This window comes from Monodelphis domestica, chromosome 1, assembly GCF_027887165.1.
Source record: "Monodelphis domestica isolate mMonDom1 chromosome 1, mMonDom1.pri, whole genome shotgun sequence".
Classification (NCBI taxonomy): Eukaryota; Metazoa; Chordata; class Mammalia; order Didelphimorphia; family Didelphidae; genus Monodelphis; species Monodelphis domestica.
The window spans coordinates 315,603,819-315,892,176 of record NC_077227.1 but is presented as its reverse complement, the minus strand read 5'-3'; the positions used below and the strand labels follow the sequence as shown (position 1 = coordinate 315,892,176).

Sequence of the window (288,358 nt, the reverse complement as noted above, 5' to 3'; positions counted from 1 at the left end):
AAGTCCAAGAGATCTCCATTGTTAAGCCGAAATTGTACATTCCAAACTAAGCATGTCTAAGCTCCTCAATCATTAGTGCCCTTCACAAAAGGTTGTAATTCTACTACTCAGTCCTCCCACCTAAGCCCCTGCACCCTACCTCTCTCACTAGCCCAATGAGGCTCCAGCTATGATGATCTAACTCCTGAAGGATAGCTCTGACTGCTGTTATATCAGAGAGAGAGAGAGAGAGAGAGAGAGAGAGAGAGAGAGAGAGAGAGAGACTGAGAACTAGACCACTAGCAGCTAGGGTCCTGCAAGTCCTCCTACTGAGCTGACTGATCATGAGAGAGAGAGAGAGAGAGAGAGAGAGAGAGAGAGAGAGAGAGAGAGAGAGAGAGAGAGAGAGAGTCTTGAGTGATAAAGTAAATATGGTCTTTTTTTTTTTAAACCCTTTTCCTTCCATCTTAGAAGCAATACTATATATTGGTTCTAAGGCAGAAGAAGGGTAAGGAGTAGGCAGTGGGGGTTAAGTGACTTGCCCACAGTCACACAGCTAGAAAGTGTCAGGGGTCAGATTTGAACCCAGGGCCTCCCATCTCCAGGACTGGCTCTCAATTTACTAAGCTACCTGACTAAACTGAGTAGAATCATCCTTTAACGATACTGAGCCCTGGACAATGGCTATGGTTCTGACCAAGTGATCTGGGGCCTGGAGAGGACAGAACTAGACATTCAATGTCTCTACCCTTTGGGGTCAGGACCAGTGGAGGAATTCTTCCCATAATTCCCAATGCATGTAGTTGTTTATAACACAAATTATATACTAAACAACCAGATTGGAGTGAGTATAAGAACAGTAGAGTGGGTCCATTACCAAGATGGACATGGAGCAGAGGATGATGCCATGGTGTGCAGGCCATGGACCATATAATTCCCCCTAAGTATAAATCAGCTAATCCTGCCCAGATAGGATCTTTGTGTTAATGGGAGCACCCATACCACCCATTTGGAATTCAACCTGTCCCCAAATGACAAAAATGATACTCCTTCATCTCAAGACAAAAGTTTATCTCTATTAATTGATAGCTATATTATGATTCACTTAACTGCCAGGTCAGATATCCAACCTACCAGAAGCCATGACTATGGAAGGTCAATATCACCCTAGGAAGTTAAAGAGCTCTCTGGCTTAGTGTTTTCTGGGATCCAATCTCTGGGAATACTTAATCTGATAATGGACAGGTTTAGAACATAGTTCTGACTTACCCTCTCAAGAATTTCCTTGGCCTTAAGGTTGCCTTGCCCCTTCTGTTGGCTCTATCCTAGAGAAGTAGCTCAGGCCCCTTGAATTGTAAAAGTTATTCCCTTGGAATTGTTTGGACAACTCTTTCCCAAGATTGGCTTAGAGTACCAAAGGGTATTGTTGGAATATGTCTTGCTTTATAAAAATATGGAAAAGATGAAATTGTCACTATATAACTATAGCAGGGGAATTTTTACTTGAAAAAAAAAGGAATGCCCTCATTGACTTAGGGGTAATTCTCAGTCCCTACATGAGAATTAGGGGAAATGAGGACAGTCCCTCCATATAGGCATCCAGTGGGGCAAAAATTTCTTAGCATTCACCTGATAAGGCTCAGGGAGGGGATGTTTTGGTAGTTGATCCAACGAAGTGTAAACCTTAAAATTTCTTAGACTTATAAATGTTGGAAATTTCACCATTGGGAAATTTCATACTTGAAAAATTTCCTACTGATAGTCTATTGGAATGTGAACCCCATTGGCATGGGAGGGTCCTTCTCCTCCCTACTTAAGACTACTTTAGGACAGAAACCTTTTGCTAAACAATGGAAAGGGCTTTGACCTATGCTTAAGCATAGAACAGGAAGTTCTTTGAGTCATGATTGATTTTAGAATTGATACAATAGAGATACTTGGAATGACAGAACCAGGTCTTGGAACTTCCAATCTCCACCCTACTCACGGTAACAGGATTTAGGAAGGGCTGCAACAAAGGATCAAGATTTAATTATTTGAGAATATGACCTTCAACAGACATGTGCAAAGCCACAGACCTCTGGGCGGTCCTGGGTTAAGCTAGAGCCACCATTGACACAGGGAAGACATGGACAGTGATTGGTAGATGTGAGAACTGAGGGGAGGGAACTTGGATGGTTTCCTTAAAGATAGCGGGATCTGAGGACTGAGGAGATGGGAGAGGTTTTGCTCTGAGAGGTTGTGCTCTGAGAGGTTGTGCTCTGAAGGAAGCTGGAGGTGGAGGCCCCTGAGACTGTTTCTCCATTTTGGTCACGTGAGTGATAGGGACTGATCTCTTTTCTTTGCCTCAGCTATCTAAGGGCTTGGGCCTTTTGGCCCAGCCTAAACAGAGGGGGTATTTAAGCCCTATTCCCTTCTCTCCCTCTCTCTCTCTCTCTCTCTCTCTCTCTCTCTCTCTCTCTCTCTCTCTCTCTCTCTCTCTCTCTAATACCTTTCTTCCTCCTGTTTGTAATTAAACTCCATAAAAGGTTGACTGCTGACTTGAGTTTTCATTAAGGAATTACATAGCTGAATTCCTTGGCGACCTTAAATTAATATATATCAGTCTTTTAAAGTGATTTCCTTGTCACAGAAGTCCAAGTGGATGAAAATATTTGGAAAACTCTAAGTTGACTTGGATTGCAGGGCAGATTACATTTCAAAGGTTCATGACATTTTAACCCATTTTTCTACAGATAATCTTGATGTATGATGAGTAATCTATAACTGGGCTGGAGGTGTCATCACCTGATGACATGTTGCTCATCAACTCATCACATTGAATTGGCACTCCACTGTGAAATACAAAGCATCATCCCTGAGAACTGAGACCCCGACATTCCCAAAAGGGAAGAAAAAGCCTAGGACCTCTAACTTTTGTTATATTCCATATTTTTGTCTTTCTTCTTTCCTTTTGGTGATTCCATGGGGAAGGTATTTTTTCTTTTTTTCTTTTTCCATTAGTACTTTGCCCCCCACAAAAAGAGGTGTTGTAAATATTTTTGTATATATAGGTCCTTTTTTATTTTTACCACTTTGGGATATAGAACTGGTAATGGTATTGCTGGGTCAAAAGGTATATACTATTTTATAGTCCTTTGGGCAAAGAGCCAAATTGCTCTGTAGAATGATTGAACCAGTTCAGAGTTCCAACAGTTCAAATGTCTCAATTTTCCCACATCCCCTCCAATTTCTGTCATTTTCACTTTCTGCCATAAAAGCTAATCTACTTAGTGTGAGGTGATACCTCAAATTGTTTGGATTTTCATTTCTATAATCAATAGTGTTCTAGAGCAATTTTTCACAAACTATAGATAGCATTAATTACTTTGAGAACTGTTCATATCCTGTAGCCATTTATTGAGGAATGACTTGAATTTTTATACATTTGACTCATTTCTTTGTGTAGTTGAGAAATAAGGTCTTTATTAGGGAGATTTGTTATAAAAATTTTTTTACCATTATTATTACTGTGTATTAGCTTCCCATCTTATTTCCCTCCCCCCCACCCATTTATCCTACTTTTTTTTCCTCAAAAGTGTTTTGCTTCTAACCACCACCTACCCCAATTTGCCTTCTCTAATTGTTCAGGAAATTTTTCCTTATACAGAGCCCCAGCAGGTGTTTGATTCTTCTTGCCCTCATCCAATGCCAAATCCAAATGTAAAGCAAAATAGGTGTCCTGGTTTCTTTAGCTAAGAGGACCAATGACATCATGGGTGATGTCTTGACTTGGACACGAATTGAATTTAAGTGAAGCAGAGTTACACAAAGTCATCAGCTTCACACTACCTCTTTCAGAGTCATCCAAGTCCAGTAGCAAAACAAAAGTCTAGAAAACTGCTGATGTCCTGGGATGCAATGGATGACCTTGGAATCTTCCATGTCTGACCATAGCTCTTGCTTCAGCAACCTTCATGGCCATTGGAACAAACAGTTGTCATCTGCCCATTCCACCAGAGAAAGCTTCCACATGCTTGGAGTAGACAGACACTCCCCTGGCTCACTGGTTATTCTCAACCTGGTTTAGTCCATCTGCCAAGATGGTTTTGCTGGAATGTGACTGCTACCTACAATATAGTTTCTTGGAGCTACAGATGAGAGATGAAAGTTGGGCACCAAAAAGATGAACAGAAAAGGATTCAGCAGCCCTCACACCAGAGGTGCAATCCTCCCTGAACACCTCATACACCCCAGATGTAGAAAGACCCCCCCACAAACCCCCCAAAAAAATCCATTTTCCTAATTGATTCCTTGATGCTGTCAATCCTACCACCAGAGTTTCATCAATTGGCTGAAACTAAATAAGCTTTTGTCAACAATTTAAACTCATCCTGGCACCACCACCGGGAAGCCTTATCTGTTCAGTGCATCATTTCCTGAAACGAAGTTGTAACTAGGCAAAGGAGGAGTTTCAGAACTCTGAACCTAAAAGCACTGGGAGAAAGAGTGGGGGAAGGAAGCAGAGAGGAGGCAACAAAGTTAAATCCCTTCTCCCCCACCAACCCGACTCCATCCCTTCCTTGGCATCATAGGACTTAGAGCTGAAAGGAATCTTGGAGACTATCTATTCTAACACCTTAAAAATCAAAATCCTGATAGGGAAATAACTTGCTAAAAGGTTATATAATTAGTGTTCCCAAAAGATGAGTCCCCCAAACCAGCCCCTTCTACAAACTCAACCCTAAGCTCCTAGAAAGCAGGGACTGTTGTCTTGTGGTCCTTGTCTTTGTATCCCCAGCACCTCATACATGCAGTGTCTTAGTCTTACTCACTGTAGTCACTTATTAAGGTTTCCTGGATTGAATTAATATCCCAGCCCAGGGTGTGGTCCCATCCTTAATTTACCTTGTGTAATGTCCTAAATCAATTTCTTAAACTCTGCCTTTAGCAGGCTTCCTCCCCTTGTTCCTAGGAATGTCCAGCCCCATCTAGAAGAAAGAGCTTCTGTCCTAAACACTCCTGTTCCCATCATTCCATCCCCTCCCCAAAGAAAGACTCTTATTCTGCCCCCACCCCTCAAACAAAGGCCTTCTGTTAGCCAGACAGGCCAACCCCCAAGTCTTCTTATCATGAACAAAAAAGAAATCTAATAACAAGCTGAAAAGCCTGGTCTGACTTCACTGATTTGTTTGTTTGTTTTATTTTTATACTTTTGAGTTTTATTCTTGTTTTGTCTTAACATTTCAAAGATTGCTACCACTTCATTAGAGTTTCTTATAACATAGTAAAGACATTAAGCAAAATTAATAACAGTGATCTCATCTGAAAGTTCTGGTAACAATTCACATTTGTATCCTTTATGGTTTTTCAATAAACAGAAATCGTTTTTCTCTCCCTCCCACTCCTCATCCTATTGGGGGGAAAAAGAAAAGAAAATTTCTCTTATAACAAATATGCATAGTCAAGCAAACAAATTCCCCCCAATGGCTGTTTACAAATATATGTAGAAATATGGATATTTATAAGTACATAAATATATATAATATGTATAGAATGTATATAAAATATATGTGGCCATATATGCATGTATGTAGGTATCTGTGTCTGTAGTGATTGTGTGGGGTGGGGTGTGAGTGTTTGATCTCATTCTGCTAATTTCATCATCTCTCTGTAATGAATAGCCTTTCATCTATCTTCTGAAATCATGAATGGTCATTGTATTGATCTTAATTCTTACAGCTTGCAAAGTTGCTTGCTTTTACTGTGTTGTAATTATATAACTTACTCTTCTGGTTCTACTCACTTCATTTTGCATTAATTCATATGCTTTTCATTCCTTTGGGAATCATCAATTTCCTCATTTCTTATAATACAATAATACTCCATCACCTTCATATACCACAACTCATTAAATCATTTCTCAAATGCTGGGCATCCTTTTCATTTTCAGTTGGGGTTTTTTTACCACCATAAAAAGAACTGCTATAAATATATCTGTACATAAAAGACCTTTTCCTCTTTCTTTGATCTTCTTTGGGAATAAACTTTGTAACAGTTCACATTTTTTAAAACCCTTATCTTCTCTATTGATTCTAAGGCAGAAGAACAGTAATGACTAGGTAATGAGGGCTAAAGTGATTTGTCCAAAGCTAGGAAGTATCTGAGTTTAGATTTGAACCCAGATCCTCCTGACCCCAGGCCTAGAACTCTAACCACCTTGCTACCTACCTACTCCTATAGTTCATTCTTTTTTTTTTTTAATTTCAGCTTTGAGAGTATGGAGAAAAGGGAGAAATCTTAGGTGTACAGTGATAAGGGAGAAGTGTCTGCCACAGAAGGGACAGAATGAATCCAATGAAGAGAGGGCGAGAATTTGCAAATAGTAGCTCAAGAAGTCTTCTGGGAGGAGGGAAAGAGTGACTACCAATCTGAAAAAAACTACACTCTGATCCACTTTCTTATTTGTTTGCCCATATACCAAGGTAATGGAATCACCAAGAGGAAGATGATATCCTTCTCTGGAGCCTCATTTTGGTATGGAAGATTCCCAAAAGCCACGAAAGTAAGCTTTGGTGGGTTCCTACCCAGCTGAAAAGTTCTGAGTGTGGGGCAAGGAAAAAACCATTTGCCATCCGAGAACCACCCTACTTATTTTAATTTTGCAAGCTTTTGTTAAGTACCTGTTATGTGCCAGGCACTCTGCCAAATTCAGGGATTGCAAAGACAAAATGGGAAATAATTCCTACCCTCACGAGTTTAGTTGGAGGAGTCAAGTGTAGGAAATTTGATAGACCACCAGAGAATTAATTTTTTTCAGATAGCAGCTCATGAAACCACCTATGAAGGAGTGGAGAATGTGGAAAGTGTATCAGTATAAGAACTATCCACCTTCAGTAATCAGGATTTTTAAATTCAAGTTTGGGTTGCCAGGCCATAAGTGTACTAAAAAATCACGGAATCTTTGAGCTGGAAAGGACCTTGTCAAAAGATTATAAAATTATAGAATTTAGAGCTTCAGAGGACCTTACAATCTTCTAATTCAATTTATATACAGTCACCCCTCTACAATCTCCTCAACAATTCTTCTCCATTCTACTCTCTACTTCTGGAAGCTGTTGTTGTTCAGTCATTTCAGTTTTGTTCTATTCTTTGTGACCCCATTTGTGGTTTTCTTGGCAAAGATGCTGGAGCGGTTTGCCATTTATTTCTCCAGCTCATTTTACAGAAGAGGAAACTAAGGTAAACAAGGTTGAGTGACTTGCCCAAGATCACCCAGCTAGTAAGTGTCTGAGGCTAGACTTCCTGACTTGAGGTCCAGCACTCTATCCACTGCACCAACTAGCTGTCTATTTCTAGAAGTAGTAATTATTATCCTTTGGGAAAGTAATAATTGTTGAAAAGGCGGGGAGGGTTCATTCTTTGAGCTAAAATCTATCTCCCTGCCACTTCTACCTAATGGTTTACACCTCTCCCGCCTCCAAGGCAGATATTCAATCTGTGCCACCTTAGAGCCCCAGTGTGTTGCACAGATGGCAATAGCAGCATTTCCTTACAGGTCCAGGGGGCAGGACTGGAGTAAGGGGCTGCAATATTCCCTATTAAACTTGAGTTTCTTATTGTAACAACTGCCTTCTCCAGAAGCAGTATTTCTTCATTTTAGAATTATTAACCAACCACTAAAGAAAATCTAAATGAGTCCATAATCCAAATAGACACCAAGGAGCAGGAGCAAGGCAAAAAGGTGCAGCAAGAGACAGAACTTCCTCTAGCACTGGCCAATACATATCTCTTGTGACATCATCACTCAATCCCTCCCCTGGACATCCCAAGGATTTCTGATTGGTAAATAAAATAGTCCCTGAGGAGGTAGAATCAGAGACCCCAACCCCTCCCTCAAAACTTCATCACAGGAAGAGGTATGTCTTAAGGGCACCAAGAGGTCCTTTTCCCCCCATACTGTTGACTAAGATGGCTGATTTCATTACCCCATCTCTCAAGTGAGTTGACTGGTTGCTCACCCCTGCCTAAATTCTGTCATCCTCAACAAAAAGTTTCCTATCCTGGGGTGGAAACTGGAGTTTCAGTCTAGACTCAGATGGTTTTTAAGAAGGAAAACTGGGAGCCAAAGAAGAAAATTATTTCACAAAAAAAAAATCTGAATTCAATATTAATTTTCCCCACTATGGACATTTTCCAAGTTGTCTTCTCATCTCTCTACTAGACTCTGAGATTCCCTGAGAATGGGGCCTGGGCGGACTCCTTTTGCATTTCCCTCACAGGTTAGCACAAGACATAGGTCCTACAATCAATCAATAAAACAGCAAGCATGGATTAAGCACTTACTATGCACCAGACACTGCTAAAGGTGGGACACCCCCAGAGGATCCTGAAATGCAGATTGAATGAATTAATAGGAAGCTGCTACAAAAGGAAAAGAAAAATGATGGGGAGAGGAAAATGCCAGAAACACAATCAGCTACATTTTCTGATGTGACAAGGAAATCACTTTAAAAGACTGATATATATTAATTTAAGGTCACCAAGGAATTCAGCTATGTAATTCCTAAATGAAAACTCAAGTCAGCAGTCAACCTTTTATAGAGTTTAATTACAAAACAGGAGGAATAAAGGAATTAGAGATAGAGAGAGAGAGGGAGAAAGAAAGAGGAGAGAAGGAAATAGGGCTTAAATACCCCTTCTGTTTAGGCTGGGGCAAAAGGCCCAAGCCCTTAGATAGCTGAGGCAAAGAAAGGAGATCAGTCCCTATTACTCATATGACCAAAATGGAGAAACAGTCTCAGAGCCTCCACCTCCAGCTTCCTTCAGAGCCAACTCCCAAAGCACCACCTCTCAGACCAAAAACTCTCCAACCAACCCCCTTCAGTCCTCAGACCCCTCTATCTTTAAGGAAACCATCCAAGTTCCCTCCCCTCAGTTCTCACATCTACCAATCACTGTCCATGTCTTCCCTGTGTCAATGGTGGCTCTAGCTTAACCCAGGACCGCCCAGAGGTCTGTGGCTTTGCACATGTCTGTTGAAGGTCATATTCTCAATAATTAAATCTTGATCCTTTGTTGCAGCCCTTCCTAAATCCTGTTAGGACTGAGTGGGGTGGAAATTGTATTTTCCAAGACCTGGTACTGTCATTCCAAGTATCTCTATTGTATCAATTCTAAAATCAATCATGACTCAAAGTACTTCCTGTTCTATGCTTAAGCATAGGTCAAAGCCCTTTCCATTGTACAGCAAAAGGTTTCTGTCCTAAAGTAATCTTAAGAAGGGAGGAGGAGGAACCTCCCATGCCAATGGGGTTCACATTCCAATAGAGTTCCCACTATCAATAGGAAATTTTTCAAGTATGAAATTTCCCAATGGTGAAATTTCCAACATTTATAAGTCTAGGAAATTTTGAGGTTTACACTGAGAATGTATGGGGAAATGCTGGACTGAATGTAAAAGTGTCTCTGAATCCTTAAAAAAATACCCTGGTGGGGGTAGCTTGACAGTTGAATAGATAGAGAGCCAGACCTAAAGATAGGGGATTGTGGGTTGAAATCTAGCCTCAGATACTTCCAAGTTGTGTGACTCTGAACAAATCACTTAACTCCCAATGCCTAATCTTTAGTGCCCTTCTGCCTTGGAACCAAAACTTAGTATCAATTCTAAGACAGAAAGTAAAGAATTACAAAAAAAAGAAAAGAAAAGAAAAAGGAAATGACGTAATATTTGAAAAAGGGGGAAGGGGAAGGAAGAGCCCTATACTCCAAAATCATCCATTGAAGATCTCACCCCAGGCCATCTGCCCTGGCCAGGACTTGCTGAAATATTCATAAAGGGTTACAAAGTCCATATGATTCTTACAGCCTTGACCTTGTTTAATGGATAGAGCTCCAGTCATGAATAGTGTGGTCTAGTCTTGACTCTACTGCTGCAATCTTGGGTAAATCACCACATCTCTCTAGACTTCATTATTCTCATCTTTTAAATGAGCATAATAATCCCTGAGAAGTAACATGTCATAGTGGATAAAGCTGGTGTCCGGGTGAGCATTCAAGTCCCTCCTCTGACATATACTGGCCATTTGATTATGAACAAGTCACCTAATCTCTTGGCATCAGGAACCACTCTGAGATTCTAGGGCTGCGATGGTGAACCTATGGCATGTGTGTGAAAGATGGCACACAGAGATGTGGACATGTGGACATGTGCACCATCCTGGACAGAGACTAGAAAGGCAGAGGGACTTGGGGTAACTGATCCCTTCTCCCTCTCCACCACACTTCTGCATTTACTCCATCCCTTCCCTGTCTGGTTCAGGACACCTATGACCCTCCTCTCTTGGGAGGGGAGGTCAAGGCTGAAGGAAAGACTCAGCACCTAGACCTTCTAGGAGATACAGGCTGAGCCCCCACCATGGACTGTGTGCAGCCACCCTGGGTAACAAGAAGGAACATGCAACTCCTCTCCCCAGTGGAATGGTGGCAGGATTTGCTAGTCCAAGAATCTCTCCCACCTGGCTTTTCCTGAATAGAGATGCTTAAGGTGGTCAACAACATCCTGAAAAGTAGACCCTCTTCCATACAGGATCCATTGTCTGGGAGGGGAGCACAGCACATAGTCTCTAAAAGGTTCTAAAAGGTTCGCCATCACTGCTCTAGGGTATAGAGCAAATCACAGGTCCTGTCCAAGTATCCCTGTCCTCTACCTCCCTCAGAGTTGTTGAGATTCAAATGAGATATTTGTGGGAAAGATCTTTGGAATCTATAAGCAAAAGCCCTCACACAGAAGGCGTTGACTTTGTTCCTTTTTTGGACAGGAAAGACCTGTGACTTCATGGGTACAAGAAACTGCCTGTGAAAAAACAACCTCTCCTCATGGCAAATGGGAGTCTGCTCTGAAACTTTTAGACTTAAAATGTTGCCTAATGCACTGAGAGATTAAGGGAGTTATCCAGAGTCAAACATCCATGATGTCAGAGATGAGAATAAATCCAAGTCTTTAGCACTCCAAGGTCAACTATTTATCTAATATATCTCATTTGACTTTTGTTAGAATTACAACCTCAAGAATCAATGCCTTTATTTCTAGATTACAGTCATTGGGCAGCTAGATGGCACAGTGGATAAAGAGCAAAGTCCAGAGACGGCAGGTCCTGGTTTCAAATCTGGTCTCAGACACTTTCCTAGCTGTATGACCCTGGCCAAGTCATTTAATCCTGATTGCCTACCCCTTGGCTCTCTTCTCTCTTGAAAATAACCCTAGGACAGAAAGTAAAGATTTTAAAAAGGAAAAAGAAAAATCAATGGCTTCCTTAGTATCAGTGTTCCATGAAGATTCTTCCATGGGGGAGTCTAACATAAAACCAATCCTTGGCACCTTATGGGTCTTCACAAGTTAGCAAACTAGACAACTTGCTAGATTAAAGATGATATGCACAAAGTCTGTAGTGAGACCTGTGCTGGCTGTCCTCAATGACTAAAAGGTTCTCTTCCCTCACCTTCAGTTCTTAAAATCTCTGGTTTCCTTCTAGACACAATTTAAAAGTCACCTTTGGCAGGAGGGTTTTCCTATACCACCTTCCTTCTCCTCCTCTCCAAAGTCTTCCCTCTCATACCTTCCATCTTCCTTTTATATATCTTTTATATCCCTTTTTTTACATGTCTCTCCCCCTCCCATAAGAATGCAAGCTCTGAGGACAGGAACTCTTTTTGTATTTCTTTATATTCCTAGCTATTTGCATAGTATCTTACACATAGTAAACACTTAAGAAATTGTTGTTTATTTATTGATTTGGTAGTGTTAAGTAGCAGTTAAGGTAGCTAGGCAATGAAGCAGATAGAGTATCAGGCCCAGAGTCAGTAATACTCCTCTTCCTAAATTCAAATCCAGACTCAGACTTTTATTAGCTTTGTTACCCGGGGCAAGTCACTTAACCTGTTTGCCTCAGTTTCCTCATCTGAAAAATTAGCTGGAGAAAGAATCTTAGCCAAGGAAAGCCTGAATGGAGTCACAAAGAGTCAGACACAGCTAAATGAACAAGTAACATAAAAAAGCAGTTTAATCATAGGAATTTATTAAATTGAGGTAGGGGGCAGAGAAAGAGAAAGGAGAAAATAATCCAACTGTACTAAAAGATAGAATCTGAGGGGAAACCTTAAAACATTATAAAGCACTACATAAAATCAGGATATGTAAAAGAGTATAAAATGGGCAAGGGACATGAATAGGCAATTTTCAGATAAAGAAATCAAAACTATTAATAAGCACATGAAAAAATGTTCTAAATCTCTTCTAATCAGAGAAATGCAAATCAAAACCTAACAGATTGGCTAACATGGCAGCAAAGGAAAGTAATGAATGCTGGAGAGGATGTGGCAAAGTAGGGACATTAATTCATTGCTGGTGGAGTTGTGAATTGATCCAACCACTCTGGAGGGCAATTTGGAACTATGCCCAAAGGGCGATAAAAGACTGTCTGCCCTTTGATCCAGTCATAGCACTGCTGGGATTGTACCCCAAAGAGATAATAAGGAAAAAGACTTGTACAAAAATATTCATAGCTGCACTGTTTGTGGTGGCAATAAATTGGAAAATGAGGAGATGCCCTTCAATTGGGGAATGGCTAAACAAATTGTGGTACATGTAGGTGATGGAATACTATTATGATAAAAGGAATAATAAACTGTGAACTGGAATTCTAGCAAAAGGCAAAGAAATCCCTAGACCCGGAATTTAGCCATGGCAACATTAGAAGTAGGATTTCAGGCTGTATGTAGTAGTCAGCCCCAGCAGGGAAGCCCTGAGAAACCAGGATGCCTAGGACTCAAGCCCAAGCAGGGCTTTGGACTTGGATCTTGATGGGACTATATATGAAAGATCTGAACTGAGTCCTGTTGGAATCATCCTTCCCTTTCCTAGAGTCTGAGATGGTATGGGGGTGGGGGTGGGGGAGTTATGCCCTCAGGTGCTGGGGGAGAGAGCTGTATTTATCCTTGCTATACCTTTGAAATGAAAAAATTCCTTTCTAAAAACTAATCTAAGTGGTTAAATGAAACTGAAATGCATGTTCCCCTAAAATTGGAAGAACACCAACAATGGGGTTGGAGCCAATGACAGACATCCCAGAACCCCCTAAGAGGTACCAGAGAATCTTGGGGGAGGGAGTGAAAGATAATATACCCGGCCTTTCATGTAGTAGGAGGCAAAGAAGGCATTGTTACAATGGTATCTAATTCTCAAAAATTCTAGTGGCATGCAACTTTTTAGAAAACTGGTTTCTGCAAAAAAAGGGAACAGGAGGCCCTGTAAAAAGCTACCTTTCAGAAGGGAAATTTAGGCCAGGCTAGAAATATCTCTTGTTTTGGACAAGGGGACAGCAGGACATGGGGGAGAGAATTGTTTATAAAGTTTATAAGCTGGACTTCCTCCTCTTCCTCCCTTCCCCTTTCTTCAATTTCTATAGAACCGCTTTCTTTTTGCTTCTCTCCACATTCCTTCACCTACCAATCCTCCTCTCTTCTCCTCTCCTTGCTCCTTTTTGTCCTTTCTCTTCCCTACTTCCTCCTTACTTCCTTTCTACCCCTTTCCAAGCTCTTCTCCCATTCCTCCCCCTTCCTCAAAACCTTCTCTATCTTCATTACTCCTCCCCTTCTTTCTCCTCCTTTATTACCTCCACCCACTACTTTGAGCCCATGGACAGATGGTGGTAGAAAGTTTAGTTCTCTAATTTTCCAGGGGGTGAATCAGCATCTTGCCTCCCAGTCCAGTACTTGGAGCTTGGAGCTCAAGTATAGATACTAGTGCCCCAAGAGGAGGTCCCTGAACTCTGAGGACTTGCCTCAATTCAATTCAGTTCAGTTGTTTTCAATGAGTATTGAGCACCTCCTATGTGTGTTGGGGGAGAGGGAATTGTGCCAGGGTCACAATGTAGAAAAAGGATATAGTCCCTGATTTCAAAGTTCTTACAGGGGAGAGAACAAGGTAGAATTGGATGAGGCCAAGGTATAGATTCAAAGAAGAACAGCTCTAGAGGAATTAGAAGAGAGGGGGAAAGCTACTTGCAGCTGGAGGGATCAAACAAAGCAAATCAACTCCACAAGCTTTTGTGACATCCATTCTCTGTGCTGGTATACAAAGAGAAAATGAAGTAGTGCACTTTGCAAAATGAATCCAGACACCCAGAAGTTCAAAGTAATGGAACCAATATTTATTTATTAATCTACCGATTAATAACCACAAACCTTCATAGTGAAAGTTGCACCAGACTGAAGTTACAATGCAGTTTTTATGGGGTGCAAGATACACAGCAAACAATGTTCATTAAGGAGACATAACCTCGATGGAGCGAGCAAACCTTATTGTCTAGAAGCTGTATTCATCCGTAGTGTGGGGTACAGGACATTCCATTGCATATCTTATCCTAGACTGGCTGCTTATTAGTAAGGGAGCTACTTTCTCATGAATCCTACCTGTATTTGTTTCGGTTCTGAGCTGGCTGACCTTCACAGGAAAGCTCATTTCTGATTTCTGCTTTCCCCAAGGAAAAATGGGTTTTCTGGTCAAAGATATAGTTTACCTCACTTCAAAAATCCTCTGCTTGGAAAAAGCTTATATCCTACTAGAAAAGGAGAGAAAGAAACTGAAAAGAGATGAGAAAGGAGTGTATCTCAGATCTTCAGAGAGGCTTTGTTTCAATGAGATGACCACTTCCCTGAAGATCTCCAGTGAGAAACCATGAACAGAGGAATTCTCTCATCTGATATCAGGCATAGAGAACATAAGAACACCATTTTAGAGACAGGCTCTTAAAAGATGATCTAGCTCATTTTAAGAGAATTCTCACCTCTTTCCATAACCCACAGTTCCAGTTTGACTTTGTATGTAAATTTGTCCTTTTGGGGGGCTTTTTGTTTTTTTAAATAAACCAAAATCAAAACCACACACACACACCCCTCATTTTAGGAGAAGAGAACATTGGGGGCAGCTGGGTAGCTCAGTGGATTGAGAGCCAGGACTAGAGATGGGAGGTCCTGGGTTCAAATGTGGCCTCAGATACTTCCTAGCTGTGGGACCCTGAGCAAGTCACTTAACCCCCATGGCCTAGCCCTTACTGCTCTTTTGCCTTGGAACTAATACACAATATTGATTCCAAGATGGAAGGTAAGAGTTTAAAAAAAAGAGAGATGAAAACATTGAAGTTTAGAAAAGTGAGTGATTTGTCTAAGGTCACACAAACCCTGAGTGAACTATTCTCTCTTTACAGTTCTTCTTCATCTCCCATCCCCAGGACTTTGCACTGGCTGGCCCCTAGACCTAGACAAATGCTCTGTCTCCTAACCTCCACCTTCTTAATTTTCCTGATTTCCTTCAAGACTCAACTCAAATCCCATTTTTCTGCCTTTTTTCAGCCCCATAAATTCCATCTCATTTAAGATAACATTCTCTCTATCTAGTGTATGTTTTGTATGTACTTAGTGACCTGGGGTATTCAGGGTATTCAGGGAAGACTGGTACTGGTATGGAAGAGCTTTGAAGTAAAACCCTGGATTGGGACGGTTACCCTTGTCAGGAAATAATAGCTTAAAAATAAAAAGAGATTTATTAAATTGAATGTAAGTGGAATTGCTAGGTTAAATGGCTGGTAGGTAAGAGTAGGTGGAATACCACCTCCCAGAGGAGATGTAGTTTGGGATACTTAAACCCTCTTGACAACAAGGTCTATGTGACCTAAAAGGAGGAGATGGGATGGTGCTACTAAAAATGGGGTGATGTTTTGGGTCTGGAGAGCATAAGGGGTATCTGGTGATGTTTTATGTCCTGAAGGCACAAGAGATGACCAGCGGAAATCAAGGGATGATTAGATGTCTTAGATACAACCCCAGGCTTATCAGAGTAGAACTGGGAGGTGCATTTCTATATTCATAAGAAAGCTGGGAGCTCCACAAGGGAATGTTTCTTTCAGAAACCTTTCCTTATCACTGATTTTCTGTTGCTCAGGGTCACCTTTCCTCCATACTACAGGAATGCAAGAGAAAAAGGAATTACTTTTTGATCTGGGATACCCCTGAGTTCCAAGCCAGTAGGAGGATTTATCGTTCCTCCTTGGTGTCCCTCTGCCACTCAGTTCTCATCTATAACTTTTTACCATAATGTTTTCAGTGGTGTTGTCAGATGCCTTCAATGAGGAAGAAAATATCATCAAGATCAGTGACCACACCAACAGTAAATTATTTCACATGAAAAGGCTATAAGCCAAGACTAAAGTAGAGAGATAGTCGGTGCATGACTTTCTGTTCCCAAATAACTGTACACTCAATGCAGCCTCTGAGACTGAGATTCAGTGGAGCATAGATCAGTTCTCTGCCATTTGTGCTCATTTTGGCCTAACAATTGACACGAAGAAACAGAGGTTCTCTATCAGCCAGCACCACTCCATCCATATGTCGAATTATCAGTTACAGCAAATTGAGACATTTTAAATGCTATTGATAAGTTCAGCTACCTTAGCAGCATACTTTCCAGGGATGTGCACGTAGATGATGATATTGCTACATGCATTGCCAGAGCTATCTCAGGGTTTCAGAGGGTTCAGAGGAAAATGTGAGAAAGAAGAGAATACCTACCAAACTGAAGGTCTATAGAGCCACTGAACTAACTTCATTGTTGTGTGCCTATGAAACACTGACAGTCTACCACTGCCATGCCAGGAAGTTGAACTGCTTTCATTTGAATTGTCTTAAGAAGATTCTGAAGATTGCCTGGCAAGATAAAATTCAAGACACTTTTGACATGGGCACTGTACCCCCAGAAACCCAGGCTAACTATTATCAGGGAAACTCCCTTGCCTTTGCATCCTCCTGACTCTTAACCTAAAAACACCCAATGACCCCCCCCCCCAAGGTCCTGAGATGTTTATCCTCTTTGATAGTCCTCTAGACTTAGGATGGACAAAGAGATGAATCTTTATGCCTCCAGGCAGACCCCAGTCAGATGACCACCCCACCCCACCAAATGCCTGAGGGACTAACACTCTATAGGTCACATCCATACCATGACATAGCATCTGTTGTAAAAAGTATAAAATCCCCAGAACTGAGCCTTTCCTTTCATGCTGTCCTCCCAGGAACTGCTCCCCTTCTTGCTGTCCTACCTTGCTATCCACCTGGCCATTCTCAACATCACTTTCTAAATTAATACATTTCTCTTTTTGTTTTTAAGCTAAGTTTTGGAGTCTTGCATTCTTGCAAAAGGTATCCTTCCCGAACCCCAAAGATATCCTTCCAGCCCATAACAACTTTCACAGGATGACTTGCCAAGAATTCAAATTCTACAGCAGAAAGTGCAACTCCAATGAGCTGGCCATGTTGTTTGAATGTTGGATGCATGTTTTCCTAAAAGCCTATTTTACAGAGAATTCAGGGCTTACATGGAGGACACTCTCAAGGTCTTGCTGAAGAACGTTAGTATTAATTGTGTAAAATTTAAAATTAAATGTCAATAATAAAATATTATATTTTAGAAGATTTGTTAATGATCATTAGAAATCAAGGAATAAAGAGGATACAAAATAAAGACCATGTGCCCATGACTGATCAGCTATTTCAAAATCCCACTCATCACCATTGAGCCAAGACGCCAAAGAGGGCAGGACCCTCCACATCCCCATCTAATATCCCCTGTCTAAAGGAAGTATGTAATGACAGGAAGTTGGTGGACTCCTGGGAAATGTAGTTCTTTTTTAGGGTAACAGATTTTCAATTATACAATTGTGAAACTTGGGAGACACTGGCACAGGACTGTCTAGCATGGCATCCAAGAAGGTGCAATCTTCTATGAGCAAAGCAAAATTGCAGTAGCTCAAAAGAAATGTGAGATGCCCAGATTTAGAGACATCTCCATCCCAAATGGCTACATGATATTTGTGCACTCTGTGGTAGAGCCCTCTGAGCTCATATTGGTCTGATCAGCCACAGTACAGTTGGACACATAACACATTGACTCTGACATAGTGAAATCATTTTGATCCAACCATCTTAAGAGATATAAAATGTGCTGTTCTCTCCATTAGAATATGTGGTCCTTGAAGACAGGAACACTGCCTCTTTGCCTTTATTTAACCCCAGTACTCAGCATAGTGCCTGGCAAAGAGTAAGTGCTTTGTTTGTTGATTGAATTGACTGAAGTCAACCAAGAGGGACTCCAATTGGTTGGGAGCATTCGGAAAAGCAACACTTGTTCTTGTTTTAATTAGGGCAACTAGGAGGAACTCAAAGTGTAATCAGACACTGAGAGGCAAACTAACTGCCTTAGGAACATGGGGACCTCTGTGGAGTACTTTCATGGCATCTCAGAACCTAGGCAGCCAGCCAGAACCTGACAATCCTGGAGCTAAAATGAGAGGTTTGGCGGATTTCAGCTTGTCCTAGACTTCAGCACTTCTCCAGGCTACACAGAGGAAAATCCAGAGAACTCTTTGAGGTAGATGGCCAGGAACCCTAAGCATTCCCGCCTGGAGCCATGAGTTTTGTAGCAACTTCTTCCTGTCCCTCAGTGTTGGGGGGAGAAAAGTGGTAGACATTAGGAAAGACTTAGGTTATAATTACCTTAGAATCTGTAACGTTTGCACCCACTTTTCTCTGAAAATAGAAAATGATTCTTCTTTGTAGTTACATAGCTTTTATGTAGGAACTACATGCATTTGCTCTTGTTGACCCTTGCATGGTCTAGTAATTGGGAGTGTTGCATTCACTGTCACTAGCAGAACTAAGTATCAAAACAGACTGAGCAGAATCTAGGAGAAGTAGCAAAGAACTTCAGAAATAACATTTCTAGGGTTTTAGTACACCAGGAAATTGGAGAATGAGGTCAGTTTAGCAGGCAATGGGATAAGATCAATTCCAAAAATTCAAGCCTAGAGCTGGGCAAGGGAAAGGGTAAGAGATGGAGATTTGAATGGAGAATCTTCTGCAAAGGAAATAGTTGAAGCCCTGGGAGTGGCTCCTTCATAAAGAAGAGAAGCATAGACCCTGGAGGGGGGGGGGACTTTCACTTTTTAAGACTTTTTTTTTCAGTTACTTGTAGAAACAGTTTTTAACAGCTGATTTCTGACATTCTAGGATTCAGATTTTCTTCCTCTCTTCCTTCTGTTCTCCTGGGTTCAGAGGGTGGCAGGGCAGAAATAGATATGTGGACACAGAGGGGCTGGGACAGATGTCATTGACATTCTTGACTCCAATCTGGTGGAGTTTACAAAAAGAGCCGAGTATGAGTCTCCTTCTACTATTTGGCCATTGGGAGGGGCAGCTCTGTGCCCTCCGTCCTCTTTCCAGGCCAGCAAGAAGTCCTGCAACACAGTTCCACCAGAGGACAGAGACTGGATTACATGATCAAGAAGAATGTCTGAGGGGTGCTACAAAATATACATGTCCTCTGCTATTCCCATCTACCCCATCCCTACCTTAACCCTGAGTCCCCACCATCAAGACTGCCATTAGCCCAGATCTATCCAGATTGGGAACCTAAAGCATTAGTGCCAACACTGAAGGGACATGGTGGGGAGAGGGGTGAGGATCATTAGCCTGGCCTGCTCAGCTCCTGCTCATCAAAGAAACTACAAAAAATCATTTCTCTCCAACTCTCTCCTTAGGAATAGCTGTGCATTTGGAGGCAGAAGATCTGAGTTCAAATCCCAGTTTCCCTACTTAGCATCCAAGTGGCCTTGGATAAGGGACTTCCAGCCCCTTCCTTTCTCATCAGGTTTCTCCTCTGTAAAACGAAGGAGACACACATAAAAAAATACATTTAATTTTTTAAAAATGAGCAGGTTAGACTAGATTTTTCATTGTGATTCCTTTTAGCCCTAAATCTGTCTCTGCCTCTCTCACCCTCCTCCTTCCCAGCCTCCCTTACAGTGGTAGGTAGAGGGACAGGATCATGGAAGCCTTCAGGACCAAAGAATTTCTAAGTCCTATCCCTCTGCTTGTATGAGGAGGGGGGCAGGAAGGAGGGGGAGGAAAGTTCCAACTGGTCTCCTGTACAAAGTCCATGCCATTCTTATTCATGTCAGTGGCATCAAGACACCATTCAGGGCAGCGTTCCTTCCCCAAAGTCTTGGCAGCATTTTTTTTACCTCCTAGGGAAAGAAGTCTGGGCCACGTTTGCCCTTTATTCTCTCTCCTCACCCCTCTCACCAATGAAAAACCAGACCCAAGAGATCTCAGAAAGTCCCAGGAGGCTGCTCCCCGCAGGCAAACCATGTGATTCTAGCCAGAACAGTCCTGGCTTGAAAGACCCTTAGTGACCCTCCTTCCCCGCCCCCATCACTTCAGTTCTGATGAGTCGACAGGAAGCACATGCTCCCAGGGTGAACTGTTCATATGACTACAAGTGAGGGAAAAGAACAATGGATTCTTCTAAATGATCCTCCTGGATGATCTAAGCTTGAATCTCAGCTCTGACACTTCATTGTGTGGCCCTAGGAAAGTCACTTACCAGCTTATGAGCCCCCCACCCCACTATTCTCCTTCCTAGGGCTATAGTGAGGCAAATCACTTTATAAATCATTAAGCCTGGTTGTCCCCTATACCTGGAATGGTCCCCTCCTTATCTCTGGCTTCCCTGACTTCCTTCAAGTCTCAACTAAAATTCCATCATTTGCAAGAAATCTCTCCCAATCTTCTTTAATGCTAGTGACTTCATTTAAAAAACCAACAAAAACCCCCTTCACTTTCCATCTTAGAATCAATACTGCTCAAGGCAGAAGAGCAGTAAGAGTTAGGCAATGGGGGTTAAATGACTTGCCCAGGGTCACACAACTGGGAAGTGACTTCATTTTGACAGTATCTCTAATTTACCCTTCTATATTTTGTTTGTCCATTTATTTTCCTGTTGTCTCCCCCATTAGATTGTGAGCTCCTTGAGAGCAAGGACTGTATTTTGCCCTTCTTTGCGTCCTCAAAGCTTGGCACAATACCTGGCACATAGTAGAAGCTTAGTGAATGCTTCTGGATTTGAATCGACTTTCCCCAAACCTAAAGTTCTTCAGCCTGGATTAACTTTCTCCCAAGAGCTGATTTCTTTCATTTGATACTGTACTTGCTGAGTCTCTGAGGAGGCAGGGCCAGTACCAGGACCTGCCCTCAGGGAGCTCACAGCCTGAAGGAGACAAAGGAGGAACAGAGTCAAGCCCTGGCCTCAGGATACTCCTAGCTTTGATGAGAGTCAAGAATCATATACAGGAGTGTAAGCACCTTTTATTTAAGACAATAATACTTTTTAAAAATAATAGCTGTTGAGACAAGTCAAATCAGTGATAAGAAGTTGACATGAATATTAGATATCATAAGATCAGAGACTGGGAGCTGGAAGGAAACTTGAGGTCATCTAGTTCAACAAGCTCACTTTATAGATTTATAGATTATAAGACTGCATGGGTCATTCTGACTGGACTAGCATTTCTGGTAAGAAGGCTTGCAGAGTCCTTTTCGGGGCTTTTTGTCTACCTTTGGTGTCCACCTTTCATCCAACTCTCACCTATGGCTCCAAGAAATACAACTGACTTTATGCAGCTCTGCCTCACTTAAATCCAACTCACCAGCAAGTCAAAACATAACCCTATGGTATCATTGGTCCTCTTGGAAAAACTAAGAATGAACAACAATGAAAGATAAAGAAGCTGAGATTAGGTGAATTTAAGTTACTTGCCCAAGATCACCCAGGCTGAAAGTGATGGATACAAGATTTGAACCCATGTTCTCTGAGGGATTAACTACCCTATTTTACTGATAGTGAATTTGAGTCCCAAACTCGTAAGTAACAGAAATGAGATTTAAACTCTTCTTAAGACTTCAGTCTCATGGTTCTAAATCCAGACTGCTTTCCATGTGGAAACATTTTAATATAAGATAGGTCACAGACTCTCAGTGGGCATCTCAAGGGGCATGTACCATCTCTGAAACATCTTGCCCTTAGAGATATTACTTCATGAGTCAGGCTTTCCATGAGAGAATGAAGGCCATATTTTTAGAGTTTCCTGTACTAGGAAGGATAATGGTCATTTTCATTTCCCTTCTCTATTTTTAAATATTGTAAATTATATGGGTTTTGTGCTAGTAAGCAAACATTCTAGTAGTTGCCTCTTTTGCTTGCAATGTGAAGGCAGTGGAAATGGGACAAAGAAGATGCTCTGGTTTTTTGGGTGCATCTGCATTCTCTGGCAGTCACATTCCCATCTCTCTCCTGATATCCTTTCCTGAAGGATAACATTTGAACTCACATCCTCCTGGCTCTGCTCCCTCTCCCCTCCCTACTTCACATTGGACTATAGGACTAGAGTGCCAAATGTACAATTACTCTGATTTATTGTCATCGCTTTGAAGTGTATTCATGAACTGGTACTCTGTGGGAGGCAGAAACTGAGAGGTGCTCAGAAAATCAACCAGAATGAGAAGTAAATTATGTTATGTATAGAAGAAAAAAAGTCAAACTCTTGGCAATTAATTGCCAAGTTTTGTCAATTCTACCTCCCCAACATCTATCTCCTATGTGGACAGTTTCTCTATTCATACCACAAATTTCTGGTCAAGACCCTCATCACCTTTTACCTGGATGACTATAGTAACCTCTTTACTGGTTGCCATGCATCCTGTCTCCTCCACAGTCCACCATCCCCATAACTCCAAGGTGGATATTGAAAGCACAGGTCTGACATCCCAATTACTCTCTTCAAGAAGCTTCAAAGGTTCCCTATTGCCTTTAGGTTAAAATACAAACTCTGCTATTTGGCATATAAAAACAATATGGGTCCAGTTTAGCTTTCCAGTCCCTTTACACAATAACCCTCACATTATCCCTTGCTCCAGCCAAACTGGCCTGATTTTTGTTATTATATATGACATTCCATCTCCAGCCACTGTACTTTTGTACCTTGATCCCCCCATTTGTTAATGTCCCTTACCCTCATCAATTTGCATGTGGGTATGTGGGTGGGTGTATATATTCAGTTTATATTCTAAATGTATTTATCTGTGAGCATGTCTTCTAGCAGAATGGAAATTGTGGTCAATACTGTCTTACTTTTTGTTTTTGCATTATTAGTGTGTAACACAGTTTCTGGCTTGTGCTTAATAATAATATGTCTCCTATTGTTGATTCAATGACTCTGCTGGCCAAAGGGAACCAGTTAAGAAAATATGTATAGCTCACTGCAAATATTCACTGTGGCTGGGGCAGAGTATAATTTTTTTTTAACTCTTGCATTCCATCTTAGAATCAATACTAAGTATTGGTTCCAAAGCAGAAGAGTGGTAAGGGCTAGGCAATGGGGGTCAAGTGACTTGTGTAAGATCACACAGCTAGGAAATGTCTGAGATTAGATTTGAACCCAGGACCTTCTGTCTCTAGGTCTGGCTCTCTGTCCACTAAATTACCTAGCTTTAATCAACTAAGAACTCCTGGTCCTGAGCATTCAGTAACATTGTCCAGCTTAAGTCCCCTCTCCTTCATGAAACATTCTCTGATCATCCTAGCCCTCACCAAGTTCTCCTTCTCTTTTCTAACTTCCTATAGGCTTCCTGATATGGATTACATTCAGTCCTGTGTAGGGTCCTTAACTTTTTCATGATAATGAACATGTCTACAACTCCTCCAGACTATGAACTCCTTGAAGGCAAGACCCAAATTTGCTTCTTCTCTGTCTCCCTGACCGTGGAGCTGGAACAAAGTTCTGTGTACACAGGAACTCTTAACAAACCTGCTTTTGATTGACTAATAGACTGATTTCTATCATATCATACAAAGTGCCCAGACCAGGTCTTTTCTTTGTTGTCAATGCCAAATGCCAACTGGGCTGTTGCCTCTACAAGGATTTGACTATTGTCAGTTACCAGAGTCAGACTGACATGTGAAGCTAACCCTTCTCAGTCCTGAGTCAGGTCTTCCCCAGGAGCAGGAAGAAGGGTGAAAAAGAGGATATAAAGTTTCCATTGTTTGGTAAGGAAATCTATTTGGTGAGAATAAGTCAAAGGTGCCCAAAGTCTATCTATCACCCATTGCTTATTCGCCCAGGCTCTGGATGGACCAAATGGCTTCTCCTTATTACAGGATCTCAAGCATTATATCAACTTGAATCAAATTAATCTTGCATCAGGAGGCATTTCTAATTTCCCACTGGAGTGGATATTTCTTCCCCAGCATCATGTAGAATATAAAAATTCCAGAAATGAATGGGACCACTTAGAGAGCAGCTAAGTAGCACAGTGGATAGAGTATAGGGCTGTGATGGCAAACCTATGGCACATGTACCAAGAAGGGCACACAGAGCCCTCTCTGTGGGCATGCCTGCAGTCACCCATGATAGTTTGTTATTAAAAAGCCAGATGGCCTTGGGACAAAGCTGTTCCCATACCTCTCTCCATGCATCTGAAAATATTCATCACTTCATCCATCTGCCCAGCAACCCAATGGAAGTACTTCCTCCCTCCCCTGTCTAGGATAAGGAGGTATGGGGGTTACTAGGGGGCACAGCACTCAGTTTGAAGGTATATGGTGGAACACTTGGTCTATGGGAGGGTGGACACAACACTCAGTCTGGGGGACGGGGAAGCTCAGGATTCCATCTCTAAAAGGTTCTCCATCACTGGTATAGGGCCCGAAATCAGGAAGGCCTGAGTTCACATCTGGCCTCAGACTACCTATGTCAGGCCACTACCTATGTAGCCCAGGACAAGTCACTTAACCCCAATTGCCTTAGTTTCCAAATCTGTCAAATGAGCCAGAGAAGGAAATGGCAATCCATTCTAATATCTTTGTCAAGAGAACCACAAATTGGGTCACAAAGAGTCAGACATGACTGAAAGCAACTCAACAATAATAACAACCCTCAAAATGCACATGTACCACATGCCATCTAGTACAGGAATTCCCTTTACAACATCTCCAGGAAGAGTTTAATCATCCTCCAAAAAAAGACCTCCAAGAACAGAGAATTTACTATCTCTGACACCCACCAACATGGGGGTAAGTTGTTTCAGGTTTCAGCATTTACATCTGTAAAATGGGAATAAAAATACATGCATTGCTTACCTCACAGGATTGTTAAGAGAAAGATACCTTGTAAGCTATAAACTTTCCTAGTGATGTGTTATTATTATTAATGGGTGGCAAGAGAGATGGGTTATAAAGGATGCAGTCTCTGAGGACCTAAGTTGTGTGATGATTAAAATAGTGGGAGTCATAAACTGTTACAGATAAAAGAGTGGTTGGCTTAAATTATGACCACAGAAAATATGGTTTCAAGACAGTGTCTTGTTTTAAAATCAAATATAAGGTAGTCACCAGGGAAAAATTCCCAAATATTAAATATACCTAAGTCAGCTGGGTTTTATAGAGATTTTAATTAATACAAATGAGGAATTAAAGAAAGAGAGAGAGAGAAAAAGGAAATAATGAGAAAAAAGATAGGCCAGCCCAGGCCCAAGCCCTAAGAGAGAGATCAGTCAGTCTTTTATCCACTCACCACAAGATTTGTCCAAGCAAAGATTCTAGTGTTCAGAGAGACACCAGTTCAGCTTCGGCCAGCTGCCATCTCCAGAGAGAGTTCCTCTGAGACTCTTTGACACTCTCCCGAGAGTCAGCTTTTTGTCTCCTTTTAAAAGGAATTTTCTCCTATGTCACCTCCCCTAAGTTCTCACATCAACCAATCACAGTAGACGTTTTCCAAAGGACAGCCCATTCTTAATTCACACCTAAGTAGACTTAAACTTTTGATTCAGTTCACACCTGAAAAAACCTCTGAGTAAGTCTCTCACCTCTTTGCTCCTTGTAAATTCACAAGTTGCCTGACCTTTATAGGTACTTAGCACCCTTTTGTATTAGATCTAAAAATAGGCACAGCTTAAGAACTTTTGTCTTACTATAAGTATGGGTTTAAGTATTTTTCATTGTTCAGCAAGGAGTTTCTTCCCCTAAAGCAGGCTTAAGTAGGGGTACAGTAGAGGTCTCACATTCCTGATCTAAGTTCCTTCATTGTTCAAATGGGGAATGGTCTTAACCAAACCTTATGAAGTAGGGTCTGAGAATTTTTAAGATTCACAGATGCACACAATGAAAGGATCATAGATGTGTGGCATAATAGAATAAGCATTTGGATTTGCAGTCAGAAGTCCTGGATTCACTTAGCTTTGCTGGCCTTCAGTTTCTTCATCCATAAAATAAGGGAATAGCATTGTCTGATCTCTCAGGTCCCTTCCAGTTGTAAAGGGATAATCCCTTTCCATAATGCCAAATGCCAGTTTGTTGTTCAGTTATTTCAGTCATGTCCAATTCAGATGATACATTATCATTTATTATTATTTATATTTACATTGTATTCATTATTTGGGCAGAATAAGATGAGGACATTTGCTCCAATGGCCATGAAGAAGCAGGTACTGTGGAGCACTTAGAGCTTAGTCAGACATGGAAGACACCAAGGTCATCACTGTAACTCCTGCCATAACCAGACACTGTGACTTTTGTCTTGCCACTGGATTTGGATGACTTTGGAAAAGAGAGTGAGGCTGATGACTTTGTGCAACTCTGCTTCACTTAAATACAAAGTCACAAACAAGTCAAGACACCACCACCTCTTGATGTCTTTGGTCCTCCTCAAAATGGAAGTTGAACAACAAAAAGTCAGAGCAGAGGAATGAAACAAATAATTAACAGTAATGGCCTTGGTTGCTTTTTTTTTTAGAAGTGTGTTATAGGAAAGAGCACTGGAATAGGGACTAGAAAAGTCAGATTCGAATTCCAGTAGCTCTGCTACTTACTATCTGTGTGGCCTTGGAAAAATCATTTAACCTCTTTCACCCTTAGTTGCCTCATCTGAACAGTAAGAAGATTGAACAGCTGAGACATGATGATCCTTGGATCAAGGGGTTAGTAAGACAAAAGAAGGATAACTTCAGAGATCCTGTTCCTTGAAGAGGAAGAATTTAGTTTGAGTTTGATTTCTGGTTTTTGTTTTTTGAATTGTATTTCTCAGTAAGATTGTCCTCCAAGCCCACCACCACCACCACTCCCATTTGATCCTTCCTCTCCTTAGATCTGACAATTGGAAGAAGACATTCAGCTCCCCAGGACCACATGGAAGCAGAAATCATCTGTTTGCCAGTACAATAGCTTACTGGGCACTGCTCCAAGCTGTTCCCTTTCAGTCTGCTCATCTTCCCCTAATTTCCCCTCCCCCAGCCCACAGAGTCCTGTAGAACATGGATAGCAGATCACGTGGGGCCAACGGTAAGTTGCTTTAGGAACAGGAAACCTCATCCTTTTCCTCTTCTGGAGAACACACCAACAGATCTGCAGGGCCAGCTGAAGCCAGGCCAGATCAAGTCACACTGGTATGGATAAAGCCAGGGGAGGGAGCTGGAGCAAGTTTCTTGAGTAGAAACATTTCTCTATGCCTTTATAATCAAAAGTAAGCAAGCTTCCTGAGGGGAAGAACCAGCTCCTCATTTAGCACTTTCCTTGGATCCTAGACTTAGAATTGGAAAAGGATGGTGTAGTGGAAAGGATACTCTCGGGTCTGAGGATCTGGTTTCTTATACTTCCATGTGTCACTGAGTCACTCTGGGCTTCAGCATCAGCAGCTGAAAAATAAAGGAGTTGGCCTAGATGGCTCCTGGGGTCCTCTCTATCTAAAACTGTGATTCTGGGGTACAGGGATCTTGGGATTTATTATTTATAACCGGGGAGACAAAGGTGTGGAAAGAAGTGATTTGCCTGAGTTTGGCATCTCTCTAAAACACTTATTATGTAATACGGTTATCTGTGTTTGTACTTTTGGACTGGGAGCTCCATGAAGGCAATCAAAACTTTGTATGTCCCCCAGTTCCTAATCCATACTACAGTGTGAATGATTGCCAAATGAGTGAATGAATTCAGCCAAACGAATATTTTCAAACATTTACTACATATAAGAGCCCTGTGCTCAGCACTGGAGATATAAGAATGGGGAAAAAAAAGAGAGACCCAAAACCTTGGCTTCAAGGAGAGTATTGTCTAATGATGCACCATGATATATATAAATAAGAAAAGTGCCATGGATAATTTGAAAAGAGAGGAACTCTTTTAATTGGAGAGACCAGGGATAACTTGAACTGGTAGAGATGAGGGAGTACATTACAAGCCCGAGCCCAGCCTGTATGAGTACAGGACAGAAGGCAGAAGAGGGCAGGAAGAGTTTGGTAAACAGCAAGTTGTTCGGGTTGGTTTCTCCTAAAGGCCACTCTACCAGTTTATTTTCCAAAAATTCACCCATTCCCAGCATGCATTGAGTTATTTCCTAGGTACAATGGATATATACTTTGAGGTGTCCTTTTTTAAAAAAAAAATTATTTTTAACATTTCTTTAAAAAATTGTTGAGTTCTGAACTCTCTCCCTCCCACCTCTCCCTCACGCATTGTGAAGGCAAGAAATGTGATATCAATTATACAGGTGAAATCATGCAAAACATTTCCATATTAGCCATGCCAAAAAAAGTAAGAAAAATAAAGAGAGTCAAAGAATTATGCTTCAATCTGCATTCAGACTCCATCAATCCTTTTTCTGGAGGTGGATAGCATTTTTCATCCTAAGTCCTTTGGAATTGTCTCTCTGATCATTGTATTAATCAGAACAGCTCAGTAGTTCTTGGTTGATCATCATTCAATACTACTATTAATGTGCACAAAGCGTCAGTTCACATAAGTCTCCCCAGGTTTTTCTGAGAGCATTCTGCTTGTCATTTCTTAAAAGAGCACATTTCATATACCTCAACATGTTCAGCCATTCCCCAGTTGATGGGCATGGTCATACACACTCTTTCACTGAGCGCGAAACAGAAACCTTGTGAGGGGTGGAGGTCAGGAATTATTATATTCATTTTTTTAGATAAGAAAGTTGTGGGCTGGAAGTGACAAGATAATTTAGTGAATCAGTGATGCCGAATAGGACAAGAACCTTGGTCTCCCAACCTTTTATGGACCTGTACTGAGTCCATATTTGAACCCATGACCTCTTGTCCCCAGCCTAATTCTCTATTCACTGAGCCACTTAGCTGCCCCCAGGAAGCCTTTTCTTGTAACAAAGAATAAAAAAGAAAGAGGGAGAGAGGGAAGAATAAAACCCAACATGTGGACAAAGTATAGTAGCTAAATGTTTCAAACCCACTTTGCAAAGACCAGGCAGTTCTTTCTTTCCTTTGGGACCAAAGAAGAAATCCACCAGATTATTTTAAATGTAAAATTGTTTTTCCTGTTTCCAGAAGGAACTCTGAGTCACAGGAATAGCAACTGCCCGCCTGGTACAACCAGTTTCTATCTGTGGGTGAAGCCTTAAGACACTCATCAAGGCTAAGGATTACTGGTCATCTGATCATGACAAGGCAAAAGAACTATGGGATCAGTAGGATATAGCCGGTGGTTTACTCTCTGGGCTTCCATATACAGTTTCCCCCCTAGCTTTCCTATTTCACTTGCATGCCCAGGCTGAAAAGAAGACCTGGAATTTGTGGGAAAGGGAAGAGGTGGCTCAATGGATAGAGAGCCAGGCCTGGAGACAGAAGGACCTGGATTCAAATCTGATCTCAGACTCTTCTAGTTATGTGACCCTGAACAAGGCACTAAATCCAATTGCCTAGCCCTTACCACTTTTCTACTTTGCACTAGATACTTAGTATTGATTTTAAGATAGAAGGTAAGGATTTTTTTTTAATAAAGAAAGCAAGATGATTTCAGAAAAAGCTGGAAAGATCTATAGGAAGTGATGCAAAGTGAAATAAGCAGAAACTGAAGAATGTTATACACAGTAATAGAAATATTGTATGATAATCAGCTGTGAAAACTTGGCTACTCCCAGCAATACAATGATTTGGGACAAACCTGAAAGATTTATGATGGAGAATGCTATCCATCTCTAGAGAAAGAACTGTTGGAGTAAGATGGATGCAGATCAAAGCATAATATCTTTCACATCGGTGTGTTTGTGGTTTATGTGGGGGTTTTGGTTATGTATGAGTGTGTTCTTACAACAATGGCCAATATGGAAGTGAGGTTTGCGTGAGAATAAAAATAAAACAAATTGTTTAAAAAAGAATGGAACTTATAATCAGGAGTCCTAAGCTGGGGGTCCTCACTTTTCACTATTATATGATCCTAGTGAAGTCTCAACATCTCTGAACCTGGGTTTTCTCATCCCTTAAATGGAGATGATGAAAAGTCCTGCAACTAGTTTTCCCATATGACGCAGTAAGAGTGGTTGATAAAGCAAACCTATAGAAACAGGACTTGGTTTTCCTTCCTTGAGGGCATATTCCAGACTGGAGCAGGAGGGTAGAGCCCTCCCTGGGAATTCAACAATTCAGCAAAATTGATAAGGCCATGGAGAAATTAAAATCTGCTCAGAGGAAGGCAATTAGGATAGCGAAGGGACTCAAAACTACATAAGTATTAGCAGTTCAAATTCATTTGTACGTTACATTAAGGTTCTGTGTTAACTCCCTTCCTCCCTCCCCTGTCTGAACTAGAAAAGGCATCATTTGACATATGTGGGTATGTATGTTTACATACACACAACTATGCATATCTATAAAATCAGTTCTTTCTTTGGAGATGGACATTCACACTTCAAACAATATTTCTGTTGCTGAATATAATGTTCTTTTTGTTCTGCTCACTTCATTCTTCATAATTTCATGTAGGTCTTTTCATGTTTGTTTTTCTTTTAAACTCTTACCCTCTGTCTTGGAATCAATAGTAAGGATTGGTTCCAAGGTGGTAAAAACTAAGCAATTAAGTAATTTGCCCAATAAAGTAGAACTGCTAGATGGTTCACTGTATAGAGAGCTGGGAGGTTTAAATCTGACCCCAAACACTTCAATGGGCAAGTCACTCAACCCTAGTTGCCTAGCCCTTACCTCTCTTCTGCCTTGAAACTGATACTTAATATTGATTCTAAGTCAGAAGGTAAAGCTTTAAAAAACAGACACAACTTGCTCATCACTTCTTAAAGGGCAGTAATATTCCATTGCAATTATATTGTTATTAATTAGCTGAAGCTCTGATCTCATCTGTCCCAGATCAAATCCTGATGGTTTCTCAATAGTAATACTCTTTGACTGATACATTATGGCACAATTGAATGTAATAGATTTTTCTACTACCAGCAATGCAATGACCCAGGACAATCCAGAGGAACTTTGGAGCAAGAACACTATCCGAATGGAGAGAAAGAATTGTGGGGACAGAAACAAAGAAGAAAAACATATGATCAATCATGTAGTTCAATATGGATATGATTAGGGGTTTGATGTTAAAAGATCACTCTACTGAAAATATGAATGGAAATAGATTTTGAACAATGATGTATGTATAACCCAGTGTAACTGCTTGTCAGCTCCAGGAGAAGGAAGGGGTGAGAGTGGGGGAATCATGAATTATGTAACCATGGAAAAATATTCTAAATTTTAAAAAAAGAAAAAATTAGTAATACTCTTTTTAAAATGTTTATTTATTTTAGTTACACATAGAAACAATTTTTGAAAATTGTTTTCTGACATTTTAGAATTCAAATTTTCTCCCTCTCTCCCTCCATCCCTCCCTTTTCCACCTCCCTGAGGTAGTGAATTGTCTGATATAGGTTATACCAGTGCTTTGATGCAATATATATTTCTATATTGTTTATGCTGTGACAGAAGACACTTCTCATGCATACAATAAAGGACTCAAGAAGAAAATAAAGTGGAAGATGGCATGCTTTTATCTGCAATCAGACTCCAACAGTTCCTTCTTTGGCTGTGAATAGCATTTTTCAGAACGTGTCTCTTGTGAGTATCTTGGAAACTGCTTTGCTGATAATAATTTAGTTCTCCACAGTTGATTAATATTTCTGTTATTTTATGTATTGTTCTGGTTCTGCTCACTTTACTTTGTTTCAGTTCATGCAAATCTCTAGGGTTTTTTTTTCTCTGAATTTGTCCTGTTTGTCATTTCTTAATGGCACAATAGTATTCCATTACAACCACATACCACGACTTGTTCATTCACTCCCCAAGTGATGGACAACCCCTCAGTTTTCAATTCTTTGCTACTACAGAAAGAGCTGCTAAAAATATTTTGGTAAAGGTAGATCCTTTTCCCTTCTTTCTAATCTCTTTGAGATATAGAGTCAATAGTGGTATTGCTGGGTCAAAAGGTATGCATAGTTTTATGATCCATGAGTGGCATTCCAGATTACTCTCCAGAATGGCTGTATCAGTTCACAGTTCTACCAACAATGCATTAATGTCCCAATTTTACCACATCCCCTCTAACATCTGTTTTCCTTTTTGATCATATTAACCAATTTGATAGGTATGACATGGTATCTCAGATTTGATTTAATTTGTATTTTTTTAATAGTAATACTCTTTGACACCCTACCCAAGGCTTCCCTCCATAATCTGCTGGTTCTTCTCCTGAAAGTTCAGTTTCTCTAAGAAAGGTGAGCATTGAGCTTATCAGGCCTGAAGTATGAAAACAAGTTTATGAAAATGAGTTTAGAGACTAGATAAGGAACTATTAATCTTGAGGGAAATGTGGGCAGTGGATAGAATATTGAATTTATAATTAGAGGATCTGGGTTCAAGTTCTATCTCTGCCACTTACTACCCATATGGTAACCTTAGATAAATCACTTGACTTTTCTTGGACTCTCTCTCCTTATTTGTAAGATGAGAGGATTAGATTAGATGACTTCTAAGGTCCATTCCAAACCTATGATCTTATCATCCTTTAATGAAATACCACTTATCCTTGAGGAGGATCCAGCAAAGAATAATTTTTAATAATAGTGAGTAGAATTGAGAACCTCATTGAAAAAAAAAAACAGAATATTTCTCCTCTGACCTGGAAAGTCCAGGGCCGGGCTTTGATTTGATTCCTACACAGCTATGTGGTCCTGGGCCAATCACTTTTCCTCTCTGAGCATCATTTTCCTCATCTACAAAATGAGAGAGTTGGATCAAATGGCCTCTTGAGATTCCCTTCAGCTCTAAATGGAAGATCTGATGAACTAACTCTTGACTTTTTTACTGGCTTCCCTCTGGTACTCTATAGAGTATTGTCACAGAACATTATGACTCCCAGCGCTCAGGAACTTCCTCACTAATTCCTGTGTCTATCTTCTGCCATAGTTTCCTGTTTTCCATGAGCACCCCATCCTAGGATTCCATTGTTTCCTTTTCTTTTTGGCTATTTTGTGGAAGTATCATTGTTGTAAAAATTAAATGTAGTCTCTAGTAATAGAAATATTATGTTTTGTGAGGTTTATTAAGGATTATTAGAAAATCAAGGAATAAAAAAAAATACACCACGTGCCCATGGCTGATTAGCCAATTCAGAATGCCCATGCTCAGCTTACTTACTACACCATTGCAATGGCTGAGTAGAGAGCATGTGAGGCAGAGAGCCAGTTAAATACTCATTGTGATCTCGTCCAGGTGGAGATTCAGGTGACATTATAGGGAATTCTGGGAAGTACCAAGGACTTCTGGGGATTGAAGTCTAGGGTTCAAATCTACATTTTAAATTGTCCCCCTCTTTTATATAAGTGTTTCTATAGGCTCTGTGATCCTAGAAAAGTCCCTTAACTCTGCTTGACTCAGTTTCCTCATCTATAAAATGAGCTGGAGAAGAAAATGGCAAACAATTCACCTCTAAAACTGAAACAGACAGGCTAAATAAGACAGTCATTCTCTCAACAAGCATCTACTAGGTATCTACTGAGTTAGACATGAGAGACATAAAAAAATTAGTCCTTGCCTTTAAGGACCTGACTTCCCATTGGAAAATGACATTTACACAATTAAGTAGATGAGTATATTCAAAATTATTTGAAGAAAGAGAAAACACTAACAACCAAAATACCAAGAAAGATTGCCCAACAAGTATAGCATCTGAGTTGAACCTCAAAGAATTCCAAGATTTTATGAGGCAGAAGTGAGGAGTTAAAGGAGGGTGATCTGGAGTGAGGAGCACTAATGCACATTGACTGGAACCTAAAATGTATGAAGAGATGTAAATGTGAAAATAAGTCTAGAAACACAGATAGGACGTAACGAGAAGGGGCTTCATTTAACGGAAGATTATTACGAAGCCAGGTGAGAGATAATGACTGCATGAATGATGGTGATGGCCATGAGTGGAACCAGGTAATGAATGTTGAGCTGTAATGGATCTAGAATTGACAAAATTTAGTAAATGGTTTACATATGGAATATAAGGGAAAAGAAGGCTTCAAGAATAATTCCAAAAGTTAAAAATATTTGTTGAAGTCTGAGATTTTGCTTCATGCTTTTAAAATGAGCAAAGATGACAAACTGTGAGGTATTGTATAAGAAGAAAAATACCAGTGCATTGTTGGTGGGATTGTGAATCAATAAAAACCATTTTGGAAAGCAATTTGTAATTATGCAAATAAAGTGACTAAACTATATATACTGTTTGAACTGAAGGCTTCATAGGTAGTACACCTACCTAGCCTCAGGAAGCCATTGATAAGAACATGCCTCCTTTTATGACAAAATGTTAATAGCAGCACTTTTTTATGAAAGCAAAAAGTTAGAAACAACAAAGTAGATTCCCGTCAACTGGGGAAAGAGTTAAACAACTCATGATACATGAACATAATCAAATATTACTATGCTATTAAAAATGATGAATACAAGAAATATAGACAAACATAAAAAGATCTACATACTGATACAGAGTGAAGTAAGCAATGGTGAGAAAAAAAGTATGACTGCAACAATGTAAACAGAAAAATCCGCCACAAAAAAAAAATCAAAAGTGAACCTTGTGAAATTACAAAGAACAAACATGACTGGAAGGAAATGGTGAAAAGATATCCTTACCCTACCCTTCTGCAGAGGTGGGAGGTCTACAAGCATGACATATTATACATATTTTCAGACTTTTGTCTTAATGTGTCAATCAGTTACATTGTTGTTTGTTTTCTTATTCCTTTTCTTGTCTTTAAAAAATAGTATTTTTTTATGGGATTACTCTCTTGGGAAGAGGAAACATGCTAAAGGAAAAGTTGGTGATGTTTTTGGAATCAAATGATATTAATGTCATTTAACTCATTAAAAAATCTATTTGTATAGAGAATCAATCTCTTCACTCAGGTTGGCTAGGCCACTGTGTGCAGTGAAAAGAGTACCAGATTTGGAGTCAAAAGACATAGGGCAGGATCCTAGCTCTAAAGATTCTTCAGTGTGTGACCTTAGGTAAGTTACTTCTGTGAATTTCAAAACTACTCCACCCTATTCAAACCATTCTTTTTTTTTTTAATAAAACCCTTACCTTCTGTCCTGGAGCCAATACACAGTATTGACTCCAAGGCAGAAGAGTGGTAAGGGTTAGGTAATGGGGTTAAGTGACTTGCCCAGGATCACACAGCTAGGAAGTATCTGAGGTCAGATTTGAACCCAGGACCTCCCATCTCTATCTGGCTCTCAACCCTGAGCAACCCAGCTGCCCCCTAGACCATTCTTTAGAAGATTGGATTTAGCTATTTCTTGATCAATAACAATAGAGATACTTGGAATAACAGAATCAGGTCTTGGAAACTACTACATTCTCCACCCTACTCAGTGTAACAAGATTAGGAAGGGCTGCAGCAAACTCAAGATTTAATTGTTTGAGAATATGGCCTTCAACAGACATCTGCAAAAAAAGGATAGACCTCTGGGCAGTCCTAGGTCAAGCTCGAGCCACCATTGGCACATGTGAGATGCAGGAAGTGAAGTAGAGAACAGCCTCTGGAGTTCTTAGGACTTCCTATGAGGAGGGCTAGAGTTCAGTTCAAGACTGATGCTTGAGGTTGGAGGAGCCCCACAGACTGCTTTCCTTCAGATTGGTCACATAAGTGATAAGGACTGATCCCTTTCCCTGCCTTGGCTCTCCAAAGCCTTAACACATGCTTTGGCTCAGCCTGAGCCAGAGTGGTTCTAAGTTAAACTTCTTTCCTTCTCTCCCTCTTTCCTTCTCTCCCTTTTCTCCCTTCCCCCCCTCTCTCCCTCCCTCCAATATTTTCTTCCTCCTGTTGTAATTAAAACACTATAAAATTTTGGCAGCTGACTTGGGTATTTTATTATTTGGGATTTCCCTTGGCGACCATTTAAATTTAGATTTTTCTCAGCCTCAACCATAATATTCAACCTTTACACTTCACCTTTATGAGCCTCAGTGTACCCATCTGTAAAGGAGAACTGTGGGACTGTTTCAGGGAATCTAATGAGATAATTACAAAGAAAAGCAGTCTAAAAACCATATGGGACAGTACGGATTTTAAGCATCATTTTATTGTTTAATTGTTTTTCAGTTGTGTTAGAATCAATGAACCCACTTAGCTTTTTCTTGGCAGAGACACTGGAGTAGATAATTGTCATTTCCTTCTCCAACTGTAATAATTAAAATAGTGGAAGACATAAATTGTTGCAGATAAGAGAGTGGATTGGCTTAAAATGTGAATGCAGACATGATGGTCTACTTAAAGAATCCTAGAGATTCAACCAAAAAGCTAATTGAAATAATCAACAACTTTAGCAAAGTTGCAGGATACAAAATAAACACACATAAGTCATCAGCTTTTCTATATATCTCCAACACAGCTCAGCAGCAAAAACTAGAAAGAGAAATCCCATTCAAAATCACCTTAGACAAAATAAAATACCTAGGAATCTACCTCCCGAGACAAACACAGGAACTATATGAACAAAACTACAAAACACTCGCCACACAACTAAAACTAGACTTGAGCAATTGGAAAAACATTAACTGCTCATGGGTAGGATGAGCCAATATAATAAAAATGACCATCCTACCCAAACTTATTTATCTATTTAGTGCCCTATCCATGGAATTCCCAAAAAATTTCTTTACTGATTTGGAAAAAAACATAACAAATTTCATTTGGAATAACAAAGGATCAAGGATATCCAGGGAAATAATGAAAAAAAAAAACACAAATGAGGGGGGCCTTGCAGTCCCAGACCTCAAACTATATTACAAAGCAGCAGTCATCAAAACAATTTGGTACTGGCTAAAAGACAGAAAGGAGGATCAGTGGAATAGACTGGGGGCAAGTGACCTCAGCCAGACAGTATACGATAAACCCAAAGATCCCAGGTTTTGGAACAAAAATCCACTATTTGATAAAAACTGCTGGGAAAATTGGAAGACAGTGTGGGAGAGATTAGGAATTGATCAACACCTGACACCCTACACCAAGATAAATTCAAAATGGGTGAAAGACTTAAACATAAAGAAGGAAACCATAAGTAAATTGGGTAAACACAGAATAGTATACATGTCAGACCTTTGGGAAGAGAAAGACTTTAAAACCAAGCAAGACATAGAAAGAATCACAAAATGTAAAATAAATAATTTCGACTACATCAAATTAAAAGGCTTTTGTACAAACAAAACCAATGTAACTAAAATCAGAAGGAAAACAACAAATTGGGAAAAAATCTTCATAAAAATCTCTGACAAAGGTTTAATTACTCAAATTTATAAAGAGCTAAATCAATTGTACAAAAAATCAAGCCATTCCCCAATTGATAAATGGGCAAGGGACATGGATAGTCAGTTTTCAGATAAAGAAATCAAAACTATTAATAAGCACATGAAGAAGTGTTCTAAATCTCTTATAATCAGAGAGATGCAAATCAAAACAACTCTGAGGTATCACCTCACACCTAGCAGATTGGCTAACATGACAGCAAAGGAAAGTAATGAATGCTGGAGGGGATGTGGCAAAGTAGAGACATTAATTCATTGCTGGTGGAGTTGTGAACTGATCCAGCCATTCTGGAGGGCAATTTGGAACTATGCACAAAGGGCGATAAAAGAATTTCTACCCTTTGATCCAGCCATAGCACTGCTGGGTCTGTACCCCAAAGAGATAATGGACAAAAAGACTTGTACAAAAATATTCATAGCTGCGCTCTTTGTGGTGGCCAAAAACTGGAAAGCGAGGGGATGCCCATCAATTGGGGAATGGCTGAACAAATTGTGGTATATGTTGGTGATGGAATATTATTGTGCAAAAAGGAATAATAAAGTGGAGAAATTCCATGGAGACTGGAACGACCTCCAGGAAGTGATGCAGAGAGAGAGGAGCAGAACCAGGAGAACATTGTACACAGAGACAAACACACTGTGGTATAATCGAACGTAATGGACTTCTCCATTAGTGGCAGTGTAATGTCCCTGAACAATCTGCAGGGATCTAGGAGAAAAAACACTATTCATAAGCAGAGGACAAACTGAGAGAGTAGAAACACCGAGGAAAAGCAACTGCCTGACTACAGTGGCTGAGGGGACATGACAGAGGAGAGACTCTAAACGAACACTCTAATGCAAATATTAACAACATGGCAATGGGTTCAAATCAAGAACACATGTGATACCCAGTGGAATCACGCGTCGGCTACGGGGGGTGGGAGGGAGGAAAAGAAAATGATCTTTGTCTTTAATGAATAATGCTTGGAAATGATCAAATAAAATACTATTTTTAAAAAATGTGACCGCAGAAAATAGGGTTTCAAGACAGTGTCTTGTTTTAAATCAAATATAAGGTGGTCGCCAGGGAAAAATTCTCAATTATTAAATATACCTAAGTCAGCTGGGTTTTATAGAGATTTTAATTAATACAAATAAGGAATTAAAGAAAGAGAGAGAGAGAGAGAAAGGACATAATGAGAAAAAAAGATAGGCCAGCCCAGGTCGGCACAGGCCAACCCAGGCCCAAGCCCTAAGAGAGAGATCAGTCAGTCTTTTATCCACTCACCACAAGATTTGTCCAAGCAAGGATTCTAGTGTTCAGAGAGACACCAGTTCAGCTTCGGCCAGCTGCCATCTCCAGAGAGAGTTCCTCTGAGACTCTTTGACACTCTCCCGAGAGTCAGCTTTTTGTCTCCTTTTAAAAGGAATTTTCTCCTATGTCACCTCCCCTAAGTTCTCACATCTACCAATCACAGTAGACGTTTTCCAAAGGACAGCCCATTCTTAATTCACACCTAAGTAGACTTAAACTTTTGATTCAGTTCACACCTGAAAAAACCTCTGAGTAAGTCTCTCACCTCTTTGCTCCTTGTAAATTCACAAGTTGCCTGACCTTTATAGGTACTTAGCACCCTTTTGTATTAGATCTAAAAATAGGCACAGCTTAAGAACTTTTGCCTTACTATAAGTATGGGTTTAAGTGTTTTTCATTGTTCAGCATGGAGTTTCTTCCCCTAAAGCATGCTTAAGTAGGGGTGGAGTAGAGGTCTCACATTCCTGATCTAAGTTCCTTCATTGTTTAAAGTGGGAAATGGTCTTAAACAAATCTTATGAAGTAGGGTCTGAGAATTTTTAAGGTTCACACAACTCAATTTTATAGATGAGGAAATTGAGGCAAACTTAAGTGTCTTACCCAGGGTCTCTCAGCTAGTAGGTATCTACAGTCAGATTTGAACTCTGGAAGATAAGTTTTTCCTGACCCTCAGGTCTGGCCCTCTATCCTCCACACCACCTAGCTACCCAGATTATTTTATTATCATTCCTCTATTTTCATTCTCCCTCCAATGCTTCATTGTTTCACTGGAGGGAACCAAAGTGATACCAAAAGAGCACAAGCTTTGAGTGGAGACCCAGTAACTGTTTCACTCATACCAGGGCCGACACTCCCAGACTATCTGGTAAGAAATGGAGAGATTATAATCTGCTCCTCTGCAGTTGCCTGCACTAATTAATGCATGGATCCCTGAACCATTGAAGTACCATCATCATTATCATGAATAATATTAGATGCCCTGTAGTTTTCCTTCCATATCCTCTGGTTTTGTGGGAATGGAATCCTGATCCTTCTTCATGGTGGAGATAGAATGATGCAATGGTGTCCCTCCGGCCCAGAGAGCTCTCATTTTTCCTCCTCAGTTGCTCGTCAGGCTCTGGATTGTTGCTTCAAAGCATTCCATCAGGAAGGTGAGGTTTAGGGTAGCTATTTGTTAACTCAACTTGTTGGCTCTTGTTGTGGTCAGTCCCAGGGATGCTGGGAGCCATGGCTGAAGCTGAGGTTTCCTGACCTCCATATCCATCAAAAGTGCTCAGTCTCGGGGTGGAGTCAAGATGGAGGCTTAGCAAGCAGCAAAAGTTCAGACCTCGTGGAAGACCCTTCCTTACCGATACAGACTGAATGCTCCTAGGGCACCGAAACCCAACCTGAACAACAGGAAAAACAATCCAATCCATTGGGGGCAGAGAATAGATTTGCACCCTATAGGGGAGTAGAAGGGTAACAAACGGTCTGGTGGGGAGGGAAGCAGTACAAGAGAGGGAGGGAGAGGGGGGTTAATTTTAGAAAGACTATAAGGAAAATAAGGGGGGGGGATAAATAGGGAGGGGGGTAAAAAGGGAAGTAAAATAAGGGTGGGAATGAGGGGGTCTGTTCAAAAGCAAACATTGGTGTAGAAGGAAATAGGGAAAGAAGAAAAGGCAGGAAAAGGAGCAGAAATTAAAATGCTGGGAAACACACAGCTAGTAATCATAACTCTGAATGTGAATGGAATGAACTCACCCATAAAACGCAAGCAAATAACAGAGTAGATTAGAGTCCAAAACCCTACCATATGCTGTCTACAAGAAACACATATGAGAAAGGTAGACACACATAGGGTGAAAGTAAGAGGGTGGAGTCAAATCTATTGGGCATCAAATGACAAAAAGAAGGCAGGAGTCGCAATCATGATATCCGACAAAGCCAAAGTAAAAATAAATCTAGTTAAAAGAGATAGGGAAGGTAATTACATCCTGATAAAAAGCAGTATAGACAATGAGGAAATATCTGTACTCAATATATATGCACCAAATGGCAGAGCATCCAAATTTTTAAAGGAGAAACTAGAGGAGCTCAAGGATAAAATAGATAGAAAAACTATACTAGTGGGAGATCTGAACCTTCCCCTATCCGAACTGGATAAATCAAACCAAAAAATAAATAAGAAAGAGGTAAGAGAAGTGAATGAAATCTTAGAAAAATTAGAGTTAGTAGACATGTGGAGAAAAATAAATAGGGACAAAAAGGAATATACCTTCTTTTCTGCAGCACATGGTACATTCACAAAAATTGACCATGTATTAGGGCATAAAAACATTGCAAACAAGTGCAAAAGAGCAGAAATAATAAATGCAACTTTCTCAGATAACAATGCAATGAAAATAATAATTAGTAAGGGAACATGGAGAGGTAAATTGAAAATTAATTGGAAATTAAATAATATGATTCTCCAAAACCAGTTAGTTAAAGAAAAGTGCTCAGTCTCCCACCATTTGTGACTGTCCCAGGTAGGGCTTAGGAAGAATGGCAGGCCTGGCCTTCCTCTCCTGGACAGGAAACAAGGTTTTCTTGGCCAAACCGGCTGGAAACTTCCTTCCAAGTCCTGGACACCCCACCTCCTCCAAAATAAAATAAAGGTGCAATTCTAATCTTCTCTGCTCTCTGGACTTCAGTTTCCATGTCCATGAAATAAGATTTTTGTACTAAAACTAATCTACCAATAAACATTTATTAAGTGTTAAAAATTAAGTTATGCAGATCCAAAAAGAAGATCCCTGAGCCTCAGGAACTCACAATCTAATGGGAGAGACAATAACCAAACACATACAAGTAAGCTATATATAGGAAAAATGGGAAACAATTATAACATCATTATAAATTGTTGTACTAGCTAACTCTCTGGGGAGAGGAAGAAAAGGGAAGGATGTGGTTTAACATAAAGGAGATGTAAATACAAAATATCTTAATTTTAAAAATCCTAAAGAGAAATATGTCCTTATAAGCATAGATAGGATCTTTTTAGATAGACATGGTCTCGTGTTGTTTTTGCTGCTGCTGTTGACACTGATGTTGTTATAAGAGGATTCTTGGGAGTTAGGGAGCTGTCATTATTGAGAAGCACCTATGGTGTAAAAAACAAAAATCATTCATGTAATACTGAAAAATGAGCTGAGGGAGGGAAAGGGAGACAGGGAGGGAGGGAGAGCGGGGGGGGGGGGGGAAGAAGAGGGAGAAGGGAAACAAAGAAAGAAAGGGGGGGGGGAAGATGGGTGGCTCAGTGGATAGAGAGCCAGAGACTTGGGAGGACCTGAGTTCAAATGTGGCCTAAGACACTCCTTAGCTGTGCAACCCTGGGCAGGTCATTTAACTCAAATTGCCTAGTCTTTACCCTTGGAACCAATATTTGTATGAATTCTATATCAGAAGGCAAGAAGAGTGGGAGGGAAGGAGAGAGAAGGGAGAGAGAGACTATGTACAGTACCCTGAGCCAGAAGCTAGGGACAGAATTTAGCACAGGTAAATACCTTAGGCATCATTTGTTTTAATTCTAATGTTTAGCAGAAAAGGAAACTAAAGCCTAGAATGAGGAATTTACTGAGAGATCCAGGATTCAAATCCAGGCCATTTGAGTACAGATTGTTACTTTTTCCACTTACCCAATGCTGTCTCTCTGTTACTCACTGTATCTATGTGCCTCTGTCTGTCTGTCTGTCTGTCTGTCTCTCTCTCTCTCTATGTCTCTGTCTCTCTCTCTATGTCTCTGTCTCTCTCTGTCTCTCTCTCTCTGTATGTGCCTCTATGTCTCTCTGTCTTTTTGTCTGTCTGTTTGTCTGTCTGTCTGTCTCTCCCCCCCAAGCGTAGGAATGATAATGAGTAAAGGCAGAAAAAGCAGGAAATGATGAATTCCAAGGTATAGTAAGAGAAGACTTAAAAGACAATTTGGGATCAGATGGAGAGCCTTGAATACCAGGCTAAGAAATGTCTGCTTCATCCTACAGGAGAATGGTTTTTGTTTCTGAAGGTTTTTGAGCAGGGCAATGTTTGTGGTTCCAGTTATTGTGAGAAGCATTTCAAAACAAGAAAGGTACCCATCAGGAGAGTTCATACCTCAGTCACCACTTCCTGCCCCACCCCACTCCAATGCCTAGGTTGATGAAAAATGGCTCCCTTACTAAGTAGCATTGAAACATCCTTTCCAATGAAAGCAAGCAGATGGGCTCCCCTGGAGAATTCTGACTTTACCTGTGAGACCGTGAGCTCCTTAGCCTATCTAGGTTTCATCAGTATTCAAACAAACCCTTCCACTAGGCCCCCCAGAAAGCACAAAAAGCACCTACTTTAGTCCCAAATTTAACTGATACTCTTTTTTTTTCTTTTAAACATTATTTTATTTGGTCATTCTCAAACATTATTCATTAGAAACAAAGATCATTTTCTTTTCCTCCCTCCCCCACCCCTCCCATTGGCGATGTGTGATTCCTCTGGGTATTACATGTGTCCTCAATCCAAACTCATTTCAATGTTAATTGGTTTTGCATTAGGGTGTTCATTTAGAGTCTTTCCTCATTCATATCCCCTCCACCCATGTAGTCATGATTTTGCCTTTCCTCGGTGTTGTTACTCCCACAGTTTGTCCTCTATTTGTGGGGAGTGTTTTTTTCTCCTTGATCCCTGCAAGTTGTTCAGGGACATTGCAGTGACACTAATAGAAGAGTCCATTATGTTCGATTGTACCACAGTGTATCAGTCTCTGTGTACAATGTTTTCCTGGTTCTGCTCCTTTCGCTCTGCATCACTTCTTGGAGGTTGTTCCAGTCTCCATGGAATTCCTCCACTTTCTTATTCCTTTTAGCACAATAGTATTCCATCACCAACATATACCACAATTTGTTCAGCCATTCCCCAATTGAAGGGCATCACCTCATTTTCCAATTTTTTGCCACCACAAAACACAGCTATGAATATTCTTGTAAAAGTTTTTTTCCTTATTATCTCTTTGGGGTACAAAACCAGCAGTGCTATGGCTGGATCAAAGGGGAGACAATCTTTTATCGCCCTTTGGGCATAGTTCCAGATTGCCCTCCAGAATGGTTGGATCAATTCACAACTCCACCAGCAATGAATTAATGAGGTTTTTTTTTTATTTGCATTTCTCTGATTATAAGAGATTTAGAACACTTTTTCATGTACTTATTAATAGTTTTGATTTCTTTAGCTGAAAACTGCCTATTCATGTCCCTTGCCCATTTATCAGTTGGAGAATGACTTGATATTTTGTACAATTGATTTAACTCTTTATAAATTTGAGTAATTAGACCTTTGTCAGAGGTTTTTGTTATAAAAAGATTGTTTCCCAATTTGTTGGGTCCCTTCTAATTTTGGTTACATTGGTTTTGTTTGTACAAAACCTTTTTAATTTGATGTAATCAAAATTATTTATTTTACATTTTGTAACTCTTTCTAAGTCTTGCTTGGTTTTAAAATCTTTCCCTTCCCAAAGGTCTGACATGTATACTATTCTGTGTTCTCATAACTTACTTATAGTTTCCTTCTTTATGTTCAAGTCATTCACCCATTCTGAGTTTATCTTTGTGTAGGGTGTGAGATGTTGATCCAAACCCAATCTCTCCCACACTGTCTTCCAGTTTTCCCAGCAATTTTTGTCAAATAGTGGATTTTTGTCCCAAAAGCTGGGGTCTTGGGTTTGTCATAGACTGTCTTGCTGAGGTCACTTACCCCAGGTCTATTCCACTGATCCTCCTTCTGTCTCTTAGCCAGTACCAAATTGTTTTGATGACCACTGCTTTATAATAGAGTTTGAGATTTGGGACTGCAAGGCCCCCTTCCTTTGTATTTTTTTCATTATTTCCCTGGATATCCTTGATCCTTTGTTCTTCCAAATGAACTTTGTTATGGTTTTTTCTAATTCAATAAAAAAGTTTTTTGGAAGTTCAATGGGTATGGCACTAAATAGATAGATAAGTTTGGTTAGGATGGTCATTTTTATTATATTAGCTCGTCCTACCCATGAGCAGTTAATGTTTTTCCAATTACTCAAGTCTAGTTTTAGTTGTGTGGAGAGTGTTTTGTAGTTGTGTTCATATAGTTCCTGTGTTTGTCTCAGGAGATAGATTCCTAAGTATTTTATTTTGTCTAAGGCAATTTTGAATGGGATTTCTCTTTCTAATTCTTGCTGCTGAGATGTGTTGGAAATATATAGAAGTGCCGATGACTTATGTGTGTTTATTTTGTATCCTGCAACTTTGCTAAAGTTGTTGATTATTTCCACTAGCTTTTTTGTTGATTCTCTAGGATTCTTTAAGTAGACTATTATATCATCCACAAAAAGTGATAGCTTGGTCTCCTCATTGCCTATTTTAATGCCTTCAACTTCTTTTTCTTCTCTAATTGCTACTGCTAGTGTTTCTAGTACAATGTTAGAGGTGACAATGAGCATCCTTGTTTCACTCCTGATCTTATTGGGAATGCATCTGGTTTATCCCCATTGCAGATGATGTTTGCTGATGGTTTTAGATATATACTGTTTATTATTTTTAGGATAGTCCCTTCTATTCTTATGCTTTCTAGTGTTTTTAATAGGAATGGGTGTTATATCTTATCAAAGGCGTTTTCTGCATCTATTAAGATAATCATGTGATTTTTGTTGGTTTGCTTGTTGATATGGTCAATTATGTGGATGGTTTTCCTAATATTGAACCAGCCCTGCATTCCTGGTATGAATCCTACTTGATCATAGTGAATGACCCTCCTGATCACTTGCTGGAGTCTTTTTGCTAGTATCCTGTTTAAGATTTTTGCATCTATGTTCATTAGGGAGATTGGTCTGTAGTTTTCTTTCTCCATTTTTGACCTGCCTGGCTTTGGAATCAGTACCATATTTGTTTCATAAAAGGAATTTCGTAGAACTCCCTCTTTTCTTATTATGTCAAATAGTTTGTATAGTATTGGGATTAGTTGTTCTTTGAATGTTTGATAGAATTCACTTGTGAATCCATCAGGCCCTGGGGATTTTTTTCTTAGGTAGTACTTTCATGGCTTGTTCAGTTTCTTTTTCTGATATGGGATTATTTAAGAATTCTATTTCTTCTTCTGTTAATCTAGGCAATTTATATTTTTTATAAATACTCATCCATATCACCTAGATTGGCATATTTATTGCCATATAATTGGGCAAAATAGTTTTTAATGATTGCCTTAATTTCTTTTTCACTGGAGGCGAGGTCTCCCTTTTCATCTATGATACTGTTAATTTGCTTTTCTTCTCTCCTTTTTTAAATTAGATTGACCAGTACTTTGTCTATTTTGCTTGTTTTTTCAAAGTACCAGCTTCTAGTCTTATTTATTAGTTCAATAGTTCTATCACTTTCAATTTTATTAATTTCTCCCTTAATTTTTAGGATTTCTAATTTGGTTTTCTTCTGGGGGGGGTTAATTTGTTTGCTTTCAAATTTTTTGATTTGCATGTCCAATTCATTGATCTCTGCCCTCCCTAATTTGTTAATATATGCACTCAGGGATATGAATTTTCCTCTGAGTACTACTTTGACTGCATCCCATAAGGTTTGAAGGATGTCTCATCATTGTCATTTTCTTCAATTAAATTATTAATTGTTTCTATGATTTGTTCTCTAACTAACCAATTTTGGAGCATCATATTATTTAATTTCCAATTGATTTTTGATTTTGCTCTCCATGTACCCTTACTGATCATTATTTTTATTGCCTTATGATCTGAAAAGTTTGCATTAATTATTTCTGCTTTTCTGCATCTATATACCATGTTTTTATGACCTAGTGTATGGTCAATCTTTGTGAATGTGCCATGTGCTGCTGAAAAGAAGGTGTATTCCTTTTTGTCCCGATTTATTTTTCTCCATATATCTATTAACTCTAATTTTTCTAAGATTTCATTTGCCTCTTTTACCTCTTTCTTATTTATTTTTTTATTTGATTTATCTAAATTTGATTGTGGTTGGTTCAGATCTCCCACTAGTATAGTTTTATTATCTATTTCCTCCTTCAATTCTCCTAGTTTCTCCATTAGAAATTTGGGTGCTATACCATTTGGTGCATATATATTGAGTACAGATATTTCCTCATTGTCTATACTCCCTTTTATCAGGATGTATTTACCTTCCCTATCCCTTTTAATCAGGTCTATTTTTACTTTGGCTTTGTCAGATATCATGATTGCAACTCCTGCCTTCTTTCTATCAGTTGAGACCCAATAGGTCTTACTCCAGCCTTTAATTCTGACCTTATGAGTATCTAGCCATCTCATGTGTGTTTCTTGAAGACAACATATGGTAGGGTTTTGGATTCTAATACATTCTGCTATTCATCTACATTTTATGGGTGAGTTCATCCTATTCACATTCAAAGTTATGACTGTCTGTTGTGAATTCCCCAGCATTTTGATATCCTCCCCTAATTCTGACCTTTCTTCTTTTTCTATAACCTTTTAAACCAGTGGTTTACTTTAAATCAGTCCCCCAGTCCCCTCCCTTGTTATGCTTCCTTTTCTGGCCCCTCCTTTTTTGTTCCCTTCTTGGTTTTTTTTGGGGGGGGGGTCTGCTACTTTCCCTCCCCCCTCTCCTTCCCTCCCTTTTTGTACTCCATCCTCCTTAACCCCCCTTTGTTATCCCTTCTCCCTTACCCTGTTGGATAAGATAGACTTTAAGATCCCAATGGATCTAGATGCTCTTCCCTCTCAGAGTTGATTTCACTGAGAGTAAGGTTTTAGTATTACCAATTGGCTCTCTTTTCCTCTCCTTCTTATAAGAGAATTCTTCCCTCCCCCTTCCCATGTGTATCTTTGTATGACAAAGATTATTCTATTTAATTTATTTCTATTACTTCAAGTATATCTTGGTACCATCATTGATCCTCCCCCTTTTTCTTTCTTTGTGGTTTTTTTCCCCTCCAACTCATGTTAATGCCCCAATCTTTCACTATGAGTGATTCTTCTGATTACTCTATTATAAATGCATACAATTTTTGAGAGTTACACATAACATTTCCCCCATGTGTTAATATATATAATTTGATCTAATTGTAGCCCTTATAGAAGAGAGTTTGAGTAAAAGAAAAAAAAACATTTTTCTCCTTTTCCCTTTCTTTCATATTTACCTTTTCATATTTAACTTTTTCTCTTGCTCTTTGTGTTTGGATGTCACACTTTCCAATAAGTTCTGGTCTTTTCTTTACAAATATTTGGAAATTTTCTATTTTGTTGAATACCCATACTTTCCCCTGGAAGTATATAGTCAGTTTTGATGGGTAGCTGATTCTTGGTTGAAGTACCAGTTCTCTTGCCTTTCTGAATATTGTGTTCCAGGCTTTGCGGTCTTTTAGCATGGCTGCTGCTAGATCTTGTGTAATCCTTATTGGAGCTCCTTTGTATCTAAAGTTTCTCTTTTTGGCTTCTTGTAAGATTTTCTCCTTAGCTTGGAAGTTCTTGAATTTGGCAATTACATTGCTGGGGGTTGTCTTTTGGGGATTTAGTATAGAAGGTGTTCTATGAACCATTTCAATTTCTATTTTCCCCCCTTGTTTGAGAACATCAGGGCAATTCTCTTGGATTATTTCTTGTAGTATGGCATTGAGATTTTTGTTTACCTCTGGTTTTTCAGGTAGACCAATGATTCTCAAATTGTCTCTCCTTCTTCTGTTTTCCTTGTCTGTCACCTTGTCAGTGAGATATTTTATGTTTTCTTCTAATTCATTAATTTTTTTACTTTGTTTTATTAATTCTTGCTGTTTTGTAAGATCATTGTCTTCCAGTTGCTTAATTCTGGTCTTTAAGGACTGGTTTTGCTTTTCAGTTTTGTGTGCCCTGCTGTTTGAGGCTTCCAGCTGTTTCTCCATTTGGGATTTCTTGTCTATCAGACTGTTGACCTCTCTCTGAATTTTTTCCCATTTTTCTTGCCAGAAGGTTTCCATCTTTTGGATAAGCTCCATTTTGAGTTCTTCCAGAGCTTGTGGACAATTTCCATTTTGGGGGGAAGGTTTTGATTTTGTTTGAATTTCATCCTCTTTTTCCTCTGTAGCCTGGGTTTTCCCTCTGTAAAAGTTTTCAATAGTCACTTTTTTCCCTTTCTTCTTGGAGGGTTGATCTTGGGAACCATGAGGCATCCCTTTGGTGGTTTTCCCTTTCCTTTTTAGTCAGAGGTCTGAGTGAGATGGGCAGGTTTTCTGTGGATTTAAGTGGCCATGCTTTTGCCTCAGGCTGGTCCTTCCTCAACCTCCACAGTTTGTTAGCGGGCCCACGTGGTCTGTGGTCTCTGCTCTCCCATGAGCAGGAGTCTCCTGTGAAACCGCTCTGAGGGGTAGTTCCCTGGTAGACCTTGTCAGTTCCCAAAGACCCTGGCGTGGCCCTCCCCCACTACAGCGAGGAGCTGAGCTTTTGCCTCAGGCAGTCTCTAGAGTGTCCACAGCATTCGCTCCAGTGCACTGGGGACTCCTGTGAAACCACCCTGAGGGGTAATTCCTTGGCAGTCCTAGTAAGATCCAAAGGAGCCTGGTGTGCCCCCCTCCCCAGTCACTACAGAGACATTCCTCACTCACTTGCTGTCTCCAGTGAGCATGCTGATCTCTACTCTGGTTCCATAGGTTAGGTGGGGAAGATAGTTCAGATCACATTTGGGTGCGAGCTTTTTCTCCTTCTTATAGTGTGGAAATGCTCAAACCCCATGTACCTTCATTGCTGTGGCCTACTGTAGAGTCCCTCCATTCTTCCAAAGATGATTTTAATGTTCTTTTGAGGTAGTCTATTTTGTTGGGTGCTGGGGAGAGGAAGCAATTCGCGTCTAGATTACAGCCATGTTTACCCAGAAGTCATGCAACTGATACTCTTTAAGCATTAACTTTAGTCATGTCAACTCATCCAACACTCATTAAGCATCAGCTGCATGCCAGGCAATGTGCTTAATACTAGGAGAAAAGATACACATCTTAGATAACACAGGGTGTGTGCCCCATGGGGCTCAAAAAGTAGCACAGTGGACAGAGCTCCAGGCTTAGAGTTGGGAGATTTGAGCTCAAATTCCCGGACCTGCCATAACCACTCAGAGCCTCAATTTCTTAATCTAGGAATTGGAGATGAGGGTGCCTGCACTTTGTTCTTGTTTTTATGAGGGAAGGTGCTTTGAAAACCTTAATACTTTATATACACTGTGTAAACATGAGCTAATATTAGCAAGAAGAGAGCTACAAACACAAAATTTAGGATTATTGAATCAATGAGGCACAAACAAATGACTATGTGAGATCATGGAAGGTTAACTGGAGGATCTGGTGTCTGACCTTGAATAATGAGGAGGATAAATTAGGCAGCTAGGTGGCACAGTAGATGAAGTACTGAACCTGGAGTAGAGAAAATTTAATTTCCTGAATTCATATTTGTACTTAGACATTTACTAGCTGGGTGACCAGGGGCAAGTCACTTCACCCTATTTACCTCAGTTACCTTATCTGAAAAAATGTGCTGGAAAAGAAAATAGCAAACCATTCCAGTATCTTTGCCAAGAAAACCTCAAATGGAGTCAGGAAGACTCCTATACAACTAAAAAAACCCAACAACAACAACAACCAAACAAGAATAAAATAATGATGTTTAAAATTCATACAGGCCCTTATAGTTTTCAGTCAGCTTCTGTGTGTATTAAGTCATTCGATTCCTTATAACAGAAATGGAGAAGAAAATGGCAAACCAGTATCTTTACCAAGAAAATCCCAAAAGAGGTCATGAAGAGTCAGACACAACTGAAAAAAATAGCTAAAAGGTAGGTAATAGGTGAATAGAATGAAAGGGTAAAGGGCATTCCAAGAATAAGGAGGAATGGGAACAATTATTGTAATTGTTCTCATTCTTGAGGCATTTTAACATTTACAAACATTTTCATTAAAACCTGTGATGTAGAAAATGTATTATTATCCCCATTATGCAAATGAAGAAAGTTTCAGAAAGTCTAAAGGGACTTGCCCAGAACCCCACAACTTTTAAAGGCCTTGGCAATGTAGCCTCCAGTTTTCTTTTTATCCTCTTTACCACACTCTTCAGTACCCTACAATCCAGTGGTACCTCCTGGCTCTTCCACAAACAGGCCATTCCATCTCTCAACTCTGGGCATTTTCAGTGACTGATCCTCACACCTTCAATGCTCTCACTCTTTATCTCTTTCATGTCTCAACAGAAGTTCCATCTACTTCAAAAAAACTCTTCCCTGTGTGGCCCTGGTCAAGTCACTTAACCCCCATTGCCTAGCCCTTACCACTCTTCTGCCTTGGAGCCAATACACAGTATTGACTCCAAGATGGAAGGTAAGGGTTTAAAAAAATAAAAACCTCTTCCTTGGACTTCTTTAATCCTTCCTGTGAGACTACCCCAAATAACCCTCTATTGTTTGTACCTCCTTGTTTGCATTTTGTGAGCCCCATTAGACTGTGAGTTCTTTGGTGACTGAGTGTGTTTGCCTTTCTTTGGACCCCTAGAACTTAGCACACTGCCTGACACATAGTAAGCAGTTAGAAACTTGTTGATCTGACTTCATGCAACTAGTAAAATTAAAAAAGGAAGATTTATAAGCATCCGTTATAAAGACTTAAGATGAGCTTAGAGGAAACAAGGCAAAGAGAAGAAAAAGGATTCTCAGGTTACTAAAGCTCCAGTTCTTCTGAGTTGCCCCAAGTCCTTTCTAGATTCTCCCTTTTTTTTAAAACCCTTACCTTCTGCCTTGGAATCAATCCTGTATATTGGTTCCAAGACATAAGACTGGTAAAGGTTAGGCAATGGAAGTTAAATGACTTGCCAAGGGTCACACAGGTAGGAAGGTCTAAGGTCAAATTTGTACCCAGAACCTCCATCTCTAGGCCTGGCTCTCAATCCACAGAACCACTTAGCTGACCCTTAGACTCCCTTTTTAGAAAATGTCTCCTAGGTCTCACTGTCTATGAAGAAAGTTCTGACCTCAGGGTCAGGCAAACAAGGTTTCTTAATCTTGTCTCTGAATCATTTCAGGGCAAGTCATGGAAACTTCTCCTTGGGCCCGGACTACTCTCTAAGACCCAAGATTACTGAATCAGTGGCAGTGTTCCACATGGGGAAATCCCCATACTAATAAAATCACTTTATGACTTTTCAACTTATTTTTAGTTTGACTTTTTTTTTTTAAAGTAACTAAGCCAGGGACAGCTAGGTAGCACAATAGATAGAGAACCAGTCCCAGAGTCAGGAGGACTTGGGTTGGACTCAGACACTATCAAGTTCTGTGACCCAGAGCATATCACTCACCCTCTTTTGCCTGCCCCTTGCCTTTCTGTATTCGAGTTATTATTAAGACAGAAAGTAAGCATTATTAAAATGTAATGGAACCTTTGGATAAGAACATATAAGAGGGGTGATAAAAAAAAAAAGAATGGGAAGAGCTTTAGAAGTGTTAACTGGGAAAAAATACAGAACTATTAAATAGTCAGGAAAAATCACTCTTTAATTAAGGGAATGGATTCAGTGCTTTCCTCAAGGCCTCCACACAGATTTGTGCACCACACACACACACACACACACACACACACACACACACACACACACACACACACACACACACACGAGTCCCAAGACCCTGGTTGTTCTGGTCACTGACCCCTGGAAGAGCCAACAGCGTTAGATTGACAACTCCAAAGAGCTATTAAAGTGAGAAACGTAAATACCTTTCTATGGGAATATGGGGACTGAGGATGAGAGGACAGTTGATTGGCTTTACAATGGTAACAAAGGAAAATGAGGAGTCTCAGACAGGAATAACAGTGAGGGGCTGACATTCAGAGAAAGAACTGTGGGAGAAGAAACACAGGATAAAAACAACTGCTTGATCACATGGTTCAAAGGGGATATGATTGGGGATACAGACTCTAAAAGATCACCCTTGTGCAAATATCAATTATATGGAAATAGGTCTTGATATATATTTACACAAGTAAAACCCAGTGGAATTGTGTATCTGCTGGGGGTGGGGCGGGTGGGGAAGGAGGGGAAAGAAAGAACATGAATCACATAACCATGGAAAAGTAGTCTAAATTAATTAATTAAATAAATGAACTTTTTAAAAAGTGAGGGACTGATGCTTTACAATGGACACAAAAGAGAAAGATCCAGCCAAGGGCTGCACTACCTAGGTAAAGGGCTTTGGCTGAAGGGGAGAGACCATTGGGACAAAAGAGATACTTAACACCTGATGGGATTAGCCCTCCCCACCTAAACTACTTTAAGGTTAATCTGAGACTCTGAGGTTGGATTGTCCCTTAGGGATAAACTCTCATGTGACAAGGTCAAACTAGGGCCATGCACTATGCCATTTTCATTGACATAGCCATTTTCAATGACACACAGCCGCATGCAGGCTCAGCCTGCCTCGGGGCCCCAAGAGCCACTGGGGGGTGGGGGGAAGGAAGGGGGGCGATGCTCCACTAGCTGGCAGGGGCGGGGGCTGTGAGTGGTGGGCTGCATGCGCCAGATGGCTGGGGTACATGGGGCTCCCTCGGGGCTGGAGGAAGAGCATAGGAGCAAGCTTGGAAGGAGTGAACTTGGGCAGGCAGGCTGGCAAGCCAGCCAGTTGTGGAGGGGTAGGACTGGGCTGGTGGAAGCCTGGGTGGGGCTCCAGCCCACATGCAATTGAGGAGTGCCTGGAACCAATTACCAGACACTTTTAGCACCCTGAAAAATATAGCAATGGCTTACTCACAATTTTTCCCTCTAAGTACTTTTGTGAGACCTTATTCTCAGCATTAAATAATATCAAAGCCAGAAATTCTGGGTAAACATGACTAAAGTTTAGACACAGGAATCTACCTCTCCTCATCATCTATCTATATAGACTACCACAAAAGGTAAAAAAAAAATCAAATTCATATGAATGAAGAGATTCCAGATAATTTGGGCATTTCCACACTATAAGGGGGTGAAATAGCTTCTACCCAAACCAAAAGATAATCTATCCTCCCCCACCCGACCTATGGAACCAGTGCACTAGATTCAGAGCCAGCATATGCTAGAATCAGTAAACAAGTGAGGAGCACCTCTAGGTCCTTGGCAGCTGACTAAGACCACCAAAGACCTACCACTGAGAGCAACTAGAACTTGAGGCCCCAACAGGTAGAAGAGCACAGACCCTGTGCAAGAAGATAGCACAGAGAAGAGCTGCAAACAATAGAAGCTCCAGAGACTTGAGAGGTGGCCTCAGGCAAAAACCTTGCTCCTTAGCACCATACACAGAGAGCCTGCCCTCTTCACTCAGACTTCTGAATGAAAAGGGATGGAAAAACCAACATAGTGATGACAAACAATACCCAGGAAAAACAACCTCCCAACACCAAGAAGAACAAAAAGAAGACTCTGACCCTGGGTAATTTTTATGGAGGAAAAATCCAGACATCAGAAGAAATAGAAGAAAGGGACAAAAAAAATACATCCAAACCTTCCCCCCAAAAATAAAAATTGGCCACAAGCTCTTGAAGAATTTAAATCAGAGCTTATGAAAAAGATGGAAGAATATTGGCAAGAAAAGTAGGAAATAGTTAAAAAACAAAATAACAGTTTGAAAGACAAGAACTCCCAATTGAATAAAGAACCCCAAGAAATCAAATGAATTGATAAATAAATTAGAGACCAAAATTAAACAGCTGGAAGCCAGTAGGACAGATCAAATTGAAAAGGAAAATAAAAAGATTTTAATAGAAAACCAGTCTTTAAAGACCAGAATAGAGCAATTAGAAGCCAATGATCTTGGGGACTTCTGGGTAAACATGGAGGTGGTCTAGACATAGGACTCTTCCTCTCCTCACCATCTACTGATACAGACTACCTCAAAAAGCCAAAACAAACAAACAAACAAACAAAAACAAATTCAAATGAATGAAACTCTACAGTAGGGTGCAGCACTGAAGGTACATGGGATTTGGGCATTTTCACACCATAAGGGGGTGAAAAAGCTTCCACCAAAAAACAAGCTGATCCACCCTCCCCCACCCCACCTACAGAGCCAGAGTCAGAGCCAGCACATGCTAGAATCAGTGAGTGAGCAAGGGGTACCTCTGGAGCAAGTGAGGAGCACTTCTGGGTCCTTGAAAGCTGAATGAAACCACCAAGGACCTACCTCTGAAAGCTGCTAGACCTGAGGCCCAAGCAGGCTGAGAAGCTCAGACTGTGGGCACCCACACGGAGATAGTGCAGAGAAGGGCAGCAAACAGCAGAAGCTACAGAGACTCCAGAGCTGGCCTCAGCCAAAATAAGGGCTCCTTTGCTCCATACACCCAGAGACTTCCCATCTCACTCAGATTTCTGACTGAAAATGGAAGGAAAAACCACCACACTGATGGCAAATTGCCAACTTCCCAAAACCAAGAAAAACAAGAAGAAGGGGTTGACCTGGATAATTTTTACAGAGGAAAAACTCAGACTGCAGAGGAAACAGAAGAGGAAATACAAACAAATGCACCAAAATGTTCCAAAAAATGGAAATTGTCCACAAGCTCTTGAAGAATTTAAATTGGAGCTTATCAAAAAGATGGAAGCCTTCTGGCAAGAAAAGTGGGAAATAGTTCAAAAAGAAAATAACAGTTTAAAGGTCCAGAACTCCCAATTGGAGAAACAGCTGGAAGTAACAAAAAGCAGGATAGACCAAACCGAAAAGGAAATTCAAAAGATTATAACATAAAACCAGGCCTTAAGGACCAGAATTGGGAAATTGGAAACCAATGATCTTGCAAAACAACAAGAATTAATAAAGCAAAGTCAAAAGACTGACAAAATAGAAGAAAACATAAAATATCTCACTGACAAGATGACAGATCAGAAAAACAGATCACAATGAGATAATTTGAGAATCATTGGTCTACCTGAAAAGCCAGAAATAAACAGAAATCTTGACATCATACTATAAGAAATCATCCAAGAAAACTGCCCTAATGTTCTTGAACAAGGGGGCAAGATAGATATTGAAAGAGTTCATAGAACACCCTCTACACAAAATCCTCAAAAGACAACTCCCAGAAATGTAATTGCCAAATTCCAGAGCTTTCAAGCTAAGGAGATAATTCTACAAGAAGCCAAAAAGAGACAATTCAGATACCAAGGAGCACCAATCAGGATCACACAAGACCTGGCAGCTTTCACACTAAAGGACTGCAAGGCCTGGAATATGATATTCAGAAAGGCAAGAGAATTGGGTCTTCAGCCAAGAATCACCTATCCATCAAAACTGACTATATACTTCCAGGGGAAAGTATGGGCATTAAACAAAATAGAAGATTTCCAAGTATTTGCAAAGAAATGACCAGAACTAAGTGGAAAGTTTGATATCCAAACAAAAAGACCAAGAGAAACATGAAAAGGTAAATAAGAAAGAGAGGGAAGGAAGGGGGGAATGTTTTTTTTATTCAAACTCTCTTCTTTGAGGTCTACAATTAGATAAAGTTATTTATATTAGTATATGGGGAATATATTATTTGTAACTCTCAAAATTATATTCACTATTATAGTAATTAGAGGAATCATTCACAGGAAGAGATTGGGATGTAAGGTGATATGCAAAAAAAAAAAGGATAAAGGGAAGGGGGAATAAAAGATGGCACCAAGAAACACTTGAAGAAATAAAATAAATAGGACAATCTTGATCACACAAAGATACACATGGGAAGGGGAGGGGAAGAATACTCTTACAAGAAGGAGAGGAAGAGAGTGCTGATAGGTAATATTTAAACCTTACTCTCAGTGAAATCAATTCTAAGAGGGAAAAGCATCTAGATCCCTTGGGGTATTGAATTGTATCTTACCCTACAGGGAAAGTGAGTAGGGAAAACTTAGGGGGATAGGGGGTCAGGGAGTACCAAAAGGGAGGAAAAGAAAGGGGGGAGGGAACTTAATAGACCCTAAAAAATAAGAAGGGAACAAAAAGGAAGGGGGCATAAAGGGGGCTTATTAAGGATGGGGATTAGTGAGACTGATTAAAAGCAAACCACTGGTTTAAAAGGATATAGCAAAAGAAGAAAGGACAGAACTAGAAGCATATATCAGAATCCTGGGGAATACACAAGTGTCAATCATAACTTTGAATGTAAATGGGATAAACTCAGCCATAAAATGAAAACAAATAGGAGAGTGGATTAGAAATCAAAACCCTACCATATGTTGTCTGCAAGAAACACACTTGAGGCGGGTAGACACTCACAAGGTTAGAATTAAAGATTGGAGCAAAACCTATTGGGCCTCAACTGACAGAAAGAAGGCAGAAGTTGCAATCATGATATTTGACAAAGCCAAAGTAAAAATAGATCTGATTAAAAGGGATAGGGAAGGTAAATACATCCTGATAAAAGGCAGTATAGACAATGAGTAAATATCAGTATTCAACATGTATGCACCAAATGGTAGAGCATCCAAGTTTCTAAAGGATAAACTAGAGGAGTTGAAGGAGGAAATAGTTAGTAAAACTATACTTTTGGGAGACCTGAACTTACCACTAGCAAATTTAGATAAATCAAATCAAAAAATAAGAAAGAGGTAAGAGATGTTAATGAAATCTTAGAAAAATTAGACTTAATAGATATGTGGAGAAAAATCAATAGGGAAAAAAGGAATGCACCTTCCTTTCAGCAGCACATGGTACATTCACAAAGATTGACCATTTACAAGGGCATAAAAACATGGCAAACAGATGCAGAAAAGCAGAAATAATAAATGTAAACTTTTCAGATCATAACACAATAAAAATAATAATCAGTAAGGGTACATGGAGAGGCAAATCAAAAATTAATTGGAAATTAAATATGATTCTCCAAAATCAGTTAGAGAACAAATCATAGAAACAACTAATAATTTAATTGAAGAAAATGACAATGATAACATATCCTTTCAAAATCTATGGAATACATCCAAAGCAGTACTCAGGGGGAAATTTATATCCTTGAGTTCATATATTAACAAATTAAGAAGGTCAGAGGTCAAAGAATTAGACATGCAAATCAAAAAACTTGAAAGGGAACAAATCAAAAATCCCCAGATGAAAACTAAATTAGAGATCCTAAAAATTAAGGGAGAAATTAATAAAATCAAAAGGGAAAGAACTACTGAAGTAATAAATAAGACTAGAAGCTGGTACTTTGAAAAAACAAACAAAATAGACAAAGTACTGGTCAATCTAATAAAAAAAAAAGAAAGAAGAAAACCACATTAACAGTATCATAGATAAAAGGGAGACCTCGCCTCCAGTGAAAAAGAAATTAAGGCAATCATTAAAAACTATTTTGCCCAATTATATGGCAATAAATATGCCAATCTAGGTGATATGGATGAATATTTACAAAAAAATATAAATTGCCTAGATTAACAGAAGAAGAAATAGAATTCTTAAATAATCCCATATCAGAAAAAGAAACTGAACAAGCCATGAAAGTACTACCTAAGAAAAAAATCCCCAGGGCCTGATGGATTCACAAGTGAATTCTATCAAACATTCAAAGAACAACTAATCCCAATACTATACAAACTATTTGACATAATAAGAAAAGAGGGAGTTCTACCAAATTCCTTTTATGACACAAATTTAGTACTGATTCCAAAGCCAGGCAGGTCAAAAATGGAGAAAGAAAACTATAGACCAATCTCTCTAATGAACACAGATGGAAAAATCTTAAATACAATACTAGCAAAAAAACTCCAGCAAGTCATTACAAGGGTTATTCATTATGATCAAGTGGGATTTACACCAGGAATGCAAGGATGTTTCAATAATATTGGGGAAACCATCCACATAATTGACCATATCAACAAGCAAACCAGCAAAAATCACATGATTATCTGAATAGACGCAGAAAAAGCCTTTGACAAAATACAACATTCATTCCTATTGAAAACACTAAAAAGTATAGGAATAGCAGGTCCTCTCCTAAAAACAATAAACTGTATTTATCTAAAACCATCAATAAACATCATCTGCAATGGGGATAAACTATAAGCCTTACCAATAAGATCAGGAGTGAAACAAGGATGCCTGTCATCACCTCTATTATTTAACATTGTACTAGTAACACTAGCAGTAGCAATTAGAGAAGAAAAGGAAATTGAAGGTATTAAAATTGGCAATGAGGAGACCAAGCTATCACTTTTTGCGGATGATATTATGGTCTACTTAAAGAATCCTAGAGAATCAACAAAAAAGCTAGTGGAAATAATCAACAACTTTAGCAAAGTTGCAGGATACAAAATAAACACACATAAGTCATCGGCACTTCTATATATTTCCAACACATCTCAGCAGCAAGAATTAGAAAGAGAAATCCCATTCAAAATTGCCTTAGACAAAATAAAATACTTAGGAATCTATCTCCTGAGACAAACACAGGAACTATATGAACACAACTACAAAACACTCTCCACACAATTAAAACTAGACTTGAGTGATTGAAAAAACATTAATTGCTCATGGGTAGGATGAGCTAATATAATAAAAATGACCATCCTAACCAAACTTATTTACTGATTTAGTGCCATACCCATTGAACTACCAAAAAACTTTTTTACTGATTAGAAAAAACCATAACAAAGTTCATTTGGAAGAACAAAATATCAAGGATATCCAGGGAAATCATGAAAAAAATGCAAAGGAAGGTGGCCTTGCAGTACCAGAACTCTAACTATACTATAAAGCAGTGGTCATCACAACAATTTGGTACTGGCTAAGAGACAGAAAGGAGGATCAATGCAATAGACTTGGGCTAAGTGACCTCAGGAAGACAGTCTATGAAAAGCCCAAAGATCTCAGCTTTTAGGAACAAAACCCACTATTTGATAAAGACTGCTGGGAAAATTGGAAGACATTATGGGCGAGATTAGGTTTGGATCAACACCTCACACCCTACATGAAGATAAACTCAGAATGGGTGAATGACTTGAACATAAATTAGGAAAGTATAAGTAAATTAGGTGAACACAGAACAGTACACATGTCAGATATTCGGGAAAGGAAAGATTTTAAAACCAAGCAAGAGTTAGAAAAAAATCACAAAATGTAAAATAAATAATTTTGATTACATCAAATTAAGAGTTTTTGTACAAACAAAACCAATGCAACCAAAATTAGAAAGGAAGTAACAGATTGGGAAACAATCTTCATAATAAAAATCTCAGACAAAGATCTAATTACTAAAATTTATAAAGAGCTAAATCAATTCTACAAAATATCAAGTCATTCTCCAATTGATAAATGGGCAATGGACACTAATAGGTAATTTTCAATTAAAGAAATAAAAATTATTAATAAGCACATGAAAAAAGTGTTCTAAATCTCTTATAATCAGAGAGATGCAAATAAAAACAACTCTGAGGTACCATCTCATATCTAGCAGATTGGCTAACATGACAGCAAAGGAAAGTAATGAATGCTGGAGGGGATGTAGCAAAGTAGGGACATTAACACATTGCTGGTGGAGTTGTGAATTGATCCAACCATTCTGGAGGCCAATTTGGAACTATGCCCAAAGGGCATTAAAAATCTGTCTGCCCTTTGACCCAGCCATAGCACTGTTGGGTTTGTACCCCAAAGAGATAATAAGGAAAAAGACTTGTACAAGAATATTCATAGCCGTGCTCTTTATGGTGGCAAAAATTTGAAAATGAGTGAATACCCTCTAATTGGGGAATGAACAAATTGTGGTATCTGTTGGTGATGGAATACTATTGTGCTCAAAAAAACAATGAACTGGAGGAATTCCATGTGAACTGGCATGACCTCTAAGAATTGATGCAGAGTGAAAGGAGCAGAACCAGGAGAACATTATACACAGAGACTGATACACTGTGGCACAATTGAATGTAATGGACTTCTCTACAAGTAGCAATACAATGATCCAGGACAGTTCTGAAGGACTTATGTGAAAGAATGCTATCCACATTCAGAGGAAGATCTGAAAAACAACTGCTTGATCACATGGGTCATTGGGGATATGATTGGGGTTATAGACCCTAAAAGATCACCCTAGTGCAAATATCAATAATATGGAAATAGGCCTTAACCAATGACACATGTAAAACACAGTGGAATTGTGAGTTGGCCATGGGAGGGGATTGGGGGAGGGAAGGGAAAGAACATGATTTTTGTAATCCTGGAAAAATACTCCAAATCAATCAATTAAATAAAATTTTAAAAAATTAAAAAATATCAAAACCAACAAAACAAACAGATTCACAGATGAAATTAGTAGAGCTTGCTTAGGCTTGAAGTGTACAAAATACCAACTTTCAATTGAAGATTTAGCCAATGAAATTCAGCAACAAAAAAGTCACTAACAGGCAGGTTAGTTAAAGAATTCCCCCTTCCCCTCACTTATCTTAGTTCAAGGTATCCCACACAAGTTAAATAATATCAAAATCAACAAAAGAAACCAACTGACAGATGAACAAAGAAGTAACTAAGCAGGTAAGTTAAATAATTAGTTTTTGGTTTATTAAATACAGTTATATATTACAATTATACATTTTTATTATTTAAACTATAAATATAACAAAATTGTGTTGTTTTTTTTCTTGAAGTGACACACCAGCCGAATTATGCTTGTTTTTTTGTTTTGTTTTGTTTTGGTGAATTTTGACACACCAAGCTCAAAAGGTTGCCCATCACTATTACTAGTGGCTTTTCACTTTTAGGCTAACTAAACTGGGGGTCATTGAATCTTACTAGGCTACAAGCTTGGGGACTTCTAGATTCCATGTTGACAGAAGAAAACCCTGGACAAAGGAGTATCTAGATCTCTCCTATCTAACCTCCTTAACAGAGGGTAAAGGAAGCAAGGCTCATTCAGGAAAGACCCCAAACTGGGTTGTGAGTGTTTTGGTCAAGGGGAAAAGGCTTTAGGGAGATGCATTCATCTCTTGGTAAACAGGAATCTAGCGGGATACAAATAAGGAACAGAAAGAGGATCCCTGTCCTCAAGGAGTTTACAATCCAATGATAAAAAAAAAAGTGTTTTCTCACCATGTGGCCTGCACCTTACAGAAGGGAATGAGACAGAAAGGTAAGAACACTGGTCTCACAGGCAAAGAACCTGGGACACTTGGTTGGTGGCAAAGCACTTCTCCTCTCCAGAGCTTCTATTTCCTCATTTGTGAAATGTAGACTATAATCCTTGTCTGATTCACAGGAGGTAGATTGGAGACCACAACAGTGGTACAATGAATGGGGGTAGCCAGCTTGGGGGTTTGGGACATAAACTGGCTAGGTGACTGTTCCACACCTTTGACTTCCTGTAGGACTATAATGTTACAAATGGAGTTCCCAATCTACATTGGTGGAGGAAGTTTCCACAATGACAATTAACTAAGATTTCCCAAACAAAACCCAACTTCACAGGGTTTTGAGGAAAATGCTGCCTAAATACTAAGTGGCAGAGAAATATAGGGTTTTGATGTTGATGACAAGACATTCCAAGCAATCTCTGCCTGCTTTGATATATCATCCTGACTGAGGAAAATGGCTTTTCCAATGTTGCCTCTGGGGAAAGGTATAAAAGTCCTAGTGGCCCAGTGGCTGCCCCCTCCCCTCCCCAGCTATATGGAACTAGGAATTTTTACTTTTGGGAAGTAGGTGGGGGGGGGGGATGTGCATTTGCTTTGTAGCAGTCCACAACTGTGTATGCACTAGGGAAATAACTGATCTGTAAAGATTGTCTTAGGAGAGAGCAAACTCAGTCCTGCAAGAAAGGCATTGGCCTTTGATCTCAGCCTTCCAGAGGTTTAGGCGAAAAATCAGGTTTCTTTGTTCTCACCAGGCTGAAAAAGGATACGCCTTTATCTTGTCAAGACTTATACCTGTACCAATGGCAATCCACTATGTCTCCCATTAGTATGTATTATGTATATTTGCATATGAATATCAATAAAAGAGGAGCTACACAGGCCAGCCCACTCTCACTCTCTCTCTCACTCTCACTTACTTACTTTCCCTCCTTTTGAGCTCTCTCTCTCTCTCCTGCAGCTGGGCCTCTGGTCATGCTCAGTCTTTCTTATGCAGTTTCCTTTGTTTCTGCGACTCACCTTTGCTTCTCTAACCCCTATCATTAAGCGGTAACAGTCTGTGTTAAAAGCACGGGTTTAAGGACTGTGGCTTGCTTGCCTCTATTGATCTCTAAACTCATTTCTGATGCCCATGATGTTGTGTTAAAGTCACTTCACTGTCTCCTGTCCTTGGGAAGTGAATGGCTGAGTTAAGTCTATGGAGCTCAATTTCTATATGATTCGATGTCAGATTCTTTCTTCCATCCCCCGCAACTTCAGATCCTTTCCCCCAAGCGGTAAACTCCTATCATTCCTTTCTTGTGGGGGAGCTGCAGGCAGTTTTCCCCTACATGCATGGATTGCTAGAACAATTCTTGTCTTCCTTTACTAGGTATATTCTCCTCCTTTCTCCATTTTACTCCCAGGTCCCATGCCTCCTTATCCTATCCAATCTTGGTCTGTCGAATCACAGTCCTGGATTGCTCCCACTATCCACTGCCATTGCTCCTATTTATGTGCTGTTGATTGAAGCTAGCTGGAGAAAACCAATAAACCAGGACAACTTGATAGAACTACATATTTATGTTTAAATTCTCTCAATGGGGGCCTCCTTAGGACCAAGTAATCCTCTTATATTTCCCTCACTGATTCACTATCCCACTCACCACAGTACCTTTTCCCATACCCTTTTATCCCTCTTCAATTCTCCCATGGTCCCTCCTTCCCTCTCTTGGCTAAGAACATTGCCTCGTATTCCAGTGAAAAAAACTGAGGCCATTCATTGTGAGCTCTCTCTTCTCCTTTCCTCATCTCAAATCATTCGAATTTCTTCCCCAATTATCTCCTCCTTTACATCATGTCACATAAAGAAATGATCCTTCTCTTTGCCAAGGCAGATGGTTGTGAAAGTGATCCTATCCCATCCCATCTTTTCCAATTGATGTCCCACTTTATTATCTCCTCTCTTCACTAAACCTCAGTCTCTCCCTGATGCCAACAAAATTGCTTCCCTGCTGCCTATAAACACACCCATGTCAAGTCAAGTTGAGTCAAGTCATATTTATGAAATGCTTAGCATTGCCTGAAGGAGTGGATGGAGAAGGCAGGAGTTTAGTCATGGTGGTAAAGTCTAGATAATGAAAAATGGCTGTTCTTCATTTTTCTCCTGTCCTGAAAACATCTACTTGGTCTATCCATCTGCACTAGTTAGCATATTTTACCTCAGACAGGGGAGGGAGGAAGCACTCCTATAGGGTTGCTGAGCAGAAGGGGCTGTGATGAGAAACACTCATGGAGAGGGGGAGGAGAATGGCCCTAGTGCTCCACTCCACTCCAGCTATGCTCCCCTCAAACCTAGCTCCTCTCCAACCTCACCACAGGAATCACCTTCACCACAGATTGTGCTGCACCTTCAAGCAGCATGTGAAGGCCCACCCATCCTCACCCACCCCCCAGCACCTTACCCCAGACAGGGGAGGGCTGATAGGCAGAGGGGCAAGTGAAGTGAGAAATGTCCTCAGGTGTATAGAGAGGGGGAGGGGAACAGTTGCTTCAGTCTGTCTGGCTTTCTTGTAAGGAACACAGAGAGGACTCTGAGTGCCCTTTTTGGTACACATGCCATATGTTCACCATCACTGGCCTAAATGCTTCAAACGACATCTGCACTCTGTACCTCTAAGTATTCTACAACCCAGTAACACTGACCACCTCACATTATTCCTGACTGCATTTTAAAAGGTTGTTCAAATGCTGAGAATTCCCACTCTGCCTCCCAGCTTCCCTGCTTTCCATCAACACAGTTAAAATTCTACATTCCACAAAAAGTCTTTCCTGGTTTCTCTTAATGCTAATTCCTTCCCTCTGAGGTTACCTCCAATTTATCCTGAATATACCTTGTTTATACATAGCAATCTGCAAGGAAGCAACCTTTTTTATGTGGGTTACTTGAGGAGAGGGATTATTTTTGCATTTAAAAAATATCCTTAGCACTTAGCATAGTAACTGACACATAGTTAGTGCTTAATAAATTCTTCTTGAAAAGATCCAAGACAATTCTGAAGAACTTACAATGAAAAATGCCATCTCCTTCCAGAGAAAGAACTGATGAAGCCTGAATGCAGATTGAAGCATGCTATTTTTAACTTTATTTTTTCATATTGGCTTTTTTTTTGGGTTTGTGTTTTCTTCCACAAAATGCCTAATATGGAAATATGTTTGGCATGGCTGCACATGTATAACCTATGTTAAATTGTCTGTCTTCTCAATAAGGGGATTAGGGTGAGAGAGAATATGGAACTCAAATTTTGGGGGGGTTATTTATTTATTAACTCAAAATTTTTAAATGAATGTTTTAAAATTTCTTTTTACATACAATTAGAAAAATTAATATATTTTAAATTTTATTTAAATTTTTTTATTTTGTTTATTAAAAATTTGCTTGTTGACTGACTGACTACTGATTATCAAAGAACAGTAATGACCATATTCTATACAAGCCACCTACCTCTTTTGGAGGGTCTTCAAATTCTTATCTCCTTGTTTGCATGAGGAGCTCCCTAAGGGGACCACTGAATCTTGCTACTGAAATTGGAACTGCTTTAAGTTGGAAAACCAATCTCCTTGAAAACTAAATGTCCACAGACCTCCTCAGCCTATGGTCTTGTCTATCTTTCTCCATCTAACACAGCTCTCAAAGGGCTATTCATGAAAGCATTGTTTTCTATAAATCTTAAAGGACTGTATAAATATCAGAACTATTATTATCATTTTCATTTTATTGTACTAAATTTTTTATGGGGTTTAGATAAAAATTATCCCAGGTCAAGTCACCTTCTTGCTATAATTCTTTTTTTTTTTAATCCTTTCCTTTTGTCTTAGAATTAATACTATGTATTGGTTGCAAGGCAGGAGAGTAATAAGAATTAGGCAATGGGGAGTGTGACTTGACCAGGATCCCACAGCTAGGAAGTTTCTGAGGTCAAATTTGAACTCAGGTCTCCCAATTCCAGTCCTTGTTCGCTATCTACTATGCTACTTACCTGCCCCTGTCACCACATAATATTGATCTCTTCTGCTGGGTCTATATTTTGTAAGCTTTTCATTACATGCAGCCTAGAGATCACTAGCATGAAAGATGGTGACACCTTTTTAAAAATGTTCTTAAGGCAGCAGCTAACTGGCTTAGTATATAGAGAGCCAGATATAGAGATGGGAGATCCTGGGTTCAAATTTGACCTCAGACACTTCTTAGCTCTGTGACCCTTGGGAAGTCACTTAATACCAATTGCCTAGCCCTTACCTCTCTTCTGCCTTGGAACTGATACTTAGCATTAATTCTAAGATAGGTGAGGGTTGGCAATTTTTCTTTTTAATGTGCTTAAGTTCTTATAGCTCAATGGTGCATAGAACTATACATAACCATTCAGTCTGTGATGAGTTCAGTTCCAGGAGAGTTTATTGTTTGAGCTCTCCATTTTGCAGTCTATATTTGTAGTACGGGAATTTGTCATCTTTATAAGGCACGAAAGATAGTAATCTTTTAAAGATGAATAGTTCTAGTCACCAGGCCATATCTTGCTAAGTATTCAGTAGATGTTACATTTATAATATGTTGTGCTATTTCATTGCTTAATATACATTGATTACTAAGTCCAATCACCTTAAGGATAATCCTTCTGTAATTTCTGGTACTGATGTCTTGGACCTCAATTGCCTTCAGAAACATCTCTAATTCCATAAATAAATTATAGATGTCAGAGGCATTTGTCCAGTGTTTCTTTGTCAGAGAGCTGTTGACTGCATTCGTGTAGGTTTTACCCATGAAGAACCCTATGAGTCCACCTCAGATCTTGTGTATTTCACAGATTCCATCCAAATGTAAATCATTTTGACTTGTATACAAATACTATGGTGGGAACCTATTATAAGCCTTTATCATTGCTAGGTAAAGCAATTTATTGTTCAGTCATTTCATCCATGTTTAACTATCATGACCCCATTTGGGGTTTTCTTGGCAAAACTACTGGAGTGGGGGGCAGCTGGGTAGCTCAGTGGATTGAGAGCCAGGCCTAGAGACGGGAGGTCCTGGGTTCAAATCTGGCCTCAGCCACTTCCTAGCTGTGTGACCCTGGGCAAAGTCACTTGACCCCCATTGCCTAGCCCTTACCACTCTTCTGCCTTGGAGCCAATACACAGTATTGACTCCAAGATGGAAGGTAAGGGTTTTAATTAAAAAAAAAAACTACTGGAGTGGTTTGCCATTTCCCTTTCTAGCGTATTTTACCAATGAGGAAACTGAGGCTAACAGGGTTAAGTGACCTGCTTGGGGTCACCCAGCTAATAAGTGTCTCAGGTCAGATTTGAACTCAGAAAGAGGCATCTTCCTGATTCTAGTCCTGAACTGTATCTACTGTACCACCTAACTGCCTCCCATTCCAAAAGTATTTCTGTAGAGATTTTATTAACCCATTTATCAAGTTCTCTAACAATGTCTCTTCCTCCTTTGTGGTAATACAATAAACATTTATTAAGCACTTACTATATGGCAAGCACTAAACTAAACACTGGGCATATAAATAAGACAGGCAGAACCTGCCTTTAAGGAGCTTACAATCTAATGCTTTTTTTTTTTGGTACTCCTCTTTAGCTGCCTTAAATGTGATAAGTCCAGAATTTCATTTATTTTGTACAGGTTTTTCATTAAGATCTTTTCCAAAATCTTTGTTCCAAAGGTATACATTAAGAGTGAGATAATACTTCCTAGCTGTGTGACCCTGGGCGAATCGCTTACCCCTGTTGCCTAGCCCTTAGCACTCTTCTGACTTGGAGCCAATAGATTCTAAAACAAAATGATTCTATTGATTCTAATTTTTTATTCTAAATATTTATTCTAAAACAAAAGGTAAGGTTAAAAAAGTTTGTTTCTAGATATTTATTCTAAATATTGATTTTAAAAGAAAGGGTAAGGTTTTTAAAAAAGTGTAATAGAACATAGGGGCAGAGAGGTGGCTCAGTGGATAGAGTGCCAGGCCTGGAGACTGAAATTCCTGGTTTGAATCTGGGCTCAAACAATTCCTAGCTGTGTAGCCCTGGACAAGTCACTTAACTTCCATTGTCCAGCTCTTACAGTTCTTCTGCCTTGGAACTGATACTCAGTATTGATTCTAACTCAGAAGGGAAGGGTTATTTTTTTTTTAAGAAGAAGAATGATATTGCTTAGCTGTTAACTGCTTTGAACATGTCCTTCCCACTCAGCTTTGATTTCAGGATGTCAGCAAGTCTCAACAAATGCCACAACCTTATCCTTGATATCACTATGCTCAGTATATTCGTCTTTCCTGGAGATCAAGTTTTTTCTAGATATTACCTTCATACATTAGTTGAATTTGACCTTGAAATGGAGGCTAACATCTTTAATTTCTACCTTTCCTTGTAGACACATTAAAAATTGTACACTTCTTGAATCCAAATGCCATTCTAATGTATCAGAGAGAAGTTGTTTTCTTTGTTCTTCACTACTAGCCATACAAGCTTAAGGTCATCTACATATATGGAATGATTAGTCAAATGTATTGGTACAACTCTCTGTTTAATTTGGAAGCCTTTGGTCCTATTTAGAAAAGATAATAATGGACTTACAGCCATGCAGAACCATAATGCACTTAAACTGTCTCTCCAGAAAATGCAATTTTTAAATGACTTTTTCTTGACATTATGTTAGGTAGTACAGTGCATAGAGCCCTAGACTTAGTTTAAGGAAGGCCTGAGTTCAAATTTGACCTCAGATGATAGCTATGTAACTCTGGGCAAGACACTTAATTGCTGTCTGCCTCACTTTCTTCACCTATAAAAAGGGGGTAATAACAGCACTTACCAAACAGGACTATTGTGAAGATCACTTGAGGTATTTGTAAAGTATCTAGCCCAGTGCCTAACAGTGTAGGTGCTTGATAAATGTTTATTAAAAATAACAAAATTTAAATTGGTGATGCATTTTGCTTTCCATGTGGACACCAAGTCTCTAAAATAAACACCAAGCACTCTAAAAACAATACTTGGTTTTATTTCCTAAATTTGCAATGCATGAATTAACCCATTATTGTGGAACTCAGTCAAAGGTTTTTCAATAATCAAGGAAGGCAGCAGAGCCATGTTAACATTTTCAGGCAGTTCATTCAATAATAAATGAATCAAGAAGTTATTCTTTACACCTCTGGGACTTTTTGGCACACTCTTTATTCCTCCACTAATATATTATTTTCTTCTAAGAAGCTTTAGATTTTTTTCTTAATGATTCAAAGCTGTGAATTTTTTTAAATGGCCTATATTTGGAGGAGTCAATTGATGTTCTCATATTTTTTTGAAGAGTTACAATTTATTTTACATATATACATACATATTTTATATGTATATATAACATAATATAATATGAAAGTAACAATTTAATACACATGATTTTTACAAATATGTAACAAACTATAATACATTTATCCAAGAGAAACAAATTTTGTCAATAGCTCTATAGAAAAATCTCATTCTTTTTTCTTCTTTCCCTCCTTTGTTCCCTCCCAAAGAAGTCAGTTGCACATATATTACTATATAATATATATTTCTCTGTTCATCATGTGAAACAAGGTGCATATTGCTTACAGCAGTGAAAAATTTATAGAGAAAAAAATGTGAAGAATGATTCAACCTGTATTGCTCTCTAACCTACCTGGCTCGCCAAACTGTTAAAATAATGAATTTGGGGATGGTTTTAGGGAAAGGGTAACATATGATAACAACAAAAGATATAAACAGGGTATATTAAATTTAAAATGGTAAAGGGTATTAAGAGGGGTTAGGAGTTTCTACTAATAATGATAACCTACCCAAGTAATAAATATAAAATAAACTTAACTAAACTACAAATTACTAAGGGGTTATCAATGTCTACAGGGCCAGATTCTCACAAACTCCAGATGGTAGGGTCAGCCAGCAGGATCAAGTTGTGATGTCCTCACAAGGTCCAAAAGGGAGAAAGTCTCTCACCATTCACAATGTCCACCACAGTGAAGGGGAACACTCACTAAACCTTTTGATAATACAAAAGTCCTTGGCAGCTCCTCAATTGGTTCTTCAGAGAAACCACGAAGCACACCTTCAAATCTGACTAGCTTCAGAGAGAGAGAGATTTCAAACTGCCTTAGAATCCTCACCCAGCCAAGGTCTGTGGAATTTTGATTTTGTAGCACCCCAGGCTGCCAGATTGCATTGCTATGCCCTGCTAGAAATCCTTTCTTACAATTTGGACTCTGCCTTTTCCTTCTCTGACAGTGGATAGCCTTTTTCATTATGAGTTCCTTGGAGTTGTTCTGGATTCTTGCCTTGTTGATAATATTTAAGTCACTCACAGTTCATCATCATACATTGTTGTTGTTACTTTGTATAACATTCTCCTGGTTTTGCTCATTTAATTCTGAATCACTTCCTGTAAGTCCAGGTTTATTCTTTTTCATGTGATAATGGTGTTTATCCTTTCTTATGGCATAATAGTGTTCTATCACAATCATATACAACAACTTGTTCAGCCATTCACCAATTGATGAATGTCTCCTCAATTTCCCAATCTGATAGATGTGAGATGAAATCTTAGTTATTTCTATTCAAATTTCTCTAATCAATAACAATTTAGAGCATTTTCTTACCTAGTTACATATAGCATTGATAAATTATCTGTTCCTATCTTTTGACTTTCTCAAATGGAGAATGGCTCATATTTAATATTTAACACAATTCTCTATATATTTTAGATATGAGACATCTATCTAAGAAACTTCATAAAGATTTCCCCCAACTTATTACTTTCCTCATAACATTAGTTTTATTTGTACAAAATTTTTCAACTTAATGTATTCAAAATTATCCATTTTCATTCTGCAATGCTTTTGATCTTTTGTTTACTTGTAAATTCTTCTCCTTTCCACAAATCTGATAGATCATGTTTCCTATTCTTCAAATTTGCTTATATTTCCCTTTCTATCTAAGTCACATGCCCATTTTGATCTTATTTTTTGATAATAAGCATGTTTCCTCCCACTTCCCCTACTTATTCACTTCACAGTCATTAGCAGATTGGGTCCCCAGAATTACTGGAGTTCTAGGGATAACTCTGAGCTGTTGCATTTCTCCAACACCAGGGTATGCTCTCCCACAAAAACCTAAAATAGGAGAGAAAAGACACCCACACATTTATTCAAGGGAATTCACAACTCTGGAACTGCAGGGCCCCAATGGCACAATGTCTCTTCTGGGGTTTCTCTTTCTAAGGAGGGCTCTCAGTCAACTGAGACCAAATGGACCAAATGACTGTTAGACTGAGTAAATCACTCTCTGGTTATGGGGGTTGCTCACCACTCCAGATTTCGGGGCTTATTCTTTGATAGGCTGTGCTACAAAACTTTTTAAAAGCTTTTCCTGCCACTCATTCTTCAAAGCCTCACCTCTGATGTAATCTGTTACTTCTAACCAGGTAGCAAGAGTTCACTATTTAACAAATTCAGGGATTCTCGGTAAAGATACTGAAGTGGTTTGCCATTTCCTTTGACAACTCGTTTTTTAGATGAGGAAACTGAGGCAAACAGGGTTAAGTGACTTAAATCTTATGTAGATGAGTGGTTAGGGACAGAGGGGGTGATTATATAATTCATCCTGGTGATAAGTTGTCTTGCTGGCTTCTTCAAATTCTTTCTAGTGTAGGGAATATCTATTTTGCAGCTGAAAGATTTTCTGTCTAGGTATCTAATTCTGACTAATTCAAGAGAATTCTGACCTTGAGCTTTTGCAGAAGTCTCCCTGGGGCACTCCCTCTTACTGGTCTGAGTTGGGAGCTGGCTTACACCAGAGAGGAAGCTGGGGAATGTTCATTTGTTCAATGGTGATTCATTAATCAGTCAAAAAGCACCACTGGGCCAGACACAATACTAAGCACCCAGGAATAAGAAGACAAAAGCAAAACTGTCTTTGCCCTCAAGAAACATATTTTAATGGGAGAGACTGTGCGAATATATAAAAACAAGATAAATGCAAAGCCAATATAAGATAACCCGATAAAGATAAGATACCAATGTCTTTAAGGATCAGTGAAAGCCTTGTGCTGGAGGGAGCCCTGAAGAGAGAATCTTGCAGAAAGCAGAATTCCAAGAAGCAAAGGTAAAGCATTCCTGGCTTGGGAGACAGACATTGCACAGGAAGGAAGAAAATAAGCAGTTAATATAAAGTGCCTACGATGGGCCAAGCACTGTGCTAAGCACCTTACAAATATTATATCATTTAATTATCAGAACAAACCTGGGAGGTACGTGCTGTTATTATCCCCATTTTACATTTTTCACAATTGAGGAAACTGGGACATCTGCAGTAAAGTGTCTTGCCCTGGGTCACACAACTCCTAAGTGCCTGAGGCTAGATGTGAAGTTAGGCCTTCTTGATTCCCGACCCCAAACTCTCTCCACTAGCTGCCTCTAAGGGCAGAGGGAAGGCTTGGATACTGGAGATAGAGTGTCAAGTGTGAGAAGTAGTAGTAGGTACATCAGTATGGCTGGACACTGTAGCAAATGATGTGGAAGAAGCCTGGGAAGGTCGAAGTGGCCAGGTTGTGAACAGTTTTAAATGGCAAATGAACCTGGAGGTAGTTAGTCATTGGAATTTACTGAATAGAGAAGTGAGATCTGCCTTTTGGGGAAAAAACAAAACAAGACATCTCTTTGGTGACCGTGAAGGGGATGGATTGCAGAGACTTGAGTTCCCAGGCACACTTAGCAGTCTGTGGCCATAGTTCAGGCTATAGGGGAGAAGAACCTGAAAAAGATGGGTATCAACATGACTGAATGTGAGTTACACTACTGTGGTTGCAAGAGAAACGTCAGGAATTGGTAACTGAGTGTGGAGTTATCAGTCAAAAGGCAGTAAATATTTGTGTGAAATGTAAGCTTCTGGATTATATTTATGTCGGGTGTATTCTCCTCCCATCAGAATATAAACTCCTTTTTTTGTTCAAGATGTTTGTTGTAAGGGATAGGGAGCAGGTCTCACAGTGAGTCCTGGGTTTGATTCCTGCCTCTGATGCATACTGGCTGTGTGACTGAGAAGTCACATAAACCTAACTCAGGCAACTCAAACGGTTTTAGAATCAGTGTTGATTTGTATTACTAGTGGGAATTTTCCTTACACAACAAAATACCAGAAACAAAAATTCGTTGTTTATAGTAGGTATGTAATATTTGGAAGCAGAATCGAACCCAGGTGTCCTGAAGCAGAGTTCTTTCTACCCACCCAAGCTATCTCTCTCTTTCACAAACATCCGTTATCTCGTCTGATATCAGAACAGCCCGGGAAGAGAAGACTATCCTCATTTAACAGATGGGGAAACTGGGCCTCGGTTGTCACACAGGGAGTGAACTGGAGACAAGAGACTAAGACTAGAAGAGTCAGAATTTGAACCCAGGTTTCCTACTTCCCCTCCACTTCGCGGCGGCAGCCTCAGCAGCACTACCCACCCCCTCCACCCCACCCCCACTTTCCTTCCTAGGGTTCCCCAGAAGCCCCGGGGCGTTGGCCCGACCGGGCTGGGCTCCTTCCACGTGGGCTGCTCGGGGCGGGGCTGGTGGGGCTGGTCCGGCTGGGCTGGGTCGGGCTGGGCCGGGCAGGGCGCCGCCTCCACACCTTCCCGGCGCTTCCACTTTCCTGCTCTAGAGCTCCGCCCGGAGCGGAGTGCCAGGGATCTAGGCTCCGGGAGTCGGCGTTCTGTCTGGCAGAAGCATTGACAGTGAAAGACAGACTGGCAAGACGCTGCTTTGGCCCAGAAAGACAGGCTGATAGACGTACGGAGGACATTTCAACCATTGCCACTGCTCGGCTCCTGTAAGTCTGAGAGAAACTTGGACGAGGGGAAATAAACTGTGGTGGGAGGGATACCCGCGCAGATTGGGTGCAGAACATGCGAAGTAATATGGCAAAGGGGAGACGGCGGCCCTTCTGGGGTCCCTGCTAGTCTGCTTTAGAGGTCCACTGGCCCGATCCCGCCATCGTTGCCTCCCAAATCCGGTTTCGGGGCAAAAAGGACTGGGGGCGGGGAGGACCCAGGTGCCCGGGCGCCTCCCCTTTCTTTCCTGTACTCCCTCCCTCCCTTCCCGGACAACACCCTCAGCCCCCACCCCCGGCGCAAGGGGGCTGTTGTGGCCTAATTCTCTGTAATCTTTGTCTCCACTCAGCAGTCCTATAGCCCCTTTCTCAGAGGCAGGCAGTACTTCGGGGGGAAATGGAGGGGTTGTTCTAGGTTAATTTCTCCCTAAATACCCTTTGCACGAGCCTTTCGATTTGCCCCGTCTCTATTCTTTCTCAGAAAGAATCTGGGAGTGAAAAAATGAGGGAGGAGAATCTCAACTTCAAGGCTCCAGATTCCGCTGCTTGCAGGAATTGGGTGGGTCTGGGTTTACCGTTGGGGACTCAGGCTCCAGCTTGCGTGTCTGGTTTGTGTTGGATGGATTCTAGTGTTAATATCCGTACTGAGCTCAGCAGACCCTGAGGGCAGGGAATCGCAGAACTGCTCTTTCCTCTGTGGCGAGAAAGTAGGAAAGGGGTTGGCAGCTGGATGAGGGGCGACCGACCGGAGCGGGTGGGGCGGCGAGCTGTGTGAAAAGGAGAGAGGTCGGTTGGATGGAAGGATTAGGGAGGAGGCGGGTGGGAGGGAGGGAGGGAGGCAGGCAGCTGGAGGGAGAACAAGGCTATTCCCGTTCTTTCTATCCAGAGTCCTCATTTGGAATATCATAAGATAAGGGGAAAAAATAGTTTTGAGGGGGCACAAAAATGGTAAGAAGAGAGTCCAACTATGGTTACGGTGGACCAGAGAGGGGAGCTGTTCTAACCCCAGTCAATCAACCAGCTTTGATTGAGGACTAGTCACTTTGGGGGTTTGTAGGAAATGGGGTAGAGAAAGTTTTTTGCGAGAAAGGTGCCACTGTGACAGGACAATTGAAGGAGGGGCGGGTTAAAGGCCCCCTCCGCTGTATTGGTGGTCTGGAACTAAGCACTATTGAACAGTTATAGCTCTATTTACAACCCTCCCCGCCCCCCCTCCCTAGTTGGAGAGCTAGCCAGCCCCACAGCAACCTGGCCCTTTGGAAGTGCAAGCTGGTTCTTCCAACAGCAGGAACTTGTATACAGAGTTCCAGGCTGTGAGTAGTAGAGAGTCAGCTTGTTGAAAAACTGGTGTTATGGAAGAGGGGCCTCTGTTCTGAGGACTGGAATTCTCGGGCCTCGGTTCCACCCACCCACCAGAGACGCCCCAGTTCACTTGGCAGAAGGGCAAAGAAAGGCCCCATGGGACACCAGATTTGATGTCTTTCTGTTCTTTTTTGGAGTGAGTGTGGAGAGCAAAATCTGGGAAAGGCAATTACGAGGCCAGATTGCCAGCTTGTACTGAGAGTCTCCCTGAATTTCATGGCAAACCCACAAACAACAGGCTCTCTGGATTTAAAAAGGGGAGAAGAGTCTGTCCATGTCCTAATGCTCTGCAATCAGTTTTCTTGTAGTCTCACTGAATCGTGACTTGGAAAAGTTAACTATTACTGAAACCCTTTCCTGAGTTGCCTAACCAAAGTTATTAGGCAGGGGACTGCCGGGGAGATAGGAAGGAAGAGACAGGGCTCCCAACCTCAGGCCTAACTTCCAGAAACAAGAAAGGGGAATTCATGGCCCCTTGATTTCTCTGTTCCTGGTACAGTGAAAAAACAAACACTCACCAGAGTAGGGGAAAGAAACCAAGCCCTGAAAACAATACTCCAACCCATTTGTTTGGTCTCAGCAAATCACATCCTGAAGGTTCATATTGTTACTCAAAAGCAGATGTGCCTGCCTGATGTCAGAGGAAAACACCTGATAGAGACTTGGGCATTTGCTATGATTAGTCCACAGGAAAATATTGGGGATACCTGGATAAGTTGTATCCAGGCAATGAGGTGCCTATTATAGATGAGAGGAATACAAATAGCTGAATTTTGCTTTGAAGTTTGCAAAGCGCTTTTCAGACCTCTTATGTCACTTAAGCCCCAGAAAAACCCAGTGAGAAAAGTGCTGCTAACATTTATACCATGCTTACTATGTGCAATTAAGCCCCTTTCAATTATCGCCTCATTTGATCCTCACAACAAACTTGGGAAGTAGGTGCTATTATTATCCCCATTTTATAGTTGAGGAACCAGGGGCAAAGGTTAACTGACTTGCCCACGGTCATATAGCTAGTGAGTCTGAGGCCAGAGTCACATAATCAGTAAGTCTGAGACCAGATTTGAGCTCAGATCTTCCTGCTTCCAGACCAGGTACTCTCTCGTGTGTATAATAAACACCACATAAATGTATACTACCACCATTATCATCATCATTCACTGTGCCATCCAATAGTTAGGGAAACTGACATTCATTCACCAAGTGACTTTTCGAAAGGTCACATCACTAGTTAGTCTCATATAGGGGAATTTGAACTCAAGCCTTCCTGGTGCCAAGTCCAGTAATTTTTTTTTAAACCTTTACCTTTTGCTTAGAGTCAATAATACATATCTGCTCTGAGGCAGAAGAGAAGCAAGTACTAGGTTGGGGTTAAGGGACTTGCCCAGAGTCACATGGCTAGGAAGTATCTGAGGTCAGATTTTATCCTGGCCTGGTTCTCTGGCCTCTGAACTACCTAACTGCCCATCAAATTCAGTACTTTCTTAGTTTTGCCATGATGCCTTTGGCTCTGTTTGATAGGACCATATTCTGTTCATTATTGTCTTGATTTCCCAAAATCCTCAGGAAGCTCCCAGTTGGGCACTGTTCCAAAAGAAGAGTTCCTGCCTCCAGAGTTCACAGACTAGAAATAATGATGATAATGATGATGTAATAACTGCTTTATTTTTTTAAGGTTTAAAAGGCATTTTCTATGTAACCTCCCTATAAGGATGTTTATTCTAAAACAAAGATTATTCTCCATTTTAGAGGTATGGAGATTGAAGCTCAGAATTACAGAAAATGACACAGATATGCTTGACAAAGGAAGACTGAAGATAGAACTAGAATTGTTGGATGTACACGAATAAAAGCTCACCTCTCTGTGACCTTTAAGGTTTTCATTCTTTGTAACCTTGGGGGTAGGTAGTTCTGGTATCGTTATCCTCATGTTACAGGTGAAAACTGGAGCCTCAGAAAGGTAGGGAGATGTCCACAGCCACATAGTAAATATTTTCAGGTGAGATTTAAAGCCAGACCCTCCTGACTCCAAGTTCAGTATTCTTTTCCCAAGCATTCCTCAGGGGAGGGTCCCATTTACAAGTAAAGGGTTATCTTTTTTGAGGGGGAAGATAAGGAAGTAGATGGAGAAATCCTCCAGGTGAATCAGGAAGTATTCCAGGAAGAGGCAGGTTGAGGATGATATACCACAAAGAGGTCTTAACAAGTAACCTGGAGTTAACAAGTGACATGAAGAGTTTCCCAGGTTTTGTGTAGGATGCTGATGTAGATGTCAGACTTAATTGCCTGTGCTCACACATAAGACCTTTTAAGCTAATACCTTAAATAGCTTCTTTTCTCTTTTGATCAAAGTGTAATTATTTTTTGTGGGTTGGAAGAGCTCCATAATTCTTCAAGGCTAAGGCAATGTCACAGCAGCAGCAGCAAACTTAACTGACTTTCTGTTGGACTCTTTCATAACTTCAGACTGTTCAATATGACTGGTAGACTATGGGCATCTGCCAAGGGATACCCTTTCCTGTTACTACAACCTAGAAAAGGAAACTGCCCTTACCACTCAAAACACTTTCCGTCTTTTCACAACCAGCTCTGATTTGGGAAAGATTGGGGACAGCATGGATGATTATGTGATAGTAATAATAAGAATACATATAGCACTTAACAGTTTGCAAAATGTTTTATTAGGTACATTATCTCATTTGGGCCTCCCAACAGTCCTTTGTGATAGGTTTTGTTATCAGTCAAACATTTATGAAACATCTGCTATGAGTCAGGTATTTTGCCAAGCACTAGGGATGCAAAGAGAAGCAAAAGATGATCCCTGCTCTCAAGGAGCTTACTATCTAGCAGGTGAGACAGCATGTACAGAATAAATAACCAAGGAGATAATTAACCAAGAAAGGGCACTGAAATTAAAAATGGTTGGAAAAGACTTCCTCTAGAAAGTAGGATGTTAATTGAGACTTCAAGAAAGCCAGAGAGTCAGTTGTTGGAGCAGAAGAGGGAGAGTATTCTTGGAATGGGAGACAGACATCTAGAGAAGATTACTGGAGCTGAGTGATGGAGCTATGTTTATGGGAGAGTCAGAAGGCCAACATCACTGGATTTAAAAGTATGTTTTGTTGAGTAAGATATAAGAAAACTGGAAAGGTAGGAAGAAGCTATTTTGTGAGGGCTTTAAATACCAAACTGAGCATTTTGTATTTGCTCCTGGAGATGAGAGGAAGGCACTGGGATTTATTGGGTAGGAGGCGTGACAATCAGCCCTGCACTTTGGAAAATCACCTTAGTGGCTGAACAGAGGATGGATTGGAGTGGGGAGAGCCTGAGACAGGCTATTATAATAGTCCTGACATACGTTGATAAGGACCTGTACCAAAGTGGTGTCAGAGGAGAGAAGGAGGCACAGTTGAGAGATGTTACAAAGGTGAAATCTAGCAACAGATTGGATATGGGGAGTGAGAAATAGAGGAGTCCAGGATGACTCCTCAGAAGATGGTATTGCCCTAGGCAGTAATAGAGCAGGTAGGAGGGGTTGGGCAGAGAATTAGGGGGAAAGAGAATGAGTTCCATTCTGAACATATTGAGTTTCAGATATCTATTGGGAATCTACAAGATGTATAAAAGGAAGTTGGAGAAGTGAGTTTGGAGGTCAGCAGAGACAGCCATGAAGAAAAGGTGGATTTAAGGATCATCAACATAGAAATGATAATTAAATCCATGGGAGATGAGATCATCAAGTAAAGAAGAGCAGAGGGCCTAAGGGACTCCTAAAGGTAGAGAATGTGATGTAGAAGAGGATTCAGTAAAGGAGACAGAGGAGTGGTCAGATAGGTAGGAGGAAAACCAAGAGTGAGTAGTGTCCTGAAAACCCATTTTATAGATGAAAAATATGAGGGCATCCTGGTGCAATGGAAATAAATAGAAACATGTAAGTTTAGAGGTGCAAGACCTTAAGAAATCATCCAGGTCAGTGGTTCTCAAAATTTTTTGGTCTCAGAATCTTTTTTTATTTATTTATGTGGGCTATAGCTATCAAAATTTATTATGTGAGAAATTAAAACTGATAAAATTCAAAATATTTCTTATTTTATTTAAAACAATAAGCCACTATATTTAACATAAATAACCTTTTAAAATAACTATTTTCCAAAACAAAATTTAGTGAGAAGGGTAGCATTGTTTTACATATCTTTGCAAACTTCTTTCATCTCTGACTTAATAGAAAACAGCTAGATTCTCAAATTTGCCTTTGCATTTAACATTTTGCAATAGGTTGTTTCACAGTTATGTAGTTGGGAAAGGGAAGAATATTCTTTTTTCTTTGAAACTCTTACCTTCTGTCTTAGAATCCATACAAGTTTGAAGATAAGGTTCTAAAGCAGAAGAACAGTAAAGAACTAGGCAATTGGGAGGTGCCCAGGGACGCACAGATAGAAAGTGTCTAAAGTCAAATTTGAAACCAGGACCTCTCATCTCTAGGTCTGACTATCCACTGAGCCACCTAGCTGCCTCTAGGGAAGAATCTTTTAATGGGTAAATAAAATCTTTGTATTCTTATGAAAAAAGTTTTAACTTCAAAGACCCCCTTAAAGTGTCTCAGAACAAACTATGCTATGAGAACTGATGATATAACCCAATCCCCTATTTCTTAGATGAGGAAACTGAGACCAGGAGGGCAAATTATTTGCCCAAGGTCACACAATCTTCACATAATAGAGGATTTTCTGTTATACCATTTTGCTACCTAAATGTGATGTATTTGTATCATTATTCATTCCTTTAGGTGAAGACATTAAATGAGACAATTTTTTAAAAGTACAAATTATCTGGGGAAAATAACTATTAAAATAGCCTTTGACATTGGTCATTGGAGAGACCTACTTACTGTGTGGAGGGACAGCTGTGCAGTATAGTGGATAGAGTATTAGACTTAGAGTCAGGAAGACCCAAGTTTGAATCATGCTTGAAGCAGTTACCAATTATTGGACCCTGGACAAATCACTTAACTTCCTTTTACCTTAGTTTCCTTATTTGTAAGTTCTACTTGGTGACTGTAAGATCCCTTTAGAAAACCTGGTTTTCCAATTCCTGTTCTACCACTTACTGCCGTTGTACCCCTGAGTAAATTGCTTCCTGTCCCTGAACCTCACATTCCTCATCTGAAAAATGAGGAGGCTGGAGTGGAGCTGATCCTTTCTATCTTTAAATCGTGTGAATCCCTAGGAAACTAACATCCTCCCTCTAAGGCCTTAAGTGGTTCTAGAATTTTGCCTACCCCAGAGTTTTGTCATTCTTGAAGGGAAGACAAGAGAAGGAAAAAGACCAGCCCCCAGGGCTCCTTCCATTCTCATTAGAGTCTGAAAACCCAACCAAAACTGGCCTCTGACCTGGAGTGACCAGTCATGAGGTACTGAACCAATGCTACTTATTTGTTTTGTTCTGTCTGTCATGTTTCATCAACCAAACCACAAGCTTCCTAAGAGCAAAGACCAAGTCTTATTTATTTACCTACCCTAGGAGCCCCACTACTCATTAAACACCCAACAGCATGATTGGTACACAGTCAGTATGGGCCACTAAGGTGAATAATGAAACCAGAGGCGTAGAAATCTTGTCTCTAGAGTAGGAAAGGTGATTGTTCTGCCATGGGAACATATGTGCCATATGGGGTTTAGACCTGGGCTGGATGAAGGAGGAACAGGGACAATCTGGAGACCCCTGGAGTAGGAGGAGGGCACCCAGGGCACCCAGAGGTGAGGACTGAAAACCATGCAATAGGCAAAGATGAGTGGAAGGATTGGAGATGTTTAGACTACCAAGTCTCAAGTGAATAGAATCATTCCTCATGTGGGAGGATTCTATTTGTTCTGCTTGGCCCCAGAGGGCAAACCAAGCAGCAGCTGGGGGATTACCAAGAAGGCAGATTTCTGTTTCCTCCGACTCTGGACTTTCTAACAGGCATGTTCAGTAAAGAAATGGGCTAGGTCAACTAGGTGGCTCAGAGTCAGGGATGAATATAGGAAGTCCTGGGTTCAGATTTGTCCTCAGATACTTGCTAGCTATGTATCCTGGGCAAGTCATTTAACCCCAGTTGCTCAGCTCTTACTCTCTTCTGCCTTGGAACCAATATTTAGTATCCATTCTAAGACAGAAGGTAGGGATTTTAAAAAAAGAAGAAATGGGGTGAAGGGACTGGTTGGTATTGAAAGTCTTTTCCCCTCTGTGATTCTACAAGCAACTTCTTTTCATTTGTTTATTTTTTAGAAAACAAAAATCTCTTTCCTCTCTCACTTTTCCTTCCCTCCCACTCCCTGGCTCCCAAACAGCTTCTAAAATGTGTGGTTTCGATTCAAGATTACTGTGGGCTACACTAGTAATGTCAGGTTTTCTGGAGAAACTGGAATTTGAGTTAGCTTTGAGCTAACCCTCCCCCCAAAACTTCAGATTTCATTTTAGTTATGCATTTCTTCATCAGAGTCATCAGTGAGACCAGGACTGCCCAGGTAGAATTTTAGCACCTTTCTGCCCTGCTAACTGCCTTCTTCACTTCCAGCCATCTGTTTACTGGAGGAAAGTGGATAAACCACAGATTGAGTCCCCTAGTGCATAAATAATTGGGAACTGATTAGAATCAGGTTTAAACCCAGGATTCTTAGCATCTTGGAACAGCTAGGGGAAAAAAGTCCAAATAACTGGGTTCTAATTAATCTCTTCTACTAAATCACTTCTCCCCTGCATTTCCTACTGGGAAGAATGGGGGCATTTGCCCAGAGTAGTGGCTCTAGACTCTCTAGGCTGAGGATTCCTTTTTAAAAAAAGAGTGTCATGAACCACAACAGTGTAATGGTTAAGTTACTAGTATCTATTGATTAGAGGAGAAGGCAGTGAGGAAATCAGATGCAGCTAGATGCTTAGTGAATAGGGTACTTATGATAGGCCAGCAGTCAGGAAGCTCTGAGTTCAAATCTGGCCTTAGACACTAGCTGTGTGACCCTGGGCAAATCATTTCCCCAGTTTCTTCAACTGCAAATGAAGATAATAATAGCACCTACTTTCCAGGGTTATTATACAGATCAAATGACATAATTTTAAAGCAACTATATTTGTCAGTATGCACAGTGCACAGTGGCACAGTGGATAGAGGGGTGGACCCAGCATCAGGAAGTCTCATCTTCCTGAATTCAAATCTGACCTCAGACACTTCCTAGCTGTGCGACCCTGGGTAAATCATTTAACCTTGTTTGCTCCAGTTCCTCATGTATAAAATTAACTGGAGAAGAAAATGGCATCTTTGGTAAGAAAATGCCAAATGAAGTCAATGAAGAGTTAGACAAGACTATTGAACAACAAGTGACTTGATAGTGTAAGGATAATTTTAGCTTTGTGACTTAAAATCTAATTAATTGGTCACCAGGGGTAATTCCCAAATAATAAAATACTCAGGTCAGCTGGGAATTATGGTGATTTAATTAATATAGAGAGAAGGAATTAAGGAAAGGAGAGAGAGAGACACCTTCATTGTATTAAGGACATTCCTTGGGCACCCCCCCTGAGGAGTATTAGCACCTTGAGTATTTTTTGGATGAGCATCATTTTTTATATATTGTTTTTGGGTATTGTGTTGGGTATTATTATTTTCTTCATTTGGAGCACTGTCATTATTTTCCCAATTTCTATTTCTTAATTTTGATTTCTAAAATTTTTATTTCTATAGTCATTATAGTTATTTCTATAATTATCACTTCTGTAGTTGTTATTAAACCACGTACTCCTTATGATAATCTTGAAAAACGTTCTACACTCTATCATTTTGTGGCCCTTCTTCTCATAGAAGTGGAAGGTTACTGATTTATCTGTGGATTCTTGCAAAGGGGCTATGGTCTCTCCCTTATTTTTCAATTATCTCTTTAACATTTCAATTTCTTTCTTTAAGTCTTCCACTAACATATTGTGTTCCTCAGGTCTTTTTACACGACCCTTATAAACATAGGTTGCTACTCTCCTCAATTCTTTGAGGTCCATAGAGTCCCAATTAGGACAGCTAGTTTTAAAGTAGTCTTTTACCACTGAGCAACAATTATCAATGAATTGCCTATGTATTTGCCTAATGTCCCTTTCTTTGGATAAATCAAGGTCCTTATATGTATTTTCTACGTCAATAAGTCTGTCCATAAACTGGGAGGGGGTCTCATCAATTTCTTGTCAGGTTCTTTCAAATTTTGACCATTTTTCAGGTCTATCAGAGCACGCTCTCATGGCTGTCAATAATGCTTCTCTGGCCTAGTTTAGTTTTGTATAATCTGGTTCAACATTGGGGTTCCGATGTGGATCTTCAGTTGGCCAATAATGTCCTCTTCTACCTTGTTACTGATTAGCCAGAGAAATTACATTGTTTTTCTCTCTCTTTGTAAGAAATTTTTCTAATAAATTTTCAACATCCATCCAAGTGGGGTCAAAAGTTCTGAATATGTTCCCCAACTTTTTTTATAATTAATATTAGTTCTTCCTCAAATGATGGAAGATCTTCCTTGAATTTATTTAAATTTTCAGGGTTAAAAGGTGTATGGTGTCTTATAGATACCAAGTTCCCATTTTTATTAAAAGTGGGTACTTCCCTTAAAGGAAATAAGCTATCTGAATTATTTGGTACTCCTGTTTCAAGCCATTTGAGAAGACCTGAGTTCAAATTCAGTATCGGATAGGGCAAGTCACTTAATCCTCTCTTTACTTCAGTTTCTTCAGGACATGGTCTTCAGTTTGCCTCAGTTTTCTCATCTTTAAATGGGTAAAATAGCCCCCATAGTTGTTGAGAAGAACAAATGAGATAATAGTTATAAAGTGCTTAGCATATATAAGCATTATATAAATGTTAGCTCTTATTATTATCATGTAAAAATTCTAGCTATTATTATTGATTGAGAAAGCATGACAAAAAGTTACCATGAATTTGATGATGCTTTTTAAATGAGCTTTTATCGATCCGTATACACTTGAAAAACATCATACATATACATCCAAAACACACACTAAATATACGTTTGCTTATTTATTATACTGAGTCGTTTAATGAGACTGGTGATGTCTTATAGCTTTTGGAGACTAGGAGTCTGGCTCAAGCTTCAACTTGAGGCAAATAAAGGTGAAATGACAGCATCTGGTGATTTATGAAATTGTGAACCCTCTGCAATATTTATTGTCTGTGTAGACTTGGGCAAGAAGGAAGAAAGGGAGGGAGAGCTAAAAAGGAAGAAAGGAAGAAAAGGAAGAAAAAAGGAAGAGGAGGAGAAGGGGAAAGAAAAGAAAGAAGGGAGGGAGGAAGGAATGATGGATTTATTAAATGCTTACAATTTGCTAAGTATCGTGCTGGATACTTTACAAATATGATCTCATTTGTGCCTGGCACATAGTAGGCATTTAATAAAGTTTATTGATTGATCCTTATAACAACCCTGGGAGGCAGGTGGAATTAGGATTACCAGAAAGGAGAGAATTGGGGGGGGGGGCAGCAGAATTCTCCTTAGTGCACACTAGTGATGCTGTATTGAGATTCATTATTTTGATATCCACTTTAATGGTTTATTCTAAAACTGGACACTCTGGTTAAACTTGTTAGGAGAGCTTCTGTCCCAACTTATGCTGAATAACATAATGACATGATGCTATTTATTCAATTCTGTTTCAGCTGGGGAAGTCACTCTCATCCTCAGTTTCCTCACCTGTAAAACAAGAAGTCAGTTAGCAACTCCCTTCAAAGAGTTGTTCAAGTGTAGGTCAAAGGAAATAATGTACTTAAAAGAGCTTCACCTACTTTGAAGTTTGCAAAGTAACTTGTATGTTGTTATTTTACTGGATGGTATCATACATTGCCTTCAGTTTGATACTTTACCTAAAAACTGCCCAGTTTACTAAGACATAAAGTGATTTTTCTCACTCATGTTCCTCCACCCTCCTCAAATGAAGAGAAATGCATTATTTTAGTTACCTGAACTTACTTAATATCGTTTCAGTGTTAAAATTAGGCATGTGAATTATGAGCATCATTAGTCCATAATAACCTAATTTGGGACAGGCAGCTAGGTTGTAATATAATGCATAGAGCACTGGTCTTGGAATTAGAAAGATTTATTGAAATGAATTCAAATACAGCTTCCTCAAACACTTAACTAATTATGTGATCCTGGGCAGGTCACTTAATCCCATCTGCCTCAGTTTCCTCATCTGTAAAATGAGATGGAGAAGGAAATGACAAACCACTCCAGTAATTCTCCCAAGAAAACCATAAATGAGGTCATGAAGAATCAAGCATGACTGAAAACACCTAAACCCAGTTTGTTATTTTAAAAATTGTTTTAGTTCATGAAATTAAAATCCAAGTAAACAGCTATGCTGGCAAATTGTGATTTGACCTGGGACAAATATCTTTCCCCATCTCTCCAGTTGTCTCATTTGTGAAAAGAGATTATAAAAGACCTCAAAGTTTCCTTTCACTTTCTAAGTCTATGTTCCATTGACTGCCGGTTCTTTAAAGGTTCTTCCCTAGCCTCTGTCCTTTCTTTCTTCATGTGTTCACTCTTATCCTGACTAGATTTTGCTACTGTTGACTAGGACAGGAAACAGATGATTTGTGACTACTTCCTTTCTGAATCCAAGGCCAGTCCCCTACCCCCGTAACCTTTTATACCTCATTCCCCACAGCTGGGCAGCCTCTAGGACTATAATCATCTTGTTCTGTTTCTGACATCTGAATCATTTGCAAAAATGCCAGTTAATTGACAAAAGATAGTTGAGTGCCTGCTGTTTCCTGCTAGACACAGGCTTTTTACAGGGTTCCACTTTTGCTACTTTCAGCCCACAAACACGGGGCACCAATTCAGTTGCCAGATCTTGTCATTGTGTTTTTACTTTCAAAACATCTCTTGCATATTCAGAACTCTACTCACCCACGACCCCCTTAGTTCACGTTCTCATCACATCTGGTATAGTGCAACAGCCTCCTATTTGGCCTCCTTCCCTGAAGGCTCTCTCTGTTCTAGTCCATCTTACACACAGCTAAGTAATTCTTTCCTACAGATTTGACTGTGGTACTTCCTTACTCAAATAGCCTTTAGGATAAAATATAAACTCCTTTGTTTGACTTATAAAGCCCTCATCCTATCTTTCCACTCTCTTTGTACCTCACTGTCCCTCCTACTCTCTCTGATCCAGCCAAACTCATCTACACATGACACTATCTGTCATCTTTCGTCATTCCATGCCTGGAATGTACTTCTTCCTTACACAGTTTCTCTTTTCTTTTAAAGTTCAGCTCAAGAACCGTCTTCTGCTTGATGCATTTCCTGATGAAGCTTCTCTCCACCACCATCCCCACAACTGTTAATGCCCTCTCTCCCAAACATCTTGTATGTAAAGACTTTGCATATATTTTTAAATTTTTAATTTTTAACAATTTTTCTCTCAATCACATGTAAAAATAATTTTAACATTCCTTTTTTAAATTTTGAGTTCTGTAATCCAACAATTATTGAGGGCAATTTGGAACTATGCCCAAAGGACTGTAAAACAATGCATACATACTCTTTGATCCAGTAATACCACTATTAGGTCTGTATCCCAAACAGATTTTTTAAAAAGTAGGCAAGGACCTGCTTATACAAAAACATTTATAGCTGCTCTTTCGCAGCAGGAAAGAATTGGAAATGGAAGGGATGTCCATCAATTGGAGAATGGCGGAACAAATTGTGATAAATGATGGTGATGAAATACTATTGTGCTGTAAGGAATGATGAACAGGATGATTTTAGAAGGAGCTAGAAAGACATACATGGACTGATGCAGAGTGAAATAAGCAGAGCTAGGAAAACAGTACACAATAACAGCAATATTATGGAATGGTCAACTATGATAGTCTTAGCTCCTCTCAACAAAACAATGATCCAGGACAATTCTGAGGGACTTATGACAAAGAATGCTATCTACCTCCAGAGTAAGAACTATAGAATTGAAATTCAGATTAAATTATGCAATTTTTCACTTGTTTATTTGGGTTTTTGTTTCAAGGTTTTGGTTTTATATGATTATTCTCTTACAAAAATGAACAATAAGAAAATCTGTTTTGCATGATAATACATGTATAACCCAGGACAAATTACTTGCTAGCTCCAGGAGGAGAGAGAGAAGGAAGAAAGATAATTTGGATCATATAATTTTGGAAAACTTAAATGGAAATTTGTTTATTACGTGTAATTGGTTTAAAAAATCTTTATTATATATTAGAAAGTTTTTTAGTTCTGAATTCTCTCCCTCCCTTCCTCCTCTACCCCCTCCTTGAGGAATCAAGCAATTTTAGTCATGTTGTAAAAGAAAACAAACTGAAAAAGAAAGATTTTTAAAAGTATGCTTTGATCTGCATTCAGACTCTGTCAGTTCTTTCTCTGGAGATGGTTAGCATTTTTCATTAAGAGTCCTTTGGAGTTGTCTTGGATCTTTGTATTGCTGAGAATAGCCAAGTCATTCACAATTTATAATTGCACAGTATTGCTGTTATTGTATACAGTGATCTCCTGGTTCTTTTCATTTCACTTTGTATCAGTTCATATAAGTCTTTCCAGGTTTTTATTTGTATTTATTAACTTTGTATTTATGCTGTATTTATTGTTCTATGTACTTATCATCATACCCCTCATGGGTAGAGATTGTTCCATTCTTTCTATTTGTATCCCTAGTACATAGCACAGTGCCTGGCACATAGTAGGGGGTTTTATTGCAGGGCTTACCACTGAGGATACAAGATTAAAAAATGAAATGGTTTCAGCCTTCACAGAGTTTAAAGTCTGTTAGCACGTTATGATGTATTCTGATGAGTAGCATACAAGATAGAATGTGATTAAGGGCAAAAGACAACCATGCAAAGTGTTGGGAGAAACAGCTGGAATGCAGTGCAAAGATGACTGCTGAAAACAAAGACCTATACACATACAAGTTGCCATTATGTCTGTCCAGAGGAACATGGAAATAGTGATTTGAAGAATAAATAGGAATTGTGTAAGTTTGTATGACACTTTATTTTTTCAAAAGTTTGATCTTCATCTTGTTTTTGCTAATTTATTATTATTATTATTATTTTAAACCCTGACCTTCCATCTTAGAATCAATACTGCGTGTTGATTGCAAGACAGAAGAATGGTAAGGGCTAGGCAGTGGGGGTTAAGTGACTTGCCCAGAGTCACATGGCTAGGAAGTATCTGAGGTCAGATTTGAACTTAGGATCTCCTGTCTCTAGGCACTAATTTATTTTTAAAGTAATCATTGCATTTTGAGTTTTATTTTGTATTTTTTTAGAAAAGTAATTTCTACTTAACCCTTTGAACCCTGCCTTCCCACAAAAACATTTAAGGAAAGCTAACTTTACCTGACAGTGTTTTATGGAATTAAATATCTTAATCTCACCTCTGGACAGGGAAGGTGAATTTCCTTACCAGCTCTTAAAAACCTAGATGGTTCATTTAAATTTTTATAATGTATATTATCAGAGTTATTGTGCATATTTATATTTTGAGCTGAAAAGAACTTTTAAAAAAATCTTAATTGGAACTTTATGTTTTACAGATGAGAAAATCAAAGACCAGAGAGATTAGGTACTTGTCCAAAGTCTGCTTTCCAATCTAGCATTGTTTCCGCTGCCCATTGCTGTCTCCCAATTGTTAATTCTGCCTATTTTTTTTATTTTGAAGCACTTTTGCATGACTGGATTTCTATTAATTTCTCATTAGTCATCACTTCTTATGGTAAAATAAAAATGTTTCATTACATCTCTATACCATGATTTGTTTATCCATTATCCAATTGATGTCAACCCATTGTGTAGTCCAGTTTGCTGTCACAAAAAGTGTTAATGTGAATATTACATAAGTATATGTGTGTGGGTACATATATTTTATATATGTTAAATAAATATACCTTATTTTTTGTAGTTGTATATGTAGGAGTGTTCAGGTCAAAGTATTTGACTTTTCTCACACAACTACAATTTAATTTCTGTAATGAAAGAGCCAATTCACAGTACCACCAACAATGTAGGAATGGGCCTGGGGCTTCCCAGAGCCCTTCCCACTTTGACTGTTTATCACCATTGACAATTTGCCATCATGTGAAACCTTAGATTTGTTTAAATTTGCATGCTTCTCTTTTTATTAGTGATTTGGAAAAAGCTTCCCTATGACTGCTGGCCAATTTGCTTTTTTTTTTCTTCTGAAAACTTCTGGTTCGTACCTTTTGACTACTTCTCTATTAGGAAATGGTTCCTAGTCTTATATATTCATATCAAATCACTGTATGATTTTGATATCAGATTTTAATCAGAGATAATAATGCAGATTTTCCCCAGTTAACAGTTTACCATCTTATTATATCTACTTTTATTTTGTTTTCAAAAGTGTTTTAATTATATGCAATTGGAATTGTCCTTTTTTTTTCTTAAATGATTACATCAGATAAGATTCAAATTTCACTGATTGCCCTCCCATCTGGAATGTCATTTCAGGTTGAGAAGAATACCCTTTCTTATTCTCTCAGCTGTAGGTAGGAGCAGGGAATCAAGCCACATTCTTCCTCCACTTTGCTTCCTATGTTTTTCTATAATCAAACTGGACTGGCAAGAAAAATCTGGTATTCCTGGTTGCAGGGATGGCAAGAATGCAGAAACCAGTGACAGTGAATGTCTGTGACAGGAGCGTAGGAGGATAAGGAGTGTGCTTGGCAGATCTGGATTAGCACAAGTTCCCAATATCTCTTTGGAAGGATGATTACTGGGTACTTAAATGCTTTAAAAAAAAAGGGAAGTTAACACATTAGAAAGATGGAAGGGAAGGAAAGGTAGAAGATGTTAAGCAGGAGTCCTTATTAGTTGCTACTGTTTGAAGAAACTGTAATAGGTCAAACTAGGAATTACTTGTCCAAGAGACTGGCAAATAAGGGCCAAAAATAGGAGCCAGAACTCTTGATTTCTCTCTCCAGATCTTACCTCCCTGCTGTCACCTCTAATTATAACACATAAAAACTTTTTACACAGTATCTCAATTGATCATCAGCTTAAAATGGGAGGTCAGTGCAAGAATTATTCTCCCCATTTTGCAAAGGAAGAAATGGAGGCAAAGAGAGGGAAAAGGACTTGCCTAAGATCACATATCAAGTAGTGAGTGTCACAACTTTATTTCAAACCCAATGAGCCTTCCTCTCATGCCATGCTCTTTAGTTTGGGATTTTGATGAAGGAAGAAATGGAACAAGTATTTATTAAGTCCCTACTCTGTGCCAGGCACAGTGTTAAGAGCTTTTCAAATGTTACCTCATGTGATTCTTAGAACAACCTTGAGAGGTAGATGCAATTATTATCTGTTCTACAGTTGAGGAAACTGAGGCAGGCAGAGGTTAAGTGACTTGCCCAGAGGCCTGCAGCTATTAAGTGTCAGATTCAGAACTTGTACTCAAAATACCTGTCATCAAATTGCCAAAGCAGTGTGAGGATTTTCACTTTAAATTTGTGGGACTGGAAAAGAAGAGAAACCTTCCTTCTTACGGCCCAGTTTCAAGACCACACTCCCAGCAATGGCCTCAAACTCTGGGGGTAAAGTGGACTGAACTTTGAAGTTAAATAATGGGTCAGGGACTTGGGCCATATGTTGCTTAGACAGTTTCTCTCCTTTCAACCTTGAAGAGGGTAATGATTATAAATCTGATGGACCGATCTAACCAATGGTTAGACTTGAAATTCAAGGTCACACAGATTGAGGCCAATGCTTCCACCCATGGAAATAATTTGAGAGCTTGCCAGCAGCTAGTAGAATGACAGTAACAATTTCATATCACCCTTCCCAACTAGGACCAATCAGCAACCTCATTCTAGCAACTCCTTAACTTAATTTAGTACTTAAAGAATCTATGATTTTGTTGGTCTGGGTCCTTCTTCCAGCAACACAACCAATCCCCTCTATGGTTTTAAGAATTTCCATGGCTGAAAAATTCAATCTTCTCATTATTCTCGCTGAATTGAATGTGTCTTGTTTGGTCCTAGAGCACAATTCTGGAGGTAGAAGGGACTTAGAGGATACTTAATTCAATTCCTTCGTTTTATAGATGAGGAACCCTTTGAAGCCTAGAGAGGTGATGACTTCCCTAGAGTCACAGCAAATAAGTGCCAGAGGAGAGGGATTTGAACCCAGGTCCTCCTGACTCCCAAGTCTAGCATCCTATTTATACTGGACCCAGGGTTCTTAACCAGAGGTCCATTAACTTGGATTGGGGAGTGGGGTTATACTTGTATTTTCACCAACTAAAATTTAGCATTTTCCTCAATTATAAATTTTGTCTAAAGACATTGTTCTGAAAAGGAATCAGTAGGCTTAGTGGCATCTGGTGGCGAAGTGGATAGTGCACTGGGCTGAGAGTCAGGAAGACCTAAGTTCAAATCCAGCCTCACATATTAACTATGTGACTCTATACAAGTCACTTAACTTCTGTCTGCCTCAGTTTCTTCAACTATAAAATAAAGATAATATTAGCATTATTTCCCAGTATTATTGTGAGGATCAAATGACATAATTGTAAAGCACTTAGCACAGTGCCTGGTAAGAACAATATATGTTAGTTATTGTTATTATTCACCAGACTGCCATGAAGATCTCTGACCCAAAAAAGATGAAAAACTCTTGCAGTCTACCATGCTGGTTCTCATGCTATAGCTCATCCCTGGGTCTGTTCTTATAGTCTCTAGCTTGGTCAGAGCTTTGAGAACTTGCTTGCTGCTAGCATTACAAGATGACTTCTGCAGAAGCCTTTCCCAGCTATAAGGTAAAGGATAAAAGCTCATATTTTTATAGTCTTTAATTATCAACCAAGTACAAAATAGCCTTTTGGAAGAGAGAGCACAAGGCTTCCCCTCATTTTATGGATAAAGAAGCTGAAAGTCAGACTCAGGAGACAATAGTCCTACAGTAACCTCCCCCAACCAAGCCACATTTTGGAGGAGTATGTTCTGTTTCAGCTGCCTAGGTTCTAAGGAGATCATTGGCAAGCTGAAGCATATCCAGAAAAGGGTGAACAAGATGGTAAAGAATCTGGACACCATGCCAGCCAAGTACCCATTGAAAAGATTGGAGAAGGTTGGACTCAAGAATGAAGAAGCTGGGATAGCCACCTTCATGCAGAAGAGATGTCAGGAATTAGCTTTTTTTTTTTTTTGCTTGGCTCTAGAAGTAGATCTTGGTTTAACACAAAGAACAACTTTCTTTATCATTTCTATTCAGAAAGAGAAGGAGCTTCATTCCTAAAGGTCAGAGAGCATCCCTGGTCTCCTAAGCTGGCTTCTTCCTGTTCCTGGGGGATCTGGGAGAAATCATTCCATTGCATGCCAGTCTCCTTGGGCTGACCCCTTCCTGGCAGCAGGGGATCAGAGATCTGTTATTCCACTGAAGTCTTCTAGACTGGCCTGTTCTTACTTCTGGAGGACAAAGACACCATTCCTTCCTGCACATTCTTCCTTTCTCCTAGTCACATCTGCCTACAGGGATAGGAAAGAAATTCCATTCCATCAGCTCTCTGTTGGTTCCCTACCTCAATTGCCTAACATCCCAAGAGAATGTCACTCTGAACCTAAACTCCTAAGAGTGTTAATAACCCACCTAAACTCATTCATTATTTTTTTAAACCCTTACTTTCTGTATTAGTAACAGCTCTTAAGACAGAAGGGCAAGGGCTAGAAGAATTAAGTAACTTGCCCAAGGTCACACAACTGAGGTCAAATTTGAACCCAGGTCCTCTCAATACCAGATCTGGTGATCTATCCACTGTGCCACCTAGCTGCCCCAAATTCATTCATCATTGACAAAACTCCAACTCCATCATATTCTCTATTCCAATGATTCTGAACCCCAAACTGTCATTCAAATCTGATTCCCTTTTCTCCATCCCCCACTGCCAACTTCCTTATGTCCATTCCCTACTACAAATCATCTCATCTCACCCCTCCCTTTTGTGAGCAAACTCTTCCAAAAAACTGCCACTTATTTTCTCTCTTCTTAATTCTCTCCACTCATCATTCACCCCAAACCACAAAAAGATCTTTCCAAAGTTATCAATGTTCTCTTCTAGCCAAAGCCAATGAATGGCCTTTTCTCAATCTTCTCTGTAGCTTTTGACACTGTCAATCACCTACCCTCTTCTCCTTGATATTTGTCTCTTTCCTTGTTCACCTCCTACTTGATTACTTCTCAATTTCTTTTGCTAAATCTCTATCCTAATTATGCCTGCTTAATTGTGGGCTTTGGTCCCACTTCTAATCTCCCTTTGACCTGTTGGTTTGGTGATTTCATTAGCTCCCATGGATTCAGTTGTTATCTATCTACTGATGATTCTTGAATCTATTACAACCCTTATCTGTCTGCTGATCTCCAGTCTTTCCTATCTCCAGCTACCTGTTAAACATCTTGAATTGGATGATCCACCAACATCTGAAATTCATCATTTCTAAATATGAGCTTATTATCTTTCTCCCCAAGAACTTCCCTCTTCTAATTTCTCCATTACTGTTAGGGACACCACAATTATCCAAGTCACCCAGACTTGAACCTAGGTGTCATCTTTAACTCCTCTTTCTCACATCCAAACTGTTATCAGGTCCTACCAATTTTGCCTTTGCAGCATCTTTTTTAATCCTTGTGCTTTTTATTATTATTATTTTGAAATTTAATTAATTAATTAATTAATTTAGAATATTTTCCCATGGTTAAATGATTCATGTTTTTTCCCCTCATCTTCTCCCTCCCCCCTCCTATAGCCAATAAGCAATTCCACTGGGTTTTACTTATATCATTGTTCAAAACCTATTTCCATATTATCAATATTTGCAATAGAGTGGTTCTTCCCGCCTACCTACCCTGATCAATAACCCCTAGTGGCCCCTCATTACCCTCAGGATCAAGTATAAAATCTGCTCTTTGGCATTTAGATCCCTTTATAACCTATCGTAATCCTCATTTTTCCAGTCTTCCTTCACAGAGATGATCCTGCTCAGGTTTTGATTGGACTAAATTTCCTCTGATGTTATTTCCAGCTTTGAGATTCTATGAGGTCGTCTGACTTTAGGTCCAGATCTCCTTTAACTACTCCTGGCTCCTCCCCTACTGTGGGGACTAATGGTGGAGGGCCATTGGGCTCATTAATCAAGGTTCTTCCATCCATCTGCTCTAAAGGAATGGATTTAGTACTGGATGGATGCTGAAGAGAGGTTGAAAATTGTCATACTTATTCTTGAAATTCCAACACTTTATCACTTACTGAAAGATCTTACTGATAGAAAGGATCTGAGAAGCAACAGATAATTAGGGATGCTAATAGACATGTAAACATTTACTTAATAAATTGGCTTATGATATTTCCCTCACAGAGCCAATACAGCTGCATTGATTAGGTACTTATCTGTTATTCTGTGCCTTAGGTCCCTTAAGATTGGAGTGGGGAGGGAAGCAGCATGAGTAAATTCTGGGAACCATTCGAGCAGTGGAGGGACTGACTTAGCTTGGCAGAAGGAAGCATTATGAGGGGCAATGTGTGGGAGCACTTATGGAAAGCAATCAAAGATAATGTTGAACAAGTAACCTAGGACTTTGAATGCCACCCTGAATGGTGGAATGGAGGAATACCAATCAAACTAAAACAAGTGGCCAAGTGAAACCCAGGTAGATGAATGCAAAGTATGTCCAAGAAGTAACCCATTTCTTTGTAAAATGCCTTCATATAGTGGGCCCCTAATAAATGCCTAGTTCGTTCTTTCTTTCCAAGTAAAGCCTCATGACAATTAAAAAATTCCAAGAAGCTGGGTTCTGGGCAAGAAAAGCCAATTTTTTTGATAATGCTAGAAATTCAGTGATCTCTCTCAGTGATTAAAGAAAAATTCATTTAACATTTTGAGTCATTAAATACAATTTGGGAAGTTCATTTTTCAACCCTCTCCATATCTCTAATGAATGGATACCTAATGAGGAAGTGAGCTGATATTTCCAGTCCCTCCCTCATCCCCTTATGATGATGGGGAAAATGACATGCCTGATCATAGGATTCCAATATTCCTGCTGATTTAGATCAAGAAATCAAGTTAGGCCTGGTTAAGATTGACTTACCTCCCTCCATTCCATGGGGGATTCAAGAATGTTGCCATGCTGCTTCTCAGACATACTTGATCTAAATTAGTTTTTATGTACTAAAAAGATGGAGTTTATAGTATCATTTTTTAAATATCCTACTTTTAGAAGTTGCTCTGGGGTAGGGAATTTGAGGGCATTCCTAGGATTGTCAGAACAAAGGAATGATGAAGAAGGCTTAAAAAAAATCCAGTGTTACAGAGTCCTAAAAGAAATCAGATAATATAACTTTGCTACTAAAAGCAATGCAATGATTCAGGACTGCTTTGAGGGATTTAGGAGAAAGAGTGTTATCTACATCTAGAGAAAGAACTGTAGGAGTAGAAATGCCGGAGAAAGCATGAGATTTATCCCTTGTTTATTTGGGTATATGATTGGGAGTTTGGGTTTTTAAAGATTACTACAAAAATGAATAATTTGTAATTAATATTAAGTGATAATTGTAACAGTTAAAATTTAGGGGAAACTGAGGCATGTAGAAATTAGTTTCTCTCTACAAGGAGTATTATATTTTTAGAGGTTTATTAAAAGTTAAGGATTAAAAGAAAATACAGGATAAGGAAAATGTGCCTAGGCCAGGGAGGCCTAGACAAGACCTCACCTACATTATTGAAAGAGCCATGTCTGCCCCAAAACAGAAGTCCAAAAGAGAGAGAGAGAACCTTTGCCATCAGATTAAATCCCTTTTGGATCTCAGCCCACCTGAGAATTTCCATGAGATTATAAAACATTTTGGGGAAGTGGAGCAAAGGCTTGTGGGGATTGTAGTCCTGTATTTGCGTCTATTTTTTATATAATGTATGTTTAACCCAGTGGAAGGGAAGAGGAGAGGGAGAGAACATGTATCATGTAACCATGGAAAAAAATTTTAAATAAAAAAAAAATCTAATAACAGGGGCAGCTAGCCTAGAGACAGGAGGTCCTGGGTTCAAATCTAGTCCCATACATTCCTTAGCTATGTGATCCTGGGCAAGTCACCTAACCCCAATGGCTTAGCCCTTACCTCTCTTCTACCTTGGAACTGATACTTAGAATGGATTCTAAGGCAGAAGGTAAGGGTTTAAAAGAGAGACAGAGGTCAAATAAAAAAGTATTAAAAATAATCTTTTCATCCCAGATGTAAATGTGAAGTATATGCAAGAAGAGACTTATTTGAGTTGCAACTAGTAAGTAGCAACATTAAACAAAGGCATAGCATCAGGTAAAGTCTCCTAACACTCAGATTCGGAGTTTCTTTGATGCTAGGAGAAAAGCAATGGGTATGGGTACTCTGGGAGCTGCCAGCTCTTTGGGATGCTTGGATGATTTGGGGGTGGGAATTGATAGATATCAGGTGGGTGGATTCACAGCAACCCAGGCCCTGAAAAGCAAGGACAGAAGGAAATGAGGCTGTGGGAAAAACAACTCAGGGAACATTGAACAAACAAGTCAAGTCATGGGTCTGAGATGCTTACCTGGATGTATGCTCATGCATGCACGTCCCCAGGGTCTCAAACTGTCCATACTGAGAGAGAATGCCTAGACAAGCAGACAAACCCATTTCTCCCAAGCATGTGCCACCCCCCCCCTCCAAGAATTCTGGGGAAAGAGACAGATGTCAGCTTTTCTGACATCGGCAAACAGTGGTGCTAAAATGTACTTGGAGCCGAACACGGAACACATGGAGGGCGAAGGAGGTGGGGGAAGTAAAAGGGGCACCAGAGAACAGGGGGAAGAGAAGGCTGCTTTAGCACAGCTTTATAGAAACAGTTGCATGGAAGTTTCCATATAAAATGTTGGACCATATAGACCAGCTCTTTGCTAAGGAAAAAGCTGTGGCCCAGAACTAGAGGATGAATGGTTTTGGCCCAAGGCTATACCCAAGTTTCCTGCTTCCATCCCAGCTTCTGTCCTCCAGGGGAGACCAGTTAATTCAATTCAACCACAGATATTTAAGAAGCACCTTCTGTATGTAGTCTCACTGACAGACATTCGAAATACAAAGATACAAAAATACTGTCCTAGCCCTCAAGGAGTTTGCAATCTCATAAAGGAAAAGGCATGTTCATTGGGAACTGTAATGCAAGGCAAGGTGATGAGTATTGAAAGCCAAAGAAAGTTCTTTGAAAATTTTCTGGAGAGAAAGAGAGAGCATTTCCATGGAAGGTTCCTGTACATGTGAGAGCAATGAGAGATAAAGAGGGCAGGTAAAATAAGCTGGAATGCCAGCTTGAGACATTGGTTTTGTTCGTAATCGGCCCTTTACATTGATGTGGGCAAAAAAAAAGTGTGGGAGTGAGGACAGACTGTACTTGCCCAAGGGTAGTGAATATTTTTGAGGTGAGAAATGCTATTTGTACCTTCTTGGTTTTCTTGATCTTTTGGGAAGGAGGGAGGTAATGATATGTTGGAATATGGGCAGAGCATCTCCACCCTCTCAACATGCCCAGTAACAGTAAGACTGCTTCCTGACTGTGAATGCCCCTTCTACAATTTCAATTCAACAAATAAATTCAGTGCAACAGCCATTAATTGTATACTGGTATATGGCTTTGTGTTAAGAGCTAGGAATCTAAAGATACAAATAAGTGCCCCTGCCCTTAAAGAGCTTATATTCTAAAGGATGTGGTATTAATGCAGAGTATGTTATGCAGAGTAAGGAGTGAAAGGGGCAGAGAAGAGAAGTGGACTTACATCCCCAAAGAGAGATAGTAGCCCAACTAGGCTTTGTTTTCCTAATGATGGATACTCACAGTTCTCACAAAATGACAGGTTTTTAGAGCTAGAAGACACTTTAGAAACCATCTAACCCTTGCCTCTGATTTTGCAGATGAAAAAATTGGGGCATCTAGAGGGGGAAATGACTTGACCTAGGTCATATAATAAGTTAATAGCAGAGACAGGGGGGTGTATGGGGTGTTCAGGGAGGGGTAGTATCTCTGGTATGGAGGGCTTGTCGTGCCCTTCTAGGGCAGCTCTTCAGCCTCTGACCCCCACCTGACACCCAGCTCTCACTTGTGGCTCCTAGTAGCTGCTAGCATGTGGCAGCGGCCACACCCCGGGCAACGGCTTCCACAGGCCGGCTAAACCTTGTGAGAGTAGCCATCAGGTCATAGACCCCATGGTGAACCAGGGCTTTGCTCACCCAGCATGTGAAGACTACTTCAGCCGAACAGACGGAAGAAGCCAATAAGAAGGTTCAACAGCTGAGAGGGTGATGCAGCAAAGCACTGTGGAGTGCTTAGGGCGTGTTGGAGCACAAAAGACAGCACGACCATCCAATGCAGCTGAGGAAGTCTCCAGGTGTAATGACTTTTCGTGCCACTGGACCCAGGCTTCCAAAGCCGAGAGAGTGGGACTGTCTCTGTGCATCGACTTTACCACTTAAATCTCCTTCACACACAAGTGTCTTTGTATACACTCATCTATCATAGATGAAAACGCACAAAGACAATCGTCATCCTCGGTTACCGAGAGACTACTACTGCTACTCTTCTAGAGGCATCAAAGTCCAGTGGCAAGACAAAAGTCGGGATGATTGGTGATGGCCTGGGATGCAGTAGATTACCTTGGCATCTTGGATGTCTGGCCAAATTCTAAGTACTCCACAACACCTACTTCAGCTGCCTTCATGGCTGATGGAACAATCTGTTCTCATCTGCCCATACTGCCAGGAAGTCTTCATGTTCTCAGGATAGACAGACATCTATCTAACTCACCAATGGGTTTGAGGTCTATCTGTTGCCCTCACTCTGGTTTAGCCCATCTGCAGTTTAACTGGTGTGTTCTATATTTTAGGCAACTTGACTTATGCTCTTCTTGAATTCAGCCTTCTATCTCCCACCCTGGTTATCTCCTATGTGTGAAATATATCCCCTCCTCTCCTCAGTGTCTTAGAATAAGTAGTCCTTCAAGGCTCAATCCAAGTACTGCCCCTGATCAACAGAAGGGAAATTTTCTTGAATCCTCCTGATTATTAGTCCTCTCCTGCCTCACACTATCTTGTGCTCACTTGTCTATTTTCATGTACTCCTCAGGAAAATGTTAGCTCCTTGCTGCAGGGACTGTTTAATTTTGTCTTTATATCCCCATAACAATGTCTTGTAATATGATAGGTTTTTAACATTTGTGGAACTAATTGGATTCAGCTTCTCTAGGCCTCATTTACCTCTTCTGTAAAATAAAGGACTTGGACTAAATGACCTTTAAGGTCCATTTCCCTCTTAGCTATACTTCTGGCATTCTAGACTTCTACACCAACCAATCTCCCCTCTGCTCACTTCTAGATTTCATTTATGTAGTACCTTCTCCCATTAAATTGTAAGCTCCTTAAGAGCAGAGACTATTTATTTTCGTTTTGTGGGTCCTTGCCCTCTATATCCTGTCTCTCCCACTCCTAAGTCAGAGCTTGCACCTGTTGTAAGGGGGAAAGACGGTTAATTTTAAAAGGGTTGGATTGAATTATTTAACAGTGTAGTCTCCAGGAATTTAATTTATTACAAAGAGATTTATTTATGATTTATTTACAAAATGTAGAAAGAGTGAAATAAGAAAATTAGAGAGAGGATAAAGTAAGTCTCTCCTGAAGTTAGTTTTTTCAGATCATCCAGCAGTTGAGTCAGCTTTTCACTCACCACATGTCAGTTCAAAGGAAGAGATTTTAGAACATACTCACCAGAATCAGGGTCTCAGGTCCATCCTCCACTCCAAAGAATGAAGAATTGTCTCCAGTCTCCACTTCCAAAGAATGAAGAACTGTCCCTCACAGGAAGTAACAGCTCCTCTTAAAGACACTTCTTTTGTGTCACTTCCTGTGTCTTCCCCTAATTTTACTTCTACCAATCACAGCTAAAACTTTGCTTTAAGACTTGCCAGGGGCAGTTAGTTTAATTCTGATTCATCACCCACTATTGCATACTTGGGTCACAGACCTCCCACTTAATGATTAAGTGGGATATTTATACCTTTGGTGATTAAATCTAAAAATGGGCAGATCTCCATACTCAACTTTTAAGTAGTGTATTTACACCTTTGGTGATTAAATCTAAAAATAGGCGGGGGTTAAAATTGTAATCTTCACAATCAGGGGAGAGTTAATTTTAATCTTCACAATCCCCTGATTGTGAAGACTAGTCTCCTCATTGATCATTTAACATAATTATATTGTACCCCTAAAAATGTGTAACTACAGATGTATATAATATTTCACCTTCTAAGAGGAAACTACAATAGTTAGAGATAAGAGGGAAATAGAAGAGAGAGAAAGCAAAACCAATGTTTTGCTAGGCACATTAACAAAAAGCCAATTAGGGGACAGTCCCCTTTGGCATAAAGGTGTACATTTACAATAAATGCCCAACCCCCTTTAGTTCAATCAATTGCACCCAAAAGTTCATTCTGGATTTTCTTGATGCAGTGTAAGTTTCTTTAGGCATCTTTCTCCAAACAGTTCATTCTCTGGATACAAGGAGTAGTACGCAAACTTCCTTTCCTGAAATTTTTTTTCAAACAAAATTTTTAAATCTTGAATTTTTTTTTTAAACCCTTACCTTCTGTCTTGGAGTCAATACTGTGTATTGGCTCCAAGGCAGAAGAGTGGTAAGGGTAGGCAAGGGGGTCAAGTGACTTGCCCAGGTTCACACAGCTGGGAAGTGTCTGAGGCCAGATTTTAACCTAGAACCTCCTGTCTCTAGGACTGGCTCTCAATCCACTGAGCTACCCAGCTGCCCCCTTAAATCTTGAATTTTTAAGAAAATACAATACAATCCTCCCTGAAGAGGGTGTTCACCAACACCCAGATCAACTGAAAGTGGTTTGAGTTATGGGGTGTATGAGTCAGTTATAAAAAGAAAAATCAAAAACATAAAAAGAAAAATAAATAGAGGAAAATATTAAACTTTGGGAGAAATAAAAAATTCAAAATCAGAAAAAAAATCAAAAACTATGCATATAAACATTTTGAATAAAACAGGATTAAATTCATAACAGGCCCTTGTATTAGGGTCCAATTAAAGTAAATTTCTGACTCACAAAACTGTAGGGTGAAAAATGCAGTAATATTTTATTTACCCATTATAAGCTAGGGCTACAGGAAGTTGCCATACTATAAGAGAGAAAAAAGGACTAGATTTTTTTGTGTAAAAGGGAAGTGTCATTCCATGATCTGATCTTTTGTCATTTCTCAGGGATAGGGGAGCCAGAACAGCCAATTGTTAGGTACTTTGATAGAAAGTATTTTACAAGGAGTGTAATTCAAGGAGTCCTGTGTCTTAACATATGTCAAATGCCTCAACCTCGAGTCTCACACTAGGTTCAAGTTCTTTCATATTGGTGTAGAAGTTCATCAATCTCACTTGGATTGGTTTCTTTTTTGACCTATGTGCTCTTTCTTTGTCACTATTCAGGTTAAATATGTGCATCTATGGCACTGTAGAGATAAAGTCTGTGCTTCTTTTTTTTATCGCATTTCCTAGAATCAGACACAATCATTAATCATAGTCCCATAATATTTATCAATAAATGGCAGGTTTCCATAGTCTAAATCTTTTTGGTATGCATTTATATGCTAGGTAAATGAACATCTTAGCTTATTCTATTGCAAAAATCAAAAGTAGTTAAAAGAAAATCTAATCAATACTGGTGACATGTACTTCAAATGCAAAAAAAAATGAGAGAAAAAAATCAAATACTCTATGGCACAAATAAAGTGCAACAAAATAGTACAGATCCACCAATAGGGAAGTTTTATCATAATCAATGATCAAATATAATCAGTACAAGTAATTATTCATTATCAACAGAGGGTGCTCATTTTACGTGGCTACAATGAATCCATGAGTCTCTCTCCCCAATTTTAATAACTGTCAGTGTAGTTAATAGGACTTGGAATGGTCCATCATAAGCAGGTTCAGTCAACCCAGTTCATTTGAAATTCTTTATGTACACACTATCACCTAGGTTTAAATCATGAAGTGAGAAGTCTATGGGGCCTGCTTGAACAGCAGCTCCAGAGTCATGGAGTTCTCGCAATTTTGTTTGTAATTGTCTGATATATATAGCAATGGTTGTATCCTCTCCTAACAATGAGGTATAGGCAGGGGTAAATGGTTGTGCCTAAATGGGTGGATGTCCAAATAGCATCTCAAATGGAGAGATGTGTAAATCACCTCTGGGTCTGCTTCTGAGATAAGATAGGGCCACAGGTAGAATTTCAGGCCATTTTAAATGAGTCTCCATGCACAATTTGCCAATCATAGTTTTAAGTTCTTTATTCATTCATTCAACTTGGCCGGGGCTCTGGGGATGATATGGTGTATGAAACTTAGGAGTTATTCCCAGACATGAATAAATTTGTGATAAGACTGAATCAGCCTTATCTGATTTAATAGAATGATTTCTTTTAAAAGGACTTTGGCAACAAAAGCAGATGTGGCCCAAGCAGTAGGGAATGCTTCAGTCCACCTGGTCAGCAGATCAACTATGACCAGACAAAATTTATACTGTCCAGCTTTTGGCATAGAGATAAAATCAATTTGTGAATGGTGTATAAGCAAGAGGACATCCACCAGCCCTGGGAGTTGAGTAATTAATAAAATCACCAACACAGATACTGAGCCTTGGGGTGTGAGGAACATATGGATGGCAAGATAGATGATTTTTGGTGGCAAAGAAGGAAATGAGGGAATTTTATTTCTTGTGTCTCCTGTTCCTGTCGTGGGAGATGGAAGGAGGAAGAGTAGAAGGACTTAAGGCCGAACAAAAGCTGAATCTAGGACTTAGAAGAGGAAGAGATCTCTGTGGAAACCAAGGTCAGGGAGCTCTCCAGCCAGTCTGGACCAGACTTGATGAGCAACCTTATTCAGGTCTCTGTACCTCGACGAACTTCACCTATCTTCCCTGGGAAATTAGGGCAAACTCCAACTCTGTCCTCTTCCTGCCCCCTGCTCTTATGAGAATGTGATAAGAGAACAGATGGGGAAGCTTTGTGCAGATGTGAAGGCTTATCATTATTAGGGGCCTACAAGCAAAGAAATGCTGACTCCCCCTCCTTTTCCATAAATGGGTACCCTCACTTAAGTCCTTGGAGCTCATGCAGATGGACTCTTCTCTGCTATACCCATGAGGCAAAGTCAGCCCAATCTGACCTAGGAAACAAGCACAGATTTATCCCTGGATAAACCAGCATGGAAATCTCTTAACAGCTTTCCTAATTTTGCCCTTGACTTCTTTTACTTGGGACCTGAGCAGTTTGGGTATAAGTTCCAAAGGGATTAATCCCTCTCTCCCTATCCAGTTTGCTTAGCATTCCATCAGGCTATGGGACAGACAAGTGTTTGCAAATCCAGTCTATGCCCCTGGGGAAACAGGATCCCTGGGAATTGTTTCAGAGAACTGCTAGCTACTAGTACTACTAGTCACCATTAGACAAGCTCCCATTTCTATCCTGCGTCTAGATTTATAAAGCACTTTTCTTGTGAGGTAAGTTATGAAGAGAATGTTATTCCTCTTCTTAGAGAGAAGTCATTTATTTAAGGTCATGCAAACAAATAGAAAGTCTTAGCTGTTATAATAATTAATCATATAGGGAGCTTTTGGGGGGGGCAGTTAAACTATAGATATACTTTGGGTTTTTTAAAGGAGCTTTTAAGGTTTGCAAATCATTTTGCAAGTATTCTTATTTCATGATCACAGCAACCTTGAGACATAGCTATTGTATCTCCATTTACAGATGAGGAAACTGAGGCAACTCAGAGTTACATAGCTAATAAGAGTCTGAGGCTAGATTTGAATTCATGTCTGGCATTTTATCCAGTTTACCACTGGAAAGCTATTTTCACAAGCTGCAATGACCATCTGTGGTGCTATAGGATCAGTCATGGAGAATACTCTACACCTCTTAACAAGAGAGGTCAGATTCTGCAGAATAAGACATATATTTTTTGGATGTAATCAATGAGGGAATTTTTTTTTACCAGATTATATTATAGGGATTTTAGTTTTGGTTTGGTTTGGGTTTTGGTAAGGAGAGGGGCAGGAGGAAGAAAAATCGAATTCTATTAATTAATAGATAAGTAAATGGCAGCATTGAGATTTGAACTTACATCTCCAGTGTTCAGTTCACTGTCATACTGATTAAAACCCAAATCTCCTGCCTCCCCAGGTGAGTGTTTTTTTCACTTACATCCAGAAAATTCTCCATACATTTATTATTGAACCCTCCCCACTCAATATTTCCCCTGTGTTCTGGGCACACTTGGCTATCTAGGGTTGGGGCTGCCTCTAGTGGGTGGGGCTAGAAGGGGCAGGTCCTCAGGACATGTTTCAGAGATTACTTTCAGGGTGGAGTGGCACCATGGGCACAGGATGTAGAAGAGACTACAGGGTTTAGCCCAAACTCAAAGAACCTTGTAGCAGTGGCATAAACAGTTAAGGAGAGGCCAGGCTCCGAGCCAGGGCAGCTGTTTCTCTGAAAGCATTGTCACAGTGCCAAGAATGCTTCCATACTGATGGACCATGAATCAGACGTTTGTTCACACAGCCCATGGTGAGGCTTACTGGCCAGGGTGCTTAAGGCTCTCTGGTCAATGCCGAAAGGGCTGGAGCTGGGCAGAGTTTGTCATAGGGATAAGAGCTGGAAATAAATCCTTTGCCACTGCCTTGAAAATCCTCCCACCCCTTCTCCTGGCCCCACTTAGAATCAGTTGTAACACAGAGAATGTGAGAAGCAGAAGGGTGTCTACTCTTACCTTTATGTTTTCATAGATGGATGAACTGGTGCACAGAGGAGATTAGGATTCTAGTCTGGACTAGAACCCAGTCCCATATCCTAACTCTAAAAGGGCAAATTCCTCTTGGGAAGCTAATGACTGCTGAGGGAACTTTCAGAAGGAAGAGCCTGTTTTGTTCAGATTCATCCCAGAACTCTCCACAGACCTCATTTGCTCATCAAGCAGTAACTTCCTGTGTGATTTCCTGATGCTTAGGGATACTCAGTGATAATGAAAGCCGATAAGAACTTTGTAACAAAGGATCCCAAGGGAGGAGAAAACATCTGCAGGGTTGGCCTTGCTTCTTATTGTCTAATGTGGTCTTTATTCTCTTCTAAGGGGGGGGGGGGTGGGGATAGCTTCTATCCTCTCTCTTCTCATCTCCCCAGACCTTTAAGGATATCTAGTCCAGACTGTATTTGAAAAGTTCCCTCTATCCAGTTGGATTTGGAGTCAAGAGATTTGGGCTCAAATCCCAGCCCTCCTTTTTGCTCATCTGTGTGACTTTAGGCAAGTTGACCAATTTCTCTGGACCCTTTCCAGACAATTGTAATATTGTTGTTGAATTGTTTCATTTATGTCCAACTCTTCATGACCCCATTTGGAGTTTCTTGGCAGAGATACTGGAGTGGTTTGACATTTACAGATGAGGGAACTGAGGCAAACAGGTTGCCCAAGGACACACAACCAGTATGTGTCTGAGGCCAAACTTGAACTTAAGAAGCTGTCTTCCTGTTTACAGACCTGGTACTCGATCCACTGTACCACCTAACTGCCCTTTGTAAAATTAATAAAGTTAGGGAGATGGATTAGATAGTGTCTGGGGGTCCCTTCTAGGTCTAAATTTGCAATATGATCCTATGTCCCTACTAAGTGTTAATCCAGGCTCCTCTTGAAATCTCCAGTGGTGGAGAGCTACCTGTGACCAGTAGAAATTTCTCTGTAGTAAACTGAAATTTGCTTTCTTGTAATTTGTCTCCATCGAACCTTGTTTTTGGTTCTGGGGCTAAAAAGGACAGGTCGTATCCTTCCAAAAACAACCCTTTAAATACATAGGTACTTATTATGGACCCTTTTTAAGTCTTCTCCAGACTTACTCTCTCCAGGGCCCTCCTCCCTCACTTCCTCCAGGTGCTGGACCACTTAGTGGAGTTCCTGTCACTCTGGGGCTGCTCCTGCTGCTCCTGCTACTGCTGCTGCTGTTGTCATCACCACCGCCTTCAAGGATGGGAAGGCTGTCTTGGAAATCTCCAGTGTGCTTTTCCTCCTTTCTTGTTGCTAGGCAGCCAAAAATTGGGGGCTCATAGAAGAGCTAAAAATACCTCCCATCCTACCTTGGAAGTCCCGGAAACTCCTGATCTGCCTGACTTGATAGGAGTGAACTGAGGAGATTCTGCTTCTCTCACCCCCTGTCAGCAGGTTGTCTTTTTTTAAAAATTCTTGCCTTCTGTCAGTAGATTCTAAGATAGAAGAGCAGCAAGGGCTAGGCAAACAAGGTTTGCCCAGAGTCTGCCACACAACTAGAAAGAGTATGAGGACAGATTTGAACCTCAGACCTGTCATTCTACCCACTGCACAGTTGCCTTAAGGCAAAACTATAGCTCTCCCCTAGCTATATACTATGTAAAGGGATCAATCGCTGCAGAGGGAAGAAAAGGGAATAAGCAGTTATTAAGTGCCTACTAGGTGCCAGGCACTGGCCTAAGTTTTTTCAAATATCATCTAATTTGACCCTCACAAGAATCCTAGGAGGAGGATGCTACTATTATCCTGATATTACAGTATGAACTGATATAGGTAGAGATTAAATGATTTACCCAGGGTCACGCAACTAGTAAGTGTTTGAGGCTAGGTTTGAATTTATCCACTTCACCACCTACCTTCCTCTCTGGGAGGGAAAGTAGACTGGAGTAGTATTTCTCAGAGTATAGTCCAGGGACTCCTGGGGGTCCCCAAGTCCCTTTCAAGGGGCCATAAAGTAAAAACTATTTTCAAAATGATACTAAGATGTTTTAATTGTGAATACAGTAACTATTAAGATGACATCCTCAGAGGTCAAAGCTTCTTTACCATATTTTAAGATTCCATCTTAAATAGAAGTCTGGGGGTCCTTTTCTACTCTTCATGTTCAAGTCTTTCCTTGAAAATGTAACACATTCAGCTCTCCTTTCTTTTAATAAACTTGCCTGGTCATTATCATTGCTTTTTCCAGTTGTATTTTGCCTAGCTATTTTGATGCAATATATTTTCTTGTTTTCTTGTGTCTCTGTTTTGTTAAAGCAACAAAAAAGGGACTTTTGCTGATGTCACAGTTCTGCCTACAGCAAAGCACTGAGCATTGAAGGCAGGCTAGACAGGCTGTGCCTGAAATAATCAGAGGGATCAGAATAGCCTGGGAACAGGATACCAGATTCTAAATAGAAGTCATGGGAAAAACCCTCCAACCTGAATTGCTCTAAGCAACTTTTTAAAAAAATACACACAAAAACAAAAACAGATCTGGGCTTCTCCCTCCTTCCTTCCCAAGCCTGCACTCACTGACTGGGGCCAATCAGATGCCAGCCAGGAGCATTAGGCAAGATATGAAGACTCTGGGCACCTGTGTTGAAGCTATAAGTACCATTACCCAGTCTCAATGGGCTGAGCCCTATATTCTCCCTCCCACTTTATTTGCCCAGCTGCCTCTGAGAGGAGATGGAAGAAAATTCTGGACTCTGCCTTTGAACAGCTCAGAATATGGCCAGATAAGCAAGAAACCCATCCCAGAACACTAGAATTCTGTAGGAGTTCAGAAAAGGCAACTAAAATCAAGTCAGAGGATGTCAGAAAAGTCTCTTTAGGAGACGGCCTAATCCAGCCTCTCATTTCACTGATTGGAGCCCAAGAAGAGGAAGGGTCTTGACTAAGGTCACAGAGCAAATTTTTGCCAGAATCAGAATCTTGTAGACTTTTTTCCTCCAATTACTCCCACAGATGCCTGGGATGGAGAGAGACTTCCTGTGAGTCAGGAGTATTCGTGACCAAAGAAATCTGGGGCAGATGGAGATGGCAGCCTGGTACCCATGTTCAGAAACTTTGGAGGATGATAGAGGAGGCAGGGGAGAATATAGGAATCAAAAGTTTCTCCAAAAAGAACATTCATTGGGGGGGAAGGGATGGAAGAGATAGATAAGAAAGGACTTGGGGACTTGTCATAGAAGGCTTTTGTGGGAGAAGGAATGAACTCTATAAATTGTCATGAGTGACAATCCTTAACTCCCAGCTCAGAGAGATTGTTATTGTTTGTTGTCCTTCATGCTTTAAGAGTTCCAAAATGACATTACTATGTCAGGGTCAGTGTACAGTGTATCCAACTGTGGTTGATCAGATCATACGCACTCAGAAGGCTGTACCACCTGGCAGGCACAAATAGCTGTATGAACATTTGGGATGGTATCCTGGCAGAAAGACTGTGTTGAACCCTCAGGAGCCAGCTGTTTGAGATGAGAGAACACTGCTCCCCAGGAACCCTGGGGATGGAGAAGAAAACAGCCTCTTTGCTTAAATTGCCCCCCAGCCTGGTGAACTTTGTGTCCTTGATGACTCTAAGATCTCCCTTAGATAAGCAGTCCACCCATGCAATTCATAACTTCTCCACCCCTCCTTCTTGTGAGTCTCACCCAAAGGGGTGATCTCAATAGAACCGTTGTAACTGTCCAGCTGTTGTCTCCTTGTGGCCATGTAATTGACCCACCTTTCTTTGCCTGGTCACACAGGTAGGAAGAATAAATAAATATTGACAAGCCTGTTACTATATTTTATTTCCAGTGGTTAGATACCTAAATTCTGAGGATTGAGGAAAGGGATTTTGTTAGAGTGACTAAAGTGGGTGGGAGTCAGTCTAAGAAACCCTCATGGAGGAGGTGAAGTCTTCATAGAACCATGGATTTCAGAAGGATAGAAACTATAATGATCTTGTCTAATCCCCTCATGTTAAATATGATTTCCAAGGCCTGAAGAGGGGAGGAAACTTTCTTTCTCCCTCCCTCTACACCCTGCTAGAAGTTTGGGAAGGAAGAAAAGTCAGTGAGATAATTGGTTGTTTTTTTTTTAATTCTTCCTCCCCACCTTTGGACTTTGACCCACTGGACTCTGTACATAGGGAGGGTCTGCTTGGTACTGTTTCAGATTTTGGCTCTGTGCTTGGGCCCTCCACACCCATGGAGCTGGGGGCTCCTCCCTACAAGCCACATTTTCCCCTTCCCCCTCAAGACTCTGTCACTGGATAAGTAGCCCAGAACCTTAGGGTTTGGGAGGTAAGAGAAGAAAGGCAGCCTCTAGTTGGATTGGATGTCTTGTTTTGGGTGGGGGCAGCATCCAGATCAATAACATATTGTATGATACAGAAATCTTCCCTTATATGCCCCTGGCCTGGCCTCTCCTTGCCTCCAGCAACAGAGCCCTAGGACAGGGTGGGTTTTGATAGGAACACCTGGGCCCCAGCCTGAGCCAAGTTCCCACCCTACAGTCTGACCAGGACATTCCATTTTAGTGAGTCAAACCCATGAGTCCTAAGAGCCAAGTGCTTCTGAAGGGCCACTGGGCTGAAGTCTATATAGGCCTGGAGAGAGAGGACCTCTGTAATAAAGAATGGACAGTGACCCCTGCAAAAGCACCAATCAACCTCCCGTCGGGTCCATAGATTTAGACCTAAAAAGGACCTCAGGGGCAGTTTAGTCCCACTCCAGATAAGGAAGCTGAGTCCCAGAATTGGGAAATGATTCGCCTAAAGTCAAACGAGTAGGAAATTACAAAACCAGCATTTTAACCCAGTTCTCCTGACTTATTTCCACTAGGTCATCCTGCCTTTTTTCCTATATTCCATCTGTGGGCCTCTACTCTTGTTTCTGAGTATCCATTTCTATAATCCAAAATGTAGAGAAACACTCCATTTGGGGAAAAAGGATGGGGGAAATGTTATTTGGGAGATAGCTGGATGGCTCAGTGGATTGAGAGACAGGCCTAGAGATAGGAGGTCCTGGGTTCAAATCTGGCCTTAGACACCTGCTGCCTGACCCTAGGCATGTATTAGCCCACATTGCCTAACCTTGATTGCCTTAGAACCAATACATAGTATTGTTCTAAAATGGAAGGGAAGGGAGGAAAGACAGAAGGGAAAGGAGGGAGGGAGGAAGAAAGAGTTGAAGATATGAATCATTTTAATTCCCTGAGAATGCTAAGGTACCTAAGCATTTACAGGCACTTGCAGGAGCTTCCTGTTGTTTATAGGACAAAAGAGAAGCTTAGCATTCAAGCCTTCTACATTCAGACCCCAAACTATCTTTCAGTAGTTTCAGATTATTCCCAGCCTCATCCTGCCCTCTTCCATCTCTTTGTGTTTGCACAGGCTGACCCATTTCCCAGTCCTGGAACATACTCTGTCCTTGTCTCTTCCTGTTGGAGTGTATGGGATGTTCAAGGAGGGCTAGCACCTCTGGTGTGAGGGTTTGCCTAGTCCTTTTCTGGGCTGCTTATCTGCTTTTGGGGTCCATCTGACATTCAACTCTCACCCATGACTCTAAGAAAGTTTAGCATGTGCAGCAGCCATACTCTGGTAGATCATCTCAGCAGATGGGCTAAACCAGCGTGAGGGTAACCTGTTGATGAGTTGTTGGGGCCAGGGGAGGGGGGGTCTCCTGAATCCTAGCCCAATTCTAGGGGTTCTTGAGAGACTGCTAAGTGGTACAGACAATAGGATATTGGGCCTGGAGTCAGAAAGACCTGAATTCAAAGCTTCGGATACTGCCTAGCTGTGTGACCCTGACATCTAATACTGGTACCCTAAGCATATGAAAACTTCTGGTGGAATGGGTGGATGAGAAAAAATTGTTCCAATGCCATGAAAGCAGCTGAAAGCAGGCTCTATGAAATACATAGAACTTAATCAGACATCAAATATGCTAAGGTCATCCTTTGCATCCCTGGCCATCACCAGTCATTCTGACTTTTGTCTTGCCACTGGACTTGATTGACACTAGAAGACGGAGTGAGGCTGATGACTCCATGCTACTCTGCCTCACTTAAATCTAATTCAAGTATGAGTCAAGACATCATCCCATAATGTCACTGGTTCTCTTCAGAAACTAAGGACAAAACAACATCCCCCGTTGAAACCGTTTTCTTCTAGATCTCCCTCCATGAGCAAACTCCTTCATGGAGCCCTCCCTGCTCTACCCCCCCATTCATTCTTCCCCCCTGTTTTCCAAGAGCACTTTGTCCAGATCTCTCCTTTGCCTCAGTCACATTTTATACCTAATTTTAAACTATCTGAACATATGTTGAATACTCTCGATTACACTGTCAGCTCCTTGAGGGTAACCATGATGTCATTTTCAATATTTGGGCCCCCCAGCATGGAGCCCTGCCCATAATAAGCACATAATGTTTATTGCCTGGGACATCCAAAGGAAGAGGACAATAAAAAAATCATAAACTAGTCTTTTCTCCATTGTATCTGTGCTTGCGGATATGGAACTAGAATGCTAGAGATGGACAGCCAGAGTAATGAGCAGGATGAGGATGGTGGGAGTACAAGTATAGGTTGTCAGAACTAAAACTACTGTCAGTCATCTAGCATTTTTTTAAAGCACCTACTCTGTGCTAAAAATTGTTCTACATTCTGTGGATACAAATAAAAGGAAGTATACCTGCCCTCAAAGACTGGACTCTTCTGCCTAGGAAGACAGATGTGTTCCCATGCCCTTGCCTGAGTTAGACCCTTTTCCCACTTTTGTGCCCTCACAGATACATGAGAATTTCCTGTCATGCACTGGGCACTTGGTTCTCCTTTCAAGTGTTTGATTCTTAATGTTATAAAGGTACCACTGTTGACAGTCTCTAAGAGCAGCTGAGGAAGACCTTACCTTTAAGGGGACATCAGAGAGGATAGTCAGACCTTCCCATGGGTCAACTCTTGGAACTACTAGTTAACTAGAGAATCATGGAGTCAAATACTTTGAGAGCTAGATGACATTTTAGAGAGAGTTTCATCCAGTGTCTTCATTTTATGGTAGAAGATATTAAGGAAAAGGAAAGGGACTTTAAAAGCAATTTAATGGAAAGTAGAATCCCTGTGCTCATTTCAGGCATAGGGGACAGCCTATGCCAAGGTTCAGAAGTGGGAGGTGCTATCACATTTTATTGATTAATTTTAACATCAAATGTCACATTCATGTCTCCTGAGTCCTGTGATTGTTAGACCATTTTTCAGTCATGTCTAGCTCTTCCTGACCCTATTCGGGGTTTTCTTGGCAGAGATACTACAATGGTTTGGCATTTCCTTCTCCAGCTCATTTTACAGATGAAGAAACTGAGGCAACAGGATTTAGTAACTTGCCCATGGTCTAGAAAACTGTTAAGTCTCTGAAGTCAAATTTGAACTCAGAAAGATGAATATTCCTGACTCCAGGCCCAGCATTCTATCTACTTAGCCACCTAGCTGTCCATCTCCTGAATCCTAGACCATTTCTAATTGAGAGGCTGCTAACTGGTAGAGTGAATAGAGTACTAAACCTGGAGTCAGAAAGACCTGAATTCAAGGTTTCAGATACTTGGGCTTTTGTTTGCCTCAGTTAACTCTACTGTAAAATGGGGATAATCATGGCACCTCCCTCCAGGGTTGTTGTAAGCCTCAAATAACATACTATCTTTAAGTGCTAAGCATTGTACCTGGCATACAGTCAGTATTTAGTAAATCTTTCTTCCTTTCCTTTCCTTTCCTTTCCTTTCCTTTCCTTTCCTTTCCTTTCCTTTCCCTCCCTCCCTCCCTCTCTCTCTCTCTTTCTTCCTTCCTTCCTCTTTCTTTCTTTCCTTCTTTCCTTCCTTCCTTCCTTTCCATATATGAACATCAGTTTCCACATCTTTAAAATTAAAAATGAGAAATAGAATCTGTTATTCACAGCTATCAAGTAACTTTTCCCCAGTGACACTGTAAAGTTAGCGGTAGAAACTGGGATCAGAATTTATGTCTCTTGTCTCCTAGGATGGGGCTACTTCCTTAGACTGATTCTTTTTTCCAGCATTCCCTTTTGACTTGTGACTGAGGGGTATATACTATTCTACTATATCTGGTTTCTGGGGAAAGCTGGGTGGCTAAGTAGATAGAGACAAGCCAGGAGATTGGAGGTCTTGGTTTCAAATCTGTTCTCAGATACTTCCTAGCTGTGTGACCCTGGGCAAGTCACTTAACCCCCATTGCCTAGCCCTTACCACTCTTCTACCTTGAAACCAATACACAGTATTAATTCTAAGACAGAGGATAAGGACTTAAATACATATTAATACTATATCTTAATATTTTTATAATTTTTATATGTATATATACATATATATTTATTTTCTCTCTTTTTCCATCCCTTACCCAGGCTGGCAAGATGTCAGGAAAGGAGGGTGTGCAGAAGAAATGGGCAGCCCTGAAGGAAAAGCTGGGACCCCAGGATGGAGATCCCACAGAGGCCAACCTGGAGAATGCCGAGCCCGAGCTATGCATTCGCCTCTTGCAAATGCCCTCTGTGGTTAATTACTCTGGACTGCGCAAGCGGCTAGAGAGCAGCGACGATGGCTGGCTGGTGCAGTTCCTAGAGCAAAGTGGACTTGACCTGCTGCTAGAGGCTCTGGCCCGGCTGTCAGGCCGGGGTGTGGCAAGAATCGCCGATGCCTTGTTGCAGCTCACCTGCATCAGCTGTGTGCGAGCTGTGATGAATTCCCAGCAGGGAATTGAGTACATCCTGAGCAACCAGGGCTATGTGTGCAAGCTTTCTGAGGGTAAGGGCTGGCTGCCACCACCAAGAGACTGGCCAGGGAGAGAAGGGTCACGGGCATGGGAGGAACTGGGCAGTTAGTGCCAAAGGCAGCTAATCGTGGGAGGGAAGACTGTGTTGGGGGTGGGGGGAGAGGAACAACTGTTTTATCATTGACACCCCCAGTGTCCCAGGACCTGGGTTCAAATTCTCTCTCAGCCACTAACTGGATTTGTGCCCATGGGCCAAATGTTTGATCTATCCTAGGGCTCAGTTTTCTTCACTATAACATGGAAATTATTCCACATGCCTCACAAGGGTTACTGCAAAGAAAGTCCTTTAAAAAACTTAAAATACAGGACAACTAGGTCATTCAATAAATAGAGCACCAGGACTGGAGATAGGAGGTCTTGGGGTCCAATCTGGCCTCAGAAACTTTCTAGCAGTGTGACCTGGGCAAATCATTTAACTCCAGTGGCCTAGCCCTTATGGCTCTTCTGCCTTGGAACCTATATTTAGTATTGATCCTAAGACTTAAAAAAAAAAGAAAGAAAAGAAAATTTAGAGTTCTATATGAAAGGGAGCTACTTTTTCCCCCCACTTTTCTCTTCAGTATAATGAGGGATGGAATTTAATCTCTGATATGCCTGCCAGCCCTAATGGTTGTAATCTGCAGCCCAGGCTGTGCCACTATTTTATCTGGGCTTAGACTCCGGGTGTGGTATTTGTTAATGTCCAATGTCACCAAAATTCTGGGCAACTCAAAACATAAGGTAAACCTAAATGCTGCCCAAGTGGGTACAGACTCTCTTCGGATATGTTGTGTGGAGTAATGCCAGTGAGAGCTGAAGAAGCTTGTACCTTATTCAGGTACAAGTGAGACTAGATGCTCCATTCCAATGCTGAGAATATGGGAATCTGGGAGAGTTAGAAGAACTAGAACCTGCCTTCACAGAGCTGAAGTCTGGTCAGGGAAAATAGGAGATATGCCTAATAATCATTGGAGCACAGAGCTTGAAGGGAACACAGAGAGTTTACCCTAATTTTACAAAGGAAGAAACTGAGGCTGAAAGAGTGATTTGCCCGGTGTTACACAGCTAGGAAGTGGCTGAGGCCAAATTTAACCAGGTCCTCCTGATTCCAGACTTGGTGTTCCAGAACTGGGCTTTTGGACAGATAGACCTTCAAATCCACCATAGTTTGTCAATATCCACATCATTTTACATGGTGCCTCCCTCATTGGGTTTTCTGCATGTAGTTCAGAAGTCTCTTGGGGATTGGTCAAAATAGTAATGGATGGTGCTTTAAGGATTACAAAGTATGTTGCAATTTTACAGTTTCTCCTTACAAAAATATAAATATTCAGGAAGCAGGTCCTGGGTTCAATAATAACGATAAATAATAATGAAATGTATGTAGCCCTTTAAGTTTTACAAAACACTTTACAAATATTACTTTGTCTTATCCTCACAACAATCCTGGGAGAGAGGTTCTGTTATCATTCCCAGTTTGCAGATGAGGAAACTGAAGCAAACAAAAATAAAGTGACCTGCACAGAGATATCCAATAATTAAATGTTAGAGGACAGATTTGAAGTAAGGTCTGGTGCTGATAATAATAATGACTAACTTTTATGTAGCACTTACAATATGCCAGGCACTGTGCTAAATGCTTTACAATTGTTATTTACTCTTCACAACAACCCTGGGAAGTAGGTGCTATTATTATCCCCATTTTACCTTTTAGGAAACTGAGAGGTTAAATGACTTGCATACAGTCACACAGCCATTAAGTATCTGAAACTTGATTTAAATTCAGGTCTTCCTGACTCCAAACCTAGTACTCTGTGCACCATACCACCTATCTGCCTCTCAGGAATGGAAGTGGGATATATAGTATGGCATGTTAGGGAGAAAGAACAGTAGAATATAAAATTTCAGATTTTAGAAATCATTCAGTCAAACTCCATCATTTTTCAGACAGGAAATCCAAGACCCAGGGAGGCCTTTCAGCCAATGGGATTGTGTCCATTTCACAACCAGATTAGAGATGTTGGGATCTTGGTATAATCTGGATCCCTCACACAGACTGAGGAGGGAGGCAGGGCACTTCTCTGGATGGCTTCCCTCAATGCCCTGAATGCCCTCCACTGAGTAGCTGGAAGACATCTAACAAGTGAGACACAGGAAGCACCCCAAGTGCCCGTGGGTGTAGCCTGGCTTAGTTAGCATCTATTCAGGACTTGTTCTTTCTACCCAAGTGCTTCAGAAAGCAGGTCAGGCGGGGGAAAAACCCAAACCCACATGCATTTGAAATGCCTGGAATTGATGGGGTTGGGGAAGACAACGCTCAATATCCAGCCTTCGTCTATCAAAATAACAGTTGGTGCTGAGTTAGAGGGAAAAAAAAACAGACACATTTACATGTGCCAGCAGGAAGAGAAAAATTCTCACAGAAAAATCCTTAGAGTGGGCTGGGTATTGACAGCCAGGGAACCTAGAGCTAATGGACCAAGGGTGAGGGTGCTGTGAGGACCCCCCCCCCCCCGCAACCCCATTACTTTTGGAGCCAGTGCCAAACCCAGGTTTTACCACGATAGCCAGTTAGATGATGGGAATTTAAAGACCCTGACCCATAAGGCTACTTAAGCCAGGAAAGGGCACTGGTTCCTCAAGAAGAAACATAAAATAGACATATCTGAAGATCCATTCCAAGCCTAAGGCAGTAAGAACAGGAACTGGACCAACATACCCAGGCCCTGCCCTTTGGGAGCTCAGAGTTCTAAAAGAGATGGACATAGCAGACCCTCCTCTGTTCCCCCCAACCTTGTCCTCAAAGAACCTGGGTCCAGGGAGAGAAAACACAGAAGACAATTGGAGAGCAAAATGTGTAGCCTGGTGAACCTGGGCACGTTACTACCCTTTTCTTAGCCTGTGGTCACTCATCTATTAAATGAGTGATCTCTAAGGTCCTTCCAAGAAAGGCATTCTGAGATTCTTGAGTGGCTTAAACTGAAAGTATTATGGAAATTCAAGTAAGGCTGAGCTCACTGTTAACTTTATGATTAAAATTATCTTGAGAGACTAATGGGGGGGGGGATGATAATACAAGTTTATTATGATTATGTCAGGTTTATTGCTTAGGCCAGCATCATAACTGATAAAGTGATACAGGTCTCCATGACTCTAGTAACCAGGGATAACCCAAGCTGGGCTGGGAAGTGTAAAAATACTTAATAAAAAAAAGATTTTTAGGAGCTCTTTATTCATCCCTTCCTTGACCACCCCAAGACAGCTTTAATTGGTGATAGCTAATTAAGAAGTGGTCCATCAACCTATCCACCCCTGCCCATCCCCACAAGTGGACAGGTCTCATACACAGGAAAAGAACCATTGTCCCCATCATTTATTAATCAAATTCTGTTTAAAAGGAAGACATTCCTTGGGATTCCTAAGGACAAAGAAAATGCAGCAGACTGGATGGTATCTCTGACCCAGATCCCAGACACAGAAATGCACAGTAATTCTCCCTAATACGTAGGAATTAATACAGCATATGAAAAATAAGTTCTCACACAAGGAAGACAAATATCATTCATGTTCTCATCTTCTTTCTCTCTGCAGCTCTGGACACATCTAATGTGATGGTCAAAAAGCAAGTGTTTGAGCTATTAGCTGCTCTCTCCATCTACTCCCCTGAAGGCCACAAGCAAACCCTGGATGCCCTGGATCACTATAAGGTGAAACTGTGATAAAGTGCTTGCCCCTAGTATCCCAGAGGGAGCCTGGAAATCACAGCGGTAGACACACAGGAACTGAGAAGCCAGGAATTCTGGGCTAACTAGAGTTAGTCAGTTACTCTAGTCAGTTACTCACAAACATACACCACTCCTGGCAGCCTTACGTACACAGTCCAGGACAAGAATGGGGGAAAGAGCCAGAGAAAGAGGAGGCTATAGCCCTTCCCTTGGACAATACCCAATCCAAAGAGGAGAGACAGGACTCTGTATTCAGGCAGTGCCCTAGTATGAGAGGGCTTTGTTCTCAGTGAGCTGTGAGGCTAAGAGGAGAAATAGGATGAATGCTTAATACCTTCCACAGAGATTTCCTAATTAGACACTAAGGAATAGTGCTAATAGGGCCATCTAGCATGGGAGAGAATGGGACCCAGCTGAAGCCTCTGATCTCTCCCTCCTGTCCCTTACACCTAGGTGGTCAAGAGCCAGCAGTACCGCTTCAGTGTAATCATGAACGAGCTCTCCAGCACAGACAATGTTCCCTACATCATCACGCTGCTGAGTGTCATCAATGCCATCATCCTGGGCACAGAGGAACTCAGGGCCCGAACTCAGCTCCGGAATGAATTCATTGGTAGCCAACACTGTCCCTTCTCCCTTCCTGAGGAAAAAGCCATAATCAGGAAGGAAGCCTTGGCCTGACCTCAATGAGAGATCAAGCATTTACCCACTGAACAACTTGTTCCTTTCTGTAGCTCCAAAAGTCCACAAGGCCCTTGGACCACAACAACCCTGGGAGAGAAAGAAGGAGGGAGGGAAAATATTTTAAAGATGAGGATATGGAGGCCCAGAGAAAGGAAAAGACTTTTCCAAGATCACATAGCTAATATATACTGAGCATGGATTTGTAGTGAAATCTTTTGATCCTAATCGCTTTTTAGTAACTGATATTTAAATTCTTTCCCTTGGACTGTTGCTTCTTTTTCTTATTTTTGTAACTGGTGTTCCTCTCCTTGCTGCCCTGGAGACCCTTAGCTAGCATTTCATCTGTCCCAGAACACCCCCCCTTTCCTTGCCTAACCCTTCTCAGGCAGATAATCCTTGCATTCCTAAAACAGACTTTTTGAGTGTTACACATTCTTTTTTTTTTTAACCCCTACCTTCCATCTTAGAGTCAATACTATGTCTTGGTTCCAAGGTTAGGCAGTAGGAGTTAAGATCACATATCTAGGAAATATTTAAGGCCAAATTTGAACCCAGAACCTCCTGTCTCTACACCTGGCAAATCCAAGCTAGCCTAGCCTACATGGCACAGACCTTGCTTTCTGTTTTGTGTATGTGTATATGCATATGTGTGTATATATATTTATATCAAGTATAAATATATATACACATATATTCCTATAGAAATAATATATTATATGCATAAATGTTATATATGCATAGTGTTATAATTTAATTATAGTTCTATAAAGAGATCATATAATTATATAATTTTTTTCAAATTAAGTGTAAAACCAATTTCAAACTTTTTTTAAAATTTTGAGTTCCAAATTTCTCTCCCTCTCCCCCTTTCTGAGAGGGTAAGCAGGTAACTATAGATTAATTATTTGGTGTAGTGAAAATATTGGGCTCCTCCCTTACCCCAACCCCAAGAATTAGGGATCTGGAGACCAGGCTCAGACTTGTCTTTGATCTTAGGTTGCTGCCATTCCTTCCCCTCTTTGGGCTGCATTTTCCTCATCTGTCAAACCCAAGATAACAGTCCTTTCCTCCACTTCCTCCCCATAACCCCCTCACTGCAATTAAAGAAAAATTGGTCAGTGTGGTTTTCCAAGGCGAGACAATAGACTGGTTGTTACCCTGTGACAGTCACTGACTTGTCTGAGGTAGTAAGTGCAATAATTGCTTTTGGTTCAATTTTCCCAGGTCTCCAGTTGCTGGATATTTTAACCAAACTAAGGTAAGTTCCAGCTTTCCCCATCCCTCATCCCATTTCATTTTCAGATTTAAATGTGTGGCTCCAAAACCCCTCCAGGCTTCCTTCCTATCTCACCACTTCCCATCACCTTTCCAAAACAGCTGTTGACACAAAACCCCTCTCAGAATGGGTACCCTGTGGAGAGCTATTCCTTGTCTCTTCAGCAGGGGCCATCTTGACACTCAGCCTTATACTCCACATTGCATCTGGAGTCAGGAGTGTCCCAATCATAGATTTAAAATTGACATAAAAGAAAAAGGACTTTAGAGATCATGTCCAACCCCCCATTTCATAGATGAGGAAACTGAGACCTAGAGAAAGGTCTGAACTCATATCCATGCTAATAACCAATAGAATCTAGATGTGAACCCATGTCCTTAATCTATAAAATCCAGTGCTCTTTCTCCTGCACTATATTGCCTCTATCCTCATTCATGAACAGCCTAATTTAGAGCTATGTAACTTTACTCAGGGTTATGCTGGCAAATGTTTAACAACCAGTTCTCCAAACACTTTTAATTTAATCGGCATTAACATTTTCTCCATCACTTTAAGTTTAGACAATCGACAAAGCAAGGACAATAGTAATAACTAACATTTATATAGCAGTTTATATATGCCAGGCACCATGCTAAGCACTTTTTTCTCTTTTGGTCCTCAGAACAACGATAACCCACATTTTCTAAAACTCTTTTCTAAGACAGAGTAGTTGAATTCAGGGTTGAATGGCACACAGATAGGAAGGCAGATATGAGCCCACGTCACCCTGACTCCAGACTTGGCACTCTATCCAGTATCCTACCCAGCTGCCCTTATTACCCCCATTTTACAGTTAAGGAACTGAGGCAAACAGCAATAAAAATAACTTGCCCAAAGTCACATGGCTAGTAGGGATTTCAGGCCAGATTTAACTCAAGTTTGGGGCTCGGCGCTTTATTCCATAGCTACCTAACTGTCAGTCAAGACATCAAATTCTGATTTGTAGCATTTGCCAATTTCTAAGGTATATATATGCTCCCACTAAAAATATAAGCTCTAAGAGCTAGTAGGAACTATCTCCAGTGCATCCTTGTTTGTACTGTAACTCAAGCCCACCTTTATTCATTAAACTCATTGAGATGGGGAGTAGAACAGTAAATGCTAGCTCATTAGGATCTTCGATCTCATCAGCATGAATACTCCTCCAGCCTTGTAGGCTCACAACCCATTTGTGCCAAACCATTGTCTGCAAACGTCCTTAGTAGTGAATCAGTCTCAGTATCATGGCTGTAAAAACTCTCCATCTGAATTGAGCTTTGTTTGAACTAGTTGTACGTACGGTCTTAGATCACCTTATTATAAGGTTCCTCTCCCTTGTCTTCACTGGCATGGGTCTGAATCTCTTGGGAGTGGCTTCAGAGGTTTCTGTGCTACCTCATGAATCCACTCTAGAGTGTGTCCATCAAGTGTTCTAGTAAATATGTAACAAGCCAGCTCTGGGAGGACATACTTATGACACACTTAAAGTTTAATCTACTTTTGTAACAATTTAACCATCACTTTCTTATATCTAGACAAGCAACAAAATGATACATCAAGAACTGATTTGTAATGGTTATCAATTTCCAAGGTGTAAATGCTCAAACTGAAGTTTTACCAATTGCTCTTTCCAGCCATTTGAAATTGGCATGCCCCTGCCTAAAAGTTGTCATGTGTGAAAGGGGAGAAAGTTAGTTCTCCCCCTGATAGAGAGAAAAGAGGTTCTGGTGACCTTTAAATCTTATACAATTAAAACAGCATTGCTTACTCGGTGGCATCAAGCCATGTTTTCTTAGGCAGTTGGTGGCACAGTGGCTAGAGCCCTGGAAGCCATGAAGTCAACAAGCATTTTTTAAATGTCTATTATGTCCCTGGAATTGTGCTAAACTCTGGGGATGCAAAGAAAAGGAGAGAAACCACTCTGCTCTCAGTCTAAGGAGCTCACAGTCTAAAGGGGAAGACTACATGCAAACAATTATGTACAAACAAGATAAATTTATTTCCAATAAATTGGGGATAATCAACAAAGGGTAGGAACTAACAAAGAAGACCTGAGTTTGAATTCTGCCTCAGATAGCTACTAGCAGTTTAGCTCTAGGCAAGTTATCTCTTGAACTTTAGTTTCCTCATTCGTAAATTGAAAGTTGGCATTCAAATCTATAATCCTGTGATTCAGCTGCTCCTTGAAAATTTAGACTTTAATCCAAAGCACTCTACTTTTGAATGGCTCTTGGTAATAGGACATTTTTCCTCCTCTATCAAACTGAAACCTGCCTCCTGACACAACTTTTACCTTGATTCCTTTTTTTTTTTAAGACATTTACTATTGGTGCAATACAAGTCAAGATCTTACAAGACTAAGATGAGCGATGTTTAAAAAGATGACCATGTTTAGACATTGAGGATCCAGAAGTAGAAATAACATTTTAGGCTGCTAATACTATAGAAAGTTCTGCAAAAGATAGGATAGAGTTTTATTTAGCCTACTGGGGATGAGGACTGGGGTTACATAATCAGCCCCTGAAAATTGGTGTACTCATTTGGAAGGCAGAAAAAATTCTGTTTGTCCTAGTCATGGTTTCATTCTCTACAACATATTTTAGTTAGGAGGAACCTGGAAGATTATTGCTTTTTCAGGCTGATTCCATCAGTCTACTAGTTCTCTTTCCTTAATATCTAGCTGTTTGCCCTATATCTATAACTGAAAAACAGATGTTAGTGATGTATTCTTTCCCCATTATAGCCTGTTGGGCCTCTCTTCCTAACAACTTTTAGATCTGACATTTTTTAAAGGGTGGTGGCGAGAGGAAGAGAGAATATACAACTTCACCCCCCACCCCCGGAGGGAAAGGCTGCTGATACTTTCAAGTTAGTAAGAAATTAAGATAAAATTATGCCCATTCCAAAGATGTTTTACCCCTGGTGTTTCTTAGTTGTGCTCTTTGGAGTTGATCAAAATAAGCTGAATGTCTCTTGTACCAGACAGTCCTTCAAATGCTTAAACAGAACTCTCTTATCCCTTCTACGGCTTCTTTTCCTCAGTACCTTCAGCAGGATCTCATACATTATGATCACCAATTTCTTCCCCATCCTGGTCACCCACCTTCATTCAAATCTACCCATTTTATCTTGACTGAAAGCCATAGTCCAGCAAAGTCTGATGAGGGTAGGGTCCAGCAAAATGATCATCTCTCTCATCTTAGACACCATCCCTCTTCACACACTCTGATAAATGTCATGTTAAACTGTTAAGCTTACACTCCATTAGAAAAATATAGTCACCTAGCCAGGCCTTCTCCATCCTATTGTTAGCACTGATTTTTTTAATCCAGTTATAGAAATGTATTTACATTTTTTCCCTTATTAAGTATAATCTCATTAGATTTGGCTCATCATTATAGCTTTGGGGTTTGATGGTATCACTCAGCATATTAGAATCCCTCCTGCTTCCTATCATCTGAAAATGCCATAGATCCAAGATATTGATAACAGCATCAAATAGCACAGGGACAATGGATTCTGTTGACTGCCTGAATGACCTCTTTTCAATTTGATGTCAGATCAATTTGATGCCAACTAAGAGTTTTGCCAAGATCTGGATATTTTATACCTAGAATTATACCCTGGTCTAACAGTCTAGTAACCAAGTTAGAATAGGCAATGAGATTATTTTGATATGACTTGTGCTTGATAAATCCAGGTAGGTTTTAAGTTATTAATGTTTGAAAGATCATGTTTGAAAAAGACCAGGCGTCCAAACCAAAACAACCCAGACATCAGTCAGTCAGTTATCTACTTGAGCATCTACTATGTGCCCTGCTCCATATGAGGGTCAAGAGACAAAGAGAAAAGACTGGGAGACACTAGTTTAACTCAGAGTTAAACCTCTGCTTAGAAATAGGACAGGATAGAGTTCAACTCAACAGACATTTATTTAGCACCTCCTTTGTGCAGCTCTGGAGATTTAAAAGATAGGAACTTACAATCTCAGGGCAGGGAAAGAAAGTATACAAATGGCCACAGGAATGTCCTACACTCCTAAGAGCAAGACATCAAAACTGTAGATAGAGCACCAGTCTTGAGACAAGAAGCCCCAGGTTCAAATTCAGGCTCAGACATTTATTAGCTGTGTCACTCACCCTGTTGGCCTCAGTTTCCTCATCAGTCAAATGAACTGGAAAAGGAAATAACAAACCACTTCAGTATCTTTGCCAAGAAAACCCCAAATGGGGTCACAAAGAGTTGGAAATGACTGAAAAATGACTGACCAATAAAAAAGCAACAAATCAAACCTGGACTTTTGTGGGCTTTGGAATTCAGTCCCTATGTGGCCTTGTCTGCTTCTGCCTCTCCCTGGGAGAAGCCTCTTCTGCTGAACTCCTGTATATGAGAACTGATTGTTCTCTCTGACTGCTAAATGCCTAGGCAACAGTAATTTGGCACAGTATGTCCTTCAATGCTCCCAACCTGGGCCAGTCCAGGAGAGGCCTGGACTTTTTCCTGCCATTGTAAGATACATATGTAGAATTACTGAGACCAGGGACTTCTCGGTTGCTGGTGAGGAAACGATTGTCCAGAGTAGTGGTGGCTCTGACATTCTGTCTTTGGGTACATGGGTTAGAGGTGGGCAGCAGAGCTCTGTCCCTCTCCTGTCCCCCCCCCCTCCATCATTCTTCTCAGTTCTTCCCACTCTTCATTCTACTCCAGAGACATTGAAGACTTGGACCTTCTGATCCAGTGTGAGACTTTTGAGGAAGCCAAGTCTGAGGATGATGAAGAGCTGCTCAGAATCTTTGATGGGATTGACATGAGCAGCCACCAGGAGGTCTTCTCCACTCTGTTTAATAAGGTCAGGGAAAGCCCAAGGGAAGAAGGGAAGGAGGCAGCCTTTGCTCCAAACAATGAGAGCCAGCCAAAGATAAAGGAGAATTGGTGTAGGGAAAGAGGCACTCCCCATGGAGTCAGAAGGCTGGTGTTCAAATTTCACCTCTGATGTTTGTGTGACTTTGGGCAAATAGGTCTTCTTTAGTTCCAATAACCTCATTATAAAACTAGAAAGGGGAAGGTGGGAGGAGAGGGCAGGATGAGATCATCTGTTAGGTCATCTTGATGACCTGTTAGGGAATAACCTTTGAATGAGATAGTGGGGAAATGTGGAAAAAGTTGAACTGGTATGGGAGCAGCTGGGTTGCACAGTGGATAGAGATCCAGGCTTGGAGTTAGGAAGTCCCAGGTTCAAATCTGGTCTCAAAAACTTCCTAGCTGTGTGATCCTTGTCAACTCATTTAACCCCCATTGCCACCAAGGGCTACCTTGCCACTCTTCTGTCTTAGAATTGATACAAAGACAAAAGGCAATGGTTTTAAGGGGTGGGGCATTGAGTTGGTACAAATCTAGAGTCCAGAATAAGGTAGATAATAGCGCCAATGCATTCTGCTCTGGTCTGACTATAGCTGGGCAATGGGCAAAATGTGTAAATGGCAACCAGTTCTGGTCACTATATTTTAGGAAAGTTTGGAAAAACTGGAATGTGTCCTGGATCCTTAAGAAAAAATGGAGCCAGATGGCTCAGTAGATAGAGAGCCAGATTTGGATGTGGTAGGGCATGGGTTCAAATCTGACCTCAGACACTTCCTAGCTGTGGACCTTGGGCAAGTCACTTTTAATTGGCACTTAACCCTAATTGACTAACCCCAATTAGTCAGCCCAATTGACTAGTGACTTACCACTCTTCTGACTTGAAAACTGATACTTAATAGTGATTTTTTAAAAACCCTTTAACTTCCATTGGTTCCAAGGCAGAAGAGTGGTAAGAGCTAGGCAATGGGGGTTAAGTGATTTTCCCAGGGTCACACAGCTGGGAAGTGTCTGAGGCCAGATTTGAACCCAGGACCTCCTATCTCTGGGCCTGGAACTCAATCCACTAAGCTACCCAGCTGCCCCCCTTAATAGTGATTCTAAGACAGAAGGTAAGGGTTTTCTTTTTAAGACACAATTGGATCATTTAGGGATGCTAGTGCCTGGAAAAGAAGGCTTTGGGGAAATGACAGATTCATTGAAGGAATCTTAGAACACAGGATGGAGGTTAGGTCTGAGAGGGAGCTTAAAGATTAGTTAGCCCAAGAGCCTCATTTCAAGCATGAAAAAACTGAGCCCAGAGAGGGGAAGTGCCTTGGATACAGTCACACAGCTTGTTAATAGCTAGTCTGGAAATTAAATTCAACTTTGTTCCTGTCCTAATACTGCAAGCATTCCACAAAATGTCATTGTTAATCACATTTAGTCAATAAGACTATGTGCCAGAGTCTGTGCTAAGTTCTGGAGAAGCAAAGAATGGCCTTCAGTTCTGAAGGGCTGACATGTAGAAGAAAGGGCACATTAGTTTTACTTGTCTCTAAAGGGTAGATCCAGGAGTGATGGGGGGCGGGGGGATGGTGGAATTAGAAAGGAGACAAATTTAAGTTCAATATGATGGGAAAACATTTCTAACACTTAAAGATGCCTCAAAATAGCATAGACTTCAGTGAGATAATGAATTCTCTGTCACTGCTCAGGTTAAATGCTTCTATCAGGAATTATAGAAGCAATTCTTGCTTTTAGGGGAGAGATTGGATAAGAGTCCTCTGAGGTCCCTTTCAGCTCTTCGATTCCAGGATTCCATGGCCTTGGCTGGGGCTTGAGTTCTGGAGACAGTGAGGCAAAGGTAGAAACAAATCTGAGCCTCTGAACCAGCCCTCCCTCATAGTGTCAGGGAGAAAGAACCGTGAGGAAGGGGGCTAAGGGTGATTCTGACCACAGGTCTTCCTCTTGGTTTCCAGGTGAGCTGCTCCCCCATTTCAGTCCAACTACTGTCTGTCCTGCAAGGTCTCCTACACTTGGAACCTGCCCAGCACTCAAGCTTGCTGCTATGGGAAGCCCTGGAAATCCTGGTGAACAGAGCGGTGCTCTTAGCCAGTGACGGTAAGGATTGATCCCAGGTTACCATGGTCATTCTCCAAGTTCTGTCCTAGACAACACTGTCCAACGTGGCCTCCCCACTTCCTTCCTTCCCTAGGGCCCACAAACAGACAGATCTGCTCTGAATTTTGCCCAGCCCTCTTCCCACCCAAGTTCTTACTGCTTCAGATCTTATTTCAGAAGAGATCTAATAATTTCAGGAATACTAAGAGCTAAATGATGGGCACTACAAAGTTTACCCCAGGAAATTGCCCTGAATGGAGCAATTTGAGAGGGTAGTTCTGACTCCCTGAGAAAAATGACTTCTAAGGGCCTTTCTAGTTCCTGAACTTCTGTGATTCTGTAAAGGAGGTGCTAAAGGCAGAATTTCAATCACCTTGCTAGGCAGATGGGAGAGAAATCTTTGGTTGACCCTCTCTTCACAAATGAAAAAGCAGCTTAGACAAAGGTTGAAGAGACCTGGATTCTAAAGTATCATTCTTGCAATGACTTTCCATGATTCAGGGCAAACCTCTGCCCTTCTCTACTCTTCACTTACCAATTGAATCAGATAATAAAATGATAATAATAATAACTCACATCTACAGTTTTAGGGTAGCTACGTGGCACAGTAGATAGAGTGCCAGGCCTGGAATGAGGAAGACTAATCTTGCTCAGTTCGAATCTGTCCGTAGGCACTTATTGGCTATGCAATCCTAGACAACTTGACCTCAGCTTCCTCATCTGTAAAATGAGTTAGAAAGGAAATAAACCACTCCAGTATCTGCCAAAAACAAAAAGCAAACAAAAAAAAAAACCAAATGAGGTCACAACATAATTGAAAAACAACTGAAAATAGTTTAAGGGTTAAAAAGTAGTTTCCTCACCAAAATTCTGTGAGCTATATAATACATGGTACAAATATTATCTCCATTTTATGACTGAAGAAACTGATGAAGATTGTAGGCATGACTTACCCAAATTTTTCAAGTCAGTAAGTGATAGAACCAGGACTGAAACAAAATTTTTTCCCAATTCCATATCCTCTTTATTATACCCTTCCAGCTTTGAGGTTCTTTGACTGATCCAGCTTTCTATAAAACAAGAGCTTTATCATAGTTTTTCTTCTTAGCACTCCAGCAGCCTCAAAGTATCCCCTTGAAGTTTTGGCCTTTATCTAGGAAATATTGGAGCAGGTAGTATAATGTTCCTGAGAAGAAAAGAAACGCTCAAAGGCCTGAGGGATTGGATTGAAATAAACTGGTCTCTAAGCTTCCTTCTAATTCTTATCTCATTCTGGATCTAAGAAAGGAGAGAAAGAGAGATTTCAGCCCTAATTCTTTCCTAGTGCCATCCTTATGCTACCCTTCAGGTTCCCCAGTCTTACTCGGAGAGTACCTAGTCCAACTCAGACCTGAACAGGAATCCTGAGATTGATCTTCTAGCCATCATGCTTTTTCTTCAGTCCTGGTCCTGCGTAAGAACTAGGATGCATATTCAGTGTGATAGAAAGATCATCAAAGTGGTCCCTGGGCCAAAGATTTCTCTCCCATCTGCCTAACAAGGTGATTAAAATTCTGCCATTTCACCTCCTTTACAGAATCACAGAAGCTCAGGAACTGGAAAGGCCCTTAGAGGTCATTTTTCCTAGGAGTTCAGAACTGCCCTCTCTATCTGCTCCTTTCAGGGCAGTTTCCTAGGGTAAACATTGCATCGCCCATCCTCCTTTGGGAGAGAGGAACAACTGTGCTACTAACTTTTTACTTATATTGATCTGGTGTCTTTCTGCAACTTCCAATCACTTCTGCTTTCTTGGGTCAAAGTAAAACATGCCCAGAATTTCTTCTCCATTGTCCTGAAAGGCAGTGATTGTGGCATGACCTGTCCTTCTCCCTCAGATTCTCCAGGCTAAACATCCTCAGTTTCTACAACCAACCTTTACAGCACATTCTCTTCTCCTGGCACCTCATCCTCTTGGTTGCCCTCCTGTGGGCACAGGAGGATGTAGCACTGGAACAGAACCCAGTCCTTCACATATGCCCTGACCAAAGCTGGAGGGCAGCAGAATAGTCAGTCTTCTCTGTATGCTGCCTCACTGAATATAGCTTAAATTCCCATCTACTGTTTTAACTATGGTATGCTGTTGACTCATTGAGCTTACAGTCCACCAAAACTTCCTGCTCCTTTTCACAGGTACTGTTTTCTGTGCCTCCTCGATGTGGTAGTTGTGCAGTTGGCTTTTGGACTGAATCAACATTTTTCTATCGATATATCTTACCTGTTTAAAAGAGGAAACATGGTCCCTGCCGTCTAGGAATTCAGGTTATTGGGAGAGTAATGATAATGAGACTGACCCTCGGAATGTAGCCTGGTTAGGGAATATTTACAGAACTCCCTTGCCCTTGCTAGCCTGCCTCATTGCCATCCACGACCTTCTCCAGATATTAACTGGATCTGGAACAAATGGGCTAGGAGAGGGCATGTTCACGTGTGTACAATGTTAGAGATAAAAAGAAGCTTTAAAGTTCCAGCCTTTAATTATTTTTTAAAGATGAGAAATCCAAGGTCTTGAGAGAACAGTTTGCTCAAGGTCATAACCAGCAAGTGACAGAGTCCTTGCTCCATCTTTCTCCCTGGGTCACTCAGTACTTATAAGATCTCAGTCATAGTTTTTTAGAGTCATAAAGAATCTCATCCCATTTGCATCCCTTATTTCAAAGAAAGGGAAACTGAGGCTCAGAGAGAGAAGACTTGTTCATAGTCACCTCGATAGTAAATAGGAGATCCAGGATTCCAAGCCAGAACTACTGGCTCTCAGATTCAGAATTTCAGTTTATGAGGGTCATAAATGAGTCCTATATTATGCCAGTTAGTCTTTCATTTAGCCCTGTGGGGAAGAATAGAAGCAGAAAACCAGATGAAGGGCATCCCTTCCAGGATTCTCAAATAGTCTCAACAATTGTCCAAGATGCCTCTTCCATTTACATATTTCTGTAAAATCTTCCTGACTCACTTTATGATCTTAACTTGGGGGAGGGGAGGGGAATCAATTCCCTAAAGTCCCTGCTAGGTGAAGCAGGATAACCCTTTGTTCTGTTTTCTAGAATTTAGTCGATGGTTCTGTCTTAAAATAATAAGCTTCAGAGCTGGAAAAAAGCCGAACCTTTAGATGAGGCCCTTTGGAAAATATGAACCCAATCAAAAGCTATAGAAGCAGAAGTCAGAACCATTGGATGATAAGATCGTAAAATGTTATGGGTTCTAAGAGATCATCTGGTCATCTCACTTTACAGAGGAAAATGATTCTCAGGGAAGGAAGGGGACTTGCCCAAGGTCACAGGCCATCCCTTCAGCGACAAGTGTCTATCCTAGAACATTCCATTCCAGGGACTCAGGCCCCTGAAATAAAGAGCCTTAAGGAGCTCCGAGCTGGGGAAGAGTTATAGGCCAGAAGGCAAGTTAAAACCTCTGCCATGAAGCCCCCTGCTGACAAAGGGCTGGGCAGCCCTGATGATGTATAGACAAGACACACACCCTATGGATCATAGGATTTTAGAGCTAGAAGATCCCTTAGAGATCATCTTGTCTTAGTCCTTCATTTTAAAGTTCTCTTTACTTCAGTTAACAAGCATTTTTCTCTTGCCCCCTACCCTCCATTGGAAAAAGAAAAGAAAAGCTGTGCATAGGCAAGCACAACAAATTTCTATATCTGAAAATACTACATCTCAAAAAAGATCACCCATCCCTCAGGAGATAGGCAGCCTGGCTCACTGTCAATCCTCTGCAACTGTACTGATTGTTGCATTGATCAGTATCCTTGAGTCTTTGGGAGTTTTCTCTTGATGGTGTCTTGTTCCTAGTTGAATTATAAATTCATAAGTTCTCCTACTTCTGCTTACTTCACTTTGTATTAGTTCATACAAGTCACCTCCAGTTTCTCAGAAAACCATCCCTTTTGTCATATCAAGTGAAATAATATTTGAAAAGTATTTAGCTTTAGGTTCAAATTTAGGTTCAAATCTGGCTTCAGATGCCTTCCTAACTATGTGATCCTGAACAAGTCACTTATTCCTTATTACCTAACACTTGCCCTTCTTTCATAGAATTTATACTAAGACAGAAGGTAAGGGTTTTAAAAGAAAACTATTTAGCGCAGTGCCTGGTACATAGCAGACACATAATAAATGCTTGGTGCTCTTCCTCCCTTACCCCTCTTCTTATGGTACAATAATCTTCCCTTGCCTTCATATTCCATGATTTATTAAAACCTTCCCTATTTGGTGGATAGCCCCTTAGTTCCCAATTCTCCACCATCACAAAGAGCTACAATATATTTTTTTACAAACCCTTACCTTCCATCTTAGGATCAATACTGTGTATTAGTTCCAAGGCAGAAAGTAGTAAGGGCTAGGCAATGGGGGTCAAGTGACTTGCCCAGGGTCACACAGCTAGGAAGTGTCTGAGGGAAAATTTAAGCCCAGGTCCTCCTGACTCCTCCAGGCCATCTGCTACCTAGCCACCTCTAAATAGAATAAACCTAATCCCATCTCTAAATGACAGCAACCCTTCCAGACTTGTAGACAATAATTGGAAGCAAGGAAGGGAAGGGATTTAAATCATGCTTTAGTAGAAGGAATACTGAATTTGGAGTCAGAGGATCTGGGTTCAAATTTCTCAGCTGTGCTATTTCCTAACTATATGAGTTTGGACAAGTCGTTTCACCTCTGTACTTCCAAGTTTCTTCATCTGTAAAATGAGGGAATATGGACTAAAGGCTCTCTTCTGACTCTAAATTTATAATTCGATATGTTCACACAAGTCTTTTCTTCTCTAGGCTAATTAGATTTTAGAACTTTATCCTGCTTCAATTTCCTTTTTGCAAAAGGGCACCATTTGCTCCCCTCTAGCCCAGCTCTAGTAGGGATTTGTCAATCCCTTTTAGGGTTTGTTGTTCTTTTCCTCCTCTCCTTCTCCCCTCTCTCTCCCATCATACTTATATCTCCCTAACTTCATTCCCTCTTTGTCCATTCTCTGCAGTCCAGGAAAGCAGCATTGAAGAAATAGTCGAAAGACTCCTGTCCATGAAGATGCGGCCTCAGCAGAGTCCCAAGATCTGTAACCTGGTCAAGACAGCCCACAAGTGTATTCAAACCAACCTGGATAGAGCGGGCTCATCACCGAAGGGGAGTCAGAAGGAAAAGGGCGCTAGACCATTGTCTGATAATGGCACTTTAGAGACTGTTACAGCCTTCCAAATGCAGACAGCCTCTGCTACCCCTGAGCTACATACATCCACTCCAGACCCAGCTGTAGTCCCCCATGTTGGAAAAACCAGTATTCCCCCACCACCTCCACCTCCCCCTCTGCCCAGCTTTTTATGGGCCCCTCCTCCAGCCACTCCTATGTCCAGTAAAACCAGTGTCCCTTCTCCTCCTCCTCCTCCACCACCTCCCCCTCTGCCTGGAATGACAAGAACTCCCTCTACTACACCTCCCTGTCCCCCTCTGCCTGGTGTGGGTGGCATCCCTCCCCCTCCCCCTCTGCCTGGCCTGGGTGGCATCCCTCCTCCTCCCCCTCTGCCTGGCTTGGGTGGCATCCCTCCTCCTCCCCCTCTGCCTGGCCTGGGTAGCATCCCTCCCCCTCCCCCTCTGCCTGGCCTGGGTGGCATCCCTCCTCCTCCCCCTCTGCCTGGCTTGGGTGGCATCCCTCCTCCTCCCCCTCTGACTGGCATGGCATGTGTCCCACCTCCACCACCCCCTCTCTATGGTGAAATTCCTCCCCCTCCAATGAATGGCACTGAAGAAATAATAGTTGCCCATGTGGACCATGGTCTGGGCCTTGTAAGAGTTCCAAACCATAGGAAAGTCAACCCTCCTACTCTGAGGATGAAAAAGCTGAATTGGCAGAAACTCCCTTCTAACGTGGTAAGAGGTATGTCTAGTATTAAGGCAGCTTCTTCCTGGGCAGCTGGGGAAGAGTTTATGGAGGGGCAAGTCACAAGGGAAACAGGATATTGCAAAATTGCCCTGTGGCCTACTAGAAAGAATAGTGGATTTGGAATCAGAGAGCCTGGCAAGTCCTCTCTCTGCTGACCCTTCCCCCCCCACACCCCCCATTTATCTGGAAAATAAGGGAAGTGATGACTAAGCTCTCTTCTAACTCAAGTCCTCTGCTTCTGTGACTCAGCCAGAGAGGCAGGCAGGCAGGGAGGAAGGACACCACCCAAACCCTACAAATTGTCCCCTATTTTCCCTCTAGATGAATTAATCTGGTCCAGCTGGTCCTTCATAGCTGCAGTTGTTGGGGATGGAATGAAAAGTCTCCTTCCTCTTTTCCCCACTAATCCCACATTTCATTGTTGTCCCCCTATCAGTTGCTCAGAGGCAGATCACACCATCACTCCAGCTACATCTCTTCAAGGCTTAGTCTGCTTCCCCAGAGTCAGACTGAGTCCCTGGTTTATATTGCCCTTCCCAAGAGCCTGTTTAGTTCACAACCCTTGCTTCAACAATTGAAGATCCATCATTTCATCAGTATGGGTCCTCTTTTCAGCAACATTCATCTCAAACCTGCCATCCTCTAGCAGGGAGATTCTTAATCTTTCATCACATAGATTGCTTTGATAGTCTAATAAAACCCACGGATTTTCCAGAACATTTTTATTTTTTATTTTAAATTTATTTAATTAACAGAATAATGTTTTTAAATGTATAAAATAAATATGTAAAATTACAAAGGAACCAATTATCAAACTAATTAGCAAAATACTTAAAAAACAAAAAAGGTTCCTGGACCCCAAGTTTAAGAACTCCTGGTTTAGGTACATCTAGGTGGCTCAGTAGATCGAGAACCTGGCCTGGAGACAGGAGGTGCTGGGTTGGAGTTTGGCCTCAGACATTTCCTAGCAGTATAACCCTGAGCAAATCACTTAACCCCCATTGCCAAGCCCTTCTCTTCTTCTTTTTTTTTTTTAAACCCTTACCTTCCGTCTTGGAGTCAATTGGCTCCAAGGCAGAAGAGTGGTAAGGGCTAGGCAATGGGGGTCAAGTGACTTGCCCAGGGTCACACAGCTGGGAAGTGTCTGAGGTCAGATTTGAACCTAGGACCTCCCGTCTCTAGGACTGGCTCTCAATCCACTGAGCTACCCAGCTGCCCCCCAAGCCCTTCTCTTCTTAAGACAAAAGATAGAAGTTTAAAGAAAAAAAACCTTTGGTTTAATGGATGACTTCATAAATTTACTGTGTTTAAGAAATTCCTCCTTTCAAGCCAACCCTTCTGGGGATAGACTTTTTGGCCCTAAGGCCCTCCTTGGGCAACAGGCATACAGTGTGTCACCAAATCACAAGATTCATAGGAGTCTGGAGTGTGGTAAAGGGGTACAATGAATCGGACATTGGATTTGGGTTCTAGAAGGGCTCCGATCCTAGCCTGTATACTTACTGGCTTTGTGACTATGAATGAGCCTGTATCTCATGAACAAGAGTATCTAATGAATAAGAGAACAATTACATGGAAAAAGATGAATGTAGACTCTGCAAAGCTGGAAAGCAGGAAGACCAGATTAAAGCTGTAATTAAAAGCTTCTCTTTGGCCCGTGAATTACTAGCAAAGAATTTTTCCAGCTTCCTCTGAGGAAGCTTATTATATGAATGATCCACAAATTATTGCTCCGATCATCGTGACTATTCACTGACACTTACATAGCACTTTAAGGTTTACAAAGATGCCAGCATTTGCAGAGATGGGAACCATCTCATTGAGCCTAACAACTCTGGGAGATAAGCACTCCATGATTTATTGTTCTTAGAGATCAGGAAATCTCAAAAGAGGGGGAATGATTTACCCACAATCACAAGGCTAGTAATTACACAGGGAGAGATTTTCCAGACCTTCTGACTTCAAATCCTCTTTTCAATCCACATTTTAAATGTCCACAAGAGATTTCAGAAGTATACTAACCAAAAACCCAGACAAGATAACGAAACTCAGGGCTCTTTGTACTGACTATAGAAAGATTAACATTCCCTCACCAAAAAGGAGGAACAAGTCTGGTAGATGGTCCCTTTTTTTTTTTTAAGTTCTTATCTTCCATCTTAGAATCAATACTGTTCATTGATTCCAAGGCAGAAGAGTAGTAAAGGCCAGGCAGTGGGCCAGGATCACACATCTAGGAAGTGTCTGAGATCAGATTTGAACCAAGGACCTCTCATTTCTAGGCCTCACTCTCAATCCACTGAGCTAACTAATTGCCCCTAACTTGTATATTTTTAATCTAATGCAAAAGAAAACCTGTAAAGCAGAGTTGTCAAAAGTGTAGCCCAGAACACTCCCAGAGAATGACTTGATTCAGATTAAAATGTAATAGGATAGAGAGCCAAGTAAAGAGATGGGAGGTCCTAGGTTCAAATCTAGCCTCAGACACTTCCTAGCTATGTGACCCTGAGCAAGTCACTTAACCCCCATTGCCTAGCCCTTACCACTCTTCTGCCTTGGAACCAATACACAGCATTGATTCTAAGAAGGAAGGTAAGGGTTTGTTTTTTTTAATGTAATTGGGGAATATTTTAACAAAATAAGTAAAACTACAATAAAATATAGATAATATTACATTTTTATTTTATTTATTTATCATAGATTGTCTTGCTAAGGTCACTTATCCCAAGTCTATTCTACTGATCCTTCCTTCTGCCTCTTAGCCAGTACCATATTGTTTTGATGACCACTGCTTTGTAATATATTTTGAGATCTGGGATTGCAAGGCCCCTGTCCTTTGTATTTTTTCCCCTGGATATTCTTGATCTTTTCTTCTTTCAAATGAACTTTGTTATTGTTTTTTTCCAATTCAGTAAAAAAGTTTTTTGGAAGTTTGATGAGTATGGTACTAAATAGATAGATAAGTTTGGGTAGAATGGTCATTTTTATTATGTTAGCTTGCCCTACCCATGAGCAATTAATGTTTTTCCAATTACTCAAGTCTAGTTTTAGTTGTGTGGAGAGTGTTTTGTAGTTGTGTTCATATAGTTCCTGTGTTTGTCTCGGGAGATAGATTCCTAGGTATTTTATTTTGTCTAAGGCGATTTTGAATGGGATTTCTCTTTCTAATTCTTGCTGCTGAGCTGTGTTGGAAATATATAGAAATGCAGATGACTTATGTGTGTTTATTTTGTATCCTGCAACTTTGCTAAAGTTGTTGATTATTTCCACTAGCTTTTTTGTTGATTCTCTAGGATTCTTTAAGTAGACCATCATGTCATCCGCAAAAAGTGATAGCTTGGTCTCCTCATTGCCTATTTTAATGCCTTCAATTTCTTTTTCTTCTCTAATTGCTACTGCTAGTGTTTCTAGTACAATGTTAAAGGTGATAATGGGCATCCTTGTTTCACTCCTGCTCTTATTGGGAATGCATCTGGTTTATCCCCACTGCAGATGATGCTGGCTGATGGTTTTAAATACATACTGTTTATTATTTTTAGGAAAGACCCTTCTATTCCTATGCTTTCTAGTATTTTCAATAGGAATGGGTGTATTTTATCAAAGACTTTTTCTGCATCTATTGAAATAATCATGTGATTTTTGTTGGTTTGCTTGTTCATATGTGTAGGATACACTTTTGAGTTAAGTCTGCATTATCAACATTTTCTCTGTTATTTTCTTAAGTATAGACAGCCAACAAAACATTAAATCAAGTTTGACACCTTGTCTATCTCTTATCTTGTAGACAGTCACTCCATGTGGGCATCAGTGAGCAGCCTGAGCAATGAGACCATGGAGCCTGATTACAGCAGCATTGAGCAGCGCTTCTGTTTCCCAATCACAAAGCCCAAGGAGAAGGAGGCAGCACCAGTCAAGAAGGAGCCCAAAGAGGTAATCTGGCTGGGTGGTTTGGCCTAGGAGGTGCTACTTGGAGAGAGGAAGAACCCATCTAGAAAGCACTTCAGAGTACACAAAGTCTATATCTATATCTATATAATATATGTATATCTTTTTGATAGCCCTGTAGGTAGAACAAGGTTATTCTTTACATTTTACAGATGAGAAAACTAAGCCTCAGAGTGGGGAAGGGACTTTGCCTGTGATCATATGGCCCAAGTTTCTGATTCCCAAGGCCCAGGGCTTTTTCCATTGCCTGTTGCTGCTTCTCATGTGACCCTTGCTTTGGGGGGTTGGACTTTGCTTTTTTTTCCCAGATTACATTTCTAGATGCCAAGAAAAGTCTTAATCTGAACATTTTTCTGAAGCAATTCAAATGGTAAGTACTGGAGTCAGAAGGGCAGGCCAGCCAGCCTTTGTCACAAAAAAGTAACTATCATAGTGCCTGAAACTCCACCATTCCTTTTCCCTTGGAGAACTTTGTGTCTTCCAAGATACTTCTATTAAAATGCAATTCTAGAACAGGAGTCCCTCCTACAAAATCCCTGATGAATACTTGGGTTTGTGATAGAAGAGACTCCTTTTCAAATACAGGCATGTTTGTAGTCAGTGAGGAAGGACCGAGTAGATAGAGTGATAGAGTAGATAGAGTAGATAGGGTGATGGGGGGAAGGAAGAATGGAATGAAGGGAACAGAGAGGAGCAAGAGAATATGAATGAGAATTTGTAGGTTCCATATGCAAAACTCCCAGAGAGAGATGGGAGGGTAGAGAGTTCAGAAGATAGAATACTGGACTTAGCATCAGAAAGACCTGAGTTAAATCCAGCCTTAGACACATTCCAAGCTGCATGACCCTGAACAAGTCAATCTCTGTCTGCCTCAGTTTCCTCAACTATAAAATGAGGAGAGTTGGATTGAATCAACTTTAAAGTCCCTTCCAATTCTGACTATGATACTATGAGCCTTTAATCTCTTTCTTAAAGACTAGATCTAAGGAAGAGAAAACAGAAAATGTTTTAGACAAGTTTTAAGGAGGAAATTAGGGGAGAAGAGGGACCTCATAGCAGATGGCCTCAGTCTTCTCATCTGCAAAGTTAAGTACAAAGAAAAGACATCTGTTGAGAAGAAAGAGACAGTTCTGTGACTTCCTCTAGCAGCATATAATTTTTTAAATTTTATTTATTAATTAACAAAAAAGTTTCTCGGCTTATCTCTACCCATACACACATTTTTAAAAAAAAAGAAAAATCTTTGTAAATAATATAAATCATCAAACAAAACAAATTTCCACATTGGCCATGTCAAAAAAATGCATGTCTCACTCAGTCTGTGCCCAAAGTTCATCACCTCTCTTTTAGGATAGGGGTAGCATGTTTCATCATTGGTCCTCTGAAATCTGACTGGTTATTGTACAGATCAGAGTTCTTAAGACTTTTTTTTTAACCTTTACCTTCCATCTTAGAATCGATACAATGAATTAGTTCCAAGGCAGAAGAGTGGTAAGGGCTAGGCAATGACGATTGAGTAATTTGCCCAGGGTCATACAGATCGCAGTGTCTGAAGCCGGATTTGAACAGGAGACCCCCTGTCTCTAGACCTGGCTCTTAATCCACTGAGCCACCTAGCTTCCCCCATTCTTAAGACTTTCAAAGTCTTGTAATTCTATAAATTGTTGTTGTAGTTCTACTCCCTTCTTTCTGTATCAATTCATTTAAGTCTTCCCAAGTTTCTCTGAAACCATCCTCTTCATCATTTCTTATTGCATAATTTATATGTCATGATGAATTCAGCCATTCTCCAACTGATAAAAATCCCCTTAGTTTCCAGTTCTTTGCCACCACAAAAAAGGTACTATAATTATTGGTGTGCCTGTGGGTCTTTTTCTTCTTCCTTTGATCTCTTCAGCGTATAGACCTAAATTGAAATATAGCTGTGAAAAAGGATATGCAAAGTTTAGCACATTGGGGGGCACAATTCTAAGTTACTTTCCAAAACATCAGCATGTAAAGAAATGGGAGTAGGAACATTGGAGCAGGCACCTCATTCAGTTGTCAGGGCTTGAGGGATCAAATAGGACAAGGAGGCCAAAGGTTCAAGGGTAGAGGGCATTCTATGGTTGAACCAGTCAACACCAGGACCAGATGGGTTCTGAGGTCTCCTCCAGCTTAGAGACTGTGATGCACATGAGGGGTCAATCCTGCCTTTGTTGAGCAGAGTGCTGAGCCACATCTAACTGCCCCTTCTACAGCCCCAACGAGGAGATCACAGACATGATCCGTAGAGGGGACAGGACCAGGTTTGATGTGGAAGTTCTGAAGCAGCTCCTCAAACTGCTCCCGGAGAAGCATGAAGTAAGTTGTGTCAGGAGAAGGGATTCTCAACTTTGTTTTATTTATAAGGTGATGGGTAACGTTATCAAATCCTCTGCGTGCCCATTCCTGTGCTTGTCCATGCAGTGGGTACAAACAAGCTAAAGAGAAGATCCTAGTCAAGGTCTAAGACTTCACAGTTTGGAAGAGACAATGAAGGAGAAGGAGAAGGTCTAATCCCTGCCCTGAGGGGGAAATCACTCTCACACAAATCAGTTATTAAATTAAAAGGGGGCAAAGTGTGATGCTGAGCCACAGTGTGCTATTTAGCCAGAAGAATTGTAGGACTTGGAGCAGGACTGGGGAGGGATCAGAGCACACAGGGCTTAATGCAGGGATGATGTGGGGAAAGCAAGAAGGTGCTGCTTTCAGCAGTTTGGGCTGCCAGGGTCTTCCTTGGGTGGGGAGCCAAAGAACCCAAAGAAACTTGTGGTTTCTTTCCTTACCAGATGGAAAATCTAAAATCATTCCAAGAGGAGAAAGCCAAGTTAGCCAGTGCTGACCAGTTCTATCTCCTCCTCCTGAATGTTCCCAGGTAAGTGCTTGAAGGTGGAAAGCTCAGCTGAGGTCAGGCTCCTCCTTTCCACAGGCCTATCCCTCTAACAATACACTAGTACTGAGCCTTGTGGGTCCTAACTCCCCAAAACAAGGGCAATTTAGATGAGGATCAGCCAGCATTTATTAAGCACCAATTTTGTGTCAGGGGCACTGGGAAGAGAAAGATAAATATAAAAGGGTAAGTTCTTGAGGACAGCTAGGTTGTTCAGTGGATTGAGAGCCAGGCAAGCAGCCTGGAAGTCCTGGGTTTACATCTGGCTTCAGACATTTTCTAGCTATGTGACCCTGGGTAAGTCATTTGACCCCCATTCATTGCCTAGCCCTTATCACTCTTCTGCCTTGGAACCAATACATAGCATAGATTCTAAGATAAAAGGTTGTAAGGGATTTTTAAAAAAAAGGAAGAGTGAATCCTTGCTCTCAGGCAGCTTATATGGGAAAACATAGAGCAGTTTAATTCCCAAATAACTTCAGAGATGCCCTGGTAGCTAAGAGGGTAGGATCAGCAAAGGCCTTCCCATAGAAAACTGGTGCTCATTGGGAGTTTAAGAGAGAGCTAGATTCTCTAAATGTCAGAGATGAAGAGGGCATGCATATCAGACAACAAGGGACTGACTCTGCAAAGATAGAATGTTGTATGCTGGAACCTGGAAAAAGGAGAGCCTGGTTTGGCCGAAACTTAGACAGGAAAGATATGTAATAAACCTAGGAAAACAGGCTGGAGTGATTGTCAAGGGCTTTAAATGCTAAAGCAAGGAATCTACATTTGATTGTAGGGGTAACTGGAAGCTACTGGGTCTTCCTGAGCAAGGGGTGGACATGGTCAGGTCTGGACTTCAGGAATATAATACTTAGGCATCTATGTGAAGGATGGATTGGAGAGAGACTGAAGACAGGAGAACCATCAGGAGGCTATCATTGTTCAGTTGTGTCTGACTCTTTGTGATCCAATTTGGGGTTTTCTTGGCAAAGATACTGGAGTAGTTTGCCATTTCCTTCTCTAGCTCATTTGCCAGACAAGGAAACTTGAGACAAACAAGGTTAAGGGACTTACCCAGGGTCACACAGTTAGTAAATATCTCAATTTGAATTCAGGAAGCCTCATCTTCCTGATTTCAGGCCCAACACCTCTATCCACTCTGCCACCCAGCTGTCCTATCAAGAGGGTAGTTGAGAATTATCAAGCCCTGAAATAGTGTGGTAGCTGGATGGTTTTATGTGTGAGGGAAATGACATGATGTTAAAATCAACAAGATTTTGAAACTGATTCTACATAAGAGATGAGAAAGAGTCAAGGATGACTGAGATTTTGAACCTGCCTGATCAATTGTGCCCTCCACAAAAATAGGAAAATTAGGAAGGTGAGAGAAGTGGAGAGAAAGAAAAAATGAGTTCTCCATAGGGTATATCCTTCAAAATGCCTATAACATATCTGGTGGGTATTACTCTCAAGGTTGGTACACAACTGGGAGTCATCTTCATTGAGATAATAATAAATCTCTGAAAAATGAGATCACTTAGAGTATAAAGGATGGATAGAAGATGGCCAAAGACAGAGCCTTGAGGGACACTCACAGTTATAAGGTGGTACATAGATGATGATCCTTCAGAGGAGACAGAAATATCAGCCAGATGGGTAAGAGAACCAAGATATAACTGTGCCATGAAAACCTAGAGAGGAGAGGGATGTGGGGGAAATGTTTCATATTCTGGTCAAGAACATAGTAATAATTCCTTTAATAATGATCTTATATGTATTAGTAAACTCATTTAAGAAAACTCAGTGTGAAAATTTACAAAACAGATAAAGGAATAGAATGTGTAACAAACTTAAAATAGCAATTCTCTTATGATGTCTAAAATTTGATTTATTTTTTAAAATGTTTTGTACCCTTTTCCCAAGGACATTGTTATTATATTAGGTTAGTGCCACTTCTAAAGTCCCTTACAACTCCAGATTTATAGTCCTAAGATTAACATAGGTTAGCCATCAGGCATTGATGCTGAGGGATTTTGGAATTTCCCATCACCCCTTGCTTCATGGTGTGGTGTACACCCTAGGCTGACAGGTAGGTAGAAAACCTGGATTTTAGTTCAAGCTCTGGTACTCTTTTGCTTTGGGATCTTGACCTAGATATTATTCCTTTCTGAGCCTCCACTTCTTTCTCCATAATGGTCCATAGTGGTCCTTCCAACTCTGACATTCTATGTTTGAGGGCCCTTCTATCTCTGACAGTCTACATTCTTTGTTATCAGGTCTCTTCCATCTCTGTCACTCTTAAGGTTCTATGATTTATATGCATTACGAAGTAATCAAAGCCAAACAAGTGTGGGCCTAGGTTGGCCTTAGGACTCACTGACCCCACAGTCAGTTTTCTAAAATATCATTTCCTCCTCTCAGAGCTGCTCCAGAGGACCTTAAATTCAGCCTTTATTACTTTCTAAACCTCTTTTCTCTCTCAACTCCTTGTATCCTAAACTTCACAAGCACCTTTTCTAGGGCTTATTGACAAAGGCAAAATAATATACAAATTCAGAAATAACAGTCACGGGGAAGGACATTAAATGTGGATATACAAGACAATTCCCTAGCCCGAGACTAAATGGCATTGTGATTTCTAGCCTAATCCTTAAATAAAGTATTCTAGATGAACCCTGATTTTTTCTTGGTCTGGAACCAACTAGAGGTCTGCTGCCTTCATGGTCTCACACTAGAATGGTCTCATTCCTAATTAAATATGAAATTCATCGATAGTCTGGATTGAGCTCATTGGTCTGTTCTCCTAATCTCAGCCTCAGTTTTACATAATCTGAATGTTTTCCATTGATACCTGGGAACTATGGAAAGGAATGGGTGAGAACTTTTAAAATACTTTAGTTCATTTACATCTTCCCCCTATCAAAGAAGTACAATGCATATGCATAAAGACTGGAAATCAACTTGATATATAGCAACTATCAGAATCCAGCCTGAGCAGGAGGTAAAGGGCAATAGGAAGAAGAGATGATTTGGGAGTGACATTCTCACTATCAGATTAAATTTGTTTTTCTTGGCTCCACAGTACAAAATCCAAAACAACAAAAAGGAGAAGAGAAGGGAGAAAAGAATTATAGAGAGGATAATTTTGGCTCAATGTAAAGAAAAACTCTTTAACAGTCAGAACTGTCCCAAAGTGGAATGATATGCCTGGAAGAGTAGTGACTTCCCTATTTTATAAAGGTCTTCAAGAGGAGGCTGAATGGCCATGGGTTTAGGGAAGTTGTTGGAATTCCTGTTCAAGTTTGCCTTGGACTAGATGACCTCTCAGTTCTTTTCCAACTCTGAGCTTCTGTGGCTCCCAGTGGAGCTGAGCCCACTCTGGGGTAGCAAGTACCTATTTCCTGGTTAGACCTGTGACCCGTTTCCCCACTAATTCCCTATTTTTAGCTACCAGCTGCGGATTGAGTGCATGCTGCTCTGTGAAGAGACAGTCATCATACTGGACATGATCAAACCCAAAGCTGAGGTCATCCGTAAGGCCTGTGAGAGTAAGTGGAACCACAGGGGCCTCTGAGGGAGGACTCCTGGGTAGACAGACCCCAGAACTGTATATAGAGAAAGAAGGCAGGGAGGGAAAGATGGATCTATCTCATATCTTCTTCTTGTTCAGCTCTGTCTGACTATTTGGGGGGAAAGGAGGGCAAAAATACTGAAGTAGTTTACCCTTTTCTTCTTGGGTATGTCCTTATTTTACAGATGAGTAATTGAGACAAAATCTTCAGTTTTTGGATGCAATCAGAGGTTAGGTGACTTTTTCCCAGAGTTATGCAGCTAATAAAGGTCTGGGGTCTAATTTGAAATCAAGACTCCCTGACACCAAACCCAGGGCTCTATTCACTGAGCCACCTAGCTGCCTTCGTATCTGCTTCTCCCATCTGAGCCTTAGTTTCCATTATCTATGAAATTAATTGTTCTCCAAATCCCTCCCACCTCTGCATACTGTGATTCTATGACTTATTTTGTGGATGAACATCAGCCAGTTCTAGAAGGGTTTAGATAAATTTCTGATGATAAACCAGTAAGAAACTATTAAAGGATATTGAAAATGTTTAGGAACATCCCTGACCCATGAGGACAACTACATCCTCCCCAAATGTATCCCTCAGGGTCTCTGGCAGAGATCCTGCACAGACCCTTGATAGCTTTTTGGGTACCTGGAAACCAGACTCGTTCACTGAACTGAATCATTAAAACGTCCCTCTCTCTGCAGGCCTCCTCACCAGTCAGCGCTTGCCCATTTTCTGCCAACTGATTCTCAAAATTGGAAACTTCCTCAACTATGTAAGTTGCCTGCCAGCCCACTGCAAACCATAGGGACTGTCCTGCCTCTTTGCTGCCTACAGGAAACTTAGTAATGGTTTCCCTGATCTGTTTCAGGGGAGTCATACAGGAGATGCTGACGGTTTTAAGATTAGTACCCTGCTCAAACTCACAGAAACCAAGGCAAACCAGAGTCGTGTGACCCTGCTACATCACATCCTGGAGGTAGGGATCCTGGAGTCCTTTGCCAGACATTCTCTAGGGGGGATCCTGGTTTTCCACATTCACAACTGCTACCTGATTTTTAAAAAAAAAAAACTTTTCTTTTTCAATTAGACTTGAGATTTTATTAATATAGGGAGCTCCTGAGAGGGGAAACTTGTTCCTCAAGCCAAAGCAGACTGGCACTTTCTCTGAAACTTATAATTATAGAGAGTTGCCTAGAAGCTAAATGACTTGCCCAAGGTCTCATAACTAGTATGTATAAAAGGTTACTTATATTTAGTTCTTCTAGACTTTTAAGAAAACAGATCCCTATCCACTGGGCCATGCTCTTTTCCCTACAAAGTTTAAACATAAGGGCATAAGATTTCTACTTCAGGATTCTCTTTTCCTTTTGCTATCTACCTACCAGAGTGTCCTAAATTCCCAGCTTCTAAATTACTTTCCAGAATCACAGTATGTTAGAGGTGGAGGAGATCTTGAAAGATCACTTGGTCTAGGATAGGTTATTGTGTATGCTGTCAGGATCGGTCCCATACACACACACACACACTAGAGTGTCACAAGGAAACTGTCATCTGAATTGGGGCTGGGAAATAGCTGTTATGTAAAGACAGAAAGCACTGATAGTATATTTGTTTACTTTTGTAAAAATCATCTGGCCCATCGCCTATTTTAGAGATGGGAGTTTAAAGTACCAACTTTAGAGTCAGGGATTTGGCACTTATTGATTATGGTCTTGAGAAAGGCTCTCCCCCTCTAGGACCTATTTCCCCTTCTGTACAATGAAGAGTCTAAACTAAGCAGTCCCCAACATCCCTTCCAGCTCTAATATTCATGAGTGGTCACCATAAAATTTGGGGAGGACCCAAGCTAGACGCTATGCAAGGAGCATCCTATGAACTCCATGGCACCAGTCCCTGCTCTTAGAAAGCCTAGGACAAGCTGAGCTAGCCATGCCCAGCAAAGATCAAGCAGACTGACTGGCCACAGTGTACAGCCTATTCAGATGGACCCTAAAGTCCCTCCATAGACAGGCTCTGGGGAGGTGCCTTTGGAAGGAGTAGGGCTGGGACTATCATGAGGAAAAGATGTAAGGCAATAAACTGAGATCAACATTTTTCTCCAAATGAGTGAAGGACTGCTTTGTTCTAGGGGTGAAGAGCAGCTCTCCCTCTACGAGCCAATCCATTGAGGCCTTGGGAAAGGAGCTGGGGTTTGGAGGCATTAAGGGAGAGGAGACTTTGATTGAAATTCAATTCAATAAATATTTGAGAGCTTTTTATGAAGAGCTCTATGGTGGGTGCTAGGGTAGATTTGTGCTGTAGAGAAGCCAATGACCTTGCCTTCGGTGTGAGAATTTGTTTTTCATATACTGTATTAATTCCTATATGTTCAGGAGAATTTACTGCCTAGTCTTCAATCTGGATCTGGGTCAGAGTGCATTTTCTTTGTCCTTGGGATCCCAAGGAATATCTTCCTTTTTAACAGAATGTGGTTAGTAAACGAAGGGGCCAACGGTTCTTTTCCTGTGTATGTGTTCACTGCGACACAGTGATGGGAAGGAGTGGATAGGTTTATGGATCTCCTCTTAATTAGCTCTTCACCAATTAAAGCTGTCTTTGGATGGTCAAGGAAGGGGCTGAATAATGAGCTCCTAAAAATCTATTTTTTAACCTGCCTGACCCAGATTGGGTCTTCCCTGATCATGAGAGACAACTATGGAGACCTCTATCACTTTATCAGTTCTGATGTTGGGCAAACCAATAAACCTGATATAATCAATATATTCTTACCCAAAAATCAGTCCTTCAAGATCATTTTAATTGTAACAGTTTATATTGAGATAATTATGTTCTCTTCTAGGAAGTGGAGAAAAATTACCCTGACCTCCTGCAGCTCCCTAATGACCTAGAGCACATCTCCCGGGCTGCAGGGTAAGAAACGTCCCTGGCCATTACTATGGCTCTCACATCCCTTTGGAAGAGAGCATAGCTGCACCTGGGGATCTGCCAGAAGAGAAGTATTTTCATTCATGTACTGATCCTACATTTGGATCACAAACAAAAGATTTTCCACAAGATCTGGAGAAATAGCTTTAATGGAATGAGAATAATTTTTCATATCTGGGAGAGCATGCCAGCATTAGAAAGATCCTTGTATTGGAGTCAGGAGACCTGGATTCTAATCCTGGCAATGTCAATGACTAACTATATGACTTTGATTAGGCAAATAATTTGGGGGGGGGTTGGGCCTCAGTTTTCTCCTCTCTAAATGAGAGGGTTGGACAAAATGTCCACCTAAGTTCACTTCCAGCTGACATTCTGTGATTCTGGGGGTGCCATCATCTACTTTTATATACACATTATTACCTTTGAGTCTCAAAATAAGTTTGTTTTCTCATCTGTACAATTGCCAGTGAGGTATCATTGACAGTGAGATGATTGTAGTGTCATTAATGATGTCCCGCTGTTACATTTTGGGGCTCTTATCATAGCTCTGTAGGTCATCAGTTTCTTCATCTGTAACATTGGGAAGGGATAGCAGGAGAGAGGCGATAAACCTTTCCAGTTCTGACACTGGACAGTCTCTGACCCATGGTCTCACAAGGTCTCTCCTTCCCTGACTCTCAGGATCAATATTGATGTCATCCACTCGGAAGCCAGCACCAACCTGAAGCAGTTGTTGGAGATGGAGCGGAAGGTATCTTCAGGGATTCCTGAGGTACAGGAGCAGTATGTGAAGCCCCTCCAGGCAAGTGACCACCAGCTAAAGTTTCAGCCTGAATGGGGGAGGTGGTATAGATTCTTGGGTGCTAGGTATAGATCTGTAGTCATATTAGGGGAGCAGCTTTTGGAGAGGACCAGACATGGATGGAAACTTGGAAGAGGGAAGGTGGGGAGACAGTGCTCAGCCCCACTTTGGGGGAAAACAGTAGAGGGAGAAGAACTGGGTGCTGCTGAAGGTAACTCACAGTGTAGGAGGGACAAAGAAAGCAGAGTCAGGCCTGTCCTCTAGAAAACCAAGGTGAAACTGAACAGGTTGAAAGTGAAGAAGAGGGGCAGCTAGGTAGTACAGTAGATAGAGCACCAAACCTAGAGTTGGAAGGGCCTAGGTTCAAATCTAGCTTCAGACACTTCCTAGCTGTGTGACCCTGGGCAAGTCACTTAACCTTAATTGCCTGGACTTTACTGATCATCTGCCTTAGAAAGAACATAAGGGATTTTTTTTTTTTTTAAGAGCAAATGAATAAGAATCAGACCATTAATCATTTGCTTCCAGCAGGGGGCAGTGAGTTCTTCTTTCTTAGCTCCAATTCTCTGGCCCTTTCCGGCCTTGCTCAAGGCTTTTGTTCCATGTCTTCAGCAAGTAGGGGACGGAATGGACTTCAGCATTAGCCACTTTCCAGGGGAGGGCTCTTGAACTTAACAATGAATTTGTTCTTAGCAACAGCAGCTTGGCTAAACATCACTGATTGCACTCAAGGTCTTTTCAAGGCTTGATCCTAGTGGGAAGGAACAGGCACTAGGGAGAAGTTTCAGAGAAACTAAATTTGGCTTGAGGTTAGGCAGGATTTCCTTTACATTTAGAGCTGTCCAAAAGCAGAGCAGATAGATAGTCTTGGTAGTCTGTGGGCTTCCCATCATGGCTGGTATTCAAGCTGAATTGTTGGAGATAGTATCAAAGAAGCTTCCCATACTGGATAAGAGAGAGTATTAGAAGCCTTCTGACATCTTCTCCACCCAGAAGATTCTACCCATTGATAATACTGATTATCCAAAAAGGAAAAATAGGACTTCTGGGCTAAAATGGCTGCAGAGTAGAAGCAAAGAGAGAAAATATACCTGAAAATATTTTATTATTAACATTGTATGACTTTATTAAGTCTAGTCAGTCCATGAAATAATAAATCAGTCCCTGATTTGCCAATTTCCAAGGTACAAATGCTCACACTGGAAATTTAGCAATTGCCTTTGTTGAGCTAGCTAGTTCCAGCATGCCTATGTGATTATAAATTACAGAGATGCCAATTTAGGCCCAAGGTGAAAAACATTCACTGAAATCAGGCCCAGAATAGAATGGAGCAGATCTTCAAGCAGAGGTTCTGAGATTCATGCTTGGGGTGTCCAGACACAGCTGAACTATGCATGAATGACTCTCCCCAGGACAGCATCTCAGCCTCCAGGGAATTAGAGGAAGAATTTAAAGTCATTGAGAGGCAGAAGATTAAGCTGGCTGACTACCTTTGTGAGGATGCTCACAAGCTCTCCCTGGAGGACACATTCAGCACCATGAAGACATTTCGAGAACTTTTCATCAGAGCCCTGAAGGTGAGTGTCTTGTGAACAGGGGAGAGCTTTCATTCAGTGCTACAAATACAAATCCAGATTGCACAGATATTCATTAGGCACTTGCAGGATTCAAAGAAGTGAGCACTTGTGAGACCTTCCAGAAGGAAGGAAGCAAGGAAGGATAAATGCATGGATAGTAGATAAGCAGACAGACGAGAGAGAGAGAAGAATAGAGGAGATGAATAGATAGATGATTGATAGATAATTTATAGACAAAGACAGATAATAGATGTAAGTAGATAAATACAGGTAAGTAGATAGATTGATAGGCAGACAAGTAGGCATAATACACTGATAGATATATTATATAGATGATAGATAGATAGACAGGCAGATGGGCAGGTGGGTGAGTGGGCAGACAGGTAGATAGGTAGGTAGATGATAAATAGAAAAAACATTAAACAATGACATAGAGCAGCTCGAGGTAGAGTAGATAGAGTAACAGGTCTGGAGTCAGGAAGATCTTTTCCTGAGTTCAAATCTGGTCTCAGACACTTACTAGCTGAGTAACCTCAGGCAAGTCACTAAACCCTGTTTGCCTTATGTGTCAAATGAGCTGGAGAAGGAAATGGCATTCCAGTATCCAGTAGTATCCAGTAACCACTTCAGTGCCTTTGTCAGGAAAACCCCAAATGAGCTCATGAAAGGTCTGACATGACCAAACAAGGTACCAGATATTGTGCTAAGTGCTGAGGATACAAAGTAAGCAAGATATGCCATAGTAATGATTACTGATGTCTACAGGCTACTTTTAACTTTCTCAAGACCTTCATATCTCCTATAATTTCAATTTCACATCCATCCCCTCTTGGGGAAGAAGAACAAAGTTGCTAAACCTTGTGTTTAGAGCTGGGGGAGCCTGAAGCATGCACAGGGACAGCCTCTGTTTCACAAGAAATTAATGACAGAAGTAGACTCCCAGCTCACATGGGGTCCAAGGACTTGGGTTGGAATTCTGATTTTGATACTCCTTAGCCAAGTGATTTCGAGCAAGTCATTTCCCCTCTCAGTCTTTTCTGGAACTGGGAATAGCCCACCTGTAAAGCACTATGGAAATAGGAATAGTTGTTATTTTGTTATAGAAATGGAATCTAATATTATTTGAGAGGCTTTGTGGCATAATTTATAGAGGGCTGGTCTAAGAGTCCAGAAGACCTAGATTGAGATGCTGCCTCTGACACATATTATATTCTCTGTGAGCAAATCTTCCTTAACCTCTCATTATGTAACCCCTGAGACTATAACTTACAGGTGAATTCCCCATCTTCATCAGTAGAGGGAGTCTCCACACTTGGAATTGCTTACACCAATAAAAACATTCCCATCTAGGGTACATGGTGATGAGATTAAAAGATAGATGGATGGATAGACAGACAGATAAATTAAATAGATGGATGGTTAGACAGATAGTCAGATAGATAAATAGATGGAGAGAGAGAGTCAGATAAATAGATGGGTGGATAGACGGACAGTTAGATATAGATAGATGATAATTGATAGATTCCTGGAGTATTTGTAATAATGAGATTGAAAGACTGGATCATCATGGCTTCTTTCCTTAATCTGATAACTTTGGTCTAGCTTTTGTTCTCTGCCCATGGGATTGCCTCAGCATTAGGTAGACAGACCCCCCTGCTTCTTTGAGGGCTCCCTCTTCTTCACCCAGGAAGTCATACCAACATTATCTGGATACCTTAGCTAAAGACAGAGGTGCCAGGCTGGGCACTGCTAGAGAGAGCTATGAAGACAGACATGGTGCCTGTTCACCTTAGACAGAGAGGACTCCACAGTCACAGCTCTTGCCTGCAGGAAGCATGGTGAATCAGATAGACGGAGCTATGTAGACAGGTTTCCTGCCTATCTTGTACAGACAGACAGAAAGATGGAAACACTATGGTCCGCCCTTAGAGAAATCACATGATAGCTCTTTGCAAATAAGATTCCTTCCCATCTCGATCAATATACATTTATTGTTGTTCAATAGTTCAGTCCTCTCTGACTCTTCATAACCCCATAGATGATAGCTATCCATGAGTTTTTCTTGGCAAGGACACTGGAATAGTTTGCCATCTCTCTAGCAGATCTAGTGGATCTCTTTGTCAGGCAATCTGAGGATAAGTGACTTGCCCAAGGTTATACAGCTAGGAAGTGTCTGAGACTAAATTTGAACTCAGGTCTACCTGACTCCAGGTCTAGTGCTCTTAATCACTGAGCCACAGCTGCCTCCAAGCATTTAAGTGCCTACTCTATTTCAGGGCCACATTGACACAAGAGAATTAAACATAAGTTCCCTGAAGGTCATAGAAAACTGCAGACAGAGTCCTTGTCCTCAGGAAATTTGCTCATGCACATAGGCATACTTGTATGGGATACCAAGAAACATAGCCATGCAAGGAAGGGAAGAACAGGGCTAGGAATCAGAAGGCCCATGTTCTAGAGCCACTAACTTGCTGTGAGACCTTGGCCAAGTACTTTCTCCTCTTGGCCTAATTTTCCTCTTCTGAAACTGAAAATGTTGAACTAGGTGATCTCTAAGAATTCTGACATTTCAGGATCCTATAAATAGGTATCTCTGACAAAACTCATAGCCCCAGCCCCGGACCTTGGGGGCTCAGTGACTGACAGAAGCCCTTCTCTCTTCTTTGTTATTAGGAGAACAAGGACTGGAAAGAGCAGGCTGTGAAAGCAGAAAAGAGGAAAAAGCAGCTGGAAGCTGAAGAAGCCAAAAGACCCCGGGGGGAAGATGGCAAGATAAGTAAGCAGAAGGGCTGGGGCTATGGGGTATCTGGGCCAACAGAGCAGCTTAGGCTACCGGGTAGGAAGGAATCCTCTCCTCCTTTGACTATTCTTCAAGCCCAAGCCCAATTTTTCCAACTCAGTCCTAAGATTCAAAAGTTTCCAAGCCATACCTGCAAAGCTCACCTACTACAGAAAGTCCTCCCTGGTTAATTCTGCTAGACTCTGATTAACTCTTCCAGAGATTCCAGCAGCCCTTCAATCCTGTTCAACGTAAGCCACCTGGAATTATTTATATTCTTTCTAAATGCCCTTACATCCTTTTTAGATTCTCTTCTTCCTCTTGAGGGCTCCTGGAGGGCAGAAGTCATGCCTCCTTTTTCCCCTTCAGACTGGGGCTCCCAAAGGGCAGAAGCTACATCTTCTACTCTTTTGGCCTCATAGTGCTCAGGACTGGACAGGTTTTATCTGTGGGGTGACTGGGGGACTTCTGGGATTTCTGTAGTTCGGAAAGGAGCTGTGAAACAGGAGGAAGTGTGTGTCATCGATGCTCTCCTGGCTGACATCAGGAAAGGTTTCCAGCTGAGGAAGACTGCCAAGGGCAAAGCAGACTCAGAGAATGGCCTAAAAGCTGCCCCTCCTGAAACCTCAAAGGAAAAAGAAGCTGGTAATACATGGATCCATCATCTCTTTCTTTTCCTTTGTCCTTCCCCCCTCCCCCCTTTTTTTAAACCCTTACTTTGTTTTACTAAGGATTGGCAGAAGAGTAGTAAGGGCTAAGGCCATGGGTGTTAAGTGGCTTGCCCAGAGTCACACATCAAGGAAACATATAAGGTCAGGTATGAACCCAGGCCTGTCTTTCTGTCTGCTAAGCCAACTGGCTGCCCATCTAGTCTTTGTCTTCATTTCTCCAGCTGATGCTAGCATTGGACACAGCAGAGCTCAAGAAAACTGGGTTGGTTGTTTGAATTTTTGCTATCTCTGCCCTTCCTGTGAGAGTTGTTTTTTCTACTTCCCTTCTCTTCTAATGAGAAATTCCTCTCTGAACTGAAGGGAACACAGAGCGGGAGTGAGCAAGAAGGAAGCCACATCTTCTCCAAAGCAGTTATTCTCTATCATTCACAGGGAGAGAAGAAAACATTTCAGTCAAAACTTAGCAAGTAATGAATCAAAAACCGTACTTGAGATCAGGCTGTCATCCTAGGCAGCCCTTCAGATGAGATTAACCATCTCCTGGCAGCTGGGTGGCATAGTGAGTGCCAGACCCAGTGTCAGGAAGAATCATCTCTCCAAGTTCAAATATGGTCTCAAACACTTACTAGCTGTGTGACCATGGACAAGTCATTTCACTCTTGTGAGCTTTGGATTCCTTGCCTATAAAATGAGGATCATTCCACTTGCCCTGCCTCATAGGACTGGGGCAAGTAGGTGGTGCAGCAGATAGTGTGCTGGTCCTGGAACAGGAAGACATCTTTCTGAATTCAAATCTGGCCTCAGATACTTAGTAGCTATGAGGCCTTGAGCAAGTCAACTTAACCCTGAACTAGAGAAATTAATAGCCATGCATTCCTGTATCTTTGCCAAGAAAACCCCAAATGGGGTCACAAAGAAGCAGACAGAACTGAACAAACTGAATAACAACAAAATCTCTTTCCCAGGCTACTGGCACAACTTGCAGTCAGGCAGAAAAGCCTTATTGGGGCTCCCTAAAGTTTCTCTGCTCTCTGTTAGAAATGCCCAAACAGGACTCATCCCTCCTAGAGTTCTTCAAGGACCTGGACAGTTCCTACAGAAAAGCAGTAAAGGAATAGAACCCAATACCACCACTGAGCTTTGGTCTCAAACGGGTCCAAGTCACCTTCCTTTTAGAGCCCCAGCAGGATGGCCTCACCTGTGTTCCATCTCTGTAGAGCTACAAGCTCGCAGGGGTCAGCAGCCTGCCCAGGATGTCTCTGAGAGTCTGTCCACAATTACCTCCAGGTGGTAGAGAGCCTTGTCAGCAGATCGCTCCAGACTGGTATCTATGCCACTTTGGCTTTGGCCCTTTGCACTGAGAGCCTCTCAGCTTGCCTGACCCTGGCTCTGTTCTGTTCTGGGGTTTTTTGTTTATTTGTTTTGGATGGATGGCTAGATGGTAAGGTGGAGAGAATGCTGGACTTGGAATTAGGAAGACTCAAGTATAAACCCCACCTCAGATACTAACTAGCTGTGTGACCCTGGGGATAGTCACTTAACTTCTGCTGCCTCAGTTTCCTTCACTATAAAAATTGGGATAGCAATAGTATCTACCTTGTTAGGTCCACATGTAAAGCCCTGTGTTTTATAAGTGCTATATAAATGCCATCTATCGTCATCTTTATCATTAAGGCCCTACCCACTCCTCTCCTGCCCAGTTTCTTTCCACAGTCCTGAGGATGTCAGTGACAAGAGATTGTAGGGAAGTGCCCTTCAAAGAGGAGGAGCACCAATCAAATCTGAATGGGCAAATCACTAGCACATGACCTTGTTACCTGCAAATTCTGAAAATTAGCTGTGGGTCACATGACACAGTGGAAAGATTCCAACTCCAGGCAGAGCACTGGGTTTCAATCCTGCCTCTAGCACTAACTTACACTAACTTACCTATATGACCTTGGGCAAATCATCTAGCCCTTCTGGACCGCAGTTTCCTCAGCTGTAAAACGAGGAGATTGAAGTTCCCCTTATGATCCTCTGATTCTCCTGAGTACCAGGTAAACATATTTGAAGATGATTCCCCAGAGGACGTTCTGATCCCAGTGATTGCATACCTTATGGAAACCAAGTGAAGTGGGGACCCCTGAGTTGACAACCACAGTAGCTCCCAGTAAGCCCACTCATTCAGGAGATGCTCCCAGGGAATGTGGCCAGGTTGTATGTTACATTCTGAAGATAAACAGTCCCTGGCCTAAGGGAGCACTCAGATTAGTTGGGAAACATGATCCATATACAATGAGTCAACTCTAACACTGGGTGACTCACTCCGACTGAGAGGGCTAATAGGAGGTCCCCAAAGAGGGAGCTCAGCAAGGGCTAAAGGCAGTCAGGGCTGGTTCCTAAAGACAGTGTTATTCAAGCGAGGCCTTGGAGGATGGGACAAAAAAGGGGAATGGGGAAAAGAGAGAGGAGGACCTGCAGGGCACAAGAATGGCATGAGTGAAGGCTCATATACTAGGTGAAAGGGTGATTTAGCCCATCCCCACCTCTAGAGTCCTTATGCCTTTCCTGATATTTCTGTGTTTATTCTCTGCAGTCATAAAGGACACTGGCAGCAGTACCAACTCTGGGCAGGATTTTGACCTTGCTGCCGCTATTGGAGAGACCTCGGACCAGGACAACCCAGACGGTCCTGGGTCTACAGGTGGAATTCCCAAAGGACACTCTGAAGTCAGTGGCTCTGGCTGCCGAAACCCAGAAGGCAACAAAGTCTCCACCCCAATGGCTGGCTTTCCTGATGACCCTCATATGATACAGTTTGATGACTCCAAGTCTCTGAAGCCCATCAAGTTTTCCAGTGGCTCTTTCTCTGGGGGCACGAACATGGGCAGTGAGGTTGATGCCACTAGAACAGGAGATCAAGCTTCAGAGCACCAGGCTGACAGAACAAGTGAGGGACCCAAGAATGGTTTTCAGAGGTCAGAGGAAGCAGAGTCAACTCCTCCAGAGGGGGAAGAAGAAGAGGAGGAGGAAGACACAGCCCCAGACTCAGTGCTAGACACATCTCTGGACAGGTCTTTCTCTGAAGAAGCTATTACTGATTCCTCAGGCTCTGGGACCCTCCCTCGATCCCAGGAGCGGACCAAGAAGGGATCTGGGAAACGGAGGAAGAAGCGGCATTCTAGGAGCCATGAAGGTAATTTCTGTCTATGTCCCTCACCACTAAGTCAAAGTGGCTTATGGTGGTTCTTCTTGTCCTGGTATGGCCATGTGGTACCTGGTCTTCCTGGGGCATCTAGTGATGCTCAGCCAGAATACAGCCCTATCTCTACCCTTAGATTGAGATCAGACCCCAGCCAGCCCTCCCACAAACACATCTTTAGTGACAAAAGACCATACTTAAGTGAGTGTGAATGGGGGGATGGGGGGGGGACAACAAGATGGCTCAGTAGATTGAGAGCCAGGCCTAGAGATAAGAAGTCTTTGATCCTCAAGACCTCAGACATTTCCTAACTATGAGACTCTGTGGACAAGTCATTTAATGGAAGCATTGCCTAACCCTTACCACTCTTCTGCCTTGGAATCAATACATGTATTGATTCTAAGATAGAAGATATGAATTTCTTTTTTTTTTTTTTGAGAGAGAGAGAAAGAGTGAGTGTGTGGGTGGGTGGGAATCTCAGTTAAGCTGATTCACTCCCCCTTGTGAGTTAGCTAGGTGGCACAATGCTACACTTGGAGTCAGGAAGATCTGAGTACAGATCCTACCTCAGGCACTTACCTGAGCAAGTCACATAACTTCTCTTAGCCTCAGTTTTCTCTTCTATAAAATGGGACTAATGAAAGCACCCCTTTCCCAGGGTTGTTGTGAGAATCAAATGAGAAATTGGCAAATCTTAAATGACTATAGAAATACTATTTGTTATTATTTTCATTTTCACACATGAAGGACAATACCACAACTAATATTAATTCTTACCTTCAGTCACGTTCCCCTTATCTCTCAGGTAAGAATTCTTGGCTGAAATTCTCTTATCTCACTCTAGGTGGGAAGGGACTGTACAGATGCAAGCAAGTGCGAGCACACGCTTGCGCACACACACACACACACACACACACACACACAGAGCTCTGGGTTCTAACCCATCTCAGACACTTCCCTAGATCAGTTTCCTCATTTGTAAACTGAAAATGCCAATGTACTCTATTCACCACTTCACTCACGGGATTATTGCTAGCCTCAGGTGCCAGGTAAGGTGCTTTCCAAATCTCAGTGTATATCCAGGACTGACTCATTCACCAACCTATATAAATAGCAGTTCCTAATTTCCTAGGCTGGAAAAAAAAAAAAACCTTGAGCTATCCACTGGGCCAAGAACTAGCAGCCATTAGGGAAATGTTTATCGACTTATTATTGAACCATGTAGAGCAGAGGTGCCCATAACACTCCAAGTACTGCCTGAGCCAGATTAAAATGGGATAGAATAAAAATCAAATAAAACATAGATAACATTACATGTTAAAATTAAGTCAATCCATAGCCAGCAAGGATGCTTATATGAGGATTTGTGACCCCATTTCTATTTGAGTTTAACATCACTGGTGTAGAGTCCATCTTTTCTCCTCCATGTCCCTGTCCTCTAGGAGTTCCCCTTCTCAGACAGACAGAACTACGGGTACCCTTTTTTTTTGGCTCTGTGTGACAAGGTATCTCATGTGTCTTTTATTCAAAAGCAGAGGTTGATTCTGATTCTGGAGATGTTAAAACAAAATGGCCTTGTGTAGTCCAGTAAGGTAGGTATGTGGCCAAAGATGCTTCTTGTCGACTAACCTGGGTGGCCATGGTTGGGCCGATGCTCTCCCCCCAGTCCTGTGTCGACAACTCTTCTCTAATGTGGTGCTTCTCTCCTGGGAGCTGGCAGGCTTCTCTGCTAGTGGCAGACATGTTGTTAGTGGCCAGTTGGACTCTTCTTCCCTGCCCGTCCCCCTCCTTCCTTATCTTCTCCCCTTTCTTCCTCCCCAGATGAGGAAAGATTGCTGGTTATCTTAAAATGTCAACATTCCCATGTTAAGGTAACCATTGGTCTTGCTTTTGCTGACTGTGCCTTTCCTGTACTGGGGCAGATGCAACTCCAGTCCATCAATAGGCTAGTCTTTCTCTCCTAGCCTATTACTGCTAAGCTTTATTGAATGGATTCACTACAAGGAAACTGAGACCTCAAGAGGTCAAGACTTGCCCAGGGTCACAGAAGTGATAGGTAGCAAGGCCATGATTTCAACTCAGGTCCTTTAAATCCAAACCTAGTGATTTGTTCCACTAAATACTCAAGATCTGGGTTTGAACCTCAGTGCTGATACTGACTGTGTGACCTTGGGAAAGTCTTTTTCCTTTCCTAAGACTTATTCTTCTCAGTGAAATATAGGGGCAGGATTCAGTGATCTCTGAGGTCCCTTCCTATCCTCCTAAGAAGGGGACATAAAACAATCCAAGGCTGAATGAAATTACACTCAGATTTTTGCTGGAAATTTGTGAAACCATTTGTGCAGGCTAAAGCAGAGTTGGAGGTGCGTAGACCCTGAGCAGTGTCCTTGTGTCCTTTTCTCCCTGGCTGAGGTTCCCACTAACGAGTCTTTCCCTACTGCAGTCCACCCTGTTCCCCCTTAGGATGTGGACAGTTCAGTGGCATGAGGATGGAAAGAAAAGGAGAATCCTTCTTAACAAAACTATCTATTCTTCTTCCTTCCCTACAGGTCTCAGGCCCAAGCCCAAAGCCAAATAAGGAAGACTGGAGACAGAGGCTGACTTCATGCATGTCCTCTGCTGCAGTGGACTCCTGGGGCTGAGGACACTTGTACCACAGGGGAGTGGGGTGGGAGGGCAGATGCAGCGTTTCAGGGACAGATACTTCTCTTCCTTGGAAGTTCCAGGCTGGGGACTAGAGACCCTAGATCTCAGTGCCTTACATCAGTGGGACCCAGGGCAATGTCTACTAAGCTTGCTAAACAGTGGTACCCCAGACTTGGGAGGAGGCGGTGGACAGAACTTGCCTTGGATCCGCAGGACGACTCCTGGCAGCTTCTTTCCGGTTTGGATGACAGCTAGAGATGAATGCTCTAGCCTCCATCTTGTTTGGATGGTGGGATCCATCCCAGACTCATTATGGCTCAATTAAACCAGCAAGCCTATCCATACCCCAGACCAAAGCCCAGGGTCCTCCATATCCCCTCCCAATCACTATCTTTTTCATAAGTTCTCCTGGGAGGCAAAGGTTTTGGGGACAGATGTGATACTGAATGTTGATGTTTGATAGGACAAGCTGTCCAATGAGTTTCCACGTGCAGTGGCAATGGGGCAGTTAAAAGATTTACTAGTTTCACGAGATGCCTCTGACCTTCCTGGTTATAACAATCCTAGCTTTTACCCCGTGGCATGTATTGCTTTGTAAATAGTCATTCCTTTGGAAAAGAAATAACAAATAACTCTCATATCTATAGTGCATTAAGGTTTACAGAGCACTCCCCACAACAGCCTTGTGAGGGACAAAGTGCAAGTATTATTCCTGTTGGGCAGATGAGGAAACTGAGGCTCAGGGAGAGTAACTGAATTCTTGAGGATTGCCCTAAATTAGAGGTGGATTTTGATGGGTAAGCCCCCATTTTCTCCACCAGCCACTGCTTTCTTGGATCATTTGACTGATCTGGATGCCGTCTAAGACTGGTGGAGCCAGGAGCCAAGGTCCTCTTTATTATTAAAAAAAAGGATGGAGTGGCATGGAGAGGCAAGAGTAGTTAGGAGATGGGGATTAGAGAGATCTGACACCCCATTCGGATCGAGTTCCATCCAACCTAGAACTAAGACTTCCTTCACTACCTTTCCTGCCCTCTTTCCATCATCTCTCCCAGCTGGCACTGTTGAGACATTGAACAGCAAATTTCATTTTTTTAAATTCAGAGCAACTGGATGTGGAAGCCTCAGTTGATGGAAAGACATTGAACATATGAAAGTCAATATCCAGTCTCTCTAAGGAAGAGTTAGAGGGATTGGGGAAGAGACTGGTAGGGGGAACAGAGTCTGAATGTGGCCTGATGTTTAGAGTTCCATGTCTGTGGCCCACACCACACTGGCCACATATTCCTCCAAAATTGTTCTAAGAAATAAAAATGTTTACCTCTTCCTTTATTCAATGGAGCACGTGTCAAATCTCATTAAGACAAAGTGAACCCCTCCATCTGGCCTCCATCCAGGACACACCTGCAAGTGGTATGGAGAGGGGATGTCTTCTCATGGCCTTGGCTATGGAGGTTGATGCCTTAATAATTCCCAGATACCCACAAACCTTTTCTTCCTCACAGCCTAAAGCCCAATTCCCCTGAATACCTGCTGCTTTCATGGGGATTTTTGAGGATTACAATCTGGGGAGGGGGGATGGGACAGGGGAGGGCTTAGTGGTAATAACAAGCACATTCCCCACCCCCAGAATACTGGGGCCTGGTTCTTCTCATCCATGGAAGTTTTCACCCCAGAGCCATAACTAATGAGAGGAAGACACCAGCAGCTAGGGATGTGGTACCAACCCCCAGGATATTATCACTGGAGAAACCCCAGGTTACCCACAATCTTGAGTGGGAACAACTATCTCCTCTCCCAACCAACTGCCCTGCATGGGTCAGACTGTCCACTGTACTGATGCCCCTCCTCACCCCCAATAAAAATGAAATTGTTCAAGGTCACAGTTAACAGCAATATACCATTCCTTAATGGTTTGTGTTTGAGAACTTCCCACTAGTGCTGGTGGGTCTGTCTGGCCTGACCCATTGGTTTTTTTGAAAACATAATCTTGACCCTCTACTTTAAAATTAATGCATCTGTAATTCCATTTGTCTCTCCTTTGGATGTTGATGTGTCTTTATCTCTTTGTGTCTGTGTGAGTGTCTCCTTATCTGTGGAGAATCATGTCTTGTTCTAAAGATTAAAGGCATTGTAGCAAACCAGTGGCAAACTGATCTTGGACCCAGGAAGATCTGGGATCAACTCCTTTCTCTGACTCTGGCTGTGTGTGTGTGTGTGTGTGTGTGTGTGTGTGTGTGTGTGTGTGTACAAGTGTACGTGATCCTTTTGGTGCTCTAGACAACTCTAAGAATATAAATTGCAGACCAAGTGAGGACCAGGTAGAGTAAATTTCCTCACTCAGGGGTTCCCAGTACACTCAGGGAACAATCTGTAAGTCATGGGACCAGCTCCTATCCTTTTCCCTCGTACTGAAATGAAACCTTGTTGTTTAGTCATTTTCAGTCATGTCCAACTCTTCATGACCCATTTGGGATATTCTAGGCAGAGATACTGGAAGGGTCTGCCATTTCCTGCTCCAGCTCATTTTACAGATGAGAAAACTGAGGCAAACAGAGTTAAGTGACTTGAGCAGGGACACACAGCTAATAAGTGTGTGAAGCTAGATTTGAACTCTGGTCTTCCTGCCTCCAGGCCTGGTGCTCTATCCACTACATCCCTTCATGTCCCAAAAGGAAATCTACCTCCCTGTAACTTAGAGTGATGGAATTTCTCTGTATCATTGAACTCCTAGGTCCAGTCTTCACCCCTTTGTACTCTTTCAGAGCCTTCTCTGGTTCCTGAGAAGAGAGAACCTTCTAATATGTCCTTTTAAACTCAGGGTCAAAACTAGATAGGATCTTAGAAATCAAGGAGATGAAGAAACTTGGACCCCAAAACAAGATGTGACTTGTCCTAGGCCATAAGTAAGTTCAAGTCAGAGTCATCTTGGAAGGGAAAAAAGATGTAAATACCCAGAGGCAGGGGCAGCTGGGTGGCACAGTGGACAGCACCAGGCCTGGAGTTGAGAGGACCCAGGTTCAAATCTGAACTAAGGCACTTCCTAGCTGTGTGATCCTGAGCAACACACTTAACCCTGTTTGCCTAGCTCCTGCCCTCGGTCTTAAAGAGTTGTTTCTAAGATAGGTAGAAAGTAAAGGTTAAAAAATATATATCCAAAGGCATCAAGGGAGAATGGGAGTGAGGCACTGAAGTTCCCTTTTCCATGGTGCTTCATAGCTTACAAAGTATTTTCTTCACCACAACCCTCAGAAGGAGGAAGTGGGAATATTCACTCCATTCCCATTTGAGCAAATTGGAGCTCAGAAAGGGAAAATGATTTGCCTAAAGTCACACACAGATGTAGCATTCATACCTACGTCCCTGAGTCTTAAGAAAAGGGCTCCTACCATACCCTGAGAGGGCTATGTACTATCTGATTCCTCATTTAGAGCCAAAAGGGACCATCTCATTCCATTCCCCCCATTTTATAGATGAGGAAACGGAGACCCAGAGAATTTAAGAGGCTTGCCCAGGGTCAGACATGACAGGAGGAGAGTTGAGAAATACATTAACATCTCCCATCTCTGTGTTGGACTCAGAGCTTCCTATAGATAGGACTAGGGACCCCCAGTACTGCCTTCGCCCCTCCTCGGGCTCATGGGCCTGCTGGAGGGAGGAGGGTGATTCTAATTCTAGATCTGCATGTGACTGGCCTGAGCCCCAGCTGCTGGGCCCAGCCTGGCCATTTTTAGAAAAGCTCCTTCAGTCTCATTGGCTTAGCCTGGCAGTTATTTAAGGCTATGCGGTGGGTGCCCTAACTCTACCCGAAGCAGAGGGTTGGACCTGATGGCCCAGCCCCAGGTCCTCTTGACCCCAGGTTTGAGCTACAAGTTTTATTTATACAGATGCCCCTTGTCATGAATTCTGTGCATATATATATATATGCATAAGCACATATACACAAATATATATATATATATATGTGCCTGTAAAAACCTGTGTATCCCATAACACCTCTTTCTACCTCTAACTTTTTGTGTTTAAATCAAGCCTTGCTTGGGTCTTTGCTGATGGCCTTTACCTTTCCTAAGGCATTATCTTTTTTTTTTGTAAGTTTTGTAAGTTTATTTAATTAACTTAGAAATTTTTTTAAATTTTTTTTCATTTTAATTTAATTGATTAGTTAAGAAAAATTTTCCATAGTTAGGTGATTCATGTTCTTTCTCTCCCCTCCTCCCAACCCCTCTCCTATAAGCAATTCCACTGGGTTTTACTTGTATCATTGATCAAGACCTATTTCCATATTATTAATATTTGTACTAAGGTAACCATTTAGTCTCCATCCCCAATCATATCCCCTTTGACCCATGTAATCAAGCAGTTGCTTTTCTTCTGTGTTTCTACTCCTATAGTTCTTTCTCCTAAGTCTCTCAGAATTGTCTGGGATCATTGCATTGCTGCTAGTAGAGAGAGAAGTAGTTCAATTGTGCCACAATGTATCAGTCCCTGTGCACACTGTTTTCCTGCTCCTTTCACTATGCATCAATTCCTGGAGGTCGGTCCAGTTCCCTTGGAATTCCTCCAGTTTATTATTCCTTTGAGCACGATAGTATTCCATTGCCAGCATATACCACAATTTGTTCAGCCATTCCCCAATTGAAGGGCATCCCCCCTGAGGCATAATCTTGTCCTGTGCCACCCTCAGTCCTCTTAAACTGCCCCTTCCACAGTTTGTGCTCCCTCACTTTGACCCTTTCCAACGTCCTGGCTGCTCAAATTTCCACCAACCCTTGTGCTTCCTGTGTCTCTGCTTTGTGCCCTCTGTGATGTCTTCTGTCTCTACAAATGCTTTGTGCCTCCTAGAACACATTGTGCTTTCCTGCTATGAAGCAATGGTTGCCTCCTGCAATATTAGCTGCCTCCTCGAATGCCTTTTGGTCTCTATAAGCCTCTATTCTTCCCATTGGGGACCTCTCAGGGTTCCACTTCCCACACCCTTCTAAGCCTCCTTTAAGACTTTCTTCCTTTCCTGCTGGCCTGGTACAAAATCTCCCCCTGACATTCTATTTCTTCGATGTTCTGTGCTTCCTTTAATATACCATGCCACCCTCCCATCTGTGTCCATAAGTACTTCATATTCTATGCTGCCCATAACACCTTGGCCACCCCACCTCTGTCTTCTATAATACCTTTTGCCTCTCTTCCGGCAATGCAGAGTGTGTCTTAAAGTTAGATTCAAAAGAATGTGAGTCTTAAAGCCAAGACACACTTGGATTCAATCCTACCTCTGAAATTTATTATCCATAAGACCTTGGACAAGTCATTTAATCCCTGTGGGCTTCTTAATTTAATCTGTAAAATGGGAGTGATCCTTGCAATACTCATTGCAGGGGGTTTTGAGAAAAGTGTTCTGCCTGTGTCATCTTCTTTTGTCCCATTAAATTTCCTTGATGAGCTTATCTGCTCCTCATAGGTTCAATTATCTCTCTGAGGATGACCCCCAATTTTTTATGTCTAACCTCAAACCATCCCCTAGTGCAGAACTCTAGTCCAGCTTTGCCAAGTGCCATCTGACTGTCTCCACCAAAGAGTCCCAACACAAATTCAGCACATCCAAAATAAAGCTCTTGCCCCATCTGACCCAAATTTCCTGATTCTGTGTGGGCAGGTTTCCTCCCTCAGAGTCATCCTGCTTCCCTGATCACCATGTCCAAAAAGTAGCCGTATCTGTTCAGTTTTCTTCATTTAAAAGGCAGGAACATAGCACAGTGGACAGAATGCCAGGTTTGGAGTCAGGATGCCATAGGTTCACATCTGGTCTCAGAAACGTCCTAATTGTGTGTGCCCCTGGGCAAGTCACTTAACCCCAATTGCCTAGCCCTTGCTGCTCTTCTGTCTTGGCAGAAAATAAGGGGTTTTGTTTAGTGTCACCTCATTTCAAGCCTTCCTGCACCTGGTCCATTATAATTGACTTCCTATCTTTCAAACTTTCCCCTCCCAAATCCATCCTCCACACAATTGCCAAATGATCTTCCCAAGGCCACATTCAAAATCTTCCATTGGTTCCCTATGGCCCCCAAAGTAACAAGAATTCCTCTGACAACACCTCCCACCCCCACAGTCAGGCTCCAACCTAGCTTATTTGGCATTTTCCCCATGATATAATGTAGACTGCAAACTGGACCAGATAGACCCAGTGCAGCCTTTCTTCCACCTCCATACATTTTGCCCTTTTCTCCTATGCCTGGAATATTCTCCCCCACCCCCACCTTCACCTTTATCTCTAAGAATTCCCTCCAATTCAGGTCAGCTCCCACCTCCTCTAGAAAACCTTCCCAGAAGGAAACAACTCCCCCTCAGGTAACAGTGTTCTCTTCCTCCTCAAATTACCCTGACTTTACTTATCTGTGTAGATGCTATATCCCCCAATCCATCCCAGCAGAATCTAAGCTCCCTGAGGGCAGGGACTGTTTCCACTTTGCATCAACATTCAGCATAGTCCAAGAACAAAATAGATACTTAATAAACATTTATAGAATTAAGTTCACTTATGGTCCCTGATTCTTTTGTTTCCCCTATTTACCTAGTGCCTCCCCTATCATCTTGTGTTCCCCAAACCCCTCAGGTCTCCCCTAATTTGTGTATTCAGCAAATATTTGGATTTTTTTTTCAGGTCTCAATAGTCATTTTCCTCCTCTATTCTTTTTTTTCCCATTTTTAATTTAGAATATTTTTCCATGGTTACATCAGCAAATACTTATTAAATGACTACTGTGTACAAAAATGTTCTACATGCTGGAGATCTTAAGACAAAAGCAGAAAGAGCCCCTGCTCTTGAAGAATTTACTGTCTACTGAAAAGTCTTCTGCTTTTCCTCAGACTCTACGTCTCTTCTAACACCCAATAGTTTCCCCTAATAATTGTCTCCTCGATGCCCTGTGCTTCCCTTACTGCTTGAGACCGTTCCTGGTGCCCTTTGGATGGCACTGAGCAAAGATCACTGGATGTAGATTTAATCTGCCATCTAATTCCTAGATGACGTTGGCAAGTCATTCACCTGTTAGCCTCCTTTGTTTCTTCAGTTATAGAATGAGAGGGGGAGGATTAGATGACTTTAGTGCCAAATCTATAAGTTGATATTTTTTTCCACTAATGCCCTGTACCTCCCATGATGCCTTGTGCTTCCTCTGGCAATCCAGGGGGACCATAATGCCCTGCACCTTCCCTAATTTGACATACTCATATCCCTGATGACCCATTTCTGCTTGGCGTCCTATGTTCCTCATACTGACGCCTATCTCCTCACCTGCTTTGTGTATTCCTCCTGTTATGGCCTTTGTCTCCTTCATACCTTGTACATACATCATCTAAACTCTGGTCTTGGCAAACACTTTATGCTTTCTTTAAAGACAGCAGATGCTTCCTTCATACCCTGTGTTACCCTTCATACCCTGTGTCTCCTCGAATGTTCATATACCCTAACGATCCATGATTGCACTAATGCTATATGTCTCCTCAGACATTATCTCCCTAAATGGCCTATATTCCTGATGTCTTAAGCGTCTCAAAATGCTATCTGCCACTCAGAGAAAACCCTGTATGTCCACAAATGCCTCCTCTAATGTCATGTCTTCCCTAATTTGTCTGTGACACAGATGAAATCCTGCACACTTTAAACTGTTACCACAAAAGGCCTGTGGTACATGTGAATACTCTGTCCTCCCTAATGCCCCGTGCCTTTTCAAACACCCTGTGACCCTCCCCCATCACCGAAAAGGCACCTTAAGTAATGTCTAACGCCCTGTAATTCACTTAACACCCTGAGCCTCCTGTGACACTATGTTCTTGCCAAAATAGCCTATGCCTCCCTTCTGTTCTACATCTCCATAAACACCCTGTACCTCCTTAGCGTCATATGTCTCCCCTCACACACTGTGCTTCTCCTAATGTCTTTGCCTCCTCTAACAACCTGTGGCTTCCTTTAATTCCATGTCTTTTTTCTTAAACCCTTACCTTCTGTCTTAGAATCAATACTATATATTGGTTCCAAGGCAAAAGAATGGTAAGGGCTAGGCAGTGGGGTTAAGTGAATTACCCAGGGTCACACAACTAGGACATGTCTGAGGCTGGATTAGAACCCAGGACCTCCCATCTCTAGGCCTGAATTCCATGTCTTCTTTAATGTCCTGTACCCCATTACATCCTGATATTCTGTCTGATAATGTCCAATTCCTCCCATAAGGTCCAGTGTTCCCATGACACCATGTACCCTCCCAATATCCTCTAACCCCCCATCAATGGACTGTGCTTCCTGTAATGCCCTATATTTACCATAATGTACTATGAACCCCTCCCTGTACTATATTGTGTCTAGATAACACTGTTATCTCCCCTAATCTCTTGTTTCTCTTCCTAATGTCTCTTCTAACTCTCCTGTATTACTCAATCAAGTACCTACTATGTTCTGAGCAAGGTAGTGAGGATTCAAAGTAACAAATGAACAGCCCCTTCTTTCAAAGGGCTTATATTCTACAGAGGGAAACAACATACAAATATAAATATATACCCAGGGTCACACAGCCAGGAAGTGTCTGAGGTCACATTCGAATCCAGGACCTATTCACATCTCCAGGCTTGGCTCTCCATCCCTGAGTCACCTAGCCCTCCCCTATATAGCCTCTTAAAGCCCTTGCCACACTCGAGTCCTAGTTCAATCAACTGACTTGCATTTATTAAGCACCTACTAAGTGTCAAGCTCTTGTGGTAGGTCCTGGAGATACCACCCTCAAGGAATTTACATTGCATCAAAGGAAAACAATATATACATATACAGGGGAGAAAATAGAATCAGAATAAAACATACAGGATAGTTAAATGCAAAGGAGTCATGGAAGGACACTAGCAGTTGGGGGAAGTCAAAAAAGCCTTTATAGTAGGGCACTTGAGCAGTATCTTGAAGTGAGAACTCCTCTACAGTAGGGATGAGAAGAAAGTGCGTGGAAACGTAGGAGACAGACAGAGATGGCATGCTGTGTGGGAGGGACCCAGAGACTGTGTGAAGAAGTAATATTTAATGAAGCTAGAAAGATAGGTCGAGGCCAGTTTGTAAAGGACTTTATTTTTCTCCAATATTCTTTTTATTTTTTTCTGTTACAGGTAGAAACAATTTTTGATAAGTGTTTTCTGACATTTTGAAATTCTGATTTTCTCCTTCCCTACCCTTCCCTACCCTTTCTAGGACAGTAAATAGACTGATAGAGGTTATACCCATACTTTCATGCAATACATATTTCCATTTTCCTCATGTTATGATAGAAGACATCTATTATACATGCAATAGAAATTTCATGAAGGAAATAAAGAGGAAAATGGCATGCTTTAATCTACACTCAGATTCCAACAATTCCTTCTTTGGTGGTAGAGAACATTTTCATCATGAGTCCTTGATGGTCTTGGAGACTTGCTTTGTGAAGGACTTTAGAAGCCAAACAGTAGAGTTTACATTTGATCCTAGAGACAATAGGGAGCCACAGAAATTTAGTGAAAAGAAGAGTGAGGACAGCAGCTAGGTGGCTCAGTGGATTGAGAGTCAGGCCCAGAAACAGGAGGTCCTGGGTTCAAATCTGACCTCAGACACTTCCCAGCTGTGTGACCCTGGGCAAGTCACTTAAACCCCCATTGCCTAGCCCTTACCACTCTTCTTAGAACCAATACACAACTGTGCATTGGTTCTAAGAAGAGTGGTTTCTAAGATTGAAGGAAAGGTTAAAAAAAAAGGAAAATAAGAGAGATAATGGCACAATTTGTGCTTAAGGGAAATCATTCTGGCAGCTGTACAGAGGATAGATTAAAGTAGCAAAGAGAATTGAGATCTACAGAATTGAAATAGTAGACATGAAAACTGATAAGGTCCTAAACTAAGGTGATGGACACTGTGGGAATAAAAATGGCAAGATTTGGTTACTGATTGGATACATGAGACTAGGGAGAGTGAGAATTTGAAATAGTACCAACGTTCCTACTAGGGGACTAAAAGACTGGTATACAGAAATAGGAAAGTTCGGTAGAAAGGTAGAAAGAAAAAAAAATATATATATATATTTCTTTGAGTCATCTGCTCAGAAATTACCATTAAAGGAGCGACAGAGAGAGAATAAATACAAGACAGAGACTTAAATCTCGGTTCTTGAGTTTACATTCTACTGGAAGATATGTGGAAGGGGTATCAGCAAAAGGACACAGATACATATATACAAGGTAGGAAGACAAGGGAGTGAAGGGAATACCAGATAATGAAGTTTAGAAATGTATGGAACAGGGTAGGGGGGAAGAGGTTAAGAGAAGGCTTCACAGGGGATGTAGCACTTGAGAAGAGCCTAGAAAGGAGGGAATCTGAAAGATAGATGTGAGAAGAAATTCTTTCTAGGTATGAGGAATGTGCTATGTAAATACAAAGGGTCAGCCCCTCTAGTGACTCAAGGCATGTTTAGGAAAAGGAAAATATTGAGACAGACTCAACATGAAGAAAAGTCTATCACATTACTTTTAGGCCTAATCTGGTTCCAGCCTATCTTTCCAGACATTTCACTCTCCTCACCTCCACGTTCCAGCTAGCTAGAACTGCAGACACTTCCCTGATCTCACCTTGCCTTCCTAGCCTAGAGCAGTGTTGAGGACCAATCCCCCATGCCTGAAACACATTCCCTTAGCATCTCTGCCTGTCAAAATCCTTCTCTCCTTTCAAGGCCCATCTCAGCTATCAGCTCCTCCATGAAACTTACCCTTATCCTCCCAATTGAAAGTAATCTCTCGCTCTTCTAATTTTCCTAGAGTTTTTTGTCTGGGCTTTTCCTTCGCCCTTTCCACTTTTTATTGTAGATATAGATATTGTGCATGTCATATGCCCCTGTTAGATAGGCCTCCTTGAGGGCACAGACTGTGTTTGTATGTCTGTTTAAGCTTCAGCATTCCAACCTAAGGCACTGCACATATTAAATGCTTAATCAATATTTAACTGAATCACATTAAATGATCCCTCAGCAGCTTTGAACACTGTTGATTGTGCTATCTCCCTGCCGGTTCTCTCTTCCCTTGGTTCCATGACATGTTTTCTCTTGGTTCTTCTTCTGTCTATATGGCTCCTCTTCCACTTCCTTTGCTGGCTTATCACCGATCTCCCACCCATAAACCTCGAGTGCCCCCCTAAGGCTCCAGCCTGAGTCCTGTTCCCTTTTATCTTCATACTTTTTCTCTTATGGATCTCACCAGTTTCCCAGGGTTCAATTATCATCTCATTGAAAATGACTGTCAAAGCCAACAACATCCTACTGGATATCTTTGCCTCGATGTCTTGTTGGTTGTTGTTGTTTCAACCTTTTTTCAGTCATGAAAAAAAAATCCTTTTGGGGTTTTCTTGGAAAAGATACTGGAGTAATTTGCCATTTTTACACTGTTCCCCATGGCTGGACTATACTCTCTCCATCTTACCTCTACAGGAATCCATAGCTTTCTTCAAGGTTCAGCTCAATTTTCTCTTAACCTCTTCAATCATCACTAGTTGTCCTGACTTTGGTCTTGCCACTGGATTTTGATGAATGGAAGACAGAAAGAGACTGTTGACTATATGCAACTCTGCTTCAGTCCCAAATAAAGGTTCATTACTTCCTAAGGAATTGGGTTGATCATCTCTATTTTTTAAAAATAGAGTCCCAGTCCCTAGCCCAGTACTTGTGAATCTTAAAACTGCTCAAATTCTACCTTAAAACATTTGGTTAAGGCTATTCCCCACCTAAACAATAGAGGTACTTGATCAGAATGTATTTGGGAACTTTAAAATTACTCCACCCATACTTAGGCATACCTTAGGGGAAGATAAAGTTGTAAAACTCCTTACTGAACAATGAAAAGTACTTAACTCATACTTATAGTAAGGCAAAAGCCCTTAAGCTAGGTCTGTTTTTAGATCTAATACAAAAGGGTGCTTGTACCTATGAAGGTCAAATTAATCACTAAAAGGGCAAGCTTAGCAAAGAGATGTGAAATACTCAGGAGTTTTAGTCTACCCAGAGAAGGTGATAACAAGATGTGAATTAAGAAGGTGATAACAAGATGTGAATTAAGAATGGTCAGGGGGCAGCTGGGTAGCTCAGTGGATTGAGAGTCAGGCCTAGATATGGGAGGTCCTAGGTTCAAATCTGACCTCAGACACTTCCCAGCTGTGTGACCCTGGGAAAGTCACTTGACCCCTATTGCCCAGCCCTTACCACTCTTCTGCCTTGGAGCCAATACACAGTATTGACTCCAAGAAGGAAGGTAAGGGTTTAAAAAAAAAAAGAATGGTCAGTCCTTTGGAAAACATCTACTGTGATTGGTAGATGTGAAAATTTAGGGGAGGTGACATAAGAGAAATTTCTCTTTAAAAGGAGCTGTCTGAACCAGTTCACAGGTAATTCGAGTTAGTTCAGCTTTGGTGGCTGAGTTGGAGCTTGGACTAGTTGGAGTAGCGGGGTCTCTCAGTGATTGAACTTAGTTGAACTGGAGGGTCTCTCTGAACACTAGAGTTTTGCTTGGAAAGAAGTGATTAAAGACTGACTTAGTTTATCTCTTAAAGAGAAAGGCCTAGGCCATTGGCCTAAGCCCTAGCCTTTTCCTATTATTTCCTCTTACTCTGTCTCTCTCCCTTTCTTTAGTTTCTTCATTTATATTAATTAAAATCTCCATAAAACCCAGCTGACTTGGGTATTTCATATTTGGGAATTTTTCCCATGGCAACCACTTATTTTTGATATAAAATCAAGATGCTAAAAATTTACAGTTTGGGCAATTCACAGTCTTGAAACCCACATTTTCACAGTCACAGTTTATGGCAACCACTCTTTTGTCTGTAACATACTCATTGTTAAATTAAATTAAAAATTGCAATTAGCTTATAAAATCTATGAGGCCCAGATAATATGTAAAAGAAAGCTAGATTAGGAAATCATAGCACCTTCATATTGGTTCTGCTAACCCTGAGTGAGTCACCCACGTCCTGTGGGTCTGTAGGCCTTGGATTCCTAAACTGTAAAAGAAGGGGTTGGAGTAGATAATTTATAAGATGAACTTATTATATAAAGGCATAAATGAGCTGAAGAAAGGGGTTTCATGGAAAGAGATTAAGTCAGAAAGACTCATCTTTGTGAGATCAAATGAAACCTACTAGTTGTATGACTCTGAGCAAGTCACTTAACCCTATTTGCCTTAGTTCCCTCATCTATAAAAGGAAGGAGAAAATGGCAAAACACTTCAGTATCTCTGACAAGAAAAACCAGTTGGGGGATAGCGAGGTAGCCCTATGGATTGAGGTCTAAAGATGGGAGATCCTAGGTTCAAATCTGGCCTCAGATACTTCCTAACTGTGTGACCCTGGGCAAGTCACTTAACACTTACTGCCTAGCCCTTACCACTCTTCTGCCTTAGAACCAATACACACAATTGATTCTAAGATGGAAGGGAAGGGTTTTTAAAAAAAAGAAAAACCTAATTAGGGTCAGGAAGAGTTTAAATCTGGCTTCAGACACTTACTAGCTGGGTGCCCCTGGACAAGTCACTTAACCCCATTTGCCTCAGTTTCCTTATTTGTAAAATCCACTGGAGAAGGAGTTGTCAAACCACTCTACTATCTTTGCCAAAGGAAGAAAAACACAAATAACAAAAAAAAACAACTCAAATGAGGTCATGAAGAGTCAGACACAACTGAGAAACCAGTGAACAATAACAATCACAAGAGGCAAGAAATCTGGGTTCAGGGTCAGGATCTAACTCTTATGTGATCAAGAATAAATCCCTTCCCCTTTCAGCTTCCTCATTTGTAAAATTGGGAATAATCCTTCTTTACCCCTTTCACAGAACTGTGGAGAGAAAAAGTGCTTTGTAAACATGAAAATGCCATCCAAATATGAGCTATGGTCATTATTCCTTGACTTACATGACACTGCACTTCCATAGTTCTCAGGTATGTTGTGCTGGTCAAGGTTAAAAACTTGCTCTAAAAAAAAGTATGTAGGATGCATTTTTCAATTTAATCTGAGTTATTAACATTTTCGCTACTACTTTATTAAGTCCAGACAACTAGCAAAATAACAAATCAAGCCCTGTTTGGGGGCATTTGCCAATTTCTGAAATGTAAATGTTCACTCTGAAAGTTTAATAACTGGATCTCCTGACTCAGTTTAACCTGGTCCAAACTTTTTTCTCCCTTTTGCTGTAAGGGTCTTCCAAGGTTCTGTCCTGAATCTTCTTTCTCTTTATACTCTCTCCCTTGGTAATCTCATTAATTCCCAAATCTATATATCTAAGTCTTCATGACCACCTCCGTCTTCCATTGGTGTTTCAAAGTCAACAAGTCAAGAACTAAATCCATCCTTTCCATTCCCCAAATCTGCCTTTTCTCCCAACTTTTTCTTTTGTAGACACTGCAATCTTCTCCAACATTTAAGCTAGAGTTATTTTTGACTCTTCCTTTCTCCTCACACATATCTAATCAAGCAGCAAATCTTCTGAATCCTTCCTCAACATTGTTCTTTATACATGTCTCCTCTCCCTTCTCACTGCAGCCACACTAATATGGACCCTACTTCAAAGTGCTGAGGTGTCTCATAACAGCTTTCTAATTGATATCCTAGCATCCAATCTCACTTTCTCCAATTAATCATCTACATGCTACTCAAATTACTTTTTAAAACACCCTTTCTTTCTGCCTTAGAATCATTACTAAGTATCATTTCTAAGTTAGGAGAGAGATAAAGGCTAGGCAATTGAGGTCAAATGACTTATACAGAGCCATGCAGCTAGGAATTCATCTGGGCCTGCATTTGACCTCAGAAACTACCATTTCCATGTCTCCCTCCCTCCCTCCGTGTCTCTCTCTCTCTCTCTCTCTCTCTCTCTCTCTCTCTCTCTCTCTCTCTCTCTCTCTCAATGGGGGTTAAATGATTTGCCCAGGGTCACACAGCTAGGAAGTATATGAGACCAGATTTGAAGCCCCCATGACCTCTCTATCCACTGAACCATCTAACTGCCCCCCATTCTCCCATTACTTCTTAATGTTCTGCTCTCATATTACTCCTCTACTCAAAAACCTTTGTGGCTTCCAATGGCCTACCAAATCAAATATAAACTCAACCACGGACATGCAACTCCAATCTACTTGTCCAGTCGTCTCAAATTACTCCTCCTTCATGTACAAAACATTCCAGACAAAACCAGACTACTTACTCTATACATCCAAAGGAATGCCTCTGAGCTGTAAATCCTCTTCCATCTCACTGCCTTTATTCCACTGAAGCTCCTTCCTTTTTTTAAGGTCCTTCACTCTGGTGCTATTTCCCCCATGAAGTTTTCCTTGATTCTCCCCATTGAAATAGATCTCTGGCCCAATCACATTCTCCCTGGTATTACATAGCCCTCTTAGACTATAAGCTCCTCAGGGACTAGGGCTGCCCTTCTTTGATTGAGCCTCATCCTCTAGTAATTAGCACTTTCTCTCTTCCTATTGAAATTACTTTGAAACTATGTATATATTTTTATTTAATTTGAATGTTCCTCCCCCACCCCCACCCTCAGTAGATTGTAAGCTCCCTGAGGTTTGGACTAATGGCTATTTGGGCTTTATCTATGTGACCCTAGCAAAATGCCCTTCACTGTGCACACAGATGTTTGTTGAATTCCATCCTTGTATCCCCAGAGCCCAGCACTGGGCACTGCCCATAGTGCATTCAGTCCTCACTGAGAATAGTTGCCTCTGGGGGGAACCCAATCCTCACATGCAAGTAAAAGCTGGTGGAGTAGATCAGAGGGAGAGCCAAATTTATAAAGAAAACCAGGGTGAGGGGAAATTGTGTCAACCTTTGCAGACACATAGGGTTCTAAGCTGAGCCTGTTACATGAGGACTGCCCTTCAGTCCCTCCAGTTACCTTTCTGCACTTTCCTTGGGGAAAGGGACGCCCCAGCGCCATAGGATCATGGGATGTGAGAGAGGTAAGCCACCTTGGAGACCAATTCCCTCATTTTACAGAGGAGAAAACAGGGAAGAGTCTTGTCCAAGGGCATCCATCTAATAAGTAACCGAGCTTAATCACTCATTAGCCCCCTGCCTGAGATCCCGGGGACCTGGGCAGCTCTGAGCGCACTAGGGGATAATTTACTCCAAGCCCCTCTGTATACTGAGGACGAAACGAAAGACTAGGAAGGTCACCGCAGAAAAGTCCAGATTGGAGCTGAGTTTCCCTTCCCAGTTCGCTTGGTTGCCCGGGAGAGGAGTTTCGCACCGATCTCCAATGCCCGCTGTCCACTCTCAGTGCTCCCTGCTGCCCTGCCGGTCAGTGCGCCCTGACTCTGCCAAAGGGCTCTCCCCAACCCCCGCCCCTCCCGGGAAGTTATCGACATGACGTCACCGCCCCCTCCCGGAGTCCCCGGCTCCATTTAATGGTCCGGACGCTGGGACCTCGGGGCGCAGGGACAGCACCCAGGCAGCGGCAGTAGAGCAGAGTTCAGAGGAGGAGCCCAGTGGCGCCAGCGGGAAGATGTCCGGGCCTCGGGCCCCCAATGAGCGGCCAACCGGCCCCGGGGGCGTGAAGCGCGGGAGGCTTCAGCAGGAAGCAACAGCCGTGGGCTCCAGGGTGACCGTGGTGCTGGGCGCACAGTGGGGGGACGAGGGCAAGGGCAAGGTAGTGGACCTGCTGGCCACCGACGCCGACGTCATCTGCCGCTGCCAGGTGCGTGCACGCCAGAGGGCTAGAGGGGCCGAGACCTACCCCAGAGATCTGGGGACAGGAAGGCGGATGGGGGTGGGAGAGGCAATAACTCCTCTTGATGGCTTCTAACCACTGGAAACCAGCTCCTCCCCTCCGACCACCTCCACCCCCCTTCCCGACCCCATTCCAATACCTGGGACCCCACAACCTTCCTAGACCTCCCAAGAGACCTTTGAAATCCCTATCCCCACCCTACTTCAGACCCTTGGGAACCCCTGCCTTAGGACCCTCATCTCCATTCCTCCCAGGAGGCCCCCAAATGTGCCTTGGAACTCGGGAATACATCTCTCCTCAAGAAGCTTTGCAAACTTTTCCTGCCTTACAAAGACCCCTGAGAATGGCCTCACTCCCCTTCCCCTACACTCTTCCCCCTCAGAGGCTCTTACAGACTTTTGAAGCTAGTTGGGTGCAGAATGTCTCCCTCCCCTTTCCCCAGGACAACCCTCTATGGATGGAGGTAGACTGGAGATAGTCGAAGCCCTGCAGGAGTATCCCCCAGCCCCTTCAAGAGTAACTCTGGTCCCTTGGGGGCAAAAGAGAGGGACTAGGCTGAGGGGGTGGGGTACAAGGCTGAGCTATAAATAAACAAAAGCCACACAAGCTACTCAGCTGTGGACACCAGATCCTGAGGTGGGGGAGGTGGAGGAGGAGAGGGGGCTGGGATAGTGCCTAGTGTCAGGTATCTCTGCCTTCCCTTCTCTTCCTTCTACACCCACTTGATTTAGAGTCAGAGGACCTAGGTTGAATCTTGGCTTTGTTCCTTACTTACTATGTGAACTTGGGCAAATTAATCAATCTCTTTCACCCCAATTTCTCCATCTGAAACAAGAAGACTTTATTAGATGACTCTTAAGATTCAGTTCTAAATCTATGATGCCTCAGTTTCCTTAACTGGGAAATTGGAGTGACAGTTTAGCAATTCAAGCAACATTTTTTGAACATATCTTTCTGCTAAATGCTAGGAATATGACAGACTTTCCTTTCCAGGACCTTATCACCACACAAATAACTGTTATATAAAGGGGATTAGATAAATAAGTGGTATAGTGAATTGGATCTAGAGTCAGGAAGACCTGCATTCAAATCTTGCTTGGTATACTTTAATATAGTGTGTGACCCTAGAGTAAGTTATTTAATCTCTCTGTTCCTTAGTTTCATCATTTGTAAAATGCAGGGTTTGGACTCCAAGATCTCTTCCAGTTCTGAATGATCCTATAAGATAAATACAAAGGAGTGATTAAAATGAATGGAGATACCACTTTCACTTGGAGATAATGGAGTAGACTTCGTGGAACTGGTGGCATTTGAATTGATTTACTAGAGTGGTTTTCCATCTCCTTGTCTAACTCATTCTACATAAGAGGAAATTGAGGCAAACTGAACTAAGTGATTTGCCCAAGGTCATACAGCTATTAAGAGTTTGAGGTCAAATTGGAACCCAGGACCTCTCTATCCCCTAAGCCACCTAGCTGCTACCTTATATTAAAATGTTAAATTCAGTTTGCCACACCCTGCAATAACAATTCACTTTTCTAGCATACTTTAAGATTTACAAAGTACTTTCCCTGAAAGACTTTTGTGAGGTAGGTAGTGTACATACTATTTATCTTCATTTTATAGATGAAGAAGCCAAACAAAATGATTTGCCCAAATTTACACAACTGGCAAGTAGAAACCAGGATTTAATTCTAATGTTTCTTGATTACAGTGTTTTTTGGGCTCTTCAACATTTATCTCACATATCTCCTTCTCCCCATTTAGAAACCTCTCTTTTTAAAACTCTTACTTTCTGTCTTAGTAACAACTCTAAGACAGGGAAGGGCAAAGTCTAGGCAAATGGGCCTAAGAGACTTTCCCAGTGTCACACAACTGGGACAGTAGAAACTTACCAATCAGGTTTGGGAGAATCTTAAACTTTCTTCCAAGACCTTATGAGATTTATCCTTTGGCAGGAACCCAGTGAACCAATATCAGAAACCATGGTCTAAAAATAAAGCCCTATTCTCTAAACCATATCTGAAGCCATAGAATTTATTCCTTAATGGTTAGCATACTCCCACTCTATCATACTCTCCCATCCCTGTGATTCCAAACTGCATAAAAACCCTGCCCTTTTTCCTACTAAGTTCTCTTCTTCTCATCTCCCTTAATGTCCCAATCAAGATCCTTCTACTCTGCTCTCTGGAATGCATGTTCTATAGGTAATGAACTTGTTTTCATCTTAAGGCTTTTCCTTTCTCACTCCTTCCATCTTCTTCTCACTGAGTTCTGGCTCCCTACCGATGGCACAGTCCTGCTGGCCTTCCTTTCCAGTAATGGTTGCAATTTCACTCAAGCTATATAGAGGTGTAGTCATAGTAGTCCTTGATCTCCATTACTACTTTCCACATTGTCCCTTCACCATAATCATCCAGTAATTTCTCCTCTTTCTGAGATTCATTAATCCATATTTATCACTGAGTCAAGCTTTGTGTAGGTATTATTTATCAGCCCCAGGACATTCTCCTTACTTTCTCAATGAGTTCAGCAAATTTTTTCTCTCCACCTCAACTCTGTTCAGTCATTTCAGCTCTGTCACACTCTTCATGACCCCATTTGGGGTTTTATGGGCAAAGATACTGGAATAGTTTGCTATTTCTTTCTCCTGCTCATTTTTAAAAAATCCTTACCATCTGTCTTAGAATTGATATTAAGTATTGGTTCTGAGACATGAGTGATAAGGACTAGGGAACTGGAGTTAAGTGACTTGCCCAGGGTCATACGGCTAAGACTAGGTTTGAGCCTAGACTCTTCTAACCCTTGACCTGACTCTCTCTCCACTGAGCAACCTAGCTGTCCCTCTCCAGCTCATTTTATAGATGAGGAAGTGAAGCAAACAGGGTTAAGTGACCTGCCTAGGGTCACCCAGCTAGTAAGTATCCATGTTCAGTTTTAAACTTGAGATATAAGTCTTAGACTTCAGGTCTGGCATTGTATCCACTGAGCCACTTAGCTGCCCATCCTTCTGTTAGATCACATTAACACACTTAGTACCATTCCATCTAACATCCTAGTTTCCCAATTCTACAACTCACTTATTTCCCAGGACCTTCACCCTATTTCAGCCACACAATAGAGATGGTCATACTTTTAGTCTTGCCTTCATTCACAAGTGTTCAGCCAGGAACTATGAAATTCCATTATCTGATCATAATATTTTATCATTTTTTCTTTCCTTCTGCCCAATTCTGTTCTTTGTCTCCATCATAACCTTCAATTTCTCCACTCCCCAGTTCTTTCCTGTCACCCCCTCTGTGCTAGTTACTTTTTTCATCCATTTCCTACCTTGACTCCTTGATGAACAAGCCCATGCTACAATTGAATGCCTTTCCCCATTATCCTGAGTGTGTCCACTGAAAATTTATGTCATATAATCTCAACTGGGACAAGGAAATCCTTTTTCATTTTCCTGATTGATTCACTGTTCAACTCACCATAGAAGCTAAACCAAATATTTTCATACCATCTCCTCAAACCTCACATGGTAACCCCTGCCTTTACCCTATCAGTTGGGGAAAAAATTGACGCCATTCACCAAGAGTTCTCTCTTCTTCTCCCCTCAATATCTCACATCACTCTGATGTCTTCCCCTACTATCTCTTCCTTCACCTCTTTTTCATATGAAGACACAACCATTCTCCTTGCCAAGAAGAACTCTTTCCATACACCCTTGATCCCAACCATCCCATCTTCTTCAGCAGATGGCCCCCTCTATCATCCCCACTTCAAATAATGGTCAGTTTTCAGCTATTTTCTTGTTGCCTAAGTACATTTCTCTCATCCTAAAATTTTTTTAACTCCTTACATTCCCACTAGCTATCATCCCACTAGCTATATTGGTTCTTCCTTTCCACTTCCTTTTCTCTCATTGCCTTATAAACTCTCTTCAGTATGACATCCAATCTCATCATTTAGCCAAAATTGTTCCCTCCAAAGTTACTAATCATCTCTCAATAGTCAACCTAAATTCCAGTTCTCAGTTCTCATCATCTCAGCTGCATATCTACTATTCCATGCCTGGAATGTTTTTCTCTCCCCATCTCTGCCTCCTGGTTTCCCAGATTTCTGTCAAAACTCAGCTAAAAAAGCCCACCTTCTCCAAGAAGCCATTCCCACTGTTTGCTCTTTGCTCCTTCCTTCCTTCCCCCTTTGGTTTCTCCTCCCCCTGCCTTGCCTCTAGGATAAGCTCCCATTTATACAAATATATCCTGGGTATATATGCATCTTGTCTCCCCCATTAGAAAGTGAACACAATAGCAGCAATTGTGTTTCTTTGCATTCCTAGCACTTAGCAAAGTGCCTGGCACATAGTAAAGACTAAAATGTTTATCAGCTTGATCTGTCTCTGTAACCTCCACTCTCCTCTAAAGTCCCAATCAAGAACTGGGAGAAAGGAAAATACTAGCACTTCAGCTCCACAAACTCCTCTTTTCTTCCCAGGACTTCAGAGTCATTAAAAATCCTTTAAAAAATAGCATGGTCATGGGGGCAGCTGGGTGGTTTGGTGGATAATGCCAGACATATAAATGAGAGTTCCTGGCCTCAGACATTTCTTAGCTGTGTGACCCTAGATGAGTCATTTACCTCCATTGCCTAGCCCTTATCCCTCTTCTGCCTTGGAATCAACTGATTCTAAGACAGAAGGTAAGGATTTTTTAAAAAAAATAACCTTGGGCAAGTCCTTTCTCCCTCTCTTATATCACTAAGACTGAGTGGGATGAGTCCTATATCTAAAATAGGGCTCTGGAAGAGTGTGCCTTACTCAAAAGAACTAGGATAAGCCAAAAAGGAAAGTAGAGGCATATTGTATAGATGGATAGATAGATAGATCGATCAATAGATAGACAGATAATAACTAGACATACTAAAATACAATTATATATTAATAAAGATAGATATACAAATATGAGAAAATCCAAGAACCAGAGGAGGGTAGCATATGAAAGTCATTTGGATAAAGATGAACAGAGGCATAAATAGAAACAATATTTTTATGGGAATATACTACAGACCACTTGTATAGAAGAAGAAAATAGCTGCGGGTTTTGAGAAAGAGCTCAAAAGTCTTGAATGAGATATTAGTGATAGGGATACGTTTTATTAGCAAAAGGAGCATATGAATGAAGGAATTCCCTCTACAATATATGTCTGAGGGTTAAATGACTTGCTCAGGCTCACAAAGCCAATGGATGTGAAAGGCAAAAATTTAAATAAGATCTCCCTGACTCTGAAGATGACTCCCTATTCCCTACACTTGACTCTCTCTCTAAGGGACTTGAGTCTAGATATCTGCTAGAGCTATCTGTCTGTGTCAAAGTAGAGCAGCCAGTTTCTTTTTTGATCCTTCAAAAGGTGAAGGGACCAGTGAGAGGAAAATAAATTCTAGATTCTCACTGATAAGGAAGAACTACTTGCTGGAACTGCAATGATGAGAACTGGAGTGAGGAGTGATAACTCCACCTTAGAAATTGTGAACAGAGTGAGGAAAGGGAGGAATTTTCTAACATTGGAGAGTCAATTTCAAAGGATACAGAAAAAGGGTAAGATCCTATGTACAGAAACTCTACTGAGGAAGTCAACGAAGTAAAATAATAGCAAGCACTTATATAGGACTTTAAAGTTTGCAAGGTACTTGACATGCTATCTCATTTAATTCTCACAGCAACCCTGTGAGATAGATACTATTATTACCCCCATTTTATTATATCTGACAAAACTGAGACTCAGAAAGATTAAGTGACTTGTCCCAAGTCACACAGTCAGTCAGTAAGTGTCAGAGGCAGGTTCAAAACCAAGCCTTCCTAGTTTTAAGTCCAGAGCTCTCTCCACTGTGTCACATAACTACTTGAAAACATGCAGGAAAAAAGTTACAATGAGGACAAAAAGGGAAGAATGGTCTCAAGATACTGATGTGGTTGCATAGAGAACTCACTAACCCCCTGATTTAGATTAGATTTACCCCCTGAGAGAGGTCCAGGACTTTTCTTACTTGTACTGAGTTACCTCATTCCCCATTGAGAGAGCTCTGTCACTCTTGGCTATTATGTATTCTAGACACACTTTCTCTGACCTTTAGTTTACAATCAATTTGAATAAATGGTTTCTTTAAAGACAAAAAACATGTCTGGAAAATTAAAAAAAAAAGAGTTAAGTACTGGAAGCTGAACTTTTGTCTAACATCCATCTATAAGATTCCTGCTAGGAGGTAAGGCAGATGGGGAGAAACACTAAAGACATCCAGAATGGATGGAATAGGTATATTGGGGAAGAAAAGCAAATCAAAGACAGATTGTCTGCTGCTGGGGCTAGAAAGCTAGATGTACAATTTCAGAGTAGCATAACTTGGGTTTTTGTTCACATACAAGTTGAATGGCATTAAAAGGAAGCCCCTTTCAGCTCTGGAGATTTTGTGCTCAGTGTAAGTATGGGAAATGATTTTGACAAGTAGTCGTACTAATCGGGATCTTATGAGAAGAGTGTTTCTAAACCTTCAGGTATTATAGAAATGGAAGGTGCCGTCTTCATCACTATGAAGATAAGCCCCTTTCCACTAGTTCAAGTAAAGTTCTCCCTCCTTACTTGCAGGAAACTCCTGGGGTTATTTCCAGATATAAGAGGAAATATGCAGACCTTACTGGAAAGGGGGTAGACAGAGGATCTGGAGAGAGAACAATATACACTTATGAACCAATGCCCAGTGGAAACAGAGCAATGGAAGAATTGTGGGAGAAGTCAAACCAAGGACCTTGTCCTTGCTAAAGATCTATCAGAGAACCCCATGTACTGAAGAATAACTACAGAGAGGAATGATCGGAGGAGCAAGCCTAAGGACCTTGCTCTTGTTAGTACTAGAGAGATCATCACAACAGAGTGCATTCCTTTTTCCTGGCATTCTAAGTCATGTGGCCTTGGTGGCTCCCAGGAGTAAAGTAGGCTCTAGCAATCCTGAGCTACAAAATGTAATACTGTATGTTGGAAAAACTGTATAGAATCCTGTGGAAGATGGAGGAGAATTTTCTGAAGATCTAATGGCTATAAGCCCATTTGATATGTATTTGTTAGACTAAATTTTTATATATACAACTATCCCTTCTATATTACAGGGGTTAAGAGTGTAGAACTCTGGTGAACTGGAAAATCCACAAAAATTATTTGACCCTCCCTTTTTACCAGAGGAGTCGGAATTTTTTCTTTTTCTTTCTTTTTTTTTAATATTGGTTTCAAGGCAGAAGAGTGGTAAGGGCTAGGCAATGGGAGTTAAGTGACTTTCCCAGGGTCATACAGCTAGGAAGTACCCGAGCCCAAATCTGAACAAAAGCTGTATTTTAGCATAAAACATGGACTTTCAGAATCTCAGGCTCCATGGCCAAAATGGCATGCTATGGTGAGCAGCTGCAGCCTCTTCAGAGTAGGGTAACCAAAATGTTTGAATGCCCTGTCAGATAAGCCTCAGTTGAAAGAACTGAGTATACTTAGCCTCAAAAAGAAAACACATCCATATATAATTTTTGTTGTTGTTCAGTCATGTTCAATTGTTCTTGACCCTATGGACCATTGCACACCAGGTCCTTCTATCCAACACTCACTACCTCCCAGGATATGTCTAAGTTCATTTTCATTGCTCCCATGATACTCTCTGTCCATCTTATCCTCTGTTGTCCCCTTCTCCTTTAACCTTAAATCTCTTTTAGGCTTTAAAATATTTCTCTAAATTCCAACTGGGAAGTATGGAGGGCAGGGGAGGGGAGACAAGAAAAAGAAAGCTAAGATAAGTCAGATGATGACTGAGGACTACCCTAGCTGTCCTGTCCTTGATGACTTCAATTCATGAGACCCATAGAATCTGTATCCCAAGTTACTGAAAGAATGGGCAGCAATGAATGCCAAGCTACTGTTGTTAGCTGTGAAAACCTATAGTAAATGGGAGAGTTACTACAGGAATGGAAATGGACAAATGTCATATTCTGCATTTCAAAGAAGAAAGGGCAGTTCTATTTCATTCCCAGCAAAATTCTAAACAAACTATTAAAGAGATAGTTTGTGAGCATTTAAAATGGAAAGTAGTGATTAATCTAAAACCAGCATAGATTATTTTATTTGTATCATTATTTTTTATTTTAAATTTGTTTACTTGTTCATGACATTAAAATTCCCAGGTAACTCCTTCCCTCCTTCTCTCCCCTCCTCATACTAGAGAAGGCATCATTTGACCAAAAGATATATGTATATAAAACACTTTGTCTTGCTTGTTTCTATTTGTCAGTTCTTTCTCTGGGGGTGAACATTCATAATTGCTCACCAAACAATATTTCTTATGCTATATAAAATGTTCTCTTAGTTCCACTTATTTCATTCTTCAAAATATTATGTAGGTCTGTCAATGTTGTTTCTTTTAAATCCTTCAATATTGTGTGTTGGTTCCAAGACAGAAGAGTGGTAAGGGCTAGCTAATGGGGATTCCATGACTTGCCCAGGATCACACAGCTAGGAAGTGTGAAGGACCAGATTTGAACCCAGAATTTCCTGTCTCTAGGCCTGACTCTCAATAAACTTAGCCTCCTACCTGCCCTTATTTCCATGTTTTTTTTTACATTAACCTTCTTGTCATTTCTTACTGTACAGTAGTATTCCACAATCCTATGCTACAGCTTGTTTAGCCACCCCCCAGTTGAGGGGAATCCCTTCAATTCCAATTCTTTGCCACCACAAAGGGAGCCGCCATAAATAGTTTAGAATGTATAGGTTCTTTCCCTTTCTCCCCTAATCACTTTTGGAAATAAACCTAATACTGGTATTGCTGGGTCGGAAAGTATACAGAGTTTTATAACTCTTTGGGCATAACTCCAAATCAGCATAGATTCTTTGGGGAAAAAATCCTGACAGGTTATTAGACTCCTAAAATCGGATGACTGCCACAGGCATACTTCAATTTTGACAAGGAATGCAGCAGTCTTTTAAAATATTTTGTGGACAAAACAAATGCAGGCTATATGATATAGATGCATTCAAAGCCAGTTGCCTGAAAAGAGTGATTAATTAATGCTTTGGAACTAATTCCAATGAATTAATTGGAAGAATGTCTTTAATACATGAGTTCTGGCTTTAGCATCTACTGTTCGATATTTTAATCAAAGACTTAAATGAAGATATACTGATCACATCAGGTAAAAAAAAGCTGGAATGTATTCATAACTATTTTGTTAGGCTTGTGTCAATCAATAAACATTTATTAATCAATCGTTATATGCCAGGCATCATGCTAAGTACTTGGGATGAAAAGAAAACAAAAGACAGCCTCTACCCTGCTCACAGTCTAATGGGGGAAGACAAGTAAAAAAATATGTACAAATAAATTATATATGGGAGAAAAAGGAAATAATCAACAGAGGGAAGGCACTAGAATTAAGAAGTTGGGAAAAGGCTTCCTTACAGAAGGTAGGAGTTAAACTGGAATTCGAATGATGTGCTGAATTTAAGAAAATAAAATTTTATAGAGATAAGTGTAAAGTCCAGTACTCAGATTCAAAAAATCAATTATACAAGAACTAGATTAGGGAGGTGCAACTAAATAGTAGTCCATGGGGAAAAGACCGGATGTCCTAGGGAGTAGGGGTTTGGATGGATGGACTACAAACTCAGGATGAATCAACAATGTGGTATGGCAGTCAAAAAATGCTAATGCAAATCTTGGGCAGAATTAATAGAAGTATAGTACCCATTGTGCCTTAGCCAGACTACATCTCAAATAGTACTCCATTCAGGCTAACATAATTTGGAAATAACATATACAAAGTTCCTGGTCCAGGAGAAGGAACTGAATACCATGCCAGAGAAGAGTTGAAGTAACTAGGAATATTTAATAAATAGAAGAGAGTCTTGGGGTTGGGATAGAGGGAAATGGTCTATGTCTCTCCAAGTATTTACAAGACTACCATTTGAAAAAGAAGTTATATTTGTTTTGCTTAGTCTTAGGGGTCAGAATTAGGAACAACAGGGAAAATGAATATAAAAAAGTAGAATGAGTTATCTCAGTAAGTGATGGATTTCTCAACACTGAAAGTCTCTAATGGAGGCCAAGGTCCATTCATTAGGGCTACTTTAGAGGAGTTACATGTTTCAACTATGGATTCCATGCTATTCTATTAGATTAGTTGACTTCTGAGATCCCTTCCAATTTTAAAGTCCCATGATGACACAGAATCATAAAACAAAGAACCACAATACATAGAATGCCAAAGCTGTGTTTGTTGTTCAAGCATTTTTCAGTCATGTTTGACTTGCCATGAACCCATTTGGGGTTTTCTTGGCAGAGATACTGAAGTAGTTTGCCATTTCCTTCTTCAGCTCATTTTACAAATGAAGAAACTGAGGCAAACAGGACTTATGGTCTTGCCTAGGGTCACACAGCTAGTGTCTGAGACCATATTTAAACTCATAAAGATGAATCTACTTGACTGCAAGCCTGGCACTTCAATAAATACACCACAGCTAAAATTGTACTAAACCTTTTAACTTGGAACTTAGACTTTCAGAATACTAGAGATCATCTTGCTCAAGGTTATATAGCCATTAAAGTGGCATAGTTCCAAACTGGAACCAAGGCTCCCACATTCTAGGCAGAGGTTTTTTTTTTTTTCCAATGATATTATTCTTGGTGGTAACGTAGGATTCTCGAGAATCAGGAAGCCTGGGTCAGTCCAGACACTTTGGGCAAGTTATTTTGCTATTTTCACCATCTATAAAATGAGTATAATAATGTCCTCTTGTTTATTGTGAGGAAAGGATTTTGTAAATCTCAAAGCACTATGGAAGAGGGAAATACTATTATTATAAAATCATAAATCTAGATATGGATAGGACAAGAGAAAACATCTAGTCCAACATCCTCATTTTATAGATGAGGAAACTGAGGCCCAGAAAATTTAAATGCCTTGCCTACAGTTACACAGGGAGTAAGCATCAGAGAGAGGACCTAGGGCCATGTTCCTTGACTCAAAAGTCAGTGGATATTCCATCCTATGTTTTCTAGCTTTTTTATATCCACCACCATGCTTCCTCTTAATTAAATAATTACTATAATATTGTTTGACCCCTTCTTTCTCCTGTTTCTCTGATTTTCTCCATACTGTCTCCCCCTCCTTTTTTTATCCCCTCTCTACCCACAACTTTTCTACTTCCCTCTATTCTTTTCTCACTATTTTTCCCTTTCTCTATTCTTTCTCCTTTCCATTCTCTCTATTTTCTCTGTTCTCTTTTTTCATTCTCTCATTTCTAAAAATTTCTATTCTCATCCCTTTTCCTTGACTTCCCACACACCTTCACTATAAAGTCAGTTTTCTGTGTGACCCTGGCCTTCTCCCCAATGCTGACAATTTGAGCTAAGATGGTACCAGGAAGGCTGTGGCTGTCATGGAAGAGTATGGGTCTAACTATCCAAACCAAATTGAAGTGACTTGGGAATTATATGTTGTTTTGCTTTATCTCAATCTTTCCTTGCTCCAGTGATAGAGCATGGTAGAAAAAAAATGAAAACACACATATACTGACCACTGATTAACAGTGTTAAAGAAGAAATTTTCGGTCCTTTCAGACTGAATGCATTTGAACAATATATGCCACTTTTATATTCTCTGACTTTAGTTGTCCAGCCTCCATGCAAAGAAAAGAATAAAGAGTTTCTTCTCCAGTGTGAAAACTAACAGTTTCACAAAACAGACTATTCCATTTTCTAACGGTTCTCATTAGTTAATATTTCTTTGAATTGAGGCCAAATTTGCCTCAGCATCTCCTCATGTTGCTCCTAGCTCTGCCCTCTCAGGTCAAGCAGACGGAGTATAATCCATTAATCCAACAAGATCATCTTCCATTTAATAACCATTCAAGTTTTTGAAAAATGATTGCTACCCCCCTAGGCATTTTTTTCTCCCCTAGGAGGTGGCTGAGTCAATTCTTTGGCCTGATCCAGTTAATAGAAGTTGTTCACTTTGTGGCAGTGTGTAAGGATAATTCTGGCCTTTCCCCTGAGTTTGAAAGAGCTTCCTGGAAGAGGCCATGTACTTTGCCTCCAGGCTCCAACAGAGTGCCTCATCTCTGTCATTCTGAAGTTGCTGAGCCATCTCCTAAAGGACTGATGGCTTACAACCCGCCTGGCTTTCCCCTCAGCCAAGGCTGCTTGGAGCTTGACCTGTCTGGGTGATTGAGGGGAGACATTGTGACACAGCTATTTTGAGAGCCAGTCCTCTTCTGGTGGATAGCGTGTGAGGTCACCCAGGATTATAAATACAGAAGGAGAAGGTCAGGGGTCAGATTACCAGTGTTACTGCCCCTGTTACTCTACTCAAGTGCAAAGCTCAAGCTTGACTTTCTTGGTCCTCTCTCTTGCACAGCCTTACCCAGTCCAGAAAATGGACTATGCTTTAGGAGCCCCCATCCCTTCCTCACCCCCAGGCTAGAGATAGCTGACACAGCTGAGCCAGGGACAGAGCAAGGCAGTTATGCTGATAACAATATAATGTGGCCTAGAACCACAGCTTCTGGTTTATACAAACTCAGATCAATTGGAGGGTCTTCTCACAAATCACTCTCTTTGGCATGCGTGCCCACTCGGAGTTCCAGAAAGTATCAGAATTTGTAAAGGGCTCAACCTCTACGAAAGCATTCAGGTGAACAATAAACAGAATCTAGGACAGGCTTTATTTTACCCAACATAAAGAACAAAATAGAAAATATTCACCCCAAAGCCTATGAAGAAGTAAAAAAAAAAAGCCTTTCCTTCCTACTATAGTGAGCCCCTATTCCAGACTACCCCAAGGTTGAAAGTTCTACCTCTACTCCATAGGGGAAGGCAACTGGGGTCCATAAAAAGTTGACTCTCCCTCTAGGGAGCACCTTCCTATATAGTCACCTCCAGACTTGTAGTACTATCCTGGTTGAGCCTCCATCTTTCCTACCTCCATTTCACTAGTGTAAAGCACTTAAGGTTTGCTACAATCAAATGAACTTTCCTCCTGATGAGCTGTACTTTGACAGATACCATTATTCTTTCTTTCTTCCTTCCTTCCTTCCTTCCTTCCTTCCTTCCTTCCTCTTCCTTTTTCTTTCTTTCTTTCTTTCTTTCTTTCTTTCTTTCTTTCTTTCTTTCTTTCTTTCTTTCTTTCTTTCTTTCTTTCTTTCTTTCTTTCTTTCTTTCTTTCTTTCTTTCTTTCTTTCTTTCTTTCTTTCTTTCTTTCTTTCTTTCTTTCTTCCTCTAACCTCATGTTTTAGAATCCATAATGACACTAAGGCAGAAGAGTGGGAAAAGCTAGGCAACTGGAGTTAAGTTACTTACCCAAAGTCACACAGCTAGGAAGTGTCTGATGCAAAATTTGAACCCAGTATCTCCAGACTCCAAGCCTGGTACTCTATCCATTGTGCTGCCCAGCTGCCCCTCAGGTACAGTATTTCAAACTTTTACCAATTGACCTTAAACTTAAACCAGATGACCCTGGTTGGTTCAAACTGCCCAGATAGATCCCTACATGGGATTACTGAGCAATCAACCCACATCCCCAAGGTATATACCATTCATCAAACTTTTAAGTACTAGTGAAGGGCAAAGTCCAGTTTAGTGCTTTCATACCATGACTACTATCCCTTGCTACTCCTTGGCTCCAGCTCCTTGTTCTCAGAATTTTCCCATCAATCTGTCACTTTCACTGCACAGCTATCAGTCGGCTTGTGTTCCTGCAGCTCCCACCTTGGCATGACCCAGGAACATCTTATAGTTCTACCAGCATCTTTAGTCACTGCCATCTCCAGGGTTACATGGCTCCCTGTTCTCCTGGGGCCATATGATTTCCCATGAGTCCTTTGGAGGGACCTCAGATATGCCTGGTTTCTCTTTTAGGGAACTAAGATCCCAGTCTCAGCCTGAAGCACCTCTCCTCTGCTTCTCTCAGGACTGCCTTGTAGTTCTACTGCTGTCTTTAACTACTGCCATCTCTAGAGTTACATGGTAATCCATAGTAATCCCTTTCCTGTCTCCCTTGTGGAGCTGATGTCAGTCAGTCAGTCAGTTGTCACTAAATTCTCCTCTCTTCTGAAAAAATGTCTCCTCTCCATTTACCCTCTGTCCTCAAACCAGTCAACATTAATGTACTAGAGATGTAAGTCAGGGCAAATTCTACGGACTGAGTCAGAGCTCAGTTTGGACCCAGGATCAGTCTGAAAAACAAGATAAACCTAACTCTTCCATAGAAATGTTGAATCCATGCTTTAAGTACTAGGTTAATTCTTTATAAACGTTTTATTAATTCTTACCTTATACCTTAGAATCAATACTAATTGGTTCAATAATAATAGTTCAATAATCAATACAGTACTTGATTCTAAGGCAGAAAAATGGTAAGGGTTAGACAATTGGGATTTAAATGACTTGCCCAGGATTGCACTGCAAAAAAAATGTCTGAGGTCAGATTTGAACCTAGGACTTCTTATCTCCAGGCCTGGCTCTAACCACTAAATCACCTAGCTACCCCCTTTATGAGCTTCTAATGTGCATTTCCCTCTCAGGGATCAAGTGGCAGTCATCTTAGGCCTTCCCAGGCCTATTTTGAAATTTTGAGAACTCTTTTAGCCCAAGGGGAAGAATTGGAATTGAAAGTTCCTAAGAGTTTTTAGAACTTAAGAACTTTTGTTTATGTATTATCTATCAGTATTTGCTGTATTAAAAGTCAAAACATCTTAATATTATTATTAAAATAGTTTTACCTTGAAGGTCTCTTGGAAAGGTTTTGGGGAGCCCAGGGGTGTTGTCAAAGTATTGACTTTGAGAATCACTGCCAAAGAGGATTAATCCAACACATCGAAGACTGTCTTCTTAATAGTACATGGGGATCAGCACAGCATCTAGGCTGTCCTGCTTCATTTTCACTGTACAATTGGCTCAAAGCCTTTTGCAATCTCAAATTTCCTGATCTCTGCACCATTTCTTGCAAGTGAGTCATATGCTGCCATCTATTGATGCCTACTGTCCACCGAGTTCTCCTGTACCCTTGGCACCATCTGAAATTTTGATTTTTCAGATTGTGGTATTCTAGAATTTATAGCCATATAGAATCACCAAGTGAATTCTGATGTGAAAAATAAGATTCTTTTTTTAAAAAACCTTTATCTTCTATCTTAGAATCAATACTAAGGCAGAAGAGCAGTAAGGGCTAGGCAAGTGGGATGAAGTTACTTGCTTAGAGTCAGAGAGCTTAGAAGTGTCTGAGGCCAAATTTGAACCCAGGGCATCCCATCACTAGGCCTGGCTTTCTATCTAGCTCTCCAAAAAGTAGATTCCTGCATCAAAGAGCAGATTAGGATTGGCGAAATTCCTATTTAATTTCCCAAATGGAATCCAGTCTACTCTCCCTCCTGTTCAATTTCGGGTATAGGTTCATTTGGGTTTAGGTTATTTCATTTCAATTCAATTCAATGTAATAAACATTTATTATGTTGTTTTTGTTCAGTTTCAGTTTTCAGTTCAGTTGTTCCCAACTTTTCATGACCCCATTCAAGGTTTTCTTGGCAGCAATACTGCAGTGGTTTACCATTTTCTTCTCCAGCTCATTTTATAGATAAGGAAACTGAGGCAAACATGGTTAAGTGACTTGCCTAGAGTCACACAGCTAGAAAATGTTTGAGGCCAGACTTGAACTCAGAAAGTTGAGTCTTTCTGACTCCAAGCCTGGTGATCTATCTAAAGCAACATAAACATTTATTAATCACCTACAAAACAAAAAAGTAAAATTTCTAAGGAATTTATATTTTTCTGAAGGAAATAAAACTTGCCCACATGATGAAAGGTTAGGGAGTTAAGGGGATAAAGGAGAGATCAGACAATGTTTTTGCTCTAGGAATGTTTGAAGAAAGACAGAGTCCTAACAGATGGGGCATCAGCAAAGGTTTTCATGGAAAGCTTATTGTTTATCCATAATGACTGCCCAAGAGTCAGGCGCTAATGGATTCACCTAAACCCAATGGCACCGTCATAGTCTGAACAATGAATATTCTTTATCCTTTCACTTTTTCCTATGTGGATTATTTATCTAATCTCTTTTTTATTGATGTATTTTGTTTTGGAACAACAAGCACTTCATAATATACAACTTATGATAGTAATTCTCTAAAATAATAATAGTCATTAACAACCATAGCTAACACTGATTTTGAGCTTTAAGCTTTGCAAAACACTTTAACATCTAATAGTGATTTTTGACCAACAGCAAATGGAACTTTCCATTAAGAAGGAAGTATGTTTTTAAAATTAGTTATGGAACGGCCAATATGGCCACTCTCTTTTGAATAGTCATGAATCTCCCTAAGGAAAATTTGTATTATTCTGAGAGGTTGATGCAATCAATACTAAAACATCTGGAGGTTTTTATCACAATGTGATATCTTATCCTCTTTCAGATGTCTTGAGAATCAGCACTCAATGTTTTGAAAATGGTGCTACCTTGATAATAGATTTCTTCTGTGTATACTCGTTATTTTTTCAAGATTTTGGAAATGTTATTTCCTGTTTCCAACATTAAAGTCCCATTTCTACTTCTCTACATAGCACAATGGGGACTAATGTGTTGAGTCTAAATGTTCCATATAAAGCGCTATTGACACTTATGAAAAAATATATATAATTTCAGAAACCTTCACAGGTCTGCTTCATTTTTTTGCCTATTTATTTTCCTTACAGGTTCATCTTGAAATTCTTTGGGATGATCTGGCTTAGTCAGGTGTCAGGCTAAGCCTTCAAAAGGTTCATTTTCCTTTCTAGCATAGTTTGCTATTTTATGAAACAAGACTACTTATCATCCTCCATCCTTTGCTAATATTTTTTGATATATTCAAACTGGTGTTGCCTTTAGCAGCTATATCTCTCTGCTTGGCAAGAGTCAATTAGTTGGTCAGTAAACCTTATTAAACACTAGTCACTGTGTTAATTACTGGAAAAATGAAGAAAGGCAAACTCACATTCTATTGGAGGGAAGACAATAAATAAAAAGAAGTTGAAGGAGAAGGTAAAAAGGAGGGGAAGAATCAGATGCAGGGACATGATGGAGTCTGAGTGGGAAAATGATAGGATGAATCCCTTCCTTAAATAGAAAATCTAGAAGGAGATCTCACTATATCCAACCTCTACCCTCTCCAATCAGAGAGAGGGAGGGGCCCAAGGGGCAGGAGATACTGAGTTTCAGAGTTTATGTAAAATTACAGGATAAGGAATTCTGGAGACCATGATGAAATCTAGGAGAGCAGTCCAAGGGGATCAAGTGTTTGCTGACTGTAGCTATTTCTGGGCTATTTTGGATTCCTCCTTATGGAGTCTGACTTCTAATCATTTTATATCTCAGATAAACTTCTGGAGAAAATAATGATAATCAGAATAAATGTCATATTTTATCTGTTTCCTATATTTTAAATACCTTCTTTCAGGAGGTCCAGTTAGAGCTACTGTAATTGTCCACAACGTGTTCTCATCTATTTTTTTCTTCTAGTATGGTATTGATTTTGACTTTTGCTCTAACTAGACAAGAATCCTCCTATTTACAAACAGTTGATTTAGAAATGACTCTCACATTGTAATTAAACGCATCCTATTTATTAAAATATAGTCAGGTTCTTTTGTGTGTGTGTGATATTTAATAATCACTATATCCAGAACTTTCATACTTTCTTATTGAAGAAAGTATTCATGACATATAAATGTGAGATGCTTGTATAGCCTAAATAAAGCCTTTGACTTCTTTAAACTCTTAAGGCAAAATCACATTTTCCAACAAATTTTTCACCATCCTCTCCTATGGCTACTTTCACATTGAGGTGCTCAAGTATCAGGGTATATATGAACTTTGGAAAATCTTCTCCAGTTCCTCATAAAATTTCTCCACCTCTTCATCATCTACAACAAATGTTAGTGTAAAAGTTGCAATTCTCCTCGGGATGATCTCTTTGCTTATGCTCATCATGAACATTGTGAAGGTTAGATGACCAAATCCCATGAAATGATGTTTCTTATTGCCTTTGAGAACATGATAAAAGCAACTATCAATTCCCTTATTTGCCTTTTCAAGGAGAATCTAAGCCTTTCTTTAATTAAAAAAATCTACACTTTCATTTTATTGATGTTTCGCTTTTATGTTACATTTACAGATGACTCACTTTGTGAGAGATTTCTTGTAACAAAGTAAAATAAGTAACACTAAGTTCATGCAATATTTAATATCTGTGGCAACCCCTCGCCTTTCTAATTTTTAAAATTATTAATAATAATCAAAATAATTAACATCTATATAGTACCTATGACACATATCAGGCACAGTGCTAAGAGTTTTATAATTATTATTTCATTTGATTCTTACAACAACCCTGGGGATGCTATTATTATCCCCATTTTACAGATGAGGAAGCTGGGATAAAGTTTAAATAACTTGTCCAGTACCACATAACTAATAAGAATCTGAAGTCAAGGGGGCATCTGGGTAGCTCAGTGGATTGAGAGCCAGGTCTAGAGACATGAGGTCCTGGATTCAAATGTGACCTCAGACACTTCCTAGCTGTGTGACCCTGGGCAAGACACTTAACCCCTATTGCCTAGCCCTTACTACTCTTCTGCCTTAGAACCAATAAATATATAATATTGATTCTAAGGTGGAAGGTAAAGGTTTTAAAAAAGAGAATCTAAAGCCATATTTGGACTCAGGTCTTCCTCACTCTACACCTAGTGCTATGTCCACTTGCATCACTTATTCACCCACTTCCCATTCTGGAGTAAAACAAACAAAGGAGGGGAAAAGCACATTTCTTTTAACAAATATACATAGCCAAGTAAAACAAATTCCTCAATGACTAGACAAAAATATACATGTCTCATTCCACATCCTAAAATCTCTCTGGCAGTTGATCCTCTGAAGTCATGGATAGTCATTATATTATTTGTAGCACGGTATGCTACATTATTGATCCTTGTTCTTACAGCTTTCAAAGTTATTGTCACTACAGAAATTTCTCTCCTGGTTTCACTCGTTTAATTCTTCATTAATTTATAAAAGTCCTCAAAACTGGTCATTTTTTAGAATGTCCACATTTTATGACATAAACTCTTCTGGTTCTACTCACTTTAATCTGCTTCCATTCATGTGTTTCTATGTCTTTCTGAAATCATCAGTTTCCTCATTTCTTAGAGCACGATAGTACTCTATCAATATCATATATATAACTCATGTAACCACTTTTCAGTTGTTGGGCATTCTCTTAGATTCCAGGATTTGGGGTTTTGATTTGGTTTGGTCTAGTTTTTTGCCACCACACAAAGAGCTGCTATAAATATTTTTATACATAAAGGACCCTTTCCCCTTTCTTTGATCTCTTTGTACCTAGGTCTAGCTGTGGCTTAGCAGGGTCAAAGGACTCGTGCTGTTTAGTAAATTTTTTTGTATAATTCTGGATTGTTTTCCCTCCTATTATTTAGCCTCAACTTCCTTTTGTCTTCTGATTTTATTTATAGAAAAAAAATGCCAATATTGATATGGTTTGGTTCCTCTACTCAACTCAATGAAGATCTTTTTTTTTAGAGTACCAACAATTAAATGAATGTTTCCAGATGAAAAACTGTGATTCTTTGTACCTTCTACCCCTTTACTGCTACTTGGACATAAGTACTCCTGAAGTAGAAGAAGGCCACACGGAACTGATGGGTGTTTTGCTTTTCTTGTCCTAATGGTCAAATAATTAATCAACTATTGCTCAGCCTAGGGATCTCAATGTACTTTAGGAGGTTGATCCTCAGGTAATACATAATCTATAGCTGAGAATATATTCAGTATCTTCAAGTACTCAGGATAACTTCAACTCTATGTTGAGGTACTGGAACGGGGAGATGTTATTATTTAAAATAATAACTTATCTTTATTTAAAAAAACTTATTAATATATTTTGTTTATACCTCACCTAAATTTCCTCCTATATCCCTCCACTCCTACCAGAGGAGCATCCCAAATAACAAAGACTATTTTTGAAGAAAAAGAGATAAAAGAGGGCAGCTAGGTGGCTTAGTGGACTGTGAGCCAGATCTAAAAACTGGTGGTCCTGAGTTCAAATTTGACCTCAGACATTTCCCAGTTATGTGACCCTGGGCAAGTTACTTAATCCCCATTGCCTAGCCCTTACTACTCTTATGTATTGGAACCAATACATAGTATTGATTCTAATATGGAGAGAGAGAAAAAGAGAGAGAGAGAGAGAGAGAGAGAGAGAGAGAGAGAGAGAGAGAGAGAGAGAGAAGGGAGGGAGGGAGGAAGGAAGGAAGGAAGGAAGGAAGGAAGGAAGGAAGGAAGGAAGGAAGGAAGGAAGGAAGGAAGGAAGGAAGGAAGGAAGAGAGAGAGAGAAAGAAAGAGAGAAAGAGAGAAAGGAGGAAGGAGGGAAGGAAAGAAAGAAAGAAAGAAAGAAAGAAAGAAAGAAAGAAAGAAAGAAAGAAAGAAAGAAAGAAAGAAAGAAAGAAAGAAAGAAAGAAAGAAAGAAAGAAAGAAAGAAAGAAAGAAAGAAAGAAAGAAAGAAAGAAAGGAAGGAAGGAAGGAAGGAAGGAAGGAAGGAAGGAAGGAAGGAAGGAAGGAAGGAAGGAAGGAAGGAAGGAAGAAACAGAAGGAAGGAAGGAAGCAAGAAAAGAGAGAGACAAAGAGAAAGAAAGAACAAAACAAAGGGAAAAGGAAGGAAGAAGGGAAGAGAGAAATAAAGAGAAGAGAAAGAGAAAAATACTTATCAAAGCCAATTGATACACCCAAAAACATCTGGCAGATGAACTGTCCTGCATTCTTGGACATTCTCACACACACACACACACACACACACACACACACACACACACTCCTCTCTAAAGATGTTGGTGGTGGTTCTCAAATCTCTTCTCCAGTGCCATGCTTATTCTTTGTAATTTTCTAAAATTTATTGACAACTGAATACCTAACTTTCTGTAGTGCTTTTTAAGATGTACAAATGCCCCAAATCACAAGTTAGTGAGCATAGAATGAATCACTCAAGCCTACCTTGAGTTTTTCACAGGAGCTTCCTTCACTCTTTGGACTAGGAGAGGTCAGGGACAGATCTACTTCCCTAAAGAGATGCCATCAGCAGCCTATTCAGAAAGCCAAAAACTAGCCTAGCCACACGTCTAATTCCTGGGCTCTGTGCCTACCCGCCAAGGGAGGTGTTGTACAGAGTACCCAAAACATAAGTAAACAGACCACTAAAGGCCAACGCTGACCTTTTAGTCACCTGATGTCCACTGACTCTGTCCCTACCATGGCAACCTTGGGTTCTGTGTTTTCCCAAAACAAAGGCAGCCAGGGTGTGTTTTGCTGTGCTGTATGTTTCAGGATTGGATTTAATCTCTGTGCTGTCAGCATTAGATAACCACCAAGAGTGAAAGAATAGCTCCTTAGACCAACTTCCCCTCAGCATAGAAATCCTCTCGACAAAATCTCTGAGAAGTTCCCTACCCCACGTAAACATCTCCAGTGATAGAGAGGCCCCTAGCTCTCATAATGTAAGGAGTGGGAGGAAGGGGCACTGGCCAATGAGGGCATAGTCCTTTGAATATGTGTAAAACGTTCTATTTGGCATCATCCTATGAGAACGTTTGTTGGGTCTGCCTCTGGAAATGTGTAGTGCCATGTAAAGGAGGGACCCAGTCCCTGATTCACAGCCTGCTTGAGTATCCCTTGACTATTTCCTGTTAGTTTACTAAGTGGTAATGGGAAAGTCTTGTCATTGTGTGATTTGTTACTGTATATACTAAAGGCTCAAATGAACAAAAAATCCTTCCCCATTTGGTGGCAAGCCAGGCAAGAACTACTGTATCACTCAGGAATGGAAATAGAGAGATAAAAGGTGCTGCCCTGAGCTGTCTTATTTCCCCATCTAAGCTCTCTTGTGGTCTGAAAGCATGTTGTTCTGGGAAGGAGCTCCTAACCTGGTGTCACCAACTGTTCCTACTTCTATGATAAGAATGCCAACTTGTCCTTCTAGGCTGAAGATTCTTAACCTGGAGTCCAGAAATGTATTATACATGTGCATGTCCATATGTGTATGTATATTTTTTATAACTGCATTTCAATATAATCATTTTCCTTTGTAAGCTTATTTGTTTTGTTTTATGCAGCTAAAAACATTATTCAGAGAAGGGGTCCATAGAGTTCAGCAGATTGCCAAAGGTGTCCATGATTAATCTATTATCACTTGTTTATATGCGTATAGGATGTGCAGTTTTGGTTTTTATAAGATTATTCTGTTACAAAAATGAATAATATGGAAATGGGTATTGAGTGATAATACATGTATAAGCCAGTGGAATTGCTTATTGGCTCTGGGAGGAGGGAGGGAAAAGTGGAGGGAAAGAATATGAATCATGTAGCTATGGGAAAATACTTAAAAAAAAAAGCTCCAATCTAAGGATTACACCGTCATTTGCCTGTCCTCTATTACCAGAGTGGTTCATTATATTTGGGAGCAGCTCTGAACATTAGGAATTTTCTTTCTTATATTTGGGATAAAATTTGCTTCTCTGTAATTTCCACCTTATCCTTGTAGTTCTGCCCCCTGGTGTCAAGGAGTTCAAGTTGAATGGCTTCTCCACATAATACCCCTTCATATATTTGAAGACAATGATCTTGTTCATTCTCAAGTCCTTTTCTTTTTCTTTCTTATTGGATAATGTCCCTTTAATATTTCACTGTGTTTTTTTAAGTGATGCTCTTTCTTTTCATCCATTTATATTCTTCTCCATTCCCTTACCCACAGAGTCTTTCCCAGTAACAAAGAACTTAAATGGAAGAGGGCAAAAAATGTTCATGGACACTAATCAGAAAAGCAATTTATCAATCATATCTGAAGTATATGCAGTATTCTCCTTTATCATTCCTCCCATCTCTGTAATGAAGAGACGGAGAGACATCTTCTCAACTCTTCGCTGGGTCTAAATTTAATCATTATAATTACACAGCATTTGATTTTGCCATTCTTTATATGTCTACAAAAGCATCATATAAATTGTCTTGCTGATTCCACTTCACTCTGCAATCAATTCATGTACAACTTCCCATGTTATTCTGAATTTTTCACATTGATCTTTTCTTAGGGCAAAATAGTATTTATTATATCCAAATCCCATAATGTTTTTAGTCATTCTCTAATCAGGAGGCACCTACTTTACCTAGGATACCTAGGTATACACTGTACCTTGGTGGTACCGTGGATAAAATACCAGACCTAGAGTCATGAAGACCCATCTTCCTGAGTTTCAAATATGACCTCTGGTACTTACTTGCTGTGTGGTCCTGGGCAAATCCTTTTACCCCTGTTTGCCTCTATTTCCTCATTTGTCAAATAAGTTGGAGAAGGAAATAGCAAACTATTCCAGTATTTTTGCTGAGAAAATCCCCAAAAAGAGGTAAAAAAGAGTCAGATATGACTGAAAAGTAACCAAATAGTAACTATTTCCAGTTCCATGTTATGACAAAATGAATACAATCAATATTTTGACATGTAAAACCTATCTTTATGTCTTTGGCCTCCCTGGATCAAATGCCTAGTAATGAGATCTTCTTCCAAGTCATTCCAAGGAGGTTGCATGGTACAGTGGATTAGAGTCAAATGATCTGAGTTCAAGTGCTAACTCTACAATTTAGAAGTTGTGTTACTGTGGGCAAGTCTCTTAGCTTCTCCGGGATTCTGTTTCTTCATCTGTTAAAGTGAGGGTGTTGGATCTATGATCATGAGTCTATGGTCTCACTCAGTATTATGACTTAAAAACACAAGGAAAAGAGAATAGAAGAAAGGAAGGCAAAGGAAAGAGACAGAGAGAATATGAAGAAAGATAGTCAATAAGCATTTATTAAGCACCTACTATCTATAAAAAGATAGTCCCTGCCCTCCAGAAGTTCTCAGTCTAATGAGGAAGGCATCATGCCTATACAGAATTAGTGGAAATAAATGGGAAACAACAAAGGGAAGGCACTAGAATTAAGAAAGCTTGAAAAAGGTTTTGTGTAGAAAGTGAGATTTTAGCTGAACCTTGGAAAAAAGGTAGAGATGAAAGAGAATATTCTAGGCATGAAGACAGCCAGAGAAAATGGCTAGAGCCAAGAAATGGAAAGTCTTATTCGTGGAACAGCAAGAGACCAGGATTCCTGGATTGAAGGGTATATATCAGAAAGGGCAGCTAGTTGGTTCAGTGGATAGAGTGCCAGGCCTGGAGTTAAGAGGACCTGGGTTCAAATTTGCCCTCAGATATTTCCTAGCTGTGTGACCCTGGGCAACTCACTTAACCCCTATTGCCTAGTCCTTACCACTCCTCTGCCTTGGAACCAATACACAATATTGATTCTAAGAAAGAAGGTAAGGGTTTAAAAAAAAAAATATATATATATATATCAGAAAGAGCATTTAGGTGGTTCAGTAGATAGTCAGGCCTGTGGATGGGAAGACCTGGGTTCAAATGCGGCCTCAGATATGTCCTTGGAACTGATAGTATTAATTCCAATCAGACAGAAAGTACAATTTTTTTACAAAATAGGATATGGTAGAAAATAAAGTGGAAGAAAACTAGAAAGATAAGGAGAGAGTAGGTTATAAAGGACTTTGAATGCCCAACAGAAGGTTTTGCATTTGATCCTGGAGGCAATGGGCAGCTACTGCAGTTTATTGAGTAGGAAGGTGACAGAGTCAGCCATGCCCTTTAGGAATATCATATTGGTGGCTGAATGAAGGATGAATGGAATCAAGGAAGACTCTTAAAACAGATAAAATCACCAAGAAAGGATAAAGGAAGACAGAAAGGTATCACAGGCAACAAACCTTAGTTACTCGTGACTCTTCCTTCTTTCTCCCCTGTATCAAGTCTATTTACCAAGTCTTGTTCTTCCTTTAAAAAATGTCTCACAGATTCCATAGATGTCTGGCTAGGGCCTGAACACAGTCTAGGTCTTCATTATCTTTGTGAGAATACTAGTGTGATGATAGCCTCTACATGGCCTCCCTGTCTTCAGACTATCTGCCTTCCAATTCATCCTTCATATACTGCTAGCTATCTTCTTACTATCGCTCTTCTGCTTTCATGGTTCCTAATTGTTTGCCAAATAGTATGGAACTCACTTGTTAGAACTGAGGGTCCTCTACAATCTTTCCAGCTTTGTCTTTAACAACTCCCTTTCTGCTCCAGCCAGAAAAATCTCTTTATTGCTGAATCAATACCTTGTGAATTTGACTTTCCTCATTCTGTGTCCCTTGCATGAAATTCTCTCCTTTCTGTCCTCCCCATCCAAATACTACCCACCCTCAGCTGGAGCCTAACTTTATCCAGGAAACCTGCATTTAACTGCTTCTCCTAGATTTCCTAATCTAATCCAAGGCAAATTCTGAGCAGAACCCTCTAGACCCATCTTGCCTTGTTGGCTGAATCTTTCCTGTGTCCCATCTCCCAGATGGGAGCTTCCTGGGGAGAGATGAGCTAAAGCTACTCTTCTTTCCGCTAGCCTTCAAAAACTATGAGTTCAAACTGGAAGTTTAACCAGATGTGGACCAAACCATTCTGGATCAGGAAAAGTAATACTGTTACTTTAAAGTCTGCTACCCACCCCCCTTCCCCATATGTACAGACAATAATATGGTGTAGAATGTAGTCAGTGGCAACATTTCACAGATTTTTATTTTGTTTCTGTCTTCAACATTTTTGATACTGTGCTAATAGTTTATTCAGTACATGAAAAAGATACTACTGTGTGGAAAGCTTTTTAGGATATTTTGACAGTATTTTTGTACAAAACATTTTTTGGAAAAAATATTCATTAATTTATTCTATTTTAATTTGCCAATGTCCATAAAAAGTTAAGAAATAAAAACAAAAAAACTATGAGCTCACTGAGGGTAGGTGCTAAGACTATTCCTCCTCATTTTCTCCCTGGTCTTTGAACTCCCCAAGGGAAGAGCTCAGGTTTCCTTCTCTATCTGAATACATCCTAGGTGGTTCACTGACTGATTGGCTAATAGAGAGAAGGGGACCTCTGAGACCCAGGCCTTGTCTGGCTCCTAATGGACTAGGAATTCCTAATTTTCCTATAGACACAAGAACTACCAGGCCAATGCCTTTACCCATTCTGTACATCCTATAGAAAATTCCAGAATGATCTGACAGAATAGTTCATTCAAGGACCTGTCCCTCCATCTATCCTAGCTTTAGCTCTCCCACATAGCATCATCTCCTCCTTCCTCAGCTGTCAGGACAGATGTGCTGGAATAGGACTTTTATCTCTTTATAACTAGGTTTGCAGAGCCAATCTTGGAAAAGTCCAATCACCACTTGCGACCTAATCCCATCAAAATTCAGGAGAACAAACTTTGTTGGCAGTTTCAGGGTACAGGCCCCTAACCTGAGCTACCAAGGCAGGTGGAAAGTAGGGAAGTTCATACACACACAGTATGCAGGGCCCACTCTTGGGAAACTCACAGTCTAGAGCAAACAGTACAAGGCTATGATACTAGCAGACAAATAGCATATGTACGGTTTATATGCATTTGACTGACATGATCTCATTGGATTTCCTATGATATAGATACTATAGCTATGATTATCTCCATCTTACAGATGAGGAAACTCAGAGCAGCTAAGTGACTTGCCCACGGTTATAATAAAAATATAAACATGAGAAATTAAATATTAATTTTATTTCAATATGTGAATGGAGCCATCATTTCTTTGCCCCTCTCCCATTTTCTCTGCTTCTACTGAGTTTTCCACCCAACAATCAGAACTTTACAACCTCTAAGAATTCTTGCCTCTTCTTCTTCATCCCTATTCCCCAATGAGGCTGCCTCCACAATAGCTCTCTCCATGGTGTAAATATCGTACATACTTGTAACATAGGTTTGCAAATGTAGCTATAGGGTTTGTGAATATTGTATCATACTTTGTAGATAGATGGTAAATAGAGCATATATAGAATAGGATTGGGAAATTAGCATAACAGTGCAACAGTTTAGCAGTAAGCTTAAGAGGTAGTATAGCATAGCATAGATTATTACATTTGTTAAGAAATAGAATTTAAACTGCATTGGCAGAATAGTTTCCTAGATGAAGTTCTTTGTGAAAGCTTTGGCTGAAATTGTGTTAATGGAAGATTTATAGTTCAGATAGTTTTGCATGATGACAAGCATAAATAGGAAATTGTTGTACTAGTATAGAATTGTAGAAACAATAATATTAGTAGCAATGTTATTGATTTTGGTATTCTTATATTCAACACTGGCATTTTGTTTTCTGTATTCATTTTTGTAAACACCAATCCCTTACCGTATGCTTTCCTGGGAAAACTCTAGAAGTAGGAACAGATATATAGCATAGAGTAGAGAGGTTTTTTTATTTTGGGGAATTAGCAATAGCATAGATGTTAGAAGTAAGTATTAAGATTCACGAACACCAACCTTGGGAAGGTGGGGAATTCATGAAAGGGGACAAATGAAGGAATGGAATTCACATGGAGGAAGCCATGAGAGCAAGAGGACTGTGAAAAAGGCCAAAGGTCATTAGAATCCTGAGGGAGGGGCAGTTGGGGGGCCCCAAAAGACAATCTGGGAGTTGGTTCTTGACTTCTGGAGGAACAGGAGCCACCAGAGAGGATTTCCTGGAAGAGCAGACATTCCCTAGCCATGTTTCCCAATACCTCAGTGAACTCAGAAGCCTGACCATCTTGCTTTGAACTGAAGGGGGATTTGTGTGACGTGATCAGCAGCCAGCTTCTCAAGGGGTTTTACCCAGAGAGGAGCTGGGACCACTGAAGACTGGTCTCTCTCTCCTTGTGCCTGCTTACCTAGAGACTATCACCATTTCCCTGAGATAGCTTAGAAAAACAGAAGCAGTTCCATCTTTAGGGAGAGAGGGCAAAGACAAACCTCAGCTTTGGCCAAAGGGTTGAACTGATTAATCTTCATTCTAGTTAGGGACCCCTCATCCCTCTATCCCAATTTTTCCTTGTTATTCACTATTAAACCACATTTTAACTAAAGAACAAACACAGTCAGATCAGTTATAAAGAGGGTGAAGGAGGACTAGTGGAAGAAGGGTTATTTGGAGGGAGATCTCTATTAGATCCCAGGTTAAGCCAAATCCTGGGTGGAAAGCCATTGCTCTTCCTCCAGCCAGGGGTTTGACCAGAAGAGACATCCAGGAGGGGTAGGTTTTGCAAAAATACCTCACCAACCAACACTTCTCCACTCCTGTGGTGTTCCCTAACCTGGAACAGACCTCTGCATTTCCCTGTGCCTCCACCTTACCCAGTCAGGGACAGAGAGCAGCCATGGCTCTCTATCTAGATAGGGGGGATATCCTAGAGGGTCAGCTCACCAACCCATTCTGACTAACCATTGTATCAACATCTCTGGGCTTTCCCACCTTTCCTTTAACGATGGTCCCCTTCTCTCTACTCCCACAGCCATTTTGATAATAAATACTTTTTGTGCCATGACTTATACAGACAATATCAGTGGTCAAGTGTTTCAGCATACTTATATCTCCCAGTGGGTCATTACCATAGCTGGCTAACCCTGCTCTTAGTCATAGACTTTGAGTAGAAATTTCTTTTCTAAGTCATCCTCCATCTCCTTTGAAGGTCCCTCCAAGAGTTGGGAAAGAGCTTTAGTTCTTAAGGTGGAGGGTTGTGTCTTGGAGCCCAATGTAGTCTGATGAAGTCCAAAATAATGTTTGAAAACATTAGTCAACAAGCATTTATTAAACTCCTATTTAATGCACCGGACACTTAAGCACTGGGGACAAAAAGAAAGGCAAACGATAACCTCTTCTCTCACAGAGTCCACAGTCTAATAGAGGAGACAGTGTGCAAACACTATTTACAGAAAAGATAAGCTAAGCACTGGAAAACAGTCCCTAGCATTAAGGGAGATCAGGAAAAGCTTCTTAAAGAGGGAAAGTCTTTAGCTGAGGCTTTAAGGAAACCAGGGAAGGCAGGAGGAGAAGATGAGGAAGAAAGAGCATTCCAGGCATGAATTCCAGCTGGTAAGAACATTGAGTCTGGAGGTTTGTCCTGTATGAGGAAAAGCAAGGAGGCCAGTTTCATTGGATCAAAAAGTACATAGAGGGATATAAGTGAAAAAAGACTGTTGCTGAACAGGAATCCTCTCTACAATATCTCCAATAGGTGCTTCTGCCAGAAAAGGAAACTCACTACCTGTCGAGACAATTCCAGCTGGAGACAACTGTGCTCGCTGGGAAGTGTTTCTTTACATGAAGCCCCATCCTCAGCTCACTGAGCTCTAAGACTTCCAGGAAATCTGATTCCTTCACCCAAAAATAAAAGGGTTGTGGAGGACAACGTGTGGGAGGGAGCTAGGATTCCCTAAATTTGTTATTGTTGTTGTTCAGTTGTTTAAATCACATCTGACTTTTCATGACCCCGTTTGGGGTTTTCTTGGCAAAGATGCTGGAGTGGTTTGCCATTTCCTTCTATAGCTCATTTGACATACAAGGAAAATGAGTCAAACAAGGTTAAGTGACTTACTCAGGGTCACACAGGAAGATGAATCTTCCTGATTCCAAGTCCCCGGCTCTATACACTGTACTACCTAGCTACCCTTCTCTGAAAATAGAGAGACTGATTATAATAATAACAACTCACATTAGCCTCATTCTACGGATGACAGAGGTTAAGTGACTAGCCCAATGTTAAGTGACTCCAAGTCCAGTGTTTACCACCATACTACATTCCCTCACATTAAGAAGAACCTGGAGACACAATACTGACACATTAAGGAATATGAATAGCATCTGATATTTGATGATCATTTTTTACACTTTTCAAAATACTTAAATTGAGGCAGTTAGGTGGTCTAGTGGATAGAGCAGTGGACCTAGAGTCAAGAAAACCTGAGGTCAAATCCAGCCTTTGATACTTACTAGCTATGTAACCCTGGGCAAGTCACTTCATCCTGTTTGCCTCAGTTTCTTGTCTGTCAAATGCTCTGGAGAAAGAAATGGCAAACTACTCCAGTATCTCTCCCTAGAAAACCCCAAATGGGGTCATGAAAAGTTGGACATGACTGAAACTTCTGTTTGTCTCAGTTTCCTCAACTGTAAAATGGGGATAATAACAGTATCTGCTTGCAGTTGTTGTGTGGATTAAATGAGATGATTTCTGTAAAATGCTTCTTAGCACAGTGCCTGATCCATGGAAAGCATGATATAAATGCTTATTTCCTTCCCTTCATTATTTTATTTAATCCCCACTTGATGGAAACAAGGACAGGAATTATCTCTCTCTACTTACAGAGGAGAAAACTGGATCCTGGAGAAAAAAAGACTTTGCATAAGGTCTCCCCATTAGAGGCAGAGCCAGGATCTGAACAAGATTGTTTGATTCCAAGCTCAAGGACCTTTCGGCCACATTCTGTTGTCTCCACTTTGGATAAGAACCAGGCAGGCTATTTTGTAGACGGATCCAACATTCCTGGAGTTTCCAGGCACTTGCTTTATATGTAATGCTGTCCAGCTTCAAGGACCAACAGATGGATAAGGGAGCCTTGGATCCTTCTCCCTTCCAAAAAGGGCCTTTTTGCATCTGGCTCCTGATGGGCAAGCAGATTGTGGGTAGTATGGCTGGCCATATGCCACACATCTGTGAGGACTTCATCATTAATCGCTAGGAGGATCACAGGAGTATTTAACACTTACTTGTGTTTCTCTCTGTGTGTCCCTGCCTGGGTTCTTGTGCTTATATCTGGTGGGCTTAGGGTCTGAGCCAGCACAGCAATAGAAGCCCCAGACTCTGGATCTATAGAACAATTCCTAGCAGAAATTATTATAACTAATTGGAGGTAGCTAGTTATAGCAGAGGGAAAAGAATGCTGGGCCCAGAGTCGGGAAGACTGGAATTCAAATCCAGTTTCAGACTTCGTAGCCATCTAACCCTGGGCAAGTCATTTACTCTTTTTGCCTTATTTTCCTCAATTATTGGCATAGGTAATGGTAGTATCTTCTTCCCTGGTCAATCAAATGAGAAAGCTTACACAGAATAAGCTCTACACAAATGTGACCAATTATTATTATTGTTATTATTATCATCATCATCATCACATTATTATTAAGTCCTTAATTAACATAGAGAAATTGAGACTCAAAGAATTGAAGAAATTTGCCCAAATGAGGAGCGGAGTAGGAGGCAGCAAGGTGATACGACAGATAAAGTACAGATATGAGTTCAAATCCAGCCTTAGATGTTTTCTAGCTACATAACTCTGGGCAAGCAGATTGCCTCAGTTTCCTCATCTATAAAATGAGCTGAGGAAGAAAATGGCAAACCATTTCATTATCTTTGCCAAAAAAAAAAAAATCCCAAATAGGGTCACAGAGAGTCAGACATGACTGAAACAACTGAATGACAACAAAAACAATAGGAATTCAAATTCAGACATATTGCATCCTAGCCCCATGGTCTTCCATAGATCTTGCTACTCCAGCCATAGTCAATAACTCAGTTACTTATTATGTCATTATCTGGGACATATTATAAAATACTCTTCCAGCTTCCCCCATCTACTTCTTTCTTTTAGTCACTTTTTTAAATCTTTTTCTTCTGTCTTAGAATCAGTTCCAAGGCAGAAGAGCAATAAGGACTAAGCAATTGGGATTAAATGACTTGCCCAGGGTCACACAGCTAAGATGTGTCAGAGGTCAAATTTGAACCCAGGACCTCTTGTCTCCAGGCCTGATGCTCTATCCACTGTGTCACCTAACTGCTCTCTTAGTCACTTTTCCTGCTGCCCACTGAGTGAGTCCATAGGAAGCAAATACATTTGTGTAGTAGAAAGAGCTAGGAGCCAGGGAAATTGGATTCTAGTTCTAATTCTGGCTTTCCTGTGACTTTTCTTCCTTTCTTTCCTTTTTCTGGGTCTTGGTTTCTTCATATGGAATATGAAAGGATTGGACTAACGAATCTTCCTCCCTGCTCAGATCTTCTGGTTTTTGTTCTAAGGTTCTTCCCAGTTATGACATTCTCTTCTGAATAATACTCCCTCACATACATAGCCCAATTTAGAGCACAAAAAGGACCCATCTGTTATCTCATTTGAGCCTCCCAGTAGCCTCGGGAGAGAAAGGCAGGGCCAGGGTTTATGCAGATTACAAAACTAAGGATCCCAGACAAGGTAAGTAATGAGCCTAAAATCACAATTAATGACTAGGTATATAGTCCTGATGTTCTGGCCCCTGATTCAAGAATCGTTCTCCTATAAATGGCACTAGCCAGAGAAATAAGAAGAAAGCTAAACCAATTAAACTGTGACCAAAATTAATCATATCCTGCCCCCTAAGAAGTTGGACTGTGAATTTTTGTCTTTATTCTTTGAAGGAAGCTTGGGCATAGATTGTGAGATGGGCTCAGGAACGCTCATGAAATAAAAAGAGTGGAGGCAGCTAGATAGCACAGTGGATAGAATACCAGGTCTGGGGTCAGGAGAGTCTGGGTTCAAATCTTACCTCAAACACTGCTGGGCAAGTCACTTAACCCTCATTGCCTAGTCCTTACCACTCTTCTGCCCTGGAGCCAATACTTAATATTGATTCTAAGTCAGAGGTAAGAGTTGGGTTTTTATTAAGAATATAACCTCTTCCCAAAAAAGTCAAAAACAAATTATCACATTTTCTTGGGAAACTGCCTTCCTTAATGGAAGAAAAGAAAATGGAGTACATTTATTGTTTCCACAACTCTGCTGACTAAAACTAGGACGAAAGTTCATTTTGAAGACAGGGTCAGGACTAGGATTGTAGCCCAGGGTCAAGGTTTAGTCTATGGAAATGGTAACTCTCTACACACAGCTAACTAGCTCTGAAGGAACTGACTCGATTTCCCTAAGTATTGAGATCAGTGGTCCCAAAGATGCCATTTTAAATATATCCCCTTCAGCCAGGTCAAGTCCTAGATAGGGTACTATGAATGAAGAATAAGAGAACCTGAGCTTAACTCTAGGGTTAGGGGTTCAGCCAAGCCCACTCCAGAAATTTCACTTCTGATGAATTTTTCCTTCCTAGGGAGGAAACAATGCTGGCCACACTGTGGTGGTTGATGGCAAAGAGTTCGATTTCCACCTGCTGCCCAGTGGCATCATCAACACCAAGGCTGTGTCCTTCATTGGTAAGCAGATCACCCTACTCTACCTCCACTTCTTATGCTTTCCAAAAGATTTAATTTAATTTTTTATCACTTAACCAACATCTGTTTTCTCTCTTCCACATTTTGTCCTTCTTACCACTGGGGGAGTGGGATAGGTGGGAAACCTTGCAACGAATGTATACAATCAAGCAAAATAAATTTCTTTATTAGCCATGTCTTCTAAATAGATCGATACTAGATAAATGGGTGGATAGATTAGATATATTAGGTATATAGATGGATAAATAGGTTAGATGGATGGATTGATATATATTAGTAGATTGGATAGGTAAGGTAGATAAAATAGATTAGATTCACACGATAGAAAGAGAGAGAGATAGGATAAATAAGTCAGATAGAAGTAGAGAGATGGGGAGGAGGAAGAGGGAGGGAGAGAGAGAGAGAGAGAGAGAGAGAGAGAGAGAGAGAGAGAGAGAGAGAGAGAGAGAGAGAGAGAGATCATAGGTCCTTTGGATTCATTGCTGGGTCTTTGAAATTATCAGAGTTCTGAAGTGTTTCAAAGGTCTTTGTCTTTACAATGTTATTATTCTCCACCTTTTATACTTACTGGCTGAATAACCTTGGACAAGTTACTCTTTCTCTCACCCTTACAGAATCTCACAGTTGGAAGGGACCTCTGAAGCCATCTATTCCAACTTGTACCTAACCAAGAATTCCCTTACAGAATCATCCACTAGTAGTAACCTTCACTCAAATAAGTTAATTAATGCAAAATGCTTTGAAATCCTCAAAATACTTCATAAATATGAATGCTAGCTATCATCATCATCATCATTATTCACTTAAGGACTTTCTGTGAGGGGGAAAACGCACTCCCTCCCCTTAAGGCAACCCATTCCACTTTAGGATAGTTCCAATTGTTAGGAATCTTTTCCTTCTAACAAAACTAAACCTGCATCCTTGATTATTCCAAGCTTGACTCTCTGGAACCAAACAGAACAATTGTAATCCTTCTACATCAAATATTTGTGTACCCTGGGACCTAAAGCAGCCCTGGACTCCCACAAACTCAAGGTTCTAGATTGGAGATTTGACATTAAAGAATAACTATTTTGCTCCCACCCAAATGCCTCTGAGAATTTCTGGCACAGTAACTTGGGTTTAAGTTACTAGGTCCATGCCTGCTAGAAATCAAGGCCACCACTAAGTTTAGAAATATGCAACATTTATTTAGGACAGAAATGAAAAGTAAAACCACAAAGTAGCTACTCCCCATATTCTCCCAATGACTCAAATCTTTTTTCCCTCCCTCTGATTCTTTCTCTATCCCAGGGTCTTAATGCTCTCCAGAAATTCATAGTTTAGGCAAAGTCTATAATCTCTCCCACTGAAGTAAGGAGCTGAGGACTTCATTGAAAAGAGCTTCTTCATCTGTCTCTGCTCCTGGTGGGGTCCTGCCAAGCTCTGTGGCTTGTTACAGACAGAATGTCTTCCTCCCTGCTCTGCTAATTTCCTTAGCTCTCTGATGGGCCGATAGCTAAAGCAGTGGCTATCACATCCCTCCGGTTTCTTTGGAAGCCACCATTGTTTTCTCCTCTCTATCTTGGATCCTCCTCTGGACCAGAAATCTCCTTCTTTCTCCCCACCAGTTATGCCAGCCTCCAGTTTGCCTGGGCTCCTGAGAAAATGAATCGATGTCCACCTCCAATTAGTACTGTGCTCTTGAAGCTGGGGACTTGTGAGAAATGTAGTCTTCTCTGACCATGGTCATAGTCTGTCCCACTTTTGTACAAATAGAAAGGCAAGCAAAAGGGAGACCTGGGTGGTGCAGTGGATAGAGAATTAAGCTAAAGTCAGGAGAAACTGGCTTAAAATCTGGTCTTAGACAACTCCTAGCTGTGTGACTCTGGGCAGGTCACTTAACCCCAATTGCTTAGCCCTTACTTCTTTTCTGCCTTGGAACCAATAATTAATATCACTTCTAAGACAGAAGACAAGGATTTTTTTTTTTAAGGAAAAAAGGAACTTGACTATTCATGCCCTCCTTCAATCACTTTTTACCCCTTCCCCCAAAATCCAACAACAAAATAGCCTCATTTCTTGGAAAACTGCCTATGGAAAAGAAAGAAAGAAAGAAAGAAAGAAAGAAAGAAAGAAAGAAAGAAAGAAAGAAAGAAAGAAAGAAAGAAAGAAAGAAAGAAAGAAAGAAAGAAAGAAAGAAAGAAAGAAAGAAAGAAAGAAAGAAAGAAAGAAAGAAAGAAAGAAAGAAAGAAAGAAAGAAAGAAAGAAAGAAAGAAAGAAAGAAAGAAGAAAGGAAGGAAGGAAGGAAGGAAGGAAGGAAGGAAGGAAAGAAGGAAAGAAGGAAAGGAAGGAAGGAAGGAAGGAAGGAAGGAAGGAAGGAAGGAAGGAAGGAAGGAAGGAAGGAAGGAAGGAAGGAAGGAAGGAAGGAAGGAAGGAAGGAAGGAAGGAAGGAAGGAAGGAAGGCTAGGACTGTTTCTGGAAAACTCTGCTAAACTTACGGACAAATATCACATATCTTCTCCATTTTCCAAACCCACCACTCCCAGTTCCTTTGACTGATCCTCATATAGTGTGATCCCCAGGGCCTTTTACCACCAAATCACTCTCCTCTGAGTGCTTTCTAACTTATCATTGCCCTTCCTTAAATATGGTGCCCAAACCTGACCAGGATGTTCCAAGTGTGATCTGACTAGCACAGAGTATATTGGGACTATCCCCTTCATCTCTCCTTTAATGAAGCCTAAAACTACATTAGGGGAGCTAGGTGACACAATGGATAGAGAACTGGAGTCAAGAAATTCACTTTCCTGATTTCAAATCTGGCTTCAGATACTTACTTGCTATGTGACCCTGGGCAAGTCACTCCACCCTGTTTACTTCAGTTTTCTCATCTCTAAAATGAACTGGAGATGAAAATGTAAAACCATTACAATATCTTTGCCAAGAAAACTTCAAATGGGGTCAAAAAGAGTTGGATGCAACTGAAATGACTATAGAGGAGACTCTGTTAGCTTTTTTTAGCTGACAATCCTTTAAAGTTAGCAGCCTATTAAAAATGCAGATCTTGACAAGCCTCCCAATCACTGTTCATGGGGAAGTAAATTTTTTTTCTCTCTATTAGATTTCATGGAATTAGATAAGACTTGATATTCTAGTTTGTTGAAATCTAATCCAGATTCTTATATCCAAAACAATTTAGTTATCAATTTCTAGCTTTCTATTATCTGCAAATTTAATTAGCTTCCAAGTCACAAATAATAAGGTTAAACAGAAATGACTCCAGCACAGATCCCTGAGACACTCCCCATTAAGATAATAACTAAAATTGCATCTGGGCCTCTAGTTCCAAATCTACACCACTATCTTCTTCCCTACATCTCTCCAGCTCTTTCACAATGACTTCATAAGAGACTTTCTTAAAGGTTTTGCTAAAATCTAGTAAACTACAGGTACAGTCTAATAACTGATGAGAAAAGAAATGATATTATTTTGGCATGATGTTGTTGTTGTTTTTTTAACTCTTACCTTCCTTCTTGGAGTCAATACTGTGTATTGGCTCCAAGGCAGAAGAGTGGTAAGGGCTAGGCAATGGGAGTCAAGTGACTTGCCCAGGGTCACACAGCTGGGAAGTGTCTGAGGCCAGATTTGAACCTAGGACCTCCTCTAGGCCTGGCTTTCAATCCACTGAGCTACCCAGCTGCCCCAGGCATGATATGTTTTTGATGAACCATGCTGCCTCTTTCTTTTCTAAGTCTTCACAAACAATTCCTTGAATAATATATTCCATAATTTTGCCAAGAATATAATTCAAGCTCACAAACCTATAGATTACAGTCTCCATTTTCTTTCCTGTTTTGACAATGAAGATGCACTTCTTATGTCTGATCTTCTTTACTTCCCTCTCTTTCCTTCCTTCCTTATTCCCTCCTTTCCTTTATCCTTCCTTCCTCACTTCCCTCCTCCCTTTGTCCCTTCTTCCTTCTTTCCTTCCTCCCTCCCTTCTTCCTTTGCTAATTTCTTTATTCAGCCTTTGTTACCCATAATCTTTCAAAGATTACTGATCATAACTTATTAGTCATAGAGACCATTTTGAATTTATCAAGGGCAACTAAGTTTTCTCTTATTCCTTTTTTTTTCCCAAACCCTTGCCTTCTGGCTTTGAATCAATACAATTTATTGGTTCCAAGGCAGAAGAGCAGTAAGGGCTAGGCAATGGGGGTTAAGTGACTTGCCCAGGGTCACACAGCTAAGAAGTGTCTGAGGTCAAATTTGAACCAAGGACCTCCTCTAGGCCTGGCTCTCAATCCACTGAGCCACCCAGCTGTCCCCTCTTATTCTTTACTTATATTGGTTTTCAATCTCACATTAGCCATTTTTATTCTGTTGTTTTTTTTTTTCCCAGCATAAAGGCCTTCTTTGATTCTTCCCCCCACCAATAAAAATATAGATATAAATATATTAATATAATATTATGTTATATGAGCATAATGTTATAATAGAATAAATATAAACCTATAACAAAGCAAAAACATCTTTTTGTTGTCCTTTAATTAGGTGGTCTACCAATTAGAGCTTAGAATTCCTGGGAGGCTGCTGCCATGATTATGTGATCAACCAATCAAAGGGCTTTATCCCTATAATAGCCAATCATAGACTTGTCTTTAACACAACTGCCTAACTGCCTTCATTCATTACAGTTAAATACTTCTCTATTCTGCCTTCTTCCATCCTTGGCTACTAATGTCTATCTCCTCCAATGGACACTGAGCTTTTTATAACCTAATTGTGAACTGGGGACTTGTAGCAGCTGTGTAGACAAGTCCATCCCCCTTCAGATATAATTGGGGATGTTGACTCTAAACAAGCACCCTAATGCAAATAATAATATGGAAATAGATCTTGATCAATGACACATGTAAAACCCAGTGGAATTGCTTATTTGGCTCCAGAAGGGTGGAGGGGAGAGGGGAAGGAAAGAACATGAATCATGTAACCATGGAAAAAATATTCTAAATTAATTAAATACAATTTTTCAAATCACAAAAAAAAAAAAATCCATCCCTCTTCACCATCACCAACATCCCCATAGCCTGCCCCTGCACCCTGCTCAAATCAGACCATGGCTGTCATAGCTGCCCCTCAGTGGACAGACTTTGCCTCAATGGCCTAGTGCCACAGCCCTGCTTTTGAGGGGAAAGATAAACAGGATATGGATGGAAAGATAAATAGGACAGAACAAACAGACATGGATGAGTTTGGATGTGCATTGTAGATTGCATTACGTTATCTTTCCCTCAAAATACGCCCCTCTTCTTAAAGTCCCTATTTCTATCCAGGGTACCAGTGTTGCTTAGGTCTTGATAGTTGGTCACCTCCTCATTATATCTCTGTTTGTTTTGAGTTTTTGCTTTTAAGTGTTTAAGTGTAACTCTTTGAGGTTTTTCTATTGAGTCTTCCTGCTTGTTTAATTTTTCCAGCCTTCCTCTCTGGATTGGAATATTGTATTCTCTCCTCATTATCTACCAAAGGCAGTTAGTTGGCACAGTGCATAAAGCACCAGATATGAAGTTAGAAAAATCCAAGTTTAAATTGATATTCAGGTATTTGGTAGCTTTGTGACTCTGGGCAAGTCACTTAACCATTATCTCAATTTCCACATCTATAAAAGTGGGGATACTACTAGTACCTATCTCACTGGATTGTTGTGAGAATCAAGTAAAATAATATTTGTAAAACACCTTACCAACATTAAAGCCCTTTTATAAATGCTGGCTGTATATACAGGGTGTCCCAAAAGTATTAATAAAGTTTTAAGTTTTTATAGCTTTAAACTGTTCATTGAAATTTTTGGAACATCCATATTTCCATATTCAACTAAAAGTGCTTTCTTGGAAGTTATCAATGACAATTACCAAATAGGATTGTCTTCTCTCCAGTCCTCATTCTTCTTTACCTCTGGAACATTTGATATTACTTACTACGTTTTCCTGCTAAATTCAGAAAATTGTATCTGTCACCTATAAAAACTCTAATATATTCACATTTTAAAACTTTAGATGGGGCATCTACGTCGCTAAGTAAATTGAGATCCAAGCCTAGAGATGGGAGGGCCTGGGTTCAAATCTAGCCTTGGATACTTCATAGCTATATGGCCCAGGCAGGTCATAACCCCCATTGCCTAGCCCTTCTCTCTCTTCAACCTTGTAACCAATACATAGTATTGATTCTAAGACCAAAGGTAAGAATTAAAAAAACCACACACAACAACTCCAGACAGAATTTTTTAATGTTTAAAAATCTTCCAAATAAAGAATTTGGGTTTTGAACTCATGCATACACACACATATGTGCAAAGATATATACATTGTATAACACCTTCCATTTAATTTGCACTAACAGTTGACTGATTTTCATTTCTTTGATTTCTTTGATATCTTTGATTCTGATTTTAAGGAAGATGTAAACTTACTAGTTGAATTTAATGTTTAAAACTGAATAATTGGTAGATGGGATAAATTAATATCATGATTTAGTAACCTATTCAATGATGCATTTCTTTCATTTGGATCAATGTATCTTTGTTAGGTATCTTTTTCAGCTAGAGAATTCATTAGAACCAATTATTGAAATAAAATGAACTTAGAATTAGACCTTTTAATTGCTGTTATGGCAAAGTATTTTTAAAAAGCATATTCTATCTCATTTTTCTCATTTAAATTATTATTGTTAATATTTTAGTTAGAGCAAAAAAGCTTTGTGCCATAAATAAAATATTTTCAAAACATTATTTCATGTCTCTTTCTAAATCTATTAGGAGGTGGATAACAGATTTCATCTTCATACTGCTAGAATTTTGTTTTGTTTTGCTTATGCTTTATTTTATTTTATTTTTACATATAGATATGATGTTTTTTACCAGGGTCACATACGTAGGAAGTCTCTGAAGCCAGATTTGAACCTGGGATCTCTTATCTCCAGGCTTGGCTCTGTATCTAATGAGCCACCTAGCTGCCCCCTTGATACAATCTGAATAATTAAGATAGTAGGTAATATGATAGGTTGTACCTGTATTATCATTATATATATATATATATATATATGTATTTTATGCTCATCATGTTGTGAAAGAAGATACATATCTCATCCCCTCCAGAAAAATCTATGAAGGAAATAAAATGAAGAATGATATGCTTTGATTTCCATTTAGACTTGGATAGTCTTTTGGGTCATGAGTCCCTTGGATCCTTGCATTGCTGATAATAACTAAGTTATGCACAGTTGTTCATTACCCATTATTGCTATTACTGTGTACAACTTTCTCCTTGTTCTGCTCACTTCACACTGCATCACGTCATATGTCTTTCCAGGTTTTTTTGTGATCATCCTGTTCAATCATTTCTAATGGCACAATAGGATTCCATTACAATGACATACCACAATTTGTTCAGCCTTCCCCCTTCAGTTTCTATGCCACCACAAAAAGAGTTATTACAAATATTTTTATACAGTTAGGTCTTTTCCCCTATCTTTGATCTCTTTGTTGGAGACCGTGTGGTGCTATGGAAAGTGTGCAAGATTTGGAGAGAGACTCCTAGCTCTGATCCCAACTAACTGTGACGTTAGGCAAGTTTCTTAATCTCTCTGACAATAATCTCCTCTTCTATAACATGAGAGGGTAAATCGAGGTGACTTTTGAAGCCCCATTCAGCTCTAAATCTAGGATCCTGTGATTTCATCGACATTCCTAATTTTATTAGAGGAAACTGAAGACCAGAGAAGGGAAGAGATTCAGGATTTAGAGATGGAAGAGCCCACAGAGATGATTTAGTCCAATCCCCTTATACTATAGATGAGGAAGTGAGCCTCAGATATTTCAATAACTTACCTGAGATTAAGTGGAAGATCCGGGATTTGACGCCAAGGAATGATATCCACTGAGCAACCTAGCTGCCTCTAAAGATCTATCTTAATTTAACTGTTATGGTATTCAAAAGAAAGACATACAGTAAAAAGCCCATATACAGGATCACCTACTGACCCTGCCTAGATAGCTATGTACTCTGTATGGTCATGGCATGCTAAAGATTAATAAAGCCTGTGGTAGAGGCATGGGGAGGACTTGTAAGCCAAGATGCAGGAACCAGGCCTGGAGACCTATCTGTCAATTAAGAGGAGTTTCCAAAACGGAATGTTCCCAGGAGTTGGCAGTTGAGCTGACCAGGGGGAGGGGACTTGACTGGGAGTCACTCTCTCTGGAGGTTGGGAACTTAGCTGAAAGACACTGGTGGGGCTGAAGTGGTTTTGGGGTTCTCTGGTTTTGGACAGTTGAAGTTGACAAGAAGGAGAAACTTGGCTTTTGAGTTGGTGGTCTATTTGAGAGTTGAGCTGACCAGGAGAAACTGAGAGACTTTGAACTTTGTTTTCTCTCTTGGGGAGTTGTCTCAGACTGAAGGAACCTTGGGGGGGGGTGCTTCAGAATTTAAGCTGAGAGACCTTGCTGATGTTGTGAAGAAGAAGAAAGAAGATCTGAACAGCTGTTGTCCTCCATCTCCCTAAATGTCTTTGAGTCATAGCTTGTGACTGGACTATTATCTCAAACCCTCATTTTAGATTAGGGACATCCTCATCCCTCTAACCTCAGTTTCCCATCCCGTTATCCCAATAAACCCCCTGACTTGAAAAGGAAAAGAAAAGAATATCTTTATAGTTCACTCGGGGGGAGGAGGGGGAGGGAGAAGCCAAAGGCTTCAAGAAGAACTGGGAGGAGAGGGTTGAAGAAGAGAGGAAGGGAAGGGGAAAGGAGGTTAAAAAGAGAGATTGATCCATCAGCCATCAGTAGGGGTTAGTAGGCAAGCCCCAGAGTAAACCCCAGAGCAGTTCCCCTATACCAGCATCTCTGTGTATCAGCATCTCTGTGTATCAGCATCCCTCAGCATTTCTCATTTCTACCTCCATTACAAATAAGTAGTCTCAGGTTCTATTCACAGCTCTCTCTAATCATAAGCCAGAGGGCAGTAGTCATTGTAGAAGAAACAGTTCCCCTCAGTTTACTTTTTCTATTTCAAGAACCCTATCATGGGATCTGTTATTATGGGATGTTTGCTTACTACAGATACCACCAGATGTTTCCATGAAGGAGCATCAACGATACTTGGGTCTAAACGATCATCTCTATAGACTTAGACTCTTCCAGTTCTAAATCCTGAATCCCTTCCTATGTCATCCCATCCACTACTCAACAAACTCTAGTGGCTCCCTGTCACCTCCAGTATCAAACATAAAATCCTTTTTAGCATTCAAAGCCTTTTATTACCTGCCCCACCCAAAAACATTTTCTAGTCTCCTTACACGTTTCAGCCCCTCCCCACTATGTATTATGTGATCCAGTAATATCAGCCTCCTTTCTGTTCCTTGCACATAACACTCCACCTCCCAGAGCATTTTCTCAGTCTGTTCCTCATATCTGGAATACTCTCCCTCCTTATCTCTCCCTCCTGGCTTCCTTCAATTCCCAACTAAAATTCCATCTTGTTTACAGGCAGGCTTTCCCAATCCATCTTATTTCTAGTACTTTCTCTCTATTGATTATTTCCAATTGATTCTGTATATTTCTACATAAATTGTTTTGCATGTTGTTTCTCCCATTAGACTGTGAGTTCCTTGAGATAAGAAACTATCTTTTCCCTTTCTTTGTTATTTAGCTCAGAAGACAGTACCTAGAATATAGTAAACATTTTTAAACCCTTACCTTCTATCCTACAATCAGTACTATGTATTGATTCCAAGGCAGAAGAGCAGTAAGGGGTAGATGATTGGGATTAAGTGACTTGCTCAGGGAAACACAGCTAGAAAGTATTCTGAGGGCAGATTTGAACCCAGGACCTCCTGTCTCTAGACCTGGTTCTCAATCCTCTGAGCCACCCAACTGTTCCCTAGACCACACTCTTAAAGAGTTAGTAGTTGGCCATTCAGAAAGGGAAAGAGTGATAACAGTGGAAACATTTCATAAAAAAATAGATCATACTGGGCTATTTACATTACTTTTCTGGACTATGAAACCAGAAAAGTAAATCAAAGGAATACCATAGATAATGGTCACTTGGACTTGAGCAAATCATTCAAGACCCTGGATGGGACATCTCCTTATCATTAAGATTAAGAGAGAAGCAAGTATTGATAGTATGATTTGATGGATTTGGAATGAGTTGAATGACCAGACTCAAAAACTCATCAGTAATATAATACCAATTGAAAGAAAATCTGTAGTGCAATAGACCCTGAATCCATCCACTGTTACTTGCCCAAGGTCATATAACTAGTAAAGAATACAGTTACACTTCAAACCCAGAATTTCTTAGTCCAAATCCAGAACTTTTTTCCAGTGTGACATGAGTTTCCTCTGGCCCCACTCCCAAACTTGTTACATTTTACTTTTCCTCCATACTTCCTCATTTACCCTTAGCGAGTTGAGGGAGTTGTCTTTCTTCCCTACCACTGGCTAGCACCCTCGTTAATTATGTTTTACCATTATTAGAGATCCAAATTTCCTGATGCCATTTGACTACTTAGTAGTCAGATTAGCTCTTCCAAAGGAACATTAACTTCAAAGGTATAACAAGATCAAATAAAGGAACCTTTTCTCCAACATCTGGGGATGCAGATCTTCCCAACAGCAATTAAGTCTTGGGAGGGAAGTAGTATTAGATCCACTGCTTAATTCAGTCCTTATGTAGCATTAGTCTCACCAAATTCAAGTCCAAAGAGTTCCCTCCACAAAATCTCAACCTCACTTATTGGAAGTGACACACAGGCCCTTCCCTGATTCCTGAACAGTGTTACCTGCTGAGAGTGAATGAATCCTTTGCCTTTGGACTAGAAGCACCCTGTATTTCCATCAGGTTATTTTAAAGACAGACAGTTCCATCTGGAAAGAAGCTCACATAGCTTCTTTCCAATCACATAGTAGACCAATGCAAAATGTCCCTACCTGTGCCAGTCCTCTTGATGCCCAGAAGTAGGTCCCTGGCATCATATGAAAATTCCAGTTACACTAGCAGATGGCATGAATGGTATGAATTGAGAGAATAGAGAAAATTGGCATAAACCCTCAGATCAGAAAAATCCTAAGCCATTGTTTTGTTGTTTTGTTCAGTCGGGTCGAACTCTTCATGATCCCACTTGGGATTTTCTTGGCAAAGATACTGGAGTGGTTTGCCATTTCCTCCTCTAGCTCATTTTATAGATGAGGAAACCAAGGCAGAGAGGGTGAAAAGTGGTCAACTTGCTCAGCATCACAGAGCTAGTAGGTGTCTGTGGTCAGATTTGAACTCTGGAAAATGACTCTTCTTGACTCCAGCCAGCACTCTATCCACTGAGCCACCTATAAACCTAGGGAAATCTTGGGCTGATTTTAAAAAAAAATGATCCCCGAGTTGATGGGGATGGGGATGGGGGGTAGATAGCATTCTAAGAACAAAACCCAGAGTTTTGAGTTCCTTCAAATGATAAAGCAATGATTCTCTGAATTAGTCCACTTTCTCAGATGAGCTAGAACCCTGAAGGGGGATTCTGAGAGTCCAATGGCCTCAGAATCAAGGTGTACTCTCCTAGCAAGAAGCAGGATGTCCTGACCCAGTAGCAGCTGTTGTCTCTCATCCTGGCAAATATCCCAGGAGGCAGACTTTAAATATTCAAAGGATTATAGGAATTAGAGTTGAAAGGAGCTTTAGAGATCATCTAATCCAACCCTCTCATTTTACAAAGAAGAAAATTGAAACCCAGAAGTAGGAAAATGACTTGCCCATGGTCACACACCTAGCATATAGGACTCAAACCCAGGTTCTCTGACTCCAAAGTCAGTGAGCTTTCTATTTTAGTTATTACATACAAAGAACATTTGGCATTTAAATGACCTTTAGTTCCTGAGATGTGTCCACAGCCTCCAAGTCACTCCCACAAATGTAATTTATACTCTGTCACTCCTCTGCCTGGCAGGATTGCTCATCCATGTCTAATACCACTGGAGACAAATCTATGTTCGAGAACACATGTCAGAAAGATATTAGTCTTCTCTGTATCCTAAGAGAAGGAGTGGCCCTCAATATATCATCAGAGAGTAGACCAGGTGGACAAGTCCTTATCCTTATCACTTCCACATTTATGACAATCTGATTGTAAACAGGGCACAAGCTTTACAATTGAAACTGAGGCAGAGGTTTAGTGACTTCTCCAGGGTCACAGCTCAGCACCAAGTAATAAAGGAATTAGAAAACTAATATTCTAATTCAAGGAGATTAAAGTTGAACAGATGGAGACAGAAAGGAAGCAATAGGGAGAGTTATGATACATATGAAATAAGTAATATTTGGGAGAAAATGTGATTAGCAGAATTAAATTTTAAAACCTCTGAGGTCTCTTTCAGGTCTAGTAATGTTAATGATCCCCATAAAGATTTCCTACAGCTTTTCTTTTTGGTTGATTTGGGCCACAAAAATTTTTACTTTGCTTTTCATTTACATATCTTTTTCCCAATTGGGCACTTGATTCTGACACTAATTTTTTGGCTTTTTTCTGCAATCCAACTGATGCTCCCCTGAAGACAATCCATCTTGGATTCTTCTCTTCGTACCCTGTCCTATCACCCTCCCAAACTAACCTCTTTCCCTCTTCTGGCCAAGACATCATGTCACATTGGGAAATTCAAACTCCTTCAAAAGGACCTACAATCCTTTTCAATCCTATTCTCCATATTGATTTATTAGGTTTTTGAATTTTTCAGTCTACTCAAGCAATTCAGATTTAGTTAACCTGAATTCTGCTTTGACCACAGTAAGTTTCCTACTCTCTCTCTAATCACAACTTATACTGTAATTTCTCTTCCAAAGCAGATCTTTCCATTGTTATTTGCTCTTAATGACTAGGTTCGGGCAGAGAAACAAGCATTTATGAATCACCTACTATATGCCAAGAATCATACTAAGCACACAAATATTATGCCATCTGATCCTCACAAAAATCCTGGGAGGTTAGTGCTATTGCTATCCCCATTTTATAGTTGAGGAAACTGAAGCAGACAGAGTGACTTGCCCAGGGTCTCACAACTAGTAAGGGTCTAAGGTAGGTTTTGAATTCAGGTCTTCTCAACTCCAGGATCACTCCTCTGTCCCCTGTGCTACCTAATCCCCCATCACCATTATTTGACTTCAACCTCATCATCATCCCAACTGGGGAAATTTTAACATCCTAGTTTAGCATCTCATTAGAAGCAGGTCTGATCTAACCAATGATATTCTGTATCAGAGACTTGTAAAATCCTGGAAGAATAATAGAATGTTAGAGCTAGAAAGGATGTGAAAGTTTTTTTAGTTCCACGATATCATTTTATAGAGGATGAAATAGAGGCCATGAGAGGGGAAATTACTTACTTGAGGTTATTCAGGGAACTGGAGGCAGAACAAACATGAACTCGGGTCTTCTAACTCCTAATTCAGTGTTCCTTCTCCTACACCAAGTCAACTCTTCTAAAAGACAACAGTAGGGGAAAGAGCCCTGGAATCTCCTGCTAAGAAAGAAATCTTTCTCTCTAAAGCTAAGGAGATACAGAAAGCAGGGTCTCTGTGAGCTGCCCCATATCCTAAGTGAAGAGTATCTACTATTAGTGGAATTTAATTTTTAATTTTATAACAAAACAGGTGAAAAATAAGACTCATATCTCTTCACACACATACACACACATATATATACCCTGAGATACAAGGTCAAATAAAGGGAGATGTGGGCATTCTCAAAATTTCTTCACTGTAAATTCTTTTTTTTCTTTAATGTAATATTTCATTTTCCCCAAATACATGTAAAAACAATTTTAACATTTCTTTTCTAAAATTTTGAGTTCCAAAGAATATAAAGTGAAAATAGTATATTTTCAATCTACATTCAGACTCCATCAGTCCTTTCTTTGGAGGTGGATGGCATTTTTAAAAATTCTATTCCAGATGGCATGTCAATATAATTTTTAGTATTCTTTTTCTGTTTCAACATAAGCCCTGTGGTCTTGTCTTAGATAATTTTATAGCTGTCATTCATAGCTGATCATCATATAATATTGCTGTTAACTGTGTATAATGTCCTCTTGCTTCTATTTGCTTTACTGTGCATCAGTTCATATAAATCTTTCCAGATTTTTCTGTAATTATCCTTCTTGTCACTTTTTATAGCACAATAGTATTCTATTATAATCAAATACCATAACTTTGGCCATTCATCAATTGATGGACATTCCCTCATTTTTCAATACTTTGCTACCTCGGGGTAAATTCTTAACCATACTTTACAATACTGTGTATTGGTCCAAAGTAGAAGAATGGTGAGGGCTAGACACTGGGGATTGTCATCTTCCCAAGATCACATAGCTAGGAAGTGTCTGAGGCCAGATATGAATCTAGAATCTCCCATCTCTAGGCCCTGCTCTCAATCCACTGAGCCACTTAGCTGCTCCCTAACATTGGTGATTTTGATTACATAAAATGCAAAAGTTTATACACAATAACAACAATATTATATGATGATCAGCTATGAGTTCCAAAGAATATAAAGTGAAAATAGTATATTTTCATCTGGAGGAACAAAAACTCAAAAATCTAAAGGGAAGTAATGAAAAAAAGTAGAAAGGAAGGGGACCTAAATTATGCTACAAAACAGTAATCCTCAGAAACAATTTGTCACTGGGTAAGAGATAGAAAGTTTGACCAATAGAACAGATTAGAAACATACAAAGGCAAATAAACATAGGAGTCTAGTGTTTAATAAGCCCCAAGATCTCAGTTTGGGGGTTAGAAATCACTATCTGATAAAAACTTATGAGAAAACTGGAAAACTGTCTGGCAGAAACTAAGTCTAGAGCAATCTCACACCATATAAACTCCAAGTGGACCTGTGACTTAGACATAAAGGATAACATAAATAAATTAGAGGAGCAAGGAGGAAATAACTAGTTTGTTCATGAAGAAACAAGACAAAATCAGAGAAAGTAAAATGGAAATCTGGGTTACTTAAAATTTAAAAGTGTTTGCACAAACAAATCCAGTGAAGCTAAGGTTAGAAGAGCAACAAATAAATTTGACTGACTGATAAAGTTTTGGAAAATTCTAAAGTCAAGATAGAAATTCTTCAAGTAAAGACCTAATAATGGACCTAGACTAGCTTCAACTCACATTGGTCCTCACGAAAACTACATGTAAAGGTGTGAAAGTTGTCCTGGTGCCAATGCCCAAAGTAACCATGCTAGTGAAAATCGCAGATTCTTAAGGTATGGAAGCATGAACATTTGTTAAATGCTTAGTATGCAGAGAACACTGTGCTGGGTCCTGGAGGGAGACAAAGATGAAAAACACCATCAGTCCTTGGTCAGTTGGTGCTTTGTATCTTGAGTCAGGAGTCAAAGGTTCAAATACTGCTTCCAAAACTTACTTACTTGTGCTTATCTTCAGTGTCCTCATAAATAACATAGGGAATAAGGGAACTGAGTTACACAGTAAATAAAAGTGCTAGGATTAGAATCAGAAAGACTTGAATTGAAATGACACTTACTGGCTGTATAACCCTGGGTAAGTCATTTAACCTCTTAATCATTTCTTCATCTGTAAAATGAGGATAATAATAGCACCTATCTCCCAGAGTTGTTATATGGGATAACAATTGTAACCACCTTAAGAACCTTACAGTGCTATATAAATGCCTATTATTATTATTTACATTATCTATTTTCCAGGGTTGTTGTATTATATTACTATCGTTACAGTGCAATGTAGGGATATGACATGTAAACAAAAAAGTAGGATGCAAAGCAGAGGTAGCAAAGATGAATTCAGACGATATGTTCCAAGAAAATATGAAGAGAAACAGATCAGATTGAGTTCATGGAGGTGCCAGTAACTGCATCTTTTTTGCCCCCAATTTTCCTCTTTCTTCCCTAATAAACCATTTTAAAATGTCTATTTCTTAGTTTCCATATTTCATCGATAAACTTCTCTCTCATGTGTGTCTCTCAGGCAATGGTGTGGTCATCCACTTACCTGGCCTATTTGAAGAAGCAGAAAAAAATGAGAAGAAAGGTAAGTCCAACAAATTTTTGCCTCCTTTACTATAAATTATATATCCACTCTTTCTACTGCATAGGTCCAGAGAAAGTGTTTCATAAATCATACTTTTCTGCTCTTCTCCATTCTGAGTTGGCTCCTTTCAAATGCCTGAGAATTTTGGCAATAGATGCAGCTATCTAGTTAATTTGGGCAGAAGTACAGGGGTGTGTTTTCACTCAGGTGAAATCTAATCAAGCTAATCACATGGACTGTCTGATTTACTTTAGTCTTGTAGAACATAAATATCTGTTTATTAGTACCTTTCCACCTCACCTTTTACTTGTAGACCAAACCTATGAGATAAATTGAGAGTATTTTTATTTAGAAACAAAATGCAGACAAAAACCCACATTGTTTTTGACAGAGTTGATACCCAGAAAAGACCTTGAGAGACTAGAACAATGGACCAAATCTAAAAAGATAATAACAGTAGCAATGTAAGGTCCTCCACTTGGATGAAAAAATTAATTAGGCAAGTAATTGTAGCATATATCTTTAGACAATAGCTTTTTTAATTTTTAATTTTAATTTTTTCCAGATATCAATCATTTTTAACATTGATTTTCTGACATTTTGCAATTTATGTTCTCTTCCTCCTTCCCACCTCACCCCCCTCCCCAAGAAGAAAGATAATATGATATAGGTTGTGCATATGTTATCATATAATATATATTTCCCTGTCCATTATGTTATGAAACAAGATACATAGTACTTACACTAGAAAAATTCATGGAGGAAATCTTTTACTTTCTAAATCCTTACCTATCACTGATCATGCCTTGCCAAACCTCAATCCTGTTTTCATAATAATGTTCTTTCCTGATTCTCTTCCCACCTATTTGAGCACTCCTAAACTAGAGCTGAATCTATATCATACCCACCCAGGCCCTATCCAACTCTCTCTTCTCTTCTCCCTTGATACTCTCTCACCTGGGATTTCATTGGCCCACGTGGGTTCATTCATCATCTCTATATCTAGCTTATGTCTCTTCCCTGAACTCCAAATCCATATCATCAATTGTTTTCTGGATATCTCAAACTGGATACTTCATAGTCATCTCAAATTCAACACGGCCAAAACAGAACTTATCTTTTTTCCCCAAATCCTCCCTTCTTCCAAAATTTATTATTATTGTCAAAGTAATATCATCTACCATCTACCAAATCATCTAGACTCATAGCCCCAGTGCCATTCCCGACTCCTCGTTTTCATTTGCTCCATGTATCCAATTTATTGTCAAATCTTTTAATTTCTACTTTCACAACACTCTCTTGTATGTTCCCCTCTTTTCATTCACCTTGACATCATTCTGGTCCAGGCTCTCATTACTTTTCACCTGGGCTATTGCAATGGCCTTCTAATTAGTCACCTTGACTCAAGTCTCTCCCTACTCCAATCCATCCTCCACTCAACTGCCAAAGTGATTTTCCTAAAATATAAATCTGACCGAGTCACCACTCCCCTACTCAATAAGCACCAGGGACTTTCTGTGATTTTCAGGGTCAAATATAAAGGCCTTCACAGTCTGGCCCCTTCCTATCTTTCTAGGTTTCTTACTCTATGAGTATATGATTCCATGAAACCCTTGTAAGCAAGTCAAGCCCAGTTCTAAGAACAGAAAATATAGACCAGTAGTTCTCAAAGTGTGATCTGCAGACCCTAGGAATACCAAGTTACAAGGGGTCTGCAACGTCAAACAACTCTCATTATAACACTAATAATAAATACTAAGAGATTTGCTTATTAAAATGATCTTCCCTTTTCCAACTACATAGCTGTGTGAGATTGTATTATCTTCATATACTTCAACCAAAGCAGCATATTGCAACAGATTGAATACAGAAACAAATATCAAAATCCAACTATCTTCTATTAAGCCAGACATTAAAAAGATTTTCAAAAATATGTAAAACAAATTCACTCTTCTCATTAAATTTTATTAGTAAATATAGTTCTTTGGTTATATTCAGAATTATCATTCTTTTGTTATATTAGAAAATATAGTTTTAAAAATAAAATGTTATTTATATATTTATATTCATTTGTATTTTGATTTGTTATTTTTTAATGAATTAATATATATTTTTAAATTTTATCAGTTTTACTTGGTAATAAACAAGAACTCTTTAGGATCCTCCTTAATTTTTTTTTTTTTTATAAACCCTTACCTTCCGTCTTGGAGTCAATACTGTGTATTGGCTCCAAGGCAGAAGAGAGGTAAGGGCTAGGCAATTGGGGTTCAAGTGACTTGCCTAGGGTCACACAGCTGGGAAGTGTCTGAGGCCAGATTTGAACCTAGGACCTCCCATCTCTAGGCCTGGTTCTCAATCCACTGAGCCACCTTGCTGCCCCCAATTCTCATTAATTTTTAAAAGTGTAAAGAGGTCCTGAGTCCAAAAAGTTTGAGAATCACTGATAAGTCAAGACCTATTAAAGCCATTATAAACGCATGACAAAATTACAGGATATGTCAGCATGGAAACAATTTATCAATGATGTTTTAGGCCATTGTTTGCAAAGGCACACATGCTACCAGAAGAGTCACAAAGAACAGGGAGATCTATCCATCTCCCTCTATTCTTTCACAATAATTAAGGTATTGCAAACTCTGAGCTATGTGGTTCTGTCTTTGGCAGGTCTAAAAGACTGGGAAAAAAGACTTATCATATCAGACAGAGCCCACATTGGTAAGTACCTCAACTTTTCCAGAGAGCCCCGTCAAATGGGAATAATTCCTTCCCATCTCTATTGGGCCTCAGGGTCTATAAAATACTTTCTTCATGATATCCCTAAAGGGTAAATTGTACAAGTATTTTCCTCATATTTTAAAATGGGAGACTGAGATTCAGAGAACTAATTTGCCCAAAGTCACTTTGGCTAACAAGCAAAAGAGCCAAGACCAATATATTGACCAAACCTGGTGCTCTTTCCACTGAGTCAAATGAATAAAAAAAAAAAAGAGTAAATAGCCTCTTTCCTGGTCCCAGACCATAATATTCCTCCTGGAGGGAATATACTCCCTTATCATTCTTAGTCTATTAGCCAAAGGCAAAGTCCTGATGTGTCAGTTCCAGAAATGGGCTTGTTCTGCTGTAAAAGGCAGTGGTTTTTGGTACCATCTTTTCTTTCCAGGGTAGACTTCAGTCTGGCCCATCTTTTTAAACATGTATATAGTGCTTTACTTTTTCTTTTCCATATATTATTTAATACAACCCTCCCAATACCTTGAGAGGTCAGATGAGCAAGGATCATTATCCTCCCTTTATAGGGGAAGAAACTGAGACCCAGAGCAGTCCAAGTGGCTTGCTTTAGGTCTCACAGGAAATGAGTGATGGAGGCAGAATAAAAACATCCCTCCCTCGGGGGCAGCTGGGTAGCTCAGTGGATTGAGAGCTAGCCCTAGAGACGGGAGGTCCTAGGTTCAAATCTGGCCTCAGCCACTTCCTAGCTGTGTGACCCTGGGCAAGTCACTTGACCCCCATTGCCTAGCCCTTACCACTCTTCTGCCTTGGAGCCAATACACAGTATTGACTCCAAGAAGGAAGATAAGGGTTTAAAAAAAAAAAACAAACATCCCTCCCTCAACCAAAAATGTTCCCTCTGCTCCACCAAGGGGCCTTCCATTTCCAAACTTCACCATTCCTTTCCCAATGCTGACACTGATACTGGTGTACATGATAGCCACCCCCTAATGGCTTCTCTCCTCCTCCATTCTCCCATCCCTCTCTTTTCACTCGGCAGTGTTTGACTTTCACCAAGCAGTTGATGGACTCCAGGAAATGCAACGTCAGGCTCAAGAGGGGAAAAAGTAATTATATCTCAATACCTTCCTTCTGTTAGTGATTCTTCAATTTGGCAAGTTGCTGCATTTGGGGAAAGTTGGTTTGGCATCGTGGAGAAAGAAATGTTCTTGAAATGAGGGTTTGAATCCCACCTCACTTATTAGTTGTGAGACTCTAAGAAAGTCATTGAAGGTCTCTGGCTTCAGATTCCTCATCTGTAAAACAAGGGAGAAAAGACAATTCAGGGATCTGTAAGGTTCCTTCAATCATTTGGTCAGTTGGCAAGCAATTATTAAGCACTTACTATGTGCTAAGCATGAAGTGGCTAGTTGGCTCAGTGGAGAGAGGGTCAGGCCTGGAGATGGAAGATCCTAAGTTCAAATCTGGCCTCAGATATTTCCTAGCTGTGTGATCCCAGGCAAGTCACTTAACCCTGGTTGCCACTTTTCTTCCTTGGAACTGATATCAACCAATTGGATGTAGGAAGGAAAGGGCAAAGTCAATGATGCCATAAAAGAGTTAGATAGCATAATGGAATTATGGGCTTAGAGTCAGGAAGATCTAAGTTCAAATCTGGCCTCAGACACTTAGTAGCTATGTGACCCTAGTCAAGTTATTTAATTTCTGTTTGCCTCAGTTTCCTCAACTGGAAGATGAGGATACTAATAATACCATGGAGGATTACTGTAAGGATCCAATGATATCTAGATATAGATATATATTTTTAAGTACTTGGCACATAGTAGATTCTATACAAATGTTTTTTCTTTTCCCTTCCTTTTTTCCCTGCATGATGCTAACATGTCCTATCAGGAAATTCTATTGTTAGCACCTTTCTTCTCTCTTAATATCAAATATTAAATTGTGTGTGTGTGTGTGTATGTATGAAAAAATGACTATGTCTGACAATCCATCTGAAAAATTGGCTTCATTTCCTGTAATGGCTGACTGGAAGGCCATTGGCATAAGATTTATTGGTGGAAATGCATCACTCAGTTCTCAGTCCTTTTATGGAGGCAGAGCTGATGAGAACTTAAGAGAGAAGAGAGCATGGACTTACAGCTTCAGGAAAGAAGACACCTGATTCTGGAGCCTCTTCAGATGCCTAAAGACTTTGGGAAGAAGCCAATAGATGGAGGAGCTGATGACCTCAATCATGTCTCTATCCTTAGCTTGCTACACTAGAGACTTCAGGGAATTTTCTCACAGATCTGAGTCTTTCTCTCTTGGTAGACCTATTGTCTTACTCCCAATGGAAGATATCATTTACTCTGCACATTGTCTAATATAGTGATGGCAAACCTTTTAGAGATGGAGGGCCAGGCCCCAGCCCCACCCCCACCCCCAAACTGAGTGCCTGCCCTCCCAGAGATCACATGCTGTGCCCCTCCCCACCACATGCTGGGTATGCTCTGTTCCCCCTTACCCCACACAGGGGAGGGAGGAAGTGCTCCCATTGCACTTCTGGGCAGAGAAGTGGGTGAAGTGAGGAATGTCCTCAGTAACTGTAGAGAGGGGGAGGGGATGCACTTCACTTCCCTCCAGTTCTGCTGCCTGTGAACCACCCACCTTATCTCCTGTGTGCTCCCATTGGGCTGCTGGGCCCCATTGGGTGGGGGTATGAAAAAATGTCATCTGGGGAGGGGAGCAGCTCTGCCCAAGACCCTCTGCCTTTCCAGTAATGAACTGGGTATGGAGGGGGGTTTGTCATGTTCCCATAGAGAGTACTCTACATGCCATCTTTGGTACCCATGCCATAGGTTTGCCATCACTGGGCTAGTATATAGTCTTCTAATTAAACCTCCCATTTTTGTTTTGCTGTCAACGGAGATAAATGGATTTATTTACCTTTCGATACTTGTGTTAATTGTAGAATTGGCATTTAGAGAGAAGGGAATCGAGTCTTAGATATATAACTTGGGGTACTCTTTCTCCATTAAAGGAGAGCAATCAGGAAATCAGCTTGAATTTTTTTCTAAACCCTTACCTTCCATCTTAGAATCAATACTGTGTATTGGTTCCAAGGCAGAAGAGCAGCAAGGGTAAGCAATAGGAATTAAGTGACTTGCCCAAGGGCACACAGATAGGAAGTAGCTGAGACCATAATTGAACCCAGGACCTCCTGTCTCTAGGCCTGACTCTCAATCCACTGAACCACCCAGCTGCTCCTTAACTTGACTTTAAAATAATTTTTCCTAGACTAACAATATTTAAGGGAGCAGATAAATGTAATTCTTGCCTGGCCTTTCCTGACTTTGAGGAGAGAAGAGTGGCATCATCTGGCCCCAATCTCTTGGCAGGAATCAAAGTTATCTTTGGAGAAGAGTAGGGAAAGAAGACTCTAGAGATATCTATATATGCCTCCTTTGCAGCCAAAATGTCCAGTGTAATAAGGTCGAGGATAAGGACATGATCTTCTTTCTCTCCCTTCAGTGATCTAAAGAGAATCCAGAATCAGGTGTTTTCTCTTTCTCAAAGGCAGAAGCTAGGAATTCTCCTCTTTCAAACTCTCAGAAACTCCAACTTTTCACCAAGGCATGAGTGATAAGTCTCAACCAGTGAAGAGAATCTTGTGTAAATATCCTTTTAGTTACCTGCTACACCTCTATTTTGCTCCAAACATTTCCTTCCCTCATTACCTGGGGTCTTTCAGCATCCTAGTCTCTTCATTCTAGAATGTATGGGTCAATTAATGTAGTTTAATCCTAAAAGTGAACCATGGCCAACTAATTTGGGAAACACTGACCAGGAGGGCAGCACTGGTCTGAGAATCTCTATCAGGAATTACAAAGAGGTTGTTTTAACCTTATTTTTACTGATGTCTTTCATTTTTATATCATCTTCATTTCTAAAAATACTCAGAAAGCCATCTCTTATGACAAAGATTTAAAAAGAAATTTTTTAAAAACTGCTCAGTAAAACTAACCATCACACAAATCCTATCTGACAATATGTATACTATTCTACTCCCAGAGTTCCCCACCTTTGCAGAGGGGAGGAAGTTTAGTTTTTCTCAATTCTTCTCCAGGGCGAAACATGGTCATTATAATTACATAGTTATATTTCATTTTGTTTTTGTTCTAGGAGAAAAAATTAATGAACTTTGAGCAAGATCCTGAATTGTCTCTGTTCTGATCACCAGTTGATCAGTCTAGCAAAGGTTCCATATACCAATATTTATCTCATCTGATCCTCACAACAACCCTTCAATGCTATTATTGCCTCCACTTTACTATTGAGAAAACTGAGTTAAACAGAGATTAAATGACCTGCACAAGGTCACACAGCTACTAAATGTCTGAGGCTGGATTTGGAATCAGGTCTTCCTAACTCCAAGCCAAGCATTCTAGCCACTATACCACTAGCTACCAAAAGTGAATTTGAGAGGGAAAGTTTGTATGTGAAAACAGGAAACTGCACTGAGAGAAATGAAGTAATGGATTCAGGAATTTTAGACAGATAGTGTTGCAGTAGATAGACCTGGAGTTAGGAAGATTCATCTTTCTGAGTTCAAATCTGACCTCAGACACTTATAGTTGTTTGACTCTGGGTAAGTCACTTAACCCTGTTTGCCTCAGTTTCCTCATTTGAAAAATGAGCTGGAGAAGGAAATAGCAAACCACTCTAGTATTTTTGCACAGAAAACCCCAAATGGGGTCATGAAGACTGAGACATGTCTGAAATCATTGAACAACAACATTGCAAGAGAGCTTAGGAGGGGAGGGGAGGGATCCTCCCCTGTGTCCATAGAGGGATCCTGGTCCAGCCAGTGAAAGATAAACCCAGATCAATGGAAAAGTGAAAGATGATCTTCTGTAAAGGAAGGCTCTGGGCCTTCTTGAGATTCTGATTCTCTCTTGAAGTCAGTTGAGTGGACACTTGCCTTTTTTCTTTTTTTAGAATCCATCTTTTGGAAACCATTCCATCTTAGAATCAATACTGGTTCCAAGGCAGAAGAGTGATAAGGTCTAGGCAATGGGGATTAAGTGACTTGCCCAGAGTCACACTGCTAGGAAATGTCAAAGGCCACATTTGAACTCAGGATCTCTAAACTAGGCTTTCAGTCTACTGAGGCACCTACCTGCCTCTGGATCTCTCACCTTCTGACCAAATGTTTTCTCTTTTTGCACCTTACTTAGTCACACAAAAGACTTGATTATCAAGCCACAGAAAACAGTTTCCTAGGATTTAGAGCTGACATCATCCAATCTAATCCAATTCCCTCATTTTAGAGATGAGAAAACTGACACTCAAAAAACTATTAAGTGATTTGACTAAGCTCACAGTAGCAATGTCAGAATTGGAACTCTGGGGCAGCTGGCTAGCTCAGTGGATTGAGAGCCAGGCCTAGAGATGGGAGGTCCTAGGTTCAAATGTGGCCTCAGACACTTTCCAGATGTTTGACCCTGGGCAAGTCAATTAACCCCCATTGCCTAGCCCTTACTACTCTTCTATGTTGGAACCACTATACAATATTGATTCCAAGACAGAAGGTAAGGGTTAAAAAAAAAAAAGAATTGGAACTCAAATCCTCCGACAATAAATCCACTGTTCTTTCCACTCGGTCTACCTGTCTCTCTTAAACTTCCCTGATTTTTGAATATCAATTCAAGACCCCACATACTCACACTTTCCTGATCCCTCAGCCTAACTTGGTTCCCTGGCCTCAAGATCAAGAAAGCTAAATCTGGGATCTGAGGACCTGGGCTTGAATTCCAGCTCTCCCATTTATTAGTCTACTCTTAGGCAAGTTACTTAAACTCTCTTGGTCTCAATTCACTTGTCTTTAATATGAAAGAAGTAGATAAACTAATTCTAAATTCTCCTGAAACTCTAAATACCTGTGAGGCTATTTGGTGTGCTAGAGAGCTGGCCCCAGAGTCAGGGGGATCTAGTTCATGTCCTGCAAGTCCCTTAATCTCTTAGTCTTCTAGGTAATTCTTTAGGACTATGAATTGCAGAGAAGTTTCTGATTTGCTTTGAGAGATTGGTGTTTCTTCTCTGCAAGGTTCTTATACTAATTAAACATAGGTAAGTTAAACAAAAATAGTATATACCATATCTAAACCCTAATTACCTTCTCCTTTCTTCCTATCACTATCATTCTCTCCTTTTTATCTCTGCATATTTCAAAACCTAAAAGGGCACTCTCCAGAATTTATTCACGAGGAAATAGAAAATATGCAAATTCAGAAACAATAAGTCACAGAATAACCATTCCAAGTACATAAACAGAAAAGCTCCCTAGACTCAGGCTTATTGGCCTTTACCTGAAAATATCCAGGTGTATGCTGGGCTCAGCCCCATTTTCCTGGGTAGCCAAATATAGTAGCTCCCCCACCACCACCACCAAGAAGGAGAATATCATCTTTCCTCCCAGCATGCTAGAATTTTCCCATTTGGGTTCTCTGGACTCCATTCATTGGATCATTCTACAATGCCCAGCTCATGCTAAGTCAATCAAAAAACACTTTGATGACCTACAAAAGCATTTCTGTTCCCAAGATGTGAGCTAACTCCCTCCCTCTGAAATCTGGATAATTGGAATCTTCTGGTTCCAAGTCCTGTGCTCTATCCATTGAACCACCTAGCTGCTTTCTTCAAAGACAATAATTGGCCCTGATTCAGAGACCACCTCCAGATCACATAACAGGAACCCTCCCCCTTTACACCCTGCTTTCCTACCTAACCACCTTCATGTCTCTTTGCCCCACCCCTGCTTAAAGAACTGCACCCCCTTCTTCCACGGCTAGTTCTTGACTGAGGGTCCTCTGACTCCTCTCCCTGCCCCAATCCTTCTTTTGTCCTTTTCTGTGGGGCAGTCCTAGTGCAGGCCCCTGGTGTTTCACCTTGGTAGGACATGGCAAGGCTCATCTCCACCAACACAACCATTCTTTTGGAAAGATTCTGATCTGGGGTGATTCTGGCCCAGTCCCAAAATAAGCCAGGGCCTGCCTAAACAGCAAAAATGGAGGATTCTAGGGATCCCTTGCTCTGGACAGACCACAGGTACTTTATTCACATAATGTCCTTCTGCTATGAGGTTCTGGCAAGAGGACTGGAGTTGGACTCAGGGCCATAGCTTCAAATGCCTGCTTTAATACCAACTAGATATGCAGATTTGGGTGAGTTACTTTACTTTTCCCAACTTCAGTTCCCCCATCTGTAAAATGAGGGGTTTAGACTAGATCCTTATGAACTAAATAGTTCATAGTCAAGCTCAGGTTTGAATCCTGCCTCCTTTAGAAGGACGTCCCTCACCACCCTAACCCACAAACCTCCCCCTCTCCCTCGAACCCCTACAGCTCTTTACTCCTGATTTGGAAGTTAGTATATGCTGTTTTATATTGTTATTTACATTTTCATGCCTTCTCCTCATCCCTCCAAAAGCCTGTAAGCTCCCCAAGGACAAGGCTCAGATCTGTTCCTTTGCTATCTCCCCCAATATACTCCTGCAGAGTAGAAGCAGCTGATCTTGGCTTATTTGTTTACTCATTGATTGGTTACACTGAATAAATCACTCACTGGATAACTGACTTCAAATCATTAAACACTAAAATAAGTAGGGACATAGATTTTCAATTTATCGAATCATTCTATATTTCCCAGAATCCTAGACTCTTACAGCTCCAAGGACCGTGAGAGACCATTTAGTCAAATCTTCTTTTACAGATAGAGAAACTAAGGCTTAAACAGCAGATGTAACTTGTTCAAAGACATATGGCATTTTTAAATATGCCCTCCATATTGCATAGCATGCCAGGAGGTAAGAAATGATTGACCAATTGGGGTCCAAAAATGAGAGTTGAACAAGGACTACCCACAGGAAGAGAGACTTCCCTGGGGGGAGAGAGGGAGCAATATTCCAGCCCATAGTCGTTCAAGCAGGATATCATACTTAAGTTATATCTTTGGTCTGATCTCTCTTTGTTTCAGTATTGGTACCACAAAGAAAGGAATTGGACCAACATATTCTTCAAAAGCTGCCCGGACAGGACTTCGCATTTGTGACCTCCTTTCAGATTTTGATGAATTTTCTGCAAGGTATGGACCTTTCAGTGATTCCTATGGGAGACAGAAAGTGAAGCATAGTATTCGCCTGAGTCTGCCCCAAAGCCAGGGATAGGAGAAAGAATGGACCCACGTAGGATTAGCAGCTCATCTAAGATCCAGGCTATGGGGAATTCAAGGGCTGCTCCTGGGTACATCTGGTACATCTGGCTACATCTGGAATCCAACCTGAGGAAAAGACCAATTTGTCTGTTGTTTTATAGGTTCAAAAATCTGGCCTATCAGTACCAATCAATGTTTCCTACTTTGGAAGTGGATACCGATGGACAGCTCAAAAAACTCAAGGTACAGATGCTCTGCCTGGGCTACTTAAAAGTGACAGCAAAGTGGGAGTAAGTGTCATAGAATTCAAAGCTTGAAGAGATCTTAGCAATCACCTAGCCCAACAATTCTTTGCCTGGCATCTATGAATTTGTTTTTTAAATATTTTGATAATGGTATTTGAACATAATTAGTTTTCTTTATAATCCTATGTATTTTATCTTGTGCATATAAAGTTAACATTCTAAAAAAGGGTCTATGGGCTTCACCAAATTGACAAAGGGGTCCAACACAGACACACACACACACACACACACACACACACACACACACACTCACACACAGAGGTTTGAAACACCTGATCTAGTTCAACCTCATCATATTACAGGTATGGAAACTGAGGCCCAGAAAACAGAAGTGACTTCATCAAAACCATATGTAGCAAATAGGTTGTACTTAGTATCAGAAGACCTGATCAAAAAATTGACTCATTACCTGTGTGACCTCAAACAACTCTCTTATCCATCAGCCTCTTATTTCCTGTTCTATAAAAAGAAGAGTTTTGAATTCAGTGGTCTCTCTAAGTCCTTTCCAGTTCTAAATTGTAAGATCCTAAGACAGCATAGAAATAAACATGGTAACATGTGCCAATGATGCCCTCCCAATAAGGTCTAGAGTCAAGGCTTCTCTATATTTCTAGTGGAAGAAAGTGGTTTTGAGTTCTGAAGGCCATAGCTATATGGGGAGGGAGGTGAGAGGCACAGAGAAAGAACCCTTTTCTCTCATTGCTCATGATCTCCATTTCTACTGATACCTGCAGGTCTTAGCTGAAAGAATCAGACCCATGGTACAAGATGGAGTATATTTTATATATGAAGCTCTCCATGGCCCTCCAAAGAAGATTCTTGTGGAGGGTGCCAATGCAGCTCTCCTTGATATTGACTTTGGTAAGTTAATGCCCAGTGGGGCCAGCTCAATTCCAGGGTAATGGCTGGTATCTGGGGAACAGTTAGTTACCTAACTGTATGGCATGATTTGGAAAGTGCTAGAGTAGTTAGGTGGTTCTAGATAGGTAGCCAAGCCAGGAGATGGAAGGTTGTGTGTTCAAATTTGGCCTCAGATACTTCTCAACTGTGTGACCCTGATTGAGTCACTTAACCCCAATTGCCTAGCTTGCTACTCTTCTGTGTTGGAACAAAAACTTAGTTATCAATTCCAAGGTGCCAGGTAAAGGCTAAAAAAAAAAAAGAGGAGGAAGAAGAAGAAGAATCAATACTAATGATCAGTTCCAAAGCAAAAGAGCAAGCAATTGGGATAAAATTACTTGGCCAGGGTCACAGTGAGGGGGGGGGAGAGAGAGAGAGAGAGAGAGAGAGAGAGAGAGAGAGAGAGAGAGAGAGAGAGAGAGAGAGAGAGAGAGAGAGAGAGAGAGAGAGAGAGAGAGGGAGGGAGAGAGAAGAGGAAAGGAGAGGGGGAGGGAGGGAGAGAGAAAGGGAGAAGGAGAGAGGAAGGAAGAAAGGAAGAACAAAGAAAGAAAGAGAAAGAAAGAAAGAAAGAAAGAAAGAAAGAAAGAAAGAAAGAAAGAAAGAGAGAGAGAGAGAGAGAGAGAGAGAGAGAAAGAAAGAAAGAAAGAAAGAAAGAAAGAAAGAAAGAAAGAAAGAAAGAAAGAAAGAAAGAAAGAAAGAAAGAAAGAAAGAAAGAAAGAAAGAAAGAAAGAAAGAAAGAAAGAAAGAAAGAAAGAAAGAAAGAAAGAAAGAGAGAGAAAGAGAGAGAAAGAGAGAGAAAGAGAGAGAGAAAGAGAAAGCTAGACTAGAGAAAGGGATGGGGTTATCAAATGGGGGTGAACAGAAGCACAGGTGATGCTGATTTTACACAGTCATGGACTGATAGGATAAAAGTGATGGGGGAGCCCTAGAGTTGTGCAAGGCTCTCTGAAGGTTCTCATGGTATAGAGGAACTCAGGATAGATGTAGCCAAGGGAAAGCTGGAATGTTCATTCCTTGTCTCCTATAGGAACAAAATGAGAGGATTGGACTGAATGATACTTGGCTTTGATTTAGCACTTTTAACTTTCTAACCTGCCAGTATAATCATCTACCTCCCTCCAAAATTACTGAGCACTTTCTTTGCATCTCTCTCATGCACTAATAGTTAAATATTGTGGATCAATGCTGGAATATTCTCTCCTTCATTCTTTTTGCCCATGTGATGCCTATTCATACTTTAAAGGCCATTTCTTTACAAAACTTTCCTTGCTCTCTCCTGATCATCTATAACCACTCAAACCATATGTTGCCATTGGTTTTTAAATTATTTAATAAACTTTTCATATATCATTATATATTGGTATCTTCAACACAGAATGCTACACACCATAGGCACTAACACAGACTGGTCCCAAAGGCACAGGACTTCAAGTGAGGAAGGGTAAGAGTTTTAGAAGTTTAACTAGTTCAACCCCCTCATTTTATAGAGAGGATAAGTGACAACAAAAGTTATGTAAACAGTGAGTAACAGATCAGATCATCTGTCTCTAATGCAAGTGCTTTTCACACTTACTATGTTCCTTTTTCCTAGTCAGCCCTCTCTCCCTCAAATATTTACTAAACACCTACTATGTGCCCGTTCCTATGTGAGATAATGTAAGTGTGTTATAATGTCATTCTAGGGAGACAAGTATACAGAAGATATAAGGAACATTCCTTATTTGCTGTAATTCAGATGATAGCATTGACCACCATCGTAACCAATACCCAACCATGGAAATGGCACTATCAGAGAGTCAAAAACCAAGCCTCACTGGAAGATCCAAGACTTGTCTCTAAAACAATGCTGTATTTCATAGATCATTCTTTTAGCTTATTTATCAAAGAGCTTCATTAGGGAAGTCCAGGTCGCCTGAGCTTTCTACTACCTACTGCTAAAAGCATGTGAATAATGTGTGCAGGATATAAAGAAAAGAGGTTGGGGGGAATGTCATGGTTGTTGTTTAGTCTTTGTGACCCCATGGGCCAGAGCACACCAGGCACTTCTATCATCCACTATCTTCCAAAATCTGTCCAAGCTCATGTTTCTTGCTTCCATGACACAATCTATCCTCTCATCCTCTTCCATCCATCCCCTTCTCCTTTTGTCTTCCATCTTTCCCAGCATAAGGGTCTTTTCCAGTGAATCCTGTCTTCTTATGTAGTCAGAGTATTTAAGCTTCAGCTTCAGTTTTTGTCCTTTCAATGAATAGTGTGAATTAATTTCTTCAAATATTGACTGATCTGACCGCCTTATTGTCTAAGGGACTTCCAAAAGTCTTCTCCAGCACCACAATTTGAAAATGTCAATTCTGCAGTGCTCAAATTTCCCTATGGTCCAACTTTCGCAGCCATATATTGCAATTAGAAAAGCCATAGTTTTTACCATATAGACATTTGTCAGCAACGATGTCTCTACTTTTTAGTATACTGTCCAGATTCACCATAGCTTTTCTTCTAATTTCCTGGGGAAAATAGGGACATGTCAAATGTTATTGGTTCAAATCTCTTGTCTCTTCCAGGCACTTACCCCTTTGTGACCTCATCTAATTGCACCGTTGGGGGAGTGTGCACAGGGTTGGGGATCCCGCCACAGAATGTGGGAGAGGTGTTTGGCGTGGTTAAGGCCTATACCACCCGCGTGGGAATTGGTGCCTTTCCTACTGAACAAATCAACGTAAGTCTGCCAATCAAACCATCAGCTCATCTTATACCAGGACCTTAGAGATCATTTAGTCCTATGGTAGCCTGATGAAACCCAGAGAAATTTCCTTAAATCAGACAAGTAGTAAGTAGAACAAGTACTGATTCTAATCAGAATATCACTTCCCAATTTTCTCATCTATAAAGTGGGATATCTCAGCCCCCACTTCCATCCCACAGGGCTATTTTAAGCACCCAAGAGACCCTCTTGATTAGATAAATGCAAATTTAAAAAACTCTGAGGTACCACTTCACACCTAGCAGATTGACCAATATGATAGTAAAGGAAAATAAATATTGGAGGGGATGAGGCAAAATTAGGACACTTTTATTTGCTGGTGGAATTGTGAACTGATCCAACCATTCTGGAAAGCAATTTGGAATTGTGCCCAGTGCCAAAAGAATGTATGCCCTTTGACTCAGCAATACCACTGCTGGGTTTGTACCCCAAAGAGATAAAAAAAAGTTTGTTAAGGACCCAAGAGAAAAAACATGCTTTTTAAAAAATGGAAATCCTCTAAGTAGGAGAAACATTGGATTATTTGAATTATCTTACAAAAGAAGTCTAAAACATAGACACAGCACACTAAAGACCTAACGAGTGACTTGACTTACATGTCCCAAACAAAGTCAAAAACAGAAGAAAGTATAATAGAATAGAAAAAGCCCAGGACTTAGAGCCAAGACACCTCCCTTCTAATCTGAACTCTGCAACTTATTATCCTAATAGTCCTAGGAAAGACTCACAGCCTCTCAGGATCTGTTTCTTCAGTGGTGAAATGAGGGAGTCAGGCCCGATAGACTCCAAAGTCCTTTCCAGTCCAAACATTCTTTGATTCTACATCTATGGGACTTTATCTGTAATAGGAATGCTGGAACTAGGACAAAAACTAGAAAACTTGTCTATATGATGAGCAAATCTTTGACTGAGTTAAGATCTTCCAATAGCTCTGAGGTATAGGACAGAGTTAAGCCTAGGGTCAGGACAAACTTGAATTCAAATCCACCTTGAGCATTTACTAATTCCATAATCCTGGGCAAGTCTCTTTAATCTCTGCTAGCCTCAGTTTCCTCATTTGTAAAATTGGATTATAATAGCATATACTTCACAGGGTTGTTATGAGTTTCAAATGAGATAATATCTTTAAAACAATTTAACATAGTATATAGTACATTATAGATGCCATAAAAATGCTAGCTATTATTATTGTTGTGCGTAGCACAGTGCCTGGCACATAGTAGGAGATTAATAAATGCTTATTTCAGGGCACAGCTAGATGGCTCAGTGGGCCATGAGCTAGGCCTAGAAACAGGAGTTTCAAATATGACATCAGGCACTTCCTAGCTGTGTGATTCTGAGCAAGTCACTTAACTCCCATCCCTATCCTTTACTGCTCTTCTGACTTGGAACCAATACACAGTTAAGGAGTTTCTTAAAAATAAAAATAAATAACATATACTTCTTTCCTTCCTTCTTTCCCAAATACAAGACAAAGCATTAGCAACAATTATTCTAATGGACTAAAATTTCAGAATTGTGACATGTTAGAGCCAGGAGGACCTCCAACAAAAAAGGGGGGGGAGCCTATGGGGATCACAGATTTAGAGCTGGAAAGGACCTTAGAGGTCTTCAAGTTCAACCCCTTTCATTTTACAGATAAGGAAGCTGAGTCTCAGGGAGGGAGGGTAAGTGATTTGCCCAGAGTCACATATGCAACTATGTGAGACAAGATTTCATCCTTGGTCTTCCTGACTCCAACCAAGTCTAAGCAGTCTATCCCTTACTTCATGTTATCTCTCAACATAGAATGTCAGAATTGGAAAGTTCCCTGGAATAAGATAGAGCATCCAGTGTCAGAGTTGGAAGTCTTCATAGAATCTAGAACACAGAATGTCAGAGCTAGAAGGGACTTTAGAGATCATTTTGGGACCTACATTTTGGGAATTGGAAAGTGGGAAACCCAAAGAAGCCCAGAGAGCTACAGGAATTTGCCTAAGGGAATATATAAAATTTGTGTCAGAGCAAAGACTCAAACTTTTTTAAATAGCGCAGAGGTTCAATTCTCTAAATGACAGAAGACACGCTGTACCCCAGGCAGTCAAACCTGCCATAAAGAAGATTAATTTAGGCACAGAACACAGAATATAAGTTCTGCAAGGGACCTTAGAACTCACAACATAAATTGTCTGAGCTGGAAAGGACTTTTGAACTTAGAATATGGAATAATAGGTAACATTTAAATTAAAGAACACTTAAAATAAATAACACTTATGTGTATTAAATTCTATGAGTGTGTGATTTACTTCCTAGTGTAGGCTATTGTATAAATGTCAAGGAGGGAAGCATTCTAATACAATGGAAGGGATCCAAGAAGACTTGTAAATAAGCCATTTCCTCTCCACCTGTTTCTTCCTCTATAAAATGAAGGTAATAACATTTGTACTAACTGTTTCCCAGTGTAATAGTGAAAAACAAAAACACTTTGCAAATTAAAAAAAGCCACAGAAATGTCCATTGTTGTTATTAGAATATATTCTAGTTAAGAAGACCCTATCAGCCTTGACAGGGACTCTAACATCCCACAATTGGAAAAAGGAATAAGGGCAGCAACACCCTAAATGTTTTATCTTGCCATCCCTCAGGTGGGGAGAGAGGCAAAAGCATCATCCCTGCCCTCTGGGATCTCATAGTTTTGAAATAAACTCATAAATGTAAAAGAGTAAACAGTACCAACAAGAATATAATTATGGTGCTATGGGAAGAACTCAAGCCTGGAAAGAAATCTAACCCCCCTCCCCACTCTGCCATTAACTTGCTTTGTGAACTTTGGCTGGGAGCTTAAAACTATAAGATTTCAGCACTGGAAGGGACCCAACCCACATCCTAGGAAGAATACCTCCTACAACATCCCAGTCACGTGGTCACCTGCTTCCTTCTGAGAAGCTTCAGTAATGCAAAACTACTCCCTAGTATGGTACCTCAGTTAAATTGGACAGCTCCAATTATTTAAAAGTTTATCTTTCCTATCAAGCTGAAATAGACCTCTGTGTATATTCTTCTGTCCTTTGGGGGTGAACAGAACAAATCAAATTCCTCTTTTGGGTATATTATTTTAAGTCTTTTCTTCATCAAGCTGAATGTATCCAGTTCCTGAAACTGATCTTACTATGGCATCATTTTGAATATAGCAGTTCAGGCACTGGAATGTCTTGAAAATTTTTTCCAGCGCTAACATTTAAAGGTTTTTTTTAATTACATGGTAAACTTACAGGTTTCCCAGTCTAGAGCCAGAAAACAAAGGGATAAAGTTGGAATGAACTAGCCAGAGGAGTTTTCATGAAAAAAAAAAAGTAAAACCTGAGCCAGAACTTAAAGGGCCGGTGCTTTTTAGCTAGGCAGAATGGAAAAACAAAGGCATAAACATAAATAGGCTTCATTAAATCCCCTTTCCTTTTGTACAGGAAATTGGAGACCTGTTACAAAACCGAGGCCATGAGTGGGGGGTGACCACGGGCAGAAAGCGGCGCTGTGGCTGGTTAGACCTTATGATTTTGAGATACGCACACATGATCAATGGATTTACTGCGTAAGTACTTGTTCATCTGATAAACAGCTACTACTTGTTCAGTACTATACTTGGTCACACTGAGAGGAAGACTCAGTGTGGCAGAATAATCACGGGCCCTGCCACCTGGAACTTTACAGTCTGAGGCACAGGGAAGTCAGTCAACAAATATTTATTAAGCAGTTCCTGAAACTGATCTTACTCTGCTAAGGTACTCTGCTAAGGGCCAGGGATAATAGAGATAGATAGATAGATAGATAGATAGATAGATAGATAGATAGATAGATAGATAGATAGATAGATTAATGAATGAATAAATGAATGAATGAATAAACAAATAAAAAATAGATATAGACAAATTAATTAATTAATTAATTAATAAGAGAGTTCTCATTTTAATGGGAAAGTCAACATGCAAAAGAAAACTGCAAATAAAAGACATACATATATACATTTTGTTTTTGAGTTGCTTCAGTCATGGCCAACTCCTAGTGGTCCCATTTGGGGTTTTCTTGGCAAAGATATTGGAATGGTTTGCTATTTCCTCCTCCAACTCATTTTACAGATGAGGAACAGAGGTAAACAGAGTTAAGTGACTTGCCCAAAGTCACACAGCTAGTAAGTGTCTGAGAACAAATTTGAACTCATGAAGATAAATTTTCCTAATTCCACGCCCAATGATCTATTCTTTGCACTACCAAGCTGCCCACATATATACATACATGTACATAATGAAAAGGGAAGGTAATCTCAGAAGGAAGACACCAGCATCTGGGAGGGGGCGGACCAGGAAAGGCCTCTCTCACAAGGTGGTCTCCCAGTTGAGCTTTGAAGGAAGCCAGAGAAGTCAGGAAGGATATTATTCTAGGCTGGAGGAAAAGCTCAGGTGGGAGATAGAATGTCTTGTTCAAGAAACAGCAAGTAGACTGTCATAACTGGATTGCAGAATATATGGAAAAGGGTCAAAAGTAAGAATTCTAGAAAGATAGGAAGAAACAGATTGTGAAGAGGTTGGGGTAGTTGTTTTTTTTTTTTAACCCTAATTTCCATCATAGAATCAATACTTTGTACTGGGTCCAAGGCAGAAGAGAGATAAGGGCTAGGCAATGGAGGGGAGGTTAGGTGAGTTGCCCAGGGTCACACAGTTAGGAAGTATCTGAGGCTAGATCTAAACCCAGGACCTCCCATCTCTAGACCTGGCTCTCAATCCACTGAGTCACCTACCTTCCCCCTGTGAAGAGTTTTAAAGAACAAATAGAGGATCTTCTCTTTGATCCTTGCAGTCAAAGGCAACCAGAAGAAAAAACAAGGCACTCAATTCTCCAAAAATAGTGAATACTCACAGAGATAGGAAATGCAATGGCAATTGTGCTGAGCCTGGAGTTTGGAACATCTGAATTCATATCAAGCCTCAGACATCTCCTAGTTGTGTGATTCTGGGCCAGTCACTTAATTTCCATCTGCCTCAGATACTCAACTGTAAAAATGGAGATAAGAATAACACCTATCTCTTATAGTTATTGTGAAGATCAAATGAGATAATATTTTAAAGTGCTTAGCATATATAAGTGTTTAATAAATGTTTCTTCCTTGCACCTTCCCTTCAATATACATTACTTAAGAATCACTTTAAATTCAAAGCTTGTCTTTATCCCTGCCACCTGCAATTCAAAAATTCTAACTAACATACACTAATTCTTGGCTTAAGTCAAACATAATTGGAAAGATGAATGTGAAGCCAAAAAATAGCCAAGTAAGGTATTATAAAATTAGATGTAATTGTTCTCTTTTTTAAATTACCCACTGTTCTATTCATGTTCTTACATCCATTGGAGTGAATTAATGAGAGGTGATTACTACCCTTAGGAAAAGGTAATAATAGTAACAATCTCCTGTCTATTAAAAGCTTTAAGGTTTACAAATCATTTTCCTCACAAAACACCTAAGAGGTAGGTAGTTCATCTATTCTTATAATTATTCCCATTTTACAGATGGTGAAATTAAGCTTTAGAGAGTAATTTGCCAAAGGTTACTCTGAGCGTGGTGTCATTCCCCTCCCAGCATGGAAACATAAGATGGTTTAGTGGTCCTTTCCTACTGGTTGTCCATAAAGTATCTCATATGGAGAAATGTATAAGTCTCCTCTGGGTTTTGTTCTCAGATGAAACAGTGCAAGTGGAAGAACCCCTGTCCATTTAAGATGAGTTTGGGTACAGAGTTTAGCTATTGTGGTTTTTAACTCCTTATTCATTCTTTCCTCCTGTCCTAAGCTTTCTGGTCTTTGGCATTATGGAAATTTCCCTTTACTCCCAGAGACTTAAAATCTTGATGTAGAATGCTAGATGTAAAGTGACTTCCCCTGTCTGAGTCAATGGCATCTGGAATGCAGTATCTAGGAACTCTTTCTTTAAACAGTGTTCTCATGCCAGTGTTGTTTTTCTTTGATAGGTATGCTTCTGTCCATTGAGTGAATCTGTCAACTATAACACAACTCATAAGTCATAGAATCAGGACTTAAACTAGGGACTTCTGATTTTACAGTGCTCTTTCCAACATATTGTGCTTCCCCACAGGATAATTATCTGAGGATAATATTCTTTGGGTAGAAAGATAAGTGCTAGGATTAGATTAACTTCTTTCATTTATTCAGCCATCTCTATCAGCATTCTCAAAGTGTTCTACAGAATGCTATTCATTCCCCTGCACAGGCTGGGTAAAACATGTTAATATTTCCAACATCAGCACTATATTGTCCTCTAAAATGTTAACTATTAATTATATGTATGAAAATTATTAGTACAATTATATATATTACTAGTACAACATATGTGAAAAATATCTAAATGTAAAAGTTTTTAGTATTAAAATTAGTTGAATTTCCATATTGTGCAATTTCTCTAAATCTCCTTTTTGCCCAGAATATCCAAGTCCCCATTCCCCTTCAAGAACATGTATAATCAACAGATTTCAATCTTCCAATTTTCAATGGTAAATTGAATTTGAGAAACATTCTATAAATATTATCAAGCATTTCTTTATGTACAGCACAGTACTACATGCAATGGAGGAGACAAAGTCATGCCATTGTCCCTGGCCCACACACAGGTGGTATTCATAGCCATGATGGGAAAACAGTATTTATACTTTTGAAAAATGAAATTGGAAAACAAGACAACAGACGAGATGTCCTTTTCTGAGCCTTACTTTCTTAATCTGAAAAATGAGGATCCCTTTTAAAATTATTTTAGAGTTGTTATGGGACATTGCTTCGTTCATTTTAAAACGATATGTACATAATATTGTACTGTTTGAATATATGTCATTGTCTGAAATACTTTGGTTTTGAATAGACTGGCATTAACCAAACTGGATATCCTGGATGCCTTAGATGAGATTAAAATTGGGGTTTCATACAAGCTAAATGGAAAAAGAATTCCATACTTCCCAGGTAAGCTAGAATATTTTCTATTCATCTCTCCTTCCCAAAAAATGTACTCCATCTTTCCTACTGCCTTTGTTGGAATTTAAGAGTTTAGGGAGCACACTCTCATTAAGGGTTCTTTAGAGAGGCATCTTTTCCCATTCCTTTCATCTTTCTGAAATTTGACACAAAGATTCTGATTACTCTACTCTCATTATGAGCCACTGAGACACAGTAGGGCAATGATCCATTGCCATGCAAAATAATAAATAGGACCATGATCAGATAGATCCTCCTACAGCCATAGTCTGGTCATTTAGGCAACTGAATATAGTGGGAAATACACTGGACCAGGAATCAGGGGACCAGAGTTTAAAGTCTCAGTGTGTAATTTCTTCTCTGTGACCTCTTATGTCATTTCATTTCTATGAGACCTTTTTCTCCTCTGTAAATCATATTTGCTTCTTCTTTCTAGTTTTGTGACACTGGACCCTTCTGAACCTCAGAAATCTCTGACAAAAGGGATAATACATTATTCTCTCTCTATCGTATTCATTCATCAGTCATTCATTAAATACTTGCTATACATTTGTTATGTGCAAGTCACTATATTGGGCCCTGGGAGAGAGAAAATGAAATTGCAGTGGGTACTGAAAAAAATAAATGCATATGAATGCCCTTTGGAAAGTAACAGATATTATAAATCATTTCATATCATAATGAGTTTTTCAGTGAATAACTTAAAATCTTACCAAAATGGAGAGGTTCCATTCTTTTTTTTTTTTTGACACACAACTATCCTTGGTTTAAAATTAAGAAGCAGGATAAGGCAATGGAAAGTCTGTCTACCACTAACTTACTGAATGCACTTCTATGTCTGGGCCTCAGTTTTCCTCTATCCAATGAAGACATTGGACTAGATGATCTCTAAGATCACTCCTGGCTTTGACCCCCCCCCAAGTCTAAATTTTATCATGATGCTATTTTTTCCTCATTGTCCTATTTTTGCTTTGTCTCACCTTACACACACACACACACACACACACACACACACACACACACACCTTTGCAACTGAACTCAGAATAGAAACTACTTGGAGAGAGAAAACTTACACTGGTCCCTGCCTCCAGCCCCATGTCCATCCCTACTGCCAGCCTCATCTGGGTTCTTGTTCTGAGCGCATTCGTTCTGTAACCTGAGCTGCTTTGATTTTTAAATGGAAGGCTACTTCCTGGGCCTCATGAGAAACAGGAAATTCATCCTGGTTATTATCTTTAACATCCATTGCCTTTTGGAAGAATAAGGAAACAGTTAGAGAGGATGACTGAATTAAGTAATACCAGAAGAATATATGAATACAGATCATAACTGGTCTATGAGTTTGTAGATAAATTCTAAGATGTTGCCTAAGGCAATAGATATCAAGTGACTTACCCAGAATCACACAGCAAGTATCAAAGGTGAAATTTAAACCTAGGTCTGCCTTCCTAGAAGTCCAGTGCTCTATCTACTGGGCCATTCTGCTACACTGTATAAAAAATGACACCATAATGATAATATCTTACATTTCCAGAGCATTTTATGGTTCATGTAACACTTTCTTCAAAACAACCTTGGGTAAGAGAAGGCTGTACAGCTGTTAGTTTAACAGATGAATAAATTAAGACTCAGAGAAGTTGGATGAGTCACCCATGGTCACACAATTAGTAATAATACATACAGCATTCCTACAGGAGAGACAACATATATCATTTGGCAGATAAGGAAACACAAGTCCCAACAGCATGACAGGGTTCAGAACCTTTCTCTTTCAGAGAGAAAACAAATGGGACAAGTCTGCAACCAGGTAACCCTGGAACACAACACCCAAACATAGGATCCCCTGATAAGGACATTAGAGAAATGATCCTAAAGGTTGTCTGAACATTGTTAATGGGAACCTATCAGTACAGGATCAAAAGAAAAATCAGCGTCATCATCCTTATGCATATACATATATATATATATATATATATATATATATATATATAATAACACTGACCACAACTCAGCAGATAGGGCTTTGTCTGTCTTTCTACTAAAAAAAATGTCCATGTTTCTCTATTGCTCACTTCAAAGTTAAAGTTTATTTGTGGGGTATTCAAGGTTCTCCACAATCTGAGGTCATGGGGACTTCCAGCCTTTTCTCTCATATTCTACTCCACAGAATTTAAGTTCTAGCACCATTCAATGACTCCTGAATATGACTTGGACATTCCACCTGCCTTTGCTTTCCACTATTATATTCCTAGCTTTGCTTTAAAGATAGGTCAAATGCTATCCCCTCTTTGCTTTTCTTTGCCATAACTATCCTACATTCCCATAGGGTGGTCCTTTGTGCTTCTCACACATGGTTGCATGCAATAATATATAGTGTATATATTTATGTATATATATGAATATGATTTCATTATTTTGGGGAAAGTCCCAGTGAGGAAACACCCCTTTATTAATGCTAAAAGGCACCTTCTCTCTAACTTAGAGTCTTAGAGAATTGATTAGGACACTGAGGTTAAAAGATTCATCCAAGGTCACCTGTTCAATATATGTTAGAAGCAGTACTTGAACTCGGAACTTCCCAACTCCAAAGTAGACTCTAACCATTAGACCACAGTGCCTCTCCTTATATTCCAGTATTTATGTCTTACCCCTCACTGAACTATGAGTTTTGTCATGGCAGGAACCATGCCTTTTCCTCATTTTGTATCTCTCCCTAGTACCTAGGACAGCACTAGGACAGTTACTAGAACTGTGGTATTCACAGAAAAGGAGCTTTTAAAAATGTGAGTTAGTGGGGTGGCAAGAAGGGAGAAAATAGACTTCCTAACGAAACCCTGAGTGACTCCTTTAAAGCTTGAAGGAGGCATTTTTAGGATAAATCACAAAATGTCCAACTTTATTAAGCTTCAGTTAACCTATATATTCCACACACCCCCAGTAACAGGTCTATGATGAGAATATAAATAGGGTTTTTTAAGCAATTTTTACAACTTACTTTTAAATATTTTTTAAATGTTAAGTTCCAAATTGTCTTCTTCCCTCCAGCTCCTTCCCTACCCACTGAGAAGATAAGCAGTATGATACCTTATTATAGATGTAAAGTCATACAAAAGCTATTTCCATATTAGTCATGTTCAGGGGGAAAGCAAGAAAAATAAAGTGAAAAAATGTTTCAATCTGCACATGGAGCTCATCCGTCCCTTTTAAGGAGGTGTATAGTATTTCTCATCCTGAGTCCTTTGAAATAGCCATGGATCAGAGGAGCTAATTAATATTGATATTGATCAGAGCAGCTAATTCTTTCACAGTTCATCATTATTACACTATTGCTGTTACTGTGTACAATGATCTCCTGGCTCTGATCACTTCACTTTGCCTCAGTTCATAAAAGTCTTCACAGGTTTTTCTGAAACCATCCTATTCATCAAATCTTATAGCACCATTAGTATTCCACCATAATTGCCCAGGAGCAAAAAAATTTTTTGCCTGGTACTATCATGCCCAGCACTATTGTTCACTATTACTCAATTGTTGTTTCCTGATAAATCTCCACAATTTATTCAATCATTTCTCAGTCACTGGAGATCCCCTCAGTTTCCAATTCTTTGCCAACACAAAGAGAGACACTAAAAAGATTTTTATATGTAGAAGTCCTTACCCTTTTTCTGTGTTCTCTTTCGAATACAAACCTAACAGCAGTACTGCTAGGATATTATATCTAGTTATTATTCTAGTAGATATAATCTAATAGATATTATATATAGGAAGTTCTAAAGGAGACTTTTATTATTTTGTTGCATAGCAATTCCCTGTTTTTAGAGTTTTAAAAGGAGAAATTAAGCAAAACCCCCTTTAGAGAGAGAATGTAAAATGGATTCCTTCATTGAGTGGGAAATTGGTCCTTTGATTCTGTGACTGTAAGATGCTATGAACCTATGTGTTTTCCCCCAGCTAATCAGGAAATACTTCAGAAGGTGGAAGTGGAGTATGAAACGATGCCTGGATGGAAGACAGATACAACTGGGGCCAGGAAATGGGAGGACCTTCCTCCCAAGGCTCAGAATTACATCCGGTTTGTAGAGAATCACATTGGTGTAGCAGGTAGGTTTCCCTGAATTTCTCCCATTGGGACACATCCAGATCTGTCTGAAAAGGACCCTAGACACAGTCAAATATTCTCAAATTCTGACACATGTTGAGGTTAGAATGGGATGGGATGATAGAATGGAAAAAATCTGAAATGTTGTAGGAAGCTTAACAAAGTTTAAAAAAACATAGTGGCTTAGATGTTAGCAGAATTGGAATCTAGTCCTGTTTCTGCCATTGACCTTGAACAAATTATTTTAACTTCTATGAATCTCATTTGCCTCATAAAAAATGGAAAATTAAAACAGGAAAGATAACAATATCTATCTGCCCACTTAGGGCAACTAGGAGGCACAGTAGATAAAATGCTAGATTTAGAATCAGGAAAACTCATCTAAGTTCAAATCTGACCTCAGACACTTACTAGTTCTATGACCCTGGGCAAGTCATTTAACCCTATTTGCCTCAGTTTCCTCCTCTGTAAAATGAGCTAAAAAAGGAAATGACAAACCACTTTGGTATCTTTGCTAAGAAAACTTCAAATATGGTCATGAAGAGTCAGACAAGACTGAAACAACTGAACAACATCCTCTCTATTTTATAGGCTTATTGTGAAGCTCATGTGAGATCATGCTTATGAAAGTATAAAGCATTGAAAGAATACCATCACTAGATACAGAAGTAAATAAAAAAGAGCAATTAATTAATTAACTTGAAAGGCAACAACAGTAACTAGGACGCTTATCTTGGAAGTAGAAGAGCCAAGTTTGAGCCTGGTTCTCATGTTTATCATCTACGTGACTCTGGATAAATGACTTTAGTTCTCTGAATCATCTCTTAGTTTCCTCATCTGTAAGATTCACTCAAAAAAAAAAACATGTATTATGTCTACTATGAATAAGATCCTGTGCTAGGTGTTGGGAATACCAAAACACACAAAGCCCATATATTTAAGGGGCTTTTATTTTGTAAAGGGGACACAAGACAAGTAAACACAAAGTATATGCCAAATAATCTGAAATAATTTCTGGAGGGGAAAAGTTTAGCAACTGGAGAAGGAGGGAGAAAATGAAGAAAGAAAGACTTCATGGAAGAACTGTGAACTTGTGAACTCTGTCTTAAAGGCAGATAGGGATTCTTCAGACAAAGAGGAGGGAGGAGGTAATTCCAGACAGAAACCTGTGCAAATATACATAAGTAGAAGATACAGGGAACAGCAGGAAAGTTTGACTAAAGTGGGGAAATGCATAAAGAAAAATAATGTAAAATAAGACTAGAAAACTCCCTGCTGTTAATTTTGTATTTTATCCAGCAATAATAATGAGACACTGAAGTTTTTTTAGAAAGAGGATGACATGGTCAGATCTATGATTCGAGAATATCATTTTCAAAACTAGGACAGCCTGAAGAAGAGAGAAAACACAAGACAGGGAGATCAGTTAGGCAGCTATCATAATAGTCCAGGCAAAAAATGATGCATTTCATAGGATGATTTCAAAAAGAGCTGGAAAGACCTACATGAACTGATGCAGAATGAAATAAGCAGAACCAGGAGAACGTTGTACATAATAACAGCAATATTGTATAATGATCAATTGTGAAAGATTTGGCTACTCTCAGCAATACAATGATCCAGGACAATTCTAAGGAACTTAAGAAACCTCCAAAGAAAAAGCTGTTGGAATCAGATGCAGATCAAAGCATGTGATTTTTCACTTTAGTTTATTTGTGTTTGGGTTTTATATCATTATTCTCTAACAAAAATGAACATGTGGAAATCTGTTTTGCATGATAATACATGTATAACCCAAATTGAATTATTTTCAGTCTCTGAGAGGGGGTAGAGAAGGGAAGGAGGGAGAAAATTTGGATCACATACCTCTTGTGGTTCTTAAAAAGAAAACACTTTGTAAAGTTCTTGGGAAGCTTATTATTGGTGGTGGTGGTACTATAGTATTTCACTGTCTGGATTCATCAGGAAATAACAATTGAATAATAATGATCAATAGTGTTGGGCATGATGGTACTGGACCAAAGATTACAATAGGTCACACACAATTTAAGAGCACTTTTGTTTATCACATCCCTATGAAGAAGGTAAGGCAAGTATCATTGTTCCCACTTTACAGATGAGGAAACTAAGGGTAAGAGAGAGGAAGAAACTTGCCCACGGTCATAAAGCTAGTGAGTACCAGATCCAGGACTCACAGAATCTCAAGTGAAAGCGACCCTGGGAAGCAAATTGGTACAGTGGAAACAATACTGAATCTGGAGTCCTACAAGTATATAGAGAGAGACAACATAGTAGAGTGGAAGGAGTAGTGGATTTAGAGTCAAGCAACAAGGGTTAATCCTAGATACCTCTGAGCCAAAGCTCTCTGGAGCATTATTTATAAAATGAGGGTTCTGGACCAAGGCTAATGGTAGGTAGCCAAAAGGTCCCATTTAAGTCTAGATCCTGTGAAGACCTTCACTAACAGAGAACTTACTATTTCTCTAGGTAAGCAGTTCTATTTTTGGAAATCTCTGTTCATTAAGTCTACCTTATATAAAATTATATCTGGGTTTTGTTTTTTTTCTGAAACAAGTGTGTCTTGTTCCTAAATATTTTATGACTTTTGGTTCCTGGTCCAAGAGCTCTTGCCTTCCTATGCTTTGGACCGGCTATATTTACTATCCAGATTCACCAGGGAATTATATACTGTTTTACTCTGTTTTGCAATCCTGGTCTATAGAAGAAAGTAAATCTCAATCACGTTTAGGGACAATAGTCATAATAAAAATAAGAATATTAATAACTACATTTATGTAACATTTTAAGTCTGTAAGATTAGAGAATTTATAGTTGGAAAGAGATCTGAGAGAAAAGCACTTCTTTCACAACAAACTAGAAAGCAAGTGTTATAGTCTTTCATCTTTATAGATGAGGAAGAAAATGATTTGTACTGAGGCTACAATGTAGTAAGTGGTAGAACTGGGATGCTCAATGCTCCCCAAAGCTTGGGAGAAAACATCAAAATATTACTTATGGAAGGATATCCCTACTGCCCCAGTAATAGTGACCAAGCCAAGTGCCAGGTGTATGGATATTAAAAGAACAATAGTAAGTTATAGCTTTCTGAGGGCATAAACCTGCTGTTTCTTTAAATAATATCCAGCCAACCATCATTATCCCATCAATAAACTTTTTTTTGATGGTGTCATTGGAAGTTAGCTATATTTGAGGCAGCTAGGAGGCTCAGTGGATTTAGAACCAAACCCAAAGATAGGAAGTCCAGGATTATTAGAATAAGCTGCTCTACTCTATGACTCTCTTAGGGCTATTAGTTCATCTAATAGTAACTTTTAAAGTGCTCTCTAAATTATAAAACATTACTCACATATAGTGATGTTGCTACACTGTGTATGGAATGTATTATGAGTATTGGACTTGGTGTTAGTAGGGACTGAGTTGATTTTAATACTTATTAGATCATGTGACCTATGAGCCTCAGTTTCCTCATCTATAACCTGAGTCTACTAAAACTTGCACAGAGTTCTTGGGAAGATAAAAAAGAGAAAATATGTATAAAATGTTTCATACATGTAGATTCTGGACTTACTTTCCTAACTCTGGCCCACACCAGCACATCAGACTTCCAGAGTTCAAGCCTAGAAGGAAGGAAATAATAAACACTTAAATGCCTACTCTGGTGGAGGCACAGTGTTAAAAATGTTTAAAATATTATCTCATTTGACACCTGAGGAGTTGGTGGGGTCTTCTTTTTTTCTTAAACCTTACCTTCCATTTAAAATCAATACTGGTCCAAGGCAGAAGAGAAGTAATGGGTAAGCAATTGGGGTTACATGACTTGCCCAGGGTCACACAGCTAGGAAGTGTATGAGGCCAGATTTGAACTTGTCTAGCTCTCAATCCACTGAGCTACCTAGATGCTCCCAGGCTTTTTTCTAATGCCATGTAGTTCATAAGCCTCACTAATGTGCTTTCCCCATCCCTCATGATAGTCAGTTGATATTGATTAATTGACTAAATTTAACCAGCTTTTAGAAATGGGTTTTTACCACAGTGGTACAATTTGTACAAAACACCCCCCCCCTAAAATCTATGACTTACTGTCCCATCAGTACATACAGAGTCCAGAGGGAAGTAGAGAGTATGTGTGACAAAGGGGTAAACTCACAACTCTTAGTCCCTAGAAGTTCCTCCTTCCATTTTGTGGATTTCTCATGAAGTTAAGCATGATATTACTTTTCAGAGAAGCTCCTTGTAAAGAGCACTGGATCTACTTTTCCTCATCATATCCAATCTGTTCTTGGTTTCTGCTTTGGATACTGCTGCCAGTTGCCATTTCACCAGAAGATGCTGCTGGGATGCCAATGAAAAATTCAAGTCCTCTCATAGCCAAGAGAAGGCTTAAACTGAGGATGAGACATCCTTTTCCACCTCTCCTCTTCCTCCAACCATCCACCCCCAAACCTAGCAATTCATTCTCAGGATTATTTGACTAGAACACTCCCTTTGCTGGCTTCATTGGTGATAAACCAGCTCCTCCTGATTTTATACAAAACCTTACACCTCCATGACCAGGTCCCTCAACCAATTAGAACAGATTTCTTGTTCCTTATCACTCCAGATCAAGCCGTAGCTTTAAAGGATTTTCCAGACTCATTCCAAATTAAGATGATGTTCTCACCTGGATAAGTATAGAATTACTTTAGCTTAGTATTACTTTAAAGTGATCTGGGAGGAGCAGCTAGGTAGTTTAGTGGATAGAGGACCAGACATGGAGTCAGGAGGACCGGGTTCAGATATGACCTCAGACATTTCTTAATTGTATGAATTTGGGATAGTCACTTAAACCCAATTACCTAGTACTTGCCACTCTTCTGTCTTAGAACTGAGAGCCAGGCCTAGAAACAGGAGGTTCTAGTTTCAAATCTGGCCTCAGACACTCCCAGCTGTGTGACCCTGGGCAAGTCACTTGACCCCCATTGCCTAGCCCTTACCAATACACAGTATTGACTCCAAAACAGAAGGTAAGGGTTTAAAAAAAATAAAAGAACTGATACTAAGACAGAAGGTAAAGGTGTTTTTTTTTAATAATAGATAAAATGAGGTGGGATAACTGATTAACACATTTAATCCCCCACCCACTTCCACCTCCTGCCCTTCTAATGCCTCAAGTTCATGTTATCTGAGAAAAATATTTTATAAATTCATTCACCTGAAGAAGCTAGGGATTGAATATGCAATCCCTAGGGGGAATATATTTTTAAAATGTATTTAAAGGAGTCTGTAAAGAGCAAATTTAACCCATAGGAATAAAGATCTGATTATGGGAGGAAGTCCGGAGAGAGTTTTTTTTCCAGTGATATATCTTCAGCTAAGTGCTGTTCAACAGTTTTTTTCAAAGATTTAAATGGAAGTATAGATGGCACACTTAGCAAATTTGCAGGTGTTACAGAGCTATGTGAAACATCTAACATTGGACAACAGAATCAAGATCCAAAATGATGCTGACTTGCTTGGAACAAGGACAACCAAATCTATTCAACAAAATTTAATAGAGATCAATGTATTAGGAGAAGTACATCTAAGCAATTGTTTATCTGTAAAAATTATTCATGGTTTAAGGGTAAAAAGCAGCAGAGTAAGGTGTGTTGTTGTTGTTGTTGCTGCTGAGTTGTGTCCAACTCTTCCTGACTCCATGGACTGTCCACAGGGTTTTCTTGGCAAAGGTACTAGAATGGTTTGCCATTTCCTTCTCCAGTGGATGCTTTTGTCAGACGATTAAAGGTTAAGTGACTTACTCAGAATTACATCGTTAAGAAGTATCTGAAGCTTAAAAAAATATATATCTGAATCTGAACTCGGGTCTTCCTGGCTCTAGGTTCAATCCTCTAACCCCTGAGCAACAGCTACTTCTTATAATAAGATGTAGTGTTCTTCAAAGTAGGAACCAGATGAATTGCCTTCTAGTTCCCATTGGACCACTAACTTAATGCATAACTTTGGGCAAATTGCTTCTTCTTTCTGGGCCTCATTTTCCCTAGTTGTAAAAAGAAGAGGTTGGGCTCAATGATTTCCAAGATCTCTTCTGGCTTTAATGTCTTGAATCTAAATTTAATTTTCCTGACTAGATGCATTGCCCTGACATCAGAGACATCCATTAACATTGCCTCTTTTTCAGTTGCCTTTGTACTCCTTCCTCCTTCACACAACCACCTCTACGCTGCCTTCTTTAGCTAACTGACCACCCTTTCCCACTGTTCTAGAGTAGACACTATTTAAAGAGAAAAAGCCTTACACTGTTTCCTGTCCCTATCTCTAAGTGCCTATTCAATGTTCATTGTAAGCATTTATACCTTAGATATTAATAAATGCAAAAAGGAGAGTTTGATTTATTGTTTTGATGATTGTCTAGCCATAAGGAAATAATGGAGGAAATGTTAATAACTTAAAAATATGTTGTGGTTACATTTTTTTTCTGAGTTGGTAAATAAAATTTTACCAGCCCACATGCTGTTGGAACCTCTCATGTTTCTTCAGAAAGCCTACAAAGTATCATTTTTATTCAGTTGTCCTTTTTTATTATGTCATTATTTCTCCAAAAGGCAGTTGGGGGGTAGGGTGGAGTAGAGGTAAAGGTAGTAACTAGACTGACACTCCTGTTTCCCACAAAGACCAGACAGCAGCTTTCCACTAAAAGGACCAAAACAACTTAGGTTATAAGAGTCCCTAGGTTCACACAGATGGCAACATGCCCCATAACCATTTCTATCTGAACCACACTTAAAAAGATAAGCATGAGATGCTCATAATAGTTCATCTTCCTGTAGAGTTTTAAGGTTTTCCATATACTTTCCTAGCAACCACAAATAGTAGTATTTTCATTTTACAGTTAAGGAAATTAATCTTTTAAATTCACTGAAATTATGACACTTCACCATCATTCTAACTTGGTTTAACAACTATTCATAATCATCCATGCACAGTCCCTTCCTATGTTTAAGGTATTATTAAATCCTTCCTGAGTGGCATTAAGAATATTGCTTATCCTCAACTTTTTCCCATTTTAGTTTTTAATAAATATAAAAATTATAGTATGTTTGAAATTGTTATTTTTGTTTGTTTTAATAAGTATTTGTTATTTTGTGTTTTTCAGTTAAGTGGGTTGGTGTTGGAAAATCAAGAGAGTCAATGATCCAGCTGTTTTGAACAGAGAAAGAACTTCAGTCCTGAGAAGCACAATTTAAGAGTCATCTGTCCCCCCAAGACCACAGTAGCTATTCTGCTACTGATCAGACTCAGTTGAAAAAGATTATGAAAAATGAATAAAAACATATTTTCTGTATTTTTATAAACTTATTTAAACCTTCAGGTTTCAAATTCCATGGTGATTTAAAAGATGTTTGGAAGTCAAAGTTATAAAAACACAAAAATTTCAATTCTTCTGGCTCAGAGTGAATAAGAAGGAATAAAAATATTCAATGGAAAGAGACCTGAAAGTCAGAAGACCTTGACTCTAATCCTGGCTCTGGCACACACCTTATGGGTGTGAACATGGGCCTCCCTGGACCTCAATTTTTCACAATTGTAAAATTAGGCAGGTTAGACAGTGATCTTTAAGGCTCTCCCATCTCTTGAAATTCTGCAAATGACCTGATTTTATTTCCATGTGAATACTTTTTGGCTACTACGGGGTCATGGAAAGAAAAGACAACTTGTTATCAAGAGAGCTAGGTTAAATTCCTGATTAGAACACTGTATGACCATGGGTAAATTATTTCCCTTATTGGTGCCTCAGTTTCCTTGCAGATAAAATACACATCTTCATAATATTCATCATAGCACTCTGTGATTAAATTTAATAATTCCACTGGCAAATTACAATATGCAATTGATCAGGAGAAAGATCTTAAAATATAAAGGAAAAGAAATTCAGATAGCCCAAGACTATTCTGCAACCACTAGCAACCAGAGGGAATAGAATAATGTGTTCCAAAGAGCAAGAGAGTGCAAGATACAATCCAGAATGACTTTCCCTGCAATATGAGGTTAACTATTAATGAAAAAAGATGGATATTCAAAACATTCCTAGGAAGAAAAGCAAACCTGAAGAAATCATTTACTTGTGAAACACCCCAGACAATACAGGAAGAGTAAATAAATATGATGACCAACAAGAACAAGAGATATCATTCCGAGATTTCTTTCAGGGGTAACTAAGTAGCTCCCTGGATTGAGAGCTAGACCTAAAAGACAGAAAATCCTGGGTTCAAATTTTACCTCAGTCACTTCCTAGTTGTGTGACCCTGATTAAGACCCATTGCCCAGCCCTTTATACTTGTCTGCCTTGGAACCAATACATAGAATTAATTCTTAGACAGAAGATAAGGGTTTTAAAAAAGAGAGATTTCTTTCTAAATGCACACAAGGTAACAAGGATGAAAGCAGAAGTCAAATAAAAAGGAAAGTAGATAAATAGGTCTCAGACATCATAGATTACAGTTTGCTTTTCAGCCATTTCAATCATGTCCAACTCTTTATGACCCCATTTGGGGTTTTATTGACAAAGATACTTGAGAGGCTTGCTATTTCCTTCTCCAACTCTTTATATATGAGATAATCGAGGCAGAGTTAAGTGACTCGCCCAGTGTCACATTAGTAAGTATCTGAGACCAGATTAGAACATGAGATGAATCTTCCTGACTCCAAGCCTGGTGATCTATCCATTGCATCACCTAGCTACCCTAATCTTGCAATATAAATCAATATGATTCAATGTTTATTTGTGGGACTAAATTACAGAAAACATTGGAGGGCACATAAAAAGGAAGGGGAGAAGACAGAAGGGAATGTACAATGAATCTTAATCAAGTTAAAGGCTAACAATGAAAAGAAATTAATGTCCTGTAGTATTTTAGGAAGAAGAGAAGCTATAAGAGATTGTGTGAGGAGGCAAAGGGAGAATTGAAAAAGGGGGGGGGGCAGGGAATCTTGCTTTAGTGATAGAAGAGATGAATGCTCCCATGAAAGAAGAGAGATTTTCTATAAAAGGAGATTGGGATCCTGATAATGGGTAAAATCTGCAAGGACTTGATTCTTCACAGAAGAAAGTAGGTGTCTTAATTTGGGGTAAAAAACTGTGTTGAGGCAAATGGGAAAAATATAAGTATAAGTCATAATTGAATTGATTAAACAATATAATAAGACAAAAATAGTGCAAATATGGATAAGACAAAATCTCACACTGTTATTTATGAGAAACACAACTAAGAAACAAAAATATACACAAAATAAAAATTAGAGAGCCAATATAATAAAAATGACCATCCTACCCAAACTTATTTATCTATTTAGTGCCATACCCATTGAACTACCAAAATACTTCTTCACTGATTTAGAAAAAACCATAACAAAGTTCATTTGGAAGAACAAAAGATCAAGGATATCCAGGGAAATAATGAAAAAAAACACATATGATGGGGGCCTTGCAGTCCCAGACCTCAAACTATATTACAAAGCAGCAGTCATCAAAACAATTTGGTACTGGCTAAGAAACAGAAAGGAAGATCAGTGGAATAGACTGGGGGAAAACGACCTCAGCAAGACAGTATACGATAAACCCAAAGATCCCAGCTTTTGGGACAAAAATCCACTATTCGATAAAAACTGCTGGGAAAATTGGAAGACAGTGTGGGAGAGACTAGGAATAGATCAACACCTCACACCCTACACCAAGATAAATTCAAAATGGGTGAGTGACTTAAACATAAAGAAGGAAACCATAAGTAAATTGGGTAAACACAGAATAGTATACATGTCAGACCTTTGGGAGGGGAAAGGCTTTAAAACCAAGCAAGATATAGAAAGAATCACAAAATGTAAAATAAATAATTTTGACTACATCAAACTAAAAAGCTTTTGTACAAACAAAACCAATATAACTAAAATCAGAAGGGAAACAACAAATTGGGAAAAAATCTTCATAGAAACCTCTGACAAAGGTTTAATTACTCATATTTATAATGAGCTAAATCAATTGTACAAAAAATCAAGCCATTCTCCAATTGATAAATGGGCAAGGGAAATGGATAGGCAGTTCTCAGATAAAGAAATCAAAACTATTAACAAGCACATGAAGAAGTGTTCTACATCTCTTATAATCAGAGAGATGCAAATCAAAACAACTCTGAGGTATCACCTCACACCTAGCAGATTGGCTAACATAACAGCAAAGGAAAGTAATGAATGCTGGAGGGGATGTGGCAAAGTAGGGACATTAATTCATTGCTGGTGGAGTTGTGAACTGATCCAACCATTCTGGAGGGCAATTTGGAACTATGCCCAAAGGGCGACAAAAGAATATCTACCCTTTGACCCAGCCATAGCACTGCTGGGTCTGTACCCCAAAGAGATAATGGACACAAAGACTTGTACAAAAATATTCATAGCTGCGCTCTTTGTGGTGGCCCAAAACTGGAAAACGAGGGGATGCCCATCAATTGGGGAATGGCTGAACAAACTGTGGTATATGTTGGTGATGGAATACTATTGTGCTCAAAGGAATAATAAAGTGGAGAAGTTCCATGGAGACTGGAACAACCTCCAGGAAGTGATGCAGAGCGAGAGGAGCAGAACCAGGAGAACATTGTACACAGAGACTAATACACTGTGGTATCATCGAACGTAATGGACTTCTCCATTAGTGGCGGTGTAATGTCCCTGAACAACTTTCAGGGATCCAGGAGAAAAAAAACACCATTCATAAGCAAAGGATAAACTATGGGAGTGGAAACACCGAGAAAAAGCAACTGCCTGAATACAGAGGTTGAGGGGACATGACAGAGAATAGACTTTAAATGAACACTCTAATGCAAATACTATCAACAAAGCAATGGGTTCAAATCAAGAAAACATCTAATGCCCAGTGGACTTACTCGTCGGCTATGGGGGGTGGGGGGGAGGAAAAGAAAATGATCTATGTCTTTAACGAATAATGCTTGGAAATGATCAAATAAAATATATTAAAAAAAAAAAATTAGAGGCTGAAACAAAATTTCCTGTGTATCAGGTAAATTTTTTAAAAATCAGGAGTTGCAATCCTGCCATCAGATAAAGCAAAAATTAACATACAAAACATAAAAAGAGATAAACAAGGAAACTACATTATGCTGAAAGGGACCATAGACAACAAATAAATATCAGTATTAAACATATGTGCTCCAAACGCCTTAGTATTTAAATCCATAAAGGAAATAATAACTGAACTACAATAAGACAAACAGAAACACAGTACCAGGAGATTTCAGTTTTCCTCTCTCATTTTGGATAAGTCTAACAAAAAGATTAACAAAAGAGAAAATATAGAATGAAACAGTTGGATGGAGAAACTAGAGCTAAAAGATAATATTGGCTAAATGGAACTGCTAAAAATAAACATATTTCCCAGTGCCATAAGCAACTTCTACTGACCCTGTATTAGGACCCAAAGCTATTGCAAGCAAATGTTAAAAAGCAACAATAACAAATATGTAAAGTAGGATGATCATACAGTACAAATAAGCAGTTCGGGAAATAGTACAAATGACCCTATCCCAAATGAAGACTTAACAATGAAATCTTAGATACTGAGTGAGTCAAAAAATAAATTAGAGAAACAAGTAATAATTTTTTCAAAAAAATTTATAATGATGAAACAACATAAAATTTCTAGGATTAAGCTAAATCTCAAGCAGAATCATGAACCTAAAAATATATTAACAAAATACAAAAAGAGGATTAATAAAATGAACATTCAATTAGAAGTTAGAAAGTCAACAATCAATTGGCTTAAGAAAAGACATTAAAATTTTGAGGAGAAATGGATAAGCTGGAAACAAAACAGAACAAAACAAAAAAAAAGATTATTGAATTAATAAGTAAGACCAAACAAGAGAGAATCAGAAACAGTGGGACTCGGTAACCCAGTATTCAATAAACCAGAAAACATAATTTACATTATAAAGAACTCTATGTGATAAAAAAAATTCCTGGAAAAACTAGAAAATAGTCTGGCAGAAAATGGGCTTAAATCAACATATGTACACCACAATTGGTATTCTAAATGGATTTGTGACCTTAAAATTAAAGAACACTTAAAAAACACACATACACACACATATATAGAAGAGTAGCAGATCATATACCTCTCACAAATATAGGAGCTGTATTCCTTTTTGTTTTGTTTTGTTTTGTTTTTGGAGCTATATTCTTAACCAAGCAAGAGATAGAGATATTTACAAAAGATAAACTATCTAACTTTGGTTAAATGAAACTAATGCATGGACAAAATTAATACAATAAGAAGAAATGCAGTCAAATGGGAAATATGCATGTCAAATTTATCTGATATGGGTTTGATATGCAAAATAGGTAAACTACAAATAAGAACAAAAGCTATCCTGTTATAGTCAAAATATATGAACAAATAGTTATCAAATGAAGAGACACAAACCATTATAACTATTATATTCTTTAATGAACTATATTAAAGAATGACCCATATTACTAAATAACAAGAGAAATGCACATTGAAAACAACCCTGAGGTTTTACTTCACACCCTCCAAATTGGCAAATATGACACAAGATGCGAATGATAAATGTTGAAGATTATGGATAAATAGGCAAACTAATGCTTGTCAGTGGAGCTTTGAAATGGTTCAACTATTTTTTAAAGCAATTTGGAATTATGCCAATAAAGTAACCAAAATGTCTACTCTTTGATCCAGACATTTTATCACTAGGCTTATGCCCTCAGAAGGCCATTGATTAGAAGAAAGGCTCCATATATTCATATATTTACATTAGTACTTTTTGTGATAGCAATTGGAAATAGAGTCGATCCATATAGATTAGGAGATGACTAAACAAATTGTAGTGATTAGATATTATTGTAATTATAAGAAATGGTATAATGAATATAATGATGGAAAGGTCTACATGAACTAATGTAGGAGTGAAGTAAGCAGAACCAAGAAAACAAAAACACTACTACAACAATGTAAATAAAAGAATCACTAAAAAAATTTCAAAAGTAAATGTTGCAAAAATTACAAAGAACAAATATGGCTCCAAAGAAGAGATACCTACTTCTACCCCTTTGCAGAGGTAGGAGATCCACAAGTGTTACATATATTTTCAGACTTCTTTGATGTATTTATTAATCATGTATTTAAAACTTTTGTCTTTAAAAAATTCTATGTGCTATATATGATGGCTCTTTGGGAGGGACAAAGGAAGGTTCTCAGGGAAATTATGTTGATATAAAGTTAATAAAAACTTATAAAAATGAATGTAATTATAAAAAAGATACATGAATTATTATAACACATTTCCCTATGCCTATACAATATCAATCTATGAAGTTAGAAATACAATCTTTTAAATGAAGCAATTTCAATCAGGGGTGTCCCTCAATTGGGAAATGGCTGAACAAATTGTGGTGTCTGATAGTGATGGAATACTATTGTGCTGTAAGGATTGATGAACTGGAGGATTTCTATATGAACTGGAAAAACCTCCAAGAACATTTGCAGAGTGAAATGAGCAGAATCAAGAGAACATTATACACTGAAAGTGAAACATTGTGGAACTATAGTAGTAATACAATATTCTAGGACATTCCTGAGGAACTTATGAGAAAGAATGCTATCCACATTGAGAGAAAGAACTATGGGTGTAGAAATACAAAAGAAAAACTTATTACTTATGACTTGTTTATATGGGTATATGATTTGGGATTTTGGCTTTCATTTGTATAACCTAGTGGAATTATTAGCTCTGGGATGAGGTAGGGAAAGAAAATGAATCATGTAAACATGGAAAAATATTTTTAAATAATTAAATTTAAATAATAAATAAAAGAAGCCATTTCAAAAATACTGTAAGCACTTCTTAAAGTCCACAAGAAAGTGGAAAATTGGCCAGGAGATAATGACACAAAATAACAATTGTCTGTTGTCACAATCACCAAAAATTTAAGGCACATTTTTATTCTAGAATTCTATACCCCAAATTATCTCTGGTCATATGTAGTTTAAATACTAACAGAGGAAGACAAATCATAAAATAGAAATGGAAAACTAGGGGAGAGAGGTGGGAGGCTTTAACAGGCCACCGGTGTAGCAGACTGGCATAGAGACCTGGGCCCCAAAAAGATAAGGCAAAAGTTAACCCTATGAGAACCAAAGGACTCCTGGGAAGAGTCCAAGTTACTAGTGGGAAGGAGGAGGAGGTCCAGGTGTGAGGGCACTTGCTATTTGTCAAGCAGAGCATTTAGGAGGTACAGTGGATAAAGAGAGCCAAGCCTGGAATCAGGAAGATTCATCTTCCAGAGTTCAAATCTGGTCTCAGACTCTTACTATTTATATAACCTGGGCAAGTCACATAACCCTGTTTGCTTCATTTTCCTCATCTGTAAAATAAACTGGAGAAGGAAATGTTATTCTAGTATCTTTGCAAAACAAACAAACAAACAAACAAAAACAAATGGGGTCATGAAGTTATATGCAACTGAAATGACTGAACAATAATGTGTCAAGTTCTAAAACACAAAGTGAGATAATTCCTGGTCCTAAGAAGCTACATTTTAATTGGGGGAGACAAGTAAAAAAAAAAGAAAGAAAGAAAACAGCTCCTTAGTTTTAGAAAATGTTCTATGGAAGATACTATTGTATAACTTGGGAGCTTAATTAAACACTATATCCCAGAGTTATTTTTCAGTAAAAGTGATGATTATATAACGATGATGATGATGATGATGATGATGATGATTCTCATGCAGGACAAATCCAAAAAAGACAAAAAACCTGAACTCACCCCCAATTAGAAAACGACTTGTTAATTGCATTTGTACTTATGACACCACCCACGTGGGCTAACTTCTTTCTATTGGTTAAGTAGGAATCTGCGGTCTCTTTAAAATTTCTTTCTCAATCTGTCTCTCTGACGTTTTTGTCCTTTGCATTTTTGGATAAAGAAGGCCACCAGATGTTGGGGTGATGGAACTCAAAGTGGGGCGGAGGGGACTTGGATTTAAGAATTCGGTGGATTGATGAACAGAGCCCAGCTATAAACCTAATCCATCTCCCCTCCCCAGGCACTGAGAGGATAGATCAAGAAGAAGGGCATTTTAAGGGCAAGAGGGGCTGCCTCAGTGAGATGGTGAGATCCTTTAGAGCAGCACTTTTTAAAAATCACTTGCTTTAATCCGCAGGCACTTTTTGGGAAAACTACCCAGTGCACAAACAAGCGGGAAAGAATACGCATGCGCGCTGCCCAATCCGCCAAACTAAGCCTTCCCCCAAAAAAGGAGGTGTTCACTATCACCACCTTTGAATGCTCATCCGCGCCCCGAGCTAGCCCCGCCCTCCTCCAGATAGTTCTCCCGCCCCTGAACTAAGCCCCACCCATGACGTAAAACGGTCTCTCCCCCATACTCAGGAGTGCCAAAGGAAGCCTGCTTGCGCCCTCCCTCAGGGCGTGGTTCAGATGAGCCCCGCCCCTCTTCTGGCTTCCCTCTCCTCGTGCGCAACCCCGGAGCTTTTTTCCTTCTCCCGCCTCCCTCCCTTCTTTTGTCGCTATTGATTGGCTAACTCTCCAGTGACGTCACGAGATCACAGAGTTTTCCCGGGGGCGCGCGGCTGGACCCTGCCGGCCCCGGGCGGGCTAAGGGGTTGAGAAACCCTGAGCTAAGGGCCCAGTGTCAGCGGCAGCAATGCCGAAGCGATGCTGCCCCTTTGGGGACGCGACCCCGCTGCAACTCAAGGTCAGGGTCGGCCCAAAGGAGCTGAGCCGAGGCGTCTTCGGAGAGCGGTATACGCGGGAGATCTTTGGTGAGGGCCACGAGGCGGGGCAAGGAACTGGGAAGGAGTGAAGCCTCTGCGAGGGACGGCGGGGGGAAAAAAGGGGGACCAGGAGGAGGGGCGGGAGTCCAGGAGAGGGACCGAGAAGGGAAGGGGCCTGGGGGAGGGGCATGGCAGTAGGGAAAGGACCCTAGAGGAGAGAAAGACCTAGGGGAGGGGGGAGCCAGAGGGCGGGACAGCCAGAAGAGAAACCGGGGTTAGGCAAAGGTGCTGCGCCAAATGACCTTTCTAACTGGGACCTCTACTAACTCAACTCAACTGTATGATGCTACTGCCCCAGGACTGTTGTTAACTACAGTTGTCTCTGTTGATTTGTTAATTCCCTGAGAACAAGAGCCTCTCTTTTATCTAAACTTTGTGTCTCCTCCAGTGGTCAGTTAATAAACATTTATTAGACATTTATTAGGATCAGGAACATAATGCTGAGCTCCAAGGATACAAAGAAAGCCTAAACAAACAATAGGTGCTTTCAAGGAACTCACAAACTGGTGGGGGGACAGCATGCAAAGAACTGAGCATCAATCAGGAGAGGTTATTGTTCAGTTGTGTCAGACTCTTTGAGACCCCATGGACCATAGCTACCCATGGGTTTTTCTTGACAAAAATCCTGGAGTGGTTTGCCATTTCCATTTCTAGATGATCCAGGCAGGAAAGGGCTCAGCATTTAATCTGATACTATGTGCCAGTTACTATGTTAGCTGCTGGGAATACAAAGACAAAAAAAGAAATAGTCCTTGCCCTCAAGAAGCTTAGATTCCAGTGTAGAATGGTATATGCAGATAAATGAATACAAAATAATTTTTAGGAGTATGGACTAAGGAGAAAGGGGGGAAACAGAGAAAGACCACTTAATGAAGGTAGTACCTGAAGTGTTCCTTGAAAGGAATTAAGGACACTAAGAGGTTGAGGTGAAGACGGAATGCATTCCTTGTGTAAGGGGCATCCTGAGCAAGCTGATAGCCATTGATCAGTTGGTCTGTGTGCATTTATCAAATGCCTATTATATCTTTTAAAACTGGCCTAAGCACTAGGAATACAAAGAGAAATGAAATTGGCTCCATTCTCCAGTGTGTATGTTCCTATGGAAAAACATGAACACATACAAATAATTACAAAATATCCCTAAAGTCTTAGTACAGTTTTTTGTTTTGTTTCGTTTTGGTTTTTTGTTCAAAAAAAAAAAAAACTTTGTTACTCTGTGCCTCTATTTGGAGTATTCTTGGTAAAGATACTGGAGTGGTTTGCCATTTCCTTCTCCAGCTCATTTGGCAGATGAGAAAACTGAGGTAAACAAGGTTATAGTGACTTGCCCAGGATCACACAGTAAGTGTCTGGGACCAGGTTTGAACTCAGGAAGTTGAGTCTTCTTGACTCCAGGCCAACCAATCTATCCACTAGACCACCAGCTGCCCTTTAGTTTTAAGCCAAGCTTAAAAGATTCTGAAGCAGCCAGTATTAAAAAATAAATAAACACAAGAGGCAGCTAGGTAGCACAATGGATAGAGCACCAGTCTGGAGTTGGGAGAACCTGGGTTTAGATGTGGCCTCAGACACTTCCTATTTGTGCAGCCCCCCTGAGCAAGTCACTTAACTTCAGTTGCCTAGCTCTTACTGCTCTTCTGCCTTAGATACAGATGGTATAAGTTTTTTGTTTTGTTTTCAAAGATAAATGCAAGCAAATTTTGATGGGAGAGAGCATGGCACTGGCAGCCAGAAAGCAGAGTAGGTTGAGGGACAATTTATCCATCTGGATAGGTAGGCTGGAACCAATTTGTGAAGGGCTTTAAATTTAAACAGATGAGTTTTGTGTTTTTCATAAAGGCAATAAACACCAAAAATTTTTGAGCAGAAGAGTAGCATACTCAAGACTTATGCTTTAGGAATATTAATTTAACAGATTGTGAAAATTTGATTAGAAGGGAAGAGATTTGAAAGAGAGAGCCCAGTTAGGCTACTGTAATGGTCTGTGTGAAAGGTAATGAAGGCCCTTAACTGGTGGCTAGAATGGAGAGAAAGAGATGGATTTGAGAGATGTAGAGTGGAAGAATTGACCAGATATGGCAGGTGTTTGGATATAAATATAGGTAAGGAATTGAATATGATTCTGAGTTTGTGAACTTGGGTGACTAAAAGAATGATGCAACCCTTAACAGAAATAAGAATGAGGGTTGAGTTTTGGGGGAAACTAATGAATCGTTTGGGGTATATTATGTTCATTCAGTTGGAAATATCCTCTGTCTAGTTGATGTTACAGAATGGATGGTCAGGAGATATGAGGGCTGGACAAATAAATGCAGGAGTCATCTGCATGAAAATGATAACAGGAACTGGTATGAGATCACCAAGAAAGAGAATTTAGAGAAAAGAAGGCCCAAGCCAGAAAGCATTAGAGTACATCCGTAGTTAGAGGGTAAGTTCTATGTGGTCTGATTAAAAAAAAATGAAGTTTCCAGACAGGTAGGACCAGAAAAAGAGAAGAGGAAGAAAGGATGGTCAGTCTCATGAGAATGGTAAAGTCTGAAAAAAGAGATTTTTGGATAATTTGGGGGACAACTTCAGGACAGTGAAGAGATCAGAAATCAGATTACCAAGGGTTGAGAAATGAATGAGAAGGAAGGAAATAGAGGCAGTGAAAATAAGCAGCTTTTTGTAGGAGTCTGACTGTGAGAGAAAAGCTGATATTTAAGGAGTAGTCAAATGATTTTTTTAATAGGAAAGAAGCTCCACTTTTATTTTTTTAATGAGTTTTTTTTGTTGTTGTTGTTGTTTTTGAAGCTGGGGGAAGCTTGGACATGTTTATAGGAAGCTAGTATAATAGGAAGAGGTTGAAAAGTAGAGAGGGGAGCGATTGTTGGCGCACTGGCCTGGAAGAGACAGAATACAAGGAAAAGGGACACCTAGCTACTCTTCTTCAGAGACTGTCAATTAGAATGTATCAAGGTCTTTTCAGGTCTGAGCAGAATTGGGACTATGACTGTGTGACCTTGAACAGATTCCTTCTCCCTTCTGGAACTATTTCCTCATCTCCAAAAGGCCAAGTGAGGGGTAAGAATGGACCAAATAGTTGCTAGGAAGATAAAACTGGGAGTAAACATTGTATCCTTCCAAGTACCTATGACAGAGCTTTTCACATAACATAACCATGTGATAAATGTTTGTTGTGGATTGTTCTTTAACAAACAATTTGAAAGCAGAGTGTACAAAGGGCCACCTCTGTTGCCTCCTGCCCACCTGGCCCAGAGCCAAGTAGCAGCTTTATTTTCAGGGTAACTTCTGGATGAGCCTCATCCCTTGTGATCATGAGCACAGGCCAGCTGGCACCATTTACGAGGTTAGCCTGGTCCCTGGGGATCTAGTTGCCAGGCATTTCCTGACCCAGACATTGAGCCTCTGCTCTCTGCCATCCCTAGATCAGATCATCATGCACATTTGTGCCACTGCCCCTTTATGTGGATGTTCCCACTTCTCTTGGCTTATTCTCTCTTGGTGATGTCATCAATGCCCATGGGATCAATTGTCTTTTTATGCCACTGACCCCCAGATCTGCATATCCAGCCCTCATCTCTCTCCTGGGCTCCAGGCTCACATTACTATTTTACCAACAGAACTTCACCTGAGTGTACCTTAGGCATTTCAAACTGCATATTACCAAAACAGGACCCATCCACCCCCACCTTCCCAATTCCCCAACCCTTCTCTCTTCCAAACTTCCCTCTTACTATCAAAGTCACTAACCATTTTCTTTAGTCACCCAGGCTGGAAATTTCTGTTGTCCCCAGTTCTTAACTCTCACTCCTCCATTCTAAATCTTTTTGTTTCTGCCTTGACAGTATCTCGAATGTACATCCCCTTCTCTTCACACGCTTCTACCCTAGTTCATGACCATGTTATCTTCTCCCTTGGATTGTTGTAGTAGCCTTTTTTTTTTTAAACCCTTTATCTTCTGTCTTAGAGTTGATACTAAGTTCTGGTCGAAGGGCAGGAGAGCAGTAAGGACTAGGCAGTTGGGGTTAAGTAACTTGCCCAGCTAGGAAGTGTCCAAGGCCATATTTGAACCCAGGTGCCCCTAACCTCCAGGCCTGGCTCTATCCAAGGAGCCACCTAGCTGCCTCTCAGTAGCCTTCTAATAACCTCCCTGAGCAGCCAAAGTGATTTTTCCTAAAGTAGAGATCCAATCATGTCACTGCTTCCATTGTACAATGCCCCAATCACCCATCCTCTCTTCCTATTAAACTTCAATGGGCTCCTGTCACTCCAGTCCTTTGGTATTTAAAGCCCTTACAGCCTGACCACTTCCTACCTTTTCAGCCCCCTTCTAATAGAGGAAAGCAGTGCACAGAAGGAAACTAAAAGGAGTGGGGGTGGGGGACAGATACAGACATGATGGAGAATCCAAAGGGGGAAAGCCTAGTAGATAATGAAAACAGAGCTGGACTGAGCAGCCCCTCCCTAAGTGGAAGTTCTGGAAGGAACTCAACTCTACAGCTTCCAGTCAGAGGGAAGGACCCCAGAAGCAGAGGGAACTGACTACAGTTGAATTCAAAGCTAACATCATCTTGTAGGATGAAGAGGTTCTTGGGACATGATGAAGTCCAGAGAGGAGCTGAGCATATCTCATCTCTGTGCCTTTGCCCAGGCTATGCTGTCTCTTGCTTCACCCATTAGAATCCTTGGCTTCCTTGAAGACTGAACTCAAAAGCCACCTTCTGCACAAGGCCTCTCCTGATTCTTCGCAGCTAATAGAGACATCTTCTCTAAGATTACCTTCCCTTTATTTATTTACATGTTGTCTCCCTTTAGAATAAGGTCTTTTTTTTTAACCCTTACTTTTAGTAACATCTCTAAGACAGAAGGGAAAGGGTTCAGCAAATGGGATTAAATGATTTATCCAGTCACACAGCTAGAAAGTATATGAGGGCAGATTCAAACCCAGGTCCTCCCAACTCAAAGTCTGGTACTATTTCCACTGTGCCACATATCTGGCCCTTTTTTCTTTTCTTTTTCTTTTTCTTTTAATTTTTGAAAGATGACACAGAGAGGTACAGAAAGTTTGAATCACTTTGAGAATCCTCTCCAGCCAACCTTAAAGTAATGCACCAAAACAAATACTGGAGTGAAGCAACTTTTCCTGTAGAAAATGTCTTGGAAAGTAATCAGAGAGGGTCTGTTTCACTGGGGTGAGAGAATAGTGTAGCCTGCAGCAAGCCTTGCCCCCTTTATTGCTTGATGTTCTGAACCTGGCCCCAAGCCACCACCCATCTACCCCTTGAAGTTCCAAGCCTGCAATAAAGGCCTCCTCCCCTCCTCCTGAGCCATAACACAAGGCAATCTTCAGTGCACCTGGTCAGTATAAGCTCAGAATGAGGCCTAAGACCCTGAACCCCAACAAAAAGTAGTTCCTAATGCACTGGGCTTTATAAACAGGCCTTAGAAGAGACTGAATCAGCAGTGGTAGGTAGCTTTCAGACCTCCCAGCCCAGAGGCCATTATACCAACTTGGAAGAACTGAAGCTTGCAGAAAACCAGAACTAAAACTGAGGATGGCAGCAAGGAAAAACTGCAGTTTAAGAGAGTGTTCCCCTCTCCCCTCAGAACAGAGTCCACATTTAAGATCAAAAAGTTGAAGATAAGATGGAAAAGGCTAGGAAAATGAGCATACATTTAAAAAAATTAACCATAGAAAATTATTATGGCAGCAACAAAGAAGAGCAGGGCACAAATTCAGAAGGGATTGTGAGATTAAAGCAGCTACATGGTAAACTTCAAAGAAAAATGGGAGCTGATCTCAGGCTCTAGAAGAGCTCAAAAAGGACTTCAAAAAACAGAGGCAGAGAAAAAATGGGAAAGAGAAATCAAAGCAATGCAAGAACAAAACACCTAGAAAAAGCAGAATTGACCAAATGGAAAGAGGTACAAAATTTCAGTGAGGAAAATAGGTTTTTAAAAAGTAGAATTGACCAAATGGAAGCAGAGGTTCAAAAGCTCATGGAAGAAAATCATTTCTTAAAAATTAGAATTTGACAGGTAAAAGCTAATGACTTAATTAAACATCAAAAAACAGTAGAGCAAAATCAAAAGAATGAAAACTAGAAGAAATATGAAATAGCTAATTGAAAAAATAACTGCACTGGTAAATGGATCCAGGAGAAACAATTTAAGAGTTATTAGACTACTTGAAAGTCATGATGTTAAAAAAAAAAAAGCCTACACATTATATTACAGGTAATTATCAAAGAAAACTGCTCCAATATTCTTGAACTAGAGGATAAAATAGAAATTGAAAAAATACATTGATTGCCTCCTGAAATAAATCTCTTAAGGACAACTACCAGGAATATTATAATCAAATTCCAGAGCTCTTAGGTCAAGGAGAAAATACTGCAAGTAGCTAGAAAGAAATAATTCAAGTATCATGGAACCACAATTTGGTTCCATGTCAAGATTACACAGGATTTAGCTGCTTCTACATTAAAGGATCATAAGGCTTGTAATATTATATTCTGGAAAGCAAAGAAGCTTGATTTACAATCAAGAATCACCTACAAAGCAAAGTTGAATATATCTTATGGGGAGGGGGGGTCATTTAATAGAATAGAAGGTTTCCAAGTATTCTTGATGACAAGACCAGTCCTGAACAGAAAATTTGATGTTAAAATATAAGACAAAAGAGAAGCATAAAAGGTTTCAAAAGGAAGAGAAAATTTAAGGAATTTAGTAAGATCAAAACATTTATATTCATATATGGAAAGTGATATTTGTAACTTAAAAAATTTGTCATTATAAGGGCAGTTAGAAGGAGTATATGTCAACAGGGGATGTGGAAATAGGATGACAGGATATCCTTTTTTAGAATGTAGGCTTCTTAAAGGTCGATACTAAATGCTTGTTGCCTGACTGATTAATATGTTTGTTTCCTTAGAGCAAGAGAACTTAAGGTTCATAAACTTTTTAAAAAATATTTTGATAACTTTTTCAATATAACTTGATGTTTTTTATTGATTTTATTCACTTAGAAACATTCTAGGGTGGGGTCCATGGGCTTTTCCAGCTTGCCAAAAGGATCTATTGGACAAAAAAGTTAAGAACCCCCTACCTTAGAGTCATCTTCAGCTCATCATCACTCTAGTTTCCCCTCTTCCTGGCATTTAATCATTTAGCTAAGTCTTGTTGAATTATCTTTACTACATCTCTCATCCAATCCTTCCTTTCCACTTTTACCCTAGTTAAGGCTCTTACTGCTCTTAACTGAACTATTACAATAGCCTTCTAATTGCTCTCCTTGTCTTCAGTATCTCAGATCTCCAAGCCATTCTCCAAATTAATATCCTAAAATGGAGATGTCAGACATTCAGTGATAACTCACAACACCCCTGAATTTGGCCTGACCCACATTAAAATGTAATTGGGAAATATTTAACAAAATAAATGCAATAAAGTAGATAATGTTCATATGTGGTTTTCCAAGTCAATATGTTGGCTGCAGAGGTCCTTATGTATGTTTTAGTGAACCCTGTGTCTATGTGAGCTTGACAGCAGTATCTTAAAGCGTAGCTCTGAGCTTGTTACTTCTGTGCCCAAAAAGCTTCAAGAGCTCCCCATTTCTTCTGGGATAAAATACAAACTCTTCTGTTGGACATTTAAAGCCTTTCACATTCTGGATTGAACCTATCTTTCTGGACTGATTTCACATTATTTGCCCTCCCACACGACATTGTTTCAAAGTCTCAGCTTAGAAGCCACCTTGTACAGGAAGCTTTACCTAACTCATCGACATGTTCTTCCCCTTTACCAGCCCCCTCCCCAATCACTGCACATGGAACATTATATTTTATATTTATTTGGCAGTGTATTCACGTATTCAGCCAGATTCTCAGTCACATTTTTTGTTGATCATGCCCTGTTATTGAACTGAAATCAAATGATTAAATATTGGGTGCTTCCTGTATGCACATAGGTGTTGTGAGAACTACAATGGGGAACTAAACATTTTTGTTAGCGTCAAGATTAATCACAGGAAATACATAAGGTGCTAAATTAACCTGTTTCAGGCTCTCATCTCAGTGCTATGGGAGGTCAGTTGTGGGCTGTTGTTTTTTGTAAAAACTTCCAGAAGAAAATGGAAATTCCCTTCTCTCTTGGCCTTTAAGACACTGCTCTTCTGCCTCTCTTGTTCTAGTGTCACTGTCTCATGTTCCTACTTCCCATTAATCATAGTTTTTCTCCATAATTTAGAGCAGGTAGTTGATCTTTGCTTCTTCGTTCTTAAATTCTTTATCTAGTCTTGCCTCAAGGAGCTCATCTACACTGATGGTTTTGCTACTTAGTTGGGAGACAGAAAGAATGATAGAAGCTTGTTGTGGGGAGACAGAAAGGGTACAATAGAGGCTTATGGAATGAATGATTTCTGATACTGTCCCCCAGGCCTGGAATTCAGTTCCTCTTCATCTTCACCTGTTTCTGGTTTCCTTCAGAGATCAATTGTCCTCTTTTCCCTGAAGCCTTTCCCAGTTTCCCCAGCTGATAGCACCCCCTCCAGGCTATCTTGTATTTGTGTATTTATTTTGTATATTCAGTAGGTCCCTATTTCTATGGGGTATCATTTCAAGACTTACAATGGATGCAAATGAACACACACTGACCCTATATATGTGCTTTCTCTCTACTCTCACCCCCCAGCCCAGTGCCCTGAGGCTTCCTCCTTACACCACATACATACACATAAAACATTCTTTTTTTTATTACTTCAATGTGAAAGTGGAAGCAGAAGAGTTCACTGAAGGCCACTAGGGGTAAACAACTGCTTCAGGCTTCATGAACAGACTTCCCCTGCTTTCCATTGACCTCAGGTAACTGAAACCACAGAAAATGAAAGCACAGAGAAGGAGATCCTACCCTGTTCACATGTGTGCATGTCATCTAGTCACCCCAATAGATAAGCAGCAGGGACTGCCTGTCTTTCTATCCCTAGGGCCTAGCAGAGTCTCCGGCACAAAGTGGGTGCTTGATAATACTTGTGAGTGATATGGGTTATGAACTTCTGTCTTCTGTATTTGTATTTCCTGAAGGAAGGGTCAGTCTGTAACTTTTGAGATTTTCTACACTCCAAAAAATCATGAAGTTGATTTGAGGTGGAAGAGGGAAAATGAGTGCCGTAGGGATGTCACAAGGTGCCCTTCCCCAGCTCTGTTTTTTGGTTAGGATTCCTATTTTCTTTTTCTACTGAAAATGAAGTACCCCATCCTCTGGGAAGCCTTTACAGATGTCCCCCAGTCATAAAGAACTCTGCCTCCATAAATTACCTTGCTTTTACCTGTCCCCTGGTAAATTTCTCAAGGCAGGAACTCATTCGTTTTTGTCTTCATCTCTTCTCCCTCCCCACACACACCCCAACTGCTTTTCCAGAGAAGACGAAGCAGCTCTTGTTCAGGGGAGCCCAGGCCTACATGGACCACATGTGGGATGAGGGCTGTGCCATGGACCCCCTTCCGGAACCCACAAAACACGAGCATGAAGCTCCAAGGGCAGTGTGCACTCTCAGCGGGCAGATGCTGATTGGACAAGATGGGAAACTGCTCAGGAGGTGCTCACAGGCCCCAGATGATACAGGTACCTAAACCAAGTGACTGGCATCAGAAGCCTCCTCGATTCATGTCATAACATAGCCAAGGTATCTTCTCTTTGTAAAATTAATGTCATTATCCACATATACTTAATCTACATGAAGATCTTCTTGGATTTGATTTTTGGGGAAAAAAAAACAGATGACTTTATTTTATTGTATTGGAACAATATGAATGAGTAGTCTTGTTCTTTCAGGAAAACAAAACATTTTTACTCCAGTTACATGTTTAAATTTGAAAGTGAGTTAAGCAATTTACAACTGCTAATGATAAGCTAAAAATTTATCTGAGTTTTTCTTCAGTCACCCAAACTCTTGAAGCATCCCCAATAATGAAGTTTATTCTTTTAATTCCAAATGTGAGGTATTCTCTCTGGGGAGGGAGTGGAGGGGGTGTGGAATAGTAGGGAGATGCAGCTTCATGGAACTGTGGGCTCTAAACTCAGTTACTGCAAGCAAAAGAACCTCACCAAGGCAAAATTCACAATTTTAATGTGAATTGAAAAAACTGCCTTTTAAGCTCGTGGTACTCAGTTACCTGAAGAGGGAGAGGAAGGCCAGTGTTTGAGACCTGGCAATCGGGTCTGTTTGAAATTCTCTATGGACAGATCAGTGAACTACGGGTACTTGATTTCCCAAACAGATTCATCAGAGGGCGTGTCCAAAGCCTGCTCATCCTGTGTGAGGACTATCCGTGGGAAAGAGGCCTGTAGCCAGTGTGACCGCTTCCTGTGTCAGAGCTGCATCAGAATCTGCTATGGCTGCAATGCTGCAGTCTGTTCTCTGTGTGCTGTTGTTAAGTAAGTGGTCCAGAAGGTCGTGTTGGAGAAGTCATGGAGCCATTAGAGTAGGCTGAAGGTCTTCTCCGGGGCCCCTTCAATTGTAGCAAAAAGTGAAATGTTCTTGTATTAACTGGGGTAGAAAGCATTGCCACTAGACCAGACACTATCTCCCTTCTGCCAGAGTGCTCTTTTCAGCAGTTGCTCATTCCTGAGTTCACAGATCAGAGAACTAAAGTTGGAGAAGGAACTGTAGAGGTCATCCATTCTAATCCTGTCCTTTTATGGATGAGGGAGTCCCAGAGACAAATGACTTGCAAGAGGCCAGATAGGTAGGAAATAAAGAGCTGGATTTAAACCAAGTCCTCTGACTCCAAATCTGCTGCTCTTTCCATCCTGCCAGTTTAAAATATTAACTATTACAGTATCACAATGTGTCAGAACTAGAAGAGACTTCAGATATCATCTATTCAAGAATTCTTAACCTTTTGGGGTTTTAGACCCCTTTAACTATCTGGTGAGGTCTGTGGATTCCTTCTCAGAAAAATGTTTTTAAAGATAAAATAAATTTATATATAAGTATATTTGCATAAATATTAAATACATAATACATTAAACACATAAAATAAAATACAAAGGATGACTGAGGAAACTGATTCCCCATCTGAATTCACAGCTCTCCTGAAATCTCCCTTCAGGGAGAATACCTTGGGGTTAAGAACTCCAGATACAGTCCAGGCCCTTCATTTTATAGATGAGGACAGTCATTCCGTAGAAAGGGGACAAGACTTACCCCAGGTCACATAGCAAGTTAGTTGCAAAGTCCAGGTCTGGAATTCAGGTTGCTTGAATTCTAGGCCTTGGTTGCTTTCCATTGTATCAAAGTTTTTCTTCTTATCTAATGGATTTTCTGATCTCTTTCTACATGGTGTTCTCCCCAGTTACAGTGACTTTGGTGAGAAAGCACTCTGCAGTGGCTGCTCCATGTTTGAAGCCTGATGTTCACTTGGAAGGGACTACCTCTCCTGGGTGGGAGGCCTCACACCTTGGCCATCTCCATTTGCACAGCTAATACTAGTGTGTAAATGGACTACAGGATTTTGTGGCTTGTATGTTTATATTTTGTACTCTAAATTGAATAAGTAACAGAAATGAATAAAACCTTTTTATATTTGGATGGTTGGAGATTTTTTATTACTGGTCTGAAGGAGGTGAAATCCCAGCCCATTGGAAAGGCTTAATTGGTGGGGAAGGGGGAGGACATACAGCATGTAAACAACTTTGTACAAACAAGATAGGATAAATTGGAGGTTATCTTTAGAGGGAAGGCATGAAAATTAAGGGGGACTTGTAGAAGCTTCTTGTAGAAGGGAGGATTTTAGCTTCAGGGAATCCAGAGAGGTAAAGATCAGAAAAGAGAGGATTCCAAGCATGGAGACTGGTCAGTGAAAATTCACTGATTTCAGAGACAGAGTATTGTATGAAGAACAGTTTTACCAGTGTAAATGAGTTGCAGAATTATTGGAAAGGAAGAAGATATAAGAAGTCTAGAAAGGTAAGAAGGGGCCAGATTAGGAAGGACTTTTATACCTGGATTTTTATACAATTTTTGCTTAATCCTGAAAGTTTATTAAATGACAGAATGGGGAGTGCTATGGGAAGACCTTTAGGGAGATCATCTGGATAACTGAACAGAAGATACCCTGAAGGAGAGATGGATATAAACCAGCAGGTTATTCCAATATTTTCCATACTTGAGGTGATGAGGACCCACACCAAAGCGGAGATGACAAGAATCAGAGTAGCAACAGACTGTGGGAGATGTCATCCCTCAAATAAATATTATTGAACCATCATAAGGTCATATTTTAGGCAGATGACTTTGAAGCTACCTTATAACCATTACCTCATACCTGGGTTCCCTACCAATCTTTTAGCCTCCCTCACTCCTGGTATTTCCTTTTTCTACTACTGCCAGATTAGTCTTTCTTAAAATGAGCAAACAAAATTTTAATGCTGTACTTTTTCATATCACCAAATTTTCCCCAGTGTTCCTTCTCTCTCCTCCCAGAGAGCCATTTCTTGTAATGATTTTTTTAAAAACAAAGAAAAATCAGCCAAACTGATCAGTTCATTATTAAAGTCTGACAATACAAAAATGTAAACACTGGTGAATGTTCGACTTCTACAAAGCGGTGTGGAATTGGGTATGTCTTCCCATGTCTCTGGAGTCATTCTTGTTCTTTGTAATTTTACAACATTCATTTTGGATCTTGTGTGTGTGTGTGTTGTAATCATTGTGTATATTGTTTTCTTTGCTTACCTAACTCCTTAAAGGTGTGTATAAATCTTTCTATTCTTCCTCTCATTCATTTCTCACAGCACAGTAATATTCCATTATATTCACATGCCACATTTTGTTTAGACATTCTCCGATTGATGAGCATTTTTTTTGTTTCCAATTTTTTTGCTATCACAAAAAGTACAAACGTAATTATTTTTGGATTTATGATGACTTTCTTCTTATAAATGACTTTCTTGGGGCATACGCCTCCTAGGAGAATCTTTGGGTCAAAGGACATGGACAGTTTAGCACTTTATTTGCATAATTCCAGTTGTTTCCCAAAATGGAATACTTACTCATGACTACCAGAAATACTTATCTAGCCACAACCCTCCAACATTGACTTAACCATCTTGTGTCAGTTTGGAGGCTGTGATATGAAACCTAAGAGTTGTTTTCTTTTGTTAGTGTGTTTAGAACAGAGGTGTTAATACACCTAGCCACATGCAACCACAATACTCTCAAGTGCAGCCTAAACCAGTTTAAAGTATAATTGGGAAATATTTAACAAATACATGAAAAAGAGAAATGTGTAACCATGTGTGGTTTTCTATGGCAATTGCGTTGCAGCCCTCAGAGATCCTTGTGTTAAGTAGCCCCCAATTCTATGAGTTTGACAACAGAGACTTAAGAGTATTCTTTCATTTAGTTTATTGTTTGCAAGTCTTTTAAGTATTATTTGTTCATATTCTTTGACTACTTATCTACTGGGAAATGTTTTGTGGAGCTCCACAGAATGGGTCCAATTAAGCACCTCCCTGTACCAGTATCCCTGCTGGTCACCTCCATCCTTGCAGGGAAACAGTCACCCAACCCATTGGTCTAAGAGAGCAGGAAGCAAAGGTGTGGGGAGAGAGGCAACAGCAGTGGGACTTGAGAGAGGAAAGAATTCCTGGTGTCCATTGGCAGTAAGAACGCCATAGAAAAACCAGCAGAGCAATTGAGAAAGACACAGGCATCAAGGAGGAAAAATGGACAAACCTTAGAGGAGAAGAAGCCATCTTTGTAGCCAAATACTTAAAATTTTTCAACAAAATTACCTTTATTTCTGAGGAAGGTGAAGGGACAAACATTCATTCAGACCTGAAATGACACCAAAACACTTCCAAGAACCTCCAGAATGTTTTGGGAGAGCAACCAAAAAATTAAGTTAAAATGCCAAAGAAATAAGAAGGTAAATGAGAATTCTTGAAGAAATCACGAGAGCCAGCTTTAAACCCAGGGAGGTATGGGTTTAAGTCCCATCTCTGAAACATAGTAATTCTATGACCCTGGCAGACAAGTCACCCTCCCTTGCACCTCAATTTCTTCATTCATAAAATGGAGATATTGGGATAAATAGAAAGCCATCTAGGTAGCATAGTAGATAGAGGGCCAGGCCTAGAGTCAGGAATACCTGAGTTCAAACCCTACCTCAGGTACTAGCTGTGTGATTGGGCAAATCACTTAACAAGTCTGTTTCCTCAATTTCAAAAAGGGGAAAAATAATAGCTCCTACCTCTCAGGGTTGTGAGAATCAAGTGAGATAATATACAAAAAGCACTTAACAGTGCCAGGCACATAGTAAATACTATATATGTACTTATTTCCTTTTCCTCTTCTAAAAGCACCTACCTCCCAGGGTTCTTGTGAAGATAAAATGAAATAATAATTGTAAAGTATTTTGTAAAACTTAAAGCCTATATGAATGATAGCTACTATTATTATTACTAGTGTAATTGCAAAGGGAAATAATATCTCTTCTTACTGATGACATGGTAGTCTACTTAGAAATCCTAGGGAATTGGCAAAATACTAATTGAGACAATAATCTTAGCAAATTTCAGTCTACAAAGTAAACCCACAAAAATCAATAGCATTTCTACATAATAATTACAAAAAAGAGGCAATAATAGAAAAGGAGATCCCAGCCCCCCAAAACTACAAAATGCATAAAATAGGTACAGATTAACCTACGGAAACATTCTTGTATAGATTCAATTTTAAAAAATACTTGAGGAAATAAAGAACCCCTTAAATAGCTTAAACAGAATATGGCTGGGCCATCCCAATATAATAAAAATGACAATCCTCTTAAAGTTAATTTGCAGACCGTGCTATATCAATCAAACTATCAATGGGATCCTTTACAAAATGAATTCATTTGGATAAACAAATGTGTTAAACTATCAAGGGAAATAATAGGAATGAGAAGGCAGGAGAGAATGAAGGGGGAAATGACACTTCCAGTTTTTAAAGCTATATTATAAAATAGTAATCAACACTAATTAGTGTTGCTTCAGAAACAGAGAAGTATATCAATGGAATGGACTAGAAACAGGAGAATTACAAATAATAAGCTCAATAAATAATGTTTGATAAACCCAAAAACATATTACTTATAAGATTTGAAGGGAAAACTAATAGTCTGGCAGAATTTAGATTTAGAGGCAGGTAGGTGGCTCAGTGGATTGAGATGGGAGGTCCTGGGTCCAAATCATTTAACCCCAAATGTCTAGTCTTTACCACTCTTCTGCCTTGGAACCAATACATAGTATTGATTTTAAGACAGAAAGTAAGTGTTTAGGGAAAAAAAATAGACTGAGACTGGCATTTTACCTTCTATTCCACCATAAATTCCAAATGGACACAAGACCTGAATATTAATAGTCATACCATGAAAGGATCAGAAGACTTTCCGCTGACTCCACCATCTTCCATTGAATTGCCAAAATGATGAACACAAAAGAAAAGAAGAGGGGAGCCCAATACATGTTTTTTAGACCCTTTAGAAAACATGGTGTTGTCCCTTTGGCTACATATATGTGAACATACAAGAAGGGTGATGTAGATTTCAAGGGTACAGGCATAATTCAGCAGGGAATACCCCACAATTGTTAACATGGCAAGACTGGAAGTCTGTAATGTTTCTCAGCATGCTGAAGGCATTGTAAACAAACAGGTTAAGGACAAGATTCTAGCCAAGAGGATGGATGTGCATATTGAGCACATTAAGCACTCTAAGAGCAGAGATAGCTTCCTGAAGCAAGTGAAGGAAAATGATCAGAAAAAGAAGGAAATTAAAGAAAAGGCACCTGGGTTCAACTGAAATGTCAGCCTGCTCCACTCAGAGAAGCACACCTGATGAGAACCAGTGGCAAGGAACCTGAACTGTTGGCATCAATCCCCTAAGAATTTATGGCATAACTTTAAAAAATAGAAATAAAAGATTCTTGGATTATAGAAGGAAAAAAAAGAATCAGAAGAGAAGCAAATCATATAGCTTAGAGCTATGGGTTGATGCATTCATTACCAAACAAGGGATAGAGACAATTGTAAAAGAAAAAAATACATAATTCTGATTAAATGAAATTTCCTAAGAATGAAGATGACCCTTTCCTAGATTTAATGGCTTAGCAATCAGGAAGACTGATCTGAGTTCAAATCCAAGGCTTGGATACGTATTCACTACATGACCCTGGGCAAGCCACTTAACCTCTGTTTACCTTAATCCATTGGAGAAGGAAATGGCAAACCACTCCAGTATGTGCGGAGAAAATCCCATGGATGGACAACATTGGCATGCTGTGGTCCATGGAGTCACAAAGTGGGGTATGACAGAACACAACATGTGCCAGGCTCTGTGCTAAGTATTGTGGTTGCTTGTTCAGATCAACATTGATAGCCTGCCCACGTGTCAGAGCCCTGCCCACTTTAAGCAAGTGACTAATTGTCGAGTTTTGGGTTGAACCAAAATGCATTCACTTTTAGATACCCTAGATTAGGTGTGCTGGTTCACGGGAGTTTACCAGCACCGGAGCTAGATGTTCCTTTGCCGAGAATCTTTAAACTTGGCTTACATTCCTTCTATTTTTATACTTCCCATCCCTCTCCATCCAAGTTCAATGGCGTTTATTGGGTTTGCACATCCTGAATGGGCAAAGAGGTGACTTCCCCTAAATGTCAAGTTTGCTACTTAAAATAAGGCAATCTCATGCTCAGTCTGTCAATCATTCCTTGGTCCCCTTAGGCTTAATTTTCTTTCTTTTGCCATGCAGTGTTGTCTGGCCTCTAGAGATATTTTCAGATTCAAATATATGATAATGTCTGTGGAGCATTCTTTTTTAAAGACTTGTCACCCAAATCAAGTCCAAAAGAGCTGAAATACTGAAAGCCTTACTGTTAGGGTAGTAATTTTCCTTTGGATTTTACCTATATCATTTTGGTGCATGTTTCACCAGTTTCTGTGCCTAGAATGTCTCTGCCCCCTTTCTTTTCCCATTTTTCCATTTTCTTTTCTCTGGTTTTCAGTGGCCTTTCTTAATCATCATCTAACTCTGATAGGCAGAATCTCAAGTTATTCATATTTTGAAGTCCCTTTTTTGGCCCCATTACTTTCCTTGTCCTGATTTCCTCACCATTGGACACATAGAGACTACAACATAGATCCTATGTAGTGTGTATTGTTTCAATAGGAAATTGAGACTTTGGACATAAGATTGATGGACAGGAACATGAGACAGGAATCTTCTGAGCCTGGTTGAGTTAGAATCCCTGGGATTCAATTGGAAAAAACTGTTACTCTGGACCTGGGAGAGGAAAGGAGTGAGATGTATGGCTGCATCTTCCAGAAGCTCATTTACCAAGATACTAGCCTGTGAATATCTTTTGGCTATGGTGAGGAGTTATTCTTCAGTCATCTGCTACTCAGGGATTGAGGAGCTGACTTCAACTTGGAGAATTACCATCTGTGGACATTTCACTTGGGATTCCTGTTTTGACTCCCCAGAAACTCTTTGTAAGATATTTTTTTTAATTTGCCTTTGATTTGCCTTTAGTTAACTTAGGGTTTAGTATTAGTATTAGTATTAGTAAGTTAAATAGTGTGTATATTTAGAGGGTAAAACAACTGAGATCTCTCTGTTTCCCTTCTTTCCCTTTTTACCTTCCCTTTCCTTGTTAAATAAACTAAAATTATTTAAATTTATTCCTTCTGTGTTTCTTCCCTAAAAACCCCTCCAAATTAATATCGTTATGTCAGTATCAACCATCTATTTTGTTTTAAAATACAAAGAACCATTCATTTCAGGGACTCCCTCCAAAAATCATGGAAACTCAGAGTTAAAAGGGACCTCAGAGGTCATGTAGCCTAGCCCCTCTTTGAGCAGGAACATCTATTACACATCTCTGAAAAGGGCCACCTAACTCCCACTTTGGCATCTCTAGTGACTGGGGAACTCACCATATCCTTAGGCAATCTGTTCCACCTCTGTTCCATTATTAGACATCTCCAGATGGTAGGATGTTTTTATCCTTAAACTGAATCATTCTTCCACTCAGCAAATTGTACTCACTATTTCAATACAGTATAATACAAACTCAGTTTTTTAAAAAAAAAAATAGATTTTATCAATATATTTTGTTTCAACATTGCCTAGGTTTTCCCCTTTCCTCTTCCTCCTGCCAGAGGGCTATCCCATATATATGTATACATATATGTATATTACATATAATTTTTAAGAAAACAGTTGAAACATTATGTTGAAAAAATTAACATTATATTAAATGTTTTCCACCTCTCTATAATGAAGAAGGGGGAACTGGAGGAGGTGTCTTCTCATATCTCTTATGGGCCTAAGTTTATTCTTGATATTTTGCAACACTTATTTTTAACTATTCAGGGTTATTGTTCTTTTTAGTTATGTTTTTATAGTTGATGTATATATTGTTTGCCTGCTCTGATTACTTCACTTTGTATCAATTCATGTAAATCTTCCCATGCTTCTCTATATTCTTCATATTCATAATTTCCTACAGCAATTCTTAGAGTGATATTCCTTATATTCATGTATCACAATTAAACAAATCATCCAACAAGACGTTTCCTAATCAATGGATATCAGTAAAAGTCAAACCCATAGTTTTTAACCTACCCTCTACTAATCCCCAGCACTGGATATAATATTCCAGACATGACCTAATTAGAGCAGAAAGCAAGGGAATTATCACCTCCCTAACTATGGACACTGCCTCTATTAATAGAGCTTAAGTTTATGCTGAGAGATATCATGGAGTAGTCTCAGAGTAAATATGAAATATCTGGTGAGCAGTCCTAGGGAGTTATTTTTACCTTCAAAGAGTATAAAAGGAACAGAAGAAATTCATTAACGTGCAGTTATGTATCATAATGGAAGATACAAGTAGCTATGCTACTTCCTTACTTCCTTACTGGAAGGGAGCTTCCTAATGCCTCTTAATGGAGACCCAAATATGAGCCATACCTAATTTTTTTTTGAGATTTTCCCAAGAACTTCTGAGCATTGGGGTAAAATGAGACAGAAAATGCAAGGGGGAAAAGCCCAACTCTCTCTTTCCTAGGGGTCAGGCTCCCCACCAAAATCTGCATTGTCTGAACAATTCACAAAATCCAAATCCTTTGACAAGCTGGACATGGCTTCAGTGACAGAATCCTCCAATAGTTGTGCTTTTCTCTGAGAAAATGATGTGGAGATCACTGCCTGCTGGCAACACCAAGCACCCAACTCATGAACTTCTGACCTCTCAAATTTAAAAGGTAGCTATAAAGCTAGAAACAGATCTCTTAGCATTGTTGTTTGGTTACCTGAGCTCAGAAAAGAAATAACAGAAAAGAAGTAACCAGAGACTGAAGTTCCCAACCTAGGCATGTCTATGCAAGCCTATTGTCTCACTGCCATAAATTCAGTCATCATGAATGCTGAGGGTGGAGAAGAAATACCTTTGCTCTGCTCCCTCCAACTTCCAAAGTAGATATTTAAGGGAGATCCCTTGTTTGCTATGTTCCAACAAAGAAGCCACTTTAAAAGAGACTTGACGTCCTCTTTCCTCACACAGAGTGAGTAGGCGGCTCTTCTTGACTCCATTACCAAACCTTTTTGACATAACCCCGAATTTTAGAGGAATTGTTTGGTCATTCATTGAGGAATGAGGAAAAGCAAAGTGTCTCTTTTTAAGAAGTCACTGCATGTTCATTTTCATGCAGCCAGATCACATGTTCCAAGGGAGCATCCTTGCTACATAAAATTTAGGAACCAGAGATGGGAATATTTGAGGGGGAAAACAGAAGTAATATCATCATGGGCATATACTACAAACCACCTGGACAGTGGGAGGTATTAGATAAGGAATTTGGAAAAGAGACCAATAACCTGGCATGGAGCCATGATATGATAACCATGGGAAATTTCAACTATCTGGGCATATAGAGCCCTGTGCCAAAAGTCTAAATAGCCAATAAATCCTTGGCATAGTTTTGAGATCACTTCATTCTCCAAAATGGAGAAGCAACAAGAAAACCAATATTCTAAACCCAATTCTAAACAAAGGAGAACTAGTTATTGCAATATAATTGATAGACACATTAAGGTCAAGTGACTACTTTCATGATGAGAGAGAAAATAAAGTATAATCTAAAGTGAACCCTAGATTTTTGGAAAGCATTCAGAATAAAAAGTGGGATCTGAGGGTCTAATGTTTTATAGAAGAAGTTGGTCTAAGAGGCCAAAAAGTACTTTATAAGGAATTTCTGAAGACATAAATATGAAAGGGGGCTGATGCTTTAAAAAGACCAATGTAACTGCATGATGAACCCATTGACCAACATAAGTTTTGATAAGATATATCTAAAAGATATGGGGAAGCTAGGTATTATAGTGATGGAATGTCGGACCTGAGATCAGAAAGACTTACTTTCCTAAATTCAAATCTGGCCTCAGACATTTGGTCGCTGTATGATCCTAGGCAAGTCACTTAACCCAGTTTGCCTCCTTTTCCTCATCTGTCAAATAAACTAGAGAAAGAAATGGCAAAATATTGACTCCAAGACGGAAGGTAAGGGTTTAAAAAAACAAAACAAAACAAAACAATAGGAGGGCTGGCTCGAGACTACCAGCAGACATAAATGTCGTGTCATAACATAAAAGGACAAGGATTCTTTAATCTATGGAGGCAATGCTCAACATGAAAACACAGGGCTGGGGGGGAAGTGAGTAAAAGATGCTAGAAAACGGGGCAAGCATGCACTCACACACAGAACGAGGTATATGGAAGATGCCTGAAGCCATTTCTTCTATGGCCTCTCTTGCAGCTGTGGCTGAGTGGTTTGTATTTAAGTTAAGCAAATTCATAATACAATAGATGAAAGAAATCAACATCTGTTTTCACTAGGATAATACAAGATTCTTGGGAAAGGATGTTGTTCATGCCTGCATTTCCTGATGAGATACAATATGTACAAGTTTCCCGTAGCTTATGCCCTTGTACTGATTTCATTGATCTTCCTTGTATTGAAGTTTATCTATAGGAACCCTTTTCTGTTATCACAGATGTGTGAGAATTAGAAAAGCTGGTAGATAAGCAATCTGCTTGCTCAGATCTTGGCTGAGAGAATGCACCTCTTTGTAGAAAGAAGTAACATGTTTGTTTCCTGTCTAGATACATTAACCCCAAATCAGTTCTTTGATTGAAGGATCCAGCACAAAATCAGGCCTGTGGTATTAAATATAGTCATAACAAGAAAATTGTTTTTGCAACCATACCTTGCTTTCACTGTCCCTCAACCATTGTTTCTTGGGTTCAGCTTTGACCATATTATCATAATCATCAGGATCCATCATCTCGGATTCCCTCCCATGAACTAATTAATCAATAAACATTTGGTAAAGGGTGGTGGCACAATAGAAATAGCACCAGGCCTGGAATTAGGAAGACCTGTGTTCAAAGGTGACCACAGATACTTCCCAGCTGTGTGACCCTGGGCAAGTCACTTAACTCCCATTGCCTAGCCTTTGCCCTTCTATTATAGAGTCATTACTGAGGAAAGTTAAGAGGAAACTATATTATTAGTAATCTTTCTATGTGAAATCATTTTCCCTTAGCCTCCCAAAGTCAGGCTGTTCCAATCTAAAACTGTTCCTTCTAGATCTACTTCCAGATCCCAAAGCTGTCAAAACTAGGCTGGGACCTTTTGTCTTTTGATAAGACCTTGAAAGGACTAAAGGCAGGGCGGATCAGCCAAGTTGAACTCTGATCCATGTGAAAGTATTGTGGGCCAGCCATTCTGCTAATGAAAGAGTATGCTGGTATTTTCCTCATTTAGGCAGAGACCCACCTCTTCTTTGAGGATGTAACCAGACAGGACTCTTAAAAGTCCACCCATCAGAGATGTCTTGGGATGCCCAAGAGAAAGACTGAATAATGTGCTCCCAAACTGGATATATAGACAGACCTGCGTGAAAGAACTTCCTGGTCTTTGATCACTGACCTATTAATTTATTAATTAAATGCTAACCTAATCGATAAATTGATATTCTTACCTAATGACCAGTCGTCCCAGTATTTTTAATCATAACATTACTAACACAAAGTAAAGGTTTAAAAAAAAGAAAAGAAAGAAACATTTGTTAAGTATCAGGTGATACTGACAAACATTCAGGGGTCCTGAAAGGGTGAGGAGATGAGACTGTGAGAAGGATGACTCTGTCAGGAGGACCACTGAAGATGGTAGCAATCAGAGGTAAGGTCTATTGATCACAGCTAGTATTTTATAGAGAAATTGATATAGGCTAAGTGATTACCTAATTTAAAAAAAATTTTTTTAAACCCTTACCTTCCATCTTGGAATCAATACTGTGTATTGGTTCTAAGGCAGAAGAGTGGTAAGAGCTAGGCAATGGGGGTCAAGTGACTTGCCCAGGGTCACACAACTGGGAAGTATCTGAGGTCACATTTGAACCCAGGACCTCCCATCTCTAGGCCTGGCTCTCAATCCACTGAGCTACCCAGCTGCCCCCTAGGTAAGCTTTTTACATGGACAATGGTTAGTACTGGTTTATAATCTTAGTACAATGACTTAGTTTACCTCACCAAAGCTTAGACAGAATTTTCTATAGGGTAATAAATCACAGGTAAATATGTAACCATCTAACCAAGTTTCTCACAGAATTCCTGCATCAATAATTTCTTGGAAGAACACACAGTTTTTGGGGAGAGTCAGGGTTCAGTTCTCATGTGAGGAAGCAAGCTGTTTCTAAGTTATGGCTGTGGTTTTACTGAGGGCTATTCTCACTACTGGGGGCTATAG

At 40.2% G+C, this 288,358-nt stretch overlaps 3 protein-coding genes, 1 long non-coding RNA gene, 1 other non-coding gene and 1 pseudogene across 9 annotated transcripts; 5 read left to right on the top strand and 1 right to left on the bottom strand.

Annotated features, from left to right (window-relative positions):
- The first annotated feature begins 73,670 nt into the window (after nucleotides 1-73,670).
- INF2 (inverted formin 2) lies at nucleotides 73,671-158,822 on the top strand. 5 transcript variants are annotated; one of them, XM_007473470.3, is made up of 23 exons: nucleotides 103,048-103,206; nucleotides 113,514-113,913; nucleotides 117,512-117,627; nucleotides 118,099-118,258; nucleotides 119,554-119,587; nucleotides 124,331-124,472; nucleotides 126,442-126,583; nucleotides 131,597-132,490; nucleotides 136,278-136,423; nucleotides 136,747-136,808; nucleotides 138,679-138,781; nucleotides 139,249-139,334; nucleotides 142,785-142,885; nucleotides 143,608-143,678; nucleotides 143,775-143,882; nucleotides 145,746-145,816; nucleotides 146,513-146,633; nucleotides 148,046-148,210; nucleotides 150,884-150,986; nucleotides 151,473-151,634; nucleotides 154,239-154,838; nucleotides 156,380-156,436; nucleotides 157,394-158,822. In XM_007473470.3, exons 1-22 carry the CDS (start codon nucleotides 103,189-103,191, stop codon nucleotides 156,433-156,435), a joined length of 3,861 nt encoding a protein of 1,286 aa, XP_007473532.2. In that variant the 5' UTR covers nucleotides 103,048-103,188; the 3' UTR covers nucleotide 156,436; nucleotides 157,394-158,822. The 5 variants fall into 5 exon arrangements, with proteins under 5 accessions (XP_056667158.1, XP_056667157.1, XP_007473532.2 ...); XM_007473468.3 differs by having other exon boundaries at nucleotides 156,377-156,436; XM_001372665.3 differs by lacking the exon at nucleotides 156,380-156,436 and having other exon boundaries at nucleotides 103,049-103,206.
- On the top strand, nucleotides 121,292-121,417 carry LOC130456785 (U6atac minor spliceosomal RNA). Its single transcript, XR_008915820.1, has one exon. It is a non-coding gene; the product is annotated as a U6atac minor spliceosomal RNA (small nuclear RNA).
- Nucleotides 158,823-166,574: 7,752 nt separating the features above from the next.
- Nucleotides 166,575-195,818, bottom strand: LOC103094860 (uncharacterized). The gene is made up of 3 exons (XR_008915058.1): nucleotides 195,368-195,818; nucleotides 168,960-169,052; nucleotides 166,575-166,982 (listed from the first exon to the last, which is right to left on the bottom strand). It is a non-coding gene; the product is annotated as an uncharacterized LOC103094860 (long non-coding RNA).
- On the top strand, nucleotides 173,751-256,961 carry ADSS1 (adenylosuccinate synthase 1). Its single transcript, XM_001366493.3, has 13 exons — nucleotides 173,751-174,227; nucleotides 207,412-207,514; nucleotides 223,561-223,623; nucleotides 226,288-226,338; nucleotides 227,393-227,459; nucleotides 234,370-234,477; nucleotides 234,708-234,789; nucleotides 235,586-235,712; nucleotides 238,313-238,467; nucleotides 241,956-242,080; nucleotides 245,410-245,507; nucleotides 249,472-249,621; nucleotides 256,773-256,961. Exons 1-13 carry the CDS (start codon nucleotides 174,036-174,038, stop codon nucleotides 256,823-256,825), a joined length of 1,374 nt encoding a protein of 457 aa, XP_001366530.1. The 5' UTR covers nucleotides 173,751-174,035; the 3' UTR covers nucleotides 256,826-256,961.
- An 8,132-nt stretch (nucleotides 256,962-265,093) lies between these two features.
- Nucleotides 265,094-277,092, top strand: SIVA1 (SIVA1 apoptosis inducing factor). The gene is made up of 4 exons (XM_007473467.3): nucleotides 265,094-265,487; nucleotides 274,920-275,123; nucleotides 275,780-275,936; nucleotides 276,857-277,092. The coding sequence occupies exons 1-4, from the start codon at nucleotides 265,370-265,372 to the stop codon at nucleotides 276,912-276,914; spliced, it is 537 nt and encodes a 178-aa protein (XP_007473529.1). The 5' UTR covers nucleotides 265,094-265,369; the 3' UTR covers nucleotides 276,915-277,092.
- Nucleotides 277,093-277,247: 155 nt separating this feature from the next.
- LOC130456345 (60S ribosomal protein L21-like) lies at nucleotides 277,248-283,329 on the top strand (annotated as a pseudogene).
- Nucleotides 283,330-288,358: the final 5,029 nt, after the last annotated feature.

Bases quoted from the DNA above. Each gene is read 5' to 3' on its own strand.
- ADSS1 (XM_001366493.3), top strand. From the start codon at position 174,036: ATGTCCGGGCCTCGGGCCCCCAATGAGCGGCCAACCGGCCCCGGGGGC. The intron at 207,515-223,560 runs GTAAGCAGATCA...TGTGTCTCTCAG, and splicing joins CAAGGCTGTGTCCTTCATTG to GCAATGGTGTGGTCATCCAC. The intron at 249,622-256,772 runs GTAGGTTTCCCT...TGTGTTTTTCAG, and splicing joins GAATCACATTGGTGTAGCAG to TTAAGTGGGTTGGTGTTGGA.
- SIVA1 (XM_007473467.3), top strand. From the start codon at position 265,370: ATGCCGAAGCGATGCTGCCCCTTTGGGGACGCGACCCCGCTGCAACTC. The intron at 265,488-274,919 runs GTGAGGGCCACG...CTGCTTTTCCAG, and splicing joins GTATACGCGGGAGATCTTTG to AGAAGACGAAGCAGCTCTTG. The intron at 275,937-276,856 runs GTAAGTGGTCCA...TGTTCTCCCCAG, and splicing joins TCTCTGTGTGCTGTTGTTAA to TTACAGTGACTTTGGTGAGA.
- INF2 (XM_056811179.1), top strand. The intron at 118,259-119,553 runs GTAGCCAACACT...CAATTTTCCCAG, and splicing joins GCTCCGGAATGAATTCATTG to GTCTCCAGTTGCTGGATATT. The intron at 145,817-146,512 runs GTAAGAAACGTC...CCTGACTCTCAG, and splicing joins CACATCTCCCGGGCTGCAGG to GATCAATATTGATGTCATCC.